The 288,358-nt window shown below is 45.0% G+C and overlaps 4 protein-coding genes across 6 annotated transcripts in view; all 4 read left to right on the top strand.

The window, feature by feature from the left end:
* The first annotated feature begins 39,423 nt into the window (after nucleotides 1-39,423).
* On the top strand, nucleotides 39,424-70,818 carry TSEN54 (tRNA splicing endonuclease subunit 54). Of its 3 annotated transcripts, none has more exons than XM_029600519.1 (11): nucleotides 39,424-39,657; nucleotides 41,621-41,785; nucleotides 41,896-41,959; nucleotides 42,087-42,170; nucleotides 42,936-43,034; nucleotides 49,967-50,019; nucleotides 50,876-50,974; nucleotides 51,477-52,123; nucleotides 54,803-54,863; nucleotides 55,257-55,373; nucleotides 69,521-70,367. In XM_029600519.1, the coding sequence occupies exons 1-11, from the start codon at nucleotides 39,617-39,619 to the stop codon at nucleotides 69,567-69,569; spliced, it is 1,479 nt and encodes a 492-aa protein (XP_029456379.1). In that variant the 5' UTR covers nucleotides 39,424-39,616; the 3' UTR covers nucleotides 69,570-70,367. The 3 variants fall into 3 exon arrangements, with proteins under 3 accessions (XP_029456379.1, XP_029456378.1, XP_029456380.1); XM_029600518.1 differs by lacking the exon at nucleotides 69,521-70,367 and adding an exon at nucleotides 70,381-70,818 and having other exon boundaries at nucleotides 39,426-39,657; XM_029600520.1 differs by lacking the exons at nucleotides 39,424-39,657; nucleotides 69,521-70,367 and adding exons at nucleotides 40,544-40,671; nucleotides 70,381-70,818.
* A 20,703-nt stretch (nucleotides 70,819-91,521) lies between these two features.
* On the top strand, nucleotides 91,522-218,269 carry LLGL2 (LLGL scribble cell polarity complex component 2). The gene is made up of 26 exons (XM_029600517.1): nucleotides 91,522-91,723; nucleotides 116,719-116,809; nucleotides 152,449-152,546; nucleotides 166,186-166,267; nucleotides 172,721-172,836; nucleotides 180,962-181,120; nucleotides 182,461-182,623; nucleotides 182,984-183,116; nucleotides 195,755-195,809; nucleotides 196,135-196,289; nucleotides 198,375-198,592; nucleotides 199,328-199,395; nucleotides 201,034-201,187; nucleotides 202,200-202,304; nucleotides 202,520-202,812; nucleotides 204,356-204,503; nucleotides 205,433-205,583; nucleotides 205,680-205,796; nucleotides 206,095-206,261; nucleotides 206,660-206,921; nucleotides 207,164-207,317; nucleotides 213,205-213,245; nucleotides 213,351-213,407; nucleotides 214,548-214,590; nucleotides 215,763-215,824; nucleotides 217,523-218,269. Exons 2-26 carry the CDS (start codon nucleotides 116,735-116,737, stop codon nucleotides 217,528-217,530), a joined length of 3,084 nt encoding a protein of 1,027 aa, XP_029456377.1. The 5' UTR covers nucleotides 91,522-91,723; nucleotides 116,719-116,734; the 3' UTR covers nucleotides 217,531-218,269.
* A 9,122-nt stretch (nucleotides 218,270-227,391) lies between these two features.
* LOC115090887 (avidin-related protein 4/5-like) lies at nucleotides 227,392-240,685 on the top strand. Its single transcript, XM_029600516.1, has 4 exons — nucleotides 227,392-227,665; nucleotides 235,103-235,316; nucleotides 238,696-238,813; nucleotides 240,585-240,685. The coding sequence occupies exons 1-4, from the start codon at nucleotides 227,603-227,605 to the stop codon at nucleotides 240,622-240,624; spliced, it is 435 nt and encodes a 144-aa protein (XP_029456376.1). The 5' UTR covers nucleotides 227,392-227,602; the 3' UTR covers nucleotides 240,625-240,685.
* Nucleotides 240,686-285,620: 44,935 nt separating this feature from the next.
* The window catches only part of MYO15B (myosin XVB), a 198,806-nt gene continuing 196,068 nt past the window's right edge, over nucleotides 285,621-288,358 (top strand). Inside the window, exons 1-2 of the mRNA XM_029597500.1 lie at nucleotides 285,621-285,626; nucleotides 286,817-286,941. Coding sequence (XP_029453360.1) covers nucleotides 285,621-285,626; nucleotides 286,817-286,941 — 131 coding nt within the window. The remainder of the gene's footprint in view (nucleotides 285,627-286,816; nucleotides 286,942-288,358) is intronic.

The raw sequence follows: 288,358 nt of genomic DNA, 5'->3' as shown, positions 1-288,358 counted from the left end.
GCTTCAACTACACTCTTCTAACAAACCAACCAGAAGGGCTTATCAGAACAGAATGATCACCCAACCTGCAAAATCTACCCTGAGGAAACGCGCTCTATCCACAGCGGGCCCGTCTCTCTGGAACTCACTACCACCGGACCTCCGTCTTGAACCGTGCCATACTACTTTCAAAGTGAAACTCAAGACTTGGCTTTTCCATCAAGCTTTCCCAGAGAGCTAAAAGCAAGAAGAACAAACATCCAGCCTTGTCTTACAGCAATATTGTAATGTTCATATTGCGTCAGTTATATGTTCCAAGTTGTTTTCTAAGTTGATCCTAGTTGTTTCATAATAGATTGTACTTTGATTATTTTCCGTTCATTATATTCGATATGTTCCATGTAAACCGCCTCCCCGGCGATAGTTATCTCTGTTAAATGTGAACCGGAGTGATATGTATTGTATACAGGAACTTCCGGTATATATAAAAACAAAAAATAAATAAATAAATAAATAAAGGTACATACCCCCAGGAGCTTAGGATCCCGGAGTCTTGTTCTCTCCCTGCCAATCGAACCCCGGCTCCCTTGGTGACTTACTGTGATGTTTTTGATGGTGTGAGCAAGAGAAAAGAGTAACCTAGGAGACAGAAACTTCTGCTGTGACCCCTGTAGTAGGGACCTCAAAACCAAGATGGGGTTACAATAGTTTCCCACTCTGTTTAAAAATTGGCAATACATTGACCTCCCTCCAGTTCTTGGGTATTGTGGCTGTTTTAAATGATAGACTACAGATTACTTGAAACAGGTTTTCAATTTCATGCTTGAGTACTTTCAGGACTCTGGGATGGATGCCATCCAGTCCTGGTGATTTGTTACGCTTTAGTTTGTGAATTTGATCTATTACATCTTCCATTATCACAGAGATTTGTTTTAGTTGCTCTGCATCATCATTGTCAATTAATGTTTCCAGTGTGGGTATTGTGTTGAGGTAGATAGGGGAGGGGGGCGAAGGCATGGTGCTCATCACAGTTGGTCCCCAAAGAACAGAAAGGTAAACCACGAAGGTACTTTAAGAAGGAGGGCACCTTTAAGGATTTCTCTAAGGGACTATTTCTGGCCATCCCATTCCAATCCGGGAGGGTGGTGTTAGCCTTCCTCCCGACAATATGCAAAACACGTTTTACGACTGTGGTCCTGCATCCCGCAGGGCCACACTAATTGGCCTTAACCAGAGTCACTCAAGATGTTGCGGTGACTTAGCTGTCCAAAAGCGCTTTCCCAAATTCTGAGCTTAGAATAGGGGGGGACGGGAGATGAGGGACAGGGGTTCCACTGCCAGGTGTGCTCCCCTGGCCAAACGTCAGAGGCTAGGAAGGAGGGGAAGGGGCCCATAACCCAAGGATTTCTCTAAGGGGACAGAACTACTAGTGGAGAATACATTTCCCAGGAACCCTTGAGAGATGGCCCTAGATCACCTGACTGATGGCGTGTGGGCAGGGGAGTACTCCATTCAGGTGGCTTTAATCAGATCAGGGAGCAATAGAAACAAGAGAGCTGGCCTTGGGAAGAAGAAGGAGGTGTCCATTTCAGGACTGAAAGCTAGAATAAACCTGGATAATGAAACTGAGTGCAAGGAGATTGAATTACCCAACAATCCTTCAGAGGTGGGTGTGGAGGAGCTGGAATATATAGAAGGGTTGGCAGCCCTACAGTATTAGAAGTGTTATGAAGCATTCCTACCTCTTGTAATTCAAGGGTAAATAGCTCTATTGTTTTTCAACAAACAGCTGCGGGTGGGCGTTAGGCAACCAGTCTGTTGAGACTACAGAGGGTGGCAGTACTCCAGTGAGTGCCTAATTTAAAAGCTGTTTGAAGAGCTACCATATCAGACTCAGGAACTGAGAGAACTGTTTAGAATATATATATATATATATATATATATATATATATATATATATAATAGAGTTGCTACATGTGACTTTTTTTTAAGAGATTGTGACTTTTTCAAAGAGATTGTGACTTTTTCAAAACAGACTTTCTTCAAATACCCTCTTATAAATGAGAAATATCCATGAAAAAGTTATTAAATGTCCCAGAGGATTTCTCTGAACAGCTTGCCCTGTTGTGAAAATTCTTAGATATGTCCCAAGAGTTTCAGTTTAAACTCACAGCTTTTCAAACAAATTTTTGTGCATAAATATGATGTTGCTGTAGAAAACTGTACTGAGAGTATCTGAAGAAAATCTGTTTTGAAAAAGTCACATGTGGCGATTCTTTTATTGTCACAAAATGTTTTATTGAATGTTTTAGGGTAACACCTTTTTGTTTATAAAAATTTTAAAAAAGTTTTAGGGTTTCATGTTTTTTTTTTTATAAAGATTTAAAACCAGTAATAAATTATTTTGCACCTTTAACTAGTATTGTTCCCCTTTTTTCGCTTCTCTGATATATGTAATTATGCAAGCAAATTAGCATAGTGCTTTTCTGCCACTTCGAGAAGAGAAAAAGGGGAACAATAGATATTAGTTAAATGTGCAAAACCACAACTTATCTATGGGAGTGAGCAGCAAGGAACTGGATCTACTCTTTGGGATCTGCCAGGTAATTCCTGGTGATCTGGCTTAGCCACTGTTGGAGACAGGATGCTGGGTTCAATTGACGCTTGGGTCTGAACCAGCCTGGAATATTTTGTTTTTTATGATAGCAGAGGTGAGGGGGAGAGGAAGTCCTTTGTCACTCCTCCTATCTCCTCTTTGGGTTCATTGTCCTTTTACATTATCTTGCTTTCTCTTGCACATAGGACAGATAAAAGAAGAGGATTCTGTCTTACCTCTTTGTTTTCCCTTTTGCAATTCACTTTCTTCTCTATCCATTCATCTTTTTTTTTTTTTTTAATATTCTGCTTTTTGCACTTTTTTCTCAATGCTTCAAAGTGGATTACATTCTCCTTTTCTGTCTCTTACATCTTTCTCCTCTCTCCACTTTTCTCTCTTTCTTCAGAAGAAAAATGTTGTCGACCTGCCCCTAGACCATTCTTCGCTTATGGGTGCAATTAGTGAGCATAAGGCTTAAAATAGGATCAAATTTCTTTTCCAGTTCCAAATCCAATTATTTTTTTTTCCCATTTCATACATAATAATTGCACAGAAAAATATGTGCAGGTATATTGGACACATGGTATAAAACCCCAAAAAGGGACTGAATAAGCATAAATGTGAAACCTGTGAGCAGTAGCGCCGAACAAGGATTCAATCCCGGCTACATGCATCTTTCTCTGTAATTACAGTTAGATGGATTTTGCATACTGTGTACCAAGGATACTCTCTTTCCAGATCCAAGAAAATGGATCCCCTGTGTGGCTGTGATCATCACTTGGCTGTGAGAGTATCAGAAGTACTTTTAATTAAATTGGACAGTCTAAAGGCCTAAAAATAATTAAACAAGCTTTGATATTTATATAGGAAGAGGAGGAGGATTATGGTAGGATCAATGGCAATATATGATTCTTGCAATTTTATTTTATTTTTTTAATATTTTAGCATGCTTCTCTCTCAGCCTCTCTCCTCCCCCTGGACAATCGCATCTAACTACAAACCTGTTCCCCCATTGATATTTAAATCTCCCAAAGCAACTCCTTAAGAGTTTGTGGTCTGAATACCCAGCCATTTCTGATCCAAGCATGAAGTAATGATGACTTCTGTGCTGGGATCTCTGCACCGGCTGTTGGTATATGCTTGGATGCCGTAATTGATTTTAAAAAAAAATTTCAGGTGGTTAGAGGGAATAGTCCCCTTTATTTCAGGGACAAAGTGGCTGAGTATGTTCCCAGTCACCAACTATGATTAAGTCAAAGGACATTGCTAATGGTTCAGGATGTGTGTAAGCTAGAGCATTTTCAACAATGCCTCCTGTGCTCTGGAGTAAGTTACCCTTGATATTTGGCTGTAAAAGAATTACCTCATCTTCCCCTCCCCCCCTAAAAAAAAAGGTTAAGGCGCGGATCTTCCCTTGGTGAAGGGTCTCGCGTTTGGTTTCTAGGTAGTGATTGAGTATAGTATGGTCACTTGAGGGATGGGAAAACGAGTAGGCAGACTGTGTAGTGTTTCTCAGGTTTGACTCTGTTATTTGTTGGTTTGTTTTTAACTCTGATTCTATGCTGTTTGAATATTACTTTGTATATTACTGTTACTTTCTAGCAAGGGGCAAGCGCCTTTTAAAAGCCGGCCCTGAGAGTAGGAGACTTAGCAGGGCCACCTTGGCCTCATCGCTGGGGTAGTCCATAGGAAATCTCTGGTGCAAGAGACAGCATTGCTCCTTGAACTTAAGGAACTTCCCTTGAGTTCCATCAAAGCGATCTGGGAACTACCTGCAAGGGTCCTAAGGGCCTGGTGCAAGAATTCCTTGGGACGCTGGAGCCATTAAGAGTAGTGGGCACTGTCTGGAATGATGTCAGGCTGGAGTCAGGGAGCACTCCCACAAGAGGCAGTACAAGCAGGCAGGAAAGGACTGAAGCCGTTCTTCTGCCTAACCAACCCCTTCTCACACAGGTTGAGCCCTTGAGTTCTGGGGGCCAGTGGGACCACTCTTCTGTGGAATACCAAGGCACGGACAGGGAATTGAGTGCAGGCTGGAAGCTGAGGGCAGGCCTAGGCCGAGAACTGGATACAGAGCCCAAGCTGGGGCAAAGGGTAAGGCCTGGGGAATAGATGAGGGACTGGGCGGGACAAGGACAGGACTGAATCGACAGGGAACAAGAAAGCCCAACAGAGCACGAGTCTGGACAAGGTAATCCTAGTAGGCCCAGAGGACGTAAGGTAAGACAGAAAAGCCCAGGAGGGCACAGAGCATGGCAGGGAGGCTCGAGGCTACAGTGCAAGGCCAGAAGGCCTGGAAGAACCCAGAGCAAGGCGAGAGGCCACAAGGCCAGGCAGGAGACCTGAATGGGCCACAAGACTAGGCAAGGCAGGAGGCCCAGAAGCCACAAGGCTAGGCAAGGTAGAATAGCGAGGTAAGAATGGCCAGGTCAGAGAGCCAAGGTGACTCAATGAAAAGGCACTGAGGCATTGAGCAGGTTGGGTTAAGTAGGGCTGAGTGTGTAGTAGGATCAGTGAGGAGGTAACTAGCAAGGTAGTGAGCAGATTCCTGATGGAGGGAAGACTGCGCAGCAAGCTGAATGTTGACACAAGAAATCTGCCCAGCAAGCAAAACTGTGACATTGGGATTGTGGCAGCCCTGGATTTGTCAATAGGCACCCATTATGTCCGTGCCTAGGGCAGCAAAATTTAGGGGCAGCAGGCTAGCTAAGATTTGCCGCCTTCAAGCTCTGCTGATTCTCATTCAGGAAAGAACAGCCTTCTGCTCCCCTATAACATACCCACAGAGGAGATTGGTTGAGGAGGCAGGTGGTAAAAGCACCAAAAATGCCTAGGGGTGGCAAAATCCTAAATACATCCTGGATTGTGGTCTTGGAATTTGAAAAACAAATAATCTTCATTTTAGATTCCATAATTTAAGATGACCGAATGATGAACGTAGGTGACATATGCACAAACAGCCAGTAGCCAAGGTTGGAGCCTTGATGATCGGTGCTACTGCTCATAAGTTTCAAACTTGTGTTAATGCATAATCGAATTTTGAAATACTCCCTGGCTGTGATCAAGATTCTTAACTTTGCGGAGAGAGACAGGGATGTCTCATGTCTTGGGTTCAATCTGTTCCTCGGTAGAAACCCATGAGTATCATTCCTGATTTGAGAAAAAAACTATCAATTGAGACCTGTCATCTGGGTTCATGTACCCATTAAGATCACCTAGAACGAAAAGCAGTTCCTTTTCTAAATTTAAAATGATCAAGACTTTCCTAATGTACCTTTTTTATCCATGCTCCTGTGACCAAGCTTGTGACTTCCTTTAGACGTTTCCCTATACACACCCCTTCCTTTCCATGGTATTTTTGACACAATCGTGTCTCTGCTTACATTTATAGCAACTTCCAAATTGTTCTGTACTTTTGAGTTTCAGATTTTTTTTTAATTAGTTATTCAAACAACTTAATTCCTCCAGTCATTAATGCCCAAACTATATATATATTAAGACACTCCCGGATCCTGTATTTATGAGGATTACAGTACTTCCAGGTCCTAAAAGGCATGAGGTCTTCGGCCTCATGCCTCACAGCTTCTGAGGACGTGCACAGAACACATCAGAGTCAAACATTCCATTAAGGAGTAGAAATGCAAGACCAGGGACAGTGGATATAAAAAAAAAAAAAAAAAAGGGGGGAGCAAATTAGGAAGAAAGCGGGAGGGAAATAAAAGAGAAACGGGGTTTTCTAAATGTATTTATTTTATTTAAAAAGGACTTGTTGCCCACACCCTCCAGCGTTCGGGGCGGGTTACAAATAGAACAGTCATAAAATACATAAAAACAGAATAAGTCATAAATAGATACACAGACAATACAAAGCCTGGGTGTTAAGGCCTGAGCAAAAGTGAATTATTTTTTTTAAAAGATCATGGATTATATGGCACTAAGAGAGCTTAATAAATAGCTTTAAAGTTAACAGAGATCTTACAATGCCTGGCTGAACAGATAATGTTTTAAAACTTTAAAAAAATCTTTTGTGTTGGATAAAGATCTTTAAATAAAGCGGTAGGGAGTTCCATATTATAGGACCGGCAATAGAAAAAGCTCGTTCACGGGTTATTGCCAGCCTGGTAGCTCTTGGGGATGGAACTTCTAGCAAAAATTGATTTTTGGACCTTAAACTACATGAAGGAACATAAAAGTGCAGCATGGCATGTAACCAAGGACTATTAACATTGTCTATAAAATTGAATACTGTGAACAGTATTTGGCACTGGCAATCAATGTAAGGAAAATAAAACTGGTGTGATATGATCATGTAACTTTGTTAATAAACAAGCAGCAGAGTTTTGAAAGAGTTGAAGAGGCCTAATGATGACTTGGGATAGACCAACATAAAGTGAATTGCAGTAATCGATCCCCATGAATACCAATGACTGAAGAATAGTTCTAAAATCATTAGGTTTGAGTAGAGATTTAATGTGCCTAAGAATATGAAGCTTATAGTAGGAAGATTTCAATATTGAATTAATTTGTAATTTCATATCCAACTTAGTCAAAAATGACACCAAGATTGTGAACATGTTGAGAAATGTGAAGTGGTATTGTCAAAGGAGAAAGTATTTGGAATAATCAGTGAAGGCAGGATTACCAAGGATCATAATCTCCGGTCTTTGAAAGATTCAGGCAAAGCTTTTTGTTATGAATTAAACGTTTATTAATCGAAGATAAGCAGATTGCCAACTTTTCCAGGATGTAAAGTAAAACTGAATGTCATCTGCATAGAGAAGGTAGGAGAGACCTAAAGTAGAGAGAAGTTGACAGATGGGGGAATGATATATATTAAATAAAATGGCTGAAAATGCTGAACCTTGCAGAACACCAGTGTTGTTTGAAAACCATGTGGACGTGGCAGAGTCTATGTATTTGCTGGGACCAGTCCTGTAAATAGGACTTAAACCAGGAGAGAACTGTACCGGTCAGGCCAATGTTAGCAAGGCGAGACAGTAGTATGTCGTGATTGATAGTATCAAATGCGGCAGAAAGTAGAAAATGGAAGGGAAATAAATGCAAAAAGGATAAGGGAATGGGATGCTCCTTGTCTTGTATTGTATATCAGGGAAAAATCACTAGAGGGATTTATCAAGAATTTTCTTCCATTTTCCATCTAAGAAAACCTTTTAGAAATCAGACCATACATACATTGTCTAAATAATTTGCGAAAGACCTCTCCTCTTTTTTTTTTTTTTTTAACATTCTCCATTACCTTCATCTTTGCTTACTCTTCCATCCTCTTTTGCCTCTACATCTTCTTTTCAACTCTTTGCTTCTCCCACTTTATGCAGCCTGGGTTTTACTTTTGATATAGGTCTTTATTTCCTGTAATATATCATTACTCTCACTTAAACCTGTCAGCTCCAGCTCCTGCATCTTTCTAAAATGTGTCCCAATTAGTGAACAATGCTCCTTTGTATTCCATTCAGATTACTGCGACTCTCTTCTGCTTGGATATTCTCACTTTTACGCTTGTTGTCTTCAGCTCATTGCCAGTACCAGAGCACATCTTATCCTCTGTGCATCTTGAGAATATCTCCTCTCCTCCAGTGTCTTCACTGGCTGACTCTTTCCTCCATTTCAAACTTTTATGCACTCTGTGCTAGTGCAGGGACAAAAGCACATAATAGAAACATTCAGATATTCGACAGGCTTGAATAAAGTATGAGACGATGACATTTCCCATAAAAAGGAAGTGGAAGGACTAGGAATCATGATGATGAGAGGGTGGTAGATGTCACGGGTAGCCTATTGGCAGAAGTAAAGGGCTACCAAAACCATGACCGAACTTAAGATACTTGTGTCAGGCACAGAGCACTGGTGAGGGCAGATGTGTGTGGTAATGGTGATAGGAGGGGGTGCACAGGGTGAGTGTAACAGACGAAATGAAGGAGGGGGGGGGGGGACTTGAGTGATTTAAGACATATGAAACTTAAAGGGTGAGTGAAGATAAAATATGAGCCAACAAGTTTCCAGAAAGGCTGGGAAAACTCAGAGTGGCCATGGTTATAACCCTAACAGTATCTTTAAAGAAGGTTGGAGTAACCGACACAGAGTGACATAATGGTTATAATATCGGTGGTACAGCGGCATTGATCTTCCAAGATGGCTGCAGTAACCTGCATGGAGAGACCATGGTTAGAAACCTAACATTGATAAGCATGCGTGGGACACACATAGAGAGGGCAGTTGTGAGAACAGAGTTGAAAGGTTGGGTAAAAGATATGAGTTGTGAAAAATTGTTTTTTAACCAATGGAATGCCGAGCTGTTGAGAACAATGATTGGGTGAGGTCAGTCACTATTCTTTATCTGTAGACTTGATGGATATGAAGGAGGATGAATGAGTTGGAGTAGGAATCCATATTATGGGGAAGTTTATTTGTTTTACTGTGGGGGTGTTGGTTGTATTTATCTGTTTTATGCTATTTATTTGCTGGGTAATCTGCATTGTTTCCTTGGAAATTATGTAAAGTGGAATATAAATATGTAAATTAAGTTACATTAAATCTAGAAGAGAGAAGCTGTGACCAAAAACATAGACTATCTCTAGACAGTAAGGTGTGGGACAGATTGGGAGTAAAAACAGCAGGAAAGATACAGGAAATGAATAAAAACAAAAGGTGAAAAGCAAAGATATAGAGAAAGAGCTGGCAGCTTGTTCTAAGCAGATTCCAATTAGTTAGGGGAAAACTGGGTAAATAAAGGCTTTGGTAGCTGCGCCCTGGTTTCTGCCAGTTTCAGTAGTGGAGGCTGGATACTGAGCCTTTGTATCAGTGTATCTGGGCATGTTGGAAACACAGACTGGTTAAAGCAGGGGTGACCAATTCTAGTCCAAAAGAGCCACAAACAGGCTGGATATTCAGGATACCCACAAAGAATATGCATGACATATATTTACATACAATGGGGGCAGAGCATGAAAATCTACTCCATGCACATTCATTATGGTTATCCTGAAAACCAATCCTGTTTGTGGCTCTTGAAAACTGGAGATACTTTAGCCTAGGGATCAGCTCACTGGTCCATCCCACCAGCAGGGTGTTGCATGTGCCAGCTGCGGCAGGCCCATGGCCAGCCCCTCTTACCCTCTGCTGCCCCGCTCCACCGTCTGGCTCCGTCTCTCCTGTGGCCATGGGCCGCCGCCTGTGACCTTGGGCCTGTCCCGTTTCTCCTGCATCTGCTGTGAGTGTCCATGCTTCTACCTCTCATACGGACGTCCATGCTCCTGCCTCGGCTGCAGGTGCCCGTGTTCCGCAGCGGGCCTCCCCGTGCGGTCTGTGGAGAGATGCTGCCGTCAGGCGCCTCGCCCCTCCTTAGGCGCGTGCACGCGAACCTTTTGGTTCTTAAAGGGGCCACGGCGGGAAACTAACCCACGGCCCCGGATGATGACGTCACTGGGTCCTGGTATATAAGGCCAGGCCCAGCCACAGTTAGTTGCGTTTGCAACAGGTCTCCACGCTGGACGTGTACTTCGTTGCTTCCCTAGTGACTCCTTCGTGTTCCTGGTTCCTGTCTTGTTCATGTTTCTGTTTCAAGTTCCGGTGTTCCTGTGTGATTCTGCTTGTTCTACGGATTGACTCCTGGACCTGACCTCTGCTTTGTCTGACCACGCTACTGATCATCTCATGGACCTGACCTCTGCTTTGTCTGACCACGCTACTGATATTCTCCTAGACCCGACCTCTGCTTTGCCTGGCCACGCTACTGATAATCTCCTGGACCTGACCATTGCCTTGCCTCTCCGCTCTACCTTGCCAGCTGCCTGCCTTGACTCCTGCTTGTTCTACGACGCCTCTACTATATTCAGTCTGGACTTGGCCTCTCAGGCTTCGGCCTGTTTTTACTTGAGCGCCTTCTGTCTGCCTCTCGTTCCTTTTGGCGCTCGGGTCTCTGGAACTTCACCTCGTCCAGATCAGACCTGCTACTCCTACCACTGCTGGCCCTTGCCTGACTTCATCCTCATCCTCCAGAAGACCGCAGACGGAGGCCCACCTAACTTTAGCTGGCTCTGGCACCCAATGGCTCAACCTGCGGGGAATGAGGGCTGGTATTGGCGAAGCTCCAGTCAGCCTCCGTCAGTCAGCCAGCTCTGCCTACAGATGGTGGGGACCCGTAGGGTTTGCTCTACGGGTAGCGCCAACTTACCTCGGCCCAAGGGTCCACCTCCAGCACAACACAAGGTGATAATGGGCATTTTACCTAATCAATAGGAGTCTTTTCCACTCTATACAAACACAAACCTCTGGTATAAAGCCATGTACCTCTTCTTAGCTCCCATATGCACTGAGCTTCATGACGATTTCTCTCATTATACCACTCCATTTGTTTGGTACTGAAGAAGAACCTTACAGAAGGTTTTTCTTCAGTACCAAGGCCCTAAGCGATGGACAAAAAAACATACATAAAAGAGTTAAACAAGTACAACATAGCATTACATAACAACTTACACAGGAAAATAAGCTAGCAACCTATAGAGTTCCCATCCTTGGACTAATAGCCTTGAGAACCATGAACATTATATAAAGTGTCCAAAAAGGCTTATGCATATGCCTGTCTAAAAATTACCACTTTCAGCAAGGCTTTGAAAGTCTTAAAACATTCCATGCAACACAGAGTTTCTGGAAGAGAATTGGGGCTGCAATCAAAGAACTGGGGCTGCAATCAAAAAAGCACATTCCCTTATCTCTGTCAGATGTGCCTATCTCACCAAGGGGACATCGAGAAGGTCTGGCTGAGCTGATCTTAAAGTTGGATGATATAAATGTAATAAAGTATTTTCCCAGGGTAGTTGCTCAAGATTGATTAGCCTATGAACCATCATCGCAATATTTTATATTGTATCAAATAGTGCACTCTTAGCCAAAGGTGTTCCATCAGCACTGAGGCGATATGATCACAATCATCCGAGCAGCTGCATTTTGGAACAATGCAATGGTTTCAAAGTGAAAACTGTCAGGGGCAGTCAGCACTGCTGGTTCCTGTGGGTAGCCCTCCGACCATTCCAAAGCCTTTTTGGATCGAGGAACAGGAAAGGCAAATGCATGAGCCCCATGCCACGGTGAAACCTCAAGGCGAGGCCCAAGGCTCGCGCCAACAGCAGGCAAGCGCGTCCTGACACAGACCATATAGAGTCCACGAGTCTGTACGAAAGCAGGATGTATAGCTGAAGGCTTGACAAAGACAAGCTGAAGCACAGAACTAGCAAGGGCAAGGCTGATGGCTTGAGACAAGACTGATGACTTGTAACAAGGCTGATGGCTTGCACAATGCACAGCTGAACTGGAGCAGAACTTAATGCTGGAACCAAACCGAGCTGAAAACAGGAACCAAGCTGAACCGCAGACAGGAACTAAGCTGAACTGAAGATCGCAGCAGCCAACATGAGGTACAGGGTCTGGCAGACAGAAAGCAAGTAAGATCCAACATAATCCGGGGTCGAGGCAGGTAGTGAGTGAGGAGAATCCAGTAACCGGTCCGGGATCAAGGCAGGCAGAATCCAGAGCAGTCCAAGGTCAAGGCAGGTAGTGAGCAGGCAGAATCCAAAACCAAACATGTAGCGAGCAAGGCAAGGACCAAGAACAGACTAAGGTACTATTGCCAAAGCAAAGAGTCCAGGTTCAGGCAGGCTAAGTATTCTGGAGAGAGTGACATCTCATTGGGGCGAATGCCCAGCTCTCCCTTCAATGTGTGCAGAATTGTGAATGCTGATGCGCATGTACAGCTGTGCGCTCCTCTGCTGGGTCTTAGTCGCGTTCGTGTCAGGGGCGCCCACTGGTGTTTCCCTGCCGCATAGTGAGCATCCAAAGCTGGGGATTCTGGGAAGGCAGCTGGATTCTAACAGAACAGAAAGATCAATGTGAATAGCATTACAGTAGTCCATAATTGGCAATGATGATGCCTATACCATGGTATGAAAGTCAGTATGGTCAAGAAGATGTTTCAGACTGTTAAAGGCAGAGCTTATAGAATCCAGCTCTAATGATAGTTAACTTTTCAACGTCATGTTAAGTTAGTCGAACCAAATTCCAAGACTCTTTACAGGGGAGAATGGGGAGTGTAATATTACCAATAATAAAGGGAGAAAGAGAATTACAATATGAGCATTGAATCATAAGTTCTGACTTTGCAATGTTCTTAACTTCAGCTTGTGAAATGGCCATCGCTTGATGGCCAAAAAACAGATTTCAGATACTTTCCAGGTGTCATCCCAGGTGGCTTGTAAGTGAACAAAGAACTGAACATTGTCAGCACAAATTCTATATTCCTCTTAAGGCAAATCACCACTAAGATCCTCTACAATCATTTTCCAGGGCTGTGTGAACAGGAAACATTTGGATCGGAGAGTCACAGGAGAAGGTCAGAAAGTTGTGTGTCCAGAAAAGGGGATACAATCTTCCACTACTAGAAATGGAATCCCTCTCTTTCCATCTCCCTCCTCCCCTCACCTGAAGCAACTTAAAAAGGGTGAATCATCTATTAAAAAATAATAAATTGAGTCAAGATGGCGGCACGCTGAGGTCGTGTGAGAGCAGGGTGTCCCGCTGTCTATCGAAATTGTTGTTTCTCCGGTACCTAATGCCTCCAAAAAGGAAGGGAAAGGTACGGGTGTACCCTACAATTCCCTTGCCTTCTCCGATATTGCAACAAGATCACTCGATACATGACCTCACCAGCATCTACTCCGAGGATCGAGGAGCCCGATGAGCGAGGCGGGGAGAGAGGACTGCCTAGGCCGACGGAGGAGACGTCATTGAGTCCAGATGTTAGGCAGCCACCAATGCAAAGGGCTGGGGTATTGCTTGTTCCCGGAGCACTGTTTGAGGGATATGCTTCCGGGTCAAATGCAGAGAAAGGAACGCCGACCGCAGCAGCGTTGGATGCAGTTACAACTTTAACTTTAGCGGTGTCCTCGGAGGACTTAAACGCCGCTGGAATTTCAGGTACCGGGTCGGAAGCAGAGGCCTCGGAGGGGGAATCTTAATATGAGAACCTGCAACTCAATAGAGATGAAACCCCTGATTTTAAGCCCTTCGCAATCCCAACACACCCTGAAGTGGTGACTCTGGGTGCCCTGTGGGACCTCTTGGCAGGCTTTGCAGCAACTTTAAATAATTATAATGTGAAATTGGAGCATTCAATAAAAAAAAAGTGATAAAATTTCATCTGAAATGCAACTACAAGTTAATAATTTGGCTTAAAAAAATATCAGGTTTAGAAGGAAAAGAAAATGAAACCCCAAACTTCAAGGCTACAACAGTTAAAGACAGAGAGGCTTTGTCAAGGAGAATTGAGTGTTTGGAAAACAATGCGAGACACTTAAATTTAAGATTTTTAAACTTTCCAAAAGTGATGGGTGAGATTCCTTATTTCACACTGAAGAAATTTCTCATGGAGATATTGGGTTTTACCTCAGAGAATATGCTGTCAATTAATAACTTGCTATTTGCTCCCTAAACCTATAACTCCTTCAGTAAGGTTAAATCTCCAGGAAGATGTGACTGGTTTCCTTGAAAATTCCGCACTTGAAGTCATCGATAGAGCTACATTACTTGTTTCTTTTATAACATCATCCGACATACAATTAGTGATAAAAAGTTACTTTAGAAAATTTCCTGTGAATTATATGGATGCCCCAATCAAAATATATCCTGATTTGGCCTCAATAACTCAAGCACGTTGTAGAGAATTCTTTTTTTTTTTTTTTTAATTTTTTATTTATTGCATTTTAAAGATATACAAGTATCCACTTGTGAAAGAAATATCTCAAGTACAATTATGGTAATACAGAATAAACTTCTCATTTCCATTAACCAATAATCCTCCTTGTACTCAATATTAATAAAAGAAATATGGGGGGGCAGAAAACATGGATCGATCAAATATGAAATGAAACGAAACATACAAATGGTCGTCCTGAATAATCCTCCACCTAATACAATCACATTCAGCTAAGCTGTAAGCTTACATGGGGTTGGTGTGAGTGTCCAAAAAAGATCTTAATTGAGATGGTTCTAGGAATATGTATCTCTGTTCCCCACACTTTATATGACACTTACAGGGAAATTGTAATTTGAAAGTTCCCCCCTTCTGGAGGACTTCCATTCTCATATTAAGAAATAATTTTCTTCGCTGTTGTGTCTGCTTAATTAGATCCGGGTAGCACCAAATCTTTTGTCCAAAAAATAACGTTTGGTTATTGCAAAAATACTGTTTAAAGACATTATTTTTATCCATCAAAAATGCAAAGGAAACTAATAGTGGCCTCCTTTGAGAGACCACCATTTCTTGCGATGAATCTAAGAGAGTTGTTAAATCAGGCAATGATATTTCTTCCAAGTTACCTTGGTTAGAATCAACAGGAAATAAATAATAAGCTTTTGTAATACCAGGTTTAATTTCTTCAGGAATTTTCAGAACTTGAGAAACATAAAGTTTGAAAAGATCCAGTGGTGCAATATTTCTAAAGACTGGAAAGTTAATAAACCTCAAATTGTGGGCTCTTAAATTGTTCTCAATTCTTTCCAATCTCTTATTTACTTCTGTTTCACTCTGTACCAAACTTGTCTGTATTTTTTCAACAGTTTCCATCCGTTCTTCTATTTTTCCCATTTTTTCTTTTTGACTAACCAGTTCCATAGCATTTTGTTTAGTTTGAACTTTTATATCTTGCACTTCACTTGTTAATCCCAATATGGCGGTTTCCAATGATTTGAGGGCGACCCATATCGTAGAAAGGGTTTTTTCACCGGGGGGAATCATTGACACAATACTCTTAGATTCTCGGGCCTCCACTTCCCTTCCCCCACTTACTGCTTCACCGGCGCCATTGTTCTCTTCCATCGGGCCGCGTCCTGGAGCCGGCTCCGAGCCCACTCTTTCTCCTCCTCCTCATGGGTCCGGGTTGCTCCACTCCATATTGGTGGGTTCAAAAGTTGTTTCTCCATATGCTACTGACTCTACCCCTCCGTTACTCTCCTCGGAGGGGGAAGTAGCATCCGCCTGCCTCTGATCTTCTCCACGGCCCGGCGGCAGCGGTCTCCTCGGTGAGCCGGGACTCAGCGATAATTCGGTCAAAGGAGAGAGCCCTCGCTCCTCGGCTGCCCCTACAGTGACCTGATCTCCCAGCGTTGGTGGGGGAAGTGTGGCGAAGAAGCTACCAATTCGTGGCTGGGAAGCTTCGGTCGGTGTGGAGGATCCTTCTCCACAACGCACCCTGGCTTTCCGCTTGGTGTGTGGCATGTTAGCAACGAAATGGAGGAAAAATATTGGAGCTCCTTCTGCCACATCTATTCAGGGCGCCATCTTGTCCCTCCGCCCTGTTGTAGAGGATTCTTAATTCTTCTTCAAGACACTATTGCAATGGGATTTTCATTTTTATTAAGGTTTCCCTGCCAATGCTTGATAAGAAAGGGGGCCAAGAGTTATATTTTCTTTACACCGGAACAATTAAAAACCTTTTTGGAATCTAAAAAACCTGCCACCTCTTCCCTAATAGGCACGTAAATAATAAATAATGCCGGAATAGCGTGTTAATGCCTTGCTGTGAGAATCGTTATTGTTTTCCTGAAATTGTCTCTCTGAAATTTCCATATACTCCTCCTTCAATAATTTTGTTTGTATTAATATATCTACCGTAGTACTTAATGTTTATTTCCCATGTATTTCCATGTGCAAAACTTTGTTTTGTTATTGAAAAATTGGATAAACAAAGAATTAAAAACAAAAAAAATTAGTCCCACTCCTAGGCAATGGCTTCTTGTTTTCTAGATCCAGCAGTTTCCTCCTGCTCCTTTCTACTTCCAGCTCAATTTGGAACTGGGATCTTATTCCATGATTCTTCATTTGTAACTTCCCAGGGATTTTGTTCCCTCATGTTATATCCAACCCCGCAACATGCCTAGTCTGGTCATTACAGTGACAGTCCTGGGCTGGAGGGCATTGCACCAGAGCTCCTTCCAGAACCCTGCAATCATAGTTCCTGAATCCCGACACTAGGTATTGCTCTTAAGCAATGACCATAACTCCCTCTCCTCGGAGGGCTCCTCTACAGCATCCCCAGACAACCTGGGGAGCAGAAGATCTGACTTGGAGATTGAACTAGGGACTTTCCGTATGGCAGTGGGCAGCACTGACTGCCTGAGCCACCGGGCTGGCCCTAGGCAAAGGCTTCTGATAATTGTTGCTTCACAAGCCTGGTGCTTCCTTTCAAGGCTCTCTCAACTGTTTTTCATAAAATGGGCTAGAAGAAGCAATTAATTATTGAAGCTTTGCACCAAGACCTCTCTCATCAAGCTGATCCTCATTAAAACTTCGGCAAGAAGCTGTCTGAGACAAATATCTTCTTTTATTTTCCTTGCTCTACATTTCCCACATCTCCATTTCTCCTGTCTGCCTCTTAAGGCTGTGGCTTAGCAGAAACAGCACTGCAAATTTAGCAAACGCCTCCAGCCTACAAGAAGGTTTCCTGTACAGTGCTTTATGATGGCTGAAGCCACAACAGCTCTGCTAAAGGCTTCCCTCCATTCAAGATTAAATAAGATTGGAAAGGTACACTAATAGCTGCACAAAATTCCCAAAGACTTTCTGTACCTCCAGCACTTAATCCCCACTCATCTGCATCCCCCTCTTTGCTCCACTCCACTAACCCCCTGCCTCGCCTCCTCTCTGCTTCTTCTTCTTGGGCTTTCAGGACCTGGGAACCTGGCCCTCAGCCCTTCTGATCTGGTCCCTCGGCCCTTCTGATCTGGTCCTCCTGCTCAAAATTCTGTGCATGTTTCTTCTATCTCTGGAAACTTTTTTCCCCAGAGATACAAAACAGGAAAATTCCTTTTGTACATGTTAACCAGAGCTAACTAGCTGACGTTTCATGTCTTTACATATAATTTTACTGTTGTCTTTATTTTTACCCTGGATTCTTATTGATTAAATCACCATTGAGTTACTAGATCTGTTTTTAGAAGGGAGGTTCCCACTTTTGGCCAAAATATTTGTTTCCATTGTATCCTTCCTAAAGGTTGCCTTCCCCATAAACATTTCAATGAGAGATTGAGATGCATCTCTCTCTTTCTCTCCCCAAATCTCCCATTTTAAGTGCACCTGAATGTTGGAGTGCATATGTCCTGTTTAACAGAAGCAGTAGGAGTCGGTGCTGAGCCTTTCTTTTACCTTGAGGCAATATAGAAGAAGGGGGCTTAGGAATCACTGTTCGGTTGCCTATGGAAATTTGCATGCACATCTACCCCAAATGGACAAATCTCTGTTGTCATTTACTATGCTTTGATCACTTAATGGTGGACACATTTTATGTATTTGTTTAAAATCTTTTCTATACCACCTATAATAACTCCATCTCCATGTGGACCTTAAGCTTTTTACAAAAGAGCTTAAAGTCTTCAATTCCCCCCCCCCCCCACCCCCCCCCCCCCCCCCCCCCCCCCCCCCCCCCAAGAATAAGGATAAGGCATTGCAAGGATGGAGCCTTAAGCAAGTTTTTATTTGCAGAATGTATGTAATGGTGAGGAGAATACCTGATGAGCCTATCTGCCAAGTAAGAAAGATTCTCGCCTTGAAGAGTTGTTTTGTTTTTTTTTAAACTAAAGTGAGAATCTTAAAATTGACTTACTACACCACTGGTAACCAGTGCAACTGTTTTAAAGTGGGTAGAATGTGATCACGGAAAGAACAAAGAAAACTCAGGCAAGCTGCAGCATTTTGCAATACCTACAGAACCTTCAAGGAACATTTAGACAAAGCCACATAAAGGGAGTTACAATGGTCAATAGTCATCAATATAAGCACCTGTACAATGCATGTGCTTCTTATTTACCTCCTTTTGTTATCTTTATTCAAGGAGGCTCAGATCTCCCACTGAACAGCAGCAGGAGGTGTCTCTGAACTGTTTGTATTTATCCAGAGAGCAACTGACTGCAGATATAGAGGATGAAGGGTCTTCTCTCCTCTGGCTACTCTTTCTGTCACTTCTTAGTCCACCCGCTGCAGAGCCATTCTGCGCTCCACAGGCCACCTAGTAGCACTCTTCATGGTTCAGGATTTTGCACAATGGGTACAGCAGACATCCTGTTGCTCCGAGGTTCTCTTTCTGGTACACTTACCCTGAATTCACTGTAAAACTTCATGGATGGGAAGTCACATCTAGGGCTAAGATGTGAAAGGGCAGGCTGCAGGCCACCCTTCTCTTAGTATACAAGACCTACTGCCCTGACCCAAGATGCTGAGGCAGCAGTGCTTCCAGAGTACAAGGATGAAAGATCTGCTGGAAGACACAAAGTGAATATTGTTTTTGGCTTAATCCTCGGAACAGTCCCCGAGTGGCAGGGGAGGTCTTCGGAATACATTGCTTCTCATTAGTTGGTCTTTGTTCTCACACTCTAGAGCTATATGTTTACTTGGCATTTACATCACTGCTTCCCTTGGGCACCCGTGTATCAACATTTTGGGCTGGGATTAGCATGGAAAGGCACGCCGAGAGGGCATAAAGTTTATGCATCAAAAGAACAGACTGTAGACAAACACTGCTGGAGAGAACCGATAGACTAGAAAGCAACAGTAACTATAGAGAGGCAGAAATGGACATTAATGAATTCTTTAATATCACTTTTGTTCTGTACTTCAGAGAAACGACTTGCACTTCCCCACAGGCAGTAATTAAAAATGCCAGTGTAAGGCGTTGTGTCAATTTGCTTCTTAAACTATACAGGCCACAGAGGAACCTTAGTTCAGCTGGGCATTGCTTACTAGATGTTATACACGGTCTGTGTGGTTTGGCTTGGGAAAAGATGTTTGCAGTGACAGGTCCAATGTTATGGACAGTTTTTAACAGATTTTGTTTTGCTTTTTTTTTTTTAAGTGACATGTTTCAAGACCTTTAAAAAGGAACTGAAGACTTATTTGTTCCTTTTTTGTCAGCACTGACTGAAATGTGATGGCAGCTATTCTTTTATGTTTGTTGGCCCTGTTTGTTTTTATCTGTATGGTGACTTTTTCTTATGTGTGTGTTTGTATTTTTTTTTTTTTTATTATGAATGTTTTTATGTAAACTGCTTAGAATTCTAGATAATGCAGTATATAAATGTTTTAATAAATAAGGCATAGCTGGAAGGCTAGACTTTCCCAGAAACTGTGTCTGGGGAGTCACATGCTTCCCGTACAGCAGGGCCTATGGAGCTGGAATCGAGTCAGAAGCCAGGACTTTTGGGCAGAATATCCCTTGGACTAGCTGATTAAAGGCATTCTACTGACAAGTTAAGCTACGGACTGATTTATTTTTTTCATTTTGCCTTATAGAAATGCTTTCAACCCAGGAAAAAGTGTGAAAATGTAAGCATAATGATGATAAAAATTGGATTTATATAGCACATTTCATCCAAAGTCCTTATGAGCTCTACAGTTACAATACTTGAGGAACATAGATGCAGCCACCTCTGAGGCGAATGGCTTGGCAGCACATTTCTGGCACTCACAAAATTTTGTGCATTTTATAAATTGGGCCCAGCCTTATTATCATTTGCCAATCACAGCTGGGCCAAGGAAACTCTTTTTTTTTTTTCTTTCAGAGATTTTGGGCCCTGCATTTGATCCAGTTTCACTGCATCTTACAATGTCCATATTCTAAGTAAAAGCCAAGTTTAGACACAGCAGGTCCTTGAAAGACTCTTGCCTACCTTGGACTGGGAATGTTAAGAGGAGCCACTAGGACAAGCACCTTGAAGACTCAGATGGAGGAAATCAAAGGCCATTTCAGCTCTTATTTCATGACTCACCACGTACTGAGACACTTACTTTAACCGGATGATGAGCCCCTATAAAAAGTGTCAGCTTGCTAAAAAAAAAAGAACTTTTTAACTATTCATAGTAAAAGTTGACAAAGTTTATATGTTTGATAGGTTAAAGGTGCCATCTAGTGGCAATAGGATAAACTGTAGTTATTAACCCAAAATCACAATGGAGGTAGTGTAATAAAATTCATGCCAAAATGGCGCAAATTTATAGTACCGACTTTCCATGCCACATGCAGTAAAAACAAGCAGCCCCGCATGAATCAGTGAACCAACATTAGGCAAATCAAACCAACGCTATAAATTCATGGTAATCCCAAAAAGCACACCAAAATTGGCATAAAAACTGACGTAGAAAACCAACCATGGTAGAACCGGAGGTAAAAACTGGCGCCAGTTTGAAAAATGCTGCAGTGTTCCTTATTGGTTGATAGAAGTGAGCTATGCAGGCTTGTGGAGTGATTGGTGTATAGATATCCATCAGTTTTCTTGGGACACTCCTCCTTTCAAGGGAAATAAGAGACAGCTTCTCCCAGAATCATTTTGTCAGGACTGGGTGGTGGTAGGCAAGCTCTGGACTAGGCACCGGAGGTTTTCTTGCTCTAGGAGTGGGTGGATGTTTTTGATTGTTTCTCTGGAATTGTGTGTGTTATCTTTTGTGCTGTACGCTTTTCCCTTGCTGTTTCCCATTCTTTTGTCTATTTTTTTCTGTGCTCGAGTGAATCTTCAGAGTGCATCTGATTGTTGGTCTCTGATTGTCTGTCTTATTGTCCACTTTTGTGTGTTAGGTTTCTGAAAGAGCAAAGTGGCTGTGAAGAGAATGGAGTGTAACTGAGCAGGTACAGGTGGGGAAACGGATGAGCATGACAGGCGGGCAAGAGGTGACAGGAAGGATAGGAGGAGTGTGGTGCGTTGTAGAATATAGCCCGGAAGGGGAGATGGGATGGGAGGAGAGTGATGTGTGCGAGATAAAAGATGCAGTTAGAGGGGAGAAAAAGGTGGGTAGAGGTGTCAGGGGAGGGGAGCAGGTCGTGAGAGTAGTATGCAGGGAGATAAGTATCCATACCAGTCATTGTCTGGGAGTGATGAGCAGGCAGGAACCAGCAGCCAACAGCTGAAGGAGAAGTGGCAGCAACATGATATATGTTTCATGGAAGAAGAAAAGGACCTTCCGGTGTGGCTGATCTGCGAGAAGCACAGTGTGCTCTTGGGTCAGGAGACATCCTCCAAGAACAAGTGGAAGATCTGAGAGGGCATCACCAAGGATGTTGGCAAGGTCAGATTAAGAGGTAAACCAGCCCAGCAATCACCCAGGGCACCTACTGCTAGGGTACTGAAACTTCAGGATTGGCCAACCAGCCTCTTGCAAGATGTATAGGCTCTTTGTGTGCAGCTTGCAAGAAAAAATTCTTCCCTCTAAGGCTGACCCAACCATGTTGTCTGCAATTTTTCCCTTTTTCAGTGGACAGTTCATGGGCAGAAGTTGTATGAGAGAGAGCCTATGTGTATGTGTGATACAGATTTTGTCTGTGTTTGAGAGAGAGTGACTGTGTGTCTTTCTACTTGAGAGAGTTGTAGAAATATAAAGGTATTCTGAAGCCTGTGGGGGACAGCTCACTTTCTTTCCCCTCTTTTGTATCTCCCTGTTTCTGGGGAGGGGCAGTACTACTAAAGTGTACCATTTAGTTACCTTATATGTGATCTGAAAAGCCCAGGAAGGACAACTGTTTGCCTCAAAGTCAGACCTTTATTTATTAGAAACTTCAAGCTTACTGGCTAGAATAATACAGCAACTTGGGCCCGGGGATCTTAGAGAAGATACTTATACTACATTCCTTCACACAACATATACTGGTTAAGCTTTGCATATCATAGATGAACTCAGAGCACCACATATCCAGATAGCTTTGATTTGCTTAGGATGTCATTAATCAGCTGAGCTAACTATTCCAATAACTTTAGAAGATTACCATCAGTCTCACCATTATAGATGTCTGGTTTGCAGGGCTGTGAGATGCTGGAGCTCATGGAAGAGGTTCCTGGGATCGCAGTACCCATTAAGATCTCCATTTGTCTCGGGCTGCGAGCAGCAGGGAGAAGACTTTCTTATGTGCATCGACCTCCCTCTAATATGCTGAAGCTTGTCCACTGGGTTGTGGGGTGGGGCAGGTGTCTTCAGATGTTATTGGGTCATTTTCTGCTGCCCTCTTCTCAAGCCCTTCTCCCCTTCTGCTTTTAAAAGCCAGGACATGCATATGAAGAAGTTCATACATAATTAACAGGAGCATGAAATGGACCCCCTCTCTGGATCTCATGATCTCCAACTGCATGACATCTGGTCTTGTGACATCTTGACCAGGATTCTGACCTGGCTGTGACAGAACTCCCCTACCTAATAAGCCTGCCTTCCAGGATTGATGGTTCTCGTCTCCAGGAAGACTTGGTCTCTGCTGCACATATTGGAGCACACTTGGCCTGTTTGTCTCAGGATCTCTGTTTACGGAGAGAAGATGTTTTTCCTTCAGAGGGGCCTTCTTAAAGAGCTGTGCTGGCAGAGGAAAAAACTCAGCCACATATTGCTATTCTGGCCAAAGCTCATCATCTCTGTATTCCTGCTGAAACACAGGTCAGTGTCCATCTTGTGAAGTCCATATTCATATTTTGTGGCATAGTAGTAAAACTTCTGGTATCTCCTATAGAATAACTATCTGTGTGTGTGTGTGTAAAACGTAATGTTATACTTGGGGCCAGATTTTATAACATGCGCACGGGAGTAGATTTGTTTGCGCAACCCGGCACGAACAAATCTACGCCTGATTTTATAATATGCGCGCGCTGCTGTGCGCATGTTATAAAATCCAGGGTCGGCGCACGCAGGGGGGTGCACAATTGTGCAACCTGCAAGCGCCGAGCCGAGCAGCCTACCTCCGTTCCCTCCAAGGCCGCTCCAAAATCGGAGCGACCTCGGAAGGGAACTTTCCTTCCGCCCCCGCACCTTCCCCTCCCTTCCTCTATCTAACCCGCCCTGGGTATCAGTTGTCTGTGTCCAGTTCTGCATGTCAGCAGCCTGTCAGTAATGTCTAGGACAGTGGATCAGCTGAATCATCACTGGTGGGACACCAGTGTGGCTGTCAAGGCCAAGATGGCACTCATCGAGAGATCCAGGTGCTGGATGGGAGGAGGACCACCACTATGTGATGTGCAGCTGATGCCGGTAGAGAACTTGGTCTGGGGGACTCTTCAGCAAAACTCTTTTTTGCTGGTGTCCATACTGGTGGCACTGATATAGATGGTGTGGAAGGAGGTGAGTACGGCAGGGAATGTATCTCCGCTGAGAAGAGGGCTGGCTAAAGGAGTCAGAAGGATGTAATAGTTTCTCAATACTGGGCACTGATTTGGTTTTTTTTCCAGATGATCATTGACCGATGGAGACAGAGGGGCCTGCTATAGCGGGTGCAGTAGAAGAGAACCAGGTGGCATCTCAGAGGATACAGCTTCAGGATCCACCTCCCAAAAGATCAGCAGACAAACCCACAGGGGTAGATTTTCAAAAACCGCGAATAGGCGTACTTTTGTTGGCGCTCCAGGCGCAAACAAAAGTATGCTGGATTTCAGTAGATACGCGCGTATCCGCTGAAATCCGGGATCGGCGCGCGCAAGGCTATCGATTTCGTATAGCCGGCGCGCGCCGAGCTGCGCAAGGCTATCGATTTCGTATAGCCGGCGCGCGCCGAGCTGCGCAGCCTACCCCCGTTCCCTCCGAGGCCGCTCCAAAATCGGAGCGGCCTCGGAGGGAACTTTCTTTTGCCCTCCCCTCACCTTCCCCTCCCTTCCCCTACCTAACCCACCCGCCCGGCCCTGTCTAAACCCCCCCCTTACCTTTGTTGGGGGATTTACGCCTCCCGGAGGGAGAAGTAAATCCCCGCGCGCCAGCGGGCCGCTAGCGCGCCGGGACGCGATCTGGGGGCCGGTCCGGAGGGCGCGGCCACGCCCCCGGGCCGGTCCGGGCCGTAGCCATGCCCCCGGGCAGGGCTCTTAAAATCCGCCCCACAGTCTACAGTTGCCAAGTGAGAAACTGGCACCAAGTACATAGGAAAGCAGTTTAGTTTCATTTCACATGGCCAGACACATCCAGGATGTACCACCAACACTAGGCACCAGGTAGGCGGTGGGTTTCTAGGCACTACAGTGGGTGGTGGCACCAGCGGTGAAGTTCCAGATCACTGCATTGTCCCACCAACAGAAATATCACTCTCCATCACTGATATGATGGTGGACTAGCTTGCAGCAGAAATGATTGCAAGGTAGGAACTCATCAAGACCAGTGTGACAGCAGGATGGACAGCTATACATGCCAAGATGGAGCGCATGAGGAAAGAAATGCTCCAGGCTTCGTAGAAAGTTGTCAGTCTGCCAGGGAGTGCACTGCTGCAGTGAATGTGTTGTCAAATCGGGTTACAGCTTCATCCAGTGACCTTGTCTGTGTCCTATGAGGCCTTGCCTTGACTATGTGGGATGCGAAAAGGACAATTAATCATGCAATTAGGCTTATGTTTTCCACAGAAAACATATGACTATCCTGCAGACAACTACTATGCTGGACTACCAATGACCTCTGAACCCAACCCAGCCTATGCAGGACCACCAATGACTATCCTGAACAGCAGAGGATGCTATACTGCCTCAGGAACCACCTTCCATGGGAACAGCAACACAACCCAACTTGTGGATCTTAGCTGACAACTGCCATACAGGACTATTAATGTGCAAACGACCACTTGAACCACCACAAACTTCTGCCCATGACAAACTGGAATGGCGGTGCTGGTGCCTTAGGTGTCGGATTACAGCTGGAAGTCCACCATGGTGAGTCTGCACAATTGCCATGAAGAGTTTCCCCACTGCACTGTCGTCTTAAGGCTGCCTGCTGCGAGAGGCTCTAATTTCCAATGGTGTGGTTCCGGGTAAGCCCCACAGTTACTTGGTGAGAACTGTGCTTGCGTTATTGGTTAAGTATTGATTAAGGTTTTCTTTTCTATATGCATGTGTAATCTCTTACAGGTCACTGTGATGCTGCTAGTTCTAACTTTTTTTTTTCTTTTTCTGCCTTTCACTCTTTCCTTCAGGTTCCTCATACTCACTCCCAGGCCTGGTGAAACTGATCTTGGTAAGTAGGTCAGCAAGAGACATGCAAATACTATCTATGCTCAACTGGGATCTGTTGATCATACTGTCGACTCTATTTTTTGTTGCAGGTTCCTGAATGGCTGTTAATGCTAACGGAGGTGGTGTTTCAGCTCCTGTTCTTCCTTCAGACTCAGATGCTTCTCCCGCTTGAACATCCAATTTGTGTCATTGCTCACACTGCCACGACGCTGGTCTCCTCTCCTCCTAATGAGTATTTCTGCACCAACATGTCTGAGCGCTGTTCCTGCTGGTTCCATGTTGGGTGTTGGACAGTCAACCTCATTGCTTCAATCATCCTTGCGCCAGAGATTTCCAAGGCCAGTGTGGGAACCTCTGGTTCCTCAGATGACAGGCCTATGATGAAATGGAGTCGCACCAATGAAGAATGAGACTAGACTGTCATTAAAAATGTCATTTTATTAAAATGACATTTAAAATCAGAACATATTAAAAAAAACAGGTCCATGACCCCTGTATGTATTTCATTTTATTAAATTAACATTAACAATTGGAACATATTAAAAGCATTCTTGAAAAACCAGGTAGATAGTGTCTGTATATTTCTCCTAGCATTCATCTTCCCTGGGATTCCCGCTGCTCTGAGAAGAGACAAATGTTAGTGTTCTAACTCTATCTCTTCCACACAATCCTTCCTGTCCCTGTCAACTCATCCCCCATGTGCTGAAATGTACCTCCAAATTAGTTCTCTATGACCCCACGACAGATCTCATCCCCCCCTTCCTATGCTGTCTCACTCTGCGGCAGGTGCACACATCAGTGGGGTAGCCAGAACTGACTTTTTGGGTGGGCACATGGTTAACATGGGGGGGCTACAGCCAATGCAGGTCTCAGACCTATCCGTTGTATTCTTATTGATAAATAATGCCTTAGCATGCACCCTAAAATGGCTTTCTAAGTAGTTTGCAACAGCCATTAAGAATCATGCGTGAACCTTTAAAACATTTTACCTCAATTATTTCAAGCACTCACCAGCATTAAAAATTACTTATGAATCTGTATTCATTTTATATTTATTGCAGTTTATAAATACACAAGCCTATCATGTAAAAAGCAAAGAAAACAGATCTAATTAATCATGTAATAAAACAAACCAATGTATTCTTTCATGAATTATCTTTGCAGAAAGCCAGAAATCATCATAACTACAATAAAATAGCAATAAGCATCAGAACAGGTGCAGAGCTGAGCTAGGACAATTCACATTACAACCACCATGAAAAAAAAATTCAAATTGTGGTGTCATCTCAGCAATAAATATTCCTCCACTGCTAAACATTTTCTGGCTAATTTTAAAAGGAACGTGCGTGTGCCCATAAACATGCATCTCGGCGTGTGAGCAGAGATATGCTACGATTTTATATTGTACGTGTATATAATTGAAAATACCCTTGCCATGCGTAATCTTAAGAGGCAACTTGAGTAAATGTCCCACGTGTGTTTCCCCTAGGGTTTCAGCGGCTTTTACGCACGTGTGCAGGCAGATTTTAAAACACATTGAGCGAGGGGAAAAAAAAAACCAAAACCAAAAACAGTTTTTCCAATTAGTCCACCAGCTTGTCCAGTTCATAGCGCGGTCTTCAAGACCCCTCTGGTACTTCATCCTGTAAGCTCCCCACTTGACCCTCGACCTGCACGCTGTGCTGAAAACCGTAAATCTCGAGATCTCTAGACTTTGTTCCTCATCAGGACCTGCAGCAAAGTTATGCGGAAAACACATGGATGCGCCCCTTGGTCAGCTTTTTTAGAATTCAGAGTTAAGCATGTAAGTCTTGGCCCCGCCCCGGAATGTCCATACCCTGCTCCTTTTCTACCCCCTTATGCTTGACGTGCACATGGGTATGTGCATATGTACTTTGCAGATTCTTAAAATTCGCATTGCTTGCACGCGGCCCACATATGCACGTATGTAGCCATTTTTGTGCAAGCAACACTTTTAGAATCTACCTCTTTGTGAAGAAACACAAACTCCTGCAAATAAAGAGACACCTAGAACCTTGCCATATCATATAATCACAGCACTGACTCTCAGGACTCAAATAACAGTAACCTTATGAAAAAGCAGCAATGCAAATACTACATAGCCCCTAGAACACTAGTATATCATCTGCTGGATTAACAGAACAAGAATGACTACGACAGAGAAACAAACTACATGCTAGCAGCTATACTGCACTTCAGTCACACACAAGCAAAACAGAGACCAACCCTTACCTAATAGAGAAATAAGAGACTACAAATTAGAAACAGACATACGCAGACAAAACGGAAATAGCCTGAGAAACTAAACTCTGAACAGTGGAATACAGAAGAAAAAGCAAAATACAAAAATATAAGAAATGCACATTCCTAAGATGGCATATTCCAATTGCTAAAATCTTATAATGTTTCTTTCCTTTGTTGTCTGACCTTTGTATTTTTCTAATCAGTTGGTCCCGGTCCCTTTTTTTTCCCCCACTTTTCCCTTGTCGGTCATTTCATAATTCCTTTTTAGGGTCTCTCTTCTTGTTCTGTTTCTTCTCCTACTGTCTTCTTCCCTTCTTCTCTCACACACACAGGCTCATGCTTTCTCTCACAGACTCCCTCTCACACACAAGCTTTCACTCTCATATGCTCTCCCCTCTCCCCCCAAGTTCTCACATTCTCTACCCACACACACCAGCTCTCACTCTAACATGCTCTACCATACACACACAAAACACAAGCTCTCTCACATGCTCTACCACAAACACAAGCTCTCACTCTCATATACTCGCCCCCCACACAAGCTCTCATGCTCACATTCACATACTCTCACTCTCACATGCTCAACTATACACATACACTTACAAGCTCCCATTCTCACTCACAAACACACATTCAAGCTCCCATTCTCACCTACACATGGGGCCTTTTCATTAGGCACAATCAAACTTCTACTTCTGCCACCTCAGGGATGGGGATCCCATGACGGCCTTGCTGCTCTGGCCCTCTTCTTCACTGTCACAGAGATGGGATCTTGCAACGGTAGTGCTGCTCTGGCCCTCTTCTCTGCCGTCTTAGGGATGGGATCTTGCGATGACTTTGCAGCTCCAGCTCTCTTCTGGAGTCAGACAAACCTGGTTGTGTGGGCCTGAGCCCAAAGCCCACCCAAGCCCATCTGTGGCTACGCCACTGGCCCATACATTCAACTCCAGGTCCACATCCATGTCTTGAGGAATACCATGCTGGAAGACGATATTGTGAAGCATACAGCACACCATGATGATAACGGCATCTTTCTCTAGCAAATACTGTAGCGCTCCTCCAGACTGGTCAAGGCAGCGGAACCCTCTTTTCAAAACACCAAATGTATGTTCTATGAACACTCTGTTTCTCATTTGTGCCTTGTTATACTGGATTTCTGCTAATGTATGTGATGCAGACAGGGGCATGAGCAGCCACGCTTTGCAGCTGTAACCAGCAACTCTTGCAAAAAAATTGGAAAGTGTGTACTATTCTGCTTTTGGTACCCACCCCAGAGTGCTTACATCTGTAGCGGAATAGTACATGCTTTTGTACTATGCACCAGAAAGCATGTACTATTTCACTTTTTTTTACCCAAAAACCTTACATTTAAACTTTTTGGCTAATGCTTTTGGTTAACAGTCCAGAGAGCTTACATGTGTACCAGAATAGTAGACACTTCTGGTACCATGCACCAGAAAGTCTTTATTACTCTGCATTCACTACTTACTCCTGAAATCTTACATGTACTCACCCCAAAAAGCTAACATTTGATTTTATAGCGAAATAATACACATTTTTAGCACCATGCACCAGAAAGTGTGTATGATTCTGCTTTTGATACCCATCCCAGAGAGCTTACCTTTTAACATTTTAGCTTACACTTTGGTTTGATTTCTATTTCAAACTTACTGAGCAACCAGCCTCCGCCATATTTTTCTTCAGTGAAATTTTGAGCCCATGCCAACTGCACACGGATGAAGGAGTCATGGCTGCTTCCGGAAAACATGGAGACAATACTAAGGATCTTCATGTGTGCATTGCATACAACTTCTATATATTCAGGGAGTGGAAATGCCATTTCTCTCTTGTGTGATGCGGTGAGAGCAATTATAAGTGCAATCGATTGCATCTATTACATTTGGCTGGTCAGCTATATTGAAAAAACCATACTTCATTTCCTGCTACTCTGCAAGCAGGTGTGGGTACTTGATACTCCCTGACCCGTTTCATCATTGCCCTCAGTAACTGGCTGAAATGCCTTGAAAACGTTGCCTGGTCCAAACTAGCCATTAAGGCCACTGTTTTCTGGAAAGAGCCAGTGGCAAGAAAATACAGGTCACTGAGAAGTTTGACCAAGCCTGGTGTGGAATGTCCATATTTAGTTAGGAGGTTAATATGATCTCTGATGTCTTCATAGAGAGAGAGAGAGAATTGCCCTGTCTCTGGTAACCCCAGCAGTGTTATCCTCCGATGAAATATCCACTGCCTGTATGTCCTCCTGCGAACACCTTGAGTTTAAAGAGCCTGTTCCTCATGGACCTTCCCTCCTTCTTCAGCAATAAAGCATCTTATTTATGTCTCTTCCCTCTCTCTCCTCTCTCCTTCAGCATCTGACGCTCTAATCCTTCGGCAAGATATACTAAATTATCCAAAAAAAGGTACATAACCTGGATTTCTACAGAGAAGATCCTATCTACACCTCCACAGGGGCACACAATAGACTAAAATGTCCAACAGAAATGTGAGTTCACTTTTATTTCTGTCCTGACCCAGGAGTTAAATTTCCCACATTAAAAAAACAGGCGCTAAAATGTCTCCACACTAATGCAGCTCACTGCAGTGCCTTGTAATAGCTAATGCCTTTGCTTACATGGGATTTGCATACAACCACGCTAATCATACCATGGATTTTTAGCATGGGGTTTTTTTTGTGCTAAAACCCATGTTACATACCCGGGTTAGCTTAGCAACAAAATACCCATGCTAAATCCTGAGTAAAAACCTGCGGTAGGATCAGTGCGGCTTATTACATCGTCACCAAAAGTCAGTACTGTAATGCAAAGGTTACTTCACAAAGCAACTAGCTGCAGTTACTTTTTAGTTGCTGAAAACAGAGAAATTGGAGATAACAAACCATGGGCCGGATTTTAAATGCCCTGCGCGCCGGTGTGCCTATTTTGCATAGGGGCTTTGTAAAAGGGGCGTGTTGGGGCGTTCGTAAAAGGGGCGTGTCAGGGGCGTTCCATAAATGACATGGCGTTTCGGGGGCGGGCCCAGGGGCGTGGCGCTAGCCCGGGGGCGTGGTCGAGGCCTCCGGACCAGCCCCCGGGTCGGGTGATGGCGCGCCAGCAGCCCGCTGGCGCGCACAGATTTACGTCTGCTTTCAGGAGGCGTAAATCTGCCAACAAAGATAAGGGGGGATTTTAGATAGGGCCAGGGGGGTGGGTTAGGTAGGGGAAGGGAGGGGAAGGGAGGGGAAGGTGGGGAGAGGGCGAAGGAAAGTTCCCTCCGAGGCCGCTCCGAAATCGGAGCGGCCTCGGAGGGAACAGGCAGCGCGCGCAGGTTGCACAAATGTGCACCCCTTTGCGCGCGCCGACCCCGGATTTTATAAGATACGCGCGGCTACGCACGTATCTTATAAAATCCAGCGTACCTTTGTTCGCGCCTGGTGCGCGAACAAAAGTATGTGCTCGCGCAAAATTATAAAATCTACCCTCATCTCTGGTAGTTTCCAGAAGGGGAAATAAGGGTCAACAAACATTATTACCTCAGTCTTACTGAGGAGGATGTTGGGGAGGTACCCACATCACAAACGATCTTTCAAGGTACAGTTTATGCCACTGATCACTTTCTCAGTCCCAATATGGCTGGGATTCTCTGGGGGTGTTTCTCCACAGTCCCACTGCCCAACTCCTCTTTGCTGCTACCCCTGCTTCCTCCTCTGAGGCTCCCCAGGCCAGGTAATCCAGTCTCTGTTGTGTACTTTTACCCTGTTCCTTCCAGGGTGTCACAACTATGGATTCAGGTTCTCACCCCAGTTTGGGGCTGATGCAATAAATTTGCATAGAAAGCAGGCGCTGAACAGTCAGCGCCCGCTTTCTTAATGCGCTCCAGGCGCCCCCAAGGGGGGCACCATGCAATATTTAAATTAGGGGGTTCGCATTAGTAAGGAGGCGATAGGGGCGCGCCTAGCGCCTCCTTGCTAACGCAAACCCAATCAGTGTCGGCGGTCCGCTGGTTAGGAAAACCGACACTGAGTTTATCGGAGTCAGTTTTCCTAAACGCTGCACAGCCAGGGGGTTCAGGAAACAGACACTTGTCATTCGAGCAGCTGTTTCCTGCACCCGACTGCCAGTGTTTTGTTTTGTTTTTTTCTATTCTTTGTTTGTTTTTCCTCCTACTTAATATCGCAACGATATTAAGTAGGAGGCAGTACAGAAAAGCATGTGATTAGCGCTATTAGACTCACTCCGCGTTGGACGCGCGTTAAATAGGGGCTAATCCCCTTATTGCATTAGGGGATTCCTTAGCGCCTATTCAACCCACGTCCAACTGCAGGTTATACAGTGTGCTCGCTGAGCACACTGTATTGCATCGGCCCCCCTTGTGAGCTGGGCTTAAGCAACTTGTCCTGGTACTTTAAAGTCTCTATTACCTTACTTTATCAAACAGTCCCAAAATCATGCAGTAATAAAGCAGGTCTTTCCTTAATCCTTACACCTGCTGCTTGCAGTTGCTTCCTTCACTGGCTTGCGTGGTACGGGCCTGGTGTACTAGGGGAACCAGGCCCCTCTGCCGCCTCCTACTGTAGTCTGCAGCTGGGGTTTGTACTTCTTTTTTTTTTTTTTTACCATTGCTGCAACTACAACCACCCACAGCAGTATTCATGTAAAGCTTCTGAACTGCAGATACCTTGAATGTATCTTCTTCTGGAGGGGTCTCCGCCAGGACTTGAAATCTACGTTTGTTGAATTTCCCCATAATTAGATTAATATCAGCGGAGGAGCTGTTTTAAAAAGATAGGTGGGAGAGGTATTAAAGATCCCTCAGGGGAAAGATATAGCCCTTGCCGAAAATGATCTTCCAGTAATGAAGTGGAAGGTTAATGAGACAGAGGGAGGAATGACTGAATTATTTCTAGTTTGGATTTGTCTGCATTCCTCGAGGCTTCTCAAGATGTGATTTCAGCAAGAGCCTCTCTACTAGTTATCTTTTGCTCAATACCCGACAAAGACATAGTCCTTAAACAATATTTTAAATATAACTATTTCCTTCTGAGGTCCATGAATCCACATTTTTCCCCGATGTTGCTCATGTCACTCAGCAGAGGAGGAAAACTTTTCTACAGTTGCTTTGGGAGCTTATTTCTTTTTAATTCCTATTGTAAACGTATTTATATGCCATCAAAGGAATATGTTAATTTTTTTTTTGTCCCATTGCAATTGAAAGATTACTTTCAGGCAAAGGTGTGGCTAAATAACTTCCCTTTTGAGAGTGGTGGTGATGTTCAGCTTATGATACCACTGGGGCTTGGCTGGCTGTGTATTGTTGAGATAGACTTTCTTTTGTTTCCTCCCCCCCCCCCCCCCCCCCCCCCCCCCCCCCCCCTTGCTGTAGACTAGTCATTTAATATGCATACTTTTTTTTATTTCTCTGTTCTTCCTGTTATATCAGTGGATGTATGGTTTTCTGCATTTCTTTGCATTTATTCATTTTGTAAATGTTTAAATGCTAATAAAAAGATTAAAAAAAAAAAAAAAAAAAAAAAAGAACACCCCCCCCAAAACAGCAACAAAAAAAGAAACTAAAATGAAACTTTTACAGCTGCACATTGCTTATTTACAAATACAGAGGGGCTATTTTTTGCTATGGGTAAGTAAACCATGTCCCTATTAAGCCCCCTTATGTTGGTTTCAAAATACTTGGATCATTTCAGTTTCAAAGGTTATATAGTCCTGGGTAGTTTTGAATTCTCCTCTTAGTATCCTGATCGTAAGATGACTGAAAACCGTCCTCCCACAGAAGCGTCATCTTGCTCTTCCCTGTGATGTGTTATCTTGAATCTGTGAAGGTTTATACTGGTCTTTAACTTCTGACCCATTTGTGTGAGATAGGAGAGCCAGTTCACCGAGGTAGCATCTCTTTGTATTTTTTTTAATTATTATATGCTACATTCATAGAAGAGCCTGAATGTGATCCCTTTAGGCTGAATGCCTAACAGTAGGGTCCAATAGGTGCTGGCACAGTTTGCAGCATGGTACCTTACGTGGTATTATGCTATTTTATTTATTTAGTTTTAGTTTTGATTTGAAGTTGCTTTTGTTTCAGATTAGGTGGCAGCTGGAACACTAAAACTGGAGGAGCAGGATATATTTCTTTCCATGATTCATCTTAGTCCATGGCTGGAGGTCCTTTATGATTTTTCTTAACTTTTCCCATAGTAGCTTGCACGTACCTGCTCTATAGCTTTCCTTTTTTTGTTTTGTTCCACCCAGGTGTGTTTAAGTGAAGATGTAATTTTGTTGGAGATCATTTCACTCTTATACCCTTTTTGTTTGAAGAGGTCAGTTAGTGCATCAGAACCCTTGAACAGCCATATTGGGACTGACTAAAGGTCCATGAAGCCCAGCATCCTATCTCCAAAAGTGGCCAATCCAGATCACGGATCATGAGTACCTGGAAGGATCCCAAAGAATAGATCTAGCCCTTCTTGCTCATAACCAGAATAAGCAGTGGCTTGTGGCTTTCCCAAGTCTACAAGGACTTTTCCTCCAGGAACTTGTCAAAACCCTTTTTAAACCCAGCTATACTAACTGATTTCACATCCTCTGGCAACAAATTCCACAATTTAATTGTGCACAGAGTGAAATGCCCATTATAAATAGCCAGATTAAATGATACCACCAGATGGTATGATATCTTCTGTATAAAACGGAAGATATCCTAATGCCTCTGTATTGCTCCATGGGGCAATCTCATCTTGAGTATTGTGTGCAGTGCTAGTCACCACATCTCAAAAAAGATATAGCAGAATTAAGAAAGGTACAGGGAAGGGTGATCAAAATGATAAAGGGGATGGAATAGCTCCTCTATGAGGAAAGGCTAAAGAAGTTAAGACTCTTCAGCATGGAGAAGGGGAGAGAGGTCTATAAAATGGAATCAGTAAATAAGCAACAGTACTAGGACCAGGAGGACACTCCATGAGGCACTTTTTAAACAAATTGGAGAAAAAAATTGTTTTTGTACGCCAAGATTGATTAGAAACGGGAATTGTGAAGATAACGGCGCAGGGCAGTTGGCTAAACCAGGGGTGGGCAACTCCTGTCCAAAGTCCCTTAAATGGTCCTCCTGTCCTCGAGGTCTCCTAAATGGCCTGGTTTTTTGGATATCTCTAATGAATATGCATGAGGCAGTGTGTATGCAAATCTATATTTATGCACATTCATTAGGGTTACTTTGGCCCTTCAAGGCCTAGAGTTGAACAGCCATTGTTTACTCCTGGGGAAAGTCTGCATTGCGCAAAATTTGCACAGGATTCTGCATTTGCCTCACAGAATTAGGTGCAGGAACCAGCAAAAGGAAAGCAGATGAGGCTGCATGGGCCAAAAGAAAGGAAGGAATAGTGTCAGTGTCAACTGGAAATGAGAAAGGAGCAGTGACGGGCTGGCTTATTGTTGCGTTCATGCCTGTTCTCGTCCTCGCTCCACCCTCTCTACCTTAGTGGAGACTCCCTTCGGGTCTGACGGACAGATGCTGCCGTGGCTTCTCCTCGCCGTTCTTCCTGGAATCCCCGAACCGGCCTGACGCTGCGGATCCGCCATGTTCCTGATGACGTAAGGGTGCGCGTGCGCTCCAGAGTTTGTACCGACAAAGGCGCAAACCTCGGGGGCGTCCCCCCGTAGTGACGTCATCCACTTCCAACTTAAAAGGTCTTTGCTTGCAACTATGAATTGAGTTAGCAAGGGGAATTCTTTCTCTGCTGCTCTGCCTCCACAAACTTATTAAGGGGTACCTGCTCCTTGGGGGCCCCGCTCTCTCTTCTTGATTTCAGATTGCTAAGACGGGATCCGGTACTCGTTCCACGAGGGCCTACGTCCCTGAATGCTCAGAAGACTCCTTATTACCTGGAAGCGATCGCAGACGTGAACACTGAGCATTCTATTACAGATAGGAACCGGTACTCGCTCCACAAGGGCCTATGTTCCTAATCTCCGAAGACTCCCTTCTGTCTAAGACGTTATCGCAGGTATGGAGATCGTGAGTCATTATTGCAGATAGGAACTGATACTCACTCCACGAGGGCCCATGTTCTTAAAACCTTTCTCAACTCTCTTCTATTGCAGAAGCTATCGCATACCTATATCTGGTGCACTACTATTTCAGATTGCAGATAGGAACCAGTACTCGCTCCACGAGGGCCTATGTTCCTAAAACCCTCCAAAGACTCTCTTCTATTCCAGAAGCCATCTCATACACAGATATTGTGAGTTCTCATTCCAGACTGCATATAGGAACCAGTACTCGCCTACGGCTCCTGTTCCTGAATATACTGAAGACTCTCCGTTGCATAGAAGCCATTACAGTTATCTACAATTGTGAGTGTATCATCTACTACTGGTTATGTATCCAGCGTACCCTGTCTACTCACTACCTAGAGTCTCTCTCTACAGCTCAGCAACCCAGAGATCGCAATTCCAGTATCTGAGGGACTTCAGCCCTGCCGGGCACATCAGCTCACTGCTGCCACCTCTGGTAGTTCTACTTCCTGTCTAATAAAGAACTATCTGTGTTTGTCTCCATACTCCAGCCTAGCCGGTGGTCCCTCTCAGGACATCCTCCTGGGGGCGCTGTCATCTGCCATCGGCCCAGGGATTCACCAATTTACATTAATGTTCATTCCTTACACTACTAGAGCGGTATTATATAGACTGCCACTCTGTGGGAAGCCAACCCACTACAGATCATTAACTCCGCCTACGGAGTATTACAGTTGTTAGTCCCTCTCCTTTGGCGGAGTGATCCATACCTGGTTGCCAGCTCCCTAGTGGACTTATACAGATTGCCAACTCCTCCCCTTGGTGGGGTGATTTATTTCAGATTGCTAACTCTGCCCCCCTGGGGAGCAGATTCTAATAGATTGCTAACTCCTAGCAGCAGATTGGTAACGGATTGCTAGCTCCTCCCTCTCCTGGAGGAGAGCACATCAGATCGATAACGCTTATGCAGACCAGAAGAGAGGTGGGAGAGTCAGCAGTGGCCCACACAGGCCAGAAGAATTGAGACTGCATCAGCCTTGGCCCATGTGGAGGGGGCATGGGGGGTCCAGTGAATTCTGATCAAGTGAGGTAGACCGTGAACTTGAGGGAAGGTGTTGGAGTCATTTTTTGTTAAGTTTGCTGAGGATATATACAGAGGATAGGACATATGGATTTAGAGTTTCCACCCAGACACAAACTAGTTTGAAAGCCACAAGCCAACCTCTGGGTGAACTCCTGTTTACTGTCTTGCACTGCAAAATGTTTATGAACGGGTAAGAGTCTATTTATTTAGTTATTTCACTAAGTCTATATGATGAGAAAACTAGCAATTAACTTACACTAAAGCCTGAGAAAGTGAAGGCCACACAGCTGTGTCTGAAATCTGATAAGAACTCAGAGGGAGGGAACACCACTGCTTTCACAACCATCTGTAGTATAAAGGAGAAACAGTGAGTAAGAGAGGAGAGAGAGAGAGCGCTGAATGTGATGGTACAGCTGATCCTTTGGCTTTTCATATCTATGTAGCAATTGTTATTATCTACCATTACTTCTTCTATTCGACCTGATTTTATTTGTTCTATCCTCCTATTGCTCAAATAAACTTACTTTCTTACCTGGAACTGTAACGTACTGAATCCAAGTTTGTGTGTGGCTCTTTGTGTAGGGGATAAGCTCCTGGGTTCAAGCCTCAAGGTATAATCCCAATAATTGTGCGTGTTTATATGAGATTAGCCACCCAGGTCAGAGCCCCTGGGCAGGATACCAGTGTGCATGGTCTGAACCCATAACAGAAGGTAGGAAAGAATTGGAAATCTTGCTAAAGAGGAGGTGGCAGACAGAGTCTGGGTCTTACTGGGTGAGGTGAGAGAAGTGAAGGAAGGGGATCTCTCTATCTGCCCCCCCCAAGGAGTCCTGCCTGGGGGGGGGAGATAGAGATAGATGGAGTCTGGATAAAGGGGGGGGGGGGGGAGCAGACAGAGTACTACTGGGTCTTGCTGGGATGAGAACTAGGGAGGAAGTAGAGAGAACTAAGACAAGGTTCAAGCCTTGGGGTTTCCTGGGGGCTGTGGGGGGAGAGAAATCTGGTGGGGGGACAGGCCCAGGGATGGGAGAGGGGTCAGCCTGAGTAGAGGGCGAGGAAGCAAGTGAATTAGGGGAAGGATCATGGGGAAGTGATTCAAATCATAAAGGGGAGAGAGCTGGCGAAGGTCATTGAGCCTGAGGGAGGAGAGGGCAATCTGGAGGGGCCAGGCCTTATGATGGAAAAAATATGCACAAAAGAATTAAAAATCTTGCATTTTTAAGCAATGACTCTTTTTCTATATTTACTCCTGGGGGAATTCTGTGCAAAAAAATTTAAAATTCTGTGCACAAAAACTTAAAATTCTGCAAACTTTATATTGGTCAAAATAACACAATTTACAATGCAGTCTTTAAGTAATTACATTTTAAATTAATACAGAAAAAAAATTATTACTTAAAGATGCAGAATTTTAAATATTTTCAGCAGAATTTCCCTAGAAATTAACTGTTAAGTGTCCCTTCCACTCGCCTCCCTACTCCTGTGGCCACTTTGCCCTCTCAGGCCCCAACTCCTTCACCTGTCAGTATCTCTCCCCTCCATCTCTAGGCTCAACCCCTTCCACTCTATTGCCAGTCCCAGATTTTGACCCTGTTCTCAGTACTGCCCCCTCACACAGGCTCCCTCTGTCCCTCCCTCTCTCACACACATGCTCCCTCTATCCCTCCCTCTCTCACACACATGCTCCCTCTGTCTAATAAACATACATACACCACTCTCGCACACACACATCCCCTCATATAGGGTCCCTTTCTCTTGCATACACACCCACACAAGCTCCCTTTCTCTCTCACAGATACATCCTCACACAGGCTACCTATATCTCTCTCTCACACATCCCTTCACACAGGCTTTGACTCACACATACACAATCCATTCACACAGGCTAGCACCCTCACATACACACAATCCCTTTTTCATACACACGAGCTCCCAATCTTTCACACACACATACATACTCCTTCACAATCTCCTCACATCCTTCTCTCTGAAACCCACACTCAAGCATCCCCCCTCTCTTTCCTCCCATGCTCGCTCTCACCCTCCCCTCTCTCACACACACACACACACACACACTCTCTCTCTCTCACTGGGGCCTTTCATTTTCGCTGCGAGCGGAGCACAGTCCATTCGCGGCACACGGGGGCCTTCCGCCTTCGTACACTCCGTTCGCGGAATGCTGGGGTCTCTTCTCTTATTTTCTGTGCCCAATTTAGCAATTCTGCGCTCCGCAGTAGCGCAGATTTCCCCCAGGACTATGCATTGCATTATAAATATTACTCGAAAGACAGTGATTATATTTTGTTGTGTGAACAAATAAAGTCTGCAAAATTTTAAAATATTGTGTGTGCAGAATTGTAAACGTTTTAGCCCAGCATTTCTTGTTGCGCAGAATTCCCCCAGGATTAGGTCTGTAGGGTAGTCCCGTCCCCCCGCCCCTCAGCCAGCTGCGCTCTGGGACCAGCAGGCGTCCCCTTCCTTTCCCGCTTCTCGTTCCTCGTCGAGCAGCGGCTCTAGGGCCCAGCAGCGCTCCAGCCTCCCTTCTCCTGCTCAAACGGGCGGAGCTAGGAGCCGGAGGCGCCCCGTCCCCCCGTCCTTCTTCTCCGTCTCTCCCCTTCCTGACCGGGGCAGCTCTGCGATTCGGCACCGCCGCCTCTCGAAGCGGTGATGGATCCGTCGGCCGGGGTCGGCGGGAGCCGGGCGCTCAGGTGAAAAGGCTTCCTCCGGGCAGGGCTCCCCTCCCCGCTGGGCGGCCTCTCCCTCCTCCGGTCGCTGCAGCCGGGGTGGCGGGAATCGGTGGTGCCGGAGGCCTCGGTTCCTTCCACGGACCGGAGAGGCGCGATCGCGGCTCCTGCCCTCGCTGTGCTACATAATATAACGAGGTCGATCATTAGAGCCTGGGTGTAGGATGTAAACTGTCCGCTGGGCCTCACACGGAAGTCAGGCCAGCGACTTGCTCAGGAGCCCTGGCAGGCCGTCCTTGGCAACAACAGGAAGACTCCATAGCCCTAACTCGGGGAGTCCACCTCCTAAAGGGCGAGAAAGCATTGGTGGTGAAGTGTAAACAGATCCGATCGCATTAAGTAACGGCGCATACTTTGGGTCCCTCCCCGTGTGCTAGCAAATATTATCGCCCCTTTGCATTAAAACATGTAAATATGCATGCAAATGTGAAATAAAGTGCTTAACTGTACCTGCTGTATGTACTAAACAGTCATAAAAAAAAATTCTGGCAATTATACTGACATTTACCATGAAAGCTTGCTTGCCACTTAAAGGATGTTAATTTTGGGCCCAACGGGGATGGCTGCCCTTGGGGTGATTGCCCCAGTTGCCATCAAGAATATGCCAACTGGCACTGAAAAGGAGGTGGCATGAGTCACAAGTCTGTTAGCTCCAAGGAAGAAGAGGCATTAGCAGTGCATATCTGCCTGCGCTAGGGCAGTCGGCGGTTGTGGTCCGGAGTGGCAATTGTGAACACACATCGGGGTTGGGGGGGGGGAGGGCAGTATAATTGGGGCAATAGGTACACCTGGCTAAGAGAAATGGAAGAGTGCTGGCTGGAACCATGGGTGAGGAGGGGAGGGGGAACATGCAAGGACCATCATAGGTTTAAATAGTTCCCCCAAATGATCATGGAGGCAGGATGGTGAAATGAGTTCTCTTCTACGGATGAGGTCGGTCAGCAGCGGCCACCACCTCTGATTACAACACTTGTCCAGGTATAAAGAAGTGGGCGGGGATGATGAATAACCCTCAGATCAATGCTTTGGCAGAGCTATGTGGAGTTGGTATTAGTACACAACAACACAACAAGGTAACTGGTATTTCTTCTATCACCAATATAAATACAGAACCTTATACTCAATTACTATTCCATATTTCTTATGTATATGTAGGACCTCTAAACTGAATGAGCCTGTCAGACATACAGACTCATTTGTTAGTGTTTAGGTCCAAATTACTTTATTAATCAAAAGGTCAATTTTTTAAAATTTTTTGTTATTTGTTTCTCTTAAAAGTTTTAGACCCAAACCTATAATTGTCAATGAATCAAACCTATAATTGTCAATGAATAACAGATGAGTACTTTGAGTTTACAAAATTGTTGCAAGGTGTTTATTACCTCCGGTCTCGTTCAGCATATGGAGTCACTAGTTCATTCATTGTAATGTAATTCATTGTAGTGTAATTCATTGACAATTATAGGTTTGGGTCTAAAAATTTTAAGAGAAACAAATAACAAAAAATTTTAAAAAATTGACCTTTTGATTAATAAAGTAATTTGAACCTATACACTAACAAATGAGTCTGTATGTCTGACAGGCTCATTCAGTTTAGAGGTCCTACATATACATAAGAAATATGGAATAGTAATTGCATATAAGGTTCTGTATTTATATTGGTGATAGAAGAAATACCAGTTACCTTGTTGTGTTGTTGTGTGTTTCACGATTTGGAGGTTCTGGAGTAAAAACTTTTGGGCTTATATAGTGTGGTTGGTATTAGGGCTCTTACAGGTCAGAAAAAAGGTGCCTTGGCAGAGCATTTTTATGACCATTGGCTTGTAGCGAAGGAATACTTGTTCAACACGCTGTTCTTCAAAAGTTTGAAATAGGAGCCCTGAAGGAAGACAGCACCAGTAGTAATATTTTTGGATTTACTTCCCAGCCCAGCTGAGCTGTTCAATGCTCGAACTCGGAATCGCTGTCTCCCTCAGCGTTCACACGGCCCAAAGGATTTTCTCCCTGATAATTCAGAAGAGCAGAGAGAGAAACTGCGCCTGTGCCAGGAGGAGGAGTGGCAGCTGCTGTCAGAAGAGCGCGTGGAGCGCCTGTAAGTGACTTGTCCTCCTGGGGGAGCAGTGAGAAAGAAAAGCTTTGGTAGACAAGACTAGTCTTGTGTGAAACTTCAGATCTTTTCCTGATTCAGTTTTTGTTTTGTAGTGGAAACTTGGTGAAAGCTGAGTGGAAGCCTCAAGAAGACCTCGTGGAACTGCAGTCTCCTGCGGTGAGTGGTGTTCTTGGGTTCCTGCTGCATGCCAGAGAGGGCTGCTTTTGTTCGGCACCAGCGAACCAATGTCGCCCGAGGTGGCAGCAGTGATGCTGAAACATTCGCCTTGTCCTTTTCTTCTCAGGGGAAATTTTGGCATACTATGGGATTTAGTGAGCAGGGAAAACAGTGCCTCTTCCCAGAAGAAGCCGTCTACCTGCTGGAATGTGTAAGTATGCTGTGGAATCAGTTTGGAGCAGCACAGCTGCTGGTCCTTGATGATAGCTATGAGTAGAGAATGAAGAGAGAAATACTAGAGGGAGGACATACAGAGAAAGGGGAGGGGGGAGACCAAGCCTTGGTGACACGGCAGCAAGGAAAGGGGATTGGAAAAGACTGGTGTCGTCTCTGAAATGATGCGAAACCTAATAAACACAGGGAGCTGCCATGTCAAAGGAAGCTGAAAGGTCAGAAGGGATTACAATAGAGGGCAGCTCCGTGTGTTGATCATAAAGGAGAGAGAATTGTGATATGGAGTTAAGTGACGGGATACGATGATTATTTAAGGCTAGGAATGTGAAATTAGAATTTTTGAGGAGAGCATGAGAGGGGATTGTAAGATCGATGTATGCTTTTGGTTCAGAACAGGTGAGACATTTCTTCTTAATATAGAAGGGTGGGGGGGGGGGGCGAGATGTCAGAGGGTATAAGAAAAGCAGCAGCAAAGGAGAGCAGCTGGGTGAGGATAGGTTCTGAGAGGTTCGTTGGGCTAGGGTTCATAGCTTGAAGTTTGGCCATTACTCCAAAGATCAGGGCTGTTTTTAGAGGTTTAAAATCTGAGGTCTTTAAGAGTCTGTTGAGTGGAAACTTGGTTCTCAATTACTGCTCTTTTGGGGGGGAAAAAAAACCTTTTGAAATTGTGGCTGCTGCGTGATAGAAAAATACAATTTCCGCTCTGAGCCCTGTAACCTGCTGATCTGTGTCTGTTTCCCAGGGTTCAGTTCAACTCTTTTATAAGGGCCTGCCCCTCTCCATTCAGGAAGCATACGAGAGGCTTCTGTCCCAAGGGACTGTGACTCTGCTGCAGTACCAGGTACACTGAAGATCTCTCATAATATGGAAAGGGATATGCGAACGCAAGCAGGTGGGGCACAAATACAGATCATTTACAAATGACACATTGATTAAGCTCAGGGACTTTGAATGTCTTAACGTAAAATTAAGTCTGGCGTTCCATGGGACTATGGTGGCTGCTGCTGATTTTGAATGTCTGCTGGTTTGTGCCTGAAATTTCACGCTGAACATGATTTGTAATCTTTGGAAGGAGTCGCCTTTTGATCCCTTCTGCTTGCTGCATATAGACACAGATAAGTCAGTGGCTCAGGGAAGCAGCGAACAAGACTATTTGCTCACAAGGATCTGTCACTTAGGTTGCAAACGTTTGTCCAGAAAGCTGGTTCCCTGTACATACCCGGATCAGTCCAGACACCTGGGTTGTGACTCCGCACCAGCAGGTGGAGACAGAGTAAAACTTGTCGGGCTCCCTACATATAGTAAGGTGCCACCCACAGCCCCTCAGTCTTTCTCTGTCTCCAGCAGATGGGGCAGGTCCACCCACAGTCTCTGGGATCCCTGGGGTTGGAGTTAGCCAGTCAGGGATAGATAGGAAAAAAAAAAAAAAACAGAAAAAAAGAGGATAGCGGATTCCCTTTTTTATTTTAATTCAAAAAAAAAAAAAAAAAATTCAGGAAGTTTTTAGTCAGGAAGCTCCCGTTGGAGGTGTCTCCCAGGGGGGTTGCCAGATCCTGAGGGGATCATCCTCCTCTGGTAGAGGCCGCTGCTGGGGTCGAGGACCCGGCCCCTCTGGCAGCAGCGTTGGGGGTGACACCGGGGAGCCCGGTTCACTCACCCCCAGTGGAGCCCGGAGGCCTTCAGCACCCTGGTCAGCGAACGAAGTAAAAAAAAAAAAAAAAAAAAAGGGTTCTTTTATTTTTGCGCCGGCTCTCTCTCTCTCCCGCGCGACGGTTTCGTTCGGGGGGGGGGGGGGGGCGTTTTTTCCTTAGGGCGGCGGCGTCAGTTGACTCAGTTCTCGGCCGAGATGCCCGTCGGGGCCGCCTGCGGTTCCGCGCGCACGCGAGTCTCGAGGGACGGCATGTGCTCTAGTTGCCTCGCCGGAGGCGAGGGACCGTCCGGGGGCGATCGGGGGGGTCGGACCCGGGCGTCCCGTTCGCCGCCGCGCGTTGTTTCGGTTCAGGAGGGGGGGCCGGATCCGTTCCCGCTTAGCGCGGGAACGGCGGCCATTTTGTCGACCGTCCACGAGGCGACCAGGAGAGCCATGGAACATGGCTCCCAGCCCCCTCCGCTCTCTCCCCAGCCTCGGGCCGCGTCGGGGGCGCCTCGGGGTGCCTCCGATGCGGCTGACTGGGGCTCGGGGGAGGGGCACTCGGACTCGGAGGAGTCCTTTTCGGAGGATTTTAATTTTTTATTAAAAAAGTTGGCGAAGTATCAGAGGGAGCGGCGCAGGCACGGGAAGGTGCCAGGAGATGAAGATGGACGTTCTCGCTCCCGGAAGAGGTCGGCCCGCCCTAGAGACATGTCGGTGCCCCCGAAGGACAAGCGGCTGGCGCGAGGCGCGCCCCAGGACGCGGATTCGGAATCCACTTCCTCGGAGGAGGAACGGTCGGTCTCGGGGGCGCCTGGAGGGCCTGAGGGGCCCGATGAGCAGGGTCCAGCGCAGGCAAGGGCGCGCTGACGGGGGATGGTGACGACCCCAAGGTCGTCCGCCTTTTTAAGAGGGAGGAGCTTTCCCCTCTCATTCCAGCGATCCTCGACGAAATTGGAGTGGAGGCCCCACCGGTGGAAACCCGCCAAGGGCCTAAGATGGATCCGGTGCTCCTGGGGCTCGCGGGCCCTACGGTGGCGTTTCCTTTCCATTTTTCTGCGTCCGACATTCTTTTCCGAGAATGGGACACCCCGGAGCTGGGCCTCAAGGTAAGTAAGGCCATGGATAAGCTATATCCTCTGCCGGAGGATGCTTTGGAGCTACTGCGGCTTCCTCGCGTGGATGCCGCCGTGTCGGCGGTCACCAAGAGGTTGACCATTCCCGTCACAGGCGCTACGGCGCTGCGGGATGTCCAGGATCGAAAGCTGGAGGTGCAGCTCAAGAAAGTTTTCGAGGTGTCAGCCCTGGGAGTCAGGGCGGCCATTTGCAGCAATTTTGCGTTGCGGGCTGGGCTCCGCTGGGCCCAGACCTTACAAGCGAATGCGGGTCTCTCAGAAGGGGAGGCTGCTCAGGCGGATCTTCTGGAGGCGGTAATCGCTTACAGCGCTGATGCCATGCACGATTTGCTGCGCACCTCGGCCCGGGCTATGGTGTCTGCGGTTTCAGCGCGCCGTCTTCTCTGGCTCCGGAACTGGGCGGCGGACGGTACGTCTAAGGCTCATCTCGGCGCCTTGCCTTTTAAAGGGAAGTTGCTGTTTGGAAAGCAGCTGGATGATATCATGCAGTTCCTGAGTGAGAACAAGGCTTTTAAGCTACCGGAGGATAGGCCACGTCCTAGACCCAATTTCTCTACACGGAACCGTTTTCGAAACAACCGTCGCCAGAGGCCGCAGAGGTCAGCTGGGGCGGGTCAATCCTTCCGGGGAGGCGCTGCCAGATCTTCCACCTGGTCTCAGTCCTTTCGGGGGAAGAGATTCAACAGGTCAGGGGGATCCTCGGCGGGATCCGGGGCCAAGTCGGCCCAATGATACGCGATTGGTTCGTTTCTCGGCGAGAGCTCAGGAGGCCGTTCCACTGGTGGGAGCGCGCCTCGAGCGTTTTTACGAGGAATGGACCAAAATCACTTCGGACCAGTGGGTGTTAGACGTGATAAGACACGGTTATGCGTTAGAATTTGCACGTCTCCCCTGGGACAAGTTTCTCGTCTCCCCCTGCAAGGCCGTAGCCAAGAGAGCTGCCGTACGGGCAACCCTCCAGCGTCTGGAGGCTCTAGGCGCCATAACTACCGTTCCGCCGACGCAACGGGGCATGGGAAGGTACTCCATTTATTTCGTGGTTCCAAAGAAGGACGGAGCGTATCGTCCGATCCTCGATCTAAAAGGAGTAAACCGGTGCCTTCGTGTTCCCCGGTTCAAGATGGAAACAATTCGCTCGGTAGTGGCTGCGGTTCGCCCGGGCGAGTTCCTAGCGTCCCTGGATCTGACGGAGGCGTATCTCCACATAGGGATCCAGCCAGCCTATCATCAGTACTTGCGATTTTGCATCCTGGGCAAGCATTTCCAGTTCAGGGCTCTTCCCTTCGGTCTAGCCACGGCTCCACGCACTTTCACCAAGGTTATGGTGGTGGTGGCTGCTCAGCTCCGACGGGAAGGGCTCTTCGTTCACCCGTACCTGGACGATTGGCTCATTCGGGCCAAATCCGAGATGGAGTGTCGGCAAGCGGTGGCCAGGGTTCTGCAGCTCTTGCGGTCGCTTGGTTGGGTGGTCAATCTAGCCAAGAGTCACCTTCAGCCCACCCAGAGGTTGGAATATCTGGGGGCCTTGTTCGACACCAAGGAGGCCACGGTATCCCTGACTCAGGACAGGGTCCTCAAGCTCCAGGGACAGGTGAGGCGTTTGCTAGCTCTACGATGCCCTTTGGTCCGCGATTACCTGATGGTCTTGGGTTCCATGGCGTCGACACTCGCCTTGGTGCCCTGGGCTTTTGCTCATCTGCGACCGTTACAATCAGCGTTACTTTCCCGCTGGAGACCGGTCTCGGAGGAGTTCCTGCGCCCGCTGCCTCTCACGGACCGCGCCAGGGCCAGCCTACAGTGGTGGCTCTGCCCCAACCATCTGCCAACCGGCGTTTCTCTGATCCTGCCCAACTGGACGGTGGTCACGACGGATGCCAGTCTCTCGGGTTGGGGAGCGGTCTGTGGGGGGCGCTCGGTGCAGGGTCTGTGGTCAGCCCAGCAATCGCAGTGGCCCATCAATCGGTTGGAGACCAAGGCGGTGGCGCTGGCGTTACAAGCTTTTCTGCCGTGGATTCGGGGCCAGGCGGTACGAGTCCTGTCGGACAACGCCACCACGGTAGCCTATATCAACCGTCAAGGCGGGACAAGGAGTCAGCAAGTGGCGGAGGAGGCGGCTCAGTTGATGTGCTGGGCGGAACGGCACCTCAGCAGCATTGCGGTGTCACACATCGCCGGCGTCGACAACGTACAAGCGGACTTCCTCAGCCGGCACCGGCTGGATCCAGGGGAGTGGGAGCTCCCGGAGGTAGCATATCGTCTCATCTGTGCCAGGTGGGGTCAGCCTCGTCTGGATCTGATGGCCACCGCGCAAAACGCAAAGGCTCCAAGGTTCTTCAGCCGTCGGAGGGAGCGGGGCGCGGAAGGGGTCGATGCACTCGTGCTTCCTTGGCCCACGGACGTGCTGCTCTACGTGTTTCCCCCGTGGCCTCTGATAGGCAAGGTGCTCCGTCGGATCGAGCTACATCCGGCGGCGGTGATATTGGTGGCGCCGGAGTGGCCACGGCGTCCGTGGTTCGCGGATCTGCTGCGGCTGGCGGTGGAATCTCCGCTCCGTTTGCGGGGCGACGCGACCATTCTGCGGCAGGGACCCGTTTGTTTGGAGGACGCGGATCACTTCTGTCTCGCGGCTTGGCTTTTGAGAGGGCGCGCCTGAGATCCAAAGGGTACTCTGAGGCAGTGATCACCACGTTGTTGAGGGCTAGAAAACAGTCCACGTCTTTGACCTATATGAGGGTCTGGACGGTCTTTGAGGACTGGTGTAGTGCTCACGAGGTGAACCCCATTCGGCCGGAGGTGCCGGAGATTCTCTCTTTCCTTCAGGAGGGACTCTCGAAGGGACTGTCCTGGAGTACCCTGAAGGTTCAAGTGGCTGCCCTTGGCTGCCTTCGAGGAAAGGTCCGGGGAGTGTCCTTGGCGGGTCATCCAGATGTGACGCGGTTTCTGCGGGGGGCAAAGCATCTCCGTCCGCCGGTCCGGAATCCGTGTCCCTCCTGGAACTTAAACTGCGTGCTTTCGGCTCTTTGTGGGTCGCCTTTTGAACCGGTCAAGCGGGCGACGTTGAAGGATTTAACATTGAAAACAGTGTTTTTGGTCGCTATTACGTCCGCGCGTCGGGTCTCGGAGTTACAAGCTCTTTCTTGTAGAGAACCGTTTTTGCGTTTTACAGAGACAGGTGTCTCTCTGCAGACTGTCCCCTCCTTTTTACCCAAGGTGGTGTCGTCCTTTCACTTGAATCAGTCAGTTGATCTTCCCGGGTTTTCGGCCATGGATCCTCAGGCCAGGGGATCGAGGGAACTGAGGAAACTTGATGTCCGTAGGATTCTACTTCATTATCTGGAAGTTACGAATCCTTTCCGGGTTTCCGATCACTTGTTTGTTCTCTGGTCGGGGGCTCGTAGAGGATCGGCGGCTTCCCGGGCCACGATTGCGCGTTGGCTCAAGGAGGCGATTGGTTCGGCATATCTTCTGCAGGGCAAGTTGGCACCCAAGGAGCTTCGAGCCCATTCGACTCGGGCGCAGGCCACGTCTTGGGCCGAGGTTTCTAGTGTGTCCACTCAGGAGATCTGCAGAGCGGCAACGTGGAAATCGTTGCACACTTTCACGAGACATTACAGGCTTGATGTCCAGGCGGCTGAGGCTCAGGGGTTTGGGGCGAGTGTTCTCCGAGCGGGACTCTCTGCTTCCCACCCTGGGTAAATTGGCTCTGGTACATCCCAGGTGTCTGGACTGATCTGGGTACGTACAGGGAAAGGAAAATGAGTTCTTATCTGATAATTTTCGTTCCTGTAGTACCACGGATCAGTCCAGGCTCCCGCCCGTCTGTGTTTGTAGTCTTCTGTTAGAAAGAGAGAGAGTCTGCTCGGTTGATTCACGGAGAGGGTGGTGGACGCCTGGAATGCCCTTCCGGAGGATGTGGTGAAGACCAGAACTGTGAAGGACTTCAAAGGGGCGTGGGATAAACACTGTGGATCCATAAAGTCAAGAGGCCGCCAATGAAGAGTGGGTGACTAGCCAGAATGACGGCTACTGCCTGGAGACAATACCCTTATTCAATAAACATACACATGCTTACTGTGACTCCAACATCGCTCTAAGCTTCAACAGCAAGAGGAAATGTGGAAAAATGGATTTGCACTCACAAAGTGGGGAGTAGCTGGCTTGTTACGGCGGTTACTACCCCAAACCAATTGTGTCCGATACTTCACTTTCGATGCATATCCAGCATGGCTCTCTGCTTCAACGGCATGGGAGAAGACTGATACATCACGCATTTCCAGCATAGCTCCCTGCTTCAACAGCAGGGGAGAAGAAAAACAACCAATAAGGACTGTATAACATAGTCTGGGTAAAACAAATAAGCATGGGTGTAGCTTGCTTATTGCGGCGGTTACTACCCCTACTACCCCTAACTAATCAAGCTAGATATTTCAATGGTGGGGGTGGAAGGGAAATAGAACCAAGAGCTAAGAGAAACAGATAAATATGAGAGAAAAAAACGTGTGAAGCTTGCTGGGCAGACTGGATGGGCCGTTTGGTCTTCTTCTGCCGTCATTTCTATGTTTCTATGTTTCTATGTGTTCATGGTTCTGAAGGTTTTTCGGCTCCAGCTCAAGGGGCTGTTGTGAATTGGCCTCATTGTTGGGGTTTTTTTCTAGTTATCTAGTTTTGGCTTTTATCTGGCTTTGACATTACGTGCGACTGAGGGGCTGTGGGTGGCACCTTACTATATGTAGGGAGCCCGACAAGTTTTACTCTGTCTCCACCTGCTGGTGCGGAGTCACAACCCAGGTGTCTGGACTGATCCGTGGTACTACAGGAACGAAAATTATCAGGTAAGAACTAATTTTCCTTTACTTTGCAAAGAACTTCTGAAATGCATAGCAGGAGTAATGAGAAATTGGTGCACATCTTGATGAATATTAATAACTAGGACAGTTCTCTTTTAAATGTTTTCTTTGGTCAAAGGGAGCAGTTAAAACTTAGCAACTTCTTTTTTGCTCTTTTCAGGTGTTCAGTCATTTGAAGAGACTGGGCTACATTGTGATGAGATTCAACCCTTGGTAATTCTCCCTGGGGGAAAAACACTTTTTTATTTTTTCACTTCTCCTACTTTCCCTCCAGATCAAGTGACGCTGGACCCTGGCCCTTAGGTGCTGTAGCCAGACCTGGTTTTCAGGATAATCACAAAGGATATGGTTTATGGTAAACTGGCGTATTTGGTTATTTTGAAACCCAGGACTTTCACAGTTGGCCATCCTTTTGGCTAGATGTCCTCTCTTCTTTCCTTTGTTGTGATGTGTTAGAGAGACATCCAGTAACACTTACTTAAGCTAGTGAAGGCCATTACTTTGCTTCATCTTGCAATTTGTTTTTGTGTGGTTGTGCTGCATGATGTCTCTTGTACCACTGGAGCAGCTGATAATACAGTTGTTCCTTGAGGACAGTGGTGTACAACCAGACTTAATTCTGCATGAGATGGCATTGTTTCAGCCTCTGAAATCCGCAATGGATTTGAAAGGCAGAGGAAGCCATTTTTACTTTCAAGACTATGATTAAAATTGTCCCTGATGGGCCTCTGTACTATTTATACTTTTCCCATTGTTATCTTGCCAGACCGGATCCTAACCCTTGCCAGTTGTATTGCTGAGTGTAAAAAGGGTTTGAACAATTATTAGCCAGGTAGGCTTTGAGACCTTTGCTGCTGCTTGTTGGGAGTGAGCAACAGGGAATATACATAAAATGTAAATATGGTACATAGTTTCCTTTTCTTTTGGATCTTGGCTGCACTTGATTGGAAATGTAGAAGTCGCTTTGCAGAGGTATACCTTTCTCATTCTGCAGATTCTGTGAAGCCTTGTGCTAGCCAAATCATCTCATGCAATCTTATGACACCATCTTCCTCCGTTGTCTCCATAGCACTGTCCTGTCTCCTTATGAGAGGCAGCTGAACCTGGAGAGTTGCTATCAAAGCTCAGGGAGATCACATCGCAAAAGGAAACGGAGTTCCACCTCTCGGTAAAACTAACAAGATTTTGTTTGTGGGTGTGTGTATGAGCTACGTGATGGTTACCTACAGAGCTGACTGAACACAGTTTTTTCTCGCTTAAGCTTGTACCGTTTCCTGGAAGGCAGGTGAATGCACTATTTCATTTGACTTTTTGGAGATTGAGGGCCCTTTGCCAGGATGCATTGGGATTATATTTTTTATTTTTGTATTTGATGTTTTGCAATTTTTTATTTTTTGCTTATGTTGTATGCCATGTTGAATGGCATGTTTGATGAAGCTGTATAGAACCTTTTAAAATAATATAATACCATGAGAAAATAGGTTATTTTTTTTACAAGCTAGTGCAGTTAGAGCCCTGCCAACTGCAGATCTTGGGAAATCTTGGCTTTAATGAGATTTCATATCCAACGAGTAGTTGTTGGGGGTCGGGGGAGGGGGGTTGAACACGTGTTCAGACATTGTTGCTTTGTGGAATCCAAAATATACATGTTGATTTTTTGTTTTTGTAAGCTTTAAGAATAAAGAGGAAAATGAATCTAAGAGAAATCCAGCAGAAGGGATCTCTGGAGGAGTTCTTGACAGCCATGGGGATGACAGTCAACTGACATCAGAATTGAACAGGGATTGGACAGAGAAAGAATACAAAAAGCAATGGCCCGACAATGGAGAAGAGCAAACCCACAATCTCAGTTGTGCAAAGCAAAGTCATGAAGCCAGTGATCAATCACAGTCGAGAACAGAAGATCATGTCATGGATTCCTTGCACACCAGTCCCCAGGGTTCCTACATAATGGGCAGATCCAGATGGGACTTTACCAAGATTAAGTTTCCCGACTGTGCCTCGGACTGTCCTCAGACCCTCTGTCCCCAGCCCTACAAGGGCTTCCTGCCAGAGAATATAGCTGGGCAGAAGGTGGACGTGTCTCGCTGGCGCCGGCGACTGAACCAGAAGCGAGAGAAGCTCTCCCGAAGGGAGGAAGAGCAACTGGAGAGAGAATACAGATACAAGAGGAGTGTGAACATGGATAGAGCGGTGAGGCAGTGCTGCAGCTGGCAGGAGTACAAGGAGCTCCTGAAACAGAGGGGTGAGCGGCTCCCGCAACTCTGGAATGATGTGGTCTCGCCGTTGGTCCAACTAGAACAAGTTGGTTCGTCAGGTAAATTATCTCCTTGAGTTAATAGAAACATAGAAACATAGAAATGACGGCAGAAGAAGACCAAACGGCCCATCCAGTCTGCCCAGCAAGCTTCACACGTTTTTTTCTCTCATACTTATCTGTTTCTCTTAGCTCTTGGTTCTATTTCCCTTCCACCCCCACCATTGAAATATCTAGCTTGATTAGTTAGGGGTAGTAGGGGTAGTAACTAGGGATGTGAATCGTTTTAGGACGATTAAAATTATCGTCCGACAATTTTAATATCGTCTTAAACCGTTATGGAACACAATACAATACAGATTCTAACGATTTATCGTTATAAATCGTTAGAATCGTGAGCCGGCACACTAAAACCCCCTAAAACCCACCCCCGACCCTTCAAACTAAATCCCCCACCCTCCCGAACCCCCCCCCAACAACCCAAACAACCCGCGTTAATATGTTGATGTATTTGAAATAGGTTGCAGAGCTGGGATGAGTTGTCCCTGGTTAGGAGAGAGCATACTCATACCCTCCCCCTCAGATAAAAAAAATTATTTTTCCAAGTGGGCTTCCTAAAAAGAAAAATAATAATAATAATAATTCTTTCTAATGCATGACATCAGGGTCAAAATGGTGCCCCTCTGTCCATCCATTAGCTTCTCTACTTATAGCTTTTAAAATTGACAACAGTAATGTGTACATGTTCATGTAATTCAGTGTGTGTGTGGGTGGGGGGGGGGGGGGGAGTGTGTTGGCAGTTTCCTCATTCTTATCTGGGCTTCCAGCCTACTCTTGACTGGTCCCTTTTGGGACTGTTGTGCCTTGAGCTTCCACTACGGCTACCCAGGATTTTCCCCATTTAACTCTGTCATTACAGGGAAAGTCCTCAACCAAGGGCCACAGCCCTCAGCTCCTTTGGAATGTAATATATACGATATGTGATAGGTTCCCTCCCTTCTCTGCTGGGAGCTAGGGTGGCTAATCTGCGAAGCAGACACCAGGCTCAGTAACCAAGCCCGGGTCTCCTGCACAGCTCCCGACTTGTGTAGCATAGGATGTTCTGATGGCAATGTAATAAAGAGAGCAGAAAAAGAACTGGTTCATCCAGTCTGTCCAGTTATTCTTGCTTACGCTGCTACATATCCCAGCTGCTAGCACAAGGGCATGACCACTGTTAGGATATCGCTCTTTATCCAAGATATGGCAGGTTTTTTCTTTCATCTTCCTCCATTGTACTTCACTCTCCTGGATAGATGACAGGAAAGGAGAAAACTTTCAACCTTGGTAAAAATCCTGTAGCGCTGATGAATGAATCCAAGCATTTTCACTTGCCTGGTCCATGTTGCCAGTCAAAACTGTGGCACTGAGTACAAATAGTTCTTGTTTTATCAACTCATGGAGTAACAGATGTGCTACTGCAAGCTTTAAGAGCTTTTGGGTCAGCCCTTCACCACTAAGGTCCCTGTGTGTCTGTCCCATACATGCTCAAATTCCGCCATTGTTATGGCTCCTACAACCTCCACTGGATGTCTGTTTGCAGGCGTCGACCACCCTCGCAGTGAAAGTATTTTCTCACATTCTCTTTGAGCTTCCTTCCCTTCAGCATCATATGATGACCCCTTGTCCTTGAACTTTTCATGCCGAGGAAAATGCTACGTTATTGAAGCCTGCTAGATGTTTGAATGTTTCTCTCATATCTCCCTTTTCCCTTCTTTCTTCTTTTTTTATTTTTTTTTTTATTTTTTTTTCCCCTTCTTTCTTCTTAAGTCTATCTATCTATCTATCTATCTATCTATCTATCTATCTATCTATCTATATATGGCTTATGCTGCTGGCCATGCACCGTTGTGGAGGCCCGCCTTTGAATTATCTCTTCCCACTCAGTGTCCTGTTGGGACGTACACAAAATAAGGTCTCACCAGAGGCTGGGTAGACTTGAAGCGTAGTGTGAAGAAACTCAAGTCACATGGCTCCTATTGGGTTTAAGATTTCCCAGAATGATAAGTTTCCAAGCTATGGCAGTAGCTTACTTAGTGCGTCAGTAGTGTTGCAGCCAAAATGAATTTCAACTTCTTGACAAGGAGCAACAAATGTCGGCCCAATCTGATTGAGTTTAGGTTCAGTCATATGGGTCTGAAATAGCTAATCATCTTATATGAGTGCAAGAGTTGAGAGGAAAATATAGATGCATCCACTGACTTTCTACTGTTTGGAAATAACTAAACATTGTTGGGTTGTTCACAGGCAAATAAAACTGAAACTGGGCTGTAATCTGGTGCATTTTAGCCGAGCAACAGACTGTCTGAGAAACAAGTAGTTAAAATGAAACTTTTGTGAACACAGTACAAAGGCAGCCATGGAGAGAGAGATCTGTAATCTGAGGTTGAAACTTCCATCTTCAGTTTTTAGGATCAAAGCCATGCAGGTTGCTCTGGCTTGACTGCTTTTGTAAAGCATCCAGTTTCTATATTTAACCATTTTTCCTCTCTGAATCAGTGCATATGTGCCAGGTGAAGTTCATTTCATGCTCAAATCTTTATTCTAAACGAGCGATTCATTGGTATTTTATTTGTGGCTTTCTTTAAAGTTTTTGCAGCTCGTGCTGTCCGGAGAACGTCTCTCAAACTATAAGATACGATGTGCCACTCCCTAACCTTTAATCCTTTCTGCTTTTTTTTTTTTTTTTTTTTAAACCAGCTTCACTCCTTGACCAGATTTCTGTTCTACAGTCTTCCCACATGCTGGATGGAATAACTTGGTTAGTATCTGTTTGCTGGGGAAGCAATATTTATTACATTTTCTCTTTCTGTGCTGTTTCTGAGGATCAGATGCCACAAATGAAGGGTTGCACCAGGAATATAAATACCTGTTTTTGTCTTAACGTAGTATGACTTGGGCTCCTGTAGCCCAGCCTGTTGGGCCCCGAGGTTATATAGATGCTTTGTAATTTCTGTGCGGCACATCCAGATTGTTGCAATAATATAGTTCTATTGCAGTGTTAGTGTCACCGCTTGCAGCTGTGCAGCTAATGGGTACTGGGATGAAATGGACAGATTTTCAAGATTCGCTCCCTTTGGACTAACACGAAGGACTGAAGTCTCAGGATCCTGGTGTCTTGACTTTCAGATTAACCCTTTCTCCTTCTCTGCAGCCCCCAGGAAAATGCTCAGGGGATGAAGATAGATTTTGATGTTTATCAGGCCGATGCAGTTGCGGACTTCAAAAAATCCAGCCCGGGGAAACCTTACGCCAGAATGTGTGTGCGGAGGTATAAGGAGTTCAGTTGCCTCTCTTTAATTTTCTTAGAATTCAAAATGTTGTGTCTGTCTCTTTCAGTGTTGGTGAGTATTGTCTCCCATGCCCCTTTCTTCTTGCAGATTGAGAAATGCACGCTTCGAGTGCCACGTTATGCCCTCAGCTTTTTCAGCCTGTGCCACAAATCACAACCAAGTCTCTTAGCATCTCCATATTTAGTGAAATAGCCCAAAAAACTAATTTTAAGAATAATCCCTTTACAATAATATGTGTGTGTGTATATATATATATATATGTGTGTGTGTGGTGTGTATGTATGTGTATATACTTATATATATATACACACACTTACATTTATACTGATATTGTCTGCATTTTAATTAGTTTGGGATCCATTGTTATTTGCATATGTTTCAGTGATATGTCTTTAAAGCTGCATCTACCAATTGTCTAATATTGGCAAGTTGCTTGTTCCTGGACAATATTCTTCCCTATTTTGGACTTATTTATTGGTTGTCTTTTAAAAAAAAAAATTGTTTAGCACGAGCCTTTATATTTGACCATGGCCCCTGTTATATTTTTTTAAACACTTGTTGGGTCATGTCTGCTTGGAACTAGCAATACTGAAGGTGGACATACATACATTCCCATGGGACTGGATGGGATGCATCCTAGAATATTAAAGGAACTAGAAGGTTTTTGGCGGGTCCACTGAAAGACCTGTCAAAAGATTTTTGGAGATAGGAGTGGTTCCATTCGAATGGAGAAGAGCACAGTATTCCTTCTTCTTAAAAGTGGTTGCAGAGAGGAAGCTGGAAACTACACGCTGGTTAATCTTACTTCAGTGGTGGGAAACTTAATGGAGACTCTCTTGAAGTAAAGGGTAATGAACTGTCTACAGTGCAGTGGGTTGCAGGATTCAAGGTAGCCTGGTTTTTACCAGAGGCTGATCATGTCAAAGAAACCCGATTGAGTGACAATGGAATTAAATTAAGGACATGCGCTGGATGTGGTTTACTTGGCTTTCAGCAAAGCTTTTGATAACTGACCCACCTAGGATGCACATAAATAAACTGAGCAGCTTGGGGGTGGGTCCCAAAGTGGAGGACTGGATTAAAAATTGGTTGAGTGATAGATGACAGAGGGTGATAGTAAATGGAATTCAGTCTGAGGAGAGGGCAGTGATTAGTAGAGTACTTCCGAGATCGGTCCTGGGTCCGGTTCTGTTCAATATTTTTGTGAGCAATATTGTGGAAGGGTTAGAAGGAAAAGTCTGTCCTTTTGTGGATGACACTAAAATCTGCAACAAAGTGGACATCGCTGAGGGAGTAGGTGATTTAAGAAAGCCTGAGGAGTAATCGATTGCCTGACAGTTAAGGTTCAATGCAAAAAAGTGCAAAGTCATCCTTTTGGGGTGAAGAAATCCAAAGGAGCTGTATGAGATGGTGGGAGAGAAGCTGATGTGCACAGACCAGAAGAGACACCTGAGGTGATAGTGTCTGATGATCTCCAGGTAGTGAAATAGTGTTATAAAACAGTGGCTAAAGCCAGAAGAATGCTGGAATGCATAGCTAGAAGCATAACCAGCAGATAAAAAGGAAGAGGTCAATATTCAAAGCTATTTATTATACTTATAGTCTGCATCATCCAAACTTAGGCCATGATGCATCATTCCATGCAGAATGATGAAGCCTGTGCTAAAGGGGGCGGGGGGATGAAGGAGGGGGCAGGCGGGAGATAGCCCGTAGCCGATCGCACCACGGCGTGGCTGGCTGCAGGCTATCGCGGGCATAGTGCCACCATAAAAGGTGGTGCTATTCCCCGCATTACTACCGGCGATAATGTTCGAAACATTGCCGGCAGCGGTGCCGCTGCAGACTCTTCCCTTCCCCCTAATTTTAATGTTACTGCTGCGAAAAGGCCCTTTTCGCGTGTGATAGGTCCTTAGAAAATAACCCCCTTAGTGATCTATGAGGCAAACATAGTACACATTCATCATTAGATGGATAACTCACAATTTATCCATCTAAATGGCAAGATTTTGAATATAGACCCATTTATGTGGATAGATTTTAGCCGGATAAAAAATAAAAGGCATTTTGGGGAGGGATTTAGTTATCTGGCTAACTTAGTTGATTTTAAACTATAACCAGTTAAATTATCCAGATAACTTTAGACCTGCTTCAGAGCAGGTCTAAAGGTATCCGGTCTTTTGTGACCAGATAACTAGCTACTTAACCAGATGTCTTAGATATCCGGTTAAGAAGCGCTGTGGCCTGATTCTCTTCTTCTCTCACCAAATTTCAGATAAGGTCCTGTCGGGCCATGCACCCCCACCCACATAGCAAACCTGAAGTCTGCACACCAGCCCCCACAACCTCCTTCCTGGTTCTGAAAAGAAATATTAAATTAAGGGCCCTCACCCAACCCCAAGGATACCCCTCCCACCCACCCGAAGTGAAAGCCGCGGGCTGGCCCTCAGGCTCCTCCCCCCAACCCTCTGCTACCTATATTCCTTGCTGGGAGTGAGATATAAACTTACCTGCTCCAGCACTGCTTCTGTAAGAATCCGTGCTGGGAATGTGCTTCCTACTATTATTTATTTTCAGAACCAGGAAAGAGGTTGTGTGGCTGATATATGGCCATCTCTTTTCCAAGTTGAAAAGCCTTAACCTGGGTAGCCTCTCATCAGAACTAGCGACACCCAATTTATTATTATCGGCCAAAAATTCTGTAACTTCTCGCATTGCCACCATATGTGGAAATAAGAACCAATACCCCCCACACTCTCTCCAACATGCATCTGGTATAGAGGGAATTAAACGATGCAGAAGAGTAGGTGTCAAGTACCACCGATACAGCATTTTATAGCAGTTTTCCTGCAAGTTGGCGGAAATAGAACCCTTGCCCACGGAGGAAAACACTTGGTCCCACTCCTCGGCACTTAGTGATTGCCCAAAGTCCTCTATCCACACCTCTATCCATGTTGTCTAAACATGCCATTTAATCTTCCATTTAGCAAAGCATAGATTTTGGAGGTTAACCCCTTATGGTGTTTGCATTCACACAATAGTTTTCAAATAAGGTTCCAGACATGCGTAAACTACCTTTCCTTAATGCCGTCGTCACAAAATGTTGCAGTTTGGCATATGCCAAAAAGCAAGGTCATAAGGGTTCCCTGAATGTGTATGTGATCAATACAAGTAATGCCTGCTTTTGACCATAGCTTAAATGTCTAGACCAGTGATGGCTAACCTATGGACACGCGTGTCAGAGGTGACATGCCGAGACGTTTTTGCTGACATGCGCAGAGTTTCATGGACTAGCGGGAATTTTTTTTTTTATCAGCTGCGCCGAGCCTTTTTTTTTTCGGCTGCACCGACCCTTTAAAATTTGTTTTTTAGTATCCCCCCACCCTCCGGACCCCTCCACTCCCCCTCCCCAATGCCCCCGGGCGCAGGGAGGCTCATTCGGCGCAGAGATAGGCAGGGCCGTGGTGAGATTCACCTCACCACGGCCAGAAGAAACAGATCGCATTTAAACGCGCTGATGCTTCTCCTCCTTCCTGCCTGTGCGGCCCCGGAAGTAAACGTTGCCGGAGTCGCGTGGGCAGGAAGGAGAAGAAGCATCAGCGCGTGCAGAAGAGGAGCAGCACTTGTACTTACGGGCCGCCGTGAATTCCAAGTCACAGCGGCCCGAGAAGAGGAAGAGGCCCGGTAGCAGGGCCACCGCGGCCCGAGAAGATCAGGGCCGCTACAGGGCCCATCCTGCGGCGACCCGTGAAGAGGAGGCCCAGAGGTGAGAGAGAGGCTGAGGGTCTGTAGAGGGTGTGTGTGTATGCGTGTATGAGATGAGTTGAGAGATTGTGTTTGAGAGTGAGGACCTGAATGTTTGCAGAGACAGCATGTGCTTGAGCAAGACAGCATGTGAGAGAGAGAGAGAGCCTTTGTGTGAGAGTCAGACAGCATGTGCCAGTGAGAGACTGTGTGTATGAATGATTGTATGAGAGAGAGCATGTGAGAGTCAGAGCCTGTGCTTGAGCATGTGTGAGTGAGAGAGAGCCTGGGTGTGTGTGAGAGAAAGAAATGCATGTGAGAATGAGAACCTGACTCATTCTTTCCATCTTCTTCCCCTGAGGGAAGAAGATGGAGAGAAAAGAAACAGAAAAAAAGACTATAAAAGGAATTGGCAAAAAAAATAAGAAAGGGAAAATGGAAAAAAAAAAGCCTGTGACCAACCAATTAGAAAACTAAGATCAGACAGCAAAGGCAAAAAAAAATATAGATTACTTTTTAGTGATTGGCACATGTAATCTTTGGGAATGTGCAAGAATAGCACTTTCTCTACGGATCTCACAATGTACGAGATCAGCATGGAGAAAGTGGAAGCCCATGGGGCCTGCACAGAGGAGGCAGCAGAATGGACTTCAGTGTCAGTAGCAGGAATCGGCACCTCCCCAATAGCCATGTGGCAGCAGTGACAGTGGCAGCAGAGGAATGAGAGAGGTTCTGAGGTTGCTGGCAAAAGAAAGAGAGGGGAGTCTGCCTTTAGTGTGTGCATGTGTATGAATGGGACTCTGCCTGGGGGTGTATGTGTGTGAATGCATGGGTGCCTGCCTGGGGGTCTGTGTGTGTGAGAATGAATGTGTGCATGCCTGGGGGATGGGGAGGGAGTGTGAGAAAATGAATGGGAGCCAATAAAAGAAACAGACTGACAGATGAAGTTTGTAATGCTTGCTTGGGCTTGAAGTGTACGAAATACCAACCTTCAATTGAAGATTTAGCCAATGAAATTCAGCAACAAAAAAGTCACTAAGCAGGTAAGGTAAAGAATTATTTGTTTTTGCTTTATTAATAAATACAGTACATATATTAAAATTATAACTTTGTTATTAATTAGAGCTACAAATATCACAAAATTATGGATTTTTCTAGAAGTGACACACCACCCGAGTTATGCTCGGGTTTTTTATGAATTTTGATACACTGAGCTCAAAAGGTTGGCCATCACTGCTCTAGACAGAGAAGTTTGAGGGAAAATAGCATTTTGAAAAGGTGAGTTAGCAAGGTATATTTTTCCTTGCCTGTCAGCACTGGTTTCCAGTGTTGCCAGATCCTAAGTGTAGTTTGCAGAGAGAATGGTATGCAGTGATTGGCTCTCCCGGTAGATTTAGGTTGCCAAGGAGTAGCTGATAGCGGCATGGTTCCAAATATAGCCTGCTCCAAAAAGACCCATTGTGGGCTAGTCATAGTTTTATGCATTGTTACTAAAGCACGAAGTTGGGCTGCGCAGAAATACCAAGATAAATTCAGGACTCCAAGACCTCCACAAACCTTTGGTTGGTATAATATTATTCTAGACACTCTGGATGGACGTTCTCTCCAAATGAAGTAAAAAATCTTTCTTTGCCAGGTACGCAAAATAGCTAGTGGTAGGTAAATAGGGTTCCCTGTACGTACCAGGATCAGTCCAGACTGAAAAAGTAAAGAAAGCGAGGAAGGATATTCATTTTAATTATGGCTATGCGCCCAAGCCAGGAGTGAGCGTCGCAAGACCATCTGTTTAAATTCCCTGTCTATCGCCTTTAGTAAGGGTGTGTAATTCAATGCGAAAAAGTACGCAACATTTGGTCCAGTGCACACCCCTAGATATTTGAGCGCTGTTTTGGCCAGTTTGAAGGGGAAAAGGTTTTTGAGGGATAATACATCTTGCTGTGTGAGATTTATTTTTTTTTTTTGTAGTTTACTCTATTACATTTTAACATATTAATATGACATACAATGCAAATCAACGTAACGTATATTAAATCATCACAATAAAATAAAGATAATATTCAGAGGAAAAGGCAAGGAGAAATATTACAATCAGATTATCTATTCAAGCAATCAGTATTTCACTCATTCCTTTTCTCTTTTCCTCCTACCTATAACATTTAAATGATTAAATATCCTGATACAATGCAATTGAGGAGATCAAGAATCCAGTTAGGAGCTATATTAATACTCAACACAAATATTACAGGAAATAAGGAGAGTCCCGATCATTCTTCTATGCGATAACACTAGTTGTCAGTATTACCCGATCAATATCTTGGCATCTAAAAATGACTTAAGGTCAGATGGTTCAAAATAAATATACTTAACATTATTTATTTTCATGATACATTTGCATGGGTAACGAATAGTAATCTGGGCTCCTATTTGTTCAGCCTGTTGCCTAAGAGCTAAGAATTATTTTTTCCTTTGCTGAGTTGCTTTTACAATGTCCAGGAAAATCCATATTTTTGGTCCATAATAATGACCCTGTCTATTTCTTAGAAATAACTTGAGAACTAAATCTCTGTCAAAAGGAAATATAAACTTAACAAGCAATGTTCCTCGTCTTTCAATAGACTCTTCTCCCGATGCCTCCAGTATTGCTGAAATATTAACAGTAGGCAGATCTTCTTTTCTTTTATCAAAGGATACAAAGTAAATCTTAGCCAAAGGTAGCATTGCTTCAGGAGGTATTTTTAAGATTTCCTGTAAGTATCTCTTAAACTGGTCTTGAGTTGAAACATACTGAATTTGAGGAAAATTCAACACTCTCAAATTCATATATCTTGCTTCATTCTCTATTTTTTTCCAGTTTTTTTTATTTGCTCCATTTCTCCCTGTATCAAACCTCCTTGAACCTGGGCCACCTTTTGTTCCAAATCTTCCATCTTTGTAGCATATACAACAAGTTCTAAAACTTGTGAACGTTTGTTTTCATCAGCTATTGCAGATGTTAACAAGGAAATCGATTTTTCTAACGACATTATAGCTGACCATACACTGTCCAGAGTTATTACAAGAGGTTTTTCCAAAGTCCTTTCAGGAATAACTGCAGCTACATCTCCTCCACCAGGCATTACCACACCTCTGTGTTCACTGGCGGTTCCTCCCTTCCCCCTTGGAGTCGACGCCATTACTGACTCTTGTTGAACAAACTTCTCATCTGAAGAGCTTTTCTCTGTCTGGGAGACACCATAAGTAATATTCTCACTTACTTCAGAATTCTTAACCATATCCAGATGGTTTCCTTCGACATCTAACCCCGACGGGATACCCACTCCCTCAGGATCTTTGTCCATTGTACTTCACAGATATTGTCGGTAAAGGGGGGGGGGGGGTTGTTATCGGCGCTCCAGGCCTAAGAGAGATGGACGAAGCAAGTGACGCTGCATTTTGCTCCTCAGCAGCGTTTACAGCACTTCAAACTCCTGGAGATATACCCGGGACCCGCGGCGAAGAAACTCTGTATTCTCTGTTGAGTCGGGCTCACTGGAGAACATACCGTAGGTATTTCCCGTAGTTTGCCCTTTCTTTTAGTATGTGGCATGTTAATCGAACAGCCGCAAAGAGGAAATAATTCAGACCAGAGCAGAGCGTGTCCGTCGCGTCTCTCCTTCAGGCAGCCATGCTGTGCGAGATTTATGTTTAAAATTTCGGATTTGTCAAAGTTCACTTTTAGGTCCGAAACCGTGCTTAAAGGCATCTAGCTCCCCAATTACTCCCCTCAGTGTGTTAAATAGATCTGTTAGCGTGAGCATAATGTCATCTGCAAAATGGAAGACTTTAAAATGGTGACACCCCCCCCCCCCCCCATATGGACTCCTGTGATTGTGGATGAGGAGCGTAAGCGGATCGTAAAGGGTTCAAGAAATAGTGCAAAAAGCAGGTGTGACAGGGGGCACCCTTGCCACATACCCCATCCTATTATAAAAGAATCTCCATAACTGCCATTTATTTTTACCCAAGCGGAGGGATGCTCATAAAGCTTCATTAGCCACTTGATAAAGAGTGGTCCAAAACCCATTTTTGCCAGGGTCTTGAACAGGAAGGGCCAGTGGACCAGATCAAACGCTTTTTCAGCATCGATAGATAATAGGACCGTAGGCGTGTGGTTGTATTGAACTAGCCAAACGATGTCAACTATTTTATGAACATTGTCCGCAGCCATCCTCCCTGGGACAAAACCTACTTGATCTGGGTGGACCAGATTTGGCAAGATCCCATTCAGTCTCTCAGCTAGCACCCTAGCTTGGAAGCTCAAGCAGTCAGACTTGCGTGCTTGCAATTCAGCCACAGACTCCTAGGCAAAGCGATTCGAGTAATGTCGGACAACGCTACAACGGTTGCTTACATCAACCACCAGGGAGGAACCAGGAGCCAGCAGGTGTTGCTGGAGATAGACACTCTCATGGCATGGGTGGAGATAAACCTACAAGGGATCTTGGCCTCCCACATCACAGGAAAAGACAACGTCTCAGCAGACTTCCTAAGCAGAGAGAGCCTGGACCTGGGAGAATGGACGCTGTTGACCACAGCTTTCCAACTGATAGTAAATCGCTGGGGCCTCCCAGCCATTGATTTACTGGCCACATGGCTCAGTGCCCAAGTCCCCAGGTTCTTCAGCTGCAGGCAAGAGTCACACTCCCAAGGGATTGACGCTCTCGTCCAGACTTGGCCAGAGGAAGACTTACTGTATGCCTTCCCCCCATGGCCACTACTGGGCAAGGTCATCCGCAAGATAGAACATCACAGGGGATTAGTTCTACTAGTGGCCCCGGATTGGCCAAGACGACCATGATACGTAGATCTGCAAAGACTCCTTGCGGGGAACCCTCTGTGCCTACCTCCACACAGGGATCTCCTCCGGCAGGGCCCGATTCTCCAGGATGATCCATCTTGATTTTCTCTTATGGTCTGGCCCTTGAGAGGAGCCAGACCGCAGAAGCGCGGTTATTCAAAGGCTGTGATTGACAGCCTGCTCTGAGTGCACAAGTTCTCCACATCCCTTTCATACATACGGATCTGGAGAGTATTCGAAGCCTGGTGCGAGGACTATAGGATACTCCCGTGGACAGCCAAGATTCCCATAATTCTGGTGTTCCTACAGGAAGATATGAAGAAAGGGTTGTCACTCAACTCCTTCAAGGTCCAAGTAGCCACACCGTCCTGCTTCAGAGCTGAAGTGGACGGTATCCGGCTATCGACCCATCCAGATTTGTCCTGCTTCCTGAAAGGGGTTGAACAACTCCGACCACTCCTAAAGTGGCCGGTGCCTCTATGGAATCTCAATCTAGTATTAGATTTCCTAGCTGGGCCTTCCTTCAGACCAACACACGGTCTGTCTCTACGCCTCTTAACATTGAAGACGATATTCCTGGTGGCAATATGTTCAGCTCGTCGCATCTCCGAAGTACAGGCACTATCCTGTTGGGAACCATTCCTTAGGTTCACGCCTGGAATCATACAGCTGCGCACCGTCCCCTCCTTCCTACCAAAAGTGGTTTCCGAGTATCACTTGAACCAAACCATCTCACTACCATCTCCGGATGAACATAAAGACTCGGAAGACTCATGCCTTTTTCGCCATCTAAATGTCAGCAGACTCCTAGTGTGGTACCTGGAAAGATCGGAACCGGTGCGCAAAACGGATCGCTTGTTCGTTCTTCACAGAGGGAAGAAACAAGGAGAAGCGGCCTCGCGGGCGACCATAGCCCGCTGGATCAAGGAAGTAATCAAAGCAGCCTACATAGAGGCAGGAAAGCCCTTACCATTACAGGTTAAGGCTCATTCTACGAGAGCACAGGCAGTTTCTTGGCAGAAACCAAGCTGCTGTTGCCCGCCGAGATCTGTCGGGTGGCAACATGGTCCTCCATACACACCTTCTCCGGGTTCTACCGCCTGGATGTTCAAGCCTGAGAAGACGCAGCCTTCGCAAGGGCAGTACTAAGTGGGCCACAGGCAGCCTCCCGCCCTGTCCAGGAGTAGATTTTTTACATCCCACTGGTCCTGACTTCATCTGGCTACACGCTAGGAAACGGAGAAATTACTTACCTGATAATTTTTGTTTTCCTTAGTGTAGACAGATGGACCCAGCATCCCGCCCATGGCTGCCCCAGAAAAGGAGAACCTCGGATAGTGAACCTCGAGACTAAGCAAATATGGGTAAGCCACGGCATACCCCTAGTTCAAGATACCTACAGTTGTCCGGTGTTGGTGTTAATTGGTTGAGTGCACTGGCGGTCACCAGTTTGGAAATTAGTTGAATCAGTTCAATCAAGTTTTAATCAAGTTTAATCAAGTTATTTAAGCAAAGATATAGCCACAATGGCTTTTTGAAGAGAATACTGAAGAGCTGAGGCTACTGAAGGGGTATATCTAGAGTGATGTCAGCTTTGAAATCTGACTCCATTTCCCATCTGCTAGCAGAAGAGCACAATACCTACTGGTCCTGAGTCCATCTGTCTATACTAAGGAAAACAAAATTATCAGGTAAGTAATTTCTCCATTCACATTTATCTGTTCAAGGCCTTTTATATAGCCCTCTGTCATATCCCCCCTCAGCTGTCTCTTCTCCAGGCTGAACAGCCCTGACCTTGTTAGTCTTTCCTCATAAGGGAGCCCTTCTCTGTACCTTCTCCAGTGCAACTATATCTTTTTTGAGATATGGCGCCCTGGATTGCACACAGTATTCAAGGTGCGGTCTCATCATGGAGCGATACAGAGGCATTATGACATCCTCCGGTTTATTTTCCATTCCCTTCCTAATAATTCCTAACATTCGGACCGATACAGTAAACTCCGTGGGAGAGCGGGCGAATGCCCGGTCTCCCGGCACGCGCACAGGCCACTCTCCTGTGCACGCGATTCTCTATTCAAATGAGGCCCGTCGGTAAAAACAGGCAAAAGGAGGCACTAGGGACACTAGCGCGTCCCTAGCGCCTCCTTTTGGACTGGAGCGGCGGCTGTCAGCGGGTTTGACAGCCGACACTCAATTTTGCCGGCGTCGGTTCTCGAACCCGCTGACAGCCACGGGCTCGAAAACTGGACACCGGCAAAATTGAGCGTCCGGTTTTCAACTCAACAGCCGCGGGCCGACTTCAAATTTTTATTTTTATTTTTTTTACTTTTCGAAACTTTCGGGACCTCTGACTTAATATCGCCATGATATTAAGTCGGAGGGTGCACAGAAAAGCAGTTTTTATTGCTTTTCTGTGCACTTTCCCGGTGCCTTAAGAAATTAGCGCCTACCTTTGGGTAGGCGCTAATTTCTGAAAGCAAAATGTGCGGCTTGGCTGCACATTTTGTTTTCTGAATCGCGCGGGAATACCTAATAGGGCCATCAACATGCATTTGCATGTTGCGGGCACTATTAGGTTCGGTGGGTTGGACGCGCGTTTTCAGCCCCTTACTGAATAAGGGGTAACGCTAGCGCGTCGAAAACACGCATCCAATGGCGGGTTAACAGTGCGCACCATCGGAGCGCACTGTACTGTTTTGGCCCGATTGTTTGCTTTTATGACTGCCACAGCTCACTGAGCTGACAATTTCAATATATTATCCACTATGATGCCTAGATCTTTTTCCTGGGTGATAACTCCTTATATGGAACCTAACTTTGTGTACCTGCAGAATTAGTTTTATTTCCTTATATGCATCATCTTGCACTTGTCCACATTACATTTCATCTGCTGTTTGGATGCGCAATCTTCCAGTCTCGCTAGGTTCGCCTGCAATTTTTCTCAATCTGCTTGTGATTTTACTACTAAGAATAATTTTGTGTCATCTTCAAATTTGAACACCTCACTTTTTGTATTTCTTTCCAGATTATTTATAAATATATTAAAAAGCATCGGTCCAACTATAGATCCCTTCATTATCATAGAAACTTGTTTTAGTAGCTCAGAATCATTATTAAAGAATGTTTCAGGCATGGGTATGTTCCCAAAATTCTCCTCAGTAAAGACTGTGGCAAATAATTCATTTTCTCTGTCGTTTCCTTGCCCCTCCTGAGTATCCCACTTTCCATCAAGCGCTGCAGCTGACTCCTTCAGGCTTTTTGCTTTGAATGTATTTGAAAAAGCTTTTATTAGTTTTTGCCTAAAAGGAAAATTTCTTCTCAAATTCTTTCTCGATGAGAAGATCTAAGATGGCGCCCTAGAGGTTGGACGCAGAATTTTGAGTTCCTGCCTCTGTTCTCTTTTTTCCTTCTTTCTGATAATGAGAAGCAGAGAAAAGGGGGACTTCATCCCCCTTTGACACAAGTACTTACCTCAGCTCTTATGCAGCAATCTATTTTGCGGTTTGTGTCCTTGGAGTTATCTGCTTCCACACTCGGATTTGAGCCTGTTGCTGCTGGAACAGAGAAGGAAGCCTCATCCCGGTCTGAGGATGAGGTTTCTCTCAGCCCAGATTTGCGATCGACTCTCCCCCACTCCCATGGCCTGTGTTGCCGGCTTCCCTGGGAACGGCGACCTCCCATGTTTGCGGCTAGGGGAGGACGTTTCAGCTGAGTTCTCGGGGGTTCAGAGGCCGTCAGTGGTTGCTTCACTTGCCGGGGAAAGACGTAGTGAACAGCAGGGGATGCTATTGGATGCTAATCAACCTCAGTAGGCTCTGTAGAGGCTGGGTCATCTCTGGGATCAATGCTGCTTTGTTTCTCTCCTGTTAATCCTGGACTTGGGGCCAGCAGCAGTGGGAGTTCTGGTGAGATCTCTCAAATTTATTTGGAATGCTATTAGTAATATGAACTCTTCTCTATCAAAAAGATTGGAAGGCATTGAGTCTTTTTTGAGAGACAACAAAGATCAATTGGATAGGGTGGCACAATCTGATTTAAAAACAAAACAAAACAGTGGGAAGACTCTAACCATGAAGAAAGATTAGTAGTGGCTCAATCTAGGAATTTGCTTTTGCAAAAGGATAATATTAAATTACATCGCAAAATGGAGGTTATGGAAAATAAAATGAGATCTTTGAACCTTAGGGTTCTGAACTTTCCACAAACTTCTTTGATTGGGCCTGGAGACTTGTTCAAGAAATATTTGAGGAGAATTTTGAAGCTATACCACCGCTGAACAGGATTTATTATCTTCCTCAGAAAAAAGTGTCATTAGTCCCGGAGTTCAAGATGGGGCAGTACAAGATTAGTTAAAGTAAAGCCTCAGGTCCTCTCACTTGATACCCTGTTCTATTTAAAATTTTCATGTAAGTGTATTATTGCCTGTTAGAGAAACAAGTTTGGTTTTTTGGACCCTTCACATATGGAAACTTTTTTGTTGGCTAAATCCACTGGATAATTTTAGATATTGGGTACTGGATGAGAGTTTAGTTTAAGTTGGCTGCTCCATAATGTAGACTACATTTAAGTAATGTGCTTTTCCTTTTCTTTAGTGATATCATATTGGAATCAACTCCATTTTTGAAAAGTTTCTTCTAGAGACACTTCATTAGTGTCCTTTGTCTTCGAATTAGATAAAGATTCAGTAATGTCTTTTCTTTCGAAATAAGGAATGTTTGTTTATGGGATAAAAAAATGTTGCTTTTTCCTGATGTTTCTTTTGAAACTCAGATTAGGCATAAAGAATTTCTTCAAAGTAGACAAGAATTACTCAGTTTGAATAGGGAGTATTTTCTTCGTTTTCCATGTAAATGCCTAATCACATTTGAAAATGCTCATTATATATTTTTTGACCCAGCTCAACTTAGTTTTCTTGATGCGAAAATTACTGTATCTACTACCAATGGCACCAATTAGAATAATTAGTTCTACTTTGAAATTGATGTAACCTCTAGCTTCACCTTTATTTAGATTTCTATTGAATTTCTTGTTTTTCATGCTTCCTGTTTTCTTATGATTCTCCCCCCATTTACACTGGTTATGCTCCTTCTTCGTCTGCTAATTGCCTATAGTGTATGTTTCCTCATGTTATGCCATACATACATGCTAACTCTCCAGCCTTACTAGTCAGACTTGGCATGTGCCCTTCCTATCTGCAGCACCTGAGGTTCTATTCCGAAATATCTCAAGGTAGCTAAATAGGGAACAGCACCTTATTTGCTTATCTCTGTGTGGTCTATATATATGTAACAGTACTTCAGTTCCCTGTGACCAATATCATGTCCCAAACTATTCCCAGCAAACAAGCAATATTATTAATTACTTTGCTGGGTTTATTCATTTGTTATATGCTAGTCTAGCTGATATTCAGCATCCTTGCAAGAGAAAAGGCACAAGTACAGACAATCTGCTCACTGCTTGCTTCATGTAATATAATGTGCCCTTTACAGCTTTTCTCACATCAGAGATTTTTCTTCCTCTTCCTCCTCTCTCACATCTGCTCATCAGAGTCCATCTTGTGCAGTCTGCTAAAATGGCGACTATGTATCCTAATTAGCAGTTTAGCTGCTTAGCTATCATCAAGCCTCCCACAAATCAAGATAAGTTTACTCTTCTCTTGCTAATATATGCTTCTGCTACAAAATGGCAACTGTCTTGTGATGTAAACTCAGAAACATAGCAACTGTGTTTATGTAACATAAATGCACACAATCTCACATTTTAGTCTTATGTCAAAGTAACCAAAAAACATCTCAGAGCCAAGACAAATCAGTTTATACTTTACTGAAGGTTTTTTGGTTATTCTGTCTTCTGTATTTACTCATGTTTCAGTTATAATTGCAATTAACCCTTTCAGACCTGCAAGGATTCCTGCATGTGGGAGGAACATACAAAGGCTTTAAATGTATGCATTATCTCAGGGAAATCAGGCAGATGGTTAAATTAGCACACACTTGAAACTTTGTGAGCAGTAGCACTTTTGTATGACGTTGGCCCATTGTACTGGTTATCATCTCACCTCTTTCTGCAGATAAACACATGTATTAAGGCAGTAGGATAGGTGCGATGAATATACCACCTTCCATTTTCAGACTCACCGTACTCAGATCTGCCCACATGTAGTTAGCAACTGAGAACATGCTTACAGGTGGCAGGTTTAGGATTTTGGAGATGTTTTTCAATCCACCTTCCATCCAGCTCTCTAGGTAGGCATACTTTGGAAGTCACCCAGTAGACATGCATATGTACAGAACTTGGAAAGCCTGGAATAATCTCAGTGCAAGCCAATCATCAACTTGGAATATTTTATTGGAAATGATGTGGATAATTTCCAAAGAAGAATAGGACTTTCTTTTTTTTTTTTGCAGATTTGATGAGCCGATTCCAGATCTGCGGGTACTGAAGCAGCTGGCTTACCAGAGCGGGGATGTGCCGGTCGTCTTTGCGCTTGTAGACAGTGGAGATATTTCCTTTTACTCCTTCAAAGACTTTACACTTCCCATTGATGTCTGTCACTGACAATGTGAAAAGGACATGGGCAGACGAAAGGGAACTGTTTACTCAGGGTTCCAGTTACTACCCAAAGCCGTATTCTGCTTTCACTGCCATATTCTGCACTTTTCAGTCAGGGAAGTACTTATTCATTGGATTAGTCAGTGCCAACCACCGCTGAAACATCTCCAACTAGACACTTGTGTTGAACTCAAAATTTAAATACAGAAGAATAAATATATTCTTTGAACTTTGTATGACTGACATTTTTTTTTTAATCAAAGCAATAAACATGTATTTTCTTTAACAAAGAATGATTGCATTTAGTAACTTTGCTGTTTGATGCCTAGTCTTTTAAGTAAAATTAATTCTGCTATATTGAATTTTTAATTAAGTCTGTTTGATGTTCTAACACTAAGGAAAGTGTACATAGGATTGGTGGAAGAGAAAAAAAAGAACATTCCTGTTCTTACCCCTAGGTCAGTCAAGACTCCTGGGTTTTGCTTCCCTGCCAGCAGATGGAGACAGAGAAGAAAAGCTTTATGGACATTGCTACTTTAACCTAGTGTGCCACCTGCAGTCCCTCAGTATTTCTCTGTCTACAGCAGATGGTAGAGGTTTAAAACCTGCAATCTGGAGTTAAAAAAAAAAAGATGGATTTCTTTCAGGAGCTTATTCCTAGGAGGTTGTTAGGTTCCTGATGGGGGCCATACTCCCTGGTTGAGGTGGATGAGCAGGGGGTTGGTGACCCTTGGTGCTGGCTCATCCCTGGACACTGAGGGAGTTTCGATTAGCTGGTGGTCCAGTTCCCTCAATTCCCCAAATAACCCCATGCAACTAGCAGCCACACTGCTGCATTCAGGAAAGTACTTTTGTCTTTATTACAAAAAAAAAAAAGATCTGATCATTTTACATATTGGCTTGGAGAAGGGTTCTTGACTTCAGCTGGCTCTGTGAGTGATTGTCTATCACATCAGACATAGGTGAGAGCCAGTGGTAGCTGGGGGTCCCAGTGCTGACAAGACCGCCGCAATGAGCAACAAGGAGGCAGCGCATGTGGCACGCACATGGAGCCGGGCAAGGATCACAGCAAGGCCTGCTGTTCCGTGCAAATATGTTCATGTGCTGCGTCTCTGGGAGGAGAAGATAGCTTGGCTGGTGCAGGCTCTGTTTTGCTGTGAGAGTGGAGGTGGTGGCAGTAGCCCTTCGGAAGAAAGGGGGGCTGATACACCCATATCTGGATGACTAGCTCATGCAGGCAAAGTTGGCAGACCTCTGTCAGCTTGCAGTACAGTGGGTCCTAGAGAGGTTGAGGGCTCTGGGCTGGGTGGTGAATCTAGCGAAGAGCCATCTAATGCCATCCCAATCCTTGGAGTACCTAGGGGCTCAATTCAACACCAGGATTGGCAAGGTGTTTCTCATGGAGAACAGGATGGTGAAGTTGCAGAGTCAGGTTTGCTGTTTGTTGCGACTCAAGGTGCTCAGAGTTTGGGATTAGTTGCAGGTCCATGGGGGTCTATGGCATCCACACTAGATCTAGTACCCTGTTTGTGCATATGTGGCCCTTTCAAAGAGTTCTCCCCTCCTACTGGATCCCGTTATCAGAGGAGTTTCAAATTCCTCTTCCCCTTGGGGGAGTCCAGGTTTTCGTGGTGGCTTGGTCTGGTCAATTTGGAACAGGGATTGAGTTGGAAATCCCAGGTTGGGTGATAGCGACCACTCTTGCCAGCCTCTCCGATTGGAGAGTGGTGTGTCAGGGTCAGAACGCGTAAGGTCAAAGAAAGAGGCATCGTGGGCTAACAATCAGTTAGAGACAGGAGGAGTGCACTTAGCCTTGTTTTCCTTTCTGCCACAGTTACAAGGTCAGGCAGTGCAAGTTCTATCAGACAATGCAACGACAATGGCTTATATCAACCAACAGGAAGAGACCAAAATTCAGATTGTTTCTCAGGAGGCCCAGTTGTTGGTTCACTGGGCAGAGCAACTTCTGCAGTGTATCACATAGCTGGGGTGGACAACGTTCCTCAGGATTTTCTCAGCGGGCAAAAATTGGACCCCAGAGAATGGGAGCTGTTGGAGGAAGAAATGCTTCTTGTTCGAACCAGGTGGGGAACCCTTGGCTTGGGCTTGATGGTGAAAAAGTCAAAACACTAAGGCAGCGTACTTTTACAGTCAGAGTCGAGAACATAGGGCAGAAGAAATTAATGCTCTGGTGCTACCATGGCCACCAGGGATTCTTCTTTATGTCTTTCCCCCATGGACATTGCTGGGCAGGGTGCTGCAGCACATAGAGACACCCGGGCAAAGTGATTCTCGTGGCTCCAGAATGGCTGTGTCGGCTGTGGTTCATGGTCCTACTTAACCTGATGGTGAATGGTGCGTTAAGGTTTGGTCACCTTCTGAGTTGGTTGTACCAGGGTCTCCTATTTGTGGATCAGGCCGATTGTTTCTGTCTCATGCCTTTGTTTTTGACAGGAACTGCTTGAGATAGAAGAGGTATTCCAAAGATGTCATTGCCACCTTACGCAAGCTGGATGGCCGTCCACATACTTGGCTTATGTAAGTATATGGAGAATTTGAGGCTTAGTGAGTTGAACAGGTCATGCAGCCTATTCGGGCTTCAATTTCCCATATCTTGACCTGTTTACAAAAAGGTCTGGTGAGGGGTCTAGCCTATATTTCCCTTTGGATACAGATGGCAGCTTTAGGCTCTTTTTAGGACAAGGGGCAGGGAGTGTCCCTGGCCTTATATCTGGCTGTGATTTGTTTTCTTTGAGGGTCAAAACACTTGCAGCCCTCACTGTGAAAGGTGTGTCCCTCGTGGAATCTCAATTTGGTGATGAGAGTGTTGATTGAGGCTCCATTCCAGCCATTGCGAAGGACAACTCTAAAGGATTTAACCCTGAAAGTAGTTTGGTGACAATTTGTTCTGCCAGAAGAATTTCAGAGCTTCAGGCGTTGCTTGTAGAGACCCATTTCTTCAATTTACAGAGAATAGGGTGTCCTTGTGAATAGTGCCCTCATTTCTGTTGAAGGTTGTTTTGGCCTTTCATCTTAGTCAAACAGTGGAATTTCCTGCCTTTCTAAATTTGGATTCAGTTGTGCTGCATGTAAAGGAACTTTGTGTTTTGGATATGCGGCAGGCTTGTTAAGGTATCTCTAGGTGACTAATAGTTCCCAGAGATCGAATTATATTTTTGTGCTTTGGAATGGGCCAAGAAAGGGGGTGCCAAGCATCCAAGGTTACTTTGGTGAGATGACCGAAGGATGCGATTAGCTTTGTGTATATTTGTAAAGGCCGACTAGTGGAGGATCTAAGGACGCAGGCAATCTCATGGACTGAGTGTCGGCTGGTTTCTTCACAATAAATGTTAGCAGCTACTTAGAAATCGTTATATATTTTCTTCAGGCATTCTTGGTTGGATGTCTGAGGTCCAGACTTGGTGGTCTTTGGCGAGAGTGTATTGCAAGTGGGGCTATTACATTCCCACTCAGTATAGGGGAGCTTGGGTACATCCCAGGAGTCTGGACTGACCTGGGGTATGAACAGGAAAGGAAAATTGATTCTTACCTCCTAATTTTCGTTCTTGAAATACCACAGATCAGTCCAGAATCCCACCCATTCAATAAAGCATGCTCGTCATGGTTACATGATGCTCTGCTTAATACTGTTGAAACGAGTTTTCCATAGAGGCTCCGCCTCTCTTCTCAATGAGGGTCTCAGTTGTTGCTATTCTCATCTTGGCTTGGGTACAAGTCATACTGAGTGACTGCAGGTGGTACACTAGGTTAAGTAGTAGTGTCAGTAAAGTTTTTCTTCTAACTCCATCTGTTGGCACGGAGGCAAAACCCAGGAGTCTCGACTGATCTGTGGTATTCCAGGAACAAAAATTAGCAGGTAAGAACCAATTTTCCTTTGCATCTTTTTAGTGTTTATTACAGTGAGCTGCAAGACCAGAATGAAAACCTCTGGAGCAATAGAGATGTTGTGAAAATAGTATTGGCTTCTAAGACCTCTACACCCCCAAGAAGTCCAAGCTAGTCTAGGCTAAGAGTTTCCTGGACAGTAATGTCAGGACCATAAATCCCACAGGAAAAACAGGCACGGACAAGCCCCTCAGGTTGGAGGAACTGTACCAGGTCACCAGATCATTCAATTCAGGCAGGATGCCAGGAAGTGATGTCATTATGATTGAGCTCTATATCAGGATGTGGGAGCTCGTTGGCCTAGACTTGCTGCCATTGTATGAAGAGATGGTGGGGCTGGGCAGCACGTCACATACTAAATGGAGGACTGCTCATACTTGCATAAACAGAAAGATGTATCTAAAAAATCGGCACCCTATCTCTCTCCTCAATGTAGTCTACAACATTTTGGCAAAGATAATGGCTAACGGGTTGCTAGATGTTATCTCGCTGGTGCTTCATCCTGTGGCATCCAAGGGCATAGGACTGTAGAACCCTGGTCCAGGATGGAATCCAGTATGTTAAAGACGCCTGGCTGCAGACTGCACTTGCCTGGATCAAGAGAGGTCATACAACTATGCATCCCACGACTTTCTGGACAGGGTTCTCTGCAAGTTTGGGATGGATGAGTCATTATTTCAAGGTGATATCTTTAGTTCCACAATGGTTAATGGGTGGAAAACAGACATCTTTCCATTAGGTCAGGGGTCAGAAAAGATTGCGCCCTCTTATCGCTTCCATTTTGCTACAGAACTTTTCTAAAAACACATCAGTGTGTGGAAATCAGATTCCAATACTAGGCATCCAAGAGAGCAAGTGAAGTACTCTCTATATGCATGACATCCATCTTCTGTGCAGATCAAGTCCCCTATCTGAGGACTTTAGAAGAGCTTTGAGATCAAAAGTGAACTGCGGGAAGTCGAAAAGCATGCTTTTCAGAGATTGAGAGCCAATAGCTAATCCATTCCCCTGCCTCACCAGGACAGGCCTGATTAAGATCTTGAGGATGTAGTTTGGAGGGAGATGATGCAGCCCAGAAATGGTGGGGAGGAGAGATGTATGACGTTAACCAGAAGCTGAGAATGTGTATACCAAAGAAAAGATTTTCATGCTGATGAACAAGCCTCTCCCTCTGCTGCAGTATGCTGCAGGCATGGCCAGGGCCATCATCAATGCAGTCATCATCTTCATTTGAAACTCTTAAGATGGATTAGGTAAAATGTGCAGTTTTATTCAAGGAGTAGCTCAAAGGGATGAGAGGGCATAAATGAGTACCTGACATTGCCACCTTGCTTGGGAGCTTGTCTAAAGACCACATGGGGATACTATGATTCTTTCTCCTTCCCAGCCTGGAGGAGGCTGGGCTGGGAAAATTGGGAAAGCCCCCTACCCTCCAAGGAGGTGGAGCAGTTCATGAAGGAGTTTGATTTACAACCTGTCATATTAGCCTTATGCATACCAAGGGACAGGTACAAGCTGATTTGGGCAGAGGACATTATGAAACCTGTGATCAACCTGCCCACAAAGTATCCACATCAGGGCATGGCAGAAAATCACATCTAGGAGACCGATCAACCAGCGCAAAGACATCTCGTGAATAGCAGTACAGGGCAGTTTGCAAGGGGCCTCTCCTGATACAGGCACTGCCAAGGGGGCTGCAGAGTAGAAAATCCTGTATCTGTTCTGGGAAGTACCCATTTGTACAGGATTTACAAGTAATGAACATGAAATTCCATGGCTGCAGCTGGTTGAAATATGCAATTCACCATCGATACTGTATGGACTGTTCCCAAAAACATGCACCTATGGAGCCATCCAAGTTAACTTGGAGGCTACTCTGTTGCACTCCTCTTTGCCAGAAACCACTTTGTGCTCTGGAGAGAGGAGGTGTCTATTCAGGCTTGCCACAAGCTGGTTACATTTTTCAGTTTACAGGCCTCTGCAGCATTCCTAGCCCCATTTGATTCAGATCATGGAAGACCAACTGCAGTGTTTAAATGCTCTTACTTAGGGCCGGATTTTCAAAGGGTTACGCGCGTCGGGCCTATTTTCAAAAGGCCCAGTGACACGTGTAAGTCTAAAGGGGCGGTCCGGGGCCAAAGGCATCTGACAGAGTGGCCATTGCTGCTGTGTTGGAGGATCGCATGCTGGCAGGCTGCTGGTGTGCACAACTTGCACCTGCCCGGAGACAGGGGCAAAAGGTAAGACAAAGGACCGGGGGGGGGGGGGGGGGGGGGGGGGGGGGGGGGGTGGTGGTGGTTAGAGTAGGGCTAGATGTGGGAAGGTCAGGCTAGGGGGGAGGGAACGGGGGAAGACAGTGCGGCTTGGCGCACGCAAGGTGTACAATTGTGCACCCCCTTGCATGCGCCAACCCGATTTTATAACTTGAGCGTGCAAGTTATAAAATCGGGTGTACATATGTGCTTGCCGGGTAGCGCGCGCACCCTTTTAAAATCTACCCCTTAGTGTTTTTAATTTATTTCCAGCCATTAAGCATATAAGTACCTAATGTAATCTGGCAATTATAGAATAATGTAGCAATTAAAATAAATTCATTATATTTTTACTTTTATATATTGTCTTATTCCTCAGAAAGGAGACCCATCAGGGCTTAATTTGTAGACAAAAAAAGAAGTGGAAGGGGGGAGGGGAGGGGGAGGGGTCAGGGCCAGGACTGGGTATGAACATTCCATTGCTGCGGGGGAGCCATAACTGGTTTACACTGCCAGGTCCCAGATGAAAGGTGTCAACATTGCCTTTGAGTAATGGATACAAAAAAAGAGTTAATTCAACACAAGTTTGAAACTTGTGAGCAGTAGTGCCAATCATCACGGCCAAAGTCGAAGCCTTAGCCATTGGTGCTGCTGCTCACGGTTTTCAAACTTGTGCCAATTCAACTCCTTTTTGTGATTGTGCTGTGCTTTGCGGATCTGCGTCAAGATCCCTGCTCTTTCTCTGCAGAATAGGAGGGCAGGGCTGCCTGTTTTCTGCTCTCCTCTATTTGGAGGAGAAAGGCTGGAGTAGAATACCCCTGCTGCTCTGCCTATTAAGTCTGAAAAGAAGTAGTGGAACTCCATTCCAGGCCCTTACCCCACAAATTAAGCCCTGGGATCCATACTTAACAACATATTTGATTTACCCTTTGCTGAATTTACTATGTACTACCTTTTTGTATACACTGCTTTTCAATTACTCTTGATTGTATTTACTATGCAGCTGATATTTCTTTAATGTTTAGGGTGCAGTTGCATTTATGATGTATCTAATGATGTCTTGCAAAATAAAGCAATTATCAGTAAAAATTGTATTTTATTGAAAATGTCAGTGTGAAAAATCCCAGGTCCTATGGCTCATGGTTGGTGGACTGGACTGCTACACAAGTGATTAGTTGGCCACTTGGTAAAGTAAAAAATAACTGTTAAAAACCATTTTGGATAATAGTATGTTTTGCAGAGCAGGATATGTGGAAGAGAGAGAATCGGGCACGGATTTGTTGCAGCTCTATCAATGATGATTTGACATCGAGCATCATATTAGCCACATGACTGCACAGCTGTGAAATTTAGAGTGATAAATACACAAAAGTTCATACCAGTTCAAATTTCTAATCAACTGTTTAATTGTATGCACTTACTTCAAGATGAAATGTAGGATTTTTAGGCATTCATGTTTTAAAGGTGAGGTTAATACATTTTTTTTAATCAAATTAAGTGCTTAAACTGAAGAGAGATACTCCTCCTCATTTTGAACACAGTTTTACAGCCAGAGTGGTAACTACCTCTTTGGGAGAAAGCCTAGTTCTGGAAAGTAGCAAGAAACTCTTTAAAGAAGGATTTACTTGGCAAAACCAAAGCACCTCCAGGTTTGATGGCTTTACTTTCCACTTGTGTTCAGATAACAAATCAGCAACAGAACGTAGATAGGCATTTAGTTTTGACAAAGTATCTGACTCACCAGGATTAAAAAAAGGCCACCAATTGTATATTGTTGGCAAAATAATAACAAATACAAAATCTTGTATGAGTGTTTCCAGTGGTGCTAAGTAAAGGTTAATAAGAGTAGGAGCCAAAACTAATCATTGAGGTACCCCATAACCCCAGTTTTTTCACAGAGGAGAGCTACGAGCCCCAGTCTACCTGGTAAGTTTGGTCTAACGAGTAAGTGGCAAACCATTTCAGTATCTTTGTCGCAACCTAAATCACAAACTTGTTGCAACAGCAAACTGTGATTAATGGAGTTGAATGTGGCAATCATCCAGTAAAATAATTAATGCATCTTTACCGCTCTTTTCCTTAATTAGTATTTCATTTAGCATGGCCAACCAAGTTGTTTCCATATTAAATCCCTGAAGGAAACCAGACTGACTAAGGTGGAGAGCATTAGTTTCAACAAACCATTTGAATATTGTTTTTTCAAGTACCATAGAAATAAAAGGCAAGTTAGAAACTGGCCTACAATGATTTGGATCAAAAGGATCCAGCCCTTTTTTTTTTTTTTACTAATGGCCAAATTAGGGCTTTGGAGGTGGGAATAAAACTCTGTTCTACACTGGCTCTCATAATAGCACATAGATATGTCACTAAACCAAATTCTGCTTGATGTTGGGACAAGAGCAGAGGAAGTTGATCTCATTTCTTGATGAGTTTTTTTCCTACTGCCAAAGAAGTTTTGTTTAAAAAAAAAAAAGTAAATTTACTTGAAAACAATGGAACTGAATATGTAATACTATCATAATTTTCTAGTTCTTCCAAATCAAAAGTTCCATCACTAAAACTGTCTGCAAATTATTTTTGTATAATAGCAATTTTCTTAACAAAATGATCTGCTAGAATTTTTCTCAAAAGCCCTTGCCATTCATGATCATCATTATCCTCTTTATTTACCAAATTAATATTTTACATAACAGCAGAAGACAAATTTTGGCTTTAACAGACTTTTAAAGAAATCTGTTTTGGCAGTAGATACAGCCAATTTCTAAATGTAAATATTTGATTTACATAAAGACAGGTTCTAAATTTTATTTTATTTTTTCCATTTTAAGTTTGGCAAATTTGCCTTTTTAATAGCCACAATCCAGGATGGTTCCTAAAATGAGACACAATGTATTTGAAGAGGGGCAACTGAATATAGAGTATGTTTCAGAACCTTATCCTGTGTAGCTAGGGACAAGTCTGCTAAATTTTCCAGAAAGTTAAGGTTTATTGTCCATTGTGGTGAACCAACTGACAAATAGTCAAATTTAGATAACAGATGTTATTTATTTAAAGCTTCTCCATAAATGAGTGTTTCTATTGTATTAGCAGTAAATGAGCTTAGCACTACCACACTTGATCAGGGAACTTCCAGCTCACATGAGTGATGCAGATGAAGTCTACACAAGACAGCACTAACATGGTACATTTGAAGAGCAAAGACATCAAGGAAGAAGATGTGCAATTCTGTGTGACATGTGACCTGATTTGTAACTCTCCTGATCTGTAGTGTCTGAACTACTTGTCTATTAGCCCCAGTCAGGTAACAGTTTAGACTGTCCATACAGAGGCATAAATAGGCTGAGTTCTTTGTTGTGGTCCTCTTCAGCTTGTTCTCCTTGCTTGAACTCATGGGGGAAGATGGTGGTGACATTCATTAACCCTTTGTTTCAGAAGTAGGGTCTCTAGATATGGGGGGGGGGGGGGGGCACCCTACGCATGTTCCCAGGACCACACGATAAAATTTAAACTTGCTTGTTAATTTCCTTTCTTTTAGTCCTGCCAGACTGATCCAGACAAGTGGGTTATGTCATCCTGCCAGCAGATGGCAACAGAGAAAAAAAAGCTCAAAGCTCATTTCTTTTCCCTTGTAAAGGTCTGCTATTGCCTTCAGCTCTTCAGTATTCTATGTCAAAGTTAAGACAACTGAAGACAAATCACACCACAACGAAAACATGATAAAAAAAAACTCACTCCATGGTTATTAACCTAGGAATAAGAAACCCTAAACATAAGTTCAAAATTAGGCCAGTTGCATTTAGAGTGAAGATATCCGCTGTTAGAGTTTTGAACCTATCAGACAGAGCCCTTGTTCCCTGAGGCTTCCTTGGATGGTTTTGGTCTGGCAGGACTAAAGGAAAGGAAATTAAAAGATAAGTTTAAATTTCACCTTGCCTTTTTTTTCCCCATATCTGTATTCAATTTTAACACGAGAAATACAAACTGATACATAACAACGCCTGTGTACAGTTACATGTACAATATGCCCACCCCATGGGATGGAAATAATTCTATTGCCCCTGGTCAAAAGGAAAGCAGAAAAGCTATAGTCCCCCCCCCCAACCCCTTTCCGTGCAACAAAGTTTAAAATTTAAAGTATTATGGATACAATGGTAAACAGGCAAACCTCAAGAATCCGCCCTCTGAATTAAGAGCCTAGAATAGGTTCAAGTTGCCAGGTTAGCCTTATAAAGTTCTGGGAATCTGGCTTGCTCCGTAGGGGGCAAGTGCACTATAAAAGGGCCACAGATGGACTGGAATTGTTTGGCCCTTTTTCTTCCCACTCCCACACACCAAGATTTATAATCAATCAGTAAGAGATCTAACATCTCAGCATGCCAGAAAGATATCATTGGAAGATCACTCACCACCCAACGTGCTAGAATACAGCATCTAGCAACACAGAGACTTCTAACTAGTAGAGCAACTTCAAACTTGGTGCATGGGATATCATCGGGCCATATCCCTAGCACACACATTGCGCCTGCATTGGTATCTGTATACGTAATTGGTCTGAAAAAGAGGTCCAAATTTCCACCCAGAACTTTTGAATAACCAAACAGTCCCAAAGGCCATGGTTAAGAGTCACCCTGGGCTCTGAACAGCTCAGACATCCCAGATCTCCAATTAGCTGCATTTGATGCGCTCGATATGGTAAAATTAAGAGCCTATGAATTATGTGCATGTTGTTCCCAAATAAGGACTGAAGACACATTGCGTTTCAGCATAGTCAAACTCTCTTGTAAGTCCTCCCCAACTAGTGCCATTCCAAGATCTGCTGCGAACACCGAGGCTAATGATGACAATGTATGATAGTAACGGAGTGTAAATATTTATATAAGGTGGCTAGCATCTGCTTACTCTTTTTGTAGAGTACAAGTAGTCTTTGGAAAGGGCCTGACGTGTAAGGTCTTGTCAGTTGGATTTGTTTGTACATAAAACTACGGAGCTGAAGGTATAATAGGAAGTCCTTAGCCTGAGTTCTGAATTTCAAAAATATGGACTTTGTTGAAATGGGAATGTACCTAGAGGTAGAACTAGAAGACTGGGAGAAAATGAGAGAGGTGGAACAACAGTGGGCCAAACTAAAAGGAGCAATTACAAAGGCAACAAATCTATATATTAGAAAAGTAAACAAGAGCAAGAGAAATAAACCGATCTGATTGTCAAAAGAGATGGCTGATAAAATAAAAGCAAAAAGAATAGTGTTGTGGGGTGGGTATCCTTCTTTCAAAAAACATAGAGGCCAAGGTGCTTTCAATTATAAGAGATACAAATGATAGATACATTATTGTCAAATTCAAATTGGGAAACACCTTGTATACTTTGTGCAATGTGTATTGTCCAAATAGGGGTCAGGGAAAATTTTTAGAAGGATTTTCAATCATGTTACAGCAATGGGCGGAAGGTCAAGTGATCATAGGAGGAGACCTTAATATGCAAGGTATCCTTATCTAGATCATAGTGGGAAAGGAGGAGAAACATCTAAGCTGAATAGGGCAGGATTAAAGGCACTGATATCTGATTGGGACTAATTGATATTTGGCGATTGCTTCATCCTACTGAAAGGAATTACTCTTTCTTTTTGAAAGCACATAATGTATATTCACGAATAGACTTCCTTTTAGTCGAGAAATCCCTGGTAAACAAAGTGAGACAAGCGGAAATTGAGCCTATCACATGGTCTGACCATGCCACAGTATGGCTAAACCTAAAAGGCAGGTCGGATTGGGGATACAAGGGGCTTCTGGGCTAAATGAAAGCATATTAGAAGACAAAACATACTGTGCGTTTTTGCAATCTGAAATGACTCAGTATTTAATGGAAAATGATCCAGGAAAAGTAAATGCTGGGACGCTTTGGGAATGTTTTAAAGTGGTATCCAGAGGACTCCTTATAGCTAGAGCCTCCTACCTGAAACAAGAGCACGAAAAGAGGAGAGTAGCTCTTTTGAATCAAATTGGAAAATTGGAAATTCGCCACAAACGAAACCTCGATCATAAGTTAGGAGGGCAATTAGAACAGTTACTGAGAGAGCTGCACGCTCTTGATGTGCAAACAATATGTTATGGTTTAGAAGTGTTGGAGTGGATTCTTGGGTACTGTTGTGATGGCCACTCCCACGGGGAGGAGCCCCGTGAGGAACCGCAGTACTAGGCTAGACTCGAGACACGCAAACACAGAAGTTTTGTCTTTTATTATACAGCTGGATGATACTACCAGGGGTGGCAGTAGTGAGGTGATCCAGTAGAAGCAATCTAGGGGTCCTCGGCAGAGGAGACCCGTCTCACAATGGTGGATGTTAGCAGCAAACTGTAGTATAGGGAGTTCCGGATGCAGGTTCCCAGTGCTGAGCTGTAGATGAGACAGACTGACAAAGGTTAGATTACTCACTAAGTTGGTAGCTGTATTGTTGGAGATCCCAGCAGGCAGAAGTAGTTGGATTGCAGGCACCAGAGCAGGGAGAGCAGGCCCTCGAGGAGCGAGAACCTGGTATCTCAGATAGGCACCTGAAAGAAAGCAAAGGGGCCCCCAAGGAGCGGGTACCCAGGTTAGATGAAATACCCCAAAGGGCAGACAGAGCTTCCAGCAGCAGCAAGGAAGCAGCAGAGTAGCTTAGACCGGAGGCATATCCAATCCTTGCTAACTCGATTTGTTAGCAAACAAAGGGCAGGATAAATACCTGGATGGTGTGGCGTCACTCGAGGGGGATGCCCCCGAGGTTCCCACCATGACGTGGATAAAGACGTGGGTGGCGTGCGCACCCTAGGAGGCCCTCAGGAGAAACATGGCAGATAGCCTTGCCATTGCCGTTCTGGGGACGCCGGAGAGAGCGGCATGCAGACGCAGCAGTAGCCATCTTCCCAAGGCTAGCGGAGAGAGCAGAGAGAAAGGTGAGGCACAGAGGTCGAAGCCATCTGAGACAGATGGACGCAACAGTACCCCCTTCAAAGGGTCCCCTCCAGACCCCCTACCTGGTCTTGGTTTTCGAGGATGCGATCGTTGGAATTGACGAAGCATCTCTTTATCCATGATATTAGCCAAAGGTTCCCAAGAGTTTTCTTCAGGTCCGTATCCCTCCCATAACAGGAGGTATTCCCAAACTCTGCCTCTCTTTCTTACATCAAGGATGGCATCAACCTTGTACTCGATGTCTTCTTCTGCATCAATAGGAGTAGGTTCAGGTGTCTTGGTGGAAAACTCGCTAAGGACAATCGGTTTCAATAGCGAGACATGGAACGCATTATGAATCTTCATTGCTGGAGGAAGTTTCAGACTATACGTGAGTGTACCCAATCGTCGGAGGATGGGAACGGGTCCGACAAAGCGTGGAGCAAATCAAGCTGAAGGTAGTTTGAGTCTCAGGTGTTTGGTAGACAACTAGACCTTATCACCAGGCTGGAATTCAGGAGCCTTGCTATGGTGAGCGTCATAGCCTTTCTTAGCTCTTTGTCCTGCTTTTTGGAGCATCTCTTTAGTCTTTCTACAGAGTAGATGAATATCTTTGGCAGTAGATTGAGCTGCCGGGGACAACACAAAGTGGAAGTGGTAAAGGTGGTAAGGGTTGTCGTAAATAGACCACTTCAAATGGTGTAGATGCCAGCAGCATTTACTTTATCCCCTCCTTTTGCTAAGGGTGAGGACTACAATACCCCTGTTATTACAGAAAGCTTCCTCCCACCCTTTCTCAAGCAACACACACCCCCTTAAGCAACTGATACCGCCCCCCATCTCCCTCTCTCCCCTGCAACTCAGATAGGCTGTATACTAGAGCAATTCCAACTCCCCTCAGAAAACCTATCCCTTGCCCTCCCCATCTGGAGGAAACCATCCTGAATATGTCAGTCTGTATGCAAGCATGTTAGCATGCATGTGCGTGGGAGCATTCTTGCCTCTTAATCTGTAACTGAGTGGACATGTGTGTGAGAATCAATGTGGGTTTTAGAGCAGAAATTCCCTCAAGGGGTGCAACCCTGTCATGTTTTTAGGATTTCCACAATGAACAGGCATGAGGATTATTCCATACAATGCATGCAGATTTCATGCATATTCATTGAGGCAATCCTAAAAACCTGACCGGATTGCAAACCTTAAGGACCAAGTTTGGGGATCCCTGTTTTAAAGTGTGTGTATGTATATGAGAGAGAAGAGAAAGTCCGTATATATCCTCCATCCCCTGACCAGGCCTGGCACGACTGGGTGTGCACACCGTGCATTTGCATGGGGTGGCATACCTGAGGGGTAGTGGCAGCAGTTGAGGACACGGGGCCGCTGGTGGGACTCAAATCACGAGAATGCCAGCGGCTCCGAAGGAAAGGCAAGCCCATGGGGCCGTGGTGCACCACGGCCCGATCTTAAGGTGGAAGGAGGCTAACAGGTCATGGTGGAACTCATCCCACCACGGCCTGATCTTAAAGGAGGAGGTAGCCTGCGGGGCCATGATGAAGCTCATCCCACCATGGCCCGAAGTGGAGGATGAATGTGGCCGCACTAGGAGCCTGGAGAAAGGAGGCCGTGTGTATGAGAACCTGTGTGCATGTGTCTGTGTCAGAGCTTGTGTGTGTTGTATCAGAGCTTGAATGTATTGTCTGTGTCACAGCTTATTTTCATGTGTATGTCTGAGAGCTTGAGTGTGTTTATATCAGAAATTGTGTTCATGTGTGTCTGTGTTAGAGTTTGTGATCATGTATGAGTCTGAGAGCTTGTGTTTATGTGTATGTGAATGTGTGAGAGTGTCTGTGTGCATGCCTGTGAGAGCCTCTGTCACATATAGGCTTTCACAGGCATGCACACACTCACAATGTGTCTGTGAGGGAGAGCAAGGGAGAGTGTGTGAGAGCTTAGGCATGTACATGAGAGATGGAATGTGTGAGAGAGAGAATATGTGTGCGTGTGTGTGAAGATAAAGTTTGTGTGGCCCTACCTCCCTCAATGCATGACAATATCAAGGTGACTGGAAATCAAAAGATCCCAGGTATGGAGAGCAGGAGATTTTTAAATCCTTATAAGCTTTAATTTTTGGTTGTTAATTTGATGTTTGTGCTGTTTTAAATATAGGAAAATTGGTTCTTACCTGCTAATTTTCGTTCCGGTAGTACACCGGATCAGTCCAGACAGCAGGGTTTTGCCTTCCCTCCAGCAGATGGAGACAGAGAAGTTTTTGACTGACACTGCCCTTAAGTTGAGGTGCCACCTGCAGTCCGTCAGTATTGAACTGTACCCAAGCCAGATGAAAGGAATACAACTCACCCTAACTATGTACAAATCCCCCCCCCCCCCCCGAACAAGCAGAGGGAAGAAGAACCTTGGAAATTGAATAAAAACTGTTACCCGCACATCATAAGAACATGCCATACTGGGTCAGACCAAGGGTCCATCAAGCCCAGCATCCTGTTTCCAACAGTGGCCAATCCAGGCCATAAGAACTTGGCAAGTACCCAAAAACTAAGTCTATTCCATGTTACCATTGCTAATGGCAGTGGCTATTCTCTAAGTGAACTTAATAGCAGGTAATGGACTTCTCCTCCAAGAACTTATCCAATCCTTTTTTAAACACAGCTATACTAACTGCACTAACCACATCCTCTGGCAACAAATTCCAGAGTTTAATTGTGCGTTGAGTAAAAAAGAACTTTTTCCTGCACGGGACCAGAACCTGAAGCCAAACACTGGTCAGAGGTGATTTTGGCCCACTCCCCGACAAAGAGAGCCAGCCGGCCCCCGATGAGCGGAAGCGAGGAGTGGACTGACCTCGCTTCATTGAGAAGACTTTGGTCCACCCATGCCCTGTGTGGAACCATCTCTGCCGGGCCGGCAGCCGCGAAAGGGCTGACCCCATGACTGTTGCCTACTTGGGGGTTGCCGGGCAGAAGAACTGGAGGATCCAGAAGCCCGAAATCTGCGGTTTCCCCGGAAACATGCTCAAGAGTGAAAAGGATTCCTCGGTTTCGGCTTGTCCTCGGGCAATTTGTGAACTTTGTTCTCACCCAAGGACTTGATCATCTCCTCCAACTCTTTACCAAACAGCAGCTTACCCTTAAAGAGCAAGGAACCCAGCTGCGCCTTGGAGGAGATGTCTGCCGCCCAGTTCCTCAACCAGAGAAGCCTGCAAGCGGAAACAGCGGACATCATGGTTCTACCCGAGGTCCACAGCAGATCGTTCAATGCATCTGCACTATAGGCGATCACGGCCTCCAGCCACTCAGCCTGAAGGGCCTCTGCCTCCGAGAGGGACTTATCCAATTGTAGTTGCTGTGCCCAACGAAGACCTGCTCGCAACTTGAAACTGCTGCACATAGCAGCCCGAGCCCCCAGGGCGGAGACCTAAAAAATCTTCTTTAGGTAAATGTCCAGCTTCCTGTCCTGAAGATCCTTGAGCGTCACAGTGCCAGTAACTGGGATAGTCGTCTTTTTGGTGACTGCGGACACTGCAGCATCCACTTTTGGGATCCTAAGAAGGTCCAGGGCATCCTCCGGAGGCTGGTATAGCTTGTCCATAGCTCTACTCACTTTCAATCCCACATCCAAGCTATCCCACTCCCAGAAAAGCAGGGCGGCAACCGAAGCATGAAAGGGAAAAGCCGTGGTTGGACCCCAGAGGCCCAACATCACTGGGATCCACGGCTCCCAATGCTGCGCTCTCCTGGGGGCCTCAATGCCCAGCTCCTCAAGAACTGCAGGAATCAGGGGGGCCAGTTCCTCTCCTCAGAACAAATGCACCACCCTTGGATCATCACCGGCAAGCAGCGGAACATCAGACTGGGACTGATCAGGATCTGGGTCCAGGCCATCGGAAGGTCCCTCTGGAGGATCCGAACCCTGTGCAGGGACAGGAGCGGAGGGCGCAGTGGGAAGCACGGACTTCACTGGGCAAGAAAGTTTGGAGACTGCTGCCCTCTCTGGCTTCTGAGGTCCCACAGGGACTGGAGCCGCAGCCCCGTCGTGGCTGGAACCCTTGAACTGCTTTGCCAGTTTTGAGGAGCCATTCTTATGTCCGCGATGCTTAGCCGAGCATCTGACCCGGAAGACTTTGTCTAAAAAAGACACAAAGTCAGAAGAAATGGAGAACGAGGAGTGTGAGCTTTCCCAAGGCTCCTCCTCGGAAGAGAGACTCCTTGCCACTGCGGTTTGGCCCCCACCCCCGGAGGGCCACGCTTGAGGCGACAATGAGGGCGGGAAATCCCTCCTCCCCCCCCCCCCGGCTGTGTGAACACGGACAAAATGGCTGCCATTCCCGCACTAAGCAGGAACGGATCACCCGACAGCTCCTGAGCTGAGGTGAGCATTCCAGGCTCTCGGCAAACGGAAGATTTGCCCCCGGCAGTGTGTTTGGAGGGTCCCTCCCTGCCAGGGAGGCACTCTGAGCACAGACCATCACGTGAAAGATGCACGCACTGCGCCCTCAGGCTACACAAGCCGCACCGCGCAGCATTGCAGGAGAGCAGGGCTAGGGCTGAAAGGAGAAAAGCCGCACGGAGAAGGGACGTCTGGAGCCTACCTGTACTCTGTCGGGTAGTGCCTTTGTTTTCTTCTTCTTTTTTTTCTTTTTTTTAGTAAGACAAAAACTTTAACCTAGCTTTTGGCTGCAGGCTCTCAATGTCCCCCGGCAGGGTGAATGAGCCGGGCTTCCCAGTGTCACCCTGGGTGCGACTGCCAGAAAGGAGGGGGGGGGGGGGAGCAAGCTACCCAGTCTCTGACCCTCTGCTCGAACGCCTCTACTACCAGGGGGATGGTCCCACCAGGACCTACCAAACCCCTGGGAGGCAGTAGATTCGTCTTCAAGAAATTCCTGTCCTCTTGATTTTTTTCATTTTTTTTTACTTCAGACTGCAGGAGATTTGCATCTCCACCATCTGCTGGAGGCAGAGAAATACTGACAGACTGCAGGTGGCACCTCAACTTAAGGGCAGTGTCAGTCAAAAACTTCTCTGTCTCCATCTGCTAGAGGGGAGGTAAAACCCAGCTGTCTGGACTGATCCGGGTACGTACAGGGAATTTGTTTTTTTGGGAAATATTAGAACATTTTAATTATTGGATTTTTTTTTTTTATTCATCAGATGTTTTGAAATATTTTATTGGTGTTTGGGAAATTTTGGATATTCTGTTAGTTAATGTTTGCTGGTTCACACCACAGTTGTGCATGTAAATATAATATGCATGTTAGGGATATTTTTGCCACAGACGACTGACTTTTGAATGTGCTTTTTTCATGTAAAATCTATTATAAATCCATCATTGAATTGTGTGTGTACGCATCTGTGTGTGTTTGTGCAAGGCTGTAAAATTTCCAAGAGTACCTAATATCCATCCTTTGACTATGGGCTCCGTTTTAGGGAGGGTGTCAGGTTTTAAAACTAAGATTGCCGGAGGGAGCTGGGACTTTTTTTGATGGGCCTGGATCAGAGACTAAATGAATTGGGGGGGGGGGGGGGGGGGGGGAGGCAGCACAGCAGTTGTTTGCACAGGGCAGCAAAAAAAAAGCTGCTGTTTTGAAATCTATTGGGTTGGGTTTTTTTTATTTATGCTATTTAAACAAAAATAGACAGCAATTACAGCTTGCCAATGAATGGGTTCAAATTATTACAATACAAGTAAATAATACATATTGGCTGATCCACAATCTTATACACAATAAAATATTTCAGTAGAAAATCTGCTCCTCAGTCATATATAATAAAGTAATACTCCCATTATAAGGTAATAGAGAGATCCAGATTGCTAAACATTTGGAGCAAATATGAAGAAAAACAAAATAAAGCATTAGAAGGCTATAAACGCTCTGTTGCTACCTCCCATGATCAGGATACAGTGGTGTCTTTAGGTAAACGTGCATCAAGAAATTTACGCAGCTCGGGCGGATCAAAAAACACAAACCTTTCACTGTTATATTTTACTACACATTTGCTGGGGTAATATATTATTATCTGTGCTCCAAGGTTTTTAGCCTTTTGGCTCATCTGGAGAAAATTTTTCCTACCTAGTTGTGTAGTTCTAGTTATATCAGGAAAGGCCCAGACTTTTTGCCCAAGGTATAATTTCTCTCTATTCCTAAGAGACAATTTTAGTACTTTATCTCTATCTATAGCATGCACTAAACTTATATATAAAGTTCCACGATATTCTACTTGCTCATCCATGGTTTGTTCCAAAAAAGCAATAAGATTACTGAGATTATGTTGTTGCGGAACACTTTTTTGACCATTATTACTCTTTTTCTTACCCAACATCACAAAGAATATCTTTGCTAAAGGGGGAATAGCGTCCAAAGGTATCTTGTAGATTTTCAATCATGTAATTCTTAAACTGCTCAGATGGAGAAATAAGCTTAACACTAGGAAAGTTAAGTATTCTTAAGTTTTTATAACTTTTTTGATGTATTTATTTTTTTTATATACCGATCTTCTTGCATTGGATACAAATCAAACCGGTTTACAGTGAAACAATAAAACTTGCCTAAGAGCATTACATAGAACATTTAACATAGAACATTACATAGATTTTCCATAATCTCTATTTTTCTGCTGTTCGCCAATTCGCCTTGAATTAGTCCTGCTTGGACTTTTTCCATCTGGCTGACCCGATTTTCAAGGCCCTGCAGTTTCGCAGTATGTACTGATAACATTGGGTTTATCTGTACCACACGATTCTGTGTGTCCAGTAACGTATTTAAACTTACAATTGACGGTGGATTGTAAATCCATCAAAACGGACCATACATTATCCAGCATTATTGTTGGTGTCTGATGTTCGCTCGAGGCAGCCATTTCACTCACTGTTCCTTGCAGATGGCGTTCCTGCCTCAATATTGGGACCGCCACCCGGCCATCCTGCTCCTCAGGTGTAGAGGTTAGTGGATTATTTCCCAACATATCACCATTTCCACTAGCCTTTGGTCTCGCTTCTTTCTCCTTAAGATTCCCCCCGATGGGGGTCAGTTCACCTCACCCAAATCCAGGGTCAAAGTGAAATGAGGCGGCAGGGGCATCACGGGAGCTCCGGGGCTGAGCGAGATGTGGAGGTCCTGCGGCGTCGGCATTTGCTCCATCCTGACGCAGACACTTCTCCCGGAGGTATGGCACTTCATCTATTGGCGTTTCATTTTTAAATGTTTTAATTATTGCATATTCTATTAGATAGTTTTGTCGAAATATTTTTTAGTATGGTCTTACTATAACAATGCTTTATACTTCTTTATGTTTTCTGCAAATGTTTGAAAAGAAGGGGGCATACCCCCCGGAGTATTCAGTCCTATTCTGTCAAAAAGTTGGCAAACCTATCCTCCTCCTACTGCCTCAGCTCAGCTAATGCAGGAGTAGGCGTACAGTACGCTTGCACAAGGGCTGCCAATACCGATGCAACAAGAAAAGAGAAAGCAAACGGATCACCAGTCTGTGAGGTTGCCTGCCTCCCTCCTTCCTTCCACGCAGCTTCAACGCAGGGCGCAACTCAGTTTGGCCTGGGTTTGGTTGTTCTTTTCTTGTTATTTCTTCAGCCTTAGTACGACAAGCCATTTGTTTAGAGCTAGGGAAACACTTTACACCCTCTCTTGCCTCTGGGTGACACTACAGACTTACAGAATCCTTTCAGTCCTTCAAGTTCCTGCAAACCCACCTCGCTTCCTCTGACCAAGTGGCCTTACAGGAAGCTAGGTCAGAAGCCCACAGCAGCCACTCTCCGAGAAAGAAATCCACAAACTTTTCGAAGAATGACGTCGCACGCGGGCTTTTATTTCATTTCCTTTGTGGGCGGGGCTGCTGGGCTCCCTTCCCTTCGTGCTACTGAGCTTCCGGTGATGTCACATCCGCATTGGAATAGTTGGTCTCCTCCCCTCGCCGCCTGCTGCCGGGGGCTTACGAAGACTTCGCGGCCACGCAAGGGGACCCGTGTTGGCAGTGGAACCCAGGTCCTCCGCATGGCATGCGCAGCGCTCGCCACTGGGCCGGCTCTTCCTGTACTCCTTAAGGTCTTTTGTCGGGAGATAAAAGCCTGAAAGAACCCGCAAGTAAGTTCAGGTGTTATTCAGTTGCATTTTATGCTTGAATTTCGCTGTGCTTGCTCCTCGCGTCGCTTTCTACCTGTGGGAAACCCGTGGACTAATTTGCTGTTTAATTTCTGGGTAGTAGTAGGTTTATTATTCATAGCTTGTGTTTCGTTGTCGTGCAATTAAGGTGCTTTGGAGAGGACTGGTTGAGGGGGAAAAGGTAGGGTGGGGCTCGTGTAAGTTGGTCAGAGTTCCACTGCCTGATGGTTTAAAACTTAAGCAAAAACAAAGTGGAGAAAAAGCAATATCATCCCAACGAAAATGTCCAAAAAGAGAGAGCGAGAGTGGATGAGAATGTTACCGTCCTTAACAAACTTAGTCGACCACCACAACAACTTAATCTTTGTTAATCAAGGCACAGTTCATAAAGTGAAGACAGGTCGCTTAACGAACATTTTTCAGTAGAGAAACACAAACTCCTCTATTGGCATATTTTCGTTAAGTGACCTGGCTTCCTTTTATGAGCTGTGCCTTGATTAACAAAAATTAAATAGACTATTGAGGACGGTAATAATGTCCACGATCCCTCTTTTCTGGACTTTAAAACTTAAAGGGCAAATGCTTTGCTCCCACGTGTGCTAAATAAGTAAATTTTTTAATATGATCACTTCAGAATCTTTGATCATCTTTAAAAGTAATAGGGTGTCTTCACCAGGTTCAGCACCGTTTACAAGATAAAGGAAAATGCACCTGCTCAATTAAGAGACAATGACCTATATAGTTCTGCAATCGAAAGTTGGAAACTGCAGCACCGGCAAGCTGTGTGTTACAAACATAAGGAAATAACACTCCCTGCCTGCAGCACATTGTGTAATTGCAGTTTCTGTAGGGGCAGGTAAACTGCTATTGTCTAGGTCTTACTATTAGTCAGATTAATGAGTGGGCTGTCTGGTAGGGAGAGCACCACTTTTTAGTATCACAGAGCAAGCAGTAGTAAGGAACTGGAAAAGTTGCTATTAGAAACGGGGACATTCGGCTTATGTTATCGAATTTCTGGTTCTGGCAGTATGTAGAAACCTCTTGTTTCCATCTTATGTCACAGGTGTATTTTTATGAATCTGGCATATGCTTGGTATTAGTCTATTCTCAATATAAGTATACACTATACTAAATTTTGGTGTGACTCCATTAAAATGGCAGACTGTACAGGACTGAGAAATTGTCCTTTTAACCCTTGACTAACAGCAAGATAATATAGTGCTTAGTAGGTGACAGTCTTTGGATCTGCAAAATTTTATTTTATTAAACATTTTCGGTAACTTCCTGGCCTTTTTCGCAGGGAGGAGAGTGCTGCTTCTGCACTTATTTTTTCAGTCAGATACTTTTAAAGATATGCTTCATATTTACATTAGCATTTTGTATTCCTCTGGTTTCCAAATGTGTCCTGTGGGGACCCTTCAGTTTGGGTTTTCAGGATGTCTGCAACAAACGTGCAGGAGATAAGTTTGCATGCAAATTTCTCTTACATCTTCATTGAGGATATCCTGAAAAGCCAACTGCGGGATCTGCCAAGATAGAGTTGGGAACCATGGAATGTGATTCATGTCAACTAATTTGTCCTCTGAAATGTAATTCTTTTTACATACTTGCTTTTATGTAGCAGGCCTGTCTTAGCTTCAGAGTAAGTGAAACCTCTTTGCAGTGTTTCTCTGTTCTCAAATATATTGCAGTAATGTGGAAATTATAGGTGTGGATGCAAATTGGTTAATCAAAAATAGGTAATGGAGAGAGCCAAATGATCATTTTCTCAATGGAAGAAGTTAATAATGGAGTGCCTAGGAGTCTGTATTGGGACTAGTGCTTTTTAACATTTTTTAAATAAACTAGATGCCACAAAATTATTCCAAGTTGGTAAATCACAAGCAGATTATGAGAAATTGCAGGAGGACCTTGCAAGACTGGGCATGCAAATGGTAGATGAAATCTAATGTGGATAAGTACAAAGTGATGCACATAGGCAAGGGCAGATCTATAATGAGGCAGGATGAGGTGGCTGCTTCAGGTGGCAACATTTTTGGAGTGGCAGAAAGTGCCCCTCAAAATATTCCCCCATCAGTTGCTGCTTTTCCTTGCAGTCACACACATAATTAAGGACATGCTCGTGGGGTTCCCTCCCTGCCCCCAGGTCAGAAGAAGATCCCTGAGGCAGCACAAGGAAATGGCATGCCTTTGGTGGTGGAAGAAAGAGAGGCCCCGTGACTGCTGGTGGAGCACCCACCAGTAGCCGAAGAGAAGAGGTCCAGCAGGCTGCTGGCAGAGCCCCACCTGCAAGTGACCGCTGAAGAGTCCCAGCGGCTGCCTACTGAACTCAGCCCTCCTAGAGCCAAAAAAAGACAGACTGACAGCATGTGAGTGAGCTAAAGGGACAGTGGGTATTTGTGAGGGAGCATATGTATGTGTGTGGCTGTATGTGTGTGTGCCTGTGGGTGAGAGCACACGCATGGGCGGGGGGGGGTGAGCCTGTGGGCGAGAGCACGCCCATGGCGGGGGGTGTGAGCCTGTGGGCGAGAGCACGCCCATGGGCGGGGGGGTGTGAGCCTGTGGGCGAGAGCACGCCCAAGGGCGGGGGGGTGTGAACCTGTGGGCGCGAGCACGCCCATGGGCGGGGGGGTGTGAGCCTGTGGGCGCGAGCCCGCGCATGGGCGGGGGGGTGTGAGCCTGTGGGCGCGAGCCCGCGCATGGGCGGGGGGGTGTGAGCCTGTGGGCGCGAGCCCGCGCATGGGCGGGGGAGTGTGTGTGTGTGGGCGCGAGCCCGCGCATGGGCGGGGGAGTGTGTGTGTGTGTGGGCGCGAGCCCGCGCATGGGCGGGGGAGTGTGTGTGTGTGTGTGGGCGCGAGCCCGCGCATGGGCGGGGGAGTGTGTGTGTGAGCCTGTGGGCGCGAGCCCGCGCATGGGCGGGGGGGTGTGGGTGTGAGCCTGTGGGCGCGAGCCCGCGCATGGGCGGGGGTGTGTGGGTGTGAGCCTGTGGGCGAGAGCACGTGCCTGGGCGGGGGTGTGTGTGTGTGGGTGAGAGCGTGCGTGGGCGGGGGGGTGAGTGTGGGTGAGAGAACGTGCGTGGGGCGGGGGGGTGAGTGTGAGCCTGTGGGTGAGAGAACGTGCGTGGGCGGGGGGGTGAGTGTGAGCCTGTGGGTGAGAGAACGTGCGTGGGCGGGGGGGTGAGTGTGAGCCTGTGGGTGAGAGCGCGTGGGCGGGGGGGGGGGTGTGAACCTGTGGGTGAGAGCACGAGCATGGGCGGGGTATGTGTGGGTGTGAGCCTGGGGGTGAGAGCACGCAGATGGGCCGGAGGGGGTGTGTGTGGGTGTGAGCTTGTGGGTGAGAGCACGCGGATGGAGGGAGGGTGTGTGTGTGGGTGTGAGCCTGTGGGTGAGAGCACGCCCATGGGCAGGGGTGTGTGTGTGGGTGAGAGCATGAGCATGGGCGTGTGTGTGGGTGTGAGCCTGTGGGTGAGAGCACGAGCATGAGCGGGGGTGTGTGTGGGTGTGAGCCTGGGGGTGAGAGCACGCGGATGGGCGGGGGTGTGTGGGTGTGAGCCTCTGGGTGAGAGCACGCGGATGGGCGGGGTGTGTATGGGTGTGAGCCTCTGGGTGAGAGCACGCGGATGGGCGGGGTGTGTATGGGTGTGAGCCTCTGGGTGAGAGCTCGCGGATGGGCGGGGGTGTGTATGGGTGTGAGCCTCTGGGTGAGAGCACGCGGATGGGCGGGGGTGTGTGTGTGGTGTGAGCCTCAGGGTGAGAGCACGCGGATGGGTGGGGGTGGATGTGTGTGGTGTGAGCCTCTGGGTGAGAGCACGCGGATGGGGGGGGGTGGATGTGTGTGGTGTGAGCCTCTGGGTGAGAGCACGCGGATGGGTGGGGGTGGATGTGTGTGGTGTGAGCCTCTGGGTGAGAGCACGCGGATGGGTGGGGGTGGATGTGTGTGGTGTGAGCCTCTGGGTGAGAGCACGCGGATGGGTGGGGGTGGATGTGTGTGGTGTGAGCCTCTGGGTGAGAGCACGCGGATGGGTGGGGGTGGATGTGTGTGGTGTGAGCCTCAGGGTGAGAGCACGCGGATGGGTGGGGGTGGATGTGTGTGGTGTGAGCCTCTGGGTGAGAGCACGTGGATGGGTGGGGGTGGATGTGTGTGGTGTGAGCCTCTGGGTGAGAGCACGCGGATGGGCACTGTATTGTATCGGCCTGTAACTGCTGTAACTAAATCCTCTGGCATTGAATGAAATAATTTTCTCACTTTTTTTTTTAAGAGCTATTTGCTAACTTCATGGAGTGCCCCCTAGTCTTTGTATTATCCGAAAGAGTAAATAACCAATTGACATGTTCCCGTTCAAGTCCATTCATGATTTTGTAGAACTCTATCATATCCACCCTCTGTCTTCTCTTCTTCAAGCAGAACAGTCCTAAACTTGTTAGCATTTCCCCATAGGGGAGCTGTTCCATCCCCTTTATCATTTTGGTCGCCTTTCAGTATTGAAAGTGCAGTCTAACCATGGAGCGCTACAGAAGCATTATGACATCTACCATTTTATTCACCATTCCCTTCCTAATTTATTTGTGTATTTATTTAAAACTTTTTATATACCGCTTATTCAATTTGGGTAGACAGTTCTTATGTTCTTAAAATTAAATTTCAGATGATTTGGAAAAGGCTGTATTTTCCTAACATTGTTTGCTTTTTTGACTGCCACAGCACACTGAGCCGATGATTTCAATGTATTATCCACTATGACGCCTAGATCTCTTTCCTGGGTGGTAGGTTCCATATTAGGAGCTAACATTGTGTAACTATAGCATGGGTTATTTTTTCCCTATATGCATCACCTTGCATTTGTCCACATCAAATTTTATCTGCCATTCGGATGCCCAATCTTCTAGTCTCACAAGATCCTCCTGCAATTTATCACAATCCACTTGAGATTTAACTATTCTCAATAATTGTGTCATCTGGAATCTTAAGCACCTCACTCATCGTGCCCCTTTCCATATCATTTTATATATATATATATATATATATATATATATATATATAAAAATTTACCGGTCCTAGTACAGATCCCTGGGGGACTGTTTACTTTTTTCCCTACTGTGAAAACAGACCATTTAATCCTACCGTTTCCTGTCTTTTAACCAGTTTGCAATCCACAAAAGGATATTGCCTCCTATCCCATGACTTTTTAGTTTTCATAGAAGCCTCTTATGGGGGGAATTTGTTGAGCACCTTCTGAAAATCCAAATAGTCCACATCTACCAGTCCACCTTTCTCCACATATTTATTCACCTCTTCATAAAAATGTAGATTTGTGAGGCAAGAAGTCCCTTGGGTAAATCCATGCTGGCTGTGTCCCATTAAACTATTTCTGTCTAAATGTTCTGTGATTTTATTCTTTATAATAGTTTCCTCAATTTTTCCCAGCACTGCAGTCAGGCTCACCAGTCTATAATTTCCTGGATCTCCTTGGAGCCCTTTTTAAATATCGAGGTTACGTTGGCCACTCTCCAGTCTTCAGGTGCAATGGATGATTTTAATATTAGGTTACAAATTTTTACTAATAGGTCTGAAATTTCATTTTTTTAGTGCTTTCAGAACCCTGGGGTGTATACCATCCGGTCCAGGTGATTTACTACTCTTCAATTTGTCAATCTGACCTGCTGCATCTTCCAGGTACACCATAATTTGGTTCAGTTCATCTTGAAAACCATCTCCAGAACAGGTATCTCCCCAACATCCTCTTCAGTAAACACCGAAGCCAAGTATTCATGTAGTCTTTCTGCAATAGCCTTATCTTCCCTAAGTGCCCCTTTAGCCCCTTGATCATCTAACTGTCCAACAGACTCCTTCGCAGACTTTGTGTTGGATATATTTTAAAAAGTTTTCATTATGAGTGTTTTCCTCTATGGCCAACTTCTTTTCAAATTCTCCCTTAGTCTGTCTTATCAATGTCTTACATTTAATTTGCCAATACTTATGATTTATCCTAGTTTCCTGTGGATCCTTCTTCCAGTTTTTGAATAAAGGTCTTTTAGCTAAAATAGCTTTTTTTCACCTCGCTTTTTATCCATGCCGGCAATCGTTTGGCTTTCCTTCCACCATTCATAATGTGTGGAATACATCTGGATTGCGAGTCTTAGATGGTATTTTTAAACAATGTTCATGCCTGTTGCCCACATTTTACCTTTGTAGCTGCACTTCTCAGATTTGTATGGTTTGTTTTTTTTAACCATTTTCCCCATTTTGTCAGTTTTCTTTTTGAAAGTTTATTGCTAGAGTCATGGATTTACTTACTGTCCTCCTTCCTGTCATTAATTCAGATTTGATCATGTTATGATCACTGTTGTCAAGTGGCCCCACCACTGTTCCCTCTCTTACCAGATCCTGGTCTCCACTGCTTTTGTAGCTGAATCATGAATTTACAGACTCATGGTCCATGTAGTTCCTTTACCTTCCTATCAACTTTTCCAGTAGGAAGTTGGGAGCAGGTTATTCTGCTCTCTTCTCAGCTGCTAGTCACAGGGGACTAGAAATGCTTGTAAAGCATTGTGGAACTCAAATAGCAAAAGAGTCACCATGAGTTTAACCTAGCACATGATCGCATCTTCAATGAAAAAGAGGAAGAGCTAAATCTTTTTAGTTTTTATCATCCTGCTTACATGAAGAATCTCATTCAGAGATGAGCCCCAGTTGCTACTGGGACAAGAGGCTGACAATGTAATCTAGAATCCAAGCTGGGCCACATGGACATCACTGTGATCTTAAAAGTGAGCAGGACACTTCAGGACTATAACAGCAGTGTGTGCGCATTTCCAAGTATGCCTAGTCAGAACCAAAAACATGCAAACAGTTCGGCATCAGTTATACTACCTCGGGCAGAGCAAGCATACAAAATGCCAAACGAAAATATAAGTTTACAGAGCACATCAAAGTATCGGCGGCCCCAAATTTATTCACTCTCACAGCTCAAAACGCCATTTTCATCCTTCCCATCCAATTCTGAGCATTAGTTTCATGTCTGATTATTTGTTACATTGTTATTTCGGTGACATTACCCACGCTACCAGGGACAGCACCTTATGTTTTATGGAACTCAGACGGTTGCAGAATGGCACAACGTGCTCCTTCAAGTACTCTTGACTTCCATATCATTTCCACTACTTGTGGTTGAAAGGGTTCATCTGGTCCAGGTTACGGGCAGGGGGAGGCATCACTGGTCACAGAAGGTTATTGCTGCATAAATATATATTCCAGGGATATTTCTACCAAAAAATTAAAGTGTAATAAAAATATGCCACAGTTTTATACAATATAGATAAAAGATTCAATTTGTGGACAAGAACAATGCATTCTACAATACTTGTGATGTTTAAGGCCTCTGCTCTGGAAAGAGTTCAAGGTTGGTTGGGCGGATGAGGTATAACCTTAATGTACCAGATAATAACTGGGCTTCTTAAATAAATTTACTGTAAGCAAACTAGTGTTAAGACCTGCTGGGATGGAAAAATGAAAGAGCATCTAAATTTCTAGTCAACTATCTTTGTGTCTTTCCCAAATTGTGCTGGTTTTCGCCAGTCCACAGTCACAATAATTTGCCAAAGATGCAGAAAAGAGCATCAGCTAGGAGTTCTTGCAGATAAATGTTGGGTTTCTTAACACATTTTAAAGTAAAATAAAAATGTATTGGCACTCATAAGCAGCTTGTTTGTCAGAGCAGTGGTTCTCATCCTTGTTTTCTGTTGGGACACACCTGGCAGATAAAGCTTACAGGCGTGATGCAATGAACACTTGACCATCACAGGGCTAAATGTAAACACATACTCTGCATCCACAGGAAGCCCCCATCCCCAAACAATGGGAGCAAAACTAGGATATTTCAAATACAACTCGCTATATAAAAAAGATAATTTGATTCTGGTGCTATCTCAGAAACACAAACTCCCATACTTATTAGGCTCATTGTAAAATACAAAACCTGAGGATAAATAACACTCAGCACCTGTGTGGCCATCTTCTCCACCATTCTAGAATGGAGTGCACCACCTCTTTACCACATCCAGGCCTGACTGGCCTCATTGCACAGAGAGGCAACAAAGCCAGGATATCCTTTGCACTTCAGCATGGTGTCCCTATGGTCCTTTTCCATCGGAGATCGGCATGTGAAGGAACACTGCCCCTGAGGCGCCATTGTGCATGGAGACCTTTGTCTGAACTTCTCCAAAGCAGATGAAGCAAACTCTTTGATATGCATCTTTCCCTACTTGTCACCTGTCCTGCTTGCTTTTTAGAAGAAAAAAACCCCACACCAAGAGGTGCCTGTGCAGCCAGGAAGGCTGTCATTTAAACAGGTGCTCCTGTTCTGATTGCCAGGGGCATCTCCAGGCAGCTCTGTAGTTTCTTGCAGGTTCTCACAACACCTAAGACTTAACGTGTTTCTGTTGAGATGCAGATTTCTCTGTTCTCCCCCTACTTGTCAGTTGCTAGCGCTGTATGTGCTTGAGGACGGTTATAACAGCCAAACTACATACAAGCCAGATGCATTCTTCTTAACTTAACCTTTTATCCTTTTCTGCAAGAAGCACTTCACAGAAAAACCATATCAGATCCTAGCATAAGTTTAACCTTCCAGCCTGTGTGAGCAGCAAGATTTATTGCCTTGTAGTTAAAAGTAATTGAATGTAGTGAGGGAGGAGGACTTCTCATAATATTTGTATGAGCTCCGTGCGAGAAGAAGTTTAGAGATTGCATTTAAGGGGAACTCCGAGACTGGGGTGTGTTGGAAGTTTTGCTTTCCATTCTGTTGTCTGTTTCCTTCAGCAAGTGGCAGTGACCAACTGGAACGTGGCAAGAAATTTCATTCTTCAGCATAGGTAATTGAGCTAGGGATGCTGGAACGTCCCTTGGCTTGAAGCAGATGGGGTACTGTGTCCCTGCAGACCTGACCAGTTGGTGACTTTGTCAGCCTGGCTTTAAACATATTTATAGTGCCACCGTTCTTCAGTGCTGATGATGTATTTGCAGCTGCTAGCCAACAAACCAAAATCCCATGAGTGACAGGACTTCAAAGGCTACTAACCCATGTCTCTTTCCTTCTGGGTTCTTAAAGCTGTACCAACATGTGCAGCCGGGATTTTAAATATAGTGAGTGTAGAGTACAGTATCTTTTATTCTCTGTTTTTTGTCCTTGAGCCACAGTGCAGTTTTGGTGCGGACTTCTTCAGAGCAGGTTAACATTAATTGGACAAAGCTTTCAGGCAGTGAAAACAGGTGTTTGTGATGAAGGCTGGTAGCCTTTGCTACATATATAATTTGTCGATGCTACTTAAGGTGCTGCTTTGCGTGCACAGAATACAAACAGGGGTGGGGTAACATCTTGCAGGACCATCTTCTCCCGAACATCCAATCAGTGAGGTGGGTCCTAGTGTTTGCCACATTTAAATTGCAGCAAGAGCGCTGCTCATGATCTTACAGCAGCAAAGGTATGGAGGAGCATGAGTATGTGCAGAAGTGCTCATACAGGCCCAAAGAAAGAGAACAAAGGAAGAGGGTGGAGAGAGAGAGCAAGCAGGGCAAGGAAGCAGATAACCCAAAGTATAAGCATACGCCAAAAAGAGAGCATGCAACTTGGTCACTAACAGGGCTCTCTTGCCACGCACTTGCTGCCACGTCAGTTTACAAGACTGATAGAAACCAGTTAGACAGAGCGATCCTTTAATCAGTGTACGTATGTATATACCTAGAGGGAGGGAGTACAGTTCAGTGTGTAAGAAGGTTAGTGTTACAGCTTGTTTATGAACTTGGCACCTTTCACACATTGCTCTCTCTGTGCACTATCCTTCTGTCTCTCCTCCTTTCTGACCCTTTTTCTCTCTCAGCTAGGGTGGGCGTGACACTAACTTCTCCCTGTAGTACTACCCTTACTGTTGATTTACTAATTTTACCTACTTAGTACAGAAGTGGAAGGAAATACTATGCTATGACATGTAACCAAAACATACCAATGAGATAGATATATATATATTTTTTTCTTTCATGAGTACATGAAAGTGAACCTCTAGCAGAGGGTCCTTGTTTTTAGATGTCTCTTCTGTAATGCAGTAAAGAGTTGGATGTTTGGCTTGGCCCTGGTGCCTCTGGCTTGTGCTTAGCATTGCTGCTGGCTCTGTATCCATGGCACTCAGCTGGACATCATGTTCTCACCTTGGTTGTGCATTACTGCCCTTGGTTGCTGTTTGTCCTGCATATAGCTCTTTGGCTCATACAAATGTAGCTCTTGCCAGGTGCTGTAAAGAAGCTCAGCTCTTTGATAGACACGATATTCAAGGGTGTAAATATTTATTTCAGCGATTTTTTTTTTATTTTTTTTTAATGCTATATTTATCCTAGGGTCTTAAGCGGTTTACAATTATGTATATATTTTAATTATCATCATCCTGCCAGACCAGGATCTCCACCAGTAGATGGAGGCAGAGTGCGAAAGCTTCCTCTTCTGACGTCATTACCATAAAGGCGGGCCCAGCAGAAGAGTAGTCAGTAGTCTATGCCTCCAGCAGAGGGGGATGGAGCACAGACGTTGCTAGTCCAGCAGTGTGAGGTGTGGCCCTAGGCAACGGCCTTCCTTAAGGTCACTTTTTTCCTAAGAGCAATGGCCAGTGTGGGGAGCCCCATGGGATGACAGCCTCTGTAGGTCTTTTCTCCCCAGGGCAACCAGTTTTGGTCTCCTGGTTTCCCAATGAAACCGCCTAAACTACGAGTTTAAAAAAAAAAACAAAAAAAAACGGCGAAGCAGCTCAGCCTGAAGCTTCGCAGCCTGCCTCCGGTATGGACAAGGGGAGGAAGTGCGCCAGGTGCGGGGCCCAGCAGGTTCCCTAGCATCAACAGCTCTTTCTGCTGCAACTGTGATGGCGAGAAGCATATCCCAGTAGAGGATGGAGGCCGGGCTGGGCCGATTGAACAGTGCGCGATGAGGAGCGCGTCCTTTCCGCCGCTTTTGGAGCCTGTTTTAGGGCGGTCGAGGCAGTCTTCTGCAGCTTCATAGGGTGGGGCTGCCCCAGCCAAGCAGAGTCAGTGGCTAGAGTCCCCAGGGGAGGAGGAGTCTGAGTTTTCCTAGACTTCATTTTAGATATGCACCAAGCCTATCTCCCAGGTGAAGGAGAAGCAGAGCAAAGCAGCTTCTCTGGGGCAAAAACCCAAGCTGCTCTCAAGCTGGGAGGACTGGAGTCCTTATGTGGAGGTCGGGGGGGGGGGGGGGGGGGTGGGAATGGTGTTTGAGAGAGAAGGTTTTTCCCAAGAACAGATTTTAGGTGAGGCCTGAGACTATGGACTCGGCTGTACGTTTGTTTAGGTTAGATGAATTGGGAGCCCTAATTTCAAAAGTTTCGAAGGTCCAAAGTTTGAAAGAAGAAATGCCCAAAGTTAGAATGAAGGGCAATCCCATCTTGACAGGGATAAAGAAGCCATGCAAGGCATTTCCCATCCATTCAGCAATCTAGGAAATGCTGACAGCAGAGTGGGAAGTACCTTAGAAGCCATAGGCTGTACCTTATAGAACAGCAGGATAAGGATAGGCTTTACCCAAGGCAAGTCTTGCCTCTCAAATCTGCTTCACTTTTTTGAAGGAGTTAATAAACATGTAGATAAAGGTGAATTGGTAGATGTAGTGTATTTGGATTTTCAGAAGGCGGTTGACAAAGTCCCTTCTGAGAGGCTTCTAGGAAAAGTAGAAAGTCAAAGCATAGGTGGTGATGTCCTTTCATGGATTACAAACTGGCTAAAAGACAGGAAACAGAGTAGGATTAAATGGACAGTTTTCTCAGTGGAAGGGAGTGGGCAGTGGAGTGCCTCAGGGATCTGTATTGGGACCCGTACTTTTCAATATATTAATAAATGATCTGGAAAGAAATACGATGAGTGAGGTAATCAAATTTGCACATGATACAAAATTGTAAGACCATAAGAAATTGCCATGCAAGGTGATGCATATAGGGAAAAATAACCCATGCTATAGTTTCCTAATGTTAGGCTCCATATTAGGAGCTACCACCCAAGAAAGAGATCTAGGCGTCATAGTGGATAACACATTGAAATTATCGGTTCAGTGTGCTGTGGCAGTCAAAAAAGCAAACAATATTGGGAATTATTAAAAAGGGAATGGTGAATAAAATGGAAAATGTCATAATACCTCTGTATCTCTCCATGGTGAGACAGCACCTTGAATACTGTGTATAATTCTGGTCGCCGCATCTCAAAAAAGATATAGTTGCGATGCAGAAGGTACAGAGAAGGGCGACCAAAATGATAAAGGGAATGGAACAGCTCCCCTATGAGGAAAGACTAAAGAGGTTAGGACTTTTCAGCTTGGAGAAGACCTGGCTGAGAGAGGATATGATAGAGGTGTTTAAAATCATGAGAGTAAATGTAAATCGGTTATTTACTCTTTCGGATAATAGACTAGGGGGCACTCCATGAAGTTAACATGTGGCACATTTAAAACTAATCAAAGAAGAAAGTTCTTTTTCACTCAAAGCACAATTAAACTCTGGTAACTTACTACTCTTCAATTTGTGAATCAGGCCTACCACATCTTCTAGGTTCACCGTGATTTTGGTTCAGTTCATCTGAATCATCACTCTTGAAAACCTTCTCCGGTACGGGTACCTCCCCAACATCCTCTTCAGTAAACACCGAAGCAAAGAAATCATTTAATCTTTCTGCGATGGCTTTTTCTTCTCTAAGTGCCCCTTTAACCCCCTCGATCATCTAACGGTCCAACTGACTCCCTCACAGGCTTTCTGCTTCAGATATATTTAACTGGAGTTTTTGCCTCTAGGGCCAACTTCTTTTCAAATTCTCTCTTAGCCTGACTTATCAATGTCTTACATTTAACTTGCCAACGCTTATGTATTTCCCGCTGATGGCAGGGCAGACTTAGCCATGCTGTCATGGGAACTGTCAATCAGGGCCCGGGAGGCGGAGTTTCCAAAGTAGACTTCAGAGCTTTGCTCTCTATGGCTGCACATGCCTTCCCGCACAGAAAAACAGAATCTCCTCAGTCTGTTTTTTCCATACTGGGAACTCACTCAGAGCTTCTTGTCCTCAGGCTTTTTTCAGTAACACTAGTTAAAATGTCAAGGAAATTATAGAAACATAGAAATGACGGCAGAAGAAGACCAAACGGCCCATCCAGTCTGCCCAGCAAGCTTCACATTTTTTTCTCATACTTATCTGTTTCTCTTAGCTCTTTGGTTCTATTTCCCTTCCACCCCCACCATTAATGTAGAGAGCAGTGATGGAGCTGCAACCAAGTGAAATATCAAGCTTGATTAGTTATGGGTAGTAGGGGAAGTAACCGCCGCAATAAGCAAGCTACACCCATGCTTATTTGTTTTACCCAGACTGTGTTATTCAGCCCTTATTGGTTTTTTTTCTTCTCCCCTGCCGTTGAAGCAGGGAGCTATGCTGGATATGCGTGTAGTATCAGTTTTTCTTCTCCCCTGCCGTTGAAGCAGAGAGCTATGCTGGATATGCGTGAAGTATCAGTTTTTCTTCTCCCCTGCCGTTGAAGCAGGAAATGCATTGAAAGTGAAGTATCAGGCTTATTTGGTTTGGGGTAGTAACCGCCGTAACAAGCCAGCTACTCCCCGCTTTGTGAGTGCGAATCCTTTTTTCTTCTCCCCTGCCGTTGAAGCAGAGAGCTATGCTGGATATGAGTGAAGTATCAGTTTTTCTTCTCCCCTGCCGTTGAAGCAGAGAGCTATGCTGGATATGCGTGAAGTATCAGTTTTTCTTCTCCCCTGCTGTTGAAGCAGGGAGCTATGCTGGATATGCGTGAAGAATCAGTTTTTCTTCTCCCCTGCTGTTGAAGCAGGGAACTATGCTGGATATGCATTGAAAGTGAAGTATCAGGCTTATTTGGTTTGGGGTAGTAACCGCCGTAACAAGCCAGCTACTCCCCACTTTGTGAGTGCGAATCCTTTTTTCCACATTTCCTCTTGCTGTTGTAGCTTAGAGCGATGTTGGAGTCACAGTAACCATGTGTATGTTTATTGAATAAGGGTATTGTCTCCAGGCAGTAGCCGTCATTCTGGCGAGCCACCCACTCTTTATTGACGGCCTCTTGATTTTATGGATCCACAGTGTTTATCCCACGCCCCTTTGAAGTCCTTCACAGTTCTGGTCTTCTGGATAAGTCTTCTGGATAAGTGCATCACCTTGCACTTATCCACATTAAATTTCATCTGCAATTTCGATGCCCAATTTTCCAGTCTCACAAGGTCTTCCTGCAATTTATCACAATCTGCTTGTAATTTAACTACTCTGAACTGGTCTTCAATTCTGGCGAGCCACCCACTCTTTATTGACGGCCTCTTGATTTTATGGATCCACAGTGTTTATCCCACGCCCCTTTGAAGTCCTTCACAGTTCTGGTCTTCACCACTTCTTCGGAAGTGGTGAAGACCAGAACTGTGAAGGACTTCAAAGGGGCGTGGGATAAACACTGTGGATCCATAAAATGGATCAGAGACAATCTAGAATTAAGCCCTGAAAGTGTGGGAAGATCATGTCCATCACAGATGTCACCGATGCTTGGGGCTTATGTATTATCCTATTTTCTTCTGTTGGCTCCTTCTTCCAATTTTTGAATGAGGATCTTTTGGCCAAAATAGCTTCTTTCACCGCCCCTTTTAACCATGCCGGTAATCGTTTTGCCTTCTTTCCACCTTTCTTAATGTGTGGAATACATCTAGACTGTGCTTCTAGGATGGTATTTTTTAACAGTGACCACGCCTCTTGCACACTTTTTTTTTTTACTTTTGAAGCTGCTTCTTTCAGTTTTTTTCTATTTTTCTCATTTTATCAAAGTTTCCCTTTTGAAAGTTTAGCACTAGAGCCGTGGATTTACTTACTGTCCCCCTTCCAGTTCTTAGTTTAAATTTGATCATGTTATGATCACTATTGCGCCACCACAGTTACCTCTCTCACCAAATCCTGTGCTCCACTGAGAATTAGATCTAAAATTGCTCCCTCTCTTGTCTGTTCCTGAACCAATTGCTCCATAAAACTGTCATTTATTCCATCCAGGAACTTTATCTCTCTAGCTTGTCCTGATGTTACATTTATCCAGTCAATATTGGGGTAATTGAAATCTACAACTTATATTAAAAAGAGTCAACGGTTAACCACCGCAATCAAAATCAGAAAACAACAAAGTGGAACCCAACAAAATCTTATTAATATTAGCCTAAGAAGGTGTCAGCAAGCCTGACTTTATATGACTTCCAATAAAAGACACCAACCGGTCTTCTCAATAATTCACCTTCTTCAAATTTTAATGCTTTGAAAAAATATTATTTTATAACTTTTTTTCTTTTTCTTAAAATAGTCCTCCATCCATAAAGATTATGAAAAACCAGACTCTTGAAGATATTTCTTTTTAAATTATATAGCCCAAAACGGCCAGTGTTTTGCTGATTAGCTTCTTCAGGAGCATATAGAGAACATATAAACAAGAGTCTTTAACCCATTTAAACAGGACATGGCGCCTCTGTCATTGTGATATAAGTTAGAATTTTTTAGTTCAGGTGAGTTTTTAGTTACAGGCACTTGGACTACTTTTCTTATTATTGGAACCTCACTGTCGGGATGCCCTAATTCTAATACATCATTAGTATCCTTTGAAGATACCTCCCTCTGAACCATGCGCTGCTGAGCAACTGTCTGCTTTCCCCTTTGTTCTAGTTTTAAATGCTGCTCTATCTCCTTTTTAAAGGTTAGCGCCAGCAGTCTGGTTCCACTCTGGTTAAAGTGGAGCCCATCCCTTTGGAAGAGGCTCCCCAGTTCCTTACAAAACTGAATCCCTCTTCCTTGCACCATCGTCTCATCCACGCATTGAGACTCCAGAGCTCTGCCTGCCTCTGGGGACCTGCACTTGGAACAGGGAGCATTTCAGAGAATGCTACCCTGGAGGTTCTGGATTTAAGCTTTCTATCTAAGAGCCTAAATTTGGCTTCCAGAACCTCCCTCCCACATTTTCGTATGTCATTGGTGCCCACATGTACCACGACAGCCGGCTTCTCCCCAGCACTGTCTAAAATCCTATCTAGGTGACGCTTGAGGTCCACCACCTTCGCACCAAGTAGGCATGTTACCAGGCGATCCTCACGCCCACCAACCACCCGGCTGTCTACATTCCTAATAATCGAATCACCAACTATGACAGCTGACCTAACCCTTCCCTCCTGGGCAGTAGGCCTTGGGGAGACATCCTCAGTGTGAAAGGACAATGCACTACCTGGAGAGCAGGTCCTTGCTACAGGATCCTTTCCTGCTGCACCTGATTGATGCTCTCCAATCATGAGACCACCTTCCTCCAAGGCAGCACCAGGGCTGCCAGTCTGAAGTTGGGACCTGGCTACTATGTCCCTGAAGGTCTCATCTATATACCTCTCTGTCTGCCTCAGCTCCTCCAGGTCTGCCACCCTAGCCTCCAGAGATCGGACTTGTTCTCTGAGAGTCAGGAGCTCTTTGCATCGCATGCACATGTACAATTTCTCACCGGCGGGCAAAAAAATCATACATGTGACACTCGATGCGAAAGACTGGGAAGCCTCCCTCTTGCTGCTGGACTGCTGCCTTCATCTCAAATTTGTTCGGTTCCTACTTAAGTTTTAGGTTGCTATGGGAGTGGGAATGTATCTAACGTCCTTTAAATGTATTAGTGAATTCACTATATGTCTGGCAGTGGCCTACAGGGGAATGATCAAACTGTCAAGGTGGTTTGTTTTTTTGTATCAATTTTGATAAACAATAAAAACCGTATTTACAAAAAAAAAAAATACAGTCTAACTTCTGTTTATTCGCTGCCTTACTATTAAAAGCACAAACACACTAAATAATATTCTCAAATAGTTAACTTTGCCACAATACTTTTAAAAAAGAAAATATCCCAAGCAAAAACTTAGATTCCTTTTAGCCACCAGCAAGGTGATCCCCTCTTCTCAATGATTCATATCTACATTAGCAGCAACAGAGATCATGACAAGTTGACTATTATGGCTGAAAAACTGGGCGGCAGACTTGGTGTCCAAGACCAGGTTAGTGAAGCTGCTCTTTGAAGGGAGACCACTGGTCGGAGAAGTCCTAGATAAGATGGTCAACGACTGGAGAGAAATGAGGCACCAGTGGTTACCGGAAGAGAATGCCTCCTCGCGAAGCCTCTGGGCTAACTAGAGACAATAGCCCAGAGAGTATAGACAGCGGGAACGGTAGAGGCCAGATCTCCTACCCGGTTAGGATCCCAGACAGATCTCAGCCCTTACAGGGCAACAGATGATTTCGAAAGGAAAGGAACACCTTAGCCCCCCCCCTTATCGACAAAAGCACGTAATGACTGGAAACAGGCTCCCTCCATGATTCCCAGGTAGGGGGCAGATTACAGATCTTTTATCAGGAGTGGGCCAAGATAAGAGGACAAGTAGGTCCTGGATATAAGCAGAGGGTATCACCCAGAGTTAAAATTCCCTTTAAAAGATTATTTCATTCCTCTCCATACAAGGCAAGCAGGAAAGAGGCCATCAGGCAGACCTTGGACAGGTTAGTCCAGCTCTAGGCCATTATCCCGATACTACCCAGTCAGGAGGACACAAGACTATACTCCATTTATTTTCTAGTACCCAAAAAGGAAGGAAGCTTTTGGCCTGTGCTGGACCTAAAGCAGCTAAACAAGGCCTTCGTAGTTCCCCATTTCTGCATGGAGTCACTAGCAACGGTAAGGACAGGGGAATTCCTGGGAGCCTTAGATCTGTCAGAAGCGTACTTTCACGTTCCCATCAGGAAGGATTTCCAGTGTTTCTTAGGATTCAAAATAGCTGATCTGCATTAGCAGTTCAGGGGCTCCCCTTTGGGCTGGCTACAGCACCAAGGACCTTAACAAAGGTGATGGCGGCCTTCCTAAGGAAGGAAGGGGTCAAAGTGCACCCTTACCTGGATGACTGACTAATAAGAGCCAATTCCCTACAGGAAGGTTGACGGCCACAGAGAGAACAATTCAGGTCCTGGAGAAATTAGGCTGGATTGGGAACAAGTCAGTCAGTTCCTGTTGTCTCAGATGCTAGTGTACTTGGTGCTTTTTGACACCAAATTAGGGAGAGTGTATATAACGGACAGAAGGAAAGGGAAGCTGTAGAAACAAGTACTAACCTTGCTGCAAATCCCACCCCTCTTCCCTCGATGCCCATACAAGTGTCATCAGAAGATGAAGAAACACAGATACCCATACCACCATCTGGGATCATGCCACAGACTCATCCATCGATGTCACCGGTTCCATCGATTCCTCCATCGATGCTGTCGGTGCCATCGATGCCTAGACCTGAGCCTTCGGGATTAGCACCATTTCTCCCTTCTGAAGATCCTCAGGGAGCTGGTGATCAACCTTATGATCCTTGGACTGACGATACTTCCCAGGATAATGATGATCTGCCTTCAGAGCCCTCGCCTCCTGAACAGAGAAGGTGTACTCCTCCAGAGGATCTGTCCTTTATCATCTTCATTAAAGAAATGTCTGAAACAATTCCATTTCAGCTTCAGACAGAAGAAGATTCAAGGCACAAGATGCTGGAAGTACTCCAGTTTCTTGATGCTGCTAAAGAAATCATGTCAAATCCTATTCATGAAATCCTCATTGACCTCCTGAAGAGGAATTGGGAGCACCCAGGTTCGGTGTCTCCTGTCAGTCGTAAGACAGATGCCACCTATCTTGTACAATCAGCTCCTGGATTTCAAAGGTCACAACTGGATCATCACTCTGTGGTTGTGGAATCAGCCCAGAAAAAGGCTCGACGTTCCAAACCTCATTCCTCTATACCTCCTGGAAAGGAACAGAAATCCCTAGATGCTTTTGGTGAATGGGTTTTTCATGGCTCAATGCTTATATCTTGCATTGCTTCCTACCAGTTGTTCATGACCCAGTATAACAGAAACCTTTTTAAGAAGACACAGGATTTTTCTGACTCTTTACCTGACCAACTCCAGGATGAGCTCAATGCTCTAGCTCAGAAAGGCCTGGATGCTGGTAAGCATGAGGTCCGCGCTGCATACGACATATTTGACATTGTCTCTAGGTTATCCGCAGCGGGTATTTAGTGCAAGAAGTTGGGCCTGGTTGAAATCCTCCGACCTCAGACCAGAGGTGCAGGACAGGTTAGCTGACCTACAATGTGCTGGGGATAATCTCTTCAGAGACAAAATCCAGGAGACTGTGGCGCAGCTGAAAGACCACCATGAAATGCTGCGTCAACTTTCTTCAGTGCCTGCTGACTTCTCGTCCACCTCCAAGAGGACATTCAGGCAAGACGTTAAGAGACCAGTCTACAAACCAAGAAGGTATTATCCTCCGGCCTCTCATGAGAAACTTTGTCAAATGCCTTCTGAAAATCCAAGTACACTACATCTACTGGTTCACCTTTATCCACATGTTTGTTTAACTCCTTCAAAAAAGTGAAGCAGATTTGTGAGGCAAGACTTGCCTTGGGTAAAGCCATGCTGATAAGGGCCCCGACTCAGCAAGCCACGTTGGCGCCCTTGCGTCTCACTCTCCATACCCTTATCTCCCTAGGGTTTCTAATCAACTATCCCAAATCAAAGATAGTTCCATCCCAAACCCTATCTTTTATAGGGGCCGACCTAGACACACTATACACGCGAAAGCCTTCCTTCCTCAGGATCGGGCTTTCACCCTGGCCTCTCTGGCACATCTTTTACAGACTCTCTAGTATCCTCAACTGCTCGTCACTTCCTCATACTGCTAGGCCACATGGCATCCTCAGTAGAGATGTGTATCGTGTGATCGATCGTCTTAACGATCAATTTCGGCTGGGGGGGGGAGGGAATCGGATTGTCGCGGTTTTGTTTTTCTAAATATCGTGTAAATCGGGGGAGGGCAGGAAAACCGGCACATTAAAACATCCCTAAAACCCACCCCGACCCTTTAAAATAAATCCCCCACCCTCCAGAACTCCCCCCAAAATGTCTTAAATTACCTGGGGTCCAGTGGGGGGGGGTCCCGTTGTGATCTTCCACTCTCGGGCGTCGGGCGCATTGATAGAAAATGGCGCCGGCGCTACCTTTGCCCTGTCATATGACAGGGCAAAGGTAGCGCCGGCGCCATTTTGGTTCGTGTTCCCCGACGTCACGAGCATAGAAGATCGCTCCCGGACCCCCGCTGGACCCCCAGGGACTTTTGGCCAGCTTGGGGGGGCCTCCTGACCCCCCCACAAGACTTGCCAAAAGTCCAGCGGGGGTCCGGGAGCGATCTTCTACGCTCGTGACGTCGGGGAACAGGAACCAAAATGGCGCCGGCGCTACCTTTGCCCTGTCATATGACAGGGCAAAGGTAGCGCCGGCGCCATTTTCTATCAACGCGCCCGACGACCGAGAGTGGAAGATCACAACGGGACCCCCCCACTGGACCCCAGGTAATTTAAGACATTTTGGGGGGGGTTCGGGAGGGTGGAGGATTTATGTTAAAGGGTCGGGGTGGGTTTTAGGGATGTTTTAATGTGCCGGTTTTCCCGTCCTCCCCCTTCCCCCGATTTACGATTTTTGATGATAAATCGGGGGAATTCCTATTAAATATCGCCTCTAACGATTTTTGACGATTTAAAATATATCTGACGATATTTTAAATCGTCAAAAAACGATTCACATCCCTAATCCTCAGTACATGTCACGCTGATGGGCCTGCCTAGCCAAGAGTCATGCAGTGAACTCCAAAATCCCAGTGGGTTCAAGCTTGTCAGCCAATGTCCTGCCTTGTTCACGTTACCACAGCTCCGACTATCCCTGGCCTGGTGGATGCATCACTCCAATCTAATTCAAGGCCTTCCTTTTCAGGCCATAGAACCTCAAATTTCCTTGATGACAAGATGCCTCCAACCTAGGATGGGGTGCTCATGTCTGCATCCTGCAGACTCAGGGAACCTGGTCTCCAGAGGAAGCCAAACACCAGATAAATTTCCTGGAGCTTCGAGCAATCAGATATGCCCTCAGTCTTTCCAAATTGCCTCTCAAACAAGACCATCCTGATTCAAACCAACAACCAGGTGGCGATGTGGTACATCAGCAAACAAGGGGGAACGGGCTCCTACCTCCTGTGTCAGGAAGCTGCACAGATATGGGCATGGGCCCTTTCCCACTCGATGCACCTCACAGCCACCTACTTGCCGGGCGTGGACAATGTGTTGGCGGACAAGTTGAGTCGCATGTTTCTTCCGCATGATTGGTCTCTCAACCCCACGGTAGCAGACACAATATTCCAACGTTGGGGTTACCCTCATATAGACCTATTTGTGTCAGTCCACAACTGCAAAGTAGAAAACATCTGCTCCCTCACTCGCAGCCACCACTCGCAACCGAGAGACACTTTCGCCCTCTCGTGGGCCAGCGGTCTCCTCTATGCATACCCTCCACTTCCACTCATATCAAAGATTCTCGTGAAATTACGGAAGGACAAGGGCATAATGATTCTGATAACCCCTCACTGGCCACGCCAGGTGTGGTTTCCAATCCTCCAGGATTTATCAGTATGCTGCCACATTCCTCTGGGGAAGGATCCGCTTTTGATAACTCAGAATAAAGGATGCCTGCGCCACCCCAAACTCCTGGCCCTGTCTCTGACCTCCTGGATGTTGAAAGGTTAATACTCCAACCTCTTAACCTTTCAGAGTCCTGGTAGCTTCACGAAAGCCTTCTACGAGAAGGTCTTATCGTTCCAAATGGAAGAGTTTTACAGTTTGGTGTACTTCTATGACCTTAGACCCCTTCACTTGTTCCACGGCGAAGTTTCTGGACTATCTCTGGCACTTGTCGGAGGCAGGCCTGAAAACTTCCTCCATCAGGGTGCATGTCAGCGCGGTAGCCACATTTCATAAAGGCATGGGGGATGTTCCTATTTCGACACAACCCTTAGTAACGCTTTATGAGAGGCTTGCTCCACTTAAAACCTCCACTGCGCCCTCTGACCCCTGCTTGGGACCTTAATGTAGTTTTGGGATGGCTCATTAAACCTCGTTTGAGCCTCTCTACTCTTGTGATCTCAGTTATCTCATGTGGAAAGTAGTTTTCCTTCTCGCTATCACGTCCGCTTACAGAGTTAGTGAGTTGCAGGTATTAGTTACCTACCTATCTTACACTAAAATTCTGCATGACAGGGTAGTGCTCCGCACTCACCCTAAATTTCTACCAAAGGTAGTGTTGGAATTTCATATTAACCAATCTATTATCCTACCTACCTTTTTTCCCAGGCTCCATTCGAACACAGGAGAACAGGCTCTACATTCTTTAGACTGCAAACATGCTCTAGCCTTCTATTTAGACCGCACATTGGCTCACAGGAAATCCACTCAATTGTTTCTTTTGATACCATCAAATTGGGAAATCCTGTGGGAAAGCAGATCCTCTCCTCCTGGTTAGCGGACTGCATTTCTTTTTGCTACCAGCAAACAGGCATTCCCCTACAAGACCGTGTAAAAGCACACTCTCAGGGCCATGGCGACATCAATAGCGCAGCTCCATTTGGTGTCGCTTGCTGATATTTGTAAGGCTGCTACCTGGAGTTCTCTCCATACCTTTGCAGCCCATTATTGCTTAGATAAGGCTGGCAGACGAGATTCCATCTTTGGCCAGTCTATTCTACGCAACTTGTTTTCAGTTTAACTTCCCAACATCCTTCCACCGACCCATTCAGGATGCCCTCCTAACCAAATTACCACCCCTGTTGTTGTGCCTGCTGCACGTCCTTGGGTGCATCTGGTGTACTGCTCAGGCATCCTCAGCTCGGTACTCATCCATATGTGAGGACTACCATCCTGCTTGTCTTGTGAGAAAGCAGAGTTGCTTACTTGTAACAGATGTTCTCACAGGACAGCAGGATGTTAGTCCTCACGAAACCCGCCCGCCACCCCGCAGAGTTGGGTTTGCTTACGTTTTCTTATTTTATTTTTCGCATGTACTTTTTACTATAAGACGAGACTGAAGGGGGACCCATGCTGGTTGCTGGGCATGCCCAGTAGGTGCCAGTCAAAGTTCTAGAAACTTTGACAAAAGTGTTCCGTGATTGGGCTCCATCCTGTCACCCATGTATGAGGACTAACATCTTGCTGACCTGTGAGAACACCTGTAACAGGTAAGCAACTCTATTACCTTTTTCGGGTTATGACATTATTGGCTGGAAGGCAGAAACCAATATCCTCTTGTTTGTAGAGAGTTTGAATTGGGAACACCCTTAGGTTGACAATTTATCTGACTTGATAATGGGGACAAAAGATGGAGTCCAGGCTGTCAGAAGCAGGTGAAGGCCTTGCATGGTTTGAAGGGTCAACGACCATTATTTGATTGCTCCAAGGATATTTTGTATATATTTATATATATTTCCACAGACGTTTGATGTTTGAGTCCCCAGAGTCTAGATAGCATTGTTTTGTAAGTGCACATCGGTGTAGCATTTTCCCCACCAGATTATGGATGAAAAATCTGTATGAAAGCAAGGCATATTTAGTAAAGATGTTTTCCCTCTCTCCCTGACATGCCTGTTTCACGCTTTTTACAAAACTGTGTGACTTCCAAAAAGCTTTCTTGTTGGATTTGGTTCCAGCAACTTCCTCCTTTTCTTTTGTGGTTTCCAGTTCAGTTGGGATAAACTCCCAAGGCTATGGCATCCTGACCCTTTGTCAGTTATGTGGAGGAGAAAGGTGGTGGGGGAGGAGTCCCTCCTTTTTTATAAGCTGATTCAGCCATCACCATGATCTGTCCTCCTGCCTAAGCGGCACGGACTCTGGCTCCCTGCGGAATCCAGCACAAGTGGCTGGGAACTCCCGCGGCGCCGTGAGGAGTTCCTGGCCTGGGGAGCAGAAGAAGCTGGAGTCAAACCTGGCGTTTCCGCACGACGGTGCAAGGCACTACTGTGGAGCCATCCGACCAGCCACCCTCCTAAAGTTTTAATAAAGGTTGCTGCTATAAAGAGGACTTGGCTGGATTGCGTGATTCCCCTCCCCCCCCCCCCCCCCCCCTTTGCAGAAGAAACTGCAACTGAGGCATAAAACAGGTGAAACAATGCCATCTATGCTGACATCTTGCCGGTCAGGCGTGGGGACCAACCTAAGGTAGCATAGGCTTTGGTTCATAAGTGTGCCTGCTTGAATAGTGTGGAAAGGTGAAGGTTGAGCTTTTATGAGCAGTAACGGGTTAACAATTAACGTTGTACAATGCTAGCAGCACTTGCCTGGATGTTTACCTGTTGGTACACCTGCAGAGCCACCTCCCTTCTTATCTTGCCTACCCTCTCCCTCCTCCCTGTCCCCAACTCATCCCGCCTCTATGATTGTGGAATGAAGAGTCATATGGTTACCTAGGCAGAAACTTTCCATCGTTAAGTACCATGAATTTGCCTCAAGGCTCTTTTTTTCTTTTTTTTTGATATGTTTTAATATTCATGTGCTAGTTGGTGCTGCAACATTGTGTTTTGTTCCCCTTCCATCTCGATCTTGTCTGGTATGAGATCATAGAGGGAAGCAGCTGTTTATAGAGCTGACCAGAGAGACTGCTGAGCAAATTGTTGTTTACACAATACTGATGTGTAGGTAGATGGATCAATGCAGTTTAATTACAAGAGAGGTGGTGGATATTTTTTTTTTTCCTGTAACATTTTGTGAGGGGTTGGATTTTAAACTTTAAAAGCCTTCATCATTTGAAGGCCACAGGGTTTTTTTGGTTGTCACTGGTTCCCAGAGTAGCCATGGTTTCACTGTTCCACGTACCCACCAGCCTCTGCTCCCTTTATTTTCGTTAATATGGAACAAAACATTGAGGATTTCCCCAACACAACCTTGAGCACAGGAGCCTGAACTCATCTTTCTTTTTTTTAAGACTCCATTCTAAAAGTCGATGTGCAATTTTAATTACCTACTTTTTGTCTAATCCAGGTAGCCAGCAGCAAAAATGCGAAGGTTTCTGCGACCTGGCCATGACCCGGTAAGAGAGAGACTCAAGCGGGATCTCTTCCAGTTTAACAAGGTGAGTAGGAGATTTATTTTCTTGAAATCGATGGGATTACAACGCCTAAGTCTCGGTTTTGTGTTTCTAAGATTACAGTGATTATAGGTAAACTCCATTTATAACTGGTGAAATTTTTAGAGTTGTAAGGAAAGGTACCAGATTGCTAGCACTAGAATGTTAACTTACATCCTTGAGAGAAGGAAAATGAGGATTTAAATCAGGTGGGATATCTATTTTGTGGTTCCACTTAATAATGAAGTTGATTGCACTCATTGAAGCATTGTTTCTTTGCATCAGGGTTTATAGCTTCTTTTCTGCAGTCCAGATATTTTCAGAAAATTGGAGGTGGTAGTCACATTCTCTGAGGACAAGCAGGATGTCAGTCCTCTCAAGTGGATGTCGACATCTAATGGAGCTTGGCCTGTAACTTTTTATGTCAACGTTTCTAAAACTTTAGACTGTGCCTTTCTGGGCATGAGTAGACTGGGTTGATAACCAGGGACCCCCTTTGAGCTCATCTTTTCTGTGGAGCACCAATTGTTCTTTCCTCCTTCCTGGGAATTTTGCTTGTCCTAAAGCTCGCAGGAATTGTTCAGCACGGAGCCCTACAGTGAATCTTCTCCCCTTTAATTCTCCTAGGTGGGTTTTTCAGTCATTTTGTGTCGCACCTGGTTGGTACGTTGGTGCCGATGCACGGAGGGGCATCAGCTGCTCAAAGTAATCAAGTCTCTGAATTTCATAAGAACATAAATGCCATGCTGGGTCAGACTAAAGTCCATGGAGCCCAGCATTCTGTCTCCAACAGTGGCCAGTCCAGATGACACACACACACACACATACACATACACACACACACATGAGATCATGTAAACCATGAGATCCTCCTAGACTGACTAGAAGAGATCGGCATCAAAAACACCGCCCTCAATTGGTTTAAATCCTTTCTACAAGACAGGTTCTACAAAGTCAAGATTAACAACATAGAATCTCATCCTATCAGTTCCACTCTAGGAGTCCCTCAAGGATCTTCCTTATCTCCGACCTTATTCAACATATACATGCTCCCTCTTTGTCACCTACTATCCAAACTGAATCTAACCCACTACTTATACGCAGACGATGTCCAAATCCTTATTCCAATTACCAAATCATTGCACGAAACCCTTCATTTTTGGAATTCATGTTTTATCTCCATCACCAGTCTCCTTGCAGACCTTAGCCTAATACTCAACGCCAACAAAACAGAATTCCTCCTCATTACCCAAGATGGCAACTACCAGCTCTCCAACTCACACCCTGTGGCACCACCTACTATATCACCCCTGGTCAGAAACCTTGGAGTCGTCATGGATAACCAACTGAACTTCAAAAGTTTCATTAACAACACAGTGAAAGAATGCTTCTTCAAACTCCAAGTTTTAAAAAGACTTGGACCCCTACTCCACTCCCATGACTTCAGATCAGTTTTTGCAAGTAATCATATTTTCAAAGATTGATTACTGCAATTCGCTTTTACTTGGTCTCCCAGCCATTTCTCTAAAACCGCTCCAAATGCTACAAAATGCCATAGCCAGGATTCTAACTAAATCAAACAAAAGGGACCACATAACACCAATATTAAAGAATCTCCATTGGCTCCCTATCAAATCTAGAATCCTCTTCAAATATTTTTCAATCATCCAAAAGCTATCCACAACACCTCACCTCTTGACCTCAGGATCCCATTGTAGCTGCATTCCACCTCCCATCCTATGAGATCTGCACAAAGAGGTTCTCTAAAAGCCCCCCTAATCAAAACATCTTTAAGCAAAAGAGCCTTCTCCACAGCGGGCCCTAAACAATGGAACTCTCTCCCTTCAGACCTTAGGCTCGAACAATGCCCAAGCACCTTCAAAAAAAGACTCAAGAGCTGGCTGTTCAACCAAGCCTTCGCCGGAGTCTGATTCTACTCGCCTCATCCCACCTCATCCCACCCAGGACAAATCATTATGTTTTTCCCACCGCACAATAATTCTTGATTCAGTAGCAACTTATTACTTTTCAACTCTTGCTCACCAGGTTTTTTGCGTACAAGTTTTAATCCTAGTCATTTGTATCTTAGTTATTTGTTATTTAAAATGAGTTGTATCCCAGTTCTTCTTTCCTTGTTCTTTGTAAGACACTAAGTCATTTTTAATGTTGAATGTAAACCGACGTGATTAGTAACCTTGTTACCTGAACCTCGGTATATAAAAGTTTTAAATAAATAAATAAAATAAATATACACACACATACACACCCTCAATAGTTAATCTCCTTCTTGTATCTCACTCTCAGGGGTAAGCGATGGCTTTCCCAAGTCTACCTGGCTAATAACTGTTTATGGATTTTCCTTCAGGACCTTGTTCAACCCTCTTTTGACCCCCACTATTTGTTTTGTTGACCGCGTCCTATGTCCTGTATGTCTTTTTTTTTTTTTTTTTTTTTTTTTTTTTTTTTTAGATGGGTTGATCAGAACTACATGCTATACACAAGATGTGGTCACATCACGGATCTATTCAAAGGCATTATGATAATCTCCCTTTTTGTTCTCTTTTCCTTTCCAAATAATTCCTAACATTCCTGATCTTCGCTACACACTTTCAGAGCCCACTACTGCCTGGATAAGCAGACTGCGGCAGACGTGGACATGGCAGAACTATCCTCAAATCTGGCACTTCTTGAACACTAAACAACCAACAGACAAGAACTGTCCACTTTTTCATTCTCTACCGTTTTGAGCGCCCTATCTTACTTCACTGTCAGGACATACTCTGAGACTTTGCGCTCAACACATCAGTTGGGGACTCCCAGACAGCATGGCTAATTCATGCTGCTTATCTACGGGAAAAGAGCAAGTTTTCTTATTGTAAACGGTGTTTTCTGTAGATAGCAGGATGAATTAGCCATGCTGAACCTCCAGCCTCCCCGTACAGTTCTACTTCTGTCTTGCTTTGAAACGAACTGAGGAGGACCGGGGCTATGTGGGAACATCCATGCAGGCGCACTGCTACTAAAAAAACTCTATCTTCTAAGAGAGCTCCACCACCTGGCCGCCAGGAGGATGTCCCAGACAGCATGGCTAATTCATTCTGCTATCTACGGAAAACACAGTTTATGGTAAGCAAGCTTGCTCTTACCCCCAGATCCTGAGGCACACTGCTAGTAACGACCTCTCATTCGGTCAGTTTCTAAGCCAGTCATTCTAGGATTCATACCAAGTGTGCATAATTTATAAGTTGTCTGTGTGAAAGGCTTTACTAAAATTCAAGTACACAATATCTAGCGTTACCCAATCAAAGAAATTGATCAGATTTATCTGACAAGATTTACCTTTGGTAAAACCATGCTGCCTCAGATCATGCAGTCCACTGGATTCCAAAAATTGCACTGTCCTCTGTTTTAGCAGCAATTCCATTAGTTTGCTCACCACAGAGGTCAAACTAACTGGCCTGTAGTTTCCAATCTCCTTCTCACTTCCATTTTAATGAATAGGAACCACACCTGCCCTTTTCCAAAACGACTCCAGACTCTAAAGAAGAATTGAAAAGGTCAGCCAGCACAGCTTCCAGGTCATCTTAGTACCCTCAGATATATCCCATCCGGCCCTATTGCCTATCTACTTTTTAAGTTTAGTTAGCCCCTTGTGAACACACTTCTGAAAATTGAAGTTTACCCCACTTCCAATCTCACTTGTGTTTGCTTTCATGTGTTCCTGCTCTAAGACCTTCCACAGTGAATGCTAAACAGAAATATGTCATGCAGTTTTGCCTTTTCCTCGTCAACCTCTACATATTCTTCCCCTTCACTTTTTTTTTTTTTTAACTCGACGCATAAAGTTCTGGAATTCATTGCCAGAGGAATGATGAAAGCTATTAGTGTAGCTGCGTTTAAAAAAGGTTTGGACAAGTTCCTAGAGGAAAAGTCAATTAACCATTATTAAGGTAGAGTTGCAGAAAGCCACTGCATATTCTTGGGATAAGAAGCTTGGAATCTATATAATTCTTGGGATCCTGCCAGGAACCGTACTTGTGACCGGGCTGGATGTGCCTTTGGTCTGACCCAGTATGGCAAGTCTTATGATGTTTGAATCTCTCAGTGCCACTTTGGCAATTCCTTTTGTGTCCCCTCCCATATTTTACCGTATCTGCTATTTTTTGTTCTATTTGAATTTTTACATTCCTGACTACTTTCCCAGCTTCTCTTAATTTTTCCAGATATTGTTGCCTGTCTACCTCTTTTTGCAATCTCTTGTACTTTGAATGTTAACCTTTTCTCCCTTAGCTTTTCAGCTACTTCTCCATCATTTATGAATATCCTAAATAGCCCAGGTCCCAGTTCAGACCCATGGGGCACTCCATGACCTTTCCCCATTTAGAAAACTGACCATTTAGTTCTATACTCTGTTTACTTCCTTTTATCCAGTTACCAATCCACAATAGGACACTGCCTCCTATCCCTGGACCTCCCAATTTCCTGAATAGTCTCTCATGAAGGTCTTTGTCAAATGCCTTCTGAAAGTCCAGTTATAAAATATCAACCGGCTCATCTTTATCTGCATGTTTATTTACATCTTCAAAAAAAAAAAATCAATTAAATTAGTAAAGCAAAGCCACCTTTACAAAAAGAGGTTGACTTCCCCCATTAAACCATATCTACACGCATACGCCCGTCTCTATATCTATATCTATTTGATCAGTAAATATTTTTTTAAAAATAGCTTTTACCATTTTGCTTGGCACTGCATCAGGCTCACTGATCAGTAGTTTCCTGGATCACCCTGGAGCCCTTTTAAAAAATGGTGTCACGTTGTCAGATCATCAGTTTCTTGTTTGCGTTCCTTCAGAACTCTGGGATGAATACCATCTGGTCCCAGTGATTTTTTTTTTTTTTCATATTTTTTTAGTCTCAGTCTGGTTTATTACATCCTCCAATTTCACAGTGGTTTTCATTTAGTTGCTCAGTTATTACCATCAAAAATGTTTCCAATATATAAAGACAGAGGCAAAGAATTCATGTAGTTTTTCTATTTGCTTGCCCTCTCTGAGCACCCCTTTTTTACTCTAACTAGCAGCCAGACTCCCTCACAGGCTTTTTACTTGAATGTACTTGGAAAAAGTTACTATTTTTACCTCTATGGCAAGCTTCTTTTCAAATTCTCTGCTAGTGTGCTTAATTGCAACTGCTTATGCTCATCCCAATTTTCTTCATTTGGGTCTGCTTTCCTTTTAAAATAAAAGGACCGGGATACCATGATTCTCATTTGGCCAAGGCAGATTTTGTTCCCACTCCTGAGAGAAATACCTATAAGGGATCCAATCAGACTTGGGAATTCCTCCAACTCTCATCACTCAGAATCAAGAGAGGTTGTGCCATCTCAACATCAGGTCCCTGGCCATCACAGCCTGGATTTTCAGAGAGTAATTTTGCAACCCCCTAGATCTCCTGGAGAATGTTTATTGTTCTTTTGGCTTCAAGAAAGGAATCCATGAGGAAGTCCTATGTATTAAAATGGAGGATGCTTGCCTTGTGGTGTGAGCAAAAGGCCTTAGACCCTTTTATCCCGCCGAAACCACAACCTGCTGGATTACCCTCTACATGTTTGAGTCCAGAATAGAGGCCAACAGTAATAATTCATCTCTTTACAACTTTTGGTTGTCTGATTCCTGTGGGGCCTGCTTCATTTGAAGTCTCCCACCATGTCTCCTGCTGTGTCTTGGGACTTCATTTTGGTATTGACCTAGCTGATGAAACCTCCCTTTGACTGGTGTGTGCCTCCTTTGACCTGAAGTACCTCACCTGGAAAATCATATTTTTGGTGGCAGTGGCTTGAGCATGCAGATTTAACGAGCTCCAGGCGCAGGTGACTTATCCACTTTTTATATCAAGTTTTTCATAAGGTGGTTCTGCACACTAGCCTAAGGTGGTGTCAGAATTCCATGTTAATTTGTCAATTATCCTTAAGACATTCTTACCCAGGATACATGTCCACCAAGGTGAACAAGCATTGCACAGTTTGCATGGCAAGAGAACCTTGGCCTGCTACCTGGAATGGATTGAAGGCCATAGAAAGCCCATCAAGCTTTTTTTTTCATTTGACACCAATAGACTGGGGATTGCCATTACTAAACTTTATCCAATTAGCTAGCAGATTGCATCTCCTTCTGTTTTACCCAGATGGGCCAGAATCTGGTGGGTTGTGTCATAGCAATGGCAACATCTGTAGCCCTCCTAAGATCAGTCTCCATGCAAGAGATCTGCAAGGCAGCAATGAGGAATTCTCCACATATCTGCTATTGCTTGGACAGGGACTTCCAACATGACAATAGGTTTGACTGTCCTGGGAAAACATTTTGAGGTGAAGAACCCAACTCATCCCTCCTAGGGCCCTTTGTTTTTGTTCCAGGCTGCCTGTTTACAAGAAAAAAGATTTGTTGCTACCTAAAACAATTCTTGTTGTGCCAGTTGCCACTGTTCTGGTTTCCCCCTTTTCTAGTTCAGGGCAGTTCCTCGCTAGGGATTTCCCACTTGTGAGGACTGCCATCCTGCTTGTCCTCAGAGAAAATAGTTGCTTATCTGTACCAGGTGTTTTCCCGAGAACAGCAGGATGTCAGTCCTCATAAAATCTCCCTACCTCTCCTTGAAGTTGCTGTCTTCAAATTTAAGCTAAGAACTTAGACTGAAGAAGCCCCCATGTGGAAGCATGGTATCATACCATGCCACACATGCTCAGTAGGGCATAATCAAAACGTTTTCTAGAAACCGACATAAGTTCTGGGCCAGGATTCATCAGATGATGTCACCCACTTGTCAGGTCTTACATTCTGCTGTTCTCACAGAACACCTGTTGCAGGTAAGCAACTGTGCTTTCCAAAAGCAATCAAAATTCTAAAAATCTTTTAGTAACATCCAGTTTTGCTATGATGAGAGCACAAGCGATGTAATGAATGTTTTTTGTTTTTGTTCTACAGAAATATAATGCAGTGTGTGATGGATTGATTGTACTGCAATGTGTTTCATAATATTTTCTTTGGTGGTTTTTGATTAGATACCTTTTTGCTGGGGGTTAGGGTGTTTCTGGAAAGCTCATACACAGATATCGATTAAAAATAAGCTGGTCTGTGTGTATGGATTGTCAGCTTTCTTCTCATGAAATTTAATCATTAATTATTTGTAAGATTATTGCATGCTATGATTCATATCTCTGATTCAAGCAGACCAAGAGATTTTATGTGCCATCTGGACCTGTCAGAATGCTCACCTACATATTCCCTTGGCAAAATGCCATTAGAGGTGGGAAAAGTGTGAATTCAGTACCATTCAGCATTGCTTCAAAAATGAGTGTTGACCAAGGTTCTGGTAACTCTTGTTTTATTTATTTATCTTGAGCTCATGGCCTATTTGTGTTTCCATATCTAGATGACATTTTCTTAAGGGCACAGATCTGTCTTAAAAGTTGCAAGTTTGCAATGGACTGGTATGCTTTTTGCAGCAACAAAGTCATAAAATCAGAGAATAATACTTTGGATCCTTTTCAGGCTCTGAATCATCTGGGATTGAGATTCAGTATTGACTTGAGTCTGGTGATACTTATCTGCTTGAATGAGGTTGCCAATTCAGCTGGTAGATGGTGGCATTTTCAGAGTCCAGTATAAAGCCTTATAGACTCCATGATATAGAGTACATACTCTGGACCAGATTTCATATGAGAGTGTTAATACTTCCTGATATGCAGTAGACCTATGCCCAATCATAGCTTGCCATATGTGAAACTAAAAAGCAGTAAAAGAATTCACATGGTTGGTAACAATCTCTCGGAGCTTTTTTATGTTGTTAAAACATTAACTCCCCCATGTGACAACTTTGGTTTAGAAGCTACAATAGATAGCTGCAACCAGGTTGCTGAATTATTTATCTTCAAAATTGCAAAGAGATGTGACAATTTTGTACATGGTCCTGCTATTGATATACCGCTGCAAAATGATTCTTGGGGACTCTGGATCCCATAGCTGATGATACTATCCTGTTATATTATGGCTAAAGTGAATTCATCCTCCTGCCCATTCTACTGCCATATTCAAACTAGTCAAAAATGACATTGGTCATTCTATTGTGCAGATTACTAATCTTCCTTTATCATCTGGAGTTGTATCAGTTGCTTTAAAGCAGGGCTTCCCAAACCTGAACTGGAGAACCCATAGCCAGTCGGGTTCTCAGGATATTCACAATGGATATGCATGAGATAAATTTGCATATACTGAGCCTCCAAGTTTTACATATTTATCTTGTACATATTCATTGTGGATATCCTGAAAACCTGACTGGTTGTGGGGTCCCCAGGGCAGATTTAGGAAGCCCTGCTTTAAAAAGCTTCAGCCAGGCTGATGCTCAAACAAACCAATGCTGATCCATTAACATCCATCTATCACCCAGATTCATATTTGCTATTACTTGGTAGTTCTGCATCAACTCATCTATTTCATTTTTGAAAATACCATCTTAGCTAGTTCCAATTCAGCTTTAAAAAGGCTTTCAGTGCAGAAACGCTTTTCCTCCTTTCAAGCTTTGACACAATTATAAAAGGTTTTGATATGAGTATCAACTGCATCATGGTCTTTTTTAGATAAATTAACAGCCTTCAACATGTTAGATCATGGAATTTTTCTATCTAGGCTGCATATCTGGACCAATCTTGAAGTAGTTCTCTTCATATTTAATGAACCACTCAAAACAAATCAGAACTGTAAATGCTTATTCAAATTGGTATACAGTGAACACTGATGTACTTCAAAATTGTTTATCTGCAATTCTCTTCAACATATGTCTTTTCTTTGCAGGATACTAGCATGTTTTGGCATAAATTATAAATAGGGACCTTCGTTTTCAGTTTTTATTTTATTTTGCCTGGGAATTTAATGTTAGAACAGAAAACTCAGAAGAAAAAAAATAAAAACTGAAAACCAAGGTCCTTAATTATAAAATTTATGCTGACTGCATCCAGTTATTTGTACCATACGGTCTTCGTGGACAGATTCATTTAATATAAAAACATAAGAAATTGCCATGCTCGGTCAGACCAAGGGTCCATCAAGCCCAGCATCCTGTTTCCAACAGAGGCCAAACCAGACCACAAGAACCTGGCAAGTACCCAAACACTAAGAAGATCCCATGCTACTGATTCCAGTAATAGCAGAGGCCATTCCCTAGGTCAACTTGATTAATAGCAGTTAATGGACTTCTCCAAGAACTTATCCAAACCTTTTTTAAACCCAGCTACACTAACTGCAGTAACCACATCCTCTGGCAACAAATTCCAAAGCTTAATTGTGCGTTGAGTGAAAAAGAATTTTCTCCGATTAGTCTTAAATGTGCTACCTGCTAACTTCATGGAGTGCCCCTTAGTCCTTCTATTATCCGAAAGTGTAAATAACAGATTCACATCTATTCATTGAAGACCTCTCATTATTTTAAAGACCTCTATCATATCCCCCCTCAGCCGTCTCTTCTCCAAGCTGAACAGCCCTAACCTCTTCAAACTTTCCTCATAGGGGAGCTGTTCCATCCCCTTTATCATTTTGGTTGCCCTTCTCTTTATCTTCTCCATCGCAACTATATCTTTTTTGAGATGTGGTGACCTCTGTTGGAAAGAGGATGCTGGGCTTGATGGACCCTTGGTCTGACCCAGCATGGCAATTTCTTATGTTCTTATAGTTTCCCGGATCACCCCTGGAGCCCTTTTTAAATATTGGTGTTACATTGGCCACCCTCCAGTCTTCAGGTACAATGGATTTTAATGATAGGTTACAAATTTTAACTAATAGATCTGAAATGTCATTTTTTAGTTCATTTAGAACCCTAGGATGCAAACCATCCGATCCAGGTGATTTGATACTCTTTAGTTTGTCAATCTGGTCTACTACATCTTCCAGGTTCACAGTGATTTGGTTCAGTTCATCTGACTCATCACCCTTGAAAACCATCTCTGGAACAGGTATCTCCTCGACATCCCCATTAGTAAACACAGAAGCAAATAATTCATTTAGTCTTTCTGCAATGGCCTTATCTTCTCTAAGAGCTCCTTTAACCCCTCGATCATCTAATGGTCCAGCTGACTCACTCACAGGTTTCTTGCTTCAGATATATTTGTAAAAGTTTTTATTATGAGTTTTTGCCTCTATGGCCAACTTTATTTGAAATTCTCTCTTCGCCTGTCTTATCAGTGTGTTACACTTAACTTGAAAATTCTTATGCTTTTTCCTATATGGTGTCACTATGCATAAACTCAAGACACTGGCTATCCCTTATCAGGTTACAACTAAATGTCCAGAAGACAAAGATTATTTTTCTTACTGGCATTAAATCCCCTTCGTATGAAATTCCTTCTCCTTTTGACTTTCAAGGCCACTGCATACCAAATCTAGGTGTAGTAAATAGACATCTTTCATTTCCTAGCGTGTAGCCAGATGGACTCAAGACCAATGGGTTATGGTCCCCTTACAGGAGATGGAGTCAGATTTCAAAGCTAAATACTTCCCTGCAGTGACCTCTGCCCTTGAGTATTTCTCAGTCTCCAGGATAGTGGATGTACCTCTCCCTATGGAAAATGCTGTACTTTTTGGAAGGAGAAATTCTACATTTAAATTGCAGAAAAAATGTGAGCCTTGCTCTCCTGTGATGGTACCTAAAGGTCCCTCCCCAGTTGAGAATTCCTGAGGTGAATTCCGAGATCCCTCAGATGTGTGCCTCGGTTCGTAGCTGGTTCCCGGCGTGGACTTTGCTGCTTAAGCAGCTGAAAGACAGTGGGCGCAGGAAGCAGAGTATGACGGTGTCAGCCACAGCCTTCTCCCCTTGCAGCTGGAGACAGTTTCTGTACTCCGCCGATAAGCCCTGAGCCAAAAAAAATTTACCTCCCGATTCAGAGAGGGGTTTTGGTATGACTTCCTCGGCATGCTGTACCACAGTTGTGTTCCCTATCACGTTGGGGGTAAGGGGACGTGGGCTTCCTAGCAGGTTGCGTGCCGCCCCCCCTCCCGGTGGGCTAGTTCCCACTTTAGGCTTGATCGGCAAACCACTTGGCAGGCTTCGGTAGCGCCATCTTGCACGCGTCTTTGTGCGTGCTGTATGACCCTCCATAGAACATTGGTATGCCAGTGCATCGGCTCTGCCACATGTCATATATATGCGCACAGCCTTCTGAGCGCAGAATACAGGTAAAGCTGGGCGCACAGGCTGGTGTGTGCCTCGCTGCGTCCCGCCTAGGCACCCGAAATCTGTGCATATAAAATTTTAAACGTGGTTCCGGCAGCCAAGAAATATAAGCACCTTTCTCTCTGCACTGCTTATCGTATTAGAGCATCACAAATCTGACCTGAATTCCAACTTATGTTAGCACTGTGAGGGAAGCCCAGGGAGATTTAGCCTTCTGGGATCTTGTTAAGCCCGGCTCCTCCCATTCGGAGGATGGGTTAGCCACAGCCTCAACTGGAAGTACCCCGGATCTGAGTATTCCCAGGACTGGGTCATGCATGGGAGTGGGAAATTCAACAGTAGCACCTACCCCAGTACCTCCTGGCTAGGTATGGACCCGGCTGCCTTCTCTTGGGTGGAATTTTTCCAGGGTCTTCAAGCCTTCGTACAGGTGCAGTCTATCTCACTTGTCTCTGTCCGGATGGAACCTCAGCCAGAAGGTCCTCCCAGTCCTATTGGCAGACCTCGAGGCATGCTTCGTCTCACCAAGGGAATCCCTGGCAGGGACCCGGATGGCACAGACAGAGGGAAGATGCAGATTCCTTGGAAGATGGGAAAATTTCCCCTGGTTTATAACTATTTTGGACCATGTTATGGTTTTTCCATAGAGACGAATTGCTGGCCCTAGTTTTCTAGACCCTGAAGATGCTGGGAGTTAATGGGCTGGACTCTATGATGGAACCAAAGAAGAATCCCATTCTGATTTCCCTACAGAAAGTCTTGCTACTTTCCAGTACTGGAACCATCCAGTAGTTGATTGACCTGGAATGGGATGCCCCAGAAGCAAGTTTTAAAGGGGACGAACATTAGAAGCTCTATACCCACTGGATCCAGCAGTGAGAGAGCATTTGTATTTCCCTAAAGTGGATGCACTGGTCTGTGCTGTCTCTAAGTGAACAACTATTCTAGTGGAGGGAAGAGCGGCCTTAAAAGATGTGCACAGTGCACGGATGGAGTCCATCCTTAAACGGGCCTTTGATGCAGTAGCAATGACCTTGCAGATTTCTTCTTGTTGCACCCTGGTAGCTCGTTCATGCCTACTCCTCTCTTAGGGGTGAATGACTCGGGGGTGAATTCCAGAGTGGTCATGGAACCCGCCACTGCCTCTTTAGCTGACGTGGTCTTGGATCTAGTCTGTACTTCGGCCAGAGGAGTGGCCTTAGTGGTTGCAGCCAGAAGACAGCTATGGCTGCAGAATTGGTCAGCAGACGCAACCTCTAAGGCAAATCTTACAAACATGCCCTTTAAAGGATCATTCCTTTTTGGAAGCAAATTGGAAAAACTGAATGGAGCTAATCTCCAGTTCCCTGGCTACCAGAAGATGAGAAAGCTGTTATAGCACCCCTTGCCTATGAAGGGTCGATCCAGGGGCTCCCAACGCTTTTGCCCCTACAGAAGCTTAACATTTCAGCGGTCTCAGCCCTTTCGTAGTAGACAGCTCAAGAGGGGCAGGTTCAGGTTTGTCCCGAACCCCCCAGTGAAATTTTGCTGACTCTCCCTCGGAACGAGGACATAGGGGATTGACTGTCCCTCTTCTACCAGAGGTGGGTTGAGATCACTTCGGGAAAATGGGTACTGGAGGTTATATGAGAAGGATATGTGCTGGACTTTCACAGCACTCCTTGGGACATATTCATGATGTCTCCTTGCCACGCCAGCACAAGAAGCAGGCAGTAGAGACTACTCTTTTAAGGCTCCTCAGGATGATGGATATAATCCCAGTACCTTCACCCCAGGAAAATACGGGGCGTTATTCCATCTACATTGTACCCAAGAAGGAAAGTTTTATTTTCGCCCCATCCTGGATTTCAAGAGTGTCAACCGACATCTACGAGTGAATCATTTCCGCATGGAAATCCTATGCTCCGTGATAATGGCCGTACAATCGGGAGAGTTCTTAAACTCCCTGGACCTATCGGAGGCCTACCTGTCAGTGAAAAGTCAGGATATGCTCTGCTCCTATCCTACCTTTTCATAAGACCCTCCAGCCCTTAGAGATGGAGTTTATTATTTAGAGATGAGAGTTCCCCAATAGTTATTTAGAGAAATAAACCAGACTAGATGTATAAAAATAAGTCTCTTTATTCAGATAAGGTATCTTATTATTAGCTTATGAAGCATTATACTTCTCAAATCTTATCTTAATCAAACAATACAGAGCTATAAGTATGATAACAATAGTTACTGCAACTATAGCAATTAGATAAATATCTACTAAAGACATTTTTTCTTGTAAAATAAATTCTTTCTAGTACATGCTTAGCTAATACTAGCTAGGTTAATTACACTAGCTAGGGTTCTCTTATGCAGAAAAATAACTAATTAAAAGGCTTACCAATATCATGAAGTAATTAGCCCATTTACTGTCTCTCTCGTGCGGTCAGTCAGAGTTTATCTTGCTCCGCTATCATTCCTGTCCCCATACTGTTCTTAACAGGGGTTTAAATAGACAGAACAGCCAGGCCTGTGGGGGCTCAGATTTTGAAGCGCCCCCCCCTCCCCAGGACAAAAAGTTGGAAGGCATCCCAATTGAGGAAAGTTAACCTTTTTGCCCCCCCACCCCCGACAAGGGTAGCCAGGTGGGGGCCCTCATTTTCTAACTCCCTAAGAACAAAGATAAGAAGTAAAGGGTTTTTTAATACTTTTTTTAAGCCTCCAAGGACACAGGTGTCTGAAGTTGGAAGGCATCTCAAGAGGCCCTCATCTAAGTAATAGTAAAAATTGCATTTCATATTCTTCAATATAAACGTGATTTAACTGACTACACCGTACATGCATGATTACAAAGAAACACATTTTCACATTTTCTAACATACCTACATATTCCAATCCATCAAGAGCACAGTTTCCTATGCTTTGCGGTACTAGGTCACTGTTATCAGTTCTGAGCACTGCCCTTTGACCTAGCCACTGCTTCCAGAACATTTTCCAAGATTATGGTGGTTGTAGCGGCAACATTGAGAAAAGAGGGAATCCTGCTGCACCCATACTTGGACTGGTTGATCTGGGTTAAGTCCATGGAAAAGAGTGACGGGTGACCAACAGGGAGACTACCTTGCTTCAAGAACTCTGAGTCGTAAACTTGGACAAAAGCAGTCTCAAGCCCTCCCAGTCCTTGGAATATCTGGGAGTCCGGTTTGACATCAAGCAGGACAAGGTCTTCCTTCTGACCATGGGGATAAGGAAGCTGATGTCCCAAGTGCGTCAGTTGATGAGCACAATATGCCCGACAGTGTGAGCTATCTCTAAGTTCTCGGTTTGATGGCGGCAACCCTGAAGGTAGTGCCATGGGCAAGGGCATTCATGTGACCACGTCAGTGCTTACTACTGTCACGTTGGAACCTGAAGTCTCCAGACTATTTGACTTGCCTCCACTTACCGATGTTTGTATGCTGTCTGCTCCAGTGTTGGCTGCAGAAAGCTCATCTGAGCCAGGGAGTAACCCTGTCCTCTCCAAACTAGCTGGTCCTCACAGCAGACACAAGCCTCTGGGGCTGGGGAGCTCATTGTTAGGAACTGCCGACCCAGGGATCTTGGACCGAGGAAGAGGCTCTCTGAAACATCAACAGCCTAGAAGCCCGGGCAGTCAGATTAGCATGTCTACAATTCAGCCACAGACCCCAGGGTCAAGCGGTCCATGTAATGTCTGACAACACAATGATGGTAGCGTACATCAACCACCAGGTTGGAACCAAGAGCTAGCAAGTGTCATAGGAGATGGATCTCCTTATGGAATGGGCGGAAATACATTTACAAATGATCTCCACCTGCTACATCGCAGGAAAAGATAATGTCAGAGCAGACTTTATAAGCATGGAGATTCTGAATCCAGGAGCGTGGACATTGTTGGCCAAAGCCTCTCAGCTGATAGTAGATCACTGATGTCTCCCGTCCATCGACCTGCTGGCCGATTCTCACAATACAAAGGTTCCCAGAGTCTTCAGTCGCAGAAGAGATCAGTGGACCCTGTGGATCGACACTCTCGTTCAGACCTGGCTAGAAGAAGAGTTGCTTTCCCTCCGTGGCCTCTGCTGGGCAGGGTCATTTGCAGAATCGAGCACCATAGGTGATTAGTCCTAATAGTAGCTCCAGATTGGTCCAGGCATCTGTGGTATGTAGACATGTAGAGACTCCTGGTGAAGACCCCCTGTGCCTCCAACCACACAGGAACCTGCTACAGCTGGGACTGGTCCTTCACGAAGATCCGTCTCAATTCTGTCTTAGTCTGGCCCTTGAGAGGGGCTCACCTGATGAAGCGAGGATATTCTGTGGCAGTAATTGCCACCTTACTCCGCGTGCGGAAATTCTCTATGACCCTAGCGTATGTGCCTGGTGCAAGGAATGCGGTGTGTCCCCCCCCCCCCCACGGCGGTCAAAATCTGGAATTTTTGCAGGGCGGCTTGAATAAAGGTTTGACCCTTAACTCCTTGAAGGTCCAGGTAGCGGCGCTCTCCTGTTTCAGGGACGAGGTGAACAGAACCCACCTGTTGGCTCATCCAGACGTGGCCCGTTTTCTTAAAGGGGTGATGCACCTCCAACCACCCCTACAGTGGCCGGCTCCCTTGTGGAATCTTAATCTAGTAGTAGAATGTTTGGCAGGGCCCTCCTTTTGGCTGCTGCGCAGTCTTTCCTTGTGTTCATTAACCTTGAAAATGGTGTTCCTAGTGGCTATATGCTCAACATGTCACTTCTCTGAACTACAGGCATTGTCATGTTAGGAACCGTTCCTCTGGATGAATCCAGGAGAGTTGCAGCTTCGTACTGTTCCATCCTTCTTGCCCTAAGTAGTCTCGGAGTTTTATTTGAATTGGTCCATTTCGTTGCCATCCTTAGATAAGCACAAGGATGTGGAAGAATACCGCCTCTGTCATTTGAATGTCAGTAGACATTTGGTGCGGTATCTGGAAGATTCAAAACCGGTCTGAAAGACAGACCACCCGCTTGTCCTTCACGGTGGAAGGAAGCGGGGCAAACCAGCTTCGCGGGCTACCATAGGTCGCTGGATTATGGAAGTGGTCACAGGAAAGCCATTACCTTCTTGGGTGAAAGCTCATTCCACTAGGGCACAGGCGGTCTCATGGACAGAAGTTAGACTGCTGTCTCCTGTCTATCTGCTGAGCGGCGAAGTGGTCCTACTTGCACACCTTGTCCAGGTTCTATCGCCTGGACGTACAGGCCTGAGAGGATTCAGCCTTTGCAAGGGTGGTGTTAACTGGACTGCAGGCAGCCTCCCACCCCGATTGGGAGTAGCTTTTGTACATTCCATTGGTCCTGAGCCTATCTGGCTACAAGCTAGGAAATGGAGAACTTACCTGATAATTTCGTTTTCCTTAGTATAGACAGATGGATTCAGCATCCCGCCCATGGCTGCCCAAGAACAGTGCCAAGGATTCGCCCGTGGAGTGGATATTGATTCCAAGAGATTACAGGTAAGCCATCATCCAGTCCCTAGATCAGGGCATCTATATTCTTGCTACGGTTCAGTGTTTGGTTGAGTACAGTTATCCGTTTTTAATCATAGCTTAAATCAAGTTTTTCATTAGTATGTCCACAGTGGCTTTTGAAGAGAATACTGAAGGGCTGAAGTCACTGCAGGGGTGTAACTAAGGTGACGTCAGCTTTGAAATCTGATATGATATGGTTTTTAACCATGAAGGTCGGTATAGAAAAATGTTAAATAAATAAATAAATAAATCTGACTCTGTCTCCAGGAAGGGGAGCATAATCCATCGGTCCTGAGTCCATCTGTCTACACTAAGGAAAACAAAATTATCAGGTAAGTAATTTCTCGAATGAAAGCTCAAATTAGTGCGGCAGTAAAGTCATCAACTAGAACAAGGGGGAAAGCCAACAGTCGCTCAGCAGTGCATGGTTTGGAGAAATGTATCCTTGAAGGATACTAATGAAACAGGAGAGTTAGGGCATCCCAACAGAGAGGTTCCATTAAAAGCAAACATAGTCCATGTGCCTATATGTAAAAAATCACTGAAGCTAATGATTTCCAAATTATCCCTAACAACTGAAAAGCAGGCTGTTAATACACACTTTGAAGTGTCTGTATGCCAATGCCAGAAGTCTAAGAAGTAAGATGAGAGTTAAGAGTGTATAGCAGCAAATGATGAGATAGACATGATTACATCACAGAGACTTGGCGGAAGGAGGATAACCAATGGGACAGTGCTATATCAGGGTACAAATTATATCGCGATGATAGGAAGGATCAACTTGGTGGGGGTGTGGCACTTTGGGAGGGTATAGAGTTCAACAGGATAAAGATCATACATGAGTCTAAATGCTCAGTAGAATCTATATGGGTAGAAATCCGTTGGGGGTGAGTGTAGTGATAGGAGTATACTACAGTCAACCTGGATAAAATGGTCAGACAGATGATGAAATGCTAAGAGAAATCAGGGAAGCTAACCAATTTGGCAGTGCAATAATAATGGGAGATTTCAATTACTCCAATGTAACATCAGGACTTGCTAGAAACAAAGTTCCTGGATGTAATAAATGACTGCTTCATGGAGCAATTGGTTCAGGAACCAACAAGAGGGAGCTATTTTAGATTTAATTCTTAGTGGATCGCAGGATTTTCGTGAGAGAGGTAACGGTGGTGGGGCCACCAAATTTAAACTAATAACTGGAAGGGGGACAATAAGTAAATAAATCTGCAGCTCTAACACTGAACTTTCAAAAGGGAAACTTTGATAAAATGAGGAAAATAGTTAGAAAAAAGCTGACAGGAGCAGCTGCAAAGGTTAAAAATGTTCAACAGGCATGGACATTGTTTAAAAATACAATCCTAGAGGCGCAGTCCATATGTATTCCACACATTAAGGAAGGCAAAACAATTACCATCATGGTTAAAAGGTGAGGTGAAAGAGGCAATTTTAGCCAAAAAAAAATCCTTCAAAAATTGGAAGAAGGATCCATCTGAAGAAAATAGGATAAAACATAAGCATTGTCAAGTTAAGTGTAAAACATTGATAAGACAGGCGAAGAGAGAATTTGAAATGAAGTCGGTTGAACCATTAAATGACCGAGGGGTTAAAGGGGCTCTTAGGGAAGATAAGGCTATTGCAGAAAGACTAAATGAATTCTTTGCTTCTGTGTTTACTAATGAGGATGTTGGGGAGATACCAGTTCCTGAGAGTTTTCAGGGGTGATGAGTCAGACGAACTAAACAAAATCACTGTGAACCTGGAAGATGTAGTAGGCCAGATTGACAAACTAAAGAGTAGCAAATCACCTGGACTGGATGGTATGCATCCTAGGGTACTGAAGGAACTAAAAAATGAAATTTCCCATCTATTAGCTAAAATTTGTAACCTATCATCCATTGTACCTGAAGACTGGAGGGTGGCCAATGTAACCCTAATATTTAAAAAAAAAAAAAAAAAAAGGTTCCAGGGGCGATCCTGGTAACTATAGACCATTGAGCCTGACTTCAGTGCCGGGAAAAATAGTGGAAACTATTCTCAAGATCAAAATCGTAGAGCATATAGAAAGACATGATTTAATGAAACACAGTCAACATGGATTTACCCAAGGGAAGTCTTGCCTAACAAATCTTCATTTTTTTGAAGGGGTTAATAAACATGTGGATAAAGGTGAACTGGTAGATGAAGTGTATTTGGATTTTCAGAAGGCGTTTGACAAAGTTCCTCATGAGAGGCTTTTAAGAAAACTAAAAAGTCATGCGATAGGAGGCGATGTCCTTTCGTGGATTACAAACTGGTTAAAAGTCAGGAAACAGAGAGTAGGATTAAATGGTCAATTTTCTCAGTGGGAAAGGGTAAACAGTGGAGTGCCTCAGGGATCTGTACTTGGACCAGTGCTTTTCAGTATATATCTATATATATATATATATATATATATCTATATCTATATATACATACACGATCTGGAAAGGAATACGACGAGTGAGGTTATCAAATTTGCAGATGACACAAAATTGAGTAGTTAAATCACAAGCGGATTGTGATACATTAAGGAGGACCTTGCAAGACTGGAAGATTGGGCATCCAAATGGCAGATGAAATTTAAGGTGGACAAGTGCAAGGTGTTGCATATAGGGAAAAATAACCCTTGCTGTATTTACACGATGTTAGGTTCCATATTAGGAACTACCACCCAGGAAAAAGATCTAGGCATCATAGTGGATAATACTTTAAAATAGTCGACTCAGTGTGCTCCAGCAGTCAAAAAAGCCAACAGAATGTTAGGAATTATTAGGAAGGGAATGGTCAATAAAACGGAAAATGTCATAATGCCTCTATATTGCTCCATGGTGAGACCACACCTTGAATACTGTGTCCAATTCTGGTCTCCGCATCTCAAAAAAGATATAGTTGTGATGGAGAAGGTACAAAGAAGGGCAACCAAAATGATAAAGGGGATGGAACAGCTCCCCTATGAGGAAAGGCTGAAGAGGTTAGGGCTGTTCAGCTTGGAGAAGAGACGGCTGAGGGGGGGATATGATAGAGGTCTTTAAGATCATGAGAAGTATTGAACGAGTAGATGTGAATCGGTTATTTACACTTTCGACTAATAGGACTAGGTGGCATTCCATGAAGCTAGCAAGTAGCACATTTAAGACTAATTGGAGAAAATGTTTTCACTCAATGCACAATAAAGCTCTGGAATTTGTTGCCAGAGGATGTGGTTAGTGCAGTTAGTGTAGCTGGGTTCAAAAAAGGTTTGGATAAGTTCTTGGAGGAGAAGTCCATTAATGGCTATTAATCAAGTTTACTTAGGGAATAGCCACTGCTATTAATTGCATCAGTAGCATGGGATCTTCTTAGTGTTTGGATAATTGCCAGGTTCTTGTGGCCTGGTTTGGCCTCTGTTGGAAACAGGATGCTGGGCTTGATGGACCCTTGGTCTGACCCAGCATGGCTTTAAAAAAAAAAAAAAAAAAAAAAAAAGTTTTAAATTGTCTCAAAAGACTAAAACTACTGGTTGTACCTCAAGATTTTCATTTTGTCCTTCAGTCTTTGATAGTTAATAGCCTTGATTATTGCAGTTCATTATATCTTGACCTTCCGGCTACTTCAGTTCAGTTCAAAATTCTGCTGTGAGGATTTTGTCTAGTGCCAAAATGAGATCATATAACTCCCAGTCAGAATTGCATTGGATACCAGTACGGTGGAGGATCCAATATAAAGTTGCCTTCCATTATACACAAACTTTTAAACAATGATTCTTTAACTTGGATCATTGCCATTCTGTGACTTTACAAACCCTCACATCAACTAAACTCAGCAAGTAAACATCTTCTGTGAAAACTCTCGCCAAAGCTGGGTCACCTGGGCATCACAAGGAAAGGAGCCTTTTCAGTATCTTCTCCTTGCCTGAGCCACTACCTGCCTTGACTTGTGTAAAAGCATTTAAGAAGGCCCTAAAAACCTACTTATTTTTGCAAGCCTTCAACATAAATTCTCAAGTAACATGGTCCTAAAAGTGGCATGGGATATAAACAGGTTATTTTTCTTTCCTCAGTCAGGCAAATGATAGTTTTCACATTCTGTTTTTGTCTGTTTCATTTGTATCGCTTATGTATGTATTTTTTTTTTTAACTTTTAGATTTATTTCATTTTGAAAATATACAAAGCATGCAATCCTTGCATAAACAAACACAGGATCTATATCATAATACAATATTGCAAATAAATTATGTAACAAAAAGGAGGGTCAAATACAAAAAAGGGAGAGAGAGATAAGGGAAATGAAATTTAAAAGAAACTAGCATAACATGAGACAAGGCTGCATTATAACTGTCAGGCCATAAATACAAATCTAACCGGACATTGGAGAGGATGTTACTAAGTTTCTAGAGTCCAAAAATGACTTCAGTTGTTCCGGTAAAAAGAAAAAAAGAATCATTTTGAAACCTAACACATTATGTATGTATTTTTAATGGGATCTATTTAAAACAAATTTTGTATGAATGCAGAATAGAAATCCTTTAAAATAAATTGATGACTTGGAATTTGAGAGGAAAGCCCTGAAGTCCAAGGACTCTTCTGACAGAGTAATTTGACATGTTACGGGCTAAGAGCGCCTCTTCAAGCAAGGCCTGCTGTACTGTTTGGAAGCACTTGGCAGATTTCAGTGAGAAAGAGATCAGAACCTCAAACATTTCTGTGGGCAATGTTTTGGGGTTTGTTTCCAGGCTTCCATTTTGACTCACTATGAACACATTGAAGATTTTATGTGGGCTGCTGTTGCTAATTTCAGAAGTTTAATGGATGGCATATCTGCCTTGTAATCTGATGTGGTCAGGACGTTTGGTCGCATTTAATTGAGAACTGCTCACATGGCTGGAGAAGTTCTCAAACGTGTCACCACTAAACATATAGAAACTCTAAAACAACTTATCTGAATTTAGAAATTTAGTTGGCCAAAAACGTAAACATTTTAAATAACTTTATTTATGAAATATCTGCTCAAGCCATCTCTTAATAAAACATTAGATCTTTTTTACATATAAATTGGCCTTTAAAATTACTATAGACAATTTACAGATATTAACCACTCATTCAGATATTAATAAAACAAAATACCTACTACATATCCTACCATATATATATAAAAGAGAAGATTTTTGACAAGTGTGAACAATTAAAATGGGGTTCCTAGAGTATTCTGGAAGAATAAATTCCATTGTGACCTAACTGCTGTTGCTCTAAATCTTCACTGGAAAGTGAATATCGACTGATTAAAGTTAATTAGATTGTTTGTGGTTAACTAAATTGTGAAAAGTTGTGTTAGTTTTTATATATGTATATTAGTGGCGACTGGTTTGAGATTGTCTCCAGTCATACGAGTAGTTCATGTGTCATATTGTGACACTTGAAAAATTTTGATAGCTAATTTTGGGGATTTGGTTGTCAGACCTTCCAAAATGGCAAATATTTCTGTGGCCCATGGTGACAAGGCTACTGCCTTTAGGAGTCTGAAATGTTTGTGTTGAATACTGCTCTGGACTCCGGTTTGAACCTCTGTGTTCAGCTTCTCTTTTTATTCGTTGACCATCATGGTAATACTTTTGGTTGTAATTATTTGGCATGAAGTTTGAGCGACTTGAAAGCCTGCTCCTCCGTGACTCACTTTCTGCACTTTACCAGATATGTGTACTGAGAACTATTCTGAGCCTTGTTCCAAAGGTTGATTCTGCTTTCCAACCACACCGCATTAACCAAGAAATGGTTTGGTCCATTGAAGAAGCAAAGTCGCATTCTTTGGATCTTAAGAGGGCTCAGAATTTTATTTAAACAAAGTTTTTAAGAAAATTGGAAACATATTTGTGTACTTTTTTTTTTTTTTTTTTGTGCTGGTAAGAAGGAATTATAGACTTCCCTAAACAGAACTACTAAAGCATACAAAAAAGGACATTCGACCCCTCCGAGTTCCCTGAACGCACACTGCACTTCCTACACTGAGAAAGCATGTGCCTCTATAGGAGAAATCTGTATAGCATCTGTGTGGGGTTCTGTTCATACCATCACAAAACAGAGTGGACAATGGGATCCACAGATGCAGTGCTCATTTCACTTTTGAGGTCATCATTCAGACTATTGTGGTGGTGGGGGTTAATAATAGAATAGGAATTTTCTTACTATCATTTTTTCTTTCTATTAATTCCTACAACTGTCAGGACCATCCTGCCAAACTATTTCTAACTGCTGATTGTTTTGGGGGTTAACAGAATTGATTGGCGTTTTCCTTTAAAGAATAGTTGCACTCCGGTGAAGTTATGAGTGTTCTTTTATCTCCCCTTCTAAGTTGCATTTATAGTTTTGGGGTGCCAGCGACTGTGTGGGGAAAAACTGTAGACAGCAGGAGGAGGATGCCACTAGTCAGGAAGTCATGTAATTGAACTTTGATTTGCTGCTGGTGTTACACTCTCTGAAAGGTGGCACCCATCAATCTTGACTTCTGTAGGAGTCAAGTGACGTAATAATTCCTATTCTGATCTCAATAAGTTTTTAATCTGAGTCAGAAACATCCCATAATTTCTACTATTCACACTAGTGAGTCCACAGTGCTAATTTACCGGCCGATACAGTAAAAATCGCGCAATATAGTAAATTTATTTAAATTAGGGCCGGTGGTAAAAAGAGGCACTAGGGACACTAGCACGTCCCTAGTGCCTCTTTTCGGACAGGAGCGGCGGCTGTCAGCGGGTTTGATAACAGACTCTCAATTTTGCCGGCGTCTGTTCTTGAGCCCGCTGACAGCCACAGGTTCGGAAACCGGACGCCAGCAAAATTGAGCGTCCGGTTTTCAAGCCGTGGGCCTATTTCAAAAATTTTTTTAAACTTTTTTAAAGGGGTAAAGCTAGCGCGTCCAAAACGCACATCCAATCGCGGGTTAACAGTGCGCTCCGCCGGAGCGCAGTGTACTGTATCGGCCTGTTTGATAGAAATGGTTTTAAAGTAAGTTAGGTAGGCAGTTGAGAAAGCGTAACTGGTTAGATGCTAGTTACAAAATGAAGGTTGTTTACTGGAGAACCAAGGTGTGAATCAGCATCTCGTGCTCAGCTGCAGGAGTCATATTGGTACATCTGATTCCTGCAGTACAATGGGAAGTAAATAGACACCCTTTCATTTACACACTTGATTTGTTCTGTTAATGAGATGGGTGGTTTTTTTCCTTTGAGTGGTTAGAGATCACATGACAAGGAATCCTGGATTTGAACAAGGCAAAAATTCCCCACCATGCTTCTCTGTGAGCTCAAGGCTATTGTGAGCTACTGTGGCAAATATGAGCCACTTTTTGTCAGTTGTCCAAAGCTGCTCAGCCTGCTTCATCTGTGGAATTGATAGGAATCAGAGAGAGACAAACAAGCACAAATAGCTCCTTTTCCCTATGTGGAAAACCAGTTTTCTATGCAGTATCTTTTCTATTCCCCCCCCCCCCCCCCCAAAACTGTCTTCCAGTCATCTTTGATTGTTCTGACCACATTAGGCTGTCTTCTGCTCTGAGTGACATGACCAGTTCTGTGTCTAACCGATAAAATTCATGCTAAACTTTTACACCTCAGAAAGAATCTAGTTGGTGGGGTAAAGGAATTTTGGATGCTGAGAAAAAACTGTTGAGCTGGCACATGGACACAGAGAAACCACTAGGGCCAGAGGAGGGATGGAGGTCAATGACTAATTTAAGTCCATTTTATATGGTTTTAAACTTCACCTCTGCTAGCTCTTTGCTCCCAAAGTATTTTTATTTTTTATGTGAAATGTAATCACCTTTAGCTGCATCAGTGGAATTATTGAGATGGAGGCCAGAGGAAAGTGGTGTGCCCCAAGGCAAGGCAAGTGGTAGGTAAAAATTGCATACACTGAAGAACATAGTTCAAACTTTTTCTCCTACACCGGAGCAAGAAGAAATGAAAGGAATGTCCTCACCAGGGCAATGTCCATCCTTTGTGTCATCTGCAACACATTCTTTCCTCTTTGTCTCTCTTGCTGGCAACTGAAAGGTCATCCTATAAAAAGAGATATAGAGAGATATAGATATCTGTATCTATAGATAGAGATACATGTACAGCATGAATTAGCAGTAAAATAGCTCAAAATTAAAACCCTATTTTTTTTTTCAGTTTTATTAGTGATGTCAAATTCTAGTTTGTTTACTTTCAAAATCATTTACTTGCCTCATACCATGAATAGGCAACTGTGGTCCTGGAGTGCTGCAAACAGATCACGTTTTCAGGACTTCCTCAATTAATATGCATGAGATATATTTGCATACAATGGAGGCAGAACATGCAAATATTTGCATACAATGGAGGCAGAACATGCAAATATTCCTCATTCATATTCATTGTGGTTATCCTGAAAACCAGAACAATTTGTGGCATTCCAAGACTGGAGTTGCCTAACCCTGACTTGTACTTTGATCCTCCCCTGAAATACAAATATTCAACAAGCTTCAGAACATATCCTTCGTCTCTCCCACTGTTCATCTTCTGCAGCCTGCTTGCGACTCAGTGCATACTCAACAGGCTAGATAAATAATGCATCTCGTGTTAGCTCATATGACACACAGTAAATGCAATCACACTTAATGTAAATCAATGGTTTTTTTAAATATGCAAAAAAAAAAAGCTGCTGGTCTGAATATTCTGCTTCCTCTTAGATATATCTATTACAAAGATTTATTACTTGCTCTTTTACTAGAGTACTCTAAGTGAGATACAGGGTTATGGAGTTGTTTTAGATTTGCAAGACAGAAGTCAAAATAAATGAGAGATTTGGGCATAGCGTATAGGTAGGGAACTTTGTTTTCAGTTTTTATTTTATTTTACCTGGGAATTTGTGTTAGAGAAAAAATCAGTGGAAAAATGACTTTAATATGACACAGGAGAAAAAAGCGGAAAAGACACTTTTCCGTCGATAAGCAAATGAGCCATGCTGCTTGGGTGCAACATCCTCTGGTGGCACGGATCGGAATCTTCTCCAATAGTAGAGCTTTTTGCTCTGCTTATGCATGGGAGTTCCCATGCACGTCCTTCAGTCATCAACGGCTTGAGTCAGTTTTTTTTTTTCCACATGTTGCACGCAGACGCAAATTTTTCTCCTCCTCAGTCACACTCTTTCATCGGTATGTTGACAACGAAGAAGGCCCCAGGATTCAAATACTGCTCCTGTGGGTACATCATATCTGCCACAGACACACAATTATTGTTATCTCTGCCTCGGTCCAGAGCACGACTAGGCTTCCTGTAGGGCAGAGCTTTCCAAACTTTTCATGTTGGTGACACACTTTTTAGACAAACATAATTTCGTAACACAGTAATTCAGTCTACTAGCAAACCAGAGGTTAAAGGTTAAACGAACAAAATGTATTTTGACAATGTTTCCTTAAATATATACATAATAAAATGTTTCACAACACAATCTATCTTGTGAAAACCTTTCATTTATATTAAAAATATATAATATTCCAAGATTAATGTTATAATTTATGAGTAACAATAATAAAACAAAGTTATTGTGTTTATTCAATTTACCTCTTAATGAAATGTATGAGCTTGATGGGATGAACACAGCTTTTGAATATTTGGTGTTAATAAAAAAAAAAAGTCCAAAGGGTCGTCTGCGTAACTTTAAAAAGCTGGCCAGTTTCACACTATATAATTATTTGATAGCCTCATTCAACTAATTCTATATGGCTAAGAGAGTGAAGTCTGGAATATATAGGAAGGGACAGAATGTCAATATAAGTCCTGCACCTCCAGTTCTCTAACTCTGTGCATCCACTGAAATTCCCCCAAACAATGGAGCTTGAATGTTTCCCTTACAGCTCATCATACTAAAAGATATTTTCAGATTCTGGTGTCACCTCACAGTAACAGCAGCACAAACACCTTCCACTGCCAGGCACATTGTGAACGAAAATAAAACCTTGCAAAAAAGGCACTCAAAATCTATACTGCAATCCCATTGTAACATAACAGTAATAACACCAAGGACTCAAACAACAATAACCCTACCTGTGAAAAAGCAAGGGTAAGTATTACACTGGGTCCTAGAATACCAATACGCCACCTACTGAGGAAACAAAACAAACCCAATTGCTAGAGATCCCTATACAGACACTACATGCTAGCAGAATCTCTCATCATGGTCATACATACAGAGCAGAGACAGACCCTCACCAAATACAGAATACAAAATAAAGGAGCACAAATTAGACAAAAACTGAAATGGAAGCCCCAAGAAGCCAGACTGTGTGTTAACAATGGAAAAACAGAACCACCATTCCTCATAAAACAAATAAAATCAAGAAACATAAAGCATCAGTTTATAATAGTAAAACCATACTAATAAAAGAATATTTTAAAACTACTGATAAATAGAATTTCTATTAATTAAAATCATATACATTTTTTACAATTTCCCAAACCAATAAAATATTTCAAAATAGCACATAGTTTTAATTATTGGGTGTTATTTGATATAAGGATTTTAAAACCTTCTGCTGTCCATACATGGGAGCTCTTGATTTCCAGTCACCCTGATATTGTCAAGGATTAGGAAGTTATCCCCTCTCACACATACTCACATGTCCATTCTCTCTCACACATACACTGTCTCAAAGATACACATTCATGCTCTTATACCCTCCATAACCTCTCGCTCTCACAGACACTGACACACTCAGGCTCTAAGACACTCTCTTCCCCCCCCCCATACACACACACACTCTTACTCCCCTGAATTTTCTCATACACACTCATGCTCTCACTTTCACTGGCTCCCTCACATACACACAAACACACACACCCAGGCAGGCTCCCATTCATTTTCACACCACTCCCTCCCCATCCCCCAGGCATGCACACATTCATTCTCACACACAGACCCCCCAGGCAGGCACCAGTTCATTCTCACACACACACCACACAGAGACAGGCACCTATTCTCACACATAGAAACCCCAGGAAGACACCCATTCATTCTCATACACAGACACACCCTCAGGCAGGCACCCATGCATTCACACACATACACCCCCAGGCAGACTCCCATTCATACACGTGCACACACTATAGGCAGACCCCCTCTCTCTCTTTCTTTTGCCAGCAACCTCGGAGCCTCTCTCATTCCTCTGCTGCCACTGTCACTGCTGCCACATGGCTATTGGGAAGGTGCTGATTGCTGCTACTGGCACTGAAGGCCCATTCTGCTGCCGCCTCTGTGCAGGCCCTGTGGGTTTCCACTTCCTCCATGCTGATCTCGTACATTGTGAGATCCACATAGCGAAAATGTTACTCTTGCACATTACCAAAGATTACATGTGCCAATCAGTAAAAAGTAATTTACCTTTGCTGTCTGATCTTAGTTTTCTAATCGGTTGGTCACAGGCTTTTTTGTTCCACCTTCCCTTTCTTAGTTTTTTGCCAATTCCTTTTATATTGTCTTTTTTTCTATTTCTTTTCTCTCCATCTGTCTTCTTCCCTCAAACACACAGTCAGGTTCTCATTCTCACATGCTTTCTCTCTCTCTCACACACACACAGGCTCTCACTGGCACATGCTCTCTCTCATACAATCAGTCATACACACAGTCTCTCTTGCACATGCTGTCGGACTCTCACACACCCAGGTGCTCTCTCACTCCCACATGCTGTCTTGCTCAAGCACTGGCTCTCACTGTCACATGCTGTCTCTCTCACACACACAGAGGCTCTCACATGCTGTCTCTGCAAACATTCAGGTCCTCACTCTCACATACAGACACACACACACACTCTACAGGCCCTTAGCCTCTCTCTTGCCTCTGGGCCTCCTCTTCACGGGTCACTGCAGGATGGGCGCTGCAGTGGCCCTGATCTATTCGAGCTGCCCGCAATGTGGGATCCACGGTGGCGGCCCTGCTACCGGGCCTCCTCCTTTTCTGAGCCTGCTGCGACAAAGCTGCTCCTCTTCTGCACGTGGCTGATGCTCCTCCTTCCTGCCCGCGCGGCTCCGGCAACATTTTCTTCCGGGGCTGCGCGGGCAGGAAGGAGGAGCACCTGCAAGTTTGGACGCGACCTTTTTCTTCCAGCCGTGATGACATGAGCTCCACCACGGCCCTGCCGATCTTCCTGCTGTGTGTCCAGCGCACAGCGGTAGTTCACTGCTCAGCCGCCAGTGGGATGAGGTCCACTGGTGGCCGCATTGGCTCCCCCTGACTTCCCCTTGGTATACCACTTGCTCCACCCCCTCACGTGCACCGGGTTTGTGCAGCACACTGCAGGCGACACACACTTTGGAAAGCTCTGCTGTAGGGACTGCGGCCACATGTCCCCTCTGGCCCAGAGGCAAAGGGCTGAAAAGATCGCAAAGCTTCAGGGGGAAGTGACCTTTTCTAACTCGGGCAACTATGTGCCCTCTCCTCGCCACTCGATTCAATCTTCGCTGGGCCCGAAGCCTTGCGCTCCTACAGAGATTCAAAAAAGGGCTTCTTTGGAGGACCCAGCGACTCGGCAAAAGAAGAAGCACTACAAATCACCTGAAACCAGGCCAAAATATAAAAAATGATCAAAAATATTTTTTGTGAGGGGTTGGAAAGGTTTCATATAACCATGTAGGCAACCCTGCCTTTTTCAAGCATATTATAATCATAAACCTGCCAACCTCCTCCGTTTTTTTTTTTTTTATATATATATATGTGAATATGTGCTTTTAAAAACTTCGATTAACCAATCTCTTCAATATTCAAATTTGTATGATGACATCCGGAAGGTATCTCCTGAAGAGATTAATAAATGGTATTCCCTGATGCTTTGAAATAACTCGACACCACCACTCATACTCTGTTGGGTGTGATCTTGTGAGTTGCAAGTGACTGTCTTTCTATAGAGAACTTACTCTTTCATATTTGTATATCACACCTCCCAGACTATAAATGTCCCAAGATGTACATGTTTCGGACGATACACGTCCTTCCTTAGGGAATGTTCCGGCGGGTGATGTCTGACCCGCTATTAAATGTGAAAATTGAAAGTTACTTCCCTTAAATTTGTATGGAGACGTCTCCGTTTTTAACCACTTTCCTTCCTTGGCGCATATAATATGCTTGAAAAAGGCAGGGTTGCCTACACGGTTATATGAAACCTTTCCAACCCCTCACAAAAAATATTTTTTTCAATATTGAATAAGGTGATCTCCATTTGGCATGTAGGTTTATTGAATAGCATTAAACAACAAATATCTCATAAGTGATGATAATTTGGTATAACAGTGATATGGAGTTTCACAGTGAGTGAACCGTTTGGTTCCCTTTTTTGATTATATAACACTGTGCAAGTGGCATTGATTGTTTTTGGTTTGTCAAAATATAAAAAAGCCAGTGTTTCAGAGATTCATTCAGCGCTGGCAAAGTCATTCACTGGCGCACGGGAAACCCACCCACCAGCCTCAAGCGCATCGAAACAAGACCATAGACTCATGCCTCTTTGTCAACTTATGCCACCACTGCATCGGCACTTGACGCAACCCAGTGACGACCATCTGTCGTCTTGTGACAAACCAGCATTGGATGCGACGCCTGTACCACTCCACGCAGCACCTGTCTTCCTGTGAGACAAAGAGAAGCCTGCGTCAGATAACCATGCACCGGCGCAGATCCACAGTGCAAAGCTTTGGATGAAACACAAACTCAACACAAAACAGCCAACAGTGTCATGTGAATTCATTCCGCATGACGCAAAATTGCTTCTAATGACTCAGTCAAGATTCTTAAAAACCCCCATGGGAAGATCTTGACCTTCACGACCTAACACCAGATCTGGCCCCAAGGTTTCAATACCAACAGAGACCAACAGCTAGAGATCTGCATAGCACCTCTAGAGATCAAGACGTCCTAGGACCTGGAAGAGGTGGTAGTCATGGAAACCATTCTATAGACCTTTCAACCCAGGTCTTTGAAACTGCGAACCAGATTTCCCCCCCCTCCCCCCCCCCCCTTCCGCCTCCATTATCTCCTCTGGATCTTCAAACCACAGTCAGCAAGTATATTCAAGTATATCATGGGAATCCAGAAGAAGTTTCTCATCTTCAGGAACCACTATATCTCAAACCTAAGAGGATGGTGAAGGAGCCACTAACTTTCAGACCCCTTCACTCTCCAATCTCAGATATTTACAAAGCAGCTGTGCAGCCACGTACAGGCCGCCATTCGGTATCCCCATCTGCCACTGCACAGTGTCTGCCCCCCAAGGTCTCTAGGACGTAGCTCCACAGAGGTCATGCACCAAATAGCCATTCTATGTGGGGTGGTTTTTTTTTTTTTGCCCCTCACCATCCAGAGTTCTGTCATCCAAGGTTTTGCATCTCAAGCTCAGAATGTCATAAGTCTCGCCATGAATCGGTCTCCCCTCTAATCAGTCAGTACTCTCCCAAGACAAAGTCCAAAAACTTGGGAGTCACAGGATGCGTCCCCTGATCAAGAGGGAGAGAGGCCAGAATCCCCTCCTACATATCAATCTCCTCCTTCCACTTCTACTGGCCTCCCTTTGGACAAACTAGAGGACCCTCCAGATCACACCTCCCCCACCTAAGGATCTCTCATATCCAAAATTTGTGGAAAAAGTGGGAGCCTTACTTAATGTAGAAATTTGAAAGATCCCAGACCCCTGGAAAGAAGTCTTTGGACTCTTAAAGATACTAGATGTCCCTTCGGAGCCAATGGCTCTACCTCCTCATTCAGTGCTCGAATCGATCGTCCTTAAATCCTGGGAATTTCCTCACTTCCACTTAGCAGTAGCCAGGAAGTTAAACCTGAAATACCGCCTTAAAAAATCTGTGTTATGGGCTGGTTCACCTCCCACACATGTCAGTAGTGGTTGAGTCTTCTATGAGGAAAGCAAGAAAATATAAACTCCGTGCTGTCTCCCCCCCCCCCCCCCCCCCCCCCCGGGGAAAAATAACAAAATACTGGATGACTTTGCAAAAAAGGTCTTTCAAAACTCAATGTTTGCCTCTTGTATCCAGCAACACCAATTCTATGTGGTCCAATACATATACAAATGCTTATAGCTACTGAAGCTTTTCGTGTGCTCTGAGATGAGGGTAACAGATCACTCCTCAACCTTTAGTAGGAATAGTCATCTCCTCCGCTTGGTCTATGAAGCATTTGAAACTACCTCCAGAGCCTCTGCATCGGCAATAGCGGCTTGTAGAACATCTTGGCTTTGAGCGAGCTCTGTTAGGGAGGATATCTATGACAAACTGGCAGATCTCCCTTGTCTCGGTGACATCCTATTTGGAGATAAGTTCCGTGAAATAATGGTGCAAATCAAGGAACAAAACATAGCTGTGCAATCCCTCACTTTAGAGAGCGACCATTCTGTGACTGCCAAGCATCCATTCTCGCAGTACAAAAAGCCATACTATCCACAGAAATCCTATAAACAATATTCACAGTACAGACCTACCACCTATCAACAGCCCTATCAGCAGCCTTGTGCACAACCACTGCAAACTGCGCAGAGAGCATGCCCACAAGATTGTAGGCCACAAAAGCCCCCTCAACAAACTACAGCCAAAGGTCAGCACAGTTTTTGAGGAGCACCATGCCACAGTCACTGAAACCCAACACAACTATGGTCACCCCTGAAGGGGGAGGACTCTCCGAGCATTGGGAAGCATGGCCCAAGATTACTTCTGACTGGGTCTTGATTATAATCCAGCAGGGGTACCACTTGTAATGCAAGACACCCCCCCCCCCCTCGCTTACCCAGTTTGCTCCCACCGGTCAAAAACCTCAACCAGATTCCTCTCTTACAGCAGGAAGCGAACAGATTGCTCACACAGAGGGCGATAGTGTTCCACCATCTTGCCACAATATGGGATTTTATTGGCAATACTTCCTCATCTCCAAGTACACGGATGACTTGCGTCCCATTCTAGACCTTCACCACTCAAGATGCTCAAGGGAGAAATTCAAAATGACAACTCTAAAGACCATCCTCCCCTTCATTCAACTGGGAAGACTGGATGTGCTCCCTCAATCTCAATATTCCAATTCGCCACTTCTGCTGGCATTACCTGTGCTTCCAAATAAACAAATCCCACTACCAATACAAAGTTCTTCCGTTTGGTCTCTCGTCTTCCCCATGAGTTTTCACAAAGTGTTTAGCAATGGCTGTGGCACACCTTCACAAAAAGGGCTTATGAATTTTCCCATTTTGACAATTTGCTAATAGTGTCTCCCAATCCTCAGGATCTTCAGAGGGACCTCCGGACCACAATATGCTGTCTTGAAGACCTGGGTTTCCTGGTGAACTATGAGAAATCCATTCTTCAACCAACCCAGATACTGCAATTTATAGGAGCAAAAATAGACTCCATCCAAGAGAGGGCTTTCCTGCCCAAGGACAGAATAAAATGCCTCCAGCTCCTGACATTGCACTTACAGCACAACTCCAGAGCCACTGTCCATTTATTACTAAAACTTCTAGGCCATATGGTGGCCGCAATTCATGTAGTACATCTTGCCCGACTGCATATGAGACAGTTGCAGTGGGGACTAAAAAGTCAATGGACTCTGATCTCAAACCCTGTCCGCCAAAGGAACAATCACATCTTCAATGAAGGACATACGCTGGTGGCTGCATCCCAAATCTCCAACACAGGGAGCCCCCCTTCGGCCTCTGACCCATGATTTAATTCTTATCACAGACACTTCCACCATGGGCTGGGGCACACATTTGCTTCAATATCAAATCCAGGGACTATAGTCTCCTGAAGATTTCTCCTATCAGATCAACCTTCTAGAGCTGACAGCTATTTGCAAAGCACTAATGATGTTCGAATATTTATTAACGAGAAGAACAACAATGATCCATACAATTAAGTTGCAATGTTTTACATAAACAAGCAAGGCAGATCAGGTTCGCCGATGATGTGCAAAGAAGTGACTCTGACTTGGGAATGGGTGACCAAGCGAGCCATATACCTTCAGGCTAAATATCTCCCAGGAGTAGTGAACACGCAGACAGACAAGCTCAGCAGAGTGTTTCATCCATATGAGTGGTCCCTCGATCAAAATGTGGCAGACACTCTCTTCGGCAAGTGGGGAGCGCCTTCCATAGACCTGTTTACGACCCAGTACAATGTGAAAGTGGAAACCTTCTGCCTTATCCTTCCTTTCCTGAACAAGATAACCCAGAATGCCTTTCTCTTGTGGTCCGAGGGTGGTCTTTATGCTTTCCTGCTGATCCCACTCATAACCCACACAGTTCAGAAGTGCATCCATGACAAGGCGGACATGATTCTTGTGGCCGCAGCATGGCCAAGACAACCATGGTATGCATATCTAATGCAACTATCAGGGTGACCACCCAGACCTCTGGGTTGCCAACTAACACTTCTGACACAAGGGGGAAACCCTTCTACACCCCCTTCTTTCATCTCTTCACCTCACCGCTTGGAGTTTGAGTGCCAAGTCTTAGAAACCTTGGACCTCCCAACAGCTGTTCAGGATGTTCTCCTTTCTTCTCAGACAGCCTCCACCCATCATAACTATTCCTTCAAATGGTCCCGTTTCATGCTTTGATGCCAGGAACAGTCACTTAACCCATCATTGCTCTCCTAAACTCCTACTCAGCTACCTATTCCACTTGTCTCAGACAGGTCTCCAAACTTTCTCAGAGTCTATCTGAGTGCCATCACAGCATACCATCATCCAGTAGATGGGAACTCCATCGCAATGCATCTGCTAGTGTCTCGCTTCATGAAAGGACTTTTACACATTCACCCACCGATACAGAAACCTCCAATCCTGTGGGATGTGAACACAGTGTTAACTGCCCTCATGTCTAGTCCATTTGAACTCCTGGCTACAGCTGAACTGAAGTTCCTCACTTGAAAAGTACTATTCTAGTGGCAATTACATCCGCCTGATGAATTAGCGAACTGCAAGCATTGGTAAATTTTCCACCATATCTTCAGTTCTTCCATGATAAAGTTTTATTGTGGCCTCACCCTAAATTTATGCCAAAGGTGGTGTCGGCCTTTCATTTAAATGAATCTATTGTTCTCTCAGCATTCTTTCCAAAACCCCATGCTTCGCAAAGGGAAAAGGCTCTGCATACATTAGATTGTAAACAAGCTCTGGCCTTTACATAGCAAGAACGCAGGCTCATCGGAGATTCAGCAACTATTCATCTCCTGCAGTCCTAACAATCTAGGAGTGACTGTTTCCAAAAAAAAACAAACCTTAGCCAACTGGTTGACAAGTTGCATTTGCTACTGCCACGCCAGATCTGCTGCTACTCTTTCTGGAAAAGTGAAGGCACACATAAGGGCCACAGCAACCTCACTTGCACACTTGAGAAACGTTCCCATTGCAGACATCTGCAGAGCTGCAACATGGTCATCAATCCATACCTTCATAGCACACTACTGTCTTGATAAACTTTGAGTCAGACTCTTCAGTTGGAAGAGCTGTCTTAGCCGGAATTCCAAATGCGCAGAGCCTGCCACGTAGGTGATCGGGTTGCGAATTACAGCCTGAGCATTGCCATGCTTCCTTAAGTGGCAGCCCTCAGCTTGGGACTCCCCACGCAGCATGGCTCATTCACTCTATCTACGGAAAACACTGTTTACAATGAGCAAACTTGTTTTTTCCCACCAATTGTTTTTTTTTTTTGTTATAACAGTTAAAGTTCACAAGCAAAATAAAATAAAAACTGAAAACAAAAGTCCCTACTTATAGGATAAAGGAAACGAGTCATCCAGTACATATTCAAGACAAACACATCTTTAGGAAGCAGCTTTCTTGGAATGATTTGAATTTTGATATTTTGTAGTTGCTTTTAATGTGAAATAATCAAACTTTTAATTCATCTTTGTTTTATTGATTTTGTCTTTTTTTTTTCCCCCTCTCCTCTAGACTGTGGAACATGGCTTCCCGCACCAGCCCAGCGCATTGGGCTACAGCCCCTCTCTCCGTCTAATGGCCATCGGAACCCGATCAGGAGCCATCAAATTGTATCCTTTTTTTTTTTTTTTTACCTCTGTGAGACTCTCATGCTTCCCCCTTCCCAGCATTAACTTATTCCTCCTCCTCTGGCCCTTTCAGCAGCATCGTTATAATAGATGGAGGCTCTGAAAAATCGGGGTTAACTCATATAAAGCCTCTTTTTATCCCTGTCTGCAAGCTGTGTGGTTAAACGCAGAAGTCCGCTGCTCACTGTTGCATACATAATTTACAGCATGTGATTTTTCTTTAAAGAAGTACTGAAGCCTTGCTGTCTCTACATTATCAGGTCTGAAATGCTCCCTGCTTGATTAATAAGAGAAAACGTTTTACTACAAATTTTTTCACGAGCAGTATTGGAGGGTGAACTTTTTCCCCTTCCTGAGTGTAGAAATAGAGCATTAGAAATCTTGGGCATCCATAATTTCTGTTATGAAAGAATATTTTTGCAGAGTATGGAGCCATTTCTGTGTGTTAAGACTATGCTGGGCTATCATCTTGCTCTTGTGCTCATGAAAAAGAGGGTAGAGAATAAGGGAGGCGGGAGTTATATAGCACCTGTGGTGTCACTGTGCATTGCAATTATTTCCAGTAAGGGTGTGCAGATGAGTTGTGCTGGCTGAGGTAACCATTTTAACAAGTAAAGAATTGCAGAGCAATTTCTATGAGCACTGTTATCCTAAAACTAAGTCTGGAAGTGTAATGGGGGAAAAAAATTTACTTTTCCCCCCAATTTGGGTTAGATCCATAAGTTTTCTGGGAAAATAATTCCTTTTCTAGCTTTTAATATAGCTCTGCATATCCTGAGTTTGTTTTTTTGTAGGTTGAATGTTCAGAAAATGTGTGCACAGATTGACATGAGGTTTGGGGTTTTTTTTTTAAAGATAAAAGTGCTAAAAAAAATTGTATTTGTGCTTGGCAGGCTGCCCAGCGAGAGAGATTATTCCTGCCAGTATGAGAATTAGGGGAGGAGCTCAGCCAGTGAGAGAGAGAGCACATCCCATAAATTAGAAACTAGAGAATTCTGTGGGAGTAGGTGGAAGAAAGAGCAAAGTGTGTGTGTGTGTGCGTGCATACATGTGCACGGATGTGTCAGGCTGTTCACAAAAATAAATAAATAAAAGAAACAGCAAATTAACTTGGGTAAAGGGGGTCAGAGGTTGTGCAGAGGGGGATATATGTGTGGCAGAGGGAGGAGGACGATGAATATTAAAACCTCAGTCTTCTGTAAAAGCTAATTTTGCATAGTTGGTGATAGCTGGTGAAATGGGAAATGCAAATTATTTTTTGTTTGTTTTGTTTTTAACGTGGAGCACCAAATAGACAATTTAGCTGGATCCTGAGAAATAGCTCTCTTTCCTCTTTGGTCTGAGTTCTTCCTCATCTTATTCTAACCCAGTCCACCAGTTGTGTGATTTTTAAAGGAGCACATTGGTGAGATACATTGGAGAAAGTTGAAAGAGGGAACAGGGGATGCCCATAATCTTCTAAATGGCACTTTCTCAGAGCCAGGAATTGCTTACCTGATCTCCAGTTTAGCTTTACTACTGGGTTTATTTTCCCAAAAAGGACACTTTAAAAATTTCACTGCCTCTGAACTGGAGTATTCTTGTAATGTTCATAGCACTTGTTGCTGGTTGATATATCAGAATAATGTTGGAAATTAGGTCCTCTTGGTGAGGAAAAAACTAAACTAGAAGATGGGAGTGTAACATCTGTGACAGAAAGCAAACTAGATTGTGCTGACAAGCTCCCCTGGAGCTGAAGCACATGTCAAAAGTTTTCTGCCTTCCAGCTCCTGTTATATTTGTAGATGTAGTTTGAGACAAGTCATTGGGACGGTGGTCCGATTTTATAACACAGTTTATAGAAATCCACTTTCTGTATGTTTTTAACATGCTGCTTTTAAAGCAGGATAACTTTCTTAACTTAGCAGTTCAGACTACTGACTCTCCCAGTAGTAGACCTCTTGTAACTGTGCGGATCTCTGTGTCTTTGCACCCATTTTATTTTTTGGATGTGTGTGTTTTATCTTTGTCTTGTCTGCCAGTGTGCTCCTCTACCTCTTTGGTGTGCAGGCCCAATATCTGTACGTTGTTGCTGAGCAGACAGTAAGCAGTGAGCACTACACCAGTGCAAAAACAGAAGGCGTTTTTTTGCTACCGATCCTGTCTAATGATCGTCCTCCGTAGTCTTATGTTGACTTTGCTCACCTATTTACTTGGCCATCTGTGTTTTAGTTACTTATTAAATATTCAGCACATAACAAATAAGGGGAAAAGACCTTTGAATTTTCAAAGCTGAGCCTAGTGATTTGTATGCTTCTTATTTGCTTTGTTTGGTTCGCGCCCGTTTGATGATACTCTTTATAAGGTGTTCTTTTTTCTTGGCATGCAGGCCATGTACATGTCTGCATACAAATAATAGCAATGTGGTTCTCTTTTTTTTTTTTTTCTGTCTTTTAGCTATTCTCTCTCTCCTCTCACAAAGATTTCTGTTCTTTCTTATAAGGCACAAAATGGTGTTTGTTATTTTTGGATGTTGGCATATCTTAGGGGTGTTAAAGTAAGGAGGCTTGCATCCAAGAAATGCTGCTAAAAGATACATGTGTTATCTATTTTTAGATGTAATCTAGCATGCAAAACAGTACAGATTTGTGCTCTATAACAATCCACTCTTTTTTGCTTTTCTTTTTCTAGATTTCTGAATGCATTGCTCTCCTAATGTAATTAACGATGGCAGATAAAGATCCAGTTTGCCCAATTGATATTCTTCCTCTGGGTTTTTTTTTTGTTTGGTTTTTTTTACCACATGCTCGTAGCTGTTAAAATCCGGGGTCTGTGTGCACAAGGCTGCCCAAAATCGGCAGCCTGCGAGCGCCAAGCCGCGCAGCCTGCCTCCGTTCCACCGCCCCCCCCCCCCCCCCCCCCCGGGCCGACCGCTGGCGCACCATGGTCCGGTCCAGGGGCTGATCCGGAGGCCGTGGCCACGCCCCGGAATGCCCGATGACGCACTGGTCGCGACACGCCCCCCCTCCCCCCCGGGACTTACGCACATCCCGGGGCTGTGCGCGCGCCAGCAGCCCATGCAAGATAGGCTCGGCGCACGCAGTGTGGTGGGGGGGGGGGGGTTGGGGTAGGTTTTCGGGGGTTACGCGTGTAACCCTTCGAAAATCTACTCCATAGTGTCCAATCTATATTTATGGGACTGGAAGGTCTGTATATACAATTGCCCATAAGTTGAGACTGATACCGGGAATGGAACTGGTGAACTTTCTACTATTTAGTCTAACAGACAAAAACATTAATGTTTTATTGCATGGTTTACTTGTATTTTAATTTGAAAGAACCTATTAGGAGCAACAATTTCATTTTAGTCTAAAGTGAGAGATTGTGTTGACTTTACACACAGTACTGACATTATGTAATATATAATGTGACGTCCTGGTGCATGCGGATATCAGATGTCTGTTTATTCATTTATTTGATTTATATTCTGCCTTTCAGCTATTTCAAAGCAGATTACATTCAGATACTGTATATATTTCTCCAGACGACTCGTAGACAGACTGTCTGTACTCGAGGCAATGGAGGGTGAAGTGCAGTGGTGATTTTCTGCCACATTGCTGATCTGGACCCTTTTTGAACTTCCTTTTCCTTATTGCAGCTGTAGTGGAAGATGGGGGGGGGGGGCATTGTTGGCCCCAAACTGTACGGCTTCCTCATCTAGTCAGACTAGTCCAGACAAATGAGTGTGTCACCCAACAGACTAACAGGTTCACCGATGTCACTATTTGATTTTCGTTTTTATTTTTAAAACATTTCTTACCCGCCTTTCCTGCATTCAGAATGGGGTACATCATTGCATGCATAATCCATCCTGGCCTCAGCCTGCCAGCATTATCTGTCTCCAGCAAGATGGTAGGTGAGCATTCTGTGCTGTGGATTGAGGCCTAGTTAACTTAGTGGAGGACTGCATGGTAGAGAACTGCTCCAGAGGTGAGACTAGCTCTCCTCCCTCAGTTGAGCCTAGTTCGGGAAAGCCAAGTCAATTTGTCTTAGGCAGCTCCTGATGTGAAAAACTATTTCTACCTCCCCCAGTGAAGCAGACCTTGGCTAGGGGGCTACCAAACTTAGCATTAGCCTGTGATCTCCCCCTGCCACCCCTGTTTGCCTTCTCTTTAAAAAATAAATAAATAAATAAATAAATAAAAAGCCACCTTTGTATCCTGGGCCTATTGGATAAAGTGAAAAAAAAAAAAAAAAAGACCCAAAAACTTAGCAAAATTCAGTTTCTCTGCATAGAGGATGGGAGAAAGGTTAAGACAGCAGGCTGTGGCCGTTGCAGGGAGGGCTAGAGGAGGCCCCATTCTGTAGCAGTGTGGATTTCGCAGGTTACAATCAGGGGGGGAGGTTGGTGAAACTGTGCAGTGCCTGATTAGGTAAAGAGGGGGTAAACTGAAATTGGGGCTTCAGCGGGGCCAGCCAGGCAGCAGACACCCTCTGGGGAAATGAGTACTGCGGTGGGAACGGAGGCTGTTTTGGGAGTGCAAGAAGCAGCACGGGAGGTAGAGGCTCTTTCTGTCTCATGGAGACTCGGCAGTACAGGCAGTTACTCTGAGGGCTGCAGTGTTTGTGCCCTCTCCCTTAGAGGCTTCTTCCTTGGCCTGGGCTGCTCTGTCAAAAGTTTATTAGGTGCATGCAACGAGCTTTTTCTCTGGGGCAGAGTTTGGTCCTACATTTTATTCTGGGTTTTCCTTCTTAAGGTTTATTTTATTTATATACCGTCATCTCAGCGGTAGCCTTCACGACTGTTTACATTACAATAAAAACATAAGAAAGTTACAATCGTTTATAAATAAAATAAAATTACTAGCTTAGAGAAATAGCTTAAAAGATAAAATTACTAAAAGACAGAATAAAACTATACATATTAAACAAATAAAACTTTAAAATATAAAATTTCTTCTTCAGGGGAAGCTATAAAAAGCAGAAAGATCTAGAAAGGAAAAAGGATTGGAGATGATCCTTTCAAGTCAAAGGATTCTCTAGAGGATTTTAAAGTCCTGAGAACTAGTGATAGGAGGAACCGGGGGAAGGAGAGTTTCCTCCAAATGGGGATGATGGTTCCCCCATGGTCTGTCGCTTCCCTAATAACACAGGTTTTGCGGACTCTGAATATTTCAGAAGTGGAAAAAGAAGAAAGTATCTAAGGTCCTGAGGCTTCCAGAGGATAGGCCTAAAGGTTTGTCCTATTTTTTAGCTCAAGCCTGTAATAGATTTTGGGATGCAGGGAGATTTAGAAGGCACTTCAGCTGTTCAAAGGTCTTGGCTGTTTGGAAAGTTTCAGTCCTTTTGGGCAGCAAAAAAAGGTGGTAAGAAGGGACCCACAGCATCTTCTGGATCCTCCTGTACTTCCTAATGAGTTTTTCAAGACCCAGTCTCAGATTCAAGAGAGAGGTGGCCACCTCTCATTTTTATCAGAGTTGGGTCTGAATTACTTCAGATCGGTGGGTCTGGAATTTTCCTGTCCTGCTTCACATGCTTTTATGATTTCCCCTTGTCATTTAGTTGCAAGCTTTTGTGTGAAAGTGGTGATACTGGTCCCAAGGCTTCAGTGAGGATCTTGATATTTCATTTACTGTGTGGTTCCCAAGAAGGGGACTTTTCAAACTGTTCTGGACTTGAATCAGGTCAACAGGTTTCTTAGGTTGTCTCATTTCCGAATGGAAACGAAGCCTGTCGTCACGGTGGTAAAGCAAAGAGAATACCTGACCTCTTTTTTTTGTTTTGGTGACCTATCTGCATATTCCTATCACAGTGTCATTGGAGGTTGACTTGGGGCGGGGGGGGGGGAATGCATTTTCAGTTTTAAACCCTGCCCTTTGGGCTGGCCACAGCTTTTCTGACCTTTTTTAAGGTAATGGTAGTAGTGGTGGCTGCATGTGAAAAGATGGAATGGTGTATACCTATACATAGACGATTGGCTCATAAGGGCAAAGTCAGAACGAGAGAATTTTTTTTAGCCATCAAAAGAATGGTAGACTTGTTACAGGAGCTTGGTTGGGTAGTAAACTTCGTCAAGAGCAGTTTGCAGCCTTCATAAATGTTAGAATATTTGAGAGCTCTTTGATATGAAAGGGGGGTGTGTCTGTTTGATGGAACAAAGAATTCAGAAGTTTCCGCAGCAGGTTCAGGTGCTGGTGTTGGGCAAAGGTCCAACAGTATGGAGTTATCTGCAGCTTATGGGATCTGGTCCCCTGGGCACATAAGGTCCTTTCAGAGAGCAGCACTGGCATCCTGAGATGCAGGAGTGTCATATCCGTCTTCCGGTGTCTGAGCAAGTCAAACAAGTTTGGCGTGGTGGATGGATTCCAGAAATCGGCTAAGAGGGTGGAGCTCAAGACTCTCTAGCCTGGGTGACAGTGATGACAGACACCAGTCTTTCCAGGTGGGGGTCCTAGGGCACATTGCTCAGGGATTGTGGACTATTAGTCACTTGGAGATGAGGGCCATTCAATTAGCCCTTCTCAAATTTATCCCTTCTCAAAAGTCAGACGTGAGAGTAATTTTGAACATTGCCACTGAGGTGGCTTATGTGAATCATCAGGGGGCATCAAGAACCCTCAGATATGAGAGGAAATGAGTTTTTGCTTCTGCGCTGGGCAGAACAGAATTAGATATCTACTTCACGCATTGCATGAGTGGAGAATGTTCAAGCATATTTTCTCAGCAGGAACATGGTTGATCCCAGAGAATGGTTATCTCAGTCTTCAAGCAAACAGGTGGGGAACACAATTGAAGGATATGAGCTGTGGGCTCGGATTGCTGCAGGATGTGCTTTATCGGCTCATATCACTCCGAAACTGAGGGATCTGCACTGCCTTCCAGACCAGTACAGAATTCAGTTTAAGATCTTGATGTTAGTACATCAGATATTGTTTGGGTAGTGCCCCCCCCCTTATTTGTTGGGACTGGTGCAAGTACAAGACCCGTGATCTTGTGAGCAGCTGCTACTGAAGAGTCCAGGTGCAAAAGAAACACGCTTAAAGGTTACATCAAAGTGTGCATTTTCACAAATCGGCCCCATTTTATGGCATAAGCTCCCATAGGAAATTTGTTTAATATCTGATCATAAGTAATTTAGGAAATGTTTGAAAACCTTTAAGAATATTTTTATGTAGTTGATATGGAATGTATATTTTTTAATTGATGTTTTATGATTGTTTACTTGTGATATTGTATAAACTGATGTTGTACACTGCTGCAAACACTACTAGAGTGCTAATACGGTATAGACATTTTTGTAAATAAAATGATGGTGACCAGCGTGAATACAAAGGTACAACAGATTTTCAGCATGATTAAAGCAAAGATGCTTTTGTTCAACAGTGGCCTTAGCAGAGGTGGTGTATGTCCTTCCTGCCAGTTCCCTTGGTAGGGAGGGTAACTCAGAAAATGCCAAGTCATCAGGTCCTGTTCATCCTGGTGGCTCCTGACCTGGCCAAAGCTTCTTTGGTATGCAAATCTTGTTAAACTGCTGAACAGGCATCAATTGCAGTTTGCTCTGAACAAATAACTGCTTTCTCAGGGGCTCTCTTCACAAGGACCTGAATCTGCTTTGTCATGGTTTGGTCCTTGAGAGAATTCATTTGATCAAGAAGAGTTATTCTCAGGCAGTGGTGAATCATGTGAGAATTTGGAGGATTTTTGAGCAATGGTTCCAGAGGGCAGGTTACTCCCTGGAGAATCTCTGTGCCTTATAGTGTTCTCCCCTTGGTTTTGTTTAGGTTTGTGTGTGTTTTGGTTTTTTTTGTTTGTTTTTTAACAGGATTGTCTGTCAAAAGGTTTTGCTCTAGATTCATTGAAGGTGCTAATTTACAGCAATTTCATGTCCTTAGGGACAGGGTGTTTGACTTCTCATCCAGATGTTTCATGTTTCATGAAAGGTGTTAAAACACATGAGACCTCCGGTGTGGGACCTCATTCTAGCTTGGGCTCTGAGCATAGTCTTGTCCTTCTTGTCTAGGTCACAATTTGAATCTCTTAGATCAATTTTGCTGAAGCTGCTTACCTTGAAGGTAGTTTTTCTGGTGGCGATTTCTTCAACCGGAAGGCTCTCGGAGTTGCAGGGAGTCTTTTTTGGTGATTACACAAAATATGGTGGTGATTCGTATGGTGCCCTCCTTTCTTCCAAAGGTTATGTTGGCTTTTTGTTTGAATCAGGCAGTCTGTTTGCCTTCCTTTTGTAAGTGAGGTAATGAAAGGGAGTATGGTAAGCTTCATTGTTTAGATGTGAGGAGAGATCTACTGTGATATTTGAAAATCACGATTAAGTTTAGGAAGTCGATCATCTGTTTGTTCAGTGGAGTTAGAAAAGGTGAAGCGGCAGCCAAGGAGTCTATTTTGCGGTGGATTAAGGAGATCATTACAGCCGTTTACACTGATAAGGGGAAGCCCCTGCCAAGGCAATCAGTCGGCCCATTTGCCAGAGCTCAGGCAGCCTCCTTGGTGGAGTACCATTTGTTTTTATCACAGGAGATTTTTAAAGCAGCGGCATGGTCTCTGTTGTAATTGTTTTTGAAACACTACTATTTGGATATGAGAGTGAGAAAAGAGGCCTCTCTTACTGAGGAGGTTATATGAGCACGTTTGGCAGCTTCCTACCCAGTTCAGGAGTAGCTTGGGTACATCCCACTTATCTGGACTGGTCTGACTAGATGATGGAGAAATTTTAATCTTGCCTGATTTTCTTTCTTTTAATCCAGTCAGACCAGTTCAGAACCCTCCTTTTACTGACTAACTTATTTCTTTTTTTTTTTCAATGGTCAGTGCAGCTTGTGTAAAAGACTGCTCTTATGTGGTTCATGGGGAATCATACTGTAAGATTACAGTTGTGCATAGATCTCCTGTTTTTCGTTATGTATTTTCTATATTCTGATTGACCGTCTGGCTTTGGGGTATGTTATAAATTCCTAACTTAAGGCCTGATTCATAAAGGTATTTTCCCATAGACAGAATGGGAGGAAATAGTGAATCAGGCCCTTAGCTTGTTACAGGTAATACTAGCAGGCTGAGGTCAGCGCGGATGTCTACAAGGGGTGACGTCAATGAATCTGTCTCCATCTGCTGGTCAGTGGACATATAATCCCTGTTTGTCTGGACTGGTGTGACTGGATTCAAGGGAAGAAATTCAGGCAAGATTAAATTTCTCCTTGTTTCCTAGAAAATTACCATTGTTATGCCATATTCAAATCCTGCTCAGGACCTTGCCAATAATGTCTGATGTACATAAAACAAAAATCTTTAAATCTACAAGTTTAATGTTGAATGCTAAACAGCTCTTCCTAGACGAGCTGCTGATTGAACTGTAATGTCCACACTGCAAAAATTGATTTTAAAATCCATACTAGAAAAAAGTAATAGTCTATGATGTAATGTCTGTTAAGTATTTCTAAGTTTTCTATGTATTGTCAAGTAACATTTGTTTGGGGACTTTTGTGTGTATATGTGTGGAGTTTATTTATAATTTTAACTTTTTTTTTTTTCATTTTTAACATCAGCTGCATCCTCCTTCTTTGCACATTCAGCTCAAAAGTAAAGATCCTGCCTGTCCCTCCTTCCCCCCCCCCCCCCTTATTTTTGACCCCCTAGCCATCCCAGCGACAGTCATGAGGGAAGAGAGACTGCAGCTTCCTTTACTTAGAAACATAAAAAAAAAAATGACGGCAGAAAAGGACCAAATGGTCCATCCAGTCTGCCCAGCAAGTTTATGGTAGCATCTGCCACCCATACTTAGTTTCCCAGACTGTCAAAGTCAGGGCCCTTGCTGGTTGATATCAGAGTCCAATTCCCCGTTACCTCTTGCCGTTGTGCATGTATCAGTTGCTCTCTACTCCATCGTGACTATGCCCAGTTGGAGCTACTAGTAAGTAGTGTCTGGGATTCCCTCCTTTCTGGGGACAGTGAAGGCAATATCTCTGTGGCGCAGTACTACCAATGTACCGTTGAAATATCCAAATCAAGCAATACATGTTGGCATTTTTTTTTTTTAATCCAGAATCCATTAGTAGAACAAAAAAATGGATTGTTTAGTCAGATGCACACCGATACCCACGAGATGGAACAGGGCTTTTATGCAGTATAGGTGGGGGTTTTTTGGTTTTTTTTTAATCTTACCCTGTGTTAATATGCACTGTGCTGAAGATTATAATAAAAAAAACAAACAACCTCCTGTGTGACACAATCCTCTCCAAAACAGGCCCTGACTTGCAGATTCTCAGCTTCTGAGAGCCTCTTCAGGAGTCTGTTCATGTGTGCATACAATAAACCTACACAAAATGTACACAGCGAGGCTTCTGCTGGTTGCAACAGGTGAAAACTGAAGCAGGAACAGGAAACTCGTCCCGGGAGAGGTGGTGCCTCGCAGTCCAGAAAGGTTTCGCTTCTTCCCTTGTTTGCTTTGGCATTCCCTGTGTGTTGGCAACTAGGCAGGTGCCAAAAGACTAGATGATGTGAAGGCTGTAGTTGAACAGGACCGATTCAAAGCCTGTTTAACAGGTTTCCTTCTGGCAAATGGATCCCTGGCAGAGTTCCATCCTCCCAATTAAGATAGGCTTTAATCTTTTTTTTTTTTTTTTTTGGGGGGGGGTGGGGTTAATTTCAGAATTCCAAGAGATCCTTTTGGAAATGACTTTCAAGGTCCCCCCCAACCTCCCCCTCCCGTAAGCCCAACATGGACAACTCCCTTTTGAAATGAAGACACATCGGCCCTCACTTCCCAATAGCTAAAGCAACCCAGAATTCTTCTACATTTAAATCTACCTTTATATAATGTAAATGTTCGAATTAATCCTATTGATGCTGCTCCAGGCTGCACATGCCACAGCGCCCAAGACCTTAACCCAGCCCCCATGCACTGCAGCTTCTTAACTATCTGAGCTGCATGTTTGTGAAATATTTTCCACTCTGTGGGTGTCGCGTGGACTGGCTCAAGCACATGGCCAGCACTCCTCTTCCTGAATTCTTCGTTCTTACGTTATCGCATGGAGCAGTGGTTCTGATCCTAACAGCAGTGGGGTGGCTGCATCGAGCTTCTAACTTGCATTGGGCGACCATGCTTCAGTGAGCATGAGGTCGGATGTTTTGGTGGCACTGCATATAATTAGAAAGATTGGTACTAAAACTTGGAGGGGGATCTGCGTGTTGGATTTGGTTATTGGTCTTTTAAAGAATCATAAAGAAAAATAAGGCCTGGAATTGTGGCTGCTCTCCTATTATATACACCATTTTGGAAAGGGTACATTCAGTCTAGAAACGTGGTTTAGAAATGTTTAAATCGCCTTCTAATGGAGGTGATGGAGTCCATTAGATATTAACAGACTCTGAGCATGTTTGGGGCAGATGTGGAGAGGGCCGTGGTAAGACATGGGAGGGAGGGAAGAGCTGGTGGTGGGTTATATATAGGTGGTGTATGCTTATCTAACCAAAGTGAAAGAATCTCAACCAGGACCACGTTTATCTTTGTGTAAAAGGGGCAGCTGCCCCAGACCTTACAAGGGAGGGGGTCCTTTACATGAGTACACAGGGCTCTGCCCTGATGACACTGTCAGCCAGTGAACCCAATCTCAAACAGTTTCCTGCTGCATTCCCTTCCCTCTCAGGCAGCTGGAAAAAAACCAACAAAACAGGGAGAGGAGTGAGCCTAGAGCAGACAGAGCAGAGCAAAGAGGAGCAACTCTGATCCCTAATACAGCCCCTCCCCTCCTGCCATTAAGGGATGGGGAACCTGGAGGAGACACTGCAAAGCAAAGAATAGCTCCTCTACTCCCTAACCAGCCTTCTTCTCGTTCCCTGTCCTCTTCTGTCTGCAGGGATCAGGAAGGTAGGGGTGAAGCTGGCATGAACAGCAAAGGAAAGACAAATTCAGTTTGCATATTTCTGAAACTAATTTGTGATGGTGAGGTATTCTGTTAGAATGTAGTTTTTGTGTAGGGATCTGTTTCCCAGTAGAACGTGTATTGGTGTGTTAGGACCCAGTGGAATATTTGCAGTGTTTATCTTTTCATGTGGGGAAGCTGCTGTTTGTTTGCATTCTCGGAGTTAGTGCTGTTTTGGTATGGCAGGTTTGTTATATAGGATCTGAGTGACTTTTTGCAGGGATTTAGTTCACAAAGTATCTGGTAATGGAGGGCCTTTGTCCCTGTTGCTGAAATAACATAACTATTCTGTTTTATTTTTGAGTAGTTGGGGAAACCATCCTAATTCATTCCAGCCAGATGTTTCAGAAATTCTTCAAACAATGCAGTATGCCCTTTTATGTATGCATTAATTTTTGCAGTCTGCCCCAAAAATCATGAATGACACATTTCATCAAACACCATGACATGATTTCTGAAACATTTGTATTTTATTTATGTATACATAGAGAAGTTTAAAAGGTTTGGGTCTGTCACACTGTCATGTCTGTCTGTGGCCACCAGGTGGTGCCTGGAACAGTGGAAGGTGCACTGTACAAAGAACTATGCTTTGTAAAACCTGGACACAAGCACACGCATATAGAGGCATGGACACACACAGGCCCAGGCTTGCCTACACACACAGAGACTGGTATTGACCAGACAATCCAAGCAACACTGTACTGTTTGCTTATATGCTCTGTCTGCAAAGCTCTATCACTCATGCTTCCATACACAGGGACTGGCAAACATAGGCTTGCACAAATTCAGGCTCACCTGTGCATATTCACTGCCACACGCATAGGCTCATGCATGCACACGCACAGGTTCACAAACAAGGGTGTGTGTGTATCCACAAGATCATTAATTAGTGTGCTTGCACCAGTCTACAAGAAGGCATGGGCATGTTTGCAATGGTCCACATGGGTGAGAAGGAGGAGGCAGCAGCATTTGGCTTCCCTCCCATCAGCCATTGCAGAGAAGGAAAGCTGCAGCAGCGGGCCAGCAGCGTCAGATTAGCAATGATGGAGGAGAGTCCTGGGGTCGAGGAGGGGGAGGGAGTGTGGCAATCCATATGGCAAGAATATAAAAGGGGCCCATCCACAAAAGCTAGCCTAGGTCCCTCTGAATGGTCAAAGCAGTCCTGCTTTCAGCTGGGCAGACTGGATAAGCTAATTGAGTCTTTTTCTGCCACCATTTAGTATGGGGTGGGGGGGGGTCGGTTGGCACCATTTTTTCGGCTTACACTTTGTCCGGCTGAGTCCAAATTTAAGATTTTAAAATCCTCGCTTGTTGATTGCCCCCAAGTTACCAGACTAAGTAGATAGCTGGGTAACTTGGTGGCGTCTCAGGGCAGAGTTAAATTAGCTGTCTAACTCTGGCTAGCTTTGATGGCTGGACAGCAACTGAAGATGGACCCTTATGTTACTATTTTCTTCCCTTCAAGTATGTAGGGTCACCATGTGAGTTGATGCTTGCTTTTGCCTGAGGGATATGACCCTTTTCTGCCATATGGCTGATCTAGGAGTATGGAGCTGAGCTCTCATCTCCTGTTTAGTAATATGTACACATGCTGTTCTTTGGCTCTTTTTCAGGTGTCATGCCTAATTTGGCTTTTTAACTAAAACTTTTTAAGATAAATTAGGTATTTTCATGTATTGGTGGTATTGTGTATTCCTGAACCAGCCTTTCAGATATGGATCGCCTGGCGTGGAGTTCATGGGCTTACACCAAGAAAATAATGCAGTAACGCAGATATGCTTCATACCACATCAGGCAAGTTGGCCAGAGGGAGAAATCTTTGTTCCACAGGCCTCAAGGCTTCTGCTCAGTATGCTGTACTGCATGCTGAAAAGTATTACATCATGGGCATGTTCTGATTTAACTTCTTGCTGCTAAACTTGTTCCCAAGCAGTCTTTGTTACTAGTAGGAGGATGGGCCCTTTATATCTGGTTGGTTGAGAGCTGGTGTGTGACTTGTAGGTTGAATCCTCCTCCTGAATTTAAGGGTACATTTTCTTTAAAAAAAAAAAAAAAAAAAAAAAAAAAAAACGATTTGCTCCTTACCCAAATTGGCATGGTTTATGATGAAAAAAAATTGACCCAATTTACCAATAGGATAAATAAGAGCTTGTCAGCATCTGAAACTCCTAAAGGCAGTGACTGCCTGACTTCTTTATTTGAAAAGGTATGGTGCTTATCATAACCAGAGACATGGTCTCCATCTTCTTCCTCTTGATCCGAACCTTGCTTTGCCCCTTGAGCCACCTTCTCTGATTGGCCAGCCTTGTATTCTCTCGGATTCTAATATAATCATAAATGTCTCACAGTTGCTTAGTTGCTATCAATTTTAAATTGATGCAGCTAACGTTTATTTAAAATATTTGATATAACGCAGTCTACAGTAGTGCATGAAGCGGTTCACAAAACACATACGTAAAACATTAAAAGCACCAACAAATACGCTTATTCTCAGAGTACAAGACTAGATGATAAATTCCTATCGGTGACTTAAGTAACATGGCTGCAGTGTTTTGGCCCCATTAACAGTGGTAAGTAGAAGGGTGTGCTTTTTCTCTTTAAGAGCAGTTTGTTTTCCTAGCCTGTAGCCAGATGGACTCAGGACCAATGGGTATTGTGCTCTTCTGCTAGCAGATGGGATACGGCGTCAGATTTCAGAGCTGACGTCACTCTAGATATACCCCTGCAGTAACCTCAGCTCTTCAGTATCTCTCCGTCTCCTAGCAGATGCGGACACTATCCCACGCACTAGATTTACCCTAAGAAAGATCGAGCCTAAGGGTCCCTCCCCCAGTCAAGAATTCCTGAGGTTGATCTCCGATATTCCTCAGAGTTGTGCCTTGGTCCGGTAGCCGGTTCCTGGCGTGGACGTAGGCCCCCAGTGTGGCTGAAAGGCAGCGGGTGCAGAAATGAGCGTGGCGGTGAAGGTAATTCTCTCTCTGCCCTGCAGCTGGAGACAGTCTGACACACAATCGGTAAGTGCCAAGATCAGGTCTCCGGTCTCCAGAGCTCGGATTACCGTTCCGAATCAATCCCCGGCGAGGTTATAAGGGAGCACCGATCGGGTTGAGCAGCCTTGGTTGGGCTAGGCCCCGATCCGGTGCAAGGGTCCATACACGTGGAGGTGGTGGGGGCATCTTATGCGCAGGGGTCGTCAGCGTCATCTTCCCTTCTCGACCGGCGGTATTTACGGGGCAGGCTGGATGGCCGATGCGCCTAACTTGCGCTCGTCCAATACAGAGGCGCGCACAACTGAGCGCACCCCGCGCGCATATCTACACACTGCCGCGTTTACAACTACACGCACGCAAACACGTAGAGACAATGGCACTGGCACCCAAGAAGGCCAAAAGGAACTCTTTATACAGCCTGCCAGATAAGAGCTGCGCAGCCTGAATTGGAGTCCTGCCTGTGTCAATATTGCAAAGAAGCCCAGGGGGAACCAAAGCCTGGCCCCTTACCGTCGGCAGATGGTTCCGGAACTACTGACGATAGCTCCCCGGACCTATGCATCTCCGAGATGGCTTCCCCACTGGAGGGCACCTCGGGGGCCCCTACTCAGACTCCCCCTGGGGTTAACATGGACCCAGGGACCTTCTCCTGGTTGGAATTTTTCCAAGGGCTGCAAGCCTTTATTCAGGCGCAATCTGCCCCAGCTGTGCCCCAGGCTTCATCCCCTGCCAGAAGCACAAGTTCCTCCCGGCCCGGCTCGGATGCCTCGAGACATGCCTCGCCTAACCAAGAAATTCCCTAACAGAGATCCAGACACCTCAGATGATGAGTGACTCCCTGGAAGAAGGAGAAATCCCTCCAGGAATGGAACCATACAGAACCATGCTTCGCTTCTTCCACAAGGACGAATTACCAGCCCTTGTTTCCCAGACTCTGAAGATGCTGGGTATTCCTGGCATGGATCCTATGGTGGAACCAAAGAACTACCCCATCTTGGTGTTCCTTTGTAAGGTTTCATGCTACTTTCCAATGATGGAAGCCATCCATGAACTGATTGACCTGGAATGGGATGCCCAGGAGGCCAGCTTCAAAGGGGGTTGGGTCTTGGAAGCCCTATATGCTCTAGAACCAGTGACCAAGGAACGCCTGAGTTTCCCGAAAGTGGACGCTATGGTCTGTACTATCTCAAAGCGAACAGCAATTCTCGTTGAGGGAGGGGCTGCATTGAAGGACACTCAGATGATTGGAATCCATCCTTAAGCAAGTCTTCAACGCAACAACAATGACACTGCAGATTGCTTCCTGCTGTGCACTGGTGGCATGTTCCTGCTTGCTCCTCTCGAGAGAAGCAAATAACTCCGGAACGTATACCGGTGAGATGATAGAAGCTGCAGCAGTCTTCCTCACGGACAGATGCTCAGACCTGGTGCGCACCTCAACCAGGGGCTGTAGTGGCAGCCAGAAGACAACTATGGCTACAGAATTGATCTGCGGACGCGACATCTAAAGCGAATCTCACAAGAATGCCTTTTAAAGGATCTCTCTTGTTCGGAAGCGAATTGGAGAAATTAGCCAACAAATGGGGCGAATCCCCAGTGCCTCAGCTACCGGAAGATAGGAGTAAAAGATCTCAGCGTCCCTCCCCCAGAAGAACCAAGGGCAGAGGATCGCAGCGCTTTAGACCCTACTGGAACTCGCAGTTCCAGGCACCTCGTCCCTCCGGAAGGTCCCAGCCCTTTCAGAACAGACAGACCAAGAGGGGAACAGGCCCGGGGGCAGTCTCCAGCCCTGCTCCACAATGAGAATGGGCCAGCCTATCCATAGGAAGAGGATATAGGGGGTCGACTTGCCTTCTACCAAAGATGGGTCAAGATAACGTCTGACAAATGGGTTCTAAACATCATTCAGGAAGGTTACTCTGGAGTTCTGCAGCATCCCTCAAGACAAATTTATGACGTCACCCTGCCACTCCCATTCCAAGAGACTGGCAGTAGAAACCACTCTAACAAGACGTCTCAGTCTGAAGGCAATAGCTCCGGTTCCCATGCCCCAACAAAATACGGGGCGCTATTCCATCTATTTTATCATTCCAAGAAGGAAGGATCTTTCCGGCCCATCCTGGATCTCAAGAACGTCAACCATCACCTGCGGGCTCTACACTTCCACATGGAAACTCTTCGCTTCGTAATAATGGCAGTAAAACCGGGAGAGTTTCTAACCTTCCTGACCTTTCCGAAGCCTACCTTCACATCCAAGTCAATCAGGATCACCAGCGCTTCCTGTGCTTTACGATACTGGGTCACCATTACCAGTTCCAAGCACTACCCTTCGGCCTAGCAACCACCCCCAGAACCTTCACCAAAATCATGGTGGTCGTGGCGGCAACACTAAGGAAGGAAGGGATCTTGGTACACCCTTACCTGGACAATTGGCTAATCAGGACAAAGTCTTCGGAAGAGAGCTGGCAGGTGACCAGCAGAGTCGAGAGCCTACTGCAGGAACTCTGTTGGGTTGTGAACCCGGGCAAGAGCAGTCTGCAGCCCTCTCAATTGCTAGAGTACCTGGGGGCCCGTTTCAACACCAAACAGAACAAAGTCTTCCTCCCTCCCCTGAGAAGAAGGAAACTGGAACAATTACGACGATTGACCAATGCACGCCCCAAGGTATGGGACTATCTTCAAGTCCTCTGCCTCATGGCATCAACCCTGGAAGTCGTCCCTTGGGCAAGGGCCCATATGCTCCAGCGCTGCTTACCTTCACGATGGAACCTACTGCCCCAGGACTACTCAATTCACTTCCAACTACCAGCAGAGGTATGTTCTCAGCTCCAGTGGTGGCTACAGGAAGACCACCTAAGCAGAGGAGTAAACCTATCCCCACCGAACTGGATCTTGCTCACCACGGATGCAAGCCTGCGAGGTTGGGGAGCCCACTGTCGGGAACTGATGGCCCAGGGACAATGGAACAAGGAAGAGGCAGAATGGAACATAAACTGCCTGGAAGCTCAAGCAGTCAGACTAGTATGTCTGCAATTCAGCCACAGACTCCGAGGCAAAGCAATTCGAGTAATGTCTGACAACGTGACAACGGTTGCTTACATCAACCACCAGGGAGGAACCAAGAGCCAGCAGGTGTCTCTGGAGATAGACCCTCTCATGGCATGGGAGGAGATAAACCTACAAGGGATCTCGCCTCCCACATTGCAGGAAAAGACAATGTCTCAGCAGACTTCCTCAGCAGAGAGAGCCTGGACCCAGGGGAATGGATGCTGTCGACCACAGCTTTCCAACTGATAGTAAATCGCTGGGGCTTCCCAGCCATGGACCTACTTGGCCACTTGTCTCTGTGCCCAAGTCCCCAGATTCTTCAGCTGCAGACGAGAGCCACAATCCCAAGGAATCAACGCTCTTGTCCAGACTTGGCCAGAGGAAGACTTACTGTACGTCTTCCCCCCCCCCCATGGCCACTACTGGGCAGGGTCCATCCGCAAGATAGAACTAGTGGCCCCAGTTTGGCCAAGACGACCATGGTACACAGATATGCAAAGACTCCTTGCGGGGAACCCTCTGTGCCTACCTCCACACAGGGACCTTCTCCAGCAGGGCCCAATTCTCCAGGAAGATCCATCTTGATTCTCTCTTATGGTCTGGCCCTTGAGAGGACTCGCCTGAAGAAGCGTGGTTATTCAAAGGCCGTGATTGACACCCTGCTCCGAGCGTGCAAGTTCTCCACATCCCTGTCATACATATGGATCTGGAGAGTATTCAAAGCCTGGTGTGAGAACCGCGGGATTCTCCCATGGACAGCAAGGTTCCCATGATTCTGGAGTTCCTACAGGACGGTATGAAGAAGGGGTTGTCACTCAACTTCCTCAAGGTCCAAGTAGCCGCACTGGCCTGCTTCAGAGCAGAAGTGGACGGTATCTGGCTATCACCCATCTGGACATGTCCCGCTTCCTGAAAGGGGTTAAACAACTCCAAACACACCTAAAGTGGCCGGTGCCTCTATGGAATCTCAATCTATTATTAGACTTCCTAGCTGGGGCTTCCTTCAGACCAACACGTGGTCTGTCACTACACCTCTTAACATTGAAGACGGCATTCCTGGTGGCAATATGTTCAGCTCATCGCATCTCTGAGATACAGGCTCTGTCCTGTCAGGAACTATTCCTCAGGTTCACACCTGGAACCATACAACTGCCCACTGTCCCCTCCTTCCTTCCAAAAGTGGTTTACGAGTTCCACTTGAACCAAACCATCTTGCTACCAGCTCCGGATGAGCATAAGAACTATGAAGACTCACGCCTTCTTCGCCACCTGATTGTCAGCAGACTCCTGGTGCGATATCTGGAAAGATTGGTACCAGTGCGCAAAACGAATCGCTTGTTCGTTCTTCACAGCAGGGAAGAAACAAGGAGAAGTGGCCTCACGGGCGACCATAGCCCGCTGGATCAAAGAAGTAATGAAGGCAGCCTACATAGAGGCAGGAAAGCCCTTACCTCTACAGGTTAAGACTCATTCTGTAAGGGCCCAGGCAGTCTCTTGGGCAGAAACCAAGCTGCTGTCGCCCGCCAAGATCTGTCGGGCGGTAATGTGGTTCTTCATACACATCAGGTTCTACCGCCTGGATGTTCAGGCCCTGGAAGATGCAGCCTTTGCAAGGGCAGTATTAAGTGGGCCATGGGCAGCCTCCCACCCTGTCTGGGAGTAGCTTTTGTACATCCCATTGGTCCTGGGTCCATCTGGCTACATGCTAGGAAATGGAGACATTACTTACCTGATAATTTCGTTTTCCTTAGTGTAGACAGATGGACTCAGCATCCTGCCCAAGGCTGCCTGGAAAAGGAGAACCTCTGATATCAAACCTCGAGACTAAGCAAATACAGGTAAGCCGCGGCCTACCCCTAGTTCAAGACACCGACAGTTTGTCCGGTGTCGACGTTAATTGGTTGAGTGCACTGGCGATCTCCAGTTTGGAAATTAGTTGAACCAGTTCAAGTTTTACTCAAGTTTAATCAAGTTTTTTAAGCAAAGATATATCCACAATGGCTTTTCGAAGAGAATACTGAAGAGCTGAGGTTACTGCAGGGGTATATCTAGAGTGACATTGGCTTTGAAATCTGACTCAGTCTCCCATCTGCTAGCAGAAGAACACAATACCCAATGGTCCTGAGTCCATCTGTCTACACTAAGGAAAATGAAATTATCAGGTAAGTCGTTTCTCCATTGTTTTTTTTAATTGTATTTCTGTTTTTAGTGCCAGCTGGTGACACTGCTGGATGATAACAGTCTGCACCTGTGGTCGCTGAAGCAGTGCAACGGGCTGTCTGAGCTGCATGAGGAGAAGCGCTTCACGCTCAAAGCACCTCCAGGGTAACATCGACTTTCCACATTTCCCCTAGTGCTAGGAATATCCCGGGACCCTCATCCTCTTTGGCACCCTGAGGCGAGATTCCATAGCAAGGCGTAAGGAAGCCTGTAGTGTTAACACATGACCAGTTACCACCACTGAAGCAGTGAAAACTCAATGTACTTTTTCTAAGCGGATGTGGAGTAACAACTGCTTAACTCTTCTCCTGTGCCCTAACCACCCCCCCCCCCCCCCAACTGTGCTACCCGATGAAGCACAGTTATTTTTGCTTGAGCTGCTGGTCCTGCTATCTTGGAGAACAGTATCAATCCACATCCATGGACCTTGCCTCCTCCGCCTACATTTCAAGTACCTTCCTGCTGCGACATAACTTTCATCTCTTCTGATCTATTTTCTATTTATTAAAATGCATTATCGGCACTCTTCCCACAAAAAGGTTTGAGACTGATTACATGATAAAAAATATCCATAATAAGAAATGAATATAAAGGTAATCATAAAAAAAAAAAATACAAAAAGCCTGCTAATCATGACCTGTTACTAGTAAGATAATACAGGAAATATAAACTGCTCCAATGCCAACAGCTCACCTCAAGATAGTCTGCCAAGAGCTATTGGGGCGGGGGGGGGGGGGGGGGGGGAGAAAGGTCATTCAGCAGCAGTTAAAGCTGACTGGTTTCCCCCGTCTTCACACTGATGTGCTTTATAGTGCCAGCTACTTGACTATTTATATATGTGTCTCATTGGATCTCCCTTCATTTGTGGATAAGTGCAAGGTGATGCATATAGGGAAAAATAACCCTTGCTATAATTACACAATGTTGGGTTCCATATTAGGTGCTACAACCCAAGAAAGAGATCTAGGTGTCATAGTGGATAACACATTGAAATCGTCGGTGCAGTGTGCTGCGGCAGTCAAAAAAGCAAACAGAATGTTGGGAATTATTAGAAAAGGAATGATGAATAAAACGGAAAATGTCATAATGCCTCTGTATCGCTCCATGGTGAGACCGCACCTTGAATACTGTGTACAATTCTGGTCGCCGCATCTCAAAAAAGATATAATTGCGATGGAGAAGGTACAGAGAAGGGCTACCAAAATAAGGGGAATGGAACAACTCCCCTATGAGGAAAGACTAAAGAGGTTAGGACTTTTCAGCTTGGAGAAGAGACGACTGAGGGGGGATATGATAGAGGTGTTTAAAATCATGAGAGGTCTAGAACGGGTAGATGTGAATCGGTTATTTACTCTTTCGGATAGTAGAAAGACTAGGGGGCACTCCATGAAGTTAGCATGGGGCACATTTAAAACTAATCGGAGAAAGTTCTTTTTTACTCAACGCACAATTAAACTCTGGAATTTGTTGCCAGCGAATGTGGTTCGTGCAGTTAGTATAGCTGTGTTTAAAAAAGGATTGGATAAGTTCTTGGAGGAGAAGTCCATTACCTGCTATTAAGTTCACTTAGAGAATAGCCACTGCCATTAGCAATGGTTACATGGAATAGACTTAGTTTTTGGGTACTTGCCAGGTTCTTATGGCCTGGATTGGCCACTGTTGGAAACAGGATGCTGGGCTTGATGGACCCTTGGTCTGACCCAGTATGGCATTTTCTTATGTTCTTATGTATCTTGTTTAGAGCTGCAGGTGCTTTACAGGCCATTGAAATGCAGGTTGTCTTGACCATTCTGTAGGCATCTTTTGTTAATTGGTTAGTGCTTAAAAAAAAAAAAATGCACATTGAGCGTGGCTGAATTTTGATTGCTCTTTCTTCAAGTCATTTTAAGTACTCAAGTATTCTTAGCCTCTACCTTTTAGAGAAAAGAAAATGTTCCCTGTACGTACCAGGATCAGTCCAGACCGTGGGTTATGTCCCCAATCCAGCAGATGGAGTCAGCCCAAAACTCTGAGGGGGCGTCACCATAAGTACTACTACCCCCTCTGCAGGAGTTCAGTATCTTCTGACTCCAGCAGATGCGAGTAGTGGAATCTGGGCTTGCTCCCGATTGCCTATAACCTTCTTCCTTTACTTCTCTTGTTTGGGATTTTAGCCTGCTCTTTGTTAGCTTTATTTGCTTGGATCAAGTTGGCCTTCATTTAAAAAAAAAAAAAAAAAAAAGACCAAACTTAATTGGGGAGGCGTGGCTTCTTTGTTGTGAGTCTCTGTCTCTCTCTTTCTTCTGTCCCGGCGCCTGTTGTTGCTTCTCCGGGGTAAGTTGCATTTCTTCTCTGTTGGTATTTTTATTTTGCAGCTAGGTTGGACGCGACTGCCGGGGGCACCGGCCTCCTAGCGTCCTCGCCCACTCCCGCGGCCATTTTTGCGTTTCCACGTGGGCTGCAGCGGGGAGCAGGGTGATCACCTCCAGCAGGTTGTGCGGCCAGGAAGGCCCCCCCCCGCGGCGCCGTTTTGTTCTTCAGCGGGTAGTGCAGGCCATCCGGGCCCCCCCGCAGCGGCGCTCCGTATCGCGGCCCCCCCCCCCCCCCCCGAGGTTACCAGGGCGTTTTTGGGCTGCCGGGGACTGTTTTTGCTTTTTTGCTTTTTTTTCTTTTTTTCACGATCCCAATGCCGCGGCCGGCGCGTTGCTCGGCCTGCGGCGAGCCTGGATCGCGCATCTCGAGGGAGGGGATCTGCGCTCGGTGCCTCCCCGGGGGGGAAGGCACGTCGCGGCCCCTCACTAGTTTTTCTCCTCTGGCAGCCTTGCCCGGGCGGCGTGGGCCGGCCCCTCCCCCATCACTGGCGGGAACGGCGGCCATCTTGCATGCGCTCCGTCCTGAAGGAGCTCAGGCAGCGCAGGGGGATGGGGAAGCCTCTGAGGGCTCTCCCCCGAGCTTACTACCAGAAATAGATCCGGAGGAAGACCCGCAGGGGCAGGGTCCCCCGGGGCCCCCAACAGGGAATTTCCCCCCGATTAGGCTGGGGTTTTCACCGGAGTTCATCCGCCTGATGCACACAGCTTACCTTCAGGACCTGGCTGCTCCCGCGGAACCGCCACCACCCAAGCTGCCGCGACCTTCGTCCCTCTATACGGCCCCCCCCAGCTCCGGTCGGGCGTGGGGGCCTCACAGCTCCCCGTCCCCACCCGGCTCCCTGTGGGCTCGGGTGGACCTGGGTCGGCCCCAGTTTCCCCTGGGTCGGACCCTGCAGCTTCGGGACAAGGGGACTCCACTTCCGAGGGGGAGGATCCACGGACACTGCGCCTCTTCCAGCGGGAAGAGCTGGATGATCTAATCCCGCAAATCATTTAGGGGTTGGATCTCGATCCTCCGCCGGACCCTGTTGCGCCAGCTGTCGTCACTTCCTCAAAGAAGGGGGATCCGGTACTGGCAGCCCTGCGTCCGAGGGCTCGGGCTTTTCCCATTCACGAGTCGTTCCTGCAGCTTCTCACCAGGGAATGGGATGCCCCGGAAGCTGCCCTAAGGGGCAGCCGCGCCATGGAGAGGCTGTATCCGCTGCCGGAAGATTTTCTGGATCTCATCAAGGTGCCCAGGGTGGACTCCGCGGTGTCGGCAGTCACGAAGAGGACGACCATACCGGTGACGGGTGGAGCGGCGTTAAGGGATACGCAGGATCGCAAGTTGGAAGTCTTCCTCAAGCGGGTCTTCGAGGTCTCCGCGGTGGGGCTGCGGGCGGCGATGTGCAGCTCGCTTGCCCAGCGGGCCAGTTTTCTCTGGGTGCAGCTACTGCTCACGTCTCAGGTGTTGCCACCCGAGGAGGCCGCCCAGGCGGATAGGCTGGAAGCAGCGGTGGCATACGGGGCTGACGCCTCCTATGATCTGTTTAGGGTCCTCGCCCGCTCCATGGCCTCGGTGGTGGCGGCACGTCGTCTCCTATGGCTACGCAACTGGGCGGCGGACACGTCCTCCAAGTCGAGTCTGGGTTCCCTGCCATTCAGGGGAAAATTCTTGTTCGGGGAGGATCTAGACCAGATCATCAAGTCTCTGGGGGAAAATGCGGTCCATCGCCTGCCGGAAGACAGATATCGCTCCACCAGGGCATTCCCGTCCTCGCGGACCAGAGCCAGGGCGCAAAGGCGCTACAGGAATTACAGACCAGCGGTGTCTCGGCCCGCTGCTCCCAGGTCTCAGCCCTGGTCCCGTTCCTTTCGCGGGCGACGCCCAGCGCGTGCCGCTCCCACGGCGGGACAGCCCTCGCCCAAGTCCTCTCAATGATGTTCAGCTCGCCCACTCCGACGTCCCCCAGGTTGGGGGGCGGCTGGCGTTCTTTTACGAGGAGTGGGCGCAGATCACCTCGGATCAGTGGGTCTTGGACACCATAGGACACGGCTACGCGTTGGAATTTGCCCGTGCTCCGAAGGGACGGTTCATCTTCTCTCCCTGCGGCTCGGCCATCAAGCGAAGGGCGGTGCAGTTGACGCTGGACAGGCTGTGGGAGATAGGCGCCATTGTGCCCGTACCCTCCGGAGAGGTGGGCTCGGGCCATTATTCCATCTACTTCGTGGTACCGAAGAAAGACGGTTCCTTCCGGCCCATACTGGACTTGAAGGAAGTCAACAAATCCCTTCGGGTGGTCCGGTTCCGCATGGAAACGCTACGTTCAGTGATCGCAGCGGTACATCGAGGGGAGTTCCTGGCCTCCTTGGATCTGACTGAGGCCTATCTTCACATCCCCATTCGCCGGGAGCATCACCGTCTGCTACGGTTCAAGATTCTGGATCAGCATTTCCAGTTTGTAGCGCTTCCGTTCGGATTGGCAACGGCCCCGCGCACCTTCACCAAGATCATGGTAGTCGTGGCGGCTGCCCTTCGGAAGGAGGGGATTCTAGTCCATCCCTATTTGGACGATTGGCTCATCCGAGCGAAGTCTTTTCGGCATGGACAGGCGGCAGTGGCCAGGGTGATAGAGTTTCTGCAGTCCCTGGGATGGGTGGTGAACTTCTCCAAGAGCTCCCTCGTGCCCTCGCAGCGCTTGGATTTCTTGGGGGCGACCTTCGACACCCGTCTGGGCGCGGTTTTTCTACGGCAGGACAAGGCGCACGCTCTGCGGGAACACATACAGCGATTCTCTGCATTACCAGCTCCCACCTCCTGGGACTATCTGCAGCTCCTGGGGGTGATGGGCTCCACCATCGACATGGTCCCTTGGGCATTTGCACACCTGCGGCCTCTGCAAAGAGCACTTCTGTCCCGTTGGAAGCCACTTTCGCAGGACTACCAGGTGATACTTCCGCTGCCCCAGTTTGCCAGGAACAGCTTGACCTGGTGGATGGTCCCGGAGAATCTGGCTCGCGGCATGTCCCTCGATCTACCAAATTGGGTAGTAGTAACCACCGACGCCAGTCTCGTAGGCTGGGGAGCAGTCTGCGACCGAAGCGCCACGCAGGGGACGTGGTCCGCGGAGGAGTCGAAGTGGTCCATCAATCGTCTGGAGACCAGAGCGGTCAGGTTGGCGCTTCTCCACTTCCTGCCGCTCCTTCGGAATCGGGAAGTCAGAATCTTATCGGACAACGCGACTACGGTGGCCTACATCAACCGTCAGGGCGGCACTCGCAGCCCGCAGGTCGCGCTCGAGGCAGCGATGCTGATGCAGTGGGCGGAACGGCATCTGCGCCGCCTGGCGGCCTCGCACATCGCAGGCGTGGACAACGTCCAGGCGGACTTCCTCAGTCGCCAGCTTCTGGATCCCGGAGAGTGGTCCCTCTCCGACGAGGCCATGCAGCTGCTCGTGCGGCGGTGGGGCTCCCCCCACCTGGATCTCATGGCGTCCGCCCAGAACACCAAGGCTCCTCGCTTCTTCAGTCGCCGGAGAGAACGGGGGGCGGAGGGCGTCGATGCTCTCGCGCTCCCGTGGCCGGCCGATCTGCTCCTGTACGCGTTCCCACCATGGCCGCTGGTGGGAAGACTACTCCGACGGATAGAAGTTCATCAGGGGACGGTGATCTTCGTCGCGCCAGAGTGGCCACGACAACCTTGGTTTGCGGACCTCCTCCACCTGGTAATCGACGGACCCGTCCGGCTGGGACATCTTCCCCGCCTCCTTCACCAGGGACCGGTATTTTTCGACCAGGCAGAACTCTTCTGTCTTGCGGCCTGGCTTTTGAGAGGCGCCGTCTCCGACGACGGGGGTACCCGGAGGCGGTAGTGTCAACTCTGCTTCGTTCTCGGAAGACTTCGACGTCGGTGGCCTATGTGCGAGTCTGGAAAGTGTTCGAGCTGTGGTGTACCGGCCTGAACACAAGACCCACGGAGGCGTCTGTCCCGCAGATCCTCCAGTTCCTACAGGCGGGAGTGGACAAGGGGCTCGCTTACAACTCACTTCGGGTACAGGTGGCAGCTCTTGGCTCCCTCCTGCGGGGCGAAGGATCTCTGTTGCAGCACCCGGACATCGTCCGTTTTCTCAAGGGGGTCAAGCACTTGCGGCCCCCATTGCGGGATCCTTGTCCCTCTTGGAGCCTCAATCTGGTACTACGTTCCATGTCGGGACCTCCGTTTGAACCACTGAGGAGTGCGACGATCAAGGACCTCACCCTCAAGGCGGTGTTCCTGGTGGCCATCTGCTCCGCTCGGCGTATTTCGGAGCTGCAGGCTCTGTCCTGTCGAGAGCCTTATCTCCGGTTCTCCGATTCGGGTGTGTCACTTCGTACTGTGCCCTCCTTCCTCCCGAAGGTGGTGTCCGCCTTCCATGTGAATCAGACGGTGGAATTGCCATCTTTCTCTTCGTCTGAGCCGCGGTATCTCAGTCTCCTGGACGTCCAGCGTGCTCTGCGGCTCTACCTGGAGGCTACGAATGATTTCCGGACTTCTGACCATCTCTTCGTTCTTTGGTCCGGTCCCCGGAAGGGATCCCAGGCCTCGAAGACGACTATTGCCAGATGGCTGAAGGCCGGCATTGCCGCTTCCTATATTGGGGCGGGGTGGACTCCCCCACCCGGTATTGTGGCGCATTCTACACGCTCTCAGGCGGCCTCCTGGGCGGAGAGTCGCTCGGTATCTTCGCAAGAAATTTGTAGAGCGGCCACCTGGAAATCGTTGCACACGTTCTCGAGACACTATAGACTACACCTCGCCTCGTCCGTACATGGACACTTTGGCGAACAGGTTCTACGAGCGGGCCTCGCAGGACCCCACCCGGTTTAGGGACGCTTGGGTACATCCCACGGTCTGGACTGATCCTGGTATGTACAGGGAAAAGAAAATTATTACTTACCTGCTAATTTTCGTTCCTGTAGTACCATGGATCAGTCCAGACGCCCACCGCATTTGGGTTCTACTCCTGCTCAGCTGTATTGGGGGGCTGACTCTGCTCAGCTATTCCGTCTGTTACAGTAGTGTCTTTACTGCTGTTGTTTTTCACGTGTTTCCAGTTTTCTTTGTCTGTCGCCATTCTCTTGGTGGTTGACACGCTATGTTCTTGGCCTCCCACCCGTTGGTGGGACGGTTTCAGTTCTCTATTTCGATCCAGCGGCTTATTGTTGCCGTTTGGTTTAAACTTGATCCAATCAAGGGGTTTCTGTTTACTCGGGCTTTGATATACTCGATACTGAACTCCTGCAGAGGGGGTAGTAGTACTTATGGTGACGCCCCCTCAGAGTTTTGGGCTGACTCCATCTGCTGGATTGGGGACATAACCCACGGTCTGGACTGATCCATGGTACTACAGGAACGAAAATTAGCAGGTAAGTAATAATTTTCTTATTTTTGCCCCTAATTGAGATCTAGGATCTGGAGTGCTTGGTCTGACATTTGTGCGTGATTGTCAGGTTAATTTTATAGCGTCGTTCTGTTTGAATGCATAGGACCTGTTGCGCTTATTTTAATTGCCCTGCTGTATTCCAATGAAATTATAACGCTTATGAGAGTGTGCCGGGGGTCATTCCTCCTCTTCCCCCCCCCCCCCCCCCCCCCCCACACACACACACACTTTCCATCTTTTATCCTTCCTGAACATTATTATGCCTGCAAGCAATAAGAACCCTCAGTGACCCAAGGGCTGGAGGTGTGCACCACTCGGGTGCATCTTGAGTGTACCGCATATTTGACTGTCAGTAACTGCCACAGTAGTTGCAGTCTTCACCCCTCCCCCCTTGCACAAGCCTAGGTCCAACAGACAAGCATCGGAACCTGAGCCGGAGGTAGTATTCTGTAATTCTGTCATTCATTTTATCTGCAGAGCTTCTCCAAGTGCCACCCGGATCACCACACTCCTTCCGCATTCCTCCAGGGAAGTGCTGTACCTGGGGACTGAGAACGGCAGCGTGTTTGTGGTGCAGCTGCCTTCCTTCCGAGTGCTGGAGGATAAGATTATCAGCCCAGAAGCGGTGTTGCAACGGTAATCAAACCCAGTGCCCTCTCGGCTAGCACGTTTCTACCAAAGGTGTTATAGAAATCAAAATAATGCATGGACAAGTTGTTTACAGCCCTGGTGTGCTTTAAAAATAAAAACACAGAGAACTTGTAGCGCATCATCGTCTTTACTATTGAGCATTTCGCACACCGTTCAAGACCTTTTTGTGGTCACATGACTGTAAAGCTCCCTTTAAAATGTGTTCTAGTGAAATAAGTCAAAACTGGAAATTCATAGTCCTCTAGTATCTTGGGCTGGCTGTAAAGCAACCACATCCAAGGATGCGAAGGGGTAATTGAACCATCATTCTTCCTGGATCTTGCTGTCTTTACCCAAGTTATTAAATTTTCTCTCACTTTTTATTATGCATGAAGAATTTTTTTTTTTGTGCGTGATTGTCGGGTTAATTTTATAGCGTCGTTCTGTTTGAATGCATAGGACTTGTCTTCCTCTTGAGTCGATAGATTTGCAGTGAAAGTTGAAGTTGCGCTGTACGGGCTTAAAAGCCACGTGCTGCCCATCCCTTCTCGCTTCCATGAGAGTGCCCTTGCCATCTCTTGTCTGTTCTCTCTGTGTAGCCACTAATTCTCCTCCTTTCTAGTCCTCGTTTTCTCACTAATTTGGCCTTTTCAGGGAAACCAAAAAGTGCAAATTAAGCAGGTTGGCGGAGCAAACACATACAGATGTATACATGTGTTTATTTTGGATATTCTTTCCTACCTGGACTGGGCCTTGTGCTAATGTAAGAAATGAACAGGTGCTCAGGAAACAATTAACCAGTCTAAAAAAAAATTTAAAAAAATCACACAGGAGCAAGGTGCTGTGGGTTTGTGATTAAAATTAAGCACCAGTATTTTCAGACGTGAGTGCCGGGATTTCCTGTTTATGGAATGGTTGAGCCCAGGGTGGTTTAGCAACGTGTAGCTAAGGGTTAAAATGTCATTTTTCATGTCTATAATTATAGCTTGGTCATAAGCCATGGCAATACAATCCAGTAGTTTTCCCTGTGAAGAAAATCAGTCCCCTCAGCGGGAATTCTGAATTGATGTAGTACATTTTAAATTGCTCCTCAATTTGCCTGATTAGACTATTCAGTGCCATCACTTTGAAGGTAATTGCTTATTGCCAATTGATCATTGCTCATGGTATGATTTGTGTTTGTACTAAGAAAGCTAGAGGCACGAACAATTAAGTTGGTTTTCTCGTCTCCTTTGCAACAAATTATTATTATTATTTGACTCTTAATAGGGTTTCATTGATATAATTCGCTTAGCAGTGTGATTGGGTAATGGGATTGACTTGTTTGTTTGTCTTCTATCCTGCAGGGTGACTGCTGAATATCGCAACAAAAGGTCATTTGAGTCAGTGGAAGCAATACAAGAGCACCCCAGGAATCCTGACCAGATTCTTATTGGATATAATCAGGGCCTCATTGTCCTTTGGGACCTGCCAACCAGTCGAGCTACTCACCATTTCCTGGGAACCCAGGTAACTGACAGCAGTCCAGGGCAATTCTTACTATCTCTTGCAAAATGTCAGTGGTACTCTTACTGTGATTATAGTAGTGGAAAAAATATTTTGGGGTTTTTTTCCTCCTCTGTCAGTTAATCATATACTGTCTCTTTTTTTTTTTTTTTTTTTTTGTTTTGCCTCCTCTCCAAGAATAAAATCTCATCTCTGTTGCCATATTTCATACTTGTAACTCAGTGATTTTAGGGGTGCAAAGGTGGACATAAACAAATGCATGCAGTCCCGTATGTGGCGCTGTGCTCATGCCCTAAATGTGGCTGCCGTGTGTGCCATGTACATGACAACGTCTGCTTTTATTTATTTATTTTTCTTTCATAGCAATTGGAAAACGTTTTCTGGCAACGGGATGGCTGCGAGATCATCAGCTGCCATAACGATGGGAGTTATAGCCGCTGGTCGGTACGCAGTGATGCCAAGCAGTCGGAGCCCACCGAAAACAAAATGCCTTACGGTCAGTATCCGAGGGACAGAGCTCGTGCTGGGCATAAACTGACTGAGCAGCCCAAGGGAGCCCGCTTTCTATTTTTTTTCCCCCCACAGAGCTCCTTTTTTAAATGGTATTTTCTTTTTAGAGTTTTTATATTTTGTTTTATGTAGCAACTTACAATAAACAAGTACAACCAAACAAGAATCCTGGTGTACATATTAGTCAAATGTAGCCAACAGCAGATAATAATCTGCACTTCAGGAAAACCAAATGTTTGTTAAAATGGGAGAGTACCCCCAAGGAAGAGTTAGTTTGGAAGGTAAAATCTTAGGGAAAGTAAAGAAAAGCAGGCAAAACTGAAAGGAGATATAAGAGTAACTACCTTTTCTGTTAGGAAGGTTAATAAAAGAGGGAGAGTGGCTGCTATAATCCTCTAAAGAAGGAGCTGCAAAGGTAAGGAATAGGTTAATATTCATAAACTACAAGATTGCACAAAGAGGTGACAATATGAGGGAAAGCTAAGAGAATATGGGAAAGTAGTCAGGAATGCAAAGATGCAAATGGATGGAAAAAATATAGTAAAACAGGACAAGACTTTAAGATATGTTGGTGGTAGGAGGAGGTGAAATTCAGGTGAATGGGAGGAATGTGTAGAGGCTGAGGAAAAAAAAAAAAAAGAAATTGTTTAACAGCTGTTTCTGTTAAAGAGCCAGGAGCAGGATGAAATAAACACAAATAAGATTGGAAGTGAGGTAAATCTCGATTGATTTGCAGGAAAGTGTGTTCATGAGGAGCAAACTTAAAGTAGATAAATTCCCCTGAAATTCAATTAAAACTATCCCCCCTGGGCTATCGTCTGAGATGTTTCTGAGAGCAGAGCAACTAAAACTAATACTTTGACTCTGGTACTCATAGTATTTCTAGCTTCATTTGACCTCCATGTTCAGTTAATTTAAGCAGTTTTCCAGATGTAATTTCCTCCCCTTCGGAGCTACGACAGTGCCACTGAGAGTGTGTCTCACCTGTCCGGCACTATACTGACCCTCTTCATCCAGCATGCATTTTGTTTTGCTCCAGCACATGTTTTTCTATGTTGTGTTTTACATTTTATGATGTGAGATATTGATAGATATGTGTGTTTTTATCATTCCCCGCCTCAAACTGTGGATGAGACAGGTTATAAATATTTAAAAAATAAATAAAAGGGTTGGAGCTGGATGGAGTACAGTACTAAGGAAGCTTAGAGAAGTTCTGGCAGCTCCACTCATTGACCCTTTTCGATACATCTTTAGAGTGGAGTAGCTCCAGAGGTCTGGAGAAGGGCAGATGTGGTTCCTATTCATAAAAGTGGAAGTAAGGAGGCGACTGGGAACTACAGGCCAGTTAGTCTGACCTCTGGTGAGCAATATAATAGAATCTCTGCTAAAACAGTGCAATTTCTGGAATCCAATGGATTACAAGATCTGAGACATCATGGCTTTACCAGAAGCAGGTCTTGTCAGACGAATCTGATCAGTTTCTTTGATTGGGTGGCCAGAGAGTTTGATTAGCAGACAGTGCTAGATATAGTGTATTTGGATTTCAGTAAAGCCTTTGACATTGTTCCCCATAGGCATCTTATAAATAAACTGAGCACCCTTGGTATGGGACCTAGAGTGACTGGGTTAGAAACCAGTTGAGTAGGAGGAAACAGAAGAATAGTAGTAAATGTAGTTTACTGTGTGTGGGGGGGGGGGGGGGGTTACTAGCGGTGTGCCTCAAGGGTCTGTCTTTGGACCACTTCTTTTCAATATTTCATAAGCAACATTTGGAGCGATGTTGAGAAGTTTCTTTTTGCAGATTATACCAAAATCTGCAATAGGGTAGACATCTAAGAAGGTGTGGATACATGAGAGATTTAGAGAAGCTCGAAGAATGGTCTACTGTCTGGCACCTAAGACTTAATACTAAAAAAATGCAGAATAATGCATTTAGATGCAAAAATCCAAGGAAGAGGTACAGTATAGATGGTGAAATTCTCAGCATGAAGGAGCAGGATTTGAAGGTGATCTTATATGATAATCTTAAAGCAGTCAAACAGGTGGACAAGGTGGCAGCAAAAGCCTGAAAACTTCTTGGCTATATAAGATGAATGGTCAACAGAAAAAGGGAGGTGATATTACGCCTGCCTAGGTCCCTAGTGAGACCTTAATTGGAATACTATGCACTGTTCTGGAGACTGCACCTTAAAGGATATAAACCAGTTGAAGTTGGTCCAGAAGGTGGTTACTAAAATGATCAGTAGTCTTCATTCTAAAGCATATGGAGTTTCTTAGCTTGTAGCCAGTTGGACTCAGGATCAATGGGTTATATGCTCCCCTGCTAGCAGATGGAGACTGAGTTAGGTTTCAAAGCTGACATCATCCTAGATACACCCCTGTAGTGACCCCAGCCCTTCAGTATCTCACCATCTCCTAGCAGATATGAACGTGCTTTCCCTGAGGGGATCACTGTGTACCCTTTAGAAGAAGAAATTCTAACTTTAAATTGGAAAAAGACTGAGCCCCACTCTCCTGCGGTGATACCTAAAAGGTCCTTCCCCAGTTGAGAATTCCTGAGGTGATTTCCGAAATGCCTTGGTCTGGAGGCTGGTTCCCAGCATGGACTTTGCTGCTGAAGCAGCTGAAGGGCAGCAGGTGCAGGAAGCTGAGCGCAGCGGTGACAGGCAAAGCTCTTTACCCTCACAGCCGGAGACACTCTATACTCAGCCAGTAAGTGCTGAGCCCAGGTAAGAAAACAAAAAAAAAAAAAAAAAAAAGAGATAAGAGGATTCCTCCAAATTCAGAGATGGAGGGGGTTTCGGTAAGACTTCCTCTGGTCTCCTTGCTCAGCGTGCCATACCATAGTCGTTACCGATCCCTTTGGGGTAAAGGGAAGTGGGCTTCTGAGCAAGTTGAGTGGTCCCCTGGTGGGCTAGGCATACTATGTGGTTAGGCTGCGGCAGCACCATCGTCCACACATTTTTGTGCGTCTTGTATTGCCCACCATAGAGCGTCAGTACATGGGGTGCGCGCTGGCTCCGCGCATGTGCTGTGCGCATAACGCCGTGTGCGTACATATGCACACCACTTTCTAGGCGCAGAATTTAGGTAAAGCCGGGCATGCAGGCTGTATGTGCACCTCGCTGCAGCCTGCATAGGCACCTGAAATCTGTGCGCACAAAATTTTTAAGCGCAAGCTGGCTGAACATGCAGTTACCGTCCTTAATGGCTCCAGCAACTAAATCATAAGTGCCATCCTCTCTGCGCTGTTTGTCATATTAGGGCTACAGAGTCTGACCTGGATTCTTATTATGTCAGCACTGTGAGTAGGCCCAGGGAGAGTTGGCTTCCCCAGACTTTACTAAACCTGGCTGCTCTCAATCAGAGGATGGGTCAGCCACAACCTTAACCATAAATACCCTGGATCCGAGTAATCCCGGGGTTGGGTCTTCCATGGGAGAGGGAGATCCAGAGGCACCTAACCCAGTACTTCCTGGGTTAGGCATGGACCTGGCTGCCTTCTCTTGGGTGGAATTTTTTCAAGGCCTTAAAGCCTTTGTACAGGCACAGTCTGCTTCACTTGCCCCTGTCCGGACAGAACCCCAGTTGGTAAGGCCTCCCTCTCCCAGCCCTATCAGCAGACCTCTAGACATGCCTCGCCTCACCAAGGGGTATCCCTGGCAGGGACACGGACAAAGAAGGGGATCCAGACTCCTTGGAAGATGGGGAAATCCCACCGGATTTCGAACCATATCAGAGCATGTTATGTTTTTTTCCATAGAGATGAATTGCCGGCCCTGGTTTCCCAGACCCTGAAGATGCTGGGAGTTCCTGGGGCAGATTCTATGATGGAACCAAAGAAGAATCCCATCCTGGTTTTTCTACGGAAAGCATCTTGCTATTTTCCAGTGCTGGAAGCCATCCAGGGGTTAATTGACCTGGAATGGGGCACCCCTGAAGTGAGTTTTAAAGGTGGACGAGTATTAGAAGTCTATGCCCACTGAACCTGTCATTGAGAGAACATCTACCTTTCCCTAAAATGGATGCACTGGTCTGCATTGTCTCGAAGCAAACAAATATCCCAGTGGAGTGAGGAGTAGCCTTGAAGGATGCGCATGATAGGCAGATAGAGTCCATCCTTAAAAAGGCCTTTGACGCAATAGCAGTGACTTTTAAAGATTGCTTCTTGTTGTGCCTGGTAGCTCATTCATGCCTGCTCCTCTTTCGAGAGGTGGATGACTGGGGGTAAATTCCAGAGAGGTTATGGAACTTGCCGCCACCTTTTTAGCTGACGTGGGCTCTGACCTAGTCCGTACCTTGGCCAGAAGAGTGGCCTCAGTGGTAGCGGCCAGAAGACAGCTATGGCTGCAGAATTGGTCAGCAGACAATTTCTAAGGCAAACCTCACAAAGATGCCCTTTAAGGGATCACTCCTCTTTGGAAGTGACCTGGAAAAGCTGGCCAGTAAATGGAGTGATTCTCAGTGCCCTGGCTACCAGAAAATAAGAGAGAGCAGTTACAGAACTCCTTGCCCATGAAGGATCGATCCAGGGGCTCCCAATGCTTTCAACCCTAAAGAAACTTGACATTTCAGAGGTCTCTGTCCTTTGGGAGGTCTTAGTCCTTTTGGAGTCAACAGCCCAAGAGAAGGGCAAGTTCGGGTTCAGGTTCATCACGAACTTCCCAATGAAGTTTTACCAACCCACCCTCGAAACGAGGAGGTAAGGGGTCAACTGCCCCTCTTCTACCAGCAGTGGGTCGAGATCACTTCGGACAAATGGGTCCTGAATGTTATTGGGACATCAACTTCCTTATCTGCGTGGACGGGAGGAAGACCTTGCTGTGCTTGGTGTTGGAACGGACTCCCAGATATTCCAAGGACTGGGAGGGTTTGAGACTGCTTTTGTCCATGTTTACAACCCAACAGAGTTCCTGAAGCAAGGAGGTCACCCGGAGACTCTCTTCCACGGACTTTGCTCGGATCAACCAGTTGTCCAAGTACAAGTGCATCAGGATTCCCTCTTTTCTCAGTGCAGCCGTTACGACCACCATAATCTCGGAAAAAGTTCTGGGAGCAGTGACCAGGCCAAAGGTCAGTGCCCGGAACTGATAATGGTGGCCCAGTACTGCAAAGCATAGGAAACAATGTTCTTGCTGGATTGGAATATGAAGGTAGACCTCAAAGGTCCATGGAGGTTAAGAACTCGCCTGGTTGTACGGCCATTATCACAGAGCGCAGAGTTTCCATGTGGAAATTACTCGCAGGTGTCGGTCGACACTCTTATGCTCCAGAATGGAGCGAAAGGAACTCTCCTTCTTGAGTACTATGAAATAGATGGAATAACGTCCCATACTTTCCTGGGGCGCAGGTACTGGAATTATAGTCCTCATCCTGAGGAGCCTTATCAAAGTAGACTCCACTGCCTTCTTGTGCTAGGAATGACAAGTAGACATCAACCTGTCCTGAGGAATGCTGTGAAATTCCAGCACAAATCTTTCTCGTATGACATTCAGGACCCATTTATTCGAAGTGATCTCGACCCACCGCTGGTAGAAGAGGGACAGTCTACCCCCTATCTCCTCATTCTGAGGGTGGGTTGGTAAAACTTCATTGAGGAGATTGGGACGAACCTCCTTTCGGCCACTGCACAGTCTTTCCTTGCACTTTTTAACCCTGAAAACGGTGTTCTGGTGGCTATATGCTCAGCTTGTTGCAACTGTGAACTACAGGCATTGTCATGTCAGGTAGTCTCGGAGTTTCATTTGAATCAGTCCTTTTAGCTGCCATCCTTAGTTAGGCACAAGGACACGGAAGAATACTGCCTCCTACGCCATTTGAATGTCAGTAGGCTTGTGGTGTGGTATCTGGAAGTTTCAGAACTGGTCCGCAAGACGGACCACTTGTTTGTTCTTCATGGTGGAGGGAGGCAGGGTGAACCAGCTTCGTGGGCTACCATAACTTGCTGGATCAAGGAGGTGGTCACGGGAGCCTATGTGGAGGCAAGAAAGCCATTACCCTTTCATGTTAAAGCTTAATCCACTAGGGCTCAGGCAGTCTCCTGGGCGGAAGCTAGACTGCTGTCTCTCGTAGACATCTGCCCAGCGGCGACATGATCGTCCTTACACACTTTTTCTCTAGGTTCTATTGCCTGTGCATTCAGGCCCGAGAGGACACAGCCTTTGCAAGAGCAGTGTTAACCGGACCGCGGGCAGCCTCCCGCCCCAATTGGGAGTAGCTTTTGTACATCCCCATAGGTCCTGAGTCCATCTGGCTACATGCTAAGAAATGGAGAAATTACTTGCCTGATAATTTTGTTTTCCTTAGTGAAGACAGATGGACTCCGCATCCTGCCCACAGTTGCCCAAGAACAGGGCCAAGGAATCAACCGTGAAATGAATATCAATTCCAAGAGATTATGGGTAAACAGCCGCCCAATCCCTAGATCAGGGCATCTATAATCTTGCTGGGATTCAGTGTTTTTTGGCTGAGTACAGTTACAGTTATCCGTTTTTAGTCAAATTGGTTTTAATCAAGTTTTTCAATATGTCCACCATGACCTTTGAAGAGAATACTGAAGGGCTGAGGTCACTGCAGGGGTTTATCTAGGGTGATGTCAGCTTTGAAATCTGACTTCATCTCCATCTGCTAGCAGGGGAGTATATAACCCGTTGGTCCTGATTCCATCTGTCTATACTAAGGAAAACGAAATTATCAGGTAAGTAATTTCTCCAATAAAATTTAAAGATCCAAACACACATACCCTAGAGCAGGGGTGGCCAACTCTAGTCCTCAAGATCCCGAAAGAGTCCTGGTTTTCAGGATATCCGCAATGAATATGCATAACATTTGTATACAGTGAAGGCAGTGTTTGCAAAGCTGTCTCATGCATATTCATTGCGGATATCCTGAAAACCAGAACTGTTGTGACTCTTGAGGTCTGAAGTTGGCCACACCTGCCCTAGATCAGGGGTGCCCAAACCAATCCTTGTGGATCCCCCCATCCAGTCAGGTTTTCAGGATATCTCTAAAGAATATACATGAGATTTATTTGCATGCACTGCCTCCTATGATTGCAGATATTTCTCATGTGTATTCATTAGGGATATCCTGAAAACCCAACTGGTGGGGGAGAGTTTGAGCACAACTGCTGTAGAGGAATGACGCGATAGGGGAAGTAAAAATAAAGATATTTTAAATTTTACAAGGTTTCTATGCACAGGAGGTGAGCCTCTCCAAGGAATGTAGACTCTGGAACAAAAGTCATAGGATGAAAGTGAAAGGGGGTCGACTTGGAAGTAATTTTAGGAATTATTTCTTTAAAAATGCATGGAACAGCCTTCCCATAGAGATGGTGGATACCCGGATAGTATCTGAATTCAAGAAAGATGGGATAAACAGGTTCCCTGAGGGTGTGGTAGGGATTGTAAAGATGTGGATGGGCAGACTAGATATGCCATATGATCTGTCTGCCGTCATGTTTCTAGTTGTGTATTGCCCATCTCCATTCTGCTAAAAAAAAATAAACATACTTAAAAACAAAGTACATATAGAGCTCTTTGAATGTTTGGCGAGTCGGATCTACACAGAAAGCTTCAGGTTCAAAAGATGAATAGTGTCATTGCTGTATATTAGATTTGGTGATTTTTGTCCAATATATCAGTTCCATTCAGTTAGCAGACTCGTTCTTTCTCCTAGACAAGCAGGATATTAGTCCTCACACATGTATGACATCATCCAATAGAGCCTGGCACAAGAAACTTATGATCCCTGGGAGGAGGACACTGCGGAGTCGTCCTCAGAGGGTCTCCCCTCGGAACCCTCTCCAGAGGAGTGAAGGTGGTCTCCCCCTGAGGACCTGACCTTCGTAGGTTTTGTGCAGGCGATGGTAGAGGCCATCCCATTTCAGTTAATGACTGAGGAAGATGCCCAGCACAATATGCTGGAGATCCTCCAGTTTGTGGAGGCTCCTAAAGAGATCACGGCGGTCCCGGTACATGAAATCTTTAAGGAGTTGCTGTTGAGGATTTGGGAGCACCCCCTCACTGTTCCTCCCATTAACAGGAAGTCAGACAGGGTTTACCTCATCCAGGCTACAGGATTCAAGAAGCATCAGCTGGCACACCAATTGGTAGTTGTCAAATCTGCTCTCAAGAAGGCTAAGCACTCTCAGACCCATGCCTCGGTGCCCCTGGGACAGGATCACAGAGCGCTGGATGCCCTTGGGAGTAAAGTTTTTCAGGGGGCTTTGCTCATTGCTCGCATCATCTCCTACCCAGCTCTACATGAGCCAATACTCTCACAACCTCTGGAAGCAAGTGCAGGAAGCGGCCGAGCAGCTGCCTCAATAGCAGCAAGACACCTTTGTCACTGTTATGTCAGGGCCTGGAGTATGGGAAACAGTAGGTGAGCTCTACCTATGATGTTTTTGAGACTGCAGCAAGAATCTCTGCAGCGGGAATCAGCTCCCGCAGAATGGCATGACTGCGGGCCTTGGATCTTTGACTGGAGGTACAGGAACGACTTGCTGACCTGCTGTGTATGGAAGAGAATCTCTTTGGAGATAAGGTGAGAGATACAGTTGCCCAGTTGCGAGATCACTATGAAACCCTCCAGCAACTCTCCACCAGCACTTCAGACCCGCCCTCGTCAGCCAGGAGGTCGGCGAGACACGGGCAGAGGAAGTCTTTCTATCGCCAGAGGAAGTACTATCCTCCGCCCTCTTGCTCCCATTCCCAGATGATGAGCTCTCATGGCCATCCCAGGGGTACCGATTGAACCTATTTGATGTATCTCCAAATTCTCCTCCGTGACAATCTTGGGGGACTGTGCATCAGGAGGTACTGCTTCAGGAGATCCCTGTCCTCTTAAAGGCCAGAGAGGTCGAGCCTGTCCCACCAGGGCAAAGAGGGCAGGGATTCTACTCCCGGTACTTTCTGATTCTAAAGAGAGCAGGGGGATTCTGTCCCATCCTAGACCTAAGGGCCTTGAACAGGTTTCCCAAAAGAGAAAAGTTCAAGATGGTTTCCCTGGTCACCCTGATTCCCCTCCTGCAAAAAGGGGACTGGCTAAGTTCCCTTGATTTAAAGGACGAATATATCACATCAAGATCTTTCCACAACACAGGAAATATCTCATATTTGTGGTGGAAAAACAGCACTTCTAGCACAGAGTATTGCTGCTTGGGCTAGTGTCAACCCCACATGTCTTTACGAAGTGTCTGATCATGGTGCGGGCACAGCACCGCAGACTGGGAATGCATGTTTTCCCTTATCTGGACGATTGGCTGGTCAAGAACGCCTCTTGGGCTTGACTATCCGGGTACTGGAGTCACTAGGGTTTGTCATCAACTACCCAAAGTCTCACCTCTGCCCATCACCTCAATTGGACTTCATAGGAGCCCTGCTAGACACGGCTCAGGCCAAGGCCTTCCTACCGTATTCCAGGGCGGCCACTCTAGCATCTTTGGCAGAGCCAGCAGGTTTCATCTCGCCATATGTTGAGACTGGTTGGCCTCATGGTCACAACCATCCATGTCACTACCTTGGCATGTTTACACATGTGCAGTGCCCAATGGACCTTAAGGTCGCAGTGGCGCCAAACCACGCGTAACCTTTGGGTTCACATCCGCATCACTCTGTCCCTCCTGGACTTGTCCTGGTGGCGAGTTCTTTCAAATTTGGAGCAGGGAGTCCAATTTCAGGCTTCCTATACCCAGAAGGTCCTCGCCATGGATGCGTCCACCCTGGGATGGGCTGCCTAATAGACCCCACACTCGGGGTCTATGGTCTGCCCAGGAAGTGCGGTGTCAAATATTTATTGTAAGAATTTGTATTTATTATTTAGCTATTTACATTGATCTGTTACCACTTGGTCCTGTTCTCTCCTTTACCTCAAGTTCTAAGTTCCTACAAAGTTAGCCTTGTTATTTTATACCCACTTGTTTGATGTAATTTTCCAATATTGGTTCTGTGTAAACCGAAGTGATATGTACTAGTACATGAACTCCGGTATATAAAAGCCTTTAAATAAATAAATAAATAAATAAATAAATAAATAAATTCCTTCCTGGAGCTCTGGGAAATCAGGTAAGCTCTATGGGCTTTCAGAAATCAGCTGTCCAACAAAATTGTCCTGATCCGAACTGACAATCAAGTAGCCATGTGGTATGTCAACAAGCAGGGAGGCATGGGCTCATACCTCCTGTGTCAGGAAACTGTCCAGATATGGTCCTGGGCCCTGTCCCACAGGAGGATGCTCAGGGCCATGTATCTAGCCATAACGGAGAACATGATAGCGGACAGACTGAGTGTGCCTTCAGACCCCACAAGTGGTCACTGGACTAGGGGGTTGCAGACTGGATCCTCCGCCTCTGGCGACTCCCAGATGTGGACCTGTTTGGGTCCCCCTGCAACAGGAAGGTGACTCTGTTCTGTTCCCTGTACAGGACAGATGGCAAACCAGCCTCTGACACCTTTGCTCGCCATTGGGGCAAGGGTCTCGGGTATGCGTATCCTCAGATTCCTCTAGTATCGAAGACTCTCTTGAAGCTTTGACAGGACTGAGGGTCTATGGTCCTCAAAGCTCCTCAGTGATCGAGACATGTCTGGTTTCCACTCCTTCGGGGGTTGTCCTTCCAGAAACCGATCAGTCTGGGGTCTTCCCCAGATCTCACCATGCAGGATCAAGGCAGACTTCGGCATCCCAACCTCCAGACCCTGGCATTGACAGCCTGGATGTTGAAAGGCTGATCCTATAGCTGCTTGGTCTCCCTGCCGATGTGTCTCTGGTCCTGGTGGCTTCTAGAAAGTCTTCCACTAGAAAGTCTTTTGGGCTGAAGTGGAAGAGGTTTTCCATGTGGTGTGAGCAAAAAGCATTAAATCCATTCTCCTGCCCCACACAAAAACTGCTTGATTACCTCTTGCAGCTGTTGGAGGCTGGCTTAAAAACCAACTCCATTAGGGTCCATCTCAGTGCGATTGGCACTTACCACCACGGTGTAAAGGGTAAGCCCATCACTGTACAGACTATAGCTGTACGCTTTATTTGGGGCCTGCTTCAGTTGAAGCCTCCCGCTGTGTCTCTTTTTTTTTTTTTTTGAGCCACTGCGCATCAGTGACCTGACTTGGAAGGTCATATTTTTGGTGGCATTCACTTCAGCACTCAGGGTCAGCCAGGCCTTAGTGACTTATTCATCTTACACTAAGTTTTTTATCACTATAGGGTGGTCCTCTGTACGCACCCCAAGTTCCTGCCTAAGGTGGTGTCTAATTTCCATCTTAATCAGTCAACCGTCAGGCCCATATTCTTTCCCAGGCCTCATTCGCACCAAGGCGAATGAGCCCTGAACAGTTTGGATTGCAAGAGAGCCTTAACCTTCTACCTGGAGTGGACAGAAGCCCATAGACAGTCCACCCAACTTTTTATTTCTTTTGATAGGAATAAGTTGGGAGTTGCCATTGCCAAACAGACACTATCCAATTGATTAGCAGATTGCATCTCCTTCTGTTATACCCAAGTGGGACTGTACCTTAGGGGTCTTGTCAAGGCTTATTCTATCAGAGCCATGGTAACGTCTGTGGCCCACTTGTGTGCAGTTCCCATGGAGATCTGCGAGGTGGAGTTCTCTCCACACATTCACATCACACTACTGTCTGGATAGGGATGATCGACATGACAGTAGGTTCCCGCAGTCTGTTTTCCGGAATCTCTTTGAGGTGTGGAACCCAACTCTCCCTACCTAGGGCCCGTTTTTTGGGTTCAGGCTGTCTCCCCCTCTGTAACCAACAGCTCTGTAGTGGTTGTGCCCTCTGGCACCTGGTTAGGTGTTTGTCTGTCCCCTTTTGTGTTGGGGAGCAGTCTGTAGCTAGGGATTCACCCATGTGTGAGGACTACCATCCTGCTTGTCCCAGGAGAAAGCAGAGTTGCTTACCTGTTCTCCTAGGACAGCAGGATGTTAGTCCTCACGAAACCCGCCCGCCACCCCACAAAGTTGGTTTTCTCCTAGGGTTTATTTTATTTTTATCGTAATTCTATGTTACGGTACTGAAGAGGGACCCCACATGGATTTAGGGCATTCTGGGCATGCTCAGTGTGCCTAGTCAAATTTCTAGAAACTGACATAAGTTTTGCATGCCGTGCTGCATTGGATGATGTTACCCATGTGTGAGGACTAACATCCTGCTGTCTTAGGAGAACACCTGTTACAGGTAAGCAACTCTGCTTTACTGCTAGGAAAAGAGAAGGCAATAAGTAAGGGAAATAAAATAGCACTTACTATGAAGCTAATAAGCATCGGCAGGTGTTTTCCTCCTCTCTGACTTCTATTGATGTGGGTTCCCTGCAGAGGTTGGATTGCTTCTGCTATACTGTGAATGCTCAGTTTTTTATATTTAACACGCGTCCCCACAGTAGAATGCATTACCTAGTGATATGAAGACATCTGGAGATCCATGTCTGAGGCACAGAGCTCTCGAGGTGTGAGTTTCTGTTGCTCTGTTAGAAATTTTATTTGGCTGTATTCTCCAAATCATTTTACAGCTGAGGAACTTTTTCCTTGTTTGTGGGTTTTTTGTTTTGTTTTGTCTTTTATTATTTCAGATGCTGTTCTAGCTTTCAAAACTGACACTAAATTTGTGTTTGCAGGTCCTTTTCCTTGCAAAGCCATTTCTAAGATCCTTTGGCAGACAAAAAAGAACGGGTAAGTTACTCTCATTTCACCTCCTGCTATTGCTTGTAATCACTTTCAACAAAAGTCTGTAAATTGTGATCCTTCAGATGATTGCAAATTATTAAATCATTATTAAAAATTATAATTTGATATAGCAAAGCTTGTTGATGTGAACAAGAGATTACTGATTGGTTTGAGCTCCAATTAGACATCGCACACACAACTTCCACAATCCCAGACTTGATCTTGCAGTGCATAATAAAACTGCGTTTGCATTTCCACTTCTTTCACCCTTTCTTTACCTCCAAAATGCACATAATAAGTTAACGCTCTTTCTCTCCCTCGCGCTTTTTAGACCTCCGTATATTGTATTTCACGGAGGGATGCCCCGAGCCAGCTATGGCGACCGGCACTGCATTTCTGTCATCTTTGGCAACCAGCAGACAGCCTTCGACTTCACATCCCGTGTCATAGACTTCTTTATCATTTCAAATGCAGACCCAGCTGCAGGTAAGCTGAGGCTGACGCCTGTTTCCTTGGGTGGGAAGGGCGGCAGCCTTGTCCCCTGGTCTGCAGATGCTCTGGCTGTATCAGATACTAGGGCCCTAATGATGGTATTGTCCCATGGCCCTGCTGTTGTGGAGCTTGCAGATGTCTGAAAATGTCTCTACTATTGTTAAAGTGCAATGTGCTCGTGCAGCTCTCACTGGAGGGGGCGGTTAAATGGACCTGAAACATATTTTTCTTTCTCTAGTTTTATTGCTGCTTATGAATGTTTTGTTTACGTGTCGATTTTATGACTTCCCTTTCATATAGGCAGTTATTTTAAGCCCTTGAATACATTTTGTATTTTTTTCTATACGCATAAATCTTTTTAAGAGGGGAATTCGTGCCGAGCAAGCTCACTTTCCAAAGGTAAATGCCCCGTAGAGTTTCCCATTGAAAGTTCGGGCTGGAACAGTTACTGTGGGCACAGAGCGCCTGTGGGCTTTGTACCTGCCCCTAGATCCAGCCCCTTTTGGATGCCCCACACAGATGCATTCGTAGGAGAAGTTTTCAAATGGAGGTTGGTTTTTTTTTTTACATGGTTTTGTGCTTTTCCTTGTTTCAAAAAAAAAATTGTTGGTTTTTTTTTTTAATTGTCCCTCAAATACTTTTTTCGGTTCCAGCGTTTGTTTGAAACTGAGGTGCCAGAAGTCTTGCCTTCTAGTTTTTCTTAGCCTGAAACTATTCAGACCCATCTATCCAGAAATGTTTTTTTGTGCACAGTGAATGGTATTGGAAGACACCTGTAATATCTGGGACTGTCAGGCAAATAGAATCATTGGGGATATAAGCTTCAGAACGTATCCACTGCTTTCTATGCAATACACATCTGCCTTACCCCAGGAAGGTGCTCTCAAAGTTGGCATTGTCACACTGTGTGTGTGTGTGGACATTGAGGCCAGACATGTAGTGATTTGTACCCTTTTTAAACCTTGGGGGGGGGGGGGTGCAGTGTGCTATGGACGGTGGCTTTGTCTTCCACTCTGACCTCATGAGGCAGGGTATGCCTGGTAAAGTAAAGCAGCAAACAGGCTTCACTGAAGATTGTTTTGAAGGAATGAGCCCTTTGGCTTATGTAGAAGTGTAGTGCTGCAAATTCCCATTACGATTGCTCGAGATACTGGCTAAGAATCACTTCTTACACCTGAGGTGCCTGCGCCGTGCGTGACTCCTTTTGACAGTCCATGTTTATGAAGGTTTGATGTCATGTGTGGAAGGGGAGCCATGGCCATTTTCTCTCTGTGTGGGCATGGCCTTTTCTTCCTGACCTACGTATACAAAAAATGGCTATTTAGCAAAACTGATGGGATGTCCAACCCATTGGATCTCCGTTTAGCTGAATGACCCTGCCCCCTTTCTAATGATGATGGAGGGGAGGGAGAGAACAGTGTTCTACATTGCTTGCAGCAGGCAGGTGGATAAGCTGATACAGCTTATCTTGATATTGGAATGACAGTAGATCCTTAGAGTACCTATGGGGAAGGAAGTGGAGGGGAGGAGTTTATTGGCTAGAATTTGAGGTGGTTGTCAAGAACCACCCTATGGGTTTTTTTTTCATCTGTGAATTCATTTTTGAGTTTGATAATACTATTTAAACCGTGTTATGTATTAGGCCCTTTGCACTCATTTTTCCTACAGACACAAACGAGAGAGAACTTTTCCTAGCCCTCTGTATTTGTATGGCATCAAGGATGTGCATTCTCTATGCAGGCAAGACCATATTCTATAAATGCTTCAGTCAGAGCCGTAATGTGCGCAGATTAGCCTTAATACACGTCTTACCAATTCAGGCAGACTTACTGCATTTGGCCAACATTTATTTTGCTGATTCTTAATACGGAAAGCAATAAAACAAGATAAGGTGAGAAACTGATTTGTCAGACTTTTTACCGTAGGTCACTAAGCTGTTGTGTTGTCTGCCTCAATGTAACTTTTACTGGCCGATCTGAAGCACAGCATGGATGAAGCAGTTTGGCTGGCTTGCAGTTGGCACAGAGATCCAACCGAAGGCACTAATGAAAAGGCTGAACAGTGTGCTGCTCTTCACAGAGTTTGATGACCCCTGTGCCATGGTGGTGCTGGCTGATGAAGAGCTTGTGGTGATCGATCTGAAGACTCCAGGCTGGCCAGTGATCCAGTCTCCATACCTGGTGTCGCTGCACTGCTCTGCCATCACTTGCTCTCACCACATCTCCAACATCCCACTGAAGCTCTGGGAGCGGGTTATCAGTGCCGGGAGCAAACAGACTTCTCATTACTCCAGCATGGTATGGGCGCTGTAAAAGCCAGCTGAATTTCATCACCCACACAACACCTTCCTTTACATGCGGTGTGATGCAGCATTAAAAAATAAATAAAATAAAAACATTATAAGAATACGCAGGTGAATTATTGCCTTATCTAAACTAAGGCCTGATTTGTGTGTCCATACATATGTGCCTTACAGGAGTCCTCTCTCTGAGGAATAAGCGTGCTGGCTTTGCCTCTCTTTTTAAAGATGGTCAGCACATTATACATAAGGCTTTTTTTTTTAAGTCTTTGAAGCAGTATTACATACTATGGCTGGCAGTGGGGACGTCTCAGTGGCCAGAATAACTGGGGCAAACTAGATAGCAGTAAAATATCAACAGGCCTATCAACCAGCCCTAGATTTGTCAATAGGCATGCTTTTTCTGTGCCTAGGGTAGTAAACATTTAGGGGCACCAAGCTGGCTAAAATATGCTGCCTTGCAGATCTGTTGAATCTCATTCAGCAGAGAACAGCTCTCTGCTACCCTGAAACCCTTGAAAAAGATTGGGGGGGGGGGGGGGGGGATTGAAAACACCAAAAATGCCTAGGGGTGGCAAAATCCAAATTTCGTTCCTGACGTCAACCACTGTATTATAGTGTAACTTTTAATGATTTGTCAAGCTCCCTGGGATCCATATATGCAGGGACTATATAAAAGGAAAAAACAGAAGCTCGTCATATATTGTAGATGTTTTGCTTTATGTCTCTGTAGTCCTGGCCAATTGATGGTGGAATCAGCCTTGCTCCTGACCCCCCGCAGCGGGACTTGCTTCTTACAGGGTAAGCACTTCAGCCAAGTTTTACTTTTGAGATCAGTTTGCAAACGTAGCTAGATTGCACCCCCCTCCTGTCTCCTGGCCAACTCCGGAAAAGCAAGGTAGCGTGCTATATTGTCTTGTGTATGGGTCTTTAAGATTGACAGCACTGTGTCTTTGAAAAGACAAATGGTCATTGGCACCAGTAAGAGGATGAAGAAATCATTAAAAGGTTTCTCTCCTGAAGGGGTTCAGGGAAAATTGCTGAATGAGAGCAGTAAAAAATCCATCCTCTTTGCTGACATGTTACATATTTTTCAGATGCCCTGCAGTTTTGGGTGGCAGGCAAGTCTATTAGTGAGAGAGTTATGGATGTGGAAAGACATGCCCTATTGCATTATGTGACTCATTTTGCAAATTATCTTATCAGTGGATCACCCCATCGGACACCTGGGCATCATTTTCCTCCCTGTATATAACTCCTCTAGTGGCAGGTTGTCAATAAACTTGCCACAGGGCACTTAAAAAAAAAAAAAAAAAAAGCTAAAACTCTTTTGTTTTTGTAAGTATACCTGTTCCCTTTGCTTCTAAAGGGAAGGCCAGACCCCTTTTGAAATAGAACATGCTTGAAGAGCTTAATTATTGATCTGCATGGTCCTAGCAGAAGAGATGGTCAGACCTTTTTGGACTGTTGATCTTGAAAGTTTCAGTAATTTGGTAAAATTGTAAGGCTTCTGATGATTAAAATCTTTGAAAACAGCTTAAAAATGGTAGAGGGGAGCGGATGAAGATCTCCATAGACTTATTTTGTTTGGATTGTTTCAGTAAAATCTTTGTAAGTTTTATTTCATCAGCCAACCAAAGGCACATCCACCTCCTACTCTCGAGCAGTTTGATTACATTGAGCTTGCTCATGCTATTAGGGTATGTTTTCAGCAGGGCACCTGATTAGTAGCGTATGTGTCTACTTTTCAACCCAAACAAACCCAGATGATTTTCAAATACAAGGTTACTCAGTGTATTGGCATATCAGCTGATTGTACACACAAAAGTACATGATATTAAACTGCGAGGTAACATACATGCTTTAGCTTATGCTTCCGACACATTTGTACCATTTTGAAAATGAAATGTACTCATAGTTTGAGCAATCTTCTGAACCCCACACCCTGCCAGGAGTGTCTCTTTTTTTTTGTATGCCCCCAAATGTGTGCATGTTATGAAACTTTGCTAAAAATGCATTCACCCGGATATGGCTGGTTTAGGTGGGTTAAGTAAACATTTAAAGAGTTACCTCCTTGTGTATACCAGGACTTTAGGCACTGGAACCCATGTTGGGCATTGATGGTTGTCTGTTGCCTCCTTTTGAAGCAAAACTCTACTTTTGTTTAATTATCCCCCATCCCCTCCTGATTTTTTTTAAATTATATTTTCTTTTGGGATATAGTAGCAAAAACTTTTATACATCAAAAGTCCTTATTTTACACAGAAAAATGCAGTTACACACGAATGGTAGCCGTTAACTGAGTGTGTATAAACCAGTGCATCATGTCATCAGAAAGGTATTCCACTTAGAGAACCCGATGGTCCAGCTGTAGACCAGCCCTTCTTTCTTGCCCTGTTTGTATGTGGAAGCTCACTGCCATCCTTGCTTTTGGAACAGGCACGAGGATGGAACTGTGCGGTTTTGGGATGCCTCAGGTGTGTGTCTGCGCCTCCTTTACAAACTGAGCACCGTGGGTGTTTTCCTCACAGATGCTGACCACAATGATAACTTGAACGCTTTGGGGGAGGACGAATGGCCACCTCTGCGTAAGGTGAGAGGACCTTAAACGGCATGATTCCCCTCCCTTCCCCACACTTACAGGCCAATGCAAAAAGACACGCACAAAAGAACAGGTGCTCATATTGAGCACCCGTTTTCCTAATGCGCACGCATCTACATCCCCTGTGCCCCTCATGACAGAGAAAGTGGAGCAGCTTACAAAGAGTGTGCTAAGGAGAAATGTGAGTTTCTGGCACTCAAATGTTTATTGCATCGGGCGTGCGGACGTCTAAATTGTGTTTCCCTGTACATACCCGGATCAGTCCAGACTCCTGGGTTTGGCCCCCCCCTCTAGCAGATGGAGACAGAGCAGTTACCATAACAACGCTCCGCCTATAAATAGAAATGGTGCCACCTACAGTCCGGTAGTATTCCCCTGTCTCCAGCAGATGGTGGGGGTGCCAAACCTACTGTCTGGCCTGTATGGTAGTACATTGTTTACATAAAATTACAGAAATCTGCAATGCCATATATTTACCAAATGTAACACAATCGCCCATGATTTTTTAAGGTGTCCTTTAATTAATCATCATGCTCTGCTCCACTACTCCCTATATACGTTTTTGGTTTTGTTTTTTTATTATTTTAACCCCAAATTTATTCTTATACTAATCTCTCTAAACAACTCTGCCCTACAAAGGGCACATTTATCACAACACAGAGGATCAAATTTTTGACTGCGAGTAAGCTTTACTCCACCTCCAGAGCTGGAGTTAATTTTCCAGCATAAAAAATGTGCATTTGGCACACTTTCCTGCATCGGGCGGTAATACCTAATCTCTTCATTTACATGGAATTTAAATGCGATGGGTATCCTATACACTTTTTTTGTTAGGGCACGCATTTTAGACGTGCTAATCTCTCCTTGCTGCATCAACCGCTTTTATCACACACCCGAAACTCGCCCCCAACTGCAAGTAAACCCATGTGCTAGGCTGGGCGCACCTTATTGCATCTGCCTGATAAGGTGCTGGCACTGTCTCCTGTTTTTCTACCTTCCCCAGGTTGGCTGCTTTGATCCCTACAGCGATGACCCCAGGTTGGGAATCCAGAAGATTTACCTTTGCAAGTACAGTGGCTATCTGGCCATTGCTGGCACAGCAGGACAGGTAAAATATCTGTGAGGAAACATTCATGAAGGGAAATTGGAACTAAAAGAAAATTTCCAAAAGTATGTGAAGAGGGGGGAACAGCGTCTTTGGTTGCCTGCAATAGTGGGGAAGTCATGGAGGTGAAGCTGCATTGCATTGTGATGTAATTGTGGAAGGTGACGTAAGCGTTCCCTTCACCATCCTGTACCAACCTTCCCCCCTTTCCATTCTAGATACTGGTGATGGAACTGAATGACGACGAAGCAGCGCATGTGGTGGAACATACCTTAGTGGACCTGTTGCAGGACCAGGAAGGCTACAGGTGGAAAGGTCATGAAAGGTTAAAGGTCAGAGAAGAGCCAGTACGCTTTGCTCCGGGGTTCCAGCCCTTTGTCTTGGTTCAGTGCCAGCCACCAGCAGTGGTTACCTCCCTGGCTCTTCATTCAGAATGGAAGCTGGTGGCCTTCGGCACCAGCCATGGCTTCGGACTTTTTGATCACCAACAGAAGCGGCAGGTCTTTGTGAAGTAAGTGTATCTTGCCCTGCCCTTGAGACTTTTCTACAGGTTGGCTAGAAACTTAGAGAAGGAGGTTTGAAATGTATAAATTCACCAAGGGGTAGATTTTTAAAAAATGCGTACTTTTGTTGGCGCACCAGTCGCCAACAAAAGTACGCTGGATTTTAGTAGATACGCGCATAGCCGCTAAAATCCAGGATCGGCGCGCGCAAGGCTGCCGATTTTGGGCAGCCGGCGCGCGCCGAGCCGCGCAGCCTGCCTCCGTTCCCTTCCTCTACCTAACCCACCCCCCCGGCCCTATCTAAACCCCCCCCCACCTTTGTCCACGGATTTACGCCTCCCGGAGGGAGACTTAAATCCACGCGCGCCAGCGGCCCGAGACGCGACCCGGGGGTGGTTCCGGAGGGCGCGGCCACGCCCAGGACCGCCCTGGGCCGAAACCACGCCCCGGGCCCGCCCCCAAAACGCCACGTCCCGCATCCAAAATGCTGCGTCAATCGGCCCCGCCCCGACACGCCCCCGACAAAAAACCCCGGGACTTACGCAAGTCCCGGGGCTCTGCGCACGCCGGCAGACCTATGGAAAATAGGCGCGCAAGGCCCTGCTCGCGTAAATCCGGGCGGATTTACGCGAGCAGGGCTTTTAAAATCCGCCCCCCTTTGTATAATTCTATGCATTTTTTTAGTGTCTCTTTCTCATGTTTATAATCACAGCACAGGCAAATCTTATTTCCTAGAAGGGATTTGCAATATCTGGACATTACATATACCATTAATACATCACATACATCCTCCTCAGACATGTAGGTTTGTAACCTGTGGCGGACTGGCCAGTCTATTGTCTTGACATATAAAAGCATCTGTAGGCTGCCGGCAGTGGCTCCCGCCGCTGACCTATGTAAATGACAGATATAGAGGACAGTGGTAGGAACAGGGTTGAAAAGTTGAGTAAAAGATCAGTGTGGGGGGTGGGAGCTGGTATTGGTTTCAGTAAGGAAATGCATTTTCTCATCTTCCCAAAGTGGTAGAGAACCAGAGGATGACAACGGGCAGACCACCAAATGAGGCCAATTGGTCCTTATTGGTCTTCATTTCCTGTGTTATGAACATCCCGATGCACTTTTCAGCTGGCCTGAAGGAGAAGTGAGGTGTCATTAAGAATTGTTTATAAAATCCCTCATTTTATTGTGTCTCAAAATGTTTCATTTATCGATTGTATCTTTTTTTTTTTTTTTTTGTAAGCATAGCAGCATCCTTGAGGGTTTTGGTTACAGATTGCATTCAGACTTCCTGAAGGTTGATAACTTTTGGTTTCATGTTGTCCCTCCCAAGATCACAAATGTATACCCATTTTCATCATGTGGCATGAGTTGTGTGTTTATCACTATGAAACCGGAAGTCCTCTGCTGTGTACACACTCGCACTCCCCCTCCCCTTCACCCATGTCTGGTAAAAACTGCTTTTCATGTTATGCTCATTTTAGCGGTAATAGTGGGGAGTAATGGGAAAGTATCATTGCCCGAGCCCAATCCCAGCCTGCTGCCTCCTTCCAGGTGTACCTTACATCCCAGTGACCAGCTGGCTCTGGAGGGCCCGCTGTCCCGGGTGAAATCTTTGAAGAAATCTTTGCGGCAGTCCTTCAGGAGGATCCGGAGGAGCAGAGTATCTAAACGGCCAACTGGTGTTGGAAGCATAGCTGAGGTGAGATGTGGCAGCCTGTCAGATACTTCCAGTCTATTTCCAGCGGTGCCAGTTTTTATAGAAGCCCTGTGAAGTAGGTGCGGATGTAGTGAGCTTTGTTGCTGGCCCACCCACTCCTGGTTCTGTGCCATTTTGTGAGTAGAGGTTTTTATTTTTACAATATAAGATTTAAAAAAAAAGAAAGCAGACTAACTATAGCAACCACCTACTTATTGGAAGTTTTTAATTATATAATGCTATGAATTAGCAAACAAGAAGGTTTCTGTATTTTTAGTATTTCCTACAGGTCTGCTGACAAAGTGCTGTTAAAAGATATTGACTGGGTGATGCTTGGGCAACTTCAGCAGAAAATAACATTTAAAAAACCCTCCTGTCATATCTTGAAAGGATCTGTTACTCCCATTAGGAGGACATTAGTTGTGGCAGTCGTCTGGATAGAGTAGTTTCCCAGTGCTGGTTTAAAATCCCCAGCTCTGGTTGCAAGTGAAATGAGCTCAGTGTTCTTGACCTAGACCTGTATGGATATTCGTCTGTTCTACCATCATCAAGCATCTCTCTTCCAAGTGACTAGCATTAAAATAATAAATAAAATGCATATATCGAAATTCAAGAAAAAAGTGATTGCTGAAAATGTGCTATTTTATTTGGTATTCAGCATAAAAAAAGTTGTTGAGGTTGTGTTTTTTTGTTTTTGGGGGTTTTTTTGAGACCATTTCAAAAATTACACTTACTGATTTCTATGGTATTGCTCCACAATTCTTGCATTTTCCTTGTCCAGAAAGTTTTTAGTTTGTGTGAGGATTTTTTTTTTTTTAGCACATATAAGAAAAATGATATATAACCCAATGAACTCTCTGAGCTGCTTAAAACCTAATCCTTTTTTTTTCTCCCTGGTACACTATTCTCTCTCCATTTCCTCTGACCTGAAGGTGCAGGAAACCAATGCCAAGTTTGATCATGATGCACTCCATGAAATGGAATTGGCTCCAATCCAGCGAAAGATTGAGGCGCGGTCGGCTGAAGATTCCTTCACGGGATTTGTGCGAACTTTGTACTTTGCAGACACCTACTTGAGAGACAGTGAGTGCCCTTTACACGACGCATGCGTATATAGTGAAAGAGCTACAATCCAAGGAAATGCATTATGAGTGCCATTGATGATATGTCCTCCTGCAGGTTCCCGTCACTGCCCTTCTCTGTGGGCAGGCACCAACGGTGGCACAGTCTATGCATTTTCTTTGCGTGTCCCTCCTGTGGAGAGAAGGGGAGAAGAACAAGTGACAGCAGCACAAGGTGAGGATGGAATGGGAGGTGGAGGGGATGACTAGCATTATCTTACATATATGTTACCTACCCAAAGAAGTTGCTGACTGATTTGTACCTAGCAAGAAGATAACAGCATTTGCTAGCTAGGAGGTTCAAGAGTGAACACTATGCCCTTTTGTAGATTGTAACCATACCTTATTTTTCAGTACTGATCAGATTAATGTACACCTATTTAATGTTCCTATTTCCTTGGCATTCCTTCTCGTTTGGGACTGGATAGGCAACTGCCTGATATTTTTTACCCCTATGCTTTGTTTTCTCTTAGCCAAGGAAATCCAGTTAATGCACAGAGCGCCTGTGGTGGGGGTCCTGATCCTGGATGGCCGCAATGTCCCCCTCCCAGAACCACTGGAAGTAGCACACGACCTCTCCAAAAGCCCGGATATGCAGGGCAGCCATCAGCTGCTCGTAATATCGGAAGAACAGTTTAAGGTAGAGAGGCACCAGCTGTGAGACAGACCATTTTGGTTGTTAGGTGCTTGGAAGGGACAAGATGGAATAATTTCTAAATCCATTTTCAGTTGTTTTTTTTTCCAAATATATCTATGAAAGAACAGGGAGTAGTTAACTTTCTTGTGCCAGATCTTTACCGCTCTTTTCTGTTGTATTTGTTGCTGCTGGCATATTCTCCTGATTGTGTGGTGTAACACTGATATAGTAATTCTTGGCCCCAGTTACAGCTGTGCATGCCTTTTATATAGTGTCCATTAATAGAAATCTTTCAGAGTTTATATTTTTTAAAAACAATTATTTTCCTACGTTGAATGTCAGATGTTAGCTTGGTGATGGGATCAGAAAGGGTCCATTTCTCACACTGTTTTTATTGGCAGGTGTTCACACTACCCAAAGTCAGTTCCAAACTCAAGCTAAAGCTGACAGCAATTGAAGGCTGTCGCGTGCGGAAGGTGGCAGTCGCTAGTTTCAGCAGCTGCAAGATTGACTACAGTGAGAACAACCTGGTTATCCTGTCCAACCTGGGAGACATCCAGATTGTGTCCCTGCCCCACCTCAGACCGCAGGTCCGCTATGGCTGCATCAGAAAAGAGGATGTGAGTGGCATCGCGTCCTGCGTCTTCACAAGATATGGCCAAGGTAATTTATCTAGATGAGTAATGTAAGTCATTGATTTTCAATTCAGTTTCTTGATGGGAGAGATCCTTCCAACATGGCCTGGTTTTTGGGATATCCATAATTAATATTCATGAGACTGCATACACTTGCTTTGTGAACTTGGCTAATTTTCTTATCCTGATAACCAGACTTGGAAGCCACCAGCTTCTCCAGGTGTTTTTAACTTGTAACCTCTCCTCCTTTCCATTTCTCCATTCTTGTAGGGTTTTATCTGATTTCTCCATCAGAGTTTGAGAGGTTCTCCATTTCCACAAGGTGGCTGGTTGAGCCACGTTGCCTGGTAGATACACCAGAGGTCACCAGGAGTAGTCAATCTCGGCGCCGATCAGGCTTGGAGAAGACGCCAGTGAAATCCAGGTCTGCTTTATTTTAACATGTAAAGGGGGGGGGGAGATCATAATCTGTTCTACCCCTCCCTCTTCTCAGTTGGTCAAGACAGAACAATGAGTAACATGATACATGATGGCAAAAAAAGATCAATACTTTCAGCCTGTTCAGTTGTGTTTCTTTCTAATATTTATATCCCTTGGATAGATGAGCGCATAGATTCCCAGTTCTTAAACCAGCACCAGCTCCCCCCCCCCCCCCCCCCCATGTCTTTCACCTGACATTTAATCAATCCCTGTTCATCCACTATATCTGGCCAGAACATGCTCATTGTTAGATGATCTTTACCTCCATACTGGTCACACCTATCTTCTTGGAAGCCAGATGCAGTATCATTCGCTTCATCATTCTTAACGCTTTACTGTCTGTCTCAGTATCCATTTGTTACATCTCCTATTTGTATTCTCCAAGGACAAGCTTGGATGGTAGTCCTCACACATAGGTGACATCAGATGGAGCCCCATTGCAGAAAACTTATGTCAAAGTTTCTAGAACTTTGACTAGGCATACTGAGCATGCCCAGCATGCTCTATACCACGCGTCTACTTAGGGGTCCCTCTCCAGTCTGTTTTTCTGCGGAGCTGTAAGCATTGCTGTGTGAGTGAGCTCACTTTGGCTGTTCTTTGGCCTTGTGGGAATACTTCATTTGTCTCACATTTTTTACTGGGTTTTTTTTTCTCATTGCTCCATCGCTGGGTGTCTCTCTGTGCCTCCCCTTAGTGTCTCCTAGTCAATCCTCCTGTGGTGGTGGTGCATCGGTGCCTGCCTGCCATTGACACCCCATTGCCATTGTCTTCCATTGGTGTCCTTTTCATTTTGTCCATCATGGCCACGTCTGGTTTTTGGCAGTGCCCCCAGTGCCAGAGGACCATGTCCATCATGGATCTATATGAGACATGTCCTCTGCCTAGGGGCATTGCATGATGTCCAGAGTTGCTGTTTATGCGTCCAGATGACTCATAAGCAATGTAGTCTTTGACTCGACTAGATGGAGCAACTCTTCAGGTCAAAGAATTCCAAGCCATTGGCAGCAGCATCCGCATCGAAGGACTAAGGAGTTGCACCGATGACACGGAGCCATAGACATCATCGAGAGTCAGTTCCATCGATGTCGCCAGTGGACAGGAGCGCTGGGGACCAACCATAGTCGTTCTCCTCCAAGCCAAGGACATCTGGTTCCTCATCATTTGCCTCAGCACCAAGGAAGGACTGGGCTGAGCATCAAGGGAAGCTAAAGAAGCATCTGCATCAGTCCCTGGGGAAGCACTGGCTTTTGCCACAATGCCCCCTGCAGCAAGGAGTACCAATCCTCAATTGATGCCAGGGGAGTGCGACTGTCTCCACCGGTTATGATGCCAGTCACTGATCTACCTCGAGGGACCGAGGAAGATCTGGCTACCACTCCTTCCAGTCGGACTTGGCATTGGCAACGTTCGAGGAGGAGCTGGAGCTTCGAGCCCAGCTAGTTGATGGACCAGGCCACTACAAGGTATCTGTCCTGAGGTAGCGACAGCACTGGACCCAGTGCTGCCCATCCTTGTACCACTTCTGGAGAAACTGTGTGCTCATTGGTGTGTTACCGACCCAACTGTTGTCAGTTCCCAGGACAGCTTTTGTGCCCAGTGAGGCACAGAGGCCTCCCTCTACCACTATAGTGGTCATTGCCGTCTCCTCCAAGAAGTAAGTTCCACAAAAGTCGGTGGTGACCAGAGGTATAGGAACAACTCACTAACATGCCGTGTACTGGAGAGAATCTCTTCAGAGATATGGTGAGGAATGCTGTAACCCAACTTCGGGACCACCATGAAACTCTCCAGCAACTCTTCGCCAGTACTCTGGACCCATCCTCCTCATCCAGGAGGCTGGTGACACCGGAGCCAAGGAAGTCTGGGTTGGTTTTTTTTTTTTGTTTTGTTTTCACTAAAGGAAGTGCTATCCTCTGCCTCTGCACTCCTATCAACATCATCAGGTGTACTGCAGCAGAGCCCCCAAGCTCCAGTCGGCTCCTCGGTAAACTCCAGGGACGGGGTTTTGACTGGGCTATAGGGGAGCGTAAGCCAGTTGCCCTTACCCGGGATAATGGATCCTCCGGTTGGGGGAAGGCTGCAGTTATTTGCGAACTGGTTGCCCAATATAACCTCAGACCAGTGGGTTTTGTCCATCATCCGTCAGGGGTACCAATTGAATTTATTAGGTATCCTGCCAACTTGCCCCCCCTGCCCATTTTGGGGGCTGGTAGCGCATCAGGAGGTACTACTAGCGGAGCTCTCCTCCCTCTTAACAGCCCCAGAGTGGTTGAGCTGTACCACCAGGGCAAAGAGGGTGGGGATTCTACTCCAGGTACTTCCTGATTCCAAAGAGAACAGGAGGACTTCGTCCCATCCTAGACCTAGTACCTTGAACAAGTTTCTAAAAAAAAAAAAAAAAAAGTTCAAGATGGTTTCCCTTAGCACTTTGATTCCCTCTTTCAAAAGGGACTGGCTATGCTCCCTTGACTCTATGGGATGCATACACCCATATCGAGATCTTTCCTGCTCACAGCTGTTGCTGTTAGTGCTTGCATAAGCCCCACGGGACTTCACAAAATGTCTAGTCGTGGTGGCAGGCACCTCCACTGGCTGGGGATGCATGTTTTCCCATATCTAGATGTTTGGCTGGTCAAGAGCACATCTCAGGCAGGGTCCACCAGGTCCATGCACTTGACCATCTGGGTTTTGGCATCACTAGGGTTTGTTCTCAACTACCCAGAGTCCCATCTCAGTCCATCACTTCAATTGGACTTCATAGGAGCCCTGCTAGACGACCATTGCAGCAGAGATCCAACAGCAGATATCAGCCTGGCATGTGTTGAGGTTCTTGGGCCATGTGGCTGCAACTGTCTTTATCACTCCCATGACAATTTACAAATGTGTAGAGCCCAATGGAACCTAAGGTTGCAGTGGTTCCAGGCCAATCAGAACCTCCAGGATTGCATCTGAGTCACCCCCTCTCTCTCTGGGATTTATTGACTTTGTGGTGGGTACTTTCAAATCTGGAACAGGGGCTCTCTTTTAGAAGTCATCCTACCCAAATTGTCCTAACCACGGATGTATCCACCCTGGGGTGGGAGCTCATGTAGATGGACTTGGCAGCCAGGGTGTCTGGTCCACCCAGGAACGCTCTTGCTTAAATCAACTTCCTTGAGCTTTGAGCGATCAGATACGTGCTCTAGGTTTTCATATATCAGCTGTCCAACAAAGTTGTCCTGATCATCCACACGGACAACCGAGTAGCCATGTGGTATGTCAACAAGCAGGGAGGCACAGGATCATACCTCCTGTGTCAGGAAGCAGTCCAGATCTAGTTGTGGGCCCTTCTCACGGGATGGTGCTCAGGGCCATGTACCTGTCCGGGACAGAGAAATGTGGTAGTAGACAGGCTGATCGAGCCTTCAGACCCCACGAGTGGTCCCTGGACCAGGGGGAAGTGAAAGGGATATTCCGCCTCCTGATAACCCGGACGTAAATCTATTTGTGTCCCCCTCTGCAACAGCAAAGTGCCTCGGTTCTACTCCCTGTACAGGTCAGACTGCAAACCAGCTTCTGAGGCCCTTCCCCATCCCTGGGGCAAGGATCTTTGTTTGCTTATCCTACGATTTCCTTAAAGGCGAAGACTCTTGAAGCTTTGCGAGGACAGAGGAACTATGATTCTCATAGCCCTTCACTGGCTGAGACAGGCCTAGTTTCCACTCTTTCAGCAGTTGTCCATCCAGAAACCTCATCACGCAAGACCAAGGCAGGCTGTGGCATCCCAGCCTCCAGGCTTTTGTCACTCAAGCCTAGATGTTGTGAGGTTAATCCTGCAGCCACTTGATCTTTCAGAAAATGTCTTGGGTTTCTAGTGGAAGGCTTCCAGAAAGCCTTCCACTAGAAAGTCCTATGGACTGAAGTGGAGGATGTTTTCCGTGTGGCGTGAGCAGAAGGCCCTAGATGTGTTCTCCTGCCTCCCACGAAAACTGTGTGATTACCTTCTATACCTATTGGAAGCTGATTTAAAGACCAAATCTGTTAGTCTATCTCAGTGCAATTGGCATATACCACAAGTTGTAGATGGTATGCCTATCTCTGTACTGCCTATAGTTGTATGTTTCATGCGGGGCCTGCTGCAACTGAAACCTCCCCTAAGGCCTCCCGCTGTGTCTTGGGACCTTAACATGATGGTAGCTCAGTTGATGAAAGCTCCTTTTGAGCTGGAGACACCTATGACCTGAAGTACTTGACTTGGAAATTATATTTTTTATGGCGGTCACTCCAGCGCATAGGATCAGTGAGCTCCAGGCCTTATCCACCTTATACTAAGTTTTATCATGACAGGGTGGTCTTGTGTACACACCCCTGCCTAAAGTGGTGATGGACTTCCGTCTTAACCAAATGTTCTGCCCCATTTGTACCGAGATAAACTAACATTGCACAATTTGGACTGCAAGCAAGCCTTAGCCTTCTATCTGGAGCAGACAAAAGCCCATAAAAAGTCCACCCAACCTTTTATTTCTTTTGACTAGAATAGGTTGGGCATTGCCACTGTCAGACACTATCCAATTGGCTAGCAGATTGCATCTCCTTCTGTTATGCCCAGGCGGGGCTGCATCTTGAGGGGTCATGTCAAGGCTCATTCTGTCAGAGCCATGGCAGCATCTGTGGCCCACTTGCAAGCAGTTCCTGTGGAGGAAATCTGCAAGGCTGCGACGTGGAGTTCTCTTCACACATTCACATCTCATTATTGTCTGGATAAGGATGGCTGATGTAACAGGTTTGGCCAGTCTGTCATGTAGAACCTAATGCTCCCACCTAGGGCCCATTGTTTGGGTTCAGGCTACCTCCCTCACTCTTACCAACAACACCGGTGTTGTGCCCTTGTTTAGGTGTCTGTTGGTCCCCTTTTTGTGCCTGTAGCTAGGGATTCGCCCATGTGTGAGGAATACCATCCTGCTTGTCCTCAGAAAGCAGAGTTGCTTACCTGTAACAGGTGTTCTCAGGGGACAGCAGGATGTTAGTCCTCATGAAATCCACCCACAACCCCGTGGAGTTGGGTTTCTCCTATTTTTATTATAATTATGTTATAAAACTGGAGAGGGACCTGCATGGACGTGAGGTATAGGGCATGCTGAGTGTGCCTAGTCAAAGTTTTAGAAACTTTGTCATAAGTTTTCTGCTTCGGGGCTCCATGTGTGAGGACTAACATCCTGCTGACCTCTGAGAACACCTGTTTCAGGTAAGCAACTCTGCTTTCAGCAGTGTGCTCCTGTCAGCCATTGTGGTTTCTATGCTAGTTCTGAATTTGCCATTCCTTGTCATTGCCCATTAGTGATGGTTGACCATATCAGCTCTTACAGTGCCAGGAGTATGTCTTTTAAAGAGGATGGATAGTTAATTTTTTTAAATTTAGTCTCTCTCTGGTTTTGCATGCCAAAAGAACTCAAAGTTCCCTCACTGGCAGTGCTCCAGCCCATGGCAAAACATATCAGAAGGCAGCTCCTTGATGGGATACACCAGGAGGAAGGGGAGTGGGGTCAACCCTGGATGGGTTTCTTGGGTTGGCTGAGTAGCAGAAGTAGCACTCAATCCTAGTTAGACACATGAGCTGTATACCGCTCTAATGGTGGCACCGAACTGGTGATCAAAGTGCAGCATTGCAAGGGGCTATGTTCTCTTTTTCTAGTTGAAAGAGGTTGCTGCTTTGCTTGTGTATCAGAGATGAGAAAAAATTACTGGAGGCTATTCATCATGCTTCCCTTGAATGAGTAGAAAGAGCAAGAAAAAGAAGAGAGCATTTCTTGTGTTCATTTTCCTGTTTGACTGTGTGTGTGTCCTTTTCACAGGGGGTCGGAGAAGTCTGGTAAAGAGTTGGGTGAAGGAGATGGTAAGGACAGCGTTGCTATTTATCTCTGAAATGCAGCTCAGATAATGTGTCTTATTCTTTTTGTAACACTATAGTGGTCCAACGTATAGCTTTCTCTACTTTCAGGGCGGAGGGGGAGAGAGACGAGGAATGTGATGGAGCATGCGCTGCTGAATGATGAACGTAAGTAGAAGCTTCTGGCTGGGTGCCCAGCATTGAAGCTGAGCATTGGGTCGCTGCTGTCAGATAATGGTTTTTGTGATTCATCTTCTTTCTTGGATTTGAGTCTCTTATAGCTCAAATATGTTTGTTTGATAGCGATGGGTGAAATACTGGTGATGAGTGAAAATGACCTACAATATCCAGCTCCTCCTCAAACAAGCATCTCCCCTCCCCCAACCCCTTCCACCACAGCAGCAATAATCTAGGCTGTGTAAATTGTCAGCTTGCCTATTTGGTTTTTTTTCCTAATGTGTGTTCTTTCTCTACTATTACGGCATAAAATGTGTGCTCATGATCAAACTGGATACGATTTTTAAAAACTCTCCTCCCCTGAGTCCAGTCTTCAATTCCCATTGTAGTGATGCTTTTTGTACAGGAGAGAGGTGACTGTATGGTAGGCAGAGGCGGGTCAGTAGACTAGCACACTTTATTCACTTTTCAGGTACAATGATGTATTTGGGGGGGGGGGGGGACGGGACACACATTTAAAAACAATCCAGGGCCATTTACGCTTGTAGCATAACGCAAAAGAGGCTTGTTTCCGTTTTCTTGGCACCACTTTCCAGGAACAGCTATTGGAAGCCCTTCCCATGCATTTCAGATGCACTTGAACTGCAGTGATTATATACTTGCTTAGCAAACTTCAGGCAAACTTCTGTATGGAATGGGCCTACGCTTTATCCATGCAGATAGACAGACGTGACAAAAGCAATAGGTACTCTGCACTGATGAAACACACCTAAAGTAGGACTGCAGCTTGAAAACGTGTGAATGTAGTGCTCCTTAATTTTGGAAAGGCAAGGGCCTAACAAACTGTCTTTAAGTCTTTGGCTGGCGGAGGGGAGTGGTGAAGGAAGTGATTTGACGGAAGGTGGGGAGGGGTAGTGAAGGAAGTGGTTTGAGTTCTTAGCTCATGGCAGACAAATAATTCTCTGGATGTGGATTTCCGATTTAAAGTGATCTCGAGCGCTCAAACTGTCAGCTTGAAGAAAATTAGCTGCAGCCCTGCTGGGTAGAGGGGGATGTGTGGGACAGGAGTAGTGGGGATAAGGTAGAGCTCTCTTAGTACTCTGCATTTTTTTTTTTTTTTTTGCTTTGCAGGAGTTCTGAAGGAGATCCAGAGTACACTGGAGGGGGAGAGACTGTAAGTAGCAGCAAGAATCGCTTTACCTTATAAACTCAATGAGAATGAGACAGCCAGATGTTTCAGACAACAACCTTGCTAGTTTAGGCAGCCATTTGCAGGGCCAGTGCTTCCATTAGACAAACTGGGCGGTTGCACAGAGCTCCAGAATTTGGCGCAGAGGGCGGGGGCAGTAAAATCCTGCCAGCGCAAAGCCCAGAAGGGTGCTCTGCCAGAGCCAGTTCCACCAAAGAAGGGGAGCACTGTATTGAAGCCACTGCCACCGATAGTAAACCCTCTGGAGCGAAGGAAATAGTGATACCTGAATATAATCCACTTTGAAGTGTCATGAAAGACAGAATATAAATAAAAAAAAATTAGGAAGGAGCGCTGGTGCTGGAGCTGCTGCCAATAGGTAAGTTAGGGAATGGGAGTCCATTAACCAAAGGTCTACCTAGAGCGCCAAATACACTCAACATGAGCCCCGACTGTTTGGACTGTTGAAAAACTTGGTGATAAGACGCAGGGAGGTGGTCTGTGTGTTTTAAGTGTGGGGCTTGTAAGGCCCCCACGGAGGTGATGGGGCTTGTAAGGCCCCCACGGAGGTGATGATGGTCAGCGTTCTAACAGAATTTTAAAACGCTTGAGTTTGGATGATAGAGGTAGGGTTAGGAGGTCAGGTAAAAGGTATATTTGGAGAGTTACTGGAATTAAAGAAGTGGGAATTTGTGCTCATCTACCCAAATGACAGAGAACCCGAGAAGAAGACAAGACCAGGTGGGCCAGTTTGTCCTTATTTGCTGTCATCTGCTGTGTTACCTTCACTAGCGGCACTTGAATAAAAAGCTAAGAATAAACTCTGTCCTTTCATGTCAGTGTAACATAGGTGTGAGTTCTTGTTTTGTTTTGTTTTTTTTAAATAGGATAACTTTCTGATAGTGTGAATTAATAATGGTGGGTGATTGTGAACCATGATCCAAGAAATCAGGGAATAAACAAGTGCTGATTACAATTGGAGATGACACTTTCCCAGATTTTTTTTTTTTGTGTGAAGGTGGGGGGTTTCCTACATTGATCTTGATCCAGTAACCCTTCCTGTAAGCGGAGACCCCTGGCTATGGATAGAGTTGTGATTGGTCCCAAGCTGCTGTTTGTTTGCTTAGTACTGAGGTGCTGTTCCTGTTTCTTTGCAGGAGCTACGGGGAAAGGAACTCACGAAGAATTGCAGTGGGAAACAGACTCAGTAATGGTGCAGGTAAGGGAAAGGGAGGGAAGAGAGATGAGCGAGCTGCTGTTTTTTGCTTTTTAGACTGAGAGGTGACACTGCAACATAGACTGGGGTAACTTAAGGGAGTGTATCCACCTCCCTGCTAGTCACACGGTCCCACAAATCTTAGAACAAGGGTAAGATTTGATCCAGTACCTACTGACAGAAACTGAAATGGTTAAGAGTTGGGCGAAAGATAACATTTGGATGGTGAAGTCTCCAGCAGCTGTAGAGATGGGGGAAATAGGGGGCTCCAGTCGTGCAGAGTTTAGCACGTCAGAGTTCTGCTTTCTCTTCACAGTTGCAAGATAATACAAATGAATGTTTCCATTTGAATCCAGAGCTTCACAACCTTTCCATGCCAACTTTTTATTTCCTGGTCCCGTTCATCCTGATGTCTTACAGCCACTTTGAGACACTTAGGGCTGGATTTTAAAAGCCCTACGTGCATAAATCCTCTGGATTTATGCGAGCCGGGCCTATTTTATAAAGGCCCGGCGACGCGCATTAAGCCCCAGGACGCGTCTTAAGTCCCAGGGCTTTACAAAAGGGGCAGGGCCAGAGGCCTCCAGCACAGCGGCCATTTGTCACTGTGTCGGAGGATCGTGTGCCAGCAGGCTGCTGGCACATGCAACCTGCACCTGCCTCCAGGCAGGCGCAAAAGGTGAAATAAAAATTTGGGGGGCGGGGGGTTGGGTTAGGGGGCGGAAAGGCTAGGGGAAGGAGTGGGAAGTTTAGGCTGAGGGGGGGAAGGAATGGGGGAAGCCCGCGGGCATCGGGGTGCACAATTGTGCAACCCGTTGCGCACCGACCCCCGATTTTATAATGCGTGTGCATGTTATAAAATCGGGCGTACATGTGTGCGTGCCGGGTAGTGTGCGTACATTTGAAAATCTACCCCTTAGTGTTTTTAGCTGATAAAAGCAGGTAGTGGTGGGGTAGGGTGGAGGAAGAGATGTATTTTGCTACAACTGTGATAAGCAAATTGGAGATAAAGGTGCAAGCACCATTGGATTTAAACTCATGAATGGTGTTTGTTTGTGCCTGGCTGCTTTTGACATTACATAGAGAAGTGCAGTACTGATATCCTCATAGATTCACAATACAGTCCTACCCGGATAATCAATGCACATTTTGTAAAGAATTTTTTTTTTTTTTTTTTTATGGATTGAACATTTTCAAATGTAACATTCACATTTGAAGATTGATTACCACTTAGGCATAATGACATGAAAGGAACAGCAGCAGGCTGACAACCAGGGTTCAAATCCTGCTGATGCTCTGTGTTAGCTTGGACATTTGACCCTCCATTGCCTCTGATACTAACTTACATCTACAGCACCTGAATGGAACTCACATTGTTCCCAATGAAAAGGCATAAGCTAAATGTAAAATAAAGACATCTATGCCCAGACATGGTCAAAGCGAACAATTATTAGATTAATCAGGTCTGACCCACTTTTTTCAGTTGTGCTTAAAAATAAGTGTGCTGTGGCATAAGAGTGACTTTCAAACTGTGGAATGTTGCTTTAAAATGTATTAGGAGAACCTTAAAATGCAGTCACTTCTACTGTTCCAGCAGGGTGGTGAGGGGAAAATTAGAATTGGAATCAGCCCGCCTGCCGTCGTTTGTCTCACCTGCGCTTGCTTTCTCTCTCTTTAATTTCATCTCGTGCCGCTCAAAAGCGGAGTGATGCCAGCCCCGGAATGGACCGGCGGGACTTGATGTAGCATTCGTCTGGAGTAGGCTTAACACTACTGAAATTCAGCTTCCTAAGAAGAGCCACGAAGCCTCCCCTTCCCTGAAGGAGACCCCGCCCGCTTCCACAGCTGGGAGCTGTCTTGACTGCTGCTCCCTCGAGTGCCACCTCTCCTTGTGCCTCGTTAGACTATCCCTTCTCAGTCCTCCTTTTCCGAAAGACAGAGACAGGAAAACGGGCAGTGAAAGACTGCTTAACCCTTTTTTTTTTTTCCTCTTTTTGCCTTTGCACAGTTCAGATTTCCCTTGCTGGAGAATGGGGTTTTTAAGTTGTACATTTTATTGTCTTGGGCTGCAGAACATTTTAATGTATGAATATACTTCTTAACTGACTTTTTTTTTGTACAATGTTTTGTTTTTATTTGTTTTATAAAATTCCATTTGGGTGTTTCATTTTAATGGAAACATATTTTAGGAATGTCATTTTTTTAAAATAACGGTGAAATAATATATATACTGTATCTGTATAATTTTTAGATTCTGGTGGCTGCTGTAATTCTGTACTTTTCACTGAGGAAATATAGGTACTGTTAATTCATACACTGGATTTATAGATTTGGGTAGAATCTATTTTTGTAGCCGTCGTTGGAAACGGCAAGGACCAATAACTTGATTGTGTTTGGACACTACATTGCTCTTTGGAAATAAATGAGAACATTCACTTTTTTGTGTTTCTTTACTGTGTGCCATCCAGTTCTTTACTCCTCTGGTTCCAAGGCAGAGCAGAAGCTCTAGAGCGAGCTAAGAAATATGGAAAAATGAAATACTCACACAGGACCAGGTTAATTTTGTTTTTTTGCACTAAACATATATATATTCGCAAACTAAGGCTACTTGTGTTAAGCAGTTATTCCTCGTGGATTGCTAATTATGCCATTCAGTATGCAAAAGATATATTTTTTTTGGTAATCCATGTCCTTGATTAAAAGTCATACAAATGAGACTGCAGGTATAGCACACACACACACACACACACACCCCCCCCTTCCCACCACACACACACAACCTAAGAATAATTCAGAAATGATGTACATGAGCATTCAATGCCACAGAGTTCCCTTGTTCAGATGTGACTTTTTTTGCCTTTGGAAGTAAATCTACTCAAGCTTCCCCTGTTTTCATAATCTGAAGCTATTGCCTTCACTATTTTTAAGTTGGGGGGGCTACTTTGGATCCAATGGTGCTGGAGTAGAGGCAGGAAGAAGAGTGGGTAGAAGACAACCCCCCCCCCCCTTCCAGTATCACAGCTGACCAGGGAAGCCTCCCCTCATAGGCAGCCTGCCCTTATGACACAGCCCCCCTCCCCCCACTCTGTCCAGCACAACCTCTCCCCTTATCTCTATTTCCCCTGGTCCCTCTCCCACTTCCCTGACCTGCAGACTCATCCCTCAAGGATAAATGCATTTCCCTTCCTCCAGACACTAATCTGCATCTCCTTCACATCCTGCAGCCACTCATCTATCTTCCCTCCCTCCTATCCCTGGCATCTGCAGTGGACTGTCAGCCCCAGGTCTTGCCCCCAACATCAGTGATGTCTCTTCTCCCCCCCACCCGTCCATCAGAATCCCTCTCATACACAAACTTTTTTTTTTTTCAGTATTCTCCCACTGCCTGATCCTAGTCTCAATCTTTAGTCCCAGCTTATTTGCAGAGCCTGAGTGACAAATCAGCTCCATCTGCACCTCTCCTGACCACATCAGCCTGCAGGCTAGTGATTTGTCTTCCTGTTCTCACCCACTTGCACCCTCTGCTTGCATGTGCAGACCCGATACTGGTTCCTCCTCCTCCTGGTCGGGCACAGCCGATGTGATTCTGGCTTCCTGGCCACCCTCACCTCTGTCTCATTGGCCATCAGTGCCTGCTCATTCTCTCCTGCCCTGCTGCTCTTCAGATGGTGCATACCCACTGACACGCCTCTTTTGTGTTATTGACCTGTGCCAGAAGTCTCCTCTTTCCTTGCAATGAGGGGGGGGGAAATGCAACCGGGAACTTCACCTTCAACGGTGGCCACACGGGTTCACGGGAGCTGCCACTGGCCTGCAGGCCTTACCTTGACTATTGGTCTAGAATGAAAATAGTAAGTAAAGGAGCATCAACTAGTTGTCCTATAGGTAGGGATGTACCTTGTACAGTCAAGATTACTTGTTTCACTCATAGTTTCTACATTTCTGTGCAGCAATCTACATTTTTTGGTGAGGGGGGGCTTGAAAGTTGCCTGTGCTTTCAGGCTTCTAGCTCAACCTGAATCAGTCTGTACTGGGCTATAATGCCATTATGCTTCATTTGCAAGTTGGTGAGAGGTTCCCCTCTATACCCCACTCCCAAATACGACCTAAAGGGTCTCTCTCCAGAGCCTGGCTATTATGGACCCTTAGTCTGGCTACTAGGTGGCAGGTGCTGCTGTTGATGACCGAAATGCCTCCCCTCCCCTACCTCCACCCCCAACCATGACAGCTGTGAAGGCTGCTTCCGTAGCATCCCTGGCCAGCCTGAAGAGTAGAGCAGCTGTATTGCATCTTTGTGAATACAAATATCCACCTCTGCATGGGTTTCCTTAAGAGCTGACAAAAAAACCCCTAAATGAAACAGCAACTCACAACAAAGCATGGATTTGGATCATTTTTCCACTTTTGCCCCACTGAAAATGATCTTGTGCTTGCCATTGCTGTGCTCTTCTATGGAGAAAGTCCCCCAGTTCAATTCCCAGAACAGGTCTTCTGCACCCTGGGTTGCTTGGGGGCAGAGGATGCTGTGAAGGCAGTGCCCACAGCCGTTGGTGGGGAGGAAGTCATTAGGGGTGGCTGGATTTAGAGCCCATGGTTGCAGGATTCTGGAAGAATCCTTGGTGCATGGTTCCCAGCCTCAGGAATGTTGCTGCAATGACCAAGCTAGGATCGGTGGGATGATGGGCCTATTAAAATAGGGGAAGAAATCTCCAGGTAATTGCAAATGAAAGCTTGGTTCTGACTGAACTGGAAGAAGAAGAAAGGAGAAACTACTGGATCTCAAGAAAAAAAGACATCCTTATCAGATCGAGGTCAATTTCAAAAGGGTAAAGGCTGGGCTCATGGCTAATCCTGCCCCTGCCATCAAATATCACCACCCCCATCAGTCCACTAGCAGGCTATTTATCATGCTCAAAGAAGGCCGGATTTAACCATGTGTTAATACTGTGTAGCCTGGGTGTTAAACATTTCAAAAGGTGTACTGAATCAGAAGTATGCAGAAACCTGCAGGGGTTCTCAACCCAGTCCCTGGGTCACACCTAGCCAGCTGGGTTTCCAGGATATCCACCATGAATGTGCATGAGGAGAGGTTTGTATGTACTTGCCTCTATTTTATGTAAATCTATCTCATGCACTTTCATGGTGAATATCCTCATTCCTGGGAACATTTTGATTTCTATTCACCCTACGATTACTGTGGATTAGTGAAGTTGGGGGGGAGGAGCTAGGAGGGACCAGATGTGCAGAAACTTACTCTCATACGTACACACTTGCATGTTCATGCTCACTCGCCTAGGCATTATCACATCCTCCCACCCCCACACACACTTACATGCTCTTTCACACTCTCACTTCTCTTCCTCTTACGCAAACACACACACACTCTTACAGACATGCTCTTTCAATGGTTGTCCTCATCACGCTTGTGGATCTCAACCCCCCCAAATCCCATCATACCTCTAGCTTTCTTTTGGCAACCTGCTGGTTCACCATTCTCCTGTTTTTCTGTCCTCTCTCCTCTGCATTTTGTCTTTACTCCACAAGTTGCCATGCCTCGTCGTCCTCCTCCCGCAGCCTTCCAAGGTTGCTTCTCTTGCACCCGCTCTTGCCAAGCTTTCAGAATCCTAGAATGGTGCAGCACCTGTAATGAGCGCTTTTAGATGCATTTCAGCAATGGAAAGCTGCTGTTGATGTGCCTGTCCATTTATATGCATGCTTCGGAGGCCCTTTCCGTGGATGAATTTGACTGAAATTTGGAAGAAAGTCTCTGAGGTTCAAGCTCTCTGACCAAATCTGTCAATAGATATGCCAGGAGAGCAGAATCGTACTGGATTTTGCAGTTGCAGAAATGCTTCTGTGTACGCTCCATGTATGCACTTTTTCAGCTAAGTACCTGTCCCTTGCTTCAGCCCCTGCTTGTTTAATGTAGGCCAACCTATGCCCAGCTTTGATTGCTGTTGCTTGACTTTGTGTATTGTTACAATTTAGTATGAGAAAACAGACACACATCGTTTTCGAGGTTAGTGTTGGAAAGTAGAGACCCTTTATTTATTTTGGACTTTTATATACCGACATTCATGTAGAAAATTTACATATATCTGTTTACAGTGAAAACACAAAAGTTGCAAATAGCATTACATAGAACAGGGTGACCTGGAACTGGGAATAAGGGATCAAAAACAAAGGTAAATAATGACAACTGAAAAAGTGTGAGCCACGTGAGGATTAGAATGACTCTTAATATCAAAGCAAGAGAAAAACATATGATAATAAAGACGCAATGATAAAAAGACTATAAGATAAGCAAATAGTAAGATCAAATTATATACTAAAACAATGAGAATAAATATACGATAAGGCATTAAGGAAGTCAGAAAGTATGTTCAGTCTAGACCAAGCCAGAGGGCAGAGTCCATTCCGGGTGAGAATGGAGCACGAATGACCTAAAAGAGAGGGAGCACGTACTTCCTTGTGAGTGTGAAGCAGTATCGATTAGTGTTCCAGGATGGATCTTCCTGATTTCCGGGGGGGGGGGGGGGGGGGTCATCTGGATGAGGAAAGGCTTGTTTGAAAAGCCAAGTTTTAAGGTGTTTTGTTTTTTTTAAAGTTAGTGGGCATGATTCTAGCTGGAGATCTGGGGGGAAGAGTGTTCCATTGAGAAGGACCAGCAGTGGATAGGGCACGTTTCCTTAGGGCGGTCTTAATTGGGGGGCGTAGAGAGAGCCTTTGAAAGTATATTGTATCTTTGATGATGCTCCTCCTTCAGCTGCGCAGGCCTGACACTGTTTCTGCCACTCTGAGTGATGCTGCTCTTTCTTACAGCCCATGCAGCTTGCAAACACCCCCCCCCCCCCCCCCCCACACACACACACACACACTCTTCAGCTATGCAGCCCTTTTCCAGCCCGTGCTGTTTGCTGTACCTCCTCCTTCAGCCACGCAAGCTGGACCTACTGCTTCTGCTGCAGCACCTGGAGGATAGACTTCAGGATTACACCCACTGACAGTGGATTCAAGCTAAGTGCACGTTTTAGTAGCTATACAGCCAGTGCCTTATCTTGTGTTATAGCTCCAGATGGAGAATATCAGGACTCCTTATGACCTATGATTAGTCAAGCCCTGTGCTACATGGGCTTCACATATAAGCCAAAAGCTTCTCGAGGCAATTTATGATGGTCGTAAGATTCCTCAACAAGAGCTCCCTCTTACATAGCTGAATCTAATATTTTGTGATTATTTCATATTTTCAAGCTATTCTCTTTGGGGTTCTTTATTGCACCTGGAAACCTGGCAGTTCCATTAGAATTCCGGAGTCTCCGGGCCAAATCCAGAGTTCCCAGGTATGGATATCCTGAAAACCTCACTGGTTGAGAACCCGCCGCCTTAAGTGGCTGATGCAATAAGAGAACATGCATACCCAAGGGAAGATTAAAATGTTAAGAATATAAATTGCCATGCTAGATGAGACAGAGAGTCCATCAAGCCCAGCATCCTGTTTCTAAAAGTGGCCAATCCAGGTTACAAATATTTGGCAAGTACCGAAATAGAGCCCAGCTACTAATGCCAGTAATACTAATGGTTATTCCCTAAGTCAACTTAATAGCAGTTTATGGACTTTTCTTCCAGGTGCTTATCCAAACCTTTATTAAACCCAGCTACACTAACTGCTCTAACCATATCCTCTGGCAATGAATTCCTGAGCTTAAATGTGCAATAAGTGAAGAAAAAAAAATTTCTTCAATTTGTTTTAAATGTGCTACTTGCTAACTTTGTGGAGTCCCCCGTCCCCCCCCCCCCCCCCCAGTCGTCCTATTATCTGAAAGAGTAAATAACATTCACAATTACCCATTCTAGTGTTCTCATGATTTTATAGACCTCTATCACATCCCCTCTCAGCCGTCTCTTCTCCAAGCTGAACAGCCCTATCCGCTTTAGCCTTTCCTTATAAGGGAGCTGTTTCATGCCCTTTATCATTTTGGTCTCCCTTCTCTGTACCATTTCGAGTGCAAATATATCTTTTTAGAGATGCGGCAACCAGCATGGCACATAATACTCTAGGTGCAGTCTCTCCGTGGAGTGATACAGAAGCATTATGACATCATTTTATTCACCATCGCCTTCCTAATAATTCCTAACATTGTTTGCTTTTCAGGACATACACAATGAATATGCATGAGAAAGTTATGTGTTCTGCCTCCATGTGTGCAAATTTATCTCATGTATATTGTTGTCCTGAAAAACCTGATTGGCTGGGGGCGGACCCCCAGGGCAGAGTTGGGGACTCTGCCCTACGTGAACCTTCAGCATTATCTCCTTCCCTCCCCCCCCCCCCCCCCCCATGAACTTTCAGTCCATAGCCCTGCCCCCCATCTTCCTGAGATTTTGATGATTAAACTCAACAATCATATAAACCTACTACCACTACTTCCAGAACAATCCTGTAATATAACTGGGCATCATATTTAAATATTAAACTGTTTTGTGTATGCATATATGTAAATACAGGTATGATTCAGAAATCTGATGAATGTGTTAACTGTGATTTTGGGGGGTAGACTTCAAAAATCAAAAAAATACCTACATTTACAAATTAAACCATACTGCATTGGTTAAAGGTAATCTCTGAAATGACTGGCTGGGCTGCATGATGACATTTTCCCTTACTATTCCCCACAGAAAAATTCTGTTACCTCAGCAACAGTGACACAAACTCCCTCTTTTACCAGGCATGTTTAGAAGTAACACAGCACTCTCCAAAAATGTCACTCGCACCTATATAGCAAACCTGCCATACCAAAACAGCACTAACTCCCAGAACTCAAACAGTAACAATTGTATACTACTAATTTTTATAGCACTACTCAATATACGCACACTATAAATACACATAAGAGACAGTCCTTTCTCCCTAGAGCTTACAAGGGAAGTCAAGGTTCAAATTTTGCTGACACTCCTTGTGACCTCAGGTAAGTCCCTTAACCCTACATTGATTCAAGTACAAAATTAAGGCCTGATTTACAAAGCTTTTTTCCCCCCCCAGACAGAATAGGAAAAAAGCCCCTTGGTCAATGAGGCCCTTAGATTGTAAACTCTCTGCGGATAGGGAAGTATTGGTTGGGCTCCTGGCTAATCATTGCAAGATCTGCAGATAGTCCAAACGTCTGCAGCGATGTTATTATCTGGAGTCAGTCATAGTGCTCATATAACACTGATTTTAAAATCTCTTCATTGGCTGCCTATAATTTGGTGGATTAAATTTAGAATTGACATAGATTCATATGTTAAGATATAATAACATACCTAGGATGAATGCTGTCCTTAAGCTTTATACCCCACTACATGTTTTACAATCTGTGGGAAGGTCTCTGCTTGACGTTCCTTCTTTTAGGTTGATGCATCTGGATGCAGCTCAGCAGTGTGCTTTTTCTATAGCAGGGTCATCCCTATGGAATGCTGTCCATGATGCTATTAGGAACCTTACATGCCCATTGCTTTTTAGAAAGGCAGTTAAGACTTTTTTTTCTATAAGGAAGCATTTGGTGCAGCAGAGGATTGATCCTCTTCTGTGGGGTTAAGGTTGTACTGTGGGCAGAAAATAGTTTACATTGTTTTATGCTGTATTTTTTAGCAATACATCTTGTTTGCAAGGAATTGTGTGGCAGAAGTACTAAAAGAATTATGTTCATTTTTAGCAAGACTTTTTTTGAGTAGTTCACTTCTCTGTTTTTATTTTATGCTGTTTTTTTGTTTATTTATTATTGATTTATTGCAATTTATTTAATGTTTTTGTACTTATGCTTTTATTCTGAATGTTACTATGTGATCCACCTTGAATTTTAGATATAAGCAGAAGGAGAAATTACTACATACCTGATCATTTATTTTCCTCTAAAGAAACAGGCCAATCCCCACAAGTGGGTTATGCACCTCTTCCACTAGATGGAGACTGAGTAAAAGCTGACATCACAGACATATAGCCCTGCCCCATCAGCCCACCACTATATTCTGGAAAAGCCAAATTGTGGACAAAATGATTATAATAGAACATGACTATTAACAATTAACCACTCATGCTTCCAATCAAGAGGGAACACTGAGCTCAGACAAAAGAATTAACATTTGCTAAACTGAGGCACCAGTTAAGACACTTATCAGTCCTCCAGTGAGTAGTAGGAGCAACACTCTGCAACATCCACACCTAAAAGGTGAACCAAAGGAAAAATCTGCAGCCAAGGGCAGGAATGGGATTGGCCTGCCTTCATTAGAGGAAAGGAGATTATCAGGTAAGTAGTAATTTCTAGAGATGTGAACCGGAATCAGTTCGGATTCCGGTTCCGATTCACATGTGGGGTTTTTTGCATCGGTCCCAATCGCAGTTTTGTTTATTGGCTGCGCCCGAGCCGATAAACAAAAAACCCACCCTGACCCTTTAAAACTAACCCCTTAGCTTCCCCCACCCTCCCGACCCCCTCAAAAACTTTTTACAAGTACCTGGTGGTCCAGTGGGGGTCCCGGGAGCGATCTCCCGCTCCGGGCCGTCCTCCCGCTCCCGGGCCATCGGCTGCCACTAATCAAAATGGCGCCGATGGCCCTTTGCCATTACCATGTGACAGGGTATCCATGTCATTGGCCGACCCTGTCACATGGTAGGAGCACTGGATGGCCGGCGCCATCCTGTGCTCCTACCATGTGACAGGGGCTGACCAATGGCACCAGTAGCCCCTGTGACATAGTAAGGGCAAAGGCTATCGGTACCATTTTGAATACTGGCAGCTGACGGTCCGAGTGCAGGAGGTCGCTCCCGGAGCCCCGCTGGACTTTTGGCAAATCTTGTGGGGGTCAGGAGGGTCTCCCAAGACTTGCCAAAAGCCCCTGGTGGTCCAGCAGGGGTCCGGGAGCGATCTCCTGCACTCGGGCCATCTGTTGCCAATAATCAAAATGGTACCGATAGCCTTTGCCCTTACTATGTGCTCATACAATGCCCCCCCCCTGTTATGCAGTGCTTGGAGCAGTTGGGGCCCCTTTTGTGCAGAGGTAAAAGCAGCTCTGAATGACATGAGAGGTTCCAAGCAAGCACCTCCAGTTCTTCAGGATGCACTGAGGGCAATGGAGTCTCAGCAGAAAGCTGGCCATTGGCAGATACACAAGGAATAAATGCTTAAGAGAATTTGTTTGGGAGCGGTAATATGACAGACAAACTTGCACGCTTGACAATGAATGACTGTAGGTGCCTGCCTGTGCTGCTTTTCTTTCAGTGAGTATTCACACATTAAACAGAAACAGAGCATCTGGGAGCTTTGTGGCCATTTGTAGTTCTTGCTGCTTCCATTTGAAATCAGCACCACGGCTCCCAAAATGCACCGGGAGGAGAGAGGTGTCAGCCAAGCCAGGACAGGTCTAAAGACTTCCTCCAGAATCTAGGTCAGCTGGTAACATATTAACAGAGGCAATAACAGCAGATAAAGGTCAAGTGGCCCATCCAGCCTGCCGAGTTGATAGAGTGCCAGTCAAACCACGTGGCCAAAGTCTGAACCTTCCATATTTTAGCTTTGGGCACAGACCCTAAAACAAGCAGAGCCCTGAATTTCTGGCTGTATCTTTACAAATAGCGAGCAATGTGCCAACCCCAAAGGCATGGGGGCCGCAGGGAGCCCCACCTCTTCTTGATTAATTAACACAGCTGCTGGGTATATATTCCAGCCTTTGAGCCTTTCATCAAAGTGGCAGTGGCTCTCAGCTCTTAACTTGGTACAGAACTTTTTCCTTTGCTTCTGCGTGAGGATGGTGCTGCTGCTCCGGGCGAGTTGTTTCCTTTGCTTTGTCTTTCTGTTCTTCACACTGGCAGTAAGTTCTTCTACAAACTGTGTATAAACCAGGGTCTTAAACTGCTCTGGCTGAATATTAGGAAGATAGTGATGAAAGTGGTTTTATTAGTAAAGTTTGGTGCTCCCTTAAAATATTATACAGTGTCTGTTGTATACTATAAATGGCAGAACCTATTGTAGCCTAAACTCTGGACCTTTGCTCCAAGAATGTTTGTGGGCTGGCTAGCTGGGGGCTCGGTGACAGTGCTATGTTCTACCATGGGAGCAAGGGTGACAACATTTCCATGGAACAGGACTGGACACTGGGGTGGCGGCGGCAGCCGAAACCTCCCCTCTTCTTCCTTCTCTTTCTCTCCAAATTGGGCCTTGATTATTTCTTTGGCAGGTGCCACCTGCCTGGCTTGGGTTCAACTAACCTCTCTCTCGCACAGCTGTGGCGCTGGCGTGCTGCTTCACTTTGATCTCATCTAAGTCCCAAGGTGTGTGGCCTCATCTCTCCAAACAACAGAGAATGGACAAATGCTTGGAGCCCAGGCTACGTAAGCTTGCGGCTGTGCCAGAAAAATAGGCAGGTGACTGGAGTGCGCCAAGTTGCCACCACTGATTGACCCCCTGGCCTTGCCTGACCGGGTTTTATGGTGTCCGGTTATCCTTGTAACCGGACACTGTACAACAGACTGGAAAATTGAGCGGTTGGTCACTCTCTACAGAGGAGAGACCTGTGTTTAACTCCTGGGCCAGGTCTTCTGCTCCCGGGGTTGCTCGGGCTGGGGGATGCCGCAGAGGGTAGTGTTCATGCTCCCTGGTGAGAAGGAGCTAACTATTTGTGTATTGGCAAGGCTTAACTCTGAGACCCATAAGTGCTAGATTCGGGCGGCATCTCTGCACATGGCCCTTGGCCGAGGATGGTCATTGCGATGAATGGGTAACACAAGTTGGGGGGGACGGGGGGACTACAGAATAAAGTAAGAATCCCCTGGGTGACTGCACATAACTTAAGGTGCCAGAACCCAGTCCTGCTTCTGATTGGAACTAGAAGCCCAGAGGAGCAGAAGGAAACGATCTGGGTCCTCCCCCCCCCCCCCCCCCCCCAAAAAAAAAGCTTTTTTTTTTTTTTTTTAAACTCTTTATTTAACAAATTAACAGATACCTAAGAAAACATGTACAGTTAAATATTTGTCACAGAACTTTATATTCATATACATGGTATGAGCGCATTGAGTTAACATACTGGTACAGCACATAATTTCTACATGCTGGGTCCCCCCTGAGCATTGTACCAACATACAGGCCCATGCAATACCGTGCACTGGCTGCAGTGCATGGCTCAAAACCCATGATGCAAAACGGGGGTCCGTGTGTCCAACCGAGCATGTAGCTGATGGCGCTCATGAAATGTAAATTCATGCTGATGAGGCTATTAGCTATTTCCCCCAATGCAAAAAAAAAAAAAAAAATGTGCACATTTTTAACCTCAAAAATTATCGCCCGGAGTAGGTGTTTAATTTTTGAGGAGCCCAAAATGTGTGCAGAAAATTACTGATTTTCTGTACTTCCTCCCACTTAATATCATGGCGAATATTAAGCTGGAGGAACACAAAAAGGAACTGTCAAAAATAAAAAGTTAAAGTGTGCTAGCAGTCAGGTTAGGAAAACCGACGCTCATAAAATTGCGCATCTGTGTTTCCCTAACCCGCTGACAGCCACTTCTGGGCATCCGTGCCAAGGAGGTGCTAGAGGCGCACAATTTTTCTCCTAGTGCCTTCTTTTTACCGCGGCAGCCTATTTGCATATTGCATCGGGAGTCCGGAGAGGTCGATTGGCGCGTGTTAGGAGAGTGGGTGCTCAGTCATAAGTGCACCAATATTGCATCGGCCTGATAAAAGCTTTTTAAACTTGAGCAAAGCTATTAAAGTGAGGAAAATACTTGTTGAGAGAAGTTTATTTTCCTTATATGGACTGTAAAGAATCTCAAACAGAAATATACAGGGCAGAGGTGCAAGTTTAATCTGCTTCCTAAAAGGTAAGTGCAGAGAAGCGAACATTAACTGAACTGCAGCACTCAGTCTCAGATTCTTACTACTGTTTTTGCTTTACTACCCCTGTAAAGCACTGCAACTACTGCTTACCAGTGAGTATACCCCTATGTTTGACAATATATTGATAAAATTTACATGTTTCTATGAAGTACCTGAGTCCACTTTCAGCACGTACACTTACAGGCCGATGCAATAAACTGCACTCAGCCTAGTGCACGGTTTAACCCGCAGTTGGACGTGTATTTTGGATACGCTAGACTAACACCTGATGCCATAAGTGGATTAGCATGTCCAAAATGCGTATCCAAGCGCATAATTAATAGCACTCATCATATGTAGATGAGGCTATTACCCCTTGTTGCAAAAAATTAGTGTGCACGACATGCAGTTTTTAACACCGTAAATTTAACGCCGGCCCCAGGGGCTCAACTAAAAAACTAGAAACTGCTTTTCTGTGGTTCCTCCTACATACTTAGTATCATCGCAACACTCGCCACTGCTCCCGGTAGCAGCTTCCCCACTTCTTCCCCTCTGCCGGGGCTCCCAAGGCCCAATCGGGGCAGGAGCCCGCCCGCATTCTAATTAGCGAGCCGTGCAGAGGAGGCGGACAGGAAAACAAAACTGAAAAAAGAAAAAGAGAAGAAGAAATAAAAGAAGGAAGCGACCCCCAACTCTCGCGGTAAGTCTGCCGCGCCCCCGACAGGCTCCCGGCCTATCAGAGGGCGCCATCGTGGGCTTTAAATTTTAAGGACCTCCCAGTGGCGTCGTGTGCCCGAAGAAGCGCGACCTAAGGGGCCTGCCCCTTAGTGCGCCCCTTTGTGAGCCTTTTGTGAGGATTTTGTGAGGATTCAAAAGAAAGTCCTTCCTTCGCTACTCAGCCTTGCCACAGCAGTGTTACACGCTAATCAAAACCAACACACCTGCACTCCTCCCGCCTCTGCCTACTTCTGTCCAGCGCTCTTCCATCCACGTCCAGCACTCATCCATCCACATCCAGCACTCATCCAGCGCTCATCCATCCACATCCAGCACTCATCCAGCGCTCAGCCATCCACATCCAGCATTCATCCAGTGCTCTTCCATCCACATCCAGCACTCATCCATCCACGTCCAGCACTCATCCAGCGCTCATCCATCCACGTTCAACTCTCATCCAACCCCTAAGGGCTTCATCCCACTCAGTTAACATTTTTCTGCAGAGACAAGCCTCATTCAGTCATCATTAACTCATCCTTTTCTTCAGTATCCTTTGGAACTTCAATCATGCTCATGTTCCCTATCCCCACCATCAAAACCTCTACAATAACCGAAAAAAACACTCTGATCCTACAGTCCCCCAACTTAAGCGTCTGATACCAATTATGACATCACCATTCACTCAATTCCTTGGGCTTTCCTTATTCTCACTAACACTCTTTAATGCCCAATCAATCTCGAAAAAAACACATTTAATCAACAACTATCTCTTGGACTCTCAACCGGATATATGTGCAATCACAGAAACCTGGTTGAAACCCACAGACCTAGCCCTTATCAATCAACTACCCCTCCACCTCTATGATATTTATTAAATACCTAGACCTAAAAAAAGAGGGGGGGACTCTGCTTAGATGCAAAAAAAAGAGCTGAGACTATCCCTACAAATCTCTATACATACCTCACGTCTGGAATTTGCCCTCTTTAGCTCTAAACATCTCCAAATTTGTTAACTCTACTCTCTGCCTGGCCTCCTAGACTCGGATCCATCTCCACTCATTGAGCTCATTGCTAAAGACATCAAAAATGACACCCCAGCAGTCATCCTGGGAGACTTTAACCTTCACATTGATGTGATCCCCCTATCCTCCAACTGCGAAATACTATTATCCTCCTTCAAGGCTATAGGCTTCTCACAAATCGTTAAAAGTCCCACGCACAAAGCGGGGCACACTCTGGACCTTATATTCATAAATTCTGGCCTTACACCATCATCCCCACCTCTTTGCTCCCCTATCCCATGGTCAGACCATCTAATGATCTCAACAGATCTCTGTATCAAGGACAACTCTTTGTCAACAATCACGAAAACCACAATTCACTACAGGAACTCTTGCTTCTTGGAAGACCTTACCTCCCACCTTTCATCGGAACTCTCTAACCTTGACTTTTCCGACGCAGAAGCAGACATCTCTACATGGCATAGCATCACTAACAAGGTGGCAGAAAAACTTTGCCCCTTAAAAACTAAAGAGCTTGACCCATCTAGTAAAAACAAAAAACCATGGTTCACTCAAGAACTAAAAAACATCAAACTAGAACTGAGAAAAAAAGAACTCGCATGGTGAAAAAGACCATCTAACGCTACACTAAATGAGTTCAAAACCCTCATGCACAGTTACAGAAACAACATCCTTCGCACAAAGAGAGATTTCTATGCCCACAAAATTCACAATTTTTTCTTTGATGCCAAAGCACTGTTCTCATATGTCTCAGAGCTCACAAAACCCACCTCCCCAGTTATCCCTGATGATCAAGCTCAATCTAGATGCACTGAACTTGCACAATTCTTCGAAAACAAAATCCTTAAGCTAATAACACCTCTGGCTACGTATAATATAGAACCTCCTCCTCTCCTCTCTCCCCCCTTCAGCCAGAAACCAAACCTAGAATCCTTCGAACCCACTTCCACACTCAAAATTGAATTGATTCTCAAAAAGATGAAACCCTCCAATCATCCGATAGATGCCATTCCATCCAAACTACTACTCACCATCCCAAACATCATTGCGAAGCCCTTAGCAGAGATCATCAACAGTTCGTTAACCCAAGGAGTAGTACCAGACACGCTGAAAATAGCCACCCTCAAACCTCTCCTCAAGAAACCCAACCTGAACCCAGCAGACCCGACCAATTTTTGCCCCATCGCCAACCTACCGTTTGTCGCCAAAATTATGGAGAGAATAGTTAATAAACAGCTATCGGAATTCCTAGAAGACCACAAGATTCTCACAACAGCTCAATTCGGATTCCACAAATCCCTCAGTACGGAATCCCTCTTAATCTCATTGACAGACAGAGTCCTCTCCGGTCTAGAGAAAAAGACCCCCTACCTCCTGGCACTGCTCGATATATCTGCAGCATTTGACACCGTAAAGCACTCGATCCTCATCACCCGGCTCTCAGACATAGGCATTTCTGGATCAGCCCTCAAATGGTTCAGATCATTCCTTAACAACAGGACATACAAGGTTAGAATAAGCAACAAGGATTCTCACCCGGTCAAGTCCACTCTCGGAGTCCCTCAAGGATCCTCCCTCTCACCAACCCTGTTTAACATCTACCTTCTCCCCCTATGTCATCTGCTCTCAAGTCTAAAGATCACACACTTTATATACGCCGATGACGTCCAGATCCTGTTGCCAATTACTGAATCTTTATCCAACACCATCAACTTCTGGAACAATTGTCTACAATCCATAAACTCCCTCCTCACTAGCCTCAACTTAGTTCTCAATACTTCAAAAATGGAACTTATGCTGATCAACTTGGATGACAACCTTCAGGCTGCCAACAATCTAATCACACCGCTGAGGATCCTCCCCACACACGTTAGAGTCCTTGGCGTCACCATCGACAATAGGCTGAATCTCAAACAATTTGTCAAAAACACAACGAAAGAATGCTTTCACAAGCTTCACATATTGAAAAAGCTGAAACCTCTCCTCCATTTTCAGGACTTTAGAACAGTCCTCCAAACAATTCTATTCTCAAAAATCGATTATTGCAACTCTCTGCTAATTGGCCTCCCAGCTATCACAACCAAACCACTACAAATGCTGCAAAACTTGGCTGCCAGGATTCTAACTAACTCTAGTAGAGGAGAACACATCACACCTATTCTAAAATACCTTCACTGGCTCCCTATTAAATCTAGAATCATCTTCAAAGTACTAACTATAACCCACAAGACCATTCATTCCCAAACTTCACTAGATCTAAGCGACTCACTTCGTCTCCACGCATCACTGAGACCCATCAGAACCAGCTACTTAGGTACCTTATATGCACCTCCAGCCAAGTCACTGCTAAAGAAACGAGCATTCTCGACTGCCAGCCCCTCTCTCTGGAATGCCCTCCCCACGGACCTTCGTCTAGAAACCTGTAGTCGAACATTCAAAAAGAAGCTCAAAACTTGGCTTTTTACAAAAGCCTTCACTTAAAGGTCTCTCCCTTTGGGATTGATTCACGCAGTTCTTACCCCATTACACTGGATGTCTGATGCTGTATACATAAATTTCCTGTTAGCTGTACTTTAATTTGCACTCATGCTTATTAAGTCGGTCATAACTCAGAGTTTGTTGTCCGTTATTTGTTATTTATAATAATTTTATAATTTTAAATTTTGTCTTCCTCAGCTTTATCTATAAGTTCTCACGAAGTTAGCTCTGTTATTTGCACCCTCTTACTCAATGTAATTTTCTTGTTTCTTAATTTTCCTGTTTGATGTAATTTTTCTAATTTTTTTCCAATTTTCTAATTTTCTTGTTCGATGTAATTTCCAACTTTGGTTCTATGTAAACCGATGTGATATGTACCAGTACATGAACATCGGTATATAAAAGCTCTTAAATAAATAAATAAAATAAATACTAAGGTCTACTCCTTGCCGTGACAAAATAAATTAAAAAAAAACAAAAAACAACTTGATGGAAAAAATATATATTTTTGGCCGCACAATATAAATACTCCAGGTCGTGTATATTGTGCCGGTAAATTATCTGCAACAGGATAAAATGGACACTTGTATTGAACGTCCGTCTTCCTAACCCGCGCACAGCCACGTCTCCCGAGTGCCCGATGCTTTTGAGGTCTAGGGATTGTATAATTTATCCCTAGCGTGTCCTTTTTAGCGTGGCAGCTCATTAGAATATTGCATCGCGCGCGCCCAGGAGAAGTGACTGTGCGCGCGTAGAAAAAAACGGGTGCAGAGTTTGGGCGCGCGTTTTTACGTGCGTGACACTGCATCGGCCCCTTAGTCATTGAGAGGGAGAAATGGTCTGGGCACGGGTGAAGAGAACTTACTCTCTGTTCCTGGCCTCTCGCCTTCGTATAGCAAAGGGCTACTTGCCTGTTAAAAGAAAGCAGGGCAACATACAACTCTGAACTGTTCCTTGCACTCCTTCTTTTAAAAAGTGCAAACGTACCTTGTGTTCAAGACCTCTTGCCTTACCTATGTGGGTTGACTTACTATCAGTTGTAATGGTGAAGATTTTGGGTGTGTTTGTCTACAATAAAATGCACATTGTATCTACCTCTGGTGTCTTCAAAGACGGGCCAGTAGGGCTGCGTGTGTGGCTTTATTTTTTATTCTTTTGTTGCTTTTATTAAAGGAAGGTAGTAAATGAGCTGGGGGGGGTCTCTATTACTTTTTCTCTCAGGCTGGTATCTGCAATATTACCGGCACCTGGAAAAATGACTTGGGTTCTATCCTCAAACTCTCTACCGATGAGGAGCTGCTTATCAGGGGTTCCTTCCAAACCGCCGTAGAGACTTCCAGGGGCTCAGCTGGTTGGAAGAAAATGAGCAAAGTGATTGGAGTCCAGAATGCTGACGAGGAACCCACCTTTGCGTTCTCCGTGCGCTGGGATGGGGGTAAGATCCTAACAGGGTCATTCATCAAAATGCGATAATGGCATAACACATGCGATGGTAACGTGTGGCGCGAATGCAAAATTTTGAAAGGGGCGGGATCAGGGTTTGGGCAGGATTAATGATAATGAGGGGCATTATTGCACTGCACCAAAGCGTAATGCGGGAAATAACTACACTTTTTTTTTTTTTTCCCCCTGGCATTAAGCTGTGCGCCATAACACAATTTGCAATAAAGATTGCAAATTGCATTTCAGCCATTTCTGTGCTTGGAGAGGGGAGAATGGAGTGGAGTAGAGAGAGCACCTCTGGGAAGGCCTTCACAGTTTTCAACTATTTATATCACTATAGGAGGGCCAGCTAATAACTCGGGCTGAGGTTTGGGGGCCAGTTTAACATGCAGAGTGAGACGTACGAACAGCACAGTACACCTCTGTGAAGACTTGTCATTTGGAGTGAGGAAAGTCTCACAAAGATGAGATTTCTACAATGTTCTCTTGCCCTAGCTTGATGGACTCTAGAATAGAAACACGAGCCAAGCTTTAGACTCGTTCTCCATCAGCTCTGTTTCCTTGTCCAGCCATTATAATGGTGCACACTAGGTTATCCTTTCCCACTGATAGTGGGATGGGGGTCTCGGCTCTTTTGGTAACAGATCTTGGATGCAATCTGAAGCCAATGCAATAAGGTGCATTCAGCAGAAGGCACAGCTTTACCCATAGTGGTGTGCATGCTTTTGTGTACATGCACCTTACTACATGCAGCAAGAAGTCTTGCATGCATATAATGTGAATGTAAAACTGCATCCTGCTTAGCAGCCATGCAAATGAAGGCATTAACCATTACTCCCCAATGCTGACAGGTGTGATATGCTGGCTTATCTCTCTTGTTTCTTAGAACCGGAAATGTTTTTTCTCCTGCTCAGAGTTGGGCATCAGTTTCCAGCACTGCTTTGCTCTTAACAAGCAGGTTTTGGTTTCTGTGCTATATGCCCTATGGCTATGGTCAAAATTTGCATGTTTTTAACGAATGTGTATGTTAATTTGCATGACACTATAAACAGTGGACTGAGCAACATAGAAATGATTTTAAATATCCCTCTCTCCCTCCCCCTCCTACTGAGAGAGTGGAACAAGCTAAGTTGAGAATAAGATAGTGCCATTCCTCTGTGGAAACATTTGACAGAAAACAAAAAAAAAAAGTAAAATCCCAGCAAGAGCCCAAGCAGAGCGCTGAGGCTCCTAGGGCATCTACAGTCATGAAGAGACTTCATGCTAAAGCAATAGGTGTTCAGTGAATCCCTGCCACTGTGCCCTACCACACCATCCGAAGTTTAAAATGTGTTCAGCCTGTGCTGACTGCATATTTTAACTTGGGTTTGTGTGTAGATGGTCATATATGCATGTTTGCATTTTAACTCCTGATGCATTTATGTAACAGCTAAATATATTAAGAGTTAAAAAAAAAATAGCCTGTGCACTGAATTTCAGCACAGTTGCAGTGTTTTAGCTTTCTGAATTGGCCTGTATGGTACTCTGGGCAGCTTATGATTAAGCTGTCTCTTCTCCAGAACTAGCCCCTCCTTTGCCACTGTCTTAGGCTCCAGTCTCCTATAACAGAAATGCCTACCAGGAATGGGATTAATGAAGTGGATCAGTGACTTCCAACCCCGGGGTCCATGAGGCCATCACAGGGAAGCACCTAACAGAGGGGCTGATGCAGTAATACGGGTGCTAACATTGAGCGCCTGTTGTCGTGATACGCGTGCAGCCACATCCCCTGGGCGCCTGATGCAGAATTTAAATGGGAGGCAGCGGTAAAAAGTATATTGTGCGTCTGTGGTGCTCAGTAGTTGCATTAGGCACTCAGTTTCTGTCGAGCCAATTATGAATGTATTTGTTAAACCGCATAGAAATTTTGATGTACGGTATACAAATTTTAAAAAATAAATAATTGCAACGGGCGCTCAATATGAACATCCATTTCAATCCTGCTTTTTTTTTTATGTCTTGCTGAGGTTGCTAAAGTGTATTTTAAATTAGGAGCCCCTTACTATAGATGTCTACATTTGGGGGCCGTAAAGCAAAGTGGATTTCTTCTGATCAAGTCAAAATGATTACTTTTCTCCACTGCAAGAAGTAAATTTAATGTATCACAATGATACTAAGGAGGAGAATGCACTTATCGTAAAACAGAGGACGGTATTTTTTTTTTCTTATGAACCCTTGATGGTGCGTTGACTTTATTCCACCTCTGAGGCCGGAGTTAAATTCCCCAGGTTAAAAAGTGTGTGTTGGGTGCCCAGTACTCTCCTGCATAGGGGGTAATAGCTAATGTTCTCATCTACATGGAATTTACATGTCACGAGCGCTATCTGTTTCGCATTTGTTTGGGCGCGTTAATCTCCTTGCTGCATTGGATGCTGGTCTAGCGCATCAAAACGTGCGTAATCCTGTGTGCTAGCTGTGCGCACTTTATCGCATCAGCCCGAGAGTGCACAGAAGGGAAGCAGCTGAGGAACAGAGCATGCTCACCTCGCTTCTGAGGAGCTGTGCTCGAAGGCTCCTGCTGCCTAATCTCGCTAACTGATCCCATGCCAAGAAGGAGAGAGATTACAGCCTACAGAGGCCCAAACCGGCATGGAGAGGAGGTGGGGAAGAATGTAGCTGACTGCACCAAGAGGAGGGGGGAAGCACCTTCAATAAGCAAGGTGATGCAGAGGAGCATTTCTGGCCATGCCTGCCTAGTTGCATTTTGGCTGTTCTGGCGTGACATTAAGGGAGTAGTATGGCCATGTTTGGGGGGGGGGGGGGGGGGGGGGGGCAGAGTGGGATCAGCACTTAGAGGCCGAGAAGGGGCCTCAGAGAAGGCACTTGGACAAGGCTTAAGGTGGTCAGGAAAGAGTGCTGTAAACTGCTTGACACCTTATGGGATGTCTTAAATGTACTGCTGCAACCTGTTGCTTTACTGAGCTGTTGGCATTTCAGTTGGGGATGTGCAGCACTCAGAAGGGGCCATGGAAGATGCCTAGAAGGGGAAGGACTAGGGAAGGGGACACAGGAGGAATAGAAGGGAAGACATTTAGAAAGGAGCCTTGGTTGGGGGCAGAAGGGAGAACACTCAGGAAGGGGTCTGGTGGAAGGGGTCATGGTGGAAGTGGGGGAGTAGCACTCATGAAAAGGTGGACAAGAGGGAGAGCAGTTTTTTTTATATCAGAAGCAGTTTCTTATTTTATACATTACAAACAATTCTGGAGTGCATGTAAAAACAGATGCATGTGGGAGGTCTATAAACCTTTTTGGAGGTCCTCAAAAGGATGGAAACCTCTGAAGCAGATATAAAGGTGTTTAAATGCTGATGCTGTGGTTTTGTTTCCTACCAGGTTCTGTGAGTACCTGGGCTGGGCAGTGCTTTGAAAGTTCAGATACATCAGTTCTCAAGACCGTTTGGCTTCTGAGATCCTCTGTCAGTTCAAAAGAAAAAAACTGGAAAGCCACAAGGTAACAATCGGTCTTTAGATAAATCTTTCTTGGTGACGTAGTTGCTTGGTGCGTGAGGGAAATGCTAAAGCTTTCAGATCAATAGTTCCAATGCATTCCTTGTCGCCGATGGTTGGGTGGTGATATGAAATACGTGATCATGCCTGGCATGAAGCTTACAGCTGAGGCGGGCTGTTCTCGGCATGCAGGCCGAATTACACTCTGTTAGGGTAGACCCTCCAAAGCAAGGTTGGTTTGACTACAAGAACCTGCACTTGTATAATTAAGACTGCATTTCTCTATCCTAGCAATGGTAAAACAAGATGTTTAAGGACAAAATATATTTAAAAAAAAAAAAAAAATCTGAGCCTTGAATGCGGTGAGCAAATCTTTTGTTCTCTGGATAGCCAAATCCCATGCACACTTTTTTCTTGAACCAAATGTACACATTTCAACTATTCATTTAGGGAATCCTACTAAAACATCTTATGTAGCACTACAAGGTGTACATAGCACTATACAGACAGGCAGAGAACTTACAATGCAGATAGATGTTTTGGGAGGCTTGTTGAACTAAATGGCTAATATCAAGAAGGCCATGGTTGCTCATAACTTCAAAGCAGTATCAGAGTAGAAATGAAGATAGCTGGGTAGGATGTGGGAAGGGTTAAAAACAGCAGGCAATGTTTGGACTGGGTTTTTTTTTCTGTGCAGGGGAAGAATTGATTTAGGATGAGCCCTACTTTTGGTTCTCCACCATCTGTTGTGGGGTAGGGTGAATGACTAAGGTAGCCCAAAAATTACCACCCTCCTAAGTTTTGGGGGGGGGGCGCAGTTTGAAGAGAAGGAAAAAGGGATATAGGTGGCTAGTGGAAATGAAAAAGCAATTAAGTTCCTGAACTTTCAATGAGCTAGGAGGGAAACAGATTCCAGTCTTAAGGTAGCTAAAAAAATGAAGACAACCAGTTTTGTTTGTCACTTGGCTGTTCCCCATCTCTGCTCAAATGAGAATCCTTGTCCATTTACCAGCTCAGGGCCTTACCCTGAATGCACACAAACTAGAAAATGTTCCTGCCCACCACACACAAATGCAACTGCTCATTAGTTCATCCTGTAGGATCCTATTCATGTTTATTTCAGGGATGGTGAACTCCAGTCCTCAAGTGCCATGAACAGGCCAGGTTTTCAGGATATTTATAATGAATATGCATGAGAGATTTGCATACACTGCCTCCATTGTATGCAAATCTCTCTCATGCGTATTCATTGTGGATATCCTGAAAACCTGACCTGTTCGTGGCACTTGTGGACTGGAATTTGCCATGCTGGTTTATTCTTTAGTATTGTAAAACTTTGTTCAGGGCTCCTAAAATTATGAAGTTGCAGGAGTTTTCCTTTAAACTTTTTTGTTAATGAGTTAATATATTTAGAACACTAACAAATGTACACTTTATCCTACACCTCCTCCCTTTTTTTTTTTTTTTTTTTTTTTTAAATTCTAGCATTTCTCTCAAAGTTGAGAGAAGCACATCCTAGGCCAGGGGTGCAAACTCCAGTTCTTGAGAGCTGCAAACAGGCCAGGACATTCACAATGAGGAAGATTTGCATATTCAATGTGGATATCCTGAAAATCTGGCCTGTCTGCAGCTCTCAAGGACTGGAGTTTGCCACCCCTGGCCCAGGATGTGCTTCTCTCGACTTTGAGAGAAATGCTAGAATAAAAAAAAAAAAAAGTATACTTTGGCCTACACCTCCTTTTTAAGCTAAAATCTTACTTTTTTTTTTGTTCTAGGGTTGGCGAAGATGTCTTCTACCTGGTGAAGAAACAATGAAGAATGATACCTTACAAAACAAAATATTCACCAGTGAATAAAAGTTATCTGAAAACTTTTCTCATCTGCTTAAACAAAAGTGATGTGATAAGCTATTATATTTGAACAAGGTTTTTCTGTACAAAAAAGAAATAGCCATAAACTATTGGTTTCATCAATGCCTTTAGGTATGGGGGAGGGAGGTTTTGTTTTTTTTGAGCCAGCACTCATAATGGAAGCCCTTCCTAAACGACCTGCTTTGAGGCCCTCGCACTCTGATTTCCACACAAATCAAAATCAGGAGAGAGTAACTTCATAGAAATATGTGAGCAGGAACAGATTGTATGACCCAGCCATCCAATTTATCATTATAATTCTCATCACTTCCTTAGAGAGCCCCTGTATGGGAGTGGAACATCCTCTTCCACTAAGCCTTATACTTGTGATATAACTCCAACATTGCTCTCTACTTCAACAGCAAGAGATAAGGAGGAATTGGGCTCGGACAGCAACCAACAAGCGCCCTACCTTTGACGGTTTGGGAAACTAAGTATGGGGGTAACTTGCACGGCAGATGCTGTACCATTCTAGGGGAGACCTGCATGAGGTGGCTGATGCTACCATAAGCTTGCTGGGCAGAATGGATGGACCGCTTGGTCCTTTTCTGCCATCGTTTCTATATTATTCCCTGCTTTCTTGAATTCAGCTATTGTTTTTGTCTCCACACCTCCACCACCCTCTCTCTCAGGCTGGTTGTAAACATAATATAGTCTGAAAATAAGATCTGTTTGTCTCGAGGACTAGTTAAACCACTGCTCTAGCAGTGCCCATGATCCAAGAATGGCTCTTTAACTCACTTAGCTCTGGCTGTAACCTCCTAATGTATGGCTATACATCTTGCTGCTTTATTCCTGTTCAGTATCACTGAAATGATGGACTTGGGCCTTAAGCATTGCAGTTAGGTTTTGTTTCCAGGATACAGTGGGGGATGTTCATATGGTTTCTAGTTCATGGATGGTTACTGTGGAAACTGGAACAATTTATAGTAGTGGAGCTAACTGGGTGTAATGAACTAATGGCTTAGAAAATCCGCTACATATGGCACAGCAATCTTGTTAGCAAAGACAGGAGTTCATCCTTCTGAGTGCTATTAGATTATTGTAGTGTATGTTCAGATTTTTCATCTTGACCTAAATTCAGTATTCAAACTAGCTCTTGAGACTGGGGTGTCAAAATAATCCCTTCTTCTGGACGTCTGCACAGTAGGTGGGTTCTGTTGCCATGTGCCTTTTTGCCCTACCTTGCTCCCCACCCCAGGAGCCTTGATGGGGTGGGAACACTATATGGTGCCTGAGCATACAGAGCCATCGGTGACTCAGGCACGATATTAAAAGGGTGGCCATCTCTGGTCCTCAAGAGCCACAAATGGGGCCTGGTGTTCAGGATTTCTATAATGAATATGTAAGAGAAATATTTGCATGGAAGTCTCTCATGCATGTTCATTGTGGCTTATCCTGAACACCAGGCCTGTTTGTGGCTCTGGAGGAGCAGAGCTGGTCCCTCCTGGCTGTGTTTGTTGTTGAATGACATCACAGCTGGAGCCCTGCCCCTTGCAGGCTTGAAGTGGAAATCAAATCTTGGAGGGGGAGTGAGTGCAGGATATTCCTGATGAATATGCATGAGAAACTTGCATACAGTGGAAGTAGTGCGTGTAAATATGTATGATAGCAATGATATGAAAACCAATGGGGGTGATTTGCCCCTAAGGGCAGCTGTGGGAATCACTGGCCTGTTGCCTTAGTGCCAATACTGCTCTATAGGTAATCTGTATATTTCCTTCTAGGCTGGGTCTCTCCCTCCTGTGATAAAGGGAGCCAGCCCTTGTCTACCACTTAGGGTGCATGTATGCTGAGTTTGAGTGAACTGATGTGGGTGGGGGTAACTGTGCTATGTAAGCACAAGTGGCCAGAAAAGTTGTAAAGAAATGAGATTGCTACTCTTGTAACTAGAGGATCCGTTTAAACACTTTCTTGCTCAAAAGGCACAGAGTAACGGAGAACTTATTCTTGACATGAGCCCAATTTTAGTCTCTACTAATCAGTGGGATTAGTGGAATGACTGTATTGAGCTTCTCCGAAGGCAGTGGGGCTAACCTGCATGGAATGTAGTTCCAGCTATGAACATCAGTAGTGGTGAGTGCATTAAGGTAACCTGTACTGTGCTGAGTACAAGGGCAGTGTGCTTCCACTCAGTGGAAAAAGCGTAGGGTAATGTGAATGGAGGGAGCATGCATAAAACTCAAATTTCAATGAGCATAGGCTGGGATTTTTTTTTTTTTATACAGGGTTTGTATGGAATTTTTTTTATACCGTTGGTGGCTGTGGGATTATTACAAAACTTAGTAATAAGACGGAGAAAGGAGCCTAAGTGTTGACTTAAGTATTTATCTTGTAAGCATCAAAGCTCAAGATGGCATGGCCTACGAGCAGCAGCAGTGGAGACCATTGCTTTTGCAAGATTTTGGGGCATGCTTGAGACAGATATGGAAGGCAGTGGTAGGAGGGAAAGGGTTGAGAGATCAGGTGAAAGACTATGAGGGAGTTGGCATTGGATTGTATCTAGGTGTTGGTCAAAAGTGGTTGAATCTCAAATGGGCCATTTTGGTCTTTAGCTACTGCTGATTACTAGGAATTACACTCTCCTGTGGCAGAGATGGCATTTAAATGTTAACATTACATCATTAAAACGTTTATTTTATGAACATGAATATACATTACACTAAAAAAAAAAAAAAAAAAAAAAAGTGAAAGTCAGGATAGTGCAAAGGCCATGGAAGTAGGCAGAGTCTGATGTGATTTGCTCCTGTCTTGGTACTGAGATGAGGCTGTGGCCCCTGAGAGTCTCATCCATGCTCTATCTTAGAGAGAGTTTTGTGTGTCGTCATGCTGCTGGATAAAGCGCTTCTTTGGAGGGAGCTGCTCCCAGCACAGCTCCCTGGCTCTCTTGGACGTCAGGGGTTTGCTGGCAGTGAGGATCATGCTCCCACCCGGGCTGGTCATAGGTCCGAACTTGCCCAGGCTTGGCGCACCTTTTAGTTGCTGCTGGCCAGATGACCCTGCCCCAGCGGGCTCAGAGGAGCTACAGTCCGACTGTCGCGTCGCCCTCGTGATGCCCAGCGCCCCTCGATGCCTGGGCCAGGGGGTGAACTTGCGGTAAAAGGTCTCCACCTGCGAGATATCGGCCGGTTCTGCCATCTTCATGGTGTCTACCAGGTGACTGTACTCGGGGGGCACCGGGCTCCGGGAGCCCTCGTCTGTCCAGGGCCCCACGGGCTGCCTCTGTGCCACCTCCACGTGCATCTTCCGGTTAGGAGGCAGCAGCCTCGGCCTCTTCCTGTGAGGCCCCACCAGCAGCAGGTCAGATGCGCAGATCCAGAGGAATTCCTCCTGTACGGCGCCACCCGGGGCAGAGGCGGTGCTGGCGGCCAGCTGCTCCCGGGCGAGGCCAGCCTCCTTCCGGCAGGAAGCCCCGTCCGCCCCCAGGGCCCAGCGAGGGCACGTGCAGGGGTTGTGCGGTGCGCTGGCCGCTCTCTGCCCGCCCAGGGCAGCCTTGGCTGTCAGCGGATAGCGCGCCTTCTCGCCCAGGCAGCTGCAGCGCAGCTTGGAGCCCGACGGCAGTGGGGTCACCGTGATCGCGAAGGAGCCGGCCGGGCTGCCTCTGCCCTCTTCCCGGCGCCCCGGCGCCCCCAGCCGCGGGCAGCAGGGGGTCTGCTGGGCTGCCAGGTGGCGCGCTTCCAAGCGGGACTTCTTCTCCTTCCAGAGCCGCAGGAAGCCCTCGCCGCAGGGCTTCGCCGCCTTCTCCTTCCTCTTGGGACACTCCAGCTTCTCGACGTGCATGGCCTCCCCTCCCCTCTGCCGGAAGGCAAGAGGGACTGCGAGGGGGCCGCGAGAGAAGAGCTGCAGGGCTGCCGGGATTGCCTTTCCCCTGACGAGACAGGGCCGGTAATCTGGCTGGAAAGCAGTCAAAGTGAACTCTAATCCGGCGGAGAACCTCGCGCTTGTTGCTAGGAGACCACAGGTTCTAGAAGGGAAACATTCTACTAATTGCTGTGGCCCTGCTGTGGCTGGGTGAGACCCGGGGGCCCCCGGCTGGTTGGCACCTACCTGTCATCTCATTGGCATTGTGAGATCATTGCAAGCTGCACAGGCAGAGGATGCAGAAGAAAAGTTTATTGCAGACAGAATGAAGCCCGGTCTCCTGGCTCTGCCCCAGTCCGCCTGGAGTGACTTTCTGTTACACACCACAGTATGGACAATCACAAAAGAAAAAAAAAACCCAAAAGTGCAGTTCTCATTTGGTTCTTGCATTTGTTCTGTACGTAGAGACCCCCCTGGCAGTCTCCACTAGATGTTCCTAGTCCCAGCCCTTGGGTAATCAGCTGCAGAGGGACAAACCATTCATTACAGCATCTCCCCCAGAGTTTGTATGGAATTGGACATCCCTTAGGTACGAGGGCGGGGCTAGTCCAGGTGAGAGTAGGGCCGGCCTGGCTTTCCCAATAGGCACACTAGGCCCGTGCCTAGGGCAGCAGAAATCTGGGGGCAGCAGGCTGGGTCAAGATATGCTGCTTACAATTGTGCTGAAGCTTACTCAGCAGTGCTCTGCTTCCTGATACAGCCCCTTCCCTCTCCTCCCAGGCCGCATGCAGAGAATAGGATGGGGGTGAGCCTGGAGCAGATGGAGCAAAGGGGGGGATCATTTTGAAGAGGTTAGGAGGGGCTGAGTGGGGATCATTGGGTGTTGAAGAGATCAGCTAGGGCACATATTTATATGTGAGAGAGAGGAGGGGAAGGGGGGGCAGTGTTTGTAGGTGTGTGAAAGAGGGGGTGTGTACCAAATTGAATGGGAAGTTAGGGGATACAAGAGGGAGCAGGGCTGAAGCACATAGGAACACCTGCCACCCACCCCCGAAGCCTTATCCTCTTCCTCCCATCTCAGGTTCCTAAGCTTTTTCCCCTCTTTCTCAGTTTTCCCCCATCCCCCAGTCCTCTTTCCTTCTCACACCCCTTCCCACAGTCCTCCAGTCCTCTCATCTTCTTACCTCCTCCCTTCCCCTCTCTCCATCCCTGGTCCTTTCACTCTCTCTTTCTGCTCTCCTCATCTCTGCAGTCCTCCTCCCTCTGCTGCTGCTTTTTGTTTTGTTTGCCAGGACTGGTTACGCGTGCCCCTGCAGGCCCGGGACGTCGCCGCCATGCTGTCTTGCTGGCTCCTCTTTAGGCGCGCCATTGCAGCACGCACTGAAATCTATAGGCCCCGCAGCGGGAGCGACAGCTCGGGTGCTCTTTGGTGAATCAGTGCGGCTGGGTATTTCACCCCAGCCTCGCTCCAAACAAGCAAGCCTCAAGCAATGGGGGCCCCTGCCTAGCCAGCAGAGCGCGTTGCCTCATCCGGCCTTGCTTTGTTCCTACCCTTGCCCTTTCTCTGTCGCCTTACCCTGTCCTTGTCCTCAGAGTCTTGCCTTAACTTGCCCATTCTGTTCCGTCTTGTCTCTCTGTGTCTTGTCTCCCTTGGTCTGATTATCCGGTTCTGACCTCAGCTCCAGACTCTGACTCCTCCTTTGCTGCCCGGACCCGACCCTGCATTGTACCCTGACTCCATCCTGCTTGCTGCCTGCCCTGACTTTTGCCCCCCTTTTCTGGACTCTTGTCTTGGATCACCCTCGGGAACCACCTAAGTCCTGCTGGCCCCTTTTAAACCCAAGGGCTCAACCTGTGGGGGATGGAGCTGGCTTAGGCGAAGCTCCAGCCTGTCCCAGGCCAGTGTGTGTTTGCCAGCTGTCAGCGTCGGCCTAGTCTGCTCGCTCACAACCGCACCACAACACGAGGGCTCACAATCCTTACCTGCTTGCGATCTCTTTTCTTCAGCCAATAAAAAATAAAGTATACAGACACGAGCAAGGTTGGAATATTACTTCATCTTTATAATATAAAATAAAAGACGGACATGTTTGCCCATGTGCTTTAGAGTTTTGCTACAAAATCCACCCCTGAGCTGCTGCAAGAAACTGGGGGACCGTGTCTTAGGTCTCCTGCTCCCTTACTGGGAGTGGCACAAACATAAATCCCTCACTTGAGTAGGGCAGATGTAGTTTGCTTCCAGAAGGGAAGGTTGTGTTTCGTGTTTGCTCTCTGAGTTCGGCCCCCCAGTCTGCCATAGCAGAGAGGCACATTCCTTGCCAGTTCCTGTAATAGGGCTGGAAGGAAGAGGGTTATTCAAGAAACTTCTTTACAGTTTTTCCAGGTTCCCTGCAATTTTAACCTGTTCCCTTCCTGGCAGGCTGAATCCCCTGCTCAGGGAGGTCAGGAGGGACTGTACACCTTTTCAACCAGCAGCTCCCTGCACGAGAAGAGACCCTGATTCAAGTTTTTGCATGTTTTTCTTGTATTTTCCCACCACTGGGGAAGGAGAATTTTTCTAACTCCCTCCTTTTTCCCCTGCACTGGAGACTTTTGGTAATGGTTTCCAGTACAGGCCTTTTCTCCTGGGAGACCAGTTGCCATCTTTTGAAGAGGAATCACCAAGGGAGAAACATCAGGAGACCCCCATCCGGAGTTTCCATCCTGGGACACGGGACATTGTCAGGTGAAGCTCGGGATTCAACGTGGACCTCAGGTACTGTGGGAAGGGATCCGGTCAGGGTTAGGATTCCTCAGCCCCTGGGATAATCATCTTTCCTTACAATGAAGGATACCCATGTTCCAAGCCCCTGCCTGGAGGGACATTTCCACAGACTCAGAGAGCATTCAGATCCTGTCTCATGGACATTTGGGAACACTGGAAGTAACTGAACACTTTAGGGTAGATTTTAAAAGGAGCGCGCATGCATCCATGTGCTCGCGGTTCCCAGCGTGCGCACATGGACGTGCCGATTTTATAGCATGCGCACGCATGCTATAAAATACGTTTCACGCGCGCCAGATTTTAATGTCTGTGCACACATGTTCAGGCAGGTGGCCTCCTCCGCGCACAGGGGTTGCTAATGATGCTATCCTGGCCCGCTTCCTGCCCAGACCCTGCCCCCTTCCCCCAGCCTGCCCCTTTCTTGAGGCCCAGCACTTCAGCGTGCATCGGGAGTTATTCGCGTGGCCGGGCTCTTTGGAAAATGCGCACAGTGCCCACAGGGCCCGGCCACATGCGTAACCCCCAATTTTTATGCACGCGGGCCTTTTAAAATTGGCCCGTTTATGTTTTGCATCTAATGATTTTTTTTTTAATAAGGAATTACAGTACAATTAATTAGAACACCCAGCCAGTGAGTCCCGCCTGGTTTGAAGCTGTTCCTGCCCCAAAGAGATAGGGTAACGCACACACATGGGAGAACCCTGCTGCCTGGGCCAAGAAGGTTAGCCTTCTGCCCCACAGAAAGGAGCCACGTCCTGGGGACTCAGGAAAGGGGAATGAGAAGTGTGAAGACAGCCCCGTCTATAAATTCTTTTGTGGCCCTTCCGGAATATGTGTTGTCCACCAAGAAAGGGTTACATGTATGCCATGGTCCTCTGCTTATTTTTAATCTGCCCTCACCTTCTCCTGGTAACAAACAGTTCTAGCACAATAAGTGCCTGCTCTTTGCACTTTTACAAATAAATGCAAATAAAAGTGACTTTCGTGGGCACTACAGTTGTCTTTTATTCAGTAGTCATGTTTATATTACATATGTAGTGGTATTAATGTAGTAGAAACTTTAATTCCAAAGCTCTGGAGACCCAGTGTGAAACAGGGGAGACTCACAGAAATCTAGAAAAGTCACAGCAGAAGAAGACCATAAGGGTCTGCTAGTCTGCCCCCCGTACCTACTATTCATGTCTACACTCCCTACCACTCCTTCAGAGACGCCCCTGTGCTTGTCCCATGCTTTCCTGAATTCAGATACCATCCTTGTCTCCACCACCTCCTCAAGGCAGCCATTTCCTAATGCTATTCCTCCCAAACCCCAGACTCTAGCCTTCATAATCTCCTAATTCTTGCAACCTCTGACTGTTAATTCCTCCTCTCTTTCTACCGCAATTCGCTCCCACCATGTTTCCCAGCCACCTCTCCAAAGCTTTCCACCGAGACATATACTTACGAGAAGTTAATTGATATGATAGGATATGTTACAGTTTACAATATGTTAAGTTATAATTCATTTCATATTTTTATGCCTTCTTTGTTCTATGTAACGCTCCTAAGCGAATTTTGTTTTTATTATGTAAACCGGTGTGATTTGTATTCTTACAGGAACTTCGGTATAGAAAAATTAAAAATAATAATAAAATAAAATTTCATGTATCCACCACCCTCTCTGTAAAGCAGTGTTTCCTTATGGCTGAAGGAGACCTGCAGATACCCTGTCTCACCATCTCTGGCTCTTGAGCGTTAAATTTAAGAGGCAGACCTCCTTCCATGCCAGAGGTGACAAGAAGGTACACTATAGGCTTTAGAGTGTAAATGTGGAAAAAAAAAAGATTTATGCTATGTTATATGGTTTCTGTCAAGAAAATGGGTCAAAGCAAGCTTTAGGGATACTTGACTCACAGCATAAAAAACAGACACCGTTTTTTAGGGATTATGAGTACTGGATACAGGGAGTTTCAGGGGTTCGTCCCCTAGTAATATTATGGATTAGTTTAGGGCAAAGTAAAGGTGTGGGACCAAAAGATCTTCCAGATCTGTCTTTTTCCCCAATGCGAAACTCTTCACCTGTAACCCAACCTGCCGTTCACGTCTCGCACAGACAAGTAATGCCAGCAGCGGGAATTGGGTCTCACTGGAACAGCATCACATGAAGACCCATTGAGACTCAGACAATTGGCAAACAAAGCGCACCTGAAGAATTCATGCAAAACCGTTTCCAAAGCTTGTTGCTTAATTGTTTTCGTTTCTCTAGCCGTCATACAATCTGCCCTTCTAGGGTTTCCCCATCACCAAGTTTCCTCGCTGCCTCTCGCTTGACTATTCACCACCAAACGTGGGGAAAAAAAAAATCCCACGGCGGCAGCTGGTTATATATAAATTGGTTTTATAAGCCCCCCCCCCTCACTTCAGCTAAACAAAGCATGTATTGCGAGTTCATACAATCAATCAATAAAAGACTTATTACATTGAAAGTCAGCTTGAAATTACAAAACAAAACACTATGATTTGGTTAGCATCAACATGAGTTATTTTAATGCAATTATTTCACAAATAGTACTAAGAAAGGTAGTTAATAATGTAATGAACCATATACACTGTTCACATTTTGGAAATGTTAGATGCCTAGGGTCCTGGCTTATTGTCAGCGTTTCCCATAGAAAGAATAAATTAGCCACTTGGCTAAATCAACATAAAGGCCCTAACATCTACATCTTGTTTGATTTTTATTGTTAAAACCAAGTCCTTAGGTCTCCTCCACCTTACAGTTTTAATTTGATTTAAAAGTAAGGGAATGTGTTTGTTTGCAGTGCACAGGATAACCAGGAGCCACTTCCAAATCTTGCTAGAGGAATTGTTTAGATGGCAGCCTAATTTCTCACTGTTAGTCCTTCCCATTCAGCATCCACACTGTGCTCAACCTAATAACCGAAGGCGTTGGGATGAATACAAATTGTGTTTCCTAACAGCCAGTGTGTTTCTATGCAATAATATGTTGAACAAAGGTGGTTACCTTGTAAACCTGCAGTTGTGAGATGAGAGCTATAGAGCATCTGTACGGGTATGATGATGACCTCATTTTAGAGTGCGTAACGGGTACCAAACATTCACTTTTAAATCCCCTTATCTGAATCTCAGATCTGACAACTACCATGGTGAATAAACAGAATGTATTTCCTGAATTAAAGAGACTGAGTAAGAATGAGGTTACCAGTGTCTGAGGACTCAGATCCTGAAAGCATCATCTTCACTTTGGCAAACTATATAAGTGCTTTAAAAAAATAATTTACTGTTTATGTTTAGGTTTAATTGTGGCGTTAGCAAAATATGGATATCATCATATAATAAAAACTAAGGGCCGGACATGCTAAGGGCTTTCTTCTGTTTTGTGTCTTTGGGGAAATGGTTAGTACTTATAAATCTTGTAAAGTGTAAATACAATTCAATATGACATTTCACAGTCAATTGGCTAAAGAACAGAGAGACTTCCCTGCTCTATTTATCAATTTATATAACTCCTGTGGTCACCTTGCTTAATCATAGCCTCTCCACTCACCTTAGCTTAGCTTTTGTATGAAACGTGGCTTTTATTTGGTGGGGGAGTGAGGTTTGCTATGTTTAGCTTCCTCATTAGGGAGCACGTATAAAAGTGGCAGGAACTAGCCTTAATCATCTTTTCTCTCTCTTGGACTCATTTTACTCTATTAGAAGTGAGTTTTTGCTCCAATTTAAAAAAAAAAAAAAAGCAAAATTGATGAAGAATTCCATTATCCCTTATTGTGATTACTTGACTCTTTCTCAGCAGATACTCTCATATTGGAATCCTCAGAGGGATAGCCGTGTTAGTCTGGTGTAGCAAAAAAATGACAGGCGTCGGGTAGCACCTTCTAGACTAACTGGTTTATTGAAGCATGAGATTTTGAGGACAGAGTACAGGGGATGGATAAAATACAGTATGCACAGAACAAAGAGAAAGCATTGGATTAGGCAGGACATGGTGTTAATAGCATTAGAGTATACCCTACTGGCAACTAAGGTAAGTGTGAAAAGACAGAATGACCTGCTGACATTAAGTTCATAGATAGTTGTAGCGAGTCATGAAGCCACTGTCTCTGTTCAGACCTAGGGTGATAGTGTTAAGTTTTTTTTTATGAGTTCCAATTCAGCACTTTCATGCTGGAGTGTTCCTTTGACGTTCTTTTGTAGGAGTATGACAACCTTAAGGTCAGATAGAGAATGTCCTGGAAGGTTGAAATGTTCTCCTATTGGTTACTGGATGTTGCCATTTTCAATGTCAGACTTATCAGAATCCTGTTTGCACGCAAGATCTATTCCAGAGTTAATGAATCTGTGGTAAGTACTATATTTGTACATATTATTTCATCATTTTCAGATGCAATTGGATTAAGTTATTTATATCTTAAACATTTGATTGGAAATGCCCAGCGGTATTCATATTGAGTCATGTTAAGTTGTGGCAGTATAGAAGGAGCAGAGAGTGGAGCTTCTGCTTGTCTCAAATCTAGGCTGAGTGAGTACAGCTAAGGGTAACATGGGGAGCATCATTTTATTTATTTCAATGCATTCATTTTTATTTGGATCAGCTCTACAGGACTTTTCTTTTGGAAAGAAGCTGCTGCTTTTTTCCACAGCTCCCCTGCAGACCACCTGTCAATGCGCTGGAAGCGCCAGAGCATGGCCATGTGTAATGTTGAATTATTGATGTCATCTTTTCTCGACCTGTCCCTCTGATCATGCGAGGAGGTGGTCAGTCGGGGGAACTGTCGCAGTGGAAAGGCTGCACTCCCAGCAGCAGGCTTGGACGACCAAACGGCAAGAGCTGGCGTCTCACCACCTTGAGACTAAAACCACCCTAAGGACAGTAGAGAGACTTCCAAAGACGGCACAAAGAAATCAGATTTAACACTGGCTCTGGAAAGTGAAGAGTTTCAGGTACTGTACCTAATTGCAATGCCATTAAATACTGAGAAGATTACACCGGCAATCATCTGTCCGCTTTCTTAGTTTGCGGATCTATGAGATGCACCAGAACCCGAGTGACTGTCATTGTGTTGGTATTAAAAGTGCCCTGTTAACACTTGCCTCTTCCATGGGGATCCTGAAATAGTGTGCAAAGAACAATTCTCAGAAACCTAATTGTGACGGTAAATTATTTGTTAGACTTTACTGTATAACTACCTTATGACAACCCCCGCCCCCCCCCCCCAAAAAAAATCCTAATGGTTGCACAGTGCCATTGAAGAGATCCTTTTGCTGCAAATTTACAAACTCTACCAGCATTTTATTTCAGTACCTCTGTGGGGGCACAATAGTTCAATGAAGAATGTCACTAGTGAGAAATATTCTGTTCATAGAAACAGACTACGAGGGCAGATAAGGACCACTAGGTCCATCCAATCTGCCCATTTTCATTCCTGGTATAATGCCATAGACCTAAGTTGATCTCAGACTTTCTCCTCATTTCTTCACAACCGGGGATACTCTGTGACTTTCCCAGGCTTTCTTGAATATGGCTACTAATTTTGTCTCCACCACCTTCACTGGGAAGCCATCCACTCCCCTCTCCAGGAAGAAATACTTTCTGATGTTCTCCCCAGTCTATCCCCTTGTTCTACAGCTGAAGTAGGCAAACGCTGCTCCATTAATCCAGTCCTGATGGCACTGAACGATGTTTCCCTGGCTGCTTTCCCCATCTGCTCGGGAGGTGATGGCTGACAGCAGGAGCTTGTTGCGGTGTTCCAGGGGAACCTCCCACCCCCAGCTCTTCCTGTTTCTTCTGGGATTGGCCTGCTAGCGCAGAATGTCACTCAATGTGGCCCTCAGGCTGAATTTCCCAGTAGGCACACTAAGCCTATACCTAGGGTGGCACAGTTTTGGAGGTGGCAAAATTCCTGTCTCACTGACCTATAAACTCATCCAGACCCGTGACCCTTTCTCTGCCACTGATCCCTCCACTGATCTGAGGGCTCTGGCTCCACCGAAGGCATTGAGTGTGGGGACTGAGCCAGGCTGAGCTTTATGCTTACAGGCCCTACTGCCTCTGGGCTTCCATGTCGTGGTTTCGGCCTTTTGAGTGCAAGGCTAAGTCCGACTTAATCTTTGTGCTCACCTCCTTTTCAGCCAGAGCCCTGATGGCTGTGGCAGGAGGGAAAGGATCTCAGGTCTAGGCCCAGGATGAGAATCTGATCATAAGTCTGTGCAGGAAAGAGGATGCACAGGGTGGGGGGGGGGGGGGGGGCGGGGAACAGGTCAGGAGAATTAAAAATCTGTGATCAGCGAGGGAAACAGGTCAGTCCATCAGCAAATGGGAGGGGGGGGGGGGGGGAATGTGAGGTATGTGTGTGTGTGCGGGGGGTGCAGCATGGCACCAAGACACTAATATCTAGGGTTGGCAAAGGCTGCAATATGTCCTTGCTGCTCATCTGAAGCATTCATTCCTCTGAAAAAGGTTCGTTTCTTTTGCATTATTTATAGCAATGAGGTATCTGAATGGCTCTATTATATTCCCCTGTTTCTCGACTCCTTTATGTAACTTAGGACCTCTTATCTCATAAGGCTTTTGGCATGGACCCTGCACCATTTCTCTGGACTGCCTCCAGGCTTTCTGTATCTTTTTGGAGGTACAGCCTCCAGAACTGGACACAATATTCTAGGTGAGTTCTCACCAGTGCCCTATACAGAGGCATCATCATTATTTTTTTTTTCCTACTGGTTATGCACTCTAGCATCCTCTGGTTCTGGTCACTGCTTTATCACACTGTATTTTGAGATTATGTCTGATCGCCCCATAGCCTCTTTTCTGGTTGATACACATCGGTATATCTGGAAGGATATCAACCCACGCTGTGTACTACTGCTTTGGATTTCTCCACCCCAAATGCAAGATTTTGTATTTTGTTGTGCTTTGAATCTTAACTGCCAAGCATATTGCACCATATTCTGTCTGTTCCCTAAGGGATGCCCACTCTGTTGTAGATCTTAGTGTCATTGCAAAAAAGACAAACTTTTTTTTTTCCTTCTATTATCTCCACAATGTCACTCACAAGGATGTTGAACAGAATCAATACCAGGATCAGTCCCTGAGGCACTTCACTAAACACCTTTTTTTTTTCTTCCAAATGATCTCCATTTACCTTACCACTACTCTTATTATTCAACTAGTCCACCAGTTTGGGGTTCACGCCACAGCTGCTCAGTTTAGGAGCACCCTGTGTGGGATAATGTCAAAAGTTTTGATACTGCTTTGAAGTAAATGGAGCAATCTGCAGGTGATGCATCTGTGGGCTGAGTATTAAAATCCTGGTATCCCTGAACAATAAAGGCTGACAAGGAAAACATATCCTGGCAATTAGATCATTCTTGGAAGAAATGACAGAGGATGTTCTAATAATTTTTAAACTTTTTTTTTTTGTAAGAATACAACAGAAATAAAAATGGCTGGAAATATGATTCAGTTTTCGAATGTCTTTTCAGGGCAACTAATTCATTAACTGAATCTTTATATTATATTTACTAACCTGTGTTATTTTCTAAATGAAGTATATAATTAGGAGATATTGCCCTTTCTTAGTTCTAATGATTAGGACAAAGACACCAAGTTTTAATATAAATAAAATTAGTTGAAAGAACCAACAAATTAGTTGGGTAGAAGGTAGTTTTATAATAATAGTTTTAATTTTATAGGAATCTGCTATGCATGAATTATGTAACCTGCCACTTGTACATTAATCACAATTGTACCCTTATTTCTATAAATAAAGTATATTTTCAGCAAAAAGAAATATTTAAACATTTTATAGCCTAATAAAAGTATCATATTCCTACTTGCTTATTGGTTCTCCTTAAACTAATTTTATTTTTTGTGAATTAACATAATTTATTTTTGCTTTCTGAAATACAACCGTATACACTTAATTTGAATGGGCACAATAATATCATATAGATTAATTCTGTATGATATTTCCTTTTGTACTGAAAATTCATCTTTGGAAATATATTTAATTATATTAGAAGATAATGTGATAAGCAAAAGTGGTTTAAATGGCAGTCTTCAGAATGGAGCACTCCAAAAAAGAAGATAAGTAGTATAGTTTTCCTACCTGCATTCCTGAAAAGATCCACTTATCTAATTCTGTCCTTATCCCTAGGTCTTACTGCTTTGTTTCTTTTAACCTGGGAGAGAATCAAAGCTGCACATTTTTTTTATTATGGCCATAGTCCTTTTTTTTCCATTTGCAAAATCTCTTTTCCTGATGATACATTAATGATTTATATGTAATAGAGGGGTCCTGAGATACTCTATTACATATAAATCTGTTTTCTTAGAGCATCAGACAGGCTTGGTGTTTAGAACCAACCTATGTAAATGCACTATGATCTTAGATCAAATATAGGCAAATGTTTTAAATGAATCTTTTATATGGTTACCCTGAAAACCAGTCCAAGGTGGGGCTCTCCAGGATCAAAGCTGCCTACGGCTGCATCAGAAAAGATTTAGCGATAATGGAAGAAGATGCTAAAGTATAGAAGTTTTCAAAAATGTCATTCACTTATTTCTCCCTGAAAATCAAATACAGCTATTAGTCCTGGGGGAATTCTGCGCTACTGTGGAACGCAGAATTTGCGCAGAATTCCCCCCCTGCTCAGAATTGCTAAATTCTGCGCATAAAATGGCAGAGACCCTGGCATGCCATGAATGGAGCACACCGTTCACGGAGAAGATGAAGGTACCCAGCGCACCGGTCACGCTGAAGATGAACATAAGAACATAAGAAATTGCCATGCTGGGTCAGACCAAGGGTCCATCAAGCCCAGCATCCTGTTTCCAACAGAGGCCAATCCAGGTCACAAGAACCTGGCAAGTAGCCAAACACCAAGAAGATCCCATGCTACTGATGCAATTAATAGCAGTGGCTAACTGGCTATTAGCTAAGTATTGATTAATAGCAGTTAATGGACTTCTCCTGCAAGAACTTATCCAAACCTTTTTTAAACCCAGCTACACTAACTGCACTAACCATATCCTCTGGCAACAAATTCCAGAGCTTTATTGTGCATTGAGTGGAAAAGAATTTTCTCTGATTAGTCTTAAATATGCTACTTGCTAACTTTATGGAATGCCCCCTAGTCCTTCTATTATTCAAAAGTGTTAATAACCAATTCACATCTACTCATTCAAGACCTCTCATGATCTTAAAGACCTCTATCATATCCCCCCCCTCGGCCGTCTCTTCTCCAAGCTGAACAGCCCCAACTTCTTCAGCCTTTCCTCATAGGGGAGCTGTTCCATCCTCTTTATCTAAACTCATCCTCTTTATCTAAACTCTTTATCTATCTCATCCTCTTTATCTAAACTCTTTATCTAAACTCATCCTCTTTATCTAAACTCATCCTCTTTATCTAAACTCAAAACCTGGCTCTTCCTCCAAGCATACCCCCAATCACCTTCACCACCTATAAACACCTTAACCCAACCTCCATCTAGTACTAGTACTAACACCCCCACCACAGGACCTACACCCATCCCCTCAAGACAACCACAAACCCCTCACTTATCATGCACACAATAATTTATCTCTTATTAGCACCGTACATATCTTCTTACCCCTTTCACTGTTGCCCATGCGCATTTTCAAATATTGCACACAACCTATGTACATACCACTTGTTCATTGTTTCCCTGTACATATTTTCTCCTCACGTTTCCGTCTTCACCCCCCCCCTGCCCCCCCCTCTTTTTGTCTTGACCACCCCCTCCCCACCCTCCCCTATCTATTTAGTTATTGATCTGTTACTATGTTCTAGGTTACACAATGTTCCTTGTAAAGGCTTTGCCTATATATATCCTTGTTTTAAGTTATCTGTAAACCGGCACGATGTGCAAACGGTTGCCGGTATATAAAATTAAATAAATAAAAAAATAAAAAAAATAAATCATTTTGGTTGCCCTTCTCTGTACCTTCTCCATTGCAACTATATCTTTTTTGAAATGCGGCGACCAGAATTGTACACAGTATTCAAGGTGCGGTCTCACCATGGAGCGATATAGAGGCATTATGACATTTTCTGTTTTATTAACCATTCCCTTCCTAATAATTCCTAACATTCTGTTTTCTTTTTTGACTGCTGCAGCACACTGAGCCGACGATTTCAAAGTATTATCCACTATGTTGCCTGGGTGGTAGCTCCTAATATGTAACCTAACATCATGTAACTACAGCAAGGGTTATTTTTCCCTATATGCAACACCTTGCACTTGTCCACATTAAATTTCATCTGCCATTTGGATGCCCAATTTTCCAGTCTCACAAAGTCCTCCTGCAATTTATCACAATCTGCTTGTGATTTAACTACTCTGAATAATTTTGTGTCATCTGCAATTTTGATCACTTCATTCGTCATTCTCTTTTCCAGATCATTTATAAATATATTAAAAAGCACCGGTCCAAGTACAGATCCCTGAGGCACTCCACTGTTTACCTTTTTCCACTGAGAAAACCGACCATTTAATCCTACTCTCTGTTTCCTGTCTTTTAACCAGTTTGTAATCCACAAAAGGACATTGCTTCCTATCCCATGACTTTCTAGTTTTCTTAGAAGCCTCTCATGAGGGACTTTGTCAGAGGCCCCCGGCATGCCGGTCATGGCGAAGATGAAGGCCTCGGCATGCCGCAAACGGGATGCACTCCATTCACGGCAAAGATGAAGGCCCTGGTGGACATGAATGTATGTAGAGAAGTGTGTGTGTGTGACGAGGGGGAGGGGTGTGAGAGAGAGGAGGAGGCTGTGAGAGAGGGGAGGGGTTGTGAGAGAGGGGAGGGGTGTGAGAGCGTGAAGGGGGAGGGAGTGTGAGAAGGGGAGGGGAGGGTGAGAGAGAGAAGGGGGAGGGGAGAGGAAGGTATGACAGAGGAGGGGGAGGGAATTGTGAAAGGGGAGGGGGAGGGAGTGTGAGAAGGGGAGGGGAGAGGAAGGGAGGCTGAGAGAGAAGGGGGAGGGGTGGGGAGAGGAGGGGAGTTTAAGAGAGAGAAGGGGGAGGGGAGGATGAGAGATTAGGAGGGGTGAGAGTGTGAGAGAGAGAAAGAGCAGGGGGAGGGGGTGAGAGAAAGGTCAGGGGGGAGGGGGGCAAGAGACAGAGAGAAGAGAGGTGAGCAGGAGGGTGGGAGAGAGAGCAGGGGAGTGTGAGAGAGACCAGGGAGGGTAAGCAGGGGGGGGGGGGGGTGAGAGAGAGCAGAGGGGTGTTTGAGAGTGGGTACCAGAGAGAGGGAGCCTATATGAGGAGATTGTGAATGAGTGTGTATGTGTGTGAGCTGGTGTGTATGAAAAAGGGATCCTGTGTATGTGAGGGTGCTGGCCTGTGTGAAGGGATTGTGTATGTGTGAGAGAGAGCCTGTGTGAAGGAGGTAGCCCATGTGAGGGTGCATGCGTGAAAGAGAAAGGGAGCTTGTGAGAGTGTGCATGCAAGAGAGAGGGGCCCTGTATGAGGGGAAGTGTATGTGCAAGAGAGTGAGGGAGCCTGTATGAGGGTGTGTGTATGTGTACTAGAGAGAGGGAGCATGTGTGTGAGAGAGGGAGGGACAGTACTGAGAACGGCATCTAACTCTGGGACTGGCAATAGAGTGGAAAGGGTTGAGCCTAGAGGTGGAGGGGAGAGATACTGACAGGTGAAGGAGTTGGGGCCTGAGAGGGCAAAGTGGCCAGGGGAGAAGGGAGAGCGAGTGGAAGGGACACTCCTACAGTGAATTTCTAGGGAAATTCTGCTAAAAATATTTTAAATTCTGCATCTTTAAGTAATAACTTTTTTCTGTATTAATTTAAAATGTAATTACTTAAGGACCATCATGTAAATTGTGTTATTTTGACCAATATAAAGGGCTGGATTTTAAAACATACGCGCACGGCCTACATGTGTGCGCTACCCGGCGTGTGCACATGTACACCAGATTTTATAACATTCGCGCGCATGTTATAAAATCTGAAGTCGGCGCGTGCAAGGGGGTGCACAATTGTGCACCCCCTTGCACGCGCCGAGCCCTATCCGAGCCCCGCTGCCTTCCCCTGTTCCCTCCCAGGTGGCTCCGAAATCGGAACTTCATTACCCCCCCACTCCACCTTCCCTTCCCTTCCCCTACGTCCACCTACCTCCCCCGCCCTTTGTTGCTTTCTTTTCTTTGTTTTAAAACTTACTTCAGCCCTGGGGTTGAAGTAAGTTGTGCACGTCGGCCGAGCAGCCGTGCAGAGGCCTCTGGCCCCGCCCCCGGACCGCCCCGCCCCCGGACCGCCCCGCCCTACCCTCGGACCACCCCTTTTGTAAAGCCCTGGGTCTTACACACGTCCCGGGGATTTACGCGCGCCACCGAGCCTTTTGAAAATAGATCCGGCGCGTGTAACCTTTTGAAAATCCAGCCCAAAGTTTGCAGAATTTAGCAGAATGTATATTTTTTATGCGCAGACTTTTAAACTTTTTTGTGCAGAATTTAAAATTTTTTTGCGCAGAATTCCTCCAGGAGTAAACTATGAAAGAAAAAAGAGCATGTTAAATGTTTTATATGTTATGGCTATTTTTTGACTTGTTTACATTTTTTATTTTATTTTATTAGTATTGCTTCTTTAATTCGGAGGAGCTCCTTGATTATTATATCTTGTATATATGAAGCATGTTTGCTAAATTACACAACAGAAGTTATATCTTGTTAATATCTTTTCACAGGTGAATTTATAGAAGGGGATTTGAGCACAGACATTTTTATTAAAATGGCGCCCTCAAAATCAAAAACCAAGAAAAAAGCTGTTGGTGGAAAAAAATCAGAACGTGCCAGCAAGGAGATCCTTCCCCAGGAATCCAAGAGCAAAAAGGGAAGGGTGAGAAAAGAAAAGTGTCGTGATCAACCTGAATCTGAAAAGGTAGTTTCAGAAAAAAGCAAGATTTCCATGTCCAAAAAAAATATGGAGATAAAAACAAGAGAAGGGAAAGACAATGGTGCCAGGCGTCATGGAAACATGGAGAGAAGATCTGAAGACAAGGGCAAAGAGACAAAAGAAGATATATCTGGTCTGAAAGATTTACCAAAGCTAGGTGTGAAGCTAGAGAAGATGAAAGGAAAAGATGCTAAAGTAAAAGTCCTGAATTCAGGTAAGAAAGCCAGGAGGGGAAAACCTAACTTATGCAAAGAAAAGGAAAAAGACATGGATACCAGGAAGCACTTGACAGACATCGAGAGCAATGAAAGCATTAGTGAAACTGAATCTGTGAGATCCGTATCTGTGAAACGGAACAGACCATCTCAAAAGTATGAACCAAAGAGAGAGAAAAGTTTTGGAGAAGAAGGCAGTAAAAAATCAATGTCAGTAGCTAAGAGTGAGAGGATAGCTGTTCCTTCTAAAAGAAAGAAAGAGCTTCCTTCTCCAGCAAGAGGGATGAAGCCCATTGGGAACCACAGGAAATGTACTAGACTGTCTGCCAAGGTTAAAAACGAGAGAGAGACCCACAAAAGTTCAGATGGTGATTCCTGTTCTGAAGTTAAAAATGAAGAAAATAGAAGTGTAGGTGGAAAAAGCCAGGAGGATGGTGAAGATACAATCAATTCTCCAGAGGAAAGCAGCTCTGATGATGGTGATTCCCAGTTTACATTAGAACATCCTCAATGGAATACAGATAAAGAAACCCAAGAGTCAGACTCATTTGAGGAGAACCCAAATGGAAGTCATAGAAAAGTAGTCTTGAAAAGTCAGAAAGATGAAGAAGAGAGCCACTCCACAAACTCGGAAAAGGAGGAAGAAACTAAAGTAAGAGATTGTGTTTCTAAGCACAGCAAAAGTAGTTTCAGTGAAAGAGATGGTGGAGACACAAGCGGGTCTGAGGGCTTGGTGAAGAGAAACAGCATGGAAACTAATCCAGGGAAAGCTCGACAATCATCAGAGGAGGAAGACAGTGGAGATGTCTCTGAGGTTGAGAGAGACAAATCTGAGAGCGATGAAGCAGATGAAAACAATGATGAGGAAAATAGCCACAGAAAAATAGAAGCAGAAATAAAGGACACCACAAGAAGGAAGCCACTGCCTACTGGTGTGAAGGCCAAACTTCTTAATATTGGCTTAAACAAAGCCAATCAGAGAAATAATGCGGGAAGCAGGACAACAAAGAAAGGGACCAACAATGGAAAACTGTTGGGAGCAAATAATCTCCATTCTATACAGTCCACCAAACAGGAGGAAAACAAGCCCTGGAGCTGCAATTCAGCGACACCTGAAGATTTAAAAGAAACAGACAGCCCAAGGAGCCACTCTTTCCCAAAATGTTCAAGCAAGGAGACAGTGGCTATGCTTACAGGGAAGTCAGGTTGTTGTCTTACCAAACAATCCCAGATCATCCTGAACCTGAAGAGCAGGCACAGAGATGCAAGAACCAAAGTGTTATCAAGAACTCAGCAGAAGAACTTGTTCCAAATCAGAGAAGACAGTTCAGATGTGGATGAAGCTGAAAGCATGTGTTCTAAAAAGAATCCAGGAAGTCCAGTGAAAAAGAACTCAATAGACACTAACTCGGATAAGAAATTTCAAAAACCAAGGTCGAGCCTTTCTAATATTTCGCAGTGCTCTTCCAAATCCAGAAATTCCAATGACAGTAAGCAGTTCAGTAGTAACAAAAGGAAGATTGGAAAAGTAATTGGAAAGGTGAAACTGGCCTCGGCCAAGATTCCAGAGGTTAAGGATCAGCAGGAAGCAGAAGAGGCGGTGAACGAAGATCTGTCACCTGAAATGGAACCAGCAGCCCAGGGGGTCCAAAAGGGTTCCAGGACTATCCGTTCTATTTCTGCTTTCAGGAAAGTAACCAGTTGGTTTAGCCACAAATCTTGCAAGAAAATCAACCTGAAGGAACGACTTGCACAGGTGGCCCGGGCTATTGGAATAACAGATTGGCTTTTTAAAAAATTTGGAAAGAGGAAGAAGAACAAAAAATCTGTTGCGTTCAAACGAAGGATGGCTCTAAGAATTGCTAATACCGCTGGTTTAGTGAACAGACTCTATCAACCTTCTAGTGTGGCGCAAGAGTTGAAGGGAAAGGTTGATAAACCTAACAAAGGAAACTGCCAATCACTGTTGGAAAGAGACCAGTCAAGTGAGGAGAGTCCAGGAGGCATTGAAAAGAAGAGAGAAGAAACCAAACAACATCTGTTGGATTCTCCACAAAATGAAAGTGGTCTTTCCGGGCCGGTATTAACATTTGATGGGCCTTCCGAGGATAAGACTAGTGTGTCTGATCCAAAGTATGCTATTGTGTTTCCCAGAGTCCACTGCTTTATTAAAACCAAAGGGGCAGCTAATGCCAAGGATGAGTTACAGCAGAGGCAGTCCCAAAATCAACCCAACAGGAAAGCAGTGATGTCTGTGCCACCAGGCTGTAAGTCAAAGCTTTTGATGGAAGCAGTTACTAAAAAGAACTTCCAAGATTCTTCAGGCAAGGATGAGGGATATGCATCACCAATCGATGTCGTTCATAAGATAAAATCAGTTACAGGCCAACAGAAAGTGTCCAGGTTGGCGAATTCTTCAATTAAACTAGTAACCAGAAGGATGTCCAATTTGAATTTCTCTGCTCCAGGAGGATCCATGCCACCAGAGTGTCAAGGCACTCAAAGCAAAAGGCCTCAAGGAGGCAATGCTGACCAGCAGAGGCCGGACTTCGTGCCATGGGAATCAGAGCATCTAGCCAGTTCTTACCTTGAGGAAGATGATCCAGAGATTCCAGATGTTAGGCAGAGCGATAGATTTGAGACCACAGTCCAGGTGCACTGGGCTCAGAGCCGGTCTGTAACGTGTGATGCCACAGCCTGGCTGAACTCAGAGACCCTCCTCCCAAGGATGACAGTTGAAAATCTCAGCAAATGGACGATGTATCAGGAGCGCGATTTGACCAAGCTCCACCAGCTAAATGCCTACCGAGGAAAATGGGAGGCGGAAGATGCCGCTGAGGGTATCCTGGAGATGGACTTGACCCGACACCAGGTAATCAATTACTGCTTGGCCAAGTAAGCAGTCAAACTTTTGTGTTGAACCACAGAATACATTTAAAAAGGCAAACATGTTTGCATGCATAATCTAAAACCATCTCCTGTATGTTGAATTGATGTGCATCACAATTAACAGTTCTTGCATGACTGTGTGCATGTTATACTACACATCTCCTATCTTTTCAGGTATATGTGGATGAGACCCATTGTATGGAAGTTGAGGAGGTGGAAGACCTCTCAAGGCTGGAGTAAGTAGCACATCCCAGAATAAGCCAGCAGTGCATTAGATGGGCAGGGGCATCATTCCCAAAAAAGGTTGTAGTGCCCCAAACCATCAGAAGAGACTATGCTTCCTATCCTGTTCAACAAAACATAAATTTACATTGTATGAGCAGCCAGGATGACCTTGTCTATAGTAGCTATGACATTATCATTTAGATTACCTCAAAATTACCGTCTTTCTAATCTAATTTCGATCCCCTGGGTGAGCAGGAAACAATCATAGGCATCAGCTGTGAACCTGAACCGGTAGTGGCCTAGCTTCATCCTTGGCTGTTTTTTGGGGTTTTTTTTTAATGGAGGCTAATAAAGGTCGGCATTTTATCACTGCTGACTGCCTTTTCTGTTTGTGCAGCTTTTGAAACTGGAGGTTTCAGAGTTTGAGAAACAGACTGCAACTCCAGCACGTGGATATAGGCCCCTACTGCTGTGTCATTTCTGTAACTGACTTCTTTTTTTCATTATTTTATCTGTTAGAGAAGTTTGTGAGAGCTCTGTCCTGCTGTGTCTGAAGAAGAGATTCCATCGGGATTTCATATATGTAAGGGCTCTGGTTTTCCATTTGTTTTCTTTTCCTTGTATTGGAATATGGATTCTCTCTCTCTCTCTCTCTCTTCTCCCCTCCCCCACCTCCATCATCAAAGACCCTTCTTCACTTCTGGGAATGAGTAGATGCCGCACGCTGCAGCTCTGTGGTTTATGTTGAAATTCATATTGGGGTAGATTTTCAAAGGGTTACGCGCGTAACCCTTTAAAACCTACCCCTGCGCATGCCGAGCCTATTTTGCATAGGCTCGGCAGCGCGCACAAGCCCCGGGACGCGCGTATATCCCGGGGCTTTGAAAAAGGGGTGGCCCGGGGGCGGAGCAGTGGGCCGGGGGCGGTCCCAAGTCCTCCGGCACAGCGGCTGTACCAGGGAATGGCACGCTGGCAGCTGGCCGGCGTGCGCAATTACGCCAAAGGCAGGCGTAACTCCTGCAATAAAGGTAAGGGGGGGATTTAGATAGGGCAGGGGGTGGGTTAGATAGGGGAAGGGAGGGGAAGGTGGGGGGGGAGCGAAAGGAAAGTTCCCTCCGAGGCCGCTCCGCTTTCAGAGCGGCCTCAGAGGGAATGGGGAAAGCCATCGGGCCTCCCCTAGGGCTTGGCGTGCGCAAGGTGTACCCCCTTGCGCGCGCCTACCCTGGATTTTATAAAATGCTTGCGGCAGCGCGCGCGTTTTATAAAATCGGGTGTACATTTGTGCGTACTGGGTAGTGTGCACAAATGTACCCCGCACGCGTAAGATTAAAAATTTGCCCCATTGGTTGTTAATTTAAGCGTTTTAATTACATTTGTTAATTCTATTATTGATTTGAACAGCGTTTGTTCCTCCCCTCCCCTCCACATCAAAAATGTTCACCGAGTCAGTACTCTGTGCCAGGCCAGCTTTTTTTTTTTTAGGAGGGGGATGGGGGAATGGGGGCGGGCATACAAGGCAATTGGTTGGGGCCACAGCGCAAAAACGGGCCACCTTGGTGAGGCTGAGTGATGTCACTGAGGCAGAACTTCAGGGAACCTGGCACTAGCTGGGCCCACTCCCTAGATTCTGCCTTGGCCCTGTTCTCTGCCCCATTTCCCATTGGCTTATAAAACCAAGCCAAGAAGATTGTGCTAGGAGGACAATGAACAGGATGAAGGCCCTGAGGTCACCTATGCACTCTGAAGTACATGGCCATAATGAAAGCAGATTCCACCTCAACAGCCAAAAAAAGGAAGTGATTCCACAGGGCACCAAGGAAAGGCCACAGGATCTACATCTCAGAGGAGGTGTGTTTTGCTGGTTGTGTCATCTGAGCATAAAAGAGAGGTGCAGGATCCTCCGAAGCTCACTCAGACTTGTGGTTTAGCAACATTGCTCATTGCAGCTTTTGCATAAAGCTTAGGCCTGTTATTAATTTCATAACCAGTCATTTTTCACTAACTCCTAAATGCCCAATTAACGGTAACTTTCACTATTCACAATCTTTTTCTTTCTAGACGTACATTGGACAAATACTAGTGGCAGTGAATCCATTAAAACCTCTGAATATATACTCTGGAGATGTGGTGGAACAGTACCAGCAGAAGGCATCCTTGGAAAACATTCCGTGAGTCGGTTTAAGCGACCTTGTCTCAGTTTCTTCATACCTGCAATCCCTGAAGTGAGCGTGCGCTCTCCTGGGGAAGGACCCTGACACTCAGCACATCTTTGATTCTTCTAGGAGCCTTTTGGCACAGATCAAGTGTAGCATCTTGGTCACAGGCTTAGAATGAGATCTTATGCAATACGGGGATAACACCCTGATGTTTGGAAAATGAGAAAGCCGCAAAGATTAAACCTCTCTTTTAAGTGAAATAAACAAATAATAACAATAATAAAAAAAACTTCTGGATCTCTGAGGTGCAGAATGAGGTGGCATCACCTGTTCTGGTCCCACATAGACCTTTCCCTTTTGATATCTGATGTGCTGTCTCTAGTTTTATTTATTGATAAAATGTTTATAATACTAGGGCTGCCTATTTCATCTAAGCACTGAACTTAATGTAAAACTATATTGAAACAGAAACAAGAGAGTTTGAAATTGGAAATTTGTAAAAAAAAACCCAAAAAAACCAGCCAAAGAAGCTTGCCCATTTTTTTTATTTATTTATTGATATCCCACTTTTACAGCTAAACCCAAAGCTTGTTACAGTAAGGTTAATCCTGCTTTTATAATTCATACCTTTGGTTCTAAATTCATGGTAGTTCATATAGGTTATCTATATATATATAAAAGGCTTGTGTCGGTCAGTCAGTCTGTTGTGTCTGTCTGAAACGCTGAAAAACCACAGAAACAAACATGAGAAATTAATATGAGAGACGGAAAAAAAGGTGTTTCCCGACCCTCTCTTGAAGGCACACCAAGCCAGTAAGGTTTTCAGGATTGCTATCATGAATATGCATGAGATAGATTTGCATATGCCGGATCTCCATTGTATGTAAATCTATCTCATGTGAATTCATTAAGGGCCAGATTTTAAATCTTACGCGCGGGGGGTACATTTGTGCGCTCTACCCGGCGCGCACAAATGTACACCTGATTTTGTAACATGCGCGCGCTGCCCGAGGGGAGCCCCAATGGCACCTTGCACGCACCGAGCCCGAGGGGAGTCCCGATGGCTTTCCCCGTTCCCTCCAAGGCCACTCTGAAATCGGAGCGGCCTTGGAGGAAACTTTTCTTTCAGTCCCCTCCACCTTCCCCTCCCTTCCCCTATCTAGCCCACCCCAGCCCTACCTAAACCCCCCAGCCCTCCCCCACCTTATTTTATTTTTTATGCCTGCCTCTTGCAGGCGTATCTTGTGCGCGCCAGCCAGCTGCCGGCGCACGAACCTCCGGCACGGCCGCTGTGCCGGAGGACTTGGGACCGCCCCCGATGCTCTTGTCCATATTTTTAGGCTGCTCCTTGATTGATCACCAAGCTTGAGGAGATGGAAAACGAATCGAGGGACTTAAAAGCATTTTGGTCTTAAGTGGAATTTTTAGTTGCCTGAAAAAACTCTTAGATGATTAAAGGGCCTTTAAAATGCCCTAAAGAGATTCCAGAACAACATTTCTAGGCCTCCTTAAGAAAGTCATTAGCAATCCTGGAACATTAATGTTTTGGGGGGGGGGGGGGGAAGGAAAAGAAGACCCAGAATTATATTTGAGTTTGTTTTTATTAATTGTTTGGCTACCATTTTGCATGCAATATCTTTATCACAAATAGAAATGGGGCAGATAGCAAACAGACCCATCTATTTACCTGCGTCCAGAATACACCTGTACCTATCTGCTGTAGATTTTTTGAATGGCGTCCCTTGAGTGGGTACTCACGGGTAGGGAAGAAGGAGATGGATTAGCTGAACCCTGAGATATCCCTTAAGAAGTCTCTTAATATCGCCTGGCCTAGGGGCTCATGCAGAGCAGCTGCGTTCCATTCCCGGGTTAGGCTGCACTCCCAGACCCTTGGCGGGGAGGGGAATCTCAGCCGTCGTTCAGTAGTGATACATCTATGGGCCACACTGGTGGGGGGGGCGTATCGGACTCTGAAGGGAGCTGCAGCCTCTGACTACTGGCCAAAGATTGTCACTGCAATGGCTGGGCTAAGGCAAGTGGGAATTCTCCCCCCACCCCCCCCCCCCCCCCCGAAAAAAAAATAAGGGAAAAATATCCCGATGGTTGCAAATGAAGTTTCATGGCACCACAGTAACTAACTAGTAGCACTATAAAAAGGATAGCTGCAAGCAGTAATAGCAGGAGCAGGAGGAAACTGCTAGGCAAAACATTTTTGTCTTCCTGCATTAGTGCTACTTTAGGGAAGCGTCTGAGTTCTGGAGTAATAAGCTGCTATCTCTGCTCTCTGCATTTAGACATATTTTTGCCATTGCTGAAGCTGCCTATGCCGTGTCCCAGAGCTCTGAGCAAGAAGCATGTATTGTTGTCAGGTAAGCATGAAAAAAAAAGCGCATGACATCTGAGAGAGCTTGCGCACCTGGAGCATCTCTCTCGCATGCACCCCTCTCCTAGGGCCCAGTAGGATGGGATTTCAACAAACATTTCAAAATTCGCTCGCGCCCAATGTCAACGTCAGGCCAAGTCAAGTCAACCTCGCCAGATCCTCCAGTGCTCCGTGCCCTGCTGCTGGCATTATATGCAGTCATTGCCGCCTGTGGGTCACGTCAACGGCTGTTTAGACCTGCTCCGATTGAACCCATGCAGGCGTTCTCACGCTTGATGGAGGATGAGGGTGCACATCTGTACAACTTCAATGCACTTTATCTGCTTCCAGGAAAAAATTCTACCCACCTGTTGCCCTGTTTAGATACTTGGTAACAGGGCAACAGGTGGGTAGACAAGGAAGGGAGTGGAAATGTGGGGAGTCTGCGTGAAACTAAAGGACATTTTTCTCAAACAGGTAGTGCACAGAGCTAGAAATCAAGTTGCCATTTGACCCTGATTAGCCTGGCGAGCCTGATCCAGTCCTGAATTCCTTGAACCTTATTCCCATGCAGCCTATGACATTCCCTAGTTTAAAAAAAACAACATAGAACCATAGTTTCTGCAACATAATGGACTGAGGTTAAGAAAACCAGAAGTGGATTATGCAGCTAGACATGTAGAGCTGGAAAGCCTTCATTCATTTTTCAATCCACAGTCCAAAGCTTAAGGTTCAGGTGAATGTATCTAGAGAGGGGGGTGATCCTCACTAATTCTTGATCCTTCACTGTTGTTCTCTTCCAGTGGGCATAGTGGTTCAGGCAAGACAGAAGCTGCCAAAACTATCCTGCAATACCTGAGCGCCTCCTACCAAACGAAAGATGGTAGAATTAGGCAGGTAAGAGGTGCCTCACATGGTCTCTGATTTAATCCTAGGTTATTGTAAACTCTGACCAAGAGTGAATATGGGGAAATGGGAAGGAGTGGTGTTGGGGGTGGGGGTTTAAGGGGCTTTGATTGCCCACCTCTAGCAGCGTCCTGAAACGGTGCTGGACATACAGCTGCCCGCAGTTTATTGTGCTCTAACACTTACCTTTTCCTTTTTCCATAGCCATCTGAGGTCCTACCCATCCTGGAGAGTTTTGGGAATGCTAAAACTAACATCAATGACAACTCCAGTCGCTTTGGAAAGCTCCTGCATGTCCACATCTGCCGGTGAGTCACATGGTACAGCGCAGTATGAAGGATTCTATCCGCCACTGCCAATTTAGAATCACTTCTATGGGCTAAACGGTGCTGAACCTGCAGAAGATTGCCCACCTTATCGCATATGGCCTGTGTGTGCCTAAGATTACCCACAGTGAGCAGAGGCATTCCTGGGGTTGGGGGTTAGGGAGGGCTTTGTACTTTTGCATTTTCAAAAGCATGCATGTCATTTTTTTTCCGGGAAAAGTCCTAAGCATCTCTTAGTGGGGCATGGGTAGTTTTATAGGCATAATGTCAAAGGAAATGTGCAAGCGCATTTTACCATAATTTTCAAAGGAAATGTCATAATGCCTCTGGATCGCTCCATGGTGAGTCCGCACCTTGACTACTGTGTACAATTCTGGTCGCCGCATCTCAAAAAAGATATAGTTGTGATGAAGAAGGTACAGAGAAGGGCGACCAAAATGATAAAGGGGATGGAACAGCTCCCCTATATCACTTTTTGTTTAATTTAGAATGAAACTGAAGCAAAGCCTTGAGTGTTTCTGCACCTAAATATAATGAATAAGAAAGAAAAAAAAGGTGTTATTTGCTTGCTGTAACAATTGTTCTTTCTGTGTCTCGTGCCTGTCTATCTCTGTCTCTCTGTTTCCTCATTTTCCTGCATCTCTCTCTGCTTTGGTATTTCTCTTGCTCTCTCCCCCCCACACCTCCTTCCCCCTGGTTTTTGCTGTCTTTTTCTGTTTTGTACCTTCTCCCCTCCTCTCTTCAATCTCTTACAGTGGAGCTGTAGTTGGAACCTCCATCTCTCAATACCTTCTGGAAAAATCCCGCGTGGTATTTCAGGTAAGCACTGCCTGCCCTATCCCGGGATAGTGTGTGAGCGTCTTTGACAGGTAGAGAAATAGCATAACAGAAGTGTGGGACTAGCAGAAAGCAACTGCAGGAGAACTGCCCCTGGAACAAGAACTGCCTTTATAGGAATCATTCTTCAGTTTTCTCTCTGTATAAAGGCTGACATTATAACCTGGTATGTTTTTCTTATCAATAAGGAGTTATTTGGGGGTAATTTATTTATTTTATTTTATTTCGCAAGGATTCACTATTCTGGGATTCAGTTGTACATTGAATTTGATGACAATTTATTATTCTTGCCTCCAGACGCGAGGTGAAAGGAATTACCATGTATTCTATGAACTCCTGGCTGGGTTACCCATGCAGAAGAAGGAGGAACTCTACCTTCAGGATGCAGAGACGTACTTTTATGTGAACCAGGTGAGGTGTCTTGTCTCTGCAGTCCTTGTGGCAGCTAAAGTTCCCATCCATTGAATCACAGTAAACTTCAAACAAAGGATGGATTTTCAGAGGGACCTAGCTGGCTAATTTAGGAGTTAAATGACTACACTTCTAGAGAACTATACATATCACAATATAATATTCAATCTACAAAAATGTTTACTTACTACCCCAAACCAAATGTACCTGATACTTCACTCTCGACGCATATCCAGCATGGCTCTCTGCTTCAACGGCATGGGAGAAAGACTGATACATCACAAATTTCCAGCATAGCTCTCTGCTTCAACGGCAGGGGAAAAGAAAAACTGATACTTCACGCATATCCAGCATAACTTCAACGGCAGGGGAGAAGAAAAAAGGATTCACACTCACAAAGCGGGGAGTAGCTGGCTTGTTACGGCAGTTACTACCCCAAACCAAATGTGCCTGATACTTCACTTTCGATGCATATCCAGCATAGCTCTCTGCTTCAACGGCAGGGGAGAAGAAAAAAACTGATACCTCACGCATATCCAGCATAGCTCCCTGCTCCAACGGCAGGGGAGAAGATAAACAACCAATAAGGGCTGTATAACATAATCTGGGTAAAAACAAATAAGCATGGGTGTAGCTTGCTTATTGCGGCGGTTACTACCCCTACTACCTCTAACTAATCAAGCTAGATATTTCACTTGGATGCAGCTCCATCACCGCTCTCTACATTAATGGCGGGGGTGGAAGGGAATTAGAACCAAGAGCTAAGAGAAACAGATAAGTATGGGAGAAGAAATGAGGGAAGCTTGCTGGGCAGACTGGATGGGCCATTTGGTCTTCTTCTGCCGTCATTTCTATGTTTCTATGTTTTTATGTTTCATGTACATACAATAAACTCCTATCTAGACAAATAAATACTGCCTATCACATTCACACATATCACATCCAGACACATCCAGTCATGTTAAAAACAAACATATATCATAATCAACAATTACAAAAATTCCCCCAGTTTTATAATCAAGCAGTATAACTGATCATATCCCAAAAAGATGGTTATTCATACAATATTCTCATCGCGTATTTTTAATATGAAATATACTACTGCTCTCTCCAATACCAAAATGATACACTGCTACTCTAACTAATAGCAATATCAACTTGAATTCACATTCTTGTCCGTCCCCATAATATGCGCATGCTCATCTTCACAGTCATCAATCGGCTGTCCTCAATCCGCAGTTTTACACCCTCCAACAAAGATCTTTGTTTCACCCTAACTCCTTAGGGCTTCATCAGGGACTCATTCACTCCAATATTCCACTGTAACAATCAAACGATCTAATTAAACAGCTACTATAAACACAAATTCTATATCTAGCTAAAAAATTTTATAACCTTACCACTCCATGTCAATCAAGTGCTCACTTCCTGTAACTCCCATATTTTTGACCACACCACAAAAACTTAAAGCCGGTCGTTATATTTCAGTTTCTTCATAAATTTAATACAATATAGAATTCTTCACAAGGTTTATCCAATTGCAAGAACTACAACCAGAAAATAAACTCTATTATAACTAAGAAAGCAGGAAAGATAGCAAGACACATACCTGACCAGATGCTATCAAAATCACGCTACTCACATTACACCGGAAATGACGGGTTAGCCAATGTACTCCAACATATTAGATGCAAAAGCTCCCCGCCTCTCTTTTATTGCATATTACTACCGTGTATTGACCAATCATCTAAAAACTCCACCATATTCAATATACTAAATTCAATATACTAAACAGGGTGAATTTACTGATTAAATCTCAGAATGATGCCCCGTCCAGGATGATTTGTTCCTTTCCATACTCGTCGAAATCCTCCAATGTTAAAGAATTAATAAGGAAACATTGGCACATTTTAGCTCCTTTAAAAACATTTGTGGAATTTCCTATATTTGCGATAAAAAAACAGCTTGTGGGACAATTTGAATCAACAGAAAGAGAATGTAGTCAGCAAGGGGTTCGATTTTGGACAGGTAGCGTGTAGTGCATGCTCTGTTCACATGTATTGACTTTACAGATTTTTCAACATTCAAGTTTGAGACGACCATATGTTCTTCCTGAATTTTTTACATGTGAATCCATTGGTGTTATGTACACCATAGTATGTCCTTGCCAATTAATCTATATAGGACATACCTCTAGATAAGTTAAAGCATGCATAATTGAACATAAAGGCAGGATTAGATTGCTTAAGGAATATGCACCACTAGTCGACCATTGAATAGAACAGCAACACAATTTAGATGATGTAAAATTTTTTGTGATTAAAAAAGTGAGACTGGAACATGGTGGGGATTTTTCAGTGATATTGAGGCGGGTGGAACAAAGATTTATTTTTAATTGGCGCACATCGATTCCAAATGGACTGAATGGTCCCATAGAGTGGACTGCGTTTATCGGATGAGATTAACTTCTTTTGAAGGAGATTTCATATTGAGTTGGCACATTCTTTTGAGGTTGGATAGGGACAATATTGTTGTGATCGGAACGCTGTGGTAAATTGATGTTTTGTGTGAGCTTGGGAAGATTTTTGGGATTAATCAATTTGGGATATGATCAGTTATACTGCTTGATTATAAAATTGGGGGAATTTTTGTAATTGTTGATTATGATATATGTTTGTTTTTCACATGACTGGATGTGTGTGGATGTGATATGTGTGAATGTGATAGGCAGTATTTATGTGTCTAGATAGGAGTTTATTGTATGTACATGAATAAACATTTTTGTAGATTGAATATTATATTGTGATGTGTATAGTTCTCTAGACATGTAGTCATTTATCGAGTGTAGAGAACACTGTAAATTTATACCCTCTGTATTAGTGTTAATTTAGGAGTTAGCCGGATCCTCCAGGTATCTCACTAGGCAGCTAGATTTAGATATTTAGATGCTCTAGAAGTGGGAGGCCCTGTGGATGGGGTTAGATCATGGGGAGGGGGAGGGGGAGGGGCAGAAGAAAGGTTAGCTGGTTAGATGAATTTTCAGTACCAGCCAACTAACTTAACTGATCAAAACTAAGTGAAGCATTCGCAGGTCTTATCCAGCTAGATTTTGGCCATCAAGATTTAAGGAGATTTTCAGCTGCAAACCTAGCTAGCTAGGCTGAAAATTATCCTAAATCTAGCAGAGCAAAATTTAGAATGGCTAGGTCAGATGCTTAGCCACAATTAAAAATAAAATTGTCAACAGATGGGAACCATTTGACTTGTCCAATTGTTCTTACTTACATTACTCCTAGATTTAAATTTCAAAGGTTTATATTCCCCCTTTGCATTATATTATATTAAAACATTAAAATTTAAAATTATGTTAAAAAAATGTATAAATCTGCAAACAAAATAGCAACAAAATAAGAATCACAAAGCAATAAAAACTAAAACATAAATAATGATGGTATATCTCTGCTATTGATTGCACAAACTTGGCTGCCTTTGCTGTTCTAACTCTAACCATAACCCTACTTACACTAAGCCCTACACCTCCCTGCATTAAGGATATCTCCAAGTTGTCAGCCATACAAACTTGACCAAATACGAATCACAAAGCAATAAAACTAAAACATAAATGATGATGGTATATCCTCCTAGCGGAAAGTGTAGCTAAGCATAGCCAAGTCTGCCTGCAGTTTATGCAGGGAAACTGGTTATTTCCCTGCAAATCAGTCGTCCTTCCCCCAAAGTCCTTGGTTCACACCCTGAAGGAAGGAAAGGGAAGACTTTCTTTTCTAGTTGTTCTTTTACTTCATGTAGGCCTCGGTCTGTACAGTAGAAGAATGAGAGCAGTAGAAGAATGCTGTAAAATTTAAAATGCTTCATGACCAGAACAAGAGTAACAAGGCAGCAGGGGCATAAGAACCTGGTTATATTTACATTGCATGGGTTTCAACAAAGCAGAAGTGTGTGGCTGATTGTGCTGACCAGGTGACTGCGAATAAGGAAGGAAGCAGTCACATTGTAAACTGGAGTAGAAGAAAGTCGCCAGAACTTGAACAGCAGGGCATGACGTAAAAACGATTAATTCTGTATGAAGGCGTTTCCGTAGATCAAAAGGATGTGAAGAAATCAAAGCTCTAGAATATTGATTCTGGGGGCCTGGTTTTGAATGAAAAGAACCGGAGCATTCTGTGACTTTTCTGTTAATTGTGATGTATGGAATGAATGTTCCTTCTAATGTGGGCAGACAGACAGGCAGATCCCAGGGAGGATCTAAATATGAGTTCTCATTGGTTCAGGGCAGAGCATGTGAACTTTCAAGAAAGAGAGACGAGCAAGACTTCGGGGTCCTCAGAAAATCCCTGCAAGCGAGTGGGCTTTCGGATGGTCAGCTGACCTTCGTCTGGGCCGTGCTGGCTGCCATACTGCAGCTCGGTAACATTTGCTTCACCTCCTGTGAGGTATGTCGCCATAAGCCAAGTCTCTGTGTAGAAGGAGAGGAATTTGGGGTTTCTTTCATTGTTTGGCTTTGCCAAGCGGGGAGCCCACAAACCTTTGTACACAGAGGATGTAGCTTCTTTCTGGGACTCTATCAGAATATGGGAGGTAGTCACCACTTTCATTTCTGAGGCCTCTAGGGATTTGAGCTTGGGAGATATTCACCTTTCCATGCCAGACACTCTTTACTTGGTCTTCTCTATACCTACAGTATCTAAAATAACCGCCCATTCATTTTGGGCATTTTCCCTACCTAAACATCTGATCATGGGTAATGCTTAGACTGATGTTGACAAGAGAATAGAAAAAGTGTGGAACTTATATGCAAGTAATGCCTCTTTCCTTCATTCAAGGCACAGATTTCCTGTGCAAAGTGAGACCTGTTTTATTTCTTTCTGTCTAGAAAGATTTGTATGAGCTAGCCACCATCTTCAACGACTCAGAGATCCGCATTGTGGCCAGTTTACTTCACATCTCTGCAGAACGGCTGCAGAGCGCCATCACTCATCGAGTCACTGTGAGTACCACACTCTCTGCCACCAAGCAGTCACCCAAAAGCACCCTTCCGCATGACTCGCCATGAGCACCACATCGCTCCAGATTTGTCATGAAATCAGCTTGCATGGCAACGGTCAGCCATCCCGTGCCATATTGCTCCCTCCAGTGTCGTATAGAGGCACCATACTATGGTCACTCTTATAGCAAAGTGGGATTGCTAACAAGAGGGACAGAGGAATCAAAGGATGTGCAAAGAAAGGTGGCCCAGGTTACAAGAGATGTGCATGGTTCTGCTGTCATATGAAGAAAGGACAATTAAATTAGGGATTAAGGAAGAGACACATTGCAAATTGATCTGAATACATTTGTGCAAAGGTCAGGAACTGAATTAAGAAACATACTTTTTCTTTCATTTCATGGAAAGACGATGGGGCCAAGTTTCTCAGGAAGAGAGGAATTTCACCTGTAGGGTTTGGAATTTGTGTTTCGGACTTCCATTGTTAAAACATTTTATGACACACTGGAGGAGCAGCCTAGTGGTTAGAGCAAGCCAAGGTTCAAATCCTACTGCTGCTCCTCGTGACCTTGGGCAAGTCACTTTACCCACCATTGCCTCAGGTACAAACTTAGGCCTGGATTTATCAAAATGCACTAAATATAGGAAAAGGGGCATGTTTTATGGTAATAAGCAGTTTATCGCAATTTGCACTAATACCTATGCGAAGCGCTAAAATAGCGCAAATTGAGATAACGTTTTTGCACTTTGCGATAAGTGCCAGAATTGTTGTATTTCCTACCTACAACCACTAGGGGGACCATGTTTAGTAGTTTTAAGCTCCTGGAGAGCCAGCCTAACTGTCAGGGCCACGGGGGGGGGGGGGGGGGGAGGAAGCGAGAGAGAGAGAGAGAGAGAGCGAGTGAGCCTAGCCATAATGCCCTCATCCTAGTAGGTATTTATATATCTGTAGGAGGCCCCTCTAGTAACGAAGTGAGGTTTAGGTATTAGTGTAGGGGGTTAGGGGCCCCTTTGACATTCAAAGTGAGACATATGAACAGAACAGTGCTCTCTTGTGAAGATTTGATGACCTTCGGAGTGAGGAAACTCACCCAAAGATGAGATTTGCGCAGTGTTCTCTCAACCTAGCTTGATGGACTCTCTACCTGGATAACATCATTTGCATCGCACCATGCGTTATGGTGCTTTTGCTTGTGTTAAGGCATTTTCGCATGCGTTAAAGGTTCTTGACGCATGCGAAAACGCCTTAACGCATGTGAAAACGCCATACAGCACTTTGATAAATGACCCCCTTAGATTGTGAGCCAAATGGGGACAGGGAAAAACCTAGGGTACCTAAATGTAATCTGTTTTGAGAGTGCCTGAAAAGTCGAATATAAATCAAAATAATAATAATAAAAGCCTGTGAAAATAAATAAGCCTTTAACAGCTTATGGAACATCATTATGGAAATTTTCATTTGACAAATTCCCTCATGAGAGGCTTCTTAGGAAATTAAAAAGTCATGGGATAGGGGGCAGTGTCCTATTGCGGACTGGGATTTGTTTAAAAGATAGAAAACAGGGAGTAGGGCTAAATGGTAAATTTTCCCAATGGAGAAAGGTGAACACTGGCGTGCCCCAGGGATCTTTTCTGAGACCATTGCTTTTTAATATATTTATAAATGACCTGGAAATGGGAAAAACAAGTGAGGTGATCAAATTTTGATGACACAAAATTATTCAAAGTTGTTAAATACAAGAGGATTGTGAAAAGTTGTAAGAGGACCTCATAAAACTGGGAGACTGGGCATGCAAATGGCAAATGAAATTTAATGTGGACAAGTGAAAAATGATGCACTCAGGGAAGAGTAACCCGAATCATAGCTACACAATGCAATGTTCTACATTAGGAGTCACCACTCAGGAAAAGGATCTAGGCATGATTGGTGATAATACGTTGAAATCTTCTGCTCAGTGTGCAGCAACAGCCAAGAAAGCGAATAGAATGATAAGAATTATTAGGAAAGGAAAGGAGAATAAAACAGAGAATATCATAATGCTTCTGTATCGCTCCATGGTGCAACCTCATCTTGAATGTTATGTGCAATTCTGGTCACCACATCTCAAAAAAGATATAGCAGAATTAGAAAAGGTACAGAGAAGGGCATCAAAAATGATAAAGGAGATGGAAAGATTCCCCTGTGAGGAAAGGCTAAAGAAGTTAGGACTCTTCAGCTTGGAGAAGAGATGGCTGAGGGGAGATAAGACAGAAATCTATGTATTCTTCAAAAAGTACAAAGACACACAATTAAGTTACTAGGTGATACATTTAAAATTAATGCAAGAAAATATTTTTTTTACTGAACGCATAATTAAGCTCTGGAATTCATTGCCAGAGAATGTGGTGAAAGCTGTTAGTGTAGCTGCGTTTAAAAAAGATTTGGACAAGTTCCTGGAGGAAAAGTCCATAAACCATGATTAAGGTGGAGTTGCAGAAATCCACTGCTTATTCTTGGGATAAGCAGTGGATAAGTAGCTTGGAATTTGTCTACCCCTTGGAATCCTGCCAGGTACTTTTGACCTGAATTGGACACTTTTGAAAACAGGATACTGGGCTTGATGGACCTTTGGTCTGACCCACTATGGAAAGTCTTATGTTCTTATGTATTCTTGGATTTATACCTGTATCTATGGATTATAGAAATTAGTTACTTCACTGGTTTGGTCACTTGATTTGCTAGACCAGGGTCTTTGACTGACCTAGAGCTTTGGAGTTAGGCAGCCATTCTTCAATGGATTAATGCATATGCAGTAGTGTACAGGCAGGGTTTTATGTCTTTCATGGAATCTGTTCCTACATACCTTTCCTTAGGAAGCAATACAATGAAACTGGTATGTCTTATTGCAATCCTTATTCATTGTGTAAATAGCAACATTTCGGTTTAATCTCTTCCTTTTTTCTTTCAGGAGACGACGTATGATCGAATTTCCTCCCCCTTGTCTGTAGAAAGTGCTATTGATGCCAGGTAACTCTGACATGCCCTCTTCCTCCCTTTCACTTGTGCCGTAGCCCTCTGTGGTCTCCATTATAACAGGGTGTATTCTTCCATTAAGGGATTCCATAGCCAAGGCGCTGTACTCTCTGCTTTTTGATTGGCTGCTGGAGAGAATCAATGAATGGCTAATCCCTAAAGAGATGGACAGCGCTGTGGGCATTATTGACATCTATGGCTTTGAGGTCACCAGCTCCACTGCTTTCATATTTTTTGTTTGATTGTATTTTTATGTGTGTGTCTATCTATCTGTATATGTGTGTGTGCATATGTATATATCTGTTTTTGTAGTTCAGTGTGGTACATTTGGGTACCACAGTTTGGGTACATTTGTTTGTGTAGTATGTGTAGTTGTGTTTGTAGATGACACATATATTATATATCTATGTACTGTGTGTATGTGTGCATTGTTGCATTATTCTGTACCTGGCCACAATTGGCAGTGATTCTTTTCTGCTGTGCCCGCTTGCGGTACATTCATTGCACTCTTCTATTCACAGTGAATGCCATCAATGAACCTGAGCTGTGCCTGTGCGTCTTATGTTTCTGCAGGATTTAGGGGTCAACAGCCTGGAGCAGCTGTGCATTAACTTTGCCAATGAATACTTGCAGCACTTCTTCAGCCAGATGATCATCACCCAAGAGGAGGTAGAAGGAAGGGATATTAGCATGCAGCACACTTAAAGGGATATGGAGCCACAGGGCATGTTTACAGACAGCTTTTGCTTTGGAGACTAACCTAATATACTGAATATCTAATTGAAAAAAAAAATGTCAAATGATCCGTCCTTGTTCTCTCCACCCCCAATCTTCTCTTACTGTAAGGCTAAAAGATAGAGACGGTGTTGAACTCTCATCCTACCTGACTTCTTTCATTAAAGCTGCCTTGGAAGAGCAGAATCATGGCAAATGCTGGGAACGGTTTGTGGCTGTGGAGGACTCACACTCCTACCAGGCCTCTTTTAATTTCCCCTCATCTGAATTTAAATTTATTTATTTATTTATTTATGATTCTTTGATCGCCCAGCCCTACGGAGTTTAGATGCCAGAAATAACTTCCTAGCAGAGGTGGTGGCATACCAAAACAGTTGACAGAATTTGGGCAATGCCTGGGACAGATGTAGAGAGTACTGGTAAAGGCCAGAGAGGCAGACGACTGGCAATCTAAGCAGGGTCTGTGTGGTAACACAGTAGGAAGGGGGGGGGGGGGAGGGAAATGAGTAGGCAAATAGGTCCTTCTCTGCTAACCTCTGGAAAAAACGCTTTAAAGCAAGAGGTGACAGTATGAGGCAGAGGGGTAGACTCCTGAGCAACATCAGAAAATATTTCTCACAGAAAGGATGTTGGATGCATGGAACGGCCTTCCAGGGGAAGCTGTGGAGACAGAAATAGCCGCAGAATTCTAGAAAGCCTGGGACAAGCGCAGAAGATCCCTAGTTGCGAAGAAGTGAGATAATAGCAAGAGATCAGCTGGGGTCTATGACACTGACTGCACCAAGAATGAAAGTAGATAGACCAGATGAGTCTTACTGGCCTTATCCACCATTATATTCTATGTTTCTATATTATCAAAATCTGATCTTAGATTGTCTGGGCTATGTTATGGGGTTGGGGGTTTGTTTTTTTTGGTGACTGGAGTTTTCTGAATGACCCCTGATCTCCTCCCCTCCCAGGCAGAGTATGCACAAGAGAAGCTGAACTGGATCCCTATTTCCAAGGTGGATAGCGAACCCCGTCTGGATCTGATCTCTGCAAAGCCCCATGGGATTTTACGCATCTTGGATGATCAGAGCTCACTGCCCCAGGTGTAAACAGGCCAAGAGATACTTTTTAACAGGCTCCGCATGCCCACACATCTCTCTAGAAACTCACATACACATACACACTGTAAAGGCAATCATGTAGATGTGCAATACAGATATTTTGCATGCAGACACTATATGCCTATTCTGTGTATAATCACACACAGTGCAAACACATTCTTTATAAACCTATACATTTATGTAGGACTAATACTGTGAGCTCTCTTGGAAGTAGAGGGCTGTTCAGCTGTAGTTGCTGGGTGGGTTAGAAGAGTAGCACAGTGGTTCTTGATGATATCTACTGCTGTACATAATAATATAAAGAGTACAAACAAAGATGCATACTCTGTACCAGCAAAATACACAGACATAGAGCCAAAACAGAAACACCCATGAATGCAAGACTTGTAGGATTCATGTGCAAATGTTTAAACAGGGAAAGCTGGGGCAGGGGGAGGGAGGGGGCTGGTTAAGTCTCCAGATCCTGAGCTCCCCATTCCTTTCACATCTCTGCCGACTGAGGGCAGCAAAAGCTGTTGTTTACAGGAGATAACATTAACGGGTCTATATTCTAACCCTACATTTCATCCCATGAAAAAAGGATGGTTACGGAAATAAAAATGTGGTGCCCCGATATGCCTGAGGATGCATTAATGTAACTCTTCATAACATAGCAGGGGCATATTGCTTTATCCTGAAAAAGACTGATGATCTCAAATTCTCACCCCCTTCAACCTCCCAAACCACGCCGCCACCCTCCCCCCTCAACACACACACACCTCCAACTGCTCCAGAAGTCTAATTTTATCTTTCAATATATGAAAATGTCTATGTGGATTGGAATACAGAGTATATGTTATTTGCAATATACTGCCTTTCACCCTTAGGCTACTGATCACACCTTCCTGCAGAAGTGCCATTATCACCATGGAAACAGCCCGTGGTATATAAAGCCCAAGCTGCCCCTGCCTGTCTTCACAGTGCAGCACTATGCAGGCCCAGTCACCTACCAGGTAAGCTCCGAACATCCACTAAGGAACCGAAGAGTTTGTTATAGAGCAGTGTGATAAGGCAGAGTTGTGCATCATGGATAAGGAATTTCTTGCATCTCCACATGATTAAGGCAGAGTTTGTTTTCACAGGTCCATAAGTTTTTGAATAAAAACCGTGACCAGCTGCGTCCAGAGGTTATTGATGTTTTCGCCCAGAGCCGACTAACGGTACAGAGTGTTTTATTTTGCCATACTGTTGGGCCAGATCATGTGTTAAAAGTCTAGCTTCAGTGTAATGGAACAGGGAGCATTTTGGGAAATGGAAAAATAGCTGAATCTTAAACCACCTAATGGAAAAACCAGATTCAAAGCCACATTTGAGGATTTTCTTTCTGTTTTTCAATCATCTCACCTCTTCTTTTCCTCTTCATATCCCTCTCAAGTAACCTTTTTTTTTTCGTCCTCTTTTTCCCCTACCCAGTTGCACTGGCTGATATGTCTGGGCTCCTGTCCTAGATGATGACGATGACTTGGATGGATCCAACGCAGTATGCACCACTGGTGGCATATTATATAATTATATCCAGAGCTTTGTCAGATGAACTTTAGATGGTGTCTGAAGAGTGGCCTATGAAGTTATTTGGATTAGAGTGATAGGGGCTAGCTCTCGGTCCTTTCAGAGGCCAAAGCATCTACAAAATCCACAGATGACTGGCACTGCTGGGCTATAATGGAGTTACCCGCAGAGCTGTAGAAAAATCTAGCATTTTATTTTAGAAAATGGATTTAAAGCAGGCTCTGTTTGTCAAGAGAAGCCTAACTGGAAGCTGAAATAGTGGATTATAAAGCTTTACAAAATAACATTCAAAGTAATTATTGTTTTTAAACTCAAACTATATGCCCTTGTTAGGAGTCTTTGTCTTCAATAATTGCTTTTTTCCTCCATTAGACCTCTTTTCATTGGCTTAAGACATCAAACTTGGGTCCCAGAAAATGACCTTGCAATACAAATGATCACTAAGGAAGACCTTGACTCAAGTAATGCATCAAAGCTACCAAGACTTTCAGTCATGGGTTGGGTGACGTTCCTACTGCCTTCGTTTGTTTCATCATTGCTGTTATTGACTCTCTCATTCTGTTGCCTTAAAGAGAGCTATCCATCTCCTTTCTTCAAAATATCATTCCAGCTACTTGCCTTCTTTTGTGGTTTTAAATCTTTGTTTTAATCCTGAAAAAACTCTTTTGCTTGAAAGGCTTGATTTATGAAGCTTTTCCTCTCCACACAGACAGGGGGAGAAAAGCCTTAGTAAATCAGGCACAAATTCTTAGCGTCCAAGAAGTAACAGACTCTCCCATTCTATTGACAATACAAAGGATAATAAAGAAAAATAAACTATAAATCCATTAATCCAACACCATCCATCTGCTTTCCGATAGGTGACAGTAAAGCTTTAGGTTACTAAAAGATTATTTCCATGCATATAAGGACCAGTTTGGCTCCCTAATCTAACACGTTTTTGTCACTTTCTAAGATGGTGGCCAGTCTTTTCCAGAATGCAAAGGAACGTTGCAATCATCAGCGAGCTCTGGGCGCAAGAGCCAAGGGACTGCGTCAGCAGGCATCAACTCTGGCTTCCCGGTTCCAGCAGTCCCTGCAGGACCTCACGTCTAGATTGGCGAGGTAAAGGGGCAGAGCAATCCCTGGCTGTGTTTTCATGCCTCAGAGATACAGAAGTTTAAAGGCAGCATTCCCCTAACAGTAAAGCATCAGTCAAATGCCTAAGGATGAGAAGTGTGGAGAGAGAGAAGTTCAACCGGGTTTCCTCAGAACAGATGAATAAGTAGACATTAGTTGTCCTAAGACAGATGGAGTAATACCATCTTTTCATTTTTCTTTTCTGCAGAAGTCATACCTTCTTCGTCCGATGCATTGCACCCAACTCAAAGAAGGTAATAAACAAGCTGAATAAGTGGGACTAAGGGAGGGGGAAGGCCAGTGGTTGTTGAACTTGCAATTCTGAGCATCATCTTTAGGATTCCAAGTGGTTACGGAGAGATTTTCTAAGTTGCTCAATGCCAGCCAGGCCTATTTACCCTTTTGTTGTCCATAGAAACTTGCAGGATGCATTGCTCATGGGCAGACATGGCTGCACTAGAATTCACCAGACAGAAACCAACAATGCCTAGAATATCTCATAAGGTTTCTGTTTAGCTACTTTTCCAGTTCTGTCTCTGCACCAGACACTTTTTATTGTTCAAAGCTCCCTAAGGTGATAATGCCATAGTGAGAATCTTGCAGTACAGCATTTTTCTCATGTTGGGAACGGTGGGGGTGGATACTCATTATTATATTGGTGCTGAATGTATATGGATAAGAAAATCAGAAGGATTCTAGTAGTGTCACCAAATAGTGTGGTGTTTTCTAGTAGCCAAATTGAGCCAGGAGGAAACTGGATTCTTTGTGAGTTACATTTTGTATTGGAACAACAACAGGATTTGTCCAAAGATGATGATGTACATGGTCTTTCAAGGCTACACAGATCCCTATTTCTGATGTGCCAAGCAGTGCTGCTGTGCTCAAGCGGTACTGCTGTGCTCAAGGAGTGCCTGCTCCGGCTGGACAACCCTCTATCCAACAAGACACTGCCATACAGCTGTCACACTGAGCATTGCATTAAAGAGCAGGCTGCCTGGATCCTGCAAACTTCCTTTGATTGTGGTAGAGAGAGAGAGAGAGCGCCAAGAGAACATGTGTCTAAGGAGCAGGACCCAGTCCGCTCCCTCCCACATAGAGCACCACTTAGCCTAGGACCTGCCCTGAATAAATGTATAGTAACATTGAAAGTTCATGAAATAGTACTAGAGGGACTCCAAAGTGCTGCAATCTCCTTTTACCTATCAGTGATCTGGTGTGTGTGTTCTCTGATGCTGCACAAGTGATGTCCTTTATATACATTTGATAGTCTGCCTTTTTCCGAAGTCGGTCTCAAGGCAGATTACAACAAATTTAAGTGAAACACCTACAATCACAACCAAAAATGACAAGTAGAGTGGCATTTTTGTATAATTTGGAGTCCCCATTTTTCTTGTGCAGAACAAAGCTCCTAGATGGGCGGTCAGACAGTTAGACCATGAAAACGTGGGTCTCTGAGGAGAAGGTCTGGCTGAAAAGCCATGTCTGTTTCTTCCCTGAATTTGAGGAAGCATGGCTGTAGGCGTCGGGTTAGTGGCACTTTGTTACAGATTTTTGGTGCATAACAGCTGAAAGAGTAAAGTCTTGTGCAGGACAATTTGCTGGAGATCAGGGGAGGAGAGGAAAGAAGAGCCATTTGAGAGGACTGGAGTTCCTTTGAGTGGAAAGAAGTTAGGAGAGGTACTCAGGGGCCTGCTTATATTCATGCATGTAAAGACAAAGCAGAGAGTTTTAAATTTTACCCTGCTTTCAACTGGAAACTGGTGAAATTGGTTTGATGTGGTCAGCTGCTTTTGCACCTTCAAAAACTCTAGTGGCTGTACTTCAGAAGAGCGTTTTGCACTGTATAGTGAGATAGCATTGAATAGGGAATTGCAGTAGTCAATTTGGCTGGCGATTAATGCATGTATTACAGTAGTAAGATTGGGTTTATCAAGGAAATTGCTGAGTTGGCAGATCTGAAGCAGATACGTATAGAAGGACCTTACCGCTTTAGAGTTGTGGGGTTCCATGGAGAGGTTTTGGTTGAGTCGAACCTCTAAGCTTTGTACTGACTTCTTAGGCTATAAGGAGACACCTGCTAGTGAGGGAAGACATTGTAGGGGAAGACCTGTCAGCTGAGCCAGAGAACTTCAGATTTTGAGAGATTTAGTCTGAGTTTGTGTTTGCTAAGCCATTGGACTACAGCTGCCAGACACTTTCTGAGATTGGCAATGGATGAGGTTTAATCAGATTCCGTTTTGATGCAGAGATGGATGTCATCTGCAAATAAGTGGCATTTGATGTTGAAAGACTGGATGAGGTTGTAGATGTTGAACAATATCGAGAAGAGGACTGAACCTTTGGGCACTCTCTGCAGGTGAGCTCTCTGGGGCAGGATGGTTTGTTGGCCCATGTAACTGATTGTGTTCTGTTAGGAAGGAATGATTCAAACTACTTTAGCACAGTAACATTGATGCCGATGTCCTTTAAATGTTGAATCAGGAGATGGTGGTCAAACATATCAAAGGTAGCTGAGAGATCAAGTAGGATAAGGAAGGAGTTGCTAACCTGGTCCTCATGAAGGTGAATACTGTTGGTGATGGCCAGCAGGACTGATTCTGATCCACTGCCTTTCCTGAAGCTGGATTGGTAGTGGTGAAGGATATTGTATTCATCTAAGAAATCTAAGAGTTGGAGATAAGCTACTTTTTTCACTACCTTGAACAAGAAGGGGTGGCTGGAAACTGGATGATAGTTGTTGAATATTTTAGGATCAGCACCAGGTTTCTTTAGGATAGGTTTGATAACAGCCTTTTTGAGTGAGCAGGACAGTGAGCCTTGGGTAAGAATGGCATTTATTATATTGGTTAGTGTTTCATGTTGCAGATGAATCTGGGAGGGATAGGATCTAATGGCCTCATGGACTGACTGATTCGCTGGAGAATCTTTTCCTCTTTTTGTGGAGAGATTGTCTTGAAGTCGGTCAGCAAGATAAAGTCTGGATGGAGTTAGATAGAATTTGCCTGGGTAGGAGGAGGGAGTAACTTTATTTTTGGGGTGATTAGGGTGAGGAGTGAGTGAGATGGAGGGATCAAAGGAGAAGCACATAACTTGTATTTTTTTCCATGAAGAGTTTGGCGAAGATTTGTGTTGTGTGCCCTGTCCTATCATCCCCTTCTACTCTCTTAGCTCCAAGTCATAAGGGACAGGCTGAGCCAGTCCTGGTTTTATTCCTGCGCATTCATGGACTTGTAGTTCTCATGGACCCATTAATTTCCCTGAGAAAACCAGAACTACAAATTCATACAGGCAATGGGGTAAAACCAGAAGTAGCTCAACTTGCCCCAGCCATCTGGTAACCCTCCCCTTGAGCATTTTGTGATAACTCTGACTCATCAGCATCTTTCTACATCCAGTCCATTACTCCTATAGTCTAATGTTACCAACTGGCTTCATTTGTATAGTATAGGTTAATTCATTCTTTGTTTTATCCTACTGCTCACATAGACTTGTAGTTTTGGTTCCCCCTGACTTATCATCAAAATGTGTCCTCACCCCCAATTCACAGTGACACTCACACACTCAGATACACTCTCTCTCTGTCTCTCTCACAGATATATACACACACACACACACACACACTAGAAGTCTGTACACACACTGGATTAAAACCAGGACTAGCTCAGCCCAAAACTAATAAAAGAGAGTCAGTAGGTGCCTGAATCTATTGACAATATGCTGTCCCTCTAACTTTTGCCAGTTTCTTATTACAGCTGCCGGGCATCTTTGATGTAGAGTATGTCACCTGCCAGTTGAGGCACTCTGGGATACTGGAGGCCATCCACATTAGGAAGGAGGGATATCCAGTCCGAATCCCACTGCAGCAGTTTATACGCAGGTAAGAGTGCTTGTTGGGGTTTTTTTTTCTTGTTTTGTGAAAGTCCCACAAACCTCATGGGGTCTTGGGCCTAGCAATCTTGGGGAGAGCAGTTTGTGGGACAAATTGTGTTACCTACCTGGACACAAAGAGGATGGTTTTCAAAGCCAAAAATTACTCTCCCTCCATACAGCTAAAAGCATGTGTGGTGTTCCTCAACTTTTAGCTGCCTTTAGGGGAGGTGTTTCCAGGTTGTGAATTTTGGCAGGATGAGAAAATAACATAGAAACAGAGAAGTGCAACAGCAGAAAAAAATCCATATGGCCTATCTAATTTGCCCATCCACCCAGCTAATTCAGCTGTACAATCCCTACCACTCCCTTATGTTTATCCCATGTTTTCTTGAATTCAGATACTGTTTGTGTGTAGATTGTATTTCCATTAAAAAAAACCTATTTGCACAAAAAAGCAGGCAGCAAGTTTCACGTGTTTTACACTTATTTACTTTTTGGGAACCGCGCATAGAATCTGTGGTCTGCATCCCAGTGCGGACTGTTTGAAAGTTTCTCTTAGAATGTGATGAACCCCCTCTAGTGGTGAGAGATAAGAACTTCAGCTGAGGAAAGGTCAGAGTTCACAATACTTGGCCACCAGGCCTGGGGGGGCTTCTTTGTTGACTGGAGGAGTTGCTAATACTACCACTAATTGTTTCTATAGCTTTTCTAGATTTATACAGTGCTGTAGGAGAATTCAGAAAATGTCTTTATTACTGTAGACGTGGTTGCTGTTGCTTTTCCAACTGGGTTTGACTCCTGAGTAGGATCCATTTTTTCATAATATTGGCTAAGTGAAGGTGTCAGTAATTTCAGAACTGCATAACAGCAGGCTGTTAATGCTATGCAAGAGACATAACGCACACAGTAAGTGGTCTGCATGTTTCATGTGCATGTAGCCCTTATACACAATAGGGATAATTTTTCAGTAGACTGCCTAGTTGCAAAGTACGTGAGCTGGCAGCAAACAACACACATACAAAAGACACATGTAAACGTGGAACGGTTAGAAGGAAAAGTTTGCCTTTTTTTTGGCAGATGACAGTAACATCTGAGGGAGTAGGCAGAATAAGAAGTGATCTAAAAAAAACATGAGGTATGGTCAAGCCTTTGATACAATGCAAAAAGATGCAAAAGCATGCATCTGGAGGTCATGATTTGGGGAGTGGGGGAGGGAAAGAAATACTGATGTGCACTGGTCAGGAGAGAGACTGTGGAGTGACTGATGAGCTCAGATTAGAGAAACACTGTGATAAGGTGGTAAACAGAAGCAGGGGCCTAGAGATAGGCATAACCAGTAAAAAAAAACCCAAAAAATCCCAACCCCAAAACAAATGAGGTGATAATACCTCTGTATAGGGCATGAGTGAGACCATACCAAGAAT

The sequence above is a fragment of the Rhinatrema bivittatum genome, chromosome 4 (assembly GCF_901001135.1).
Source record: "Rhinatrema bivittatum chromosome 4, aRhiBiv1.1, whole genome shotgun sequence".
NCBI classification, from domain to species: Eukaryota; Metazoa; Chordata; class Amphibia; order Gymnophiona; family Rhinatrematidae; genus Rhinatrema; species Rhinatrema bivittatum.
The sequence above is the reverse complement of the archived record's forward strand: the minus strand, read 5'-3'. Positions and strand labels throughout refer to the sequence as shown.

Bases quoted from the DNA above. Each gene is read 5' to 3' on its own strand.
- TSEN54 (XM_029600518.1), top strand. From the start codon at position 39,617: ATGGATCCGTCGGCCGGGGTCGGCGGGAGCCGGGCGCTCAG. The intron at 41,786-41,895 runs GTAAGTGACTTG...TTTGTTTTGTAG, and splicing joins GAAGAGCGCGTGGAGCGCCT to TGGAAACTTGGTGAAAGCTG. The intron at 50,020-50,875 runs GTAATTCTCCCT...TTGTCTCCATAG, and splicing joins GTGATGAGATTCAACCCTTG to CACTGTCCTGTCTCCTTATG.
- LLGL2 (XM_029600517.1), top strand. From the start codon at position 116,735: ATGCGAAGGTTTCTGCGACCTGGCCATGACCCGGTAAGAGAGAGACTC. The intron at 196,290-198,374 runs GTAAGCTGAGGC...TGCTCTTCACAG, and splicing joins AAATGCAGACCCAGCTGCAG to AGTTTGATGACCCCTGTGCC. The intron at 206,262-206,659 runs GTAGAGAGGCAC...TTTTATTGGCAG, and splicing joins TATCGGAAGAACAGTTTAAG to GTGTTCACACTACCCAAAGT.
- LOC115090887 (XM_029600516.1), top strand. From the start codon at position 227,603: ATGGTGCTGCTGCTCCGGGCGAGTTGTTTCCTTTGCTTTGTCTTTCTG. The intron at 227,666-235,102 runs GTAAGTTCTTCT...TTTTTCTCTCAG, and splicing joins TTCTGTTCTTCACACTGGCA to GCTGGTATCTGCAATATTAC. The intron at 235,317-238,695 runs GTAAGATCCTAA...GTTTCCTACCAG, and splicing joins CTCCGTGCGCTGGGATGGGG to GTTCTGTGAGTACCTGGGCT.